This window comes from Platalea leucorodia (assembly GCF_965183815.1).
Source record: "Platalea leucorodia genome assembly, chromosome: 3".
In the NCBI taxonomy this organism is placed as follows: domain Eukaryota; kingdom Metazoa; phylum Chordata; class Aves; order Pelecaniformes; family Threskiornithidae; genus Platalea; species Platalea leucorodia.
The window spans coordinates 124,760,249-125,013,640 of NC_138825.1; the positions used below are offsets into that span (position 1 = coordinate 124,760,249).

Consider the following 253,392-nt stretch of genomic DNA (forward strand, 5'->3'; position numbering starts at 1 on the left):
AACACATATGTCTTTTCAAGCATTAGCCTCCCTCTCTTTTTTAAAAAACCCTTTCTCTTTTTCCCCCCTCCAATTTGGCAGCCGAAGATACTGGAAAAGGCTGTAATTGTGGCTGATTAAAAGGCGAGCATCTAAACACCCATCCTTGCGGAGAGAAGAATGGCTCAAAGCATGAGGAGGAATCAAAAGAGAAGCCAGCAGAGCCTGGAGAACTTGTATTTTCAGCGGGGTTAGAGAAGGGTTGCCTTGGAGTAGTTTACTTTTGTCTTCTGTGCAAGCTTCATGGAGCCGTGTGCAGGTTTTATTTATTAGCTCTGTTTAAGAAATAGCAGCACGATATGTCCCATATTTTGTGACAGGGCTGAAAATTGGTATGAAGGGGATCAATGCAGAAGGAGCTGCTGGTTCTGCCCACGCTGCCTGTCCATGGCAGCCCCCAGGAGCCTCCCAGACCTGGCGCACACAACGGCTCTATTGCAAGCCCAACAGGGACAGGATCTTCCTCTGGCCCCAGCGGGCCTGCTGTGGTCATGTCCACAGAATCAGACACTCCAAAAATGCAAAAATCTCTTGCAAAAAAACCCCAAACTCCAAGATAAGGTAACTATTTGCTATGCTAAGATGGATATAATCTCTGAGAACAAGCACGGTGTTATTTTATGCCGTTACTTTTGAGCTTCTTATGCAAAAAGCTTTTGGCCCTTCCAAAAGTGAGTAACTGTCCAGGAGTTCCCCGTCTGTTCTGGGTTATGGCATAATGCAGCGAAATCCATCCCAGGGTGATTTTCTGACAGTGGTTTCCCATCTTGTTTGAGGATTTTTGACAAAGTTCTTGCACTCTCAGATCCCCGTAGATGTTTTACACGGCAGCTGGATGCTCACATCTACCAAAATACCTTTCAGACCCAGGTCCCACAAAGATGCCCACTCGTGCGGACACTTCCAACAGCCCTGAGTGGGGCTGAGCGAAGCTGTGAGCCACGGGGCATGGTCCTCTTCTGCAGAGCGAGTCTGCCAGGGAGGGGAGGGGGGCTGCGGGTCCTGCAGCACTCCTGTTAAATCCACACCGGCATTGCCTTTTTTGGGGAGGTTTGCTCAGTCCCAGTGAGAGGATTCACAGGGATCTAGGAGGCAAAGAGGTCATTGCAGTTAGCTGATCCTCTGGAAGTCACAGACTTTCACAATCATCTCCTTCAAAACTTGGTCTACCTCCATCTGAAGCCGGGCAGATATGCATGCACATGATTAAGAAATACGCCTTTGATAATTGGAGTTATATCCCTTATACTATACCTAATAATCACACCACATTTTATCATGCAGAATTCCAAGTTCTTCATGAACTTTCACCCTCTTCAACACCCTCACGTTGGTGACCATACTGTCACATACAAACCTCTGCTCACTCATCCTGCTCCCTGAAGACACATACCCATTTGCCATCCTGGGTAAAGACTGCAGGGTCTAGCACGGGTCAGGATTTAAGATCTTGAAAGTGGTTTTCCATGGCAGGTCAGGGATTTCTTTTTAATCAAATGTGAGATAAAAACCTCTATTTTGTGTTCCCGAGAGCGAATGCTCCCATGTTCTGCAGAAGGCACTCGCGGTCCTTCCATTTCAAACCACGAAGTTGATCACTGGGGTCCATGTCAGCATATGAAGATACTCTTCCAGGAAAAGAGCACTAGGAGGAGATGCATTTTTGGCATCAGGTGGAGAGGATGCCCCAGAGCCATTGAAAAAGCCTTCAAGTAAGTGTTTCCAAGGGGACAACGCAAGTACTGATGACTACTTACTGTGCAGAACTGCACATCTGAAAGCGTGCTGGCAAAGCTTCCCATGTGCTCTTCCCAGCAGCCGAGTGTCCAACAAAAAGGACAATCACCCTGAGCCCACCCTCACCACCAGTCTCTGCACACCCAGCAGCGCTTATTACAAGAGGTGATCACTTGTGGGAGGTTTAATGTTGCTTTAGAAGCTGTACAGAGGCTAGTAGTAATACCAGAGAGCTATCAAAAGCAGGAATTTATAGCAGAGTTGCTGTATGGGATGATTTTTAGTATAAATAATTTCAATAATTTAACAGGAACAAAATTAATCTTCTGTTTTCAAGTGCAAGTATAACCAAAGAGTGAAGAATGTGCATATTCTTGGGAAAAACGCTGGGGACATTTGCAGTCTGAGTCCGCACTGCTGTTGATCTCCTGAAGTATTTGCCGTGGAATCACTAGATAAACTTGGGTTTTACGACTACATAAATGAGAGCAGGTGTCACTTTTCCATATCCATATTTCTAAATGCAGAAGGGTATTTCTGTCTGGGATGATTCAATGTTTATTTTTACATGGTGGAGGAGAGGAGATTATTGTCATTTGCATTGATGAAGGAGGTAGTTGTCACCTTCCCATTTTTCCATATTGAATCTTTGTTAGCAAATAACACGTCTTGAGTAAAATGAGAGTAGGGGATAATTTAAATGGGTGCCACACTTAGCCTCGGCAATGAAATTACAAAAGTGAATCAACATGAAAGCAGAATCATTTTTCTCAACAATTTAGGTAATTATGGACAAGGCAAGCATTAGTTTTCGCTGCAAAGAAACTGAACCAGTTACTCTGGTATCTTAGGGCAAAACTTCAGTTCCTTAATTAACAGATTCAGAAATATTGTGTGCGCTGGCAGATGGAAGAAATGATAAGAGCACTTGCCAAAGCTGGATACGCTGGTGATGTGCGCATATCAGAAAGCACAGTGTGTGCCTGAACCAAGCCTTCAGAATAGCAATACTTAATTTTTAGACGTTGTCTGAAATAGCCACATGATCATTTTTGCCATACAGATGAGAGACCTTAAGCGTCCATTTCAAGCTGGGCAAATCTCATCTGTCCCCTGAGATATTAAATGACCTGTGCAAAGCCAAATTAATTAAAAGCATTTAAAAATAGAGAAAGGGAAATGGTGATGCTTTTAATATGGTGAGAGAATAAAAGGAAGTAAGAAATAAAGTGTTTCTGTTATCCTACAAAAGCAATCTTTGCTCAGTTATAGAATAAACAGCATTTATGCCCCATCTTCTTACATCACTTAATGCCAAGCGGCAAAGCCAGATGAACCGTTCTCTTCAAAACAGATAAAAAGTCCATGTTGCTGCCTGAAACTAGAGCCTGCTCCTGCCAAGAGAGGATGAGTCAGGAGAGGACAGGGGCATGGGGAGGGAAGATCCCTGGAGAAGCAAGCTTGTTACTTCTGCTGCTGTTGAGAAGACAGCTCTTAGGGAGAACAGATCTTGTCCATACCTAGAACCAACGTCAGGAATAGGTACCTGAGGATGTGCACTGGGGGCCTAACCTTGCTCCTACCAAAAGTAATGGCAGAATAATCTGGGCTAGATGCAGTTTCTGAATGTCTACTGCCACCTGAGATGCCCCAAGTTGGCTGGGATATGCTGCTCCAAGACTGACAGGTATGATGCAGGAGGTACGGGAGACCCAAGCCCTTTTGGAGCATCAGCTGGAGGCCAGATGAGATTCCCTGGGGCCTCTCAAATGGCACTAGATGTCTGCATGTGGGCAACCGAACAGAGGTCCTGGTGAGGAGCTCCTTCTTGACTACGATGGGAACTCGGACGCTTACGCATGGATGCAGACACTCAGATGTCTCAGGAGCTGAATCCAGCTCCCACTGACTTAGGGGGGCTCTATCAGATCAAGGCATTTTGTTTAGGACCAAAGTGGTAGAAATGGTGGTTGTAGTGGAGCCAAGGCAGGGGGCAAAAGATTCACTGAGTGCAAAAGGACACATAAGTGAGAAATCCCACGTGGTTCCTGGTGAGAAGGGCTGCAAAGGTGTAACCAACATAAATAACAGGAATAAAATGGGACTGGAAATTCTGTTCTCAGGATGAAAAATGAGAGAAAACAAAGGAGACCTGGCGTGGACAGAGCTTTAGGAAAATGGCCCACAGAGGATCTCACAAGGTCAGTGGGGAATCAGGGGAAGACGATTTCTCTGCAGTACCTTGACTAGAGGAAGGACTGTGAAGAGACGACGTAGAGACACTAAGGTGTAATTGCCCGCATTAGTAACAGGCAATGCTTGGCGTGATGTTTCAGCTAAAGGGAGATGGAAGAAGCTACAGTCACCAGAGCAGCTACCACCAGCAGCCTTTTCCTTGTTGTTTTCCAAGGGGAAACCCAGGCAGGCTGGGATTAGTGCAACATTCTGTCTTTATTTGGTTTGATAGAAAAGGTCATGCATTTAATTAACAACTCTGTAGTGACAGCATTAATTACAGGAAAATGCTTTATTCAGTTACATGGATGGGTTTGGATGAGGTTTACAGCATTATCAGGTATTAAAATGAGCATCAGGGAGTGTGTCTGGAAAGGGGGGTGATGTTACAGGGAATATACTTCACCTTAATTAAGGTGTGAAATCCAGCTCTGCTTCCTTCCATGGTCCATGGCTATACGTTGGCTTTCCCAGTGACCTAGAAGAACAGAAAAGCTGTATGCTATGTACAGTTCCTATTGGGAGAGTGGCCAAACTTTGCATACACCCAGTTCAGAGGGGAAGCACCACCTGATGATAACTTTATTTTTCATTGAGGTCGAAGAGCAGTGCGGCACGCTGACAACAGCAGCCAGCTCCTTTCTGAGATACGTCCCTGCCCTTCATAGCCAATTAAATCACTACAGCCCCATGGGGGGGAGTAGGAAATGCTGTGTAGGTGCTTTTCCTAAATCCCAGCTTGGAAGAGCACCAAGTAAGTCCAACAAACTGGAGGTCTTAGCTGTTAATGCTCTTCCAAGGGGAGAAACATACAGTTCCCTGCACCGCTCATCACCTTTTTTGGCTGGTGAAGTCATGTTGCTTCTTCCTGCTGGGTAAACCAGTACCTCGAAGAGCAGGACTGAGGGGATTAGCTTGTGCTTGGTTTAACGGGAAGGCTGCAAGTACTGCCAGGCTTTGCAAAGAAAAGGCAGGCAGGTCGGAAAGCTTCTTGCAGTCACCCTCTTCTGCACAGGGCAGTCCCCAGGTGGCCCTAGGGTCACGCAGCCGATGTCCTGGGTTCAGCTGATCGCGTCTAAGAGGTGTCCCACAACGGCGGGTTTCTGCAAGCAGAGAGACAGGTGCCTTTTGATGCGCAGTAATAAATGAAAACAGTTGCAGCTCTCGGGAGATTAAAGGAAGCCTGAGGAGAGCTGAATAAACCATGTCACCGCGGGTAAGATCTAGATAATAGGAACTACGAAGTTTGCTAATGCACACTTCCCAAGACCATACTAATTCTTAAATGTTTCAGGAGGTGTAAAGTGATTTAAATATAATATTGCTCTCCAATAGAGAAAAGTTTGGGATTCACATAGTTCCATATTTAGTGGAGAACTGTCATCCAGCTTTTATCACGTAACACCTGAGGACCTGAACGTGTTTTAGGGACTTTAATCAAGCTTCACAGCCTCTGTAGGTTATATCAGTAACTCCGTTTTGCCAAAAATACAGCCAGAAAGAGTAATCTGTTTTTAAGGAATAGCCTCTTGGTTTAGATGCCTTCCTCTGTGGTAGCCCCATCCTGCTAAAACCTCAGCGAGTGAAACCAGGGTGGCTCGCAGGGATATTTACTTTGAAAAGGATCTGCCTCTGGTTGGAGCCTAAACATATTATTTAATTTTAATGTATTTCCTGGAAAGTGTAAGCCATTCAAAACTACCCAGTTGCACGTGAAATTGTAGAGTTGTAAGGAACTGGGATTAGAAGTCAAGGACCTGGTCCAGCTGTGAGAGCACACCACCTTCAGTTGTTTCACGATATCTGTAGGGACAAACACGCGATGATTGACGGTCACTGATAACGCTTATCAGTCAATTGCATTGCTAAACTGAAAGCTCGAAACCGAAGACCTCAAATAAGAAAGAAGTGCTAGAACACTTCTCAGGGTCTCTTAGAGGCAGTTCTTACCATGCCTGTGAGCTCGCGTTTTAATACATAACATTTGGCACCTTCTGCACCTTTCCTACAGAGCCGAGTGTCACAAAGTGCTCTCACAGGGAGATAAATAACAGCAAAAGCAGCATCGTGTTAATCCTGCCCTGATATATACACGTAGCATTCAAAAAGTCTAATAGAAAGTGCAGAAATTAATCAACAGAAGGACTGACCTAAGTGTGTCTTCGAAGTCAAGCTCACACAGTAACTATTAAGTTTACCAACATATCCAATTTTTAATACTGCGGAGACTTTAATGTCATGGTGAAGGAAGCCGAAGTTTTTTCTGCCTCATGCATGAATAAGAAAGCCACCTGCTATATTCCTGCGGTGGATGCTTTATTGTTAGTGATGATGCATGAGGCAGAAATAATGCAGTTTGATTTTTAGAGACAATACCAAGTTGCGCTTGCAAGGCTGTCAGCCCGCACTCGTTTGACTTAGGAACTGAGCAAACAACATGGAAGTAATTGATGGAAACTAATGACACAAGAAGATGTCATTTTTCTGACCTACTTTGCTTAAAGTAAATCCCCATTAATTGTAATTATCTGTAGCAGAGTACTCCACATACACCAAACACTCAGCTGGATCCATCCCCCAGTTATTTAAATGAGGTAGTTCCAGATTTACACAACTCTGATTCTGGCTTACATACCTCTCTATATATAGTGTTTGTTCCCCTGATCTGAATACATGCCTGGAAGATGGAAGACCACACAGCTCAATTAGTGTATTGATCAGGACGAAAGAAGCCTTTAGCCGACCAGCACCAGAAGGTTATGGTCCCACGCCTTGGTTTGCTGGGTGCTGCTGGAGTACCAAACACACCTCCCCATCCTGCTGCTTCCGAAGAACAGAAAAAACACGAAAGGCGAGGCACAGACAGATCAGCTCTGAGTGCTGCAAGGGAAAACCCCTTGCTGAACACGCTATATAAACACTTGCAGATGTAAGGGTCACCCAGATTCTCCCCGGACCTCTGGACACAAGTGCCTCCAGCGCGATGGAAGCGTGGGTCGCTGCTTAGCACAGAGAAAAGCTTTCTCCTCTCAAACATATGAGTGAAGAGAGATATCAACCCGGGTGTGATTGACACTCACAACTTGAAAAAACCCAAACTTAAAAATACATACTGTTGGCTAATAAAAGAAACAGGCTTTGACTAATGACGCTTCTAGCTTTCTGTAAGCGCCAGTGCTACAGCAAAGCAGGACTGCAGCTCTCGTTGATGGAAGGGGCAAAGCATCTTTCCCATGTCCTTGGCTGAAGCGACCACGCAGCGGTGGCTGTGGGTACCGGGGAAATGAGGGGTTTGTGGGGTGCTTTGAACACGGCCGCGTCTCTGCTGTGTGATAAGCGAGGGAGCGGGAGCTGGAGAACATCATGGGATAATCAGGAATTAAGATGTAAGCGATGGAGATATCACTTCTGGCCACCCACGGAGTCATGTATCCGTGACTCATCGCCTGATGCAGGGAGGAATGTAGTGTACCACGCACCAAAATGGACAAGATCTTTCCAAGGAGAGATGGTCTGGGCTGGAAAACCTTTCAAGGGCTTTCATCCCAACTGCTTATTGTTTCACATTGGGATGCAATTTCCTTTATAAAATTATGAAGCTATGTGTTAAAACGAGTTACTTTTTTTTTTTTTTTTTAGTGTCTTACTCCTACTGGAAAGATCTTCCGATTTCTAGACTAAATATATTCATGGCCAGTTCCTACTCATTTACTCTTCTGCTGCTGCCCTTCAGAGTCACAACGCCTTTCCCTTCGCTTGCATTTACTTTCCAGGATGTATTTATAGGCAGAAAGCATATTCCCTCTCCAGCCTCATTTTGCTAAACTAAACAAGCCAAATTCTTTCAGTCCACGGGAGAAAGACAGGCTGTCCTGACCTCTGATCAACGCCGGGCTCTTCCCTGCACATATTCCAGCTTGAATTCACCCTTCTTGGACAGAGGTGGCCACAACCGCATGGAGAAATTCAGAGGCAGTCGCAACAGTGTGTTGTATCATGTCATATATTGCTCAAGCCAACTGCTTTTCTCATTTAGTGTGCCAACGCTAAAATCCTTAACTGCTTTCTTCTCCCACCCGTATGTCTCATCGCACAAGTTTGGGTTGTTTTTGTATCAAAACAGATGACTCTTCTGCCCCCTTATTGGTTCGTGAAATGCAATGTGCACCTACACTTCTATTTAAATAATAAGACGAAATAGTTTTATTACTTCTGTGCTGTTTTGTTGTTGTTTTTTTGCTTTCACATCATATGTAGCAGATTTGCTACATAGAAAAGTTTGAAGACATGAGGAATGCTTCCATTTATATCACATCGTACTGCAAAACAAAAGTTTAAGCTTAATACGGGTGCCTTTCACCCAAGAATACGGGTCCCAGGGTCCTTATTTCTTCTGTTAATCCTTATGAATTAACATACATACTTACTGCTTAGGTTTTAAAGTGGCAGACAGGAGAGGGATTTTATGTTACTTATATATTATTATACATGCCTTACGCATGTGAATTCATTTTGGTCAAGCTGAGGGCTGGCGCTTGTCTCATTTATTTCCATATTTGTATTTCTTGGCACCGCTTAAGTCAGCCGAAACGAAGGGACTATCCGCAAGATTTGAATTCAGCGTCACGGGGACCTGCGGGATCGTGTCCTCTCCAATCCCATTATACCTGTAACGTCAGTTTTCTCCTTTTGAAGAACTTTGTGCCAGAGTTTCACGCGCTACAAATGACTTTGATTTGGCCGCATACGGGCGTGCATCAGAGCGCATTCATCTGGACGAGGCACAAAGCTTTGCTTTCTGTTTCCTTTCTTCCTTTTCTCTGCTCTAAGAGGATCCAACCGTTTCAAAACCAGCGGCGCCTGTCAGACTTTGCAAAACTTTTGAACTCCTTCGACATCGCTCGGAAAGGCCAAATACATGCTTCCCAGACAGCTTATTTAATATATGCAAGTCCTCCCACTCTTGTCAAGATTAAATTAATTTTCCCTCCCTGGAAAAAGCATTTTATCTGCACTCTTGCACCTTTCCACCTGCTTAGATTTTTTTTTCCCCCCTGTTGAAATTTAGACTCTGCAAAGCAGCAACTTTAGCAGCCAGTTCTGGAGCCCTGAATCTATCAGCCCAGATATTTTGCCACAATTTTTTTTAAAAAAAAAAAAGGAAAAAAGAGAAAGGGCAGAATTCAAACTCCCACAGAAAGAGGCAGAAGCAAGAGCTCACAGGAGAGTAAAAGAGCTGGAGAAGGAGGATCTGGAAGGAGGACGCTTATCGAATGGGAAAAAAACAACAGAAAAGAGGGGAGATTGCAACCTACAGAGGACAGCACAAGACAGCACAGCAAAGATGGATACGATGAACGAACAAATGTGAACAGGTAGAAAGGGAACTGGGAGGGGAAGGAGCTTGAATTTGGCTTCCCCAGCCTGCCAGCACGTCCTCCGGTGAAACATCTGCCTGGGGTGCAGCTCAGCCCCAGGCAGATCCCAAAACCGGAGCTGGGAGCTGCTTCCTCAGCTTGCCCGAGGTTTGTCTCCTCCAGCAAGGAGCTGGGCCCACAGAGAGGAGCCGGCTGGTTTGTCTGGCCCCGTAAGAAGAGGGCGGGCAAAGCAGTGTCCCCCAAAGTGGGTAAGGAAGGGACAAGCGCAGAGGGCAGAGGATGGGGGATCCTCGTGTTTAGAAGGAGAGGGACAGGAGGACGCTGCGGCGGGGGATTTGGGAGGTCACTGAGGCCATGTGAGGTCAGGGTGCTGAGGTGTGCTTGGAGACTGCTGCTGTGCGATGGGGGACCTCTGGGATGGGGCTGGGACAGGAGCCCCCCTTCCCCAGCATGGCTGTAGGAAGGGAAAAGGCAAAGAGAAACCCAGAGGAGGGCCTGGACCTGGCCGGTACCAGGGACCTGCTGGAGGTGGGAAGGGGGGAGGCTGAGGGTGGGCTGAGGACAACCTGGGTGGCAGAGCGGTGGTCCTGGGATTTGAGGGTGAGCGGGTGATGGGGACAGGGAGGTTGCACTGCAGGAGGGGGATTTGAGGGCCAAGACACTGGGCTGGGGAGCTGATTTGGGGGTGGGATGGGGTCAGCGCAAGGGGTCCCAGCTGAGGATGGTCTGGGGGATGCTGGTGCTGGTGCACGGTGGTTGGGGGAAGAAGCACAATGGAAGAAGTCGTGGATGCCCCATCCCTGGAGGTGTTGAAGGCCAGGTTGGACGGGGCTTTGAGCAACCTGTGGAAGGTGTCCCTGCCCATGGGCACTGATTCATTCTGTGATTCATTCTATGCTCCTGTGATCCTGTGGGTGCTAATGCAGAGGGGACAGGGAGAAGAGCAGTGGGTGCCAGTGCAATGGGAACAGGGCAGAGGGCTGCAGTGGGTGTCAGTGCAATGGGAACTGGTGTGATGGGAGCGGAACATAGGGCAGCAGTGGGTGCTGCTGCAGTGGGAATGGGGCAGAGGGCTGAAGTGGGTGCTGGTGCAATGGGAACCAGTGCGATGGGAGCGGGGCAGTGGGCAGCAGTGGGTGTCAGTGCAATGGGAATGGGGCAGCGGCGGTGCCGGTGCATTGGGAGCGGGGCAGCGGCGGTGCCGGTGCAAGGGGAACGGGGCAGCGGCGGTGCCGGTGCAATGGGAAGAGGGGCAGCGGCGGTGCCGGTGCAAGGGGAGCGGGGCAGAGGGCAGCGGCCGTGCCGGTGCAAGGGGAGCGGGGCAGAGGGCAGCGGCCGTGCCGGTGCAAGGGGAGCGGGGCAGAGGGCAGCGGCGGTGCCGGTGCAAGGGGAGCGGGGCAGAGGGCAGCGGCCGTGCCGGTGCAAGGGGAGCGGGGCAGAGGGCAGCGGCGGTGCCGGTGCAAGGGGAGCGGGGCAGAGGGCAGCGGCCGTGCCGGTGCAAGGGGAGCGGGGCAGAGGGCAGCGGCGGTGCCGGTGCAAGGGGAGCGGGGCAGAGGGCAGCGGCCGTGCCGGTGCGCAGGGGCGCCGGCAGAGAGCGGCAGGGAGCGCGGGGGCCGGGCCCGCCGCCTCGCGGCCGCCCGCCCCTCCCCGCCCGCCGCCGGCCGGTCCCGGCCGCGGCGGCGCTGCCCCGCGCGGTCGCTAGGCGGCCCGGGCCCGTCCTGCGCGGGCGCGGAAGCGCCGCCCCCGGAAGCGGCGGGCGGGCAGGCGGGCGGGCGGCGGGTGGGGGGGGTGCCGGGAGCGGGGACGGGGGGGGCAGAGCGAGCGAGCGCGCCCGGCGAAGGGGCCGGAGACGCGGCGGCGGCGGCAGCAAGATGGCGGCCAAGTCGGATGGCGGCGGCGGCGGCGTGGGCTTCGCCCAGCTGCACAACCTGGACGAGGCGGCGGCGGCGGCGGCGGCGGCGGCGGGCGTCTGCGGCCCCGGCGGCGGCGGCGGCGTCGGGGCAGCGGCGGCCGAGGGCGCGGAGGAGCCGGGCGGCAGCAGCTCCTTGCACATCTGCCACTGCTGCAACACGTCGTCGTGCTACTGGGGCTGCCGGAGCGCCTGCCTGCGGAGCCTCTTCGGGCGGGCGGCCGCCGCCGCCGCCGCCGAGCCGCTGGCCCCGCGCCCCGCCGCCGAGGGGCCGCCGCGGGCGCCGGAGGCCGGCGAGGCGGCCGAACGGCCGTGGCTGGACTGCCTGTGGATCGTGCTGGCGCTGCTGGTGCTGCTGGGGGACGTGGGCACGGACCTGTGGCTGGCGCTGCACCACTACGGCCGGCGGGACTACGTCTGGTGCGGCCTGACGCTGGCCTTCGTGCTGCTGCCCTCGGTGCTGGTGCAGATCCTCAGCTTTCGCTGGTTCGTGCAGGACTTCACGGGCGGCGGGCTGGGCGCCGTGCAGGGCCTCAGCAGCCGCGGGCCGCCCATGATGGGGGCCGTCGGCCGCCGGGGGGGACCCGCCGGCGGGGTAGGAGGAGCCGGCGGCACCGTCACCCCCGGGGCGCAGCGCCTCTGCAGGATCTCCGTCTGGGTCTGGCAGACCGTCATCCACCTGCTGCAGATGGGGCAGGTCTGGAGGTAAGGGGGCCGACGGGTTCCCCCCGGCCGGGCGGGGAGCGAGGGTGGCCGTCAGCTCGGTGCCCGACATGGCGGTGGGTCGCTGTCCCCTGGCCGAGGTGGGGCGGGTGGGCGGCAGTGCCTCGTGGTTTGAGGTGGGTCAGCGTCCCCTGGTCGAGGTGGGGCGGATGGATGGCGGTCGTTAGCTCCTGGTCCGAGGTGGATGTGGGTCGGTGTCACCTCATGGTCTGAGGTGGATCGGTGTCCCCTGGCTGAGGTGGGGCAGATGGGCATCGCTGTCACCTCATGGTTTGAAGTGGACGTGGGTCAGTGTCACCTCATGGTCTGGAGTGGACGTGGGTCAGTGTCACCTCATGGTCTGAGGTGGATTGGTGTCCCCTGGCTGAGGTGGGGCAGATAGGGGTGGCCGTCACCTCATGGTCTGAGGTGGATCGCTGTCCCCTGGCTGAGGTGGGGCAGATGGCATCGCTGTCACCTAGTGGTTTGAGGTGGATGGGGGTTGCTGTCCCCTGGCTGAGGTGGGGCCAGTGGGGGTCACCATCACCTCATGGTCTGAGGTGGACATGGGTCAGTGTCACCTCATGGTTTGAGGTGGGTCATTGTCCCTCAGCTGAGGTGGGGCGGATGGGCGTTGCTGTCACCTTGTGGTCTGAGGTGGACATGGGTCAGTGTCACCTCATGGTTTGAGGTGGAGGTGGGTCACTGTCTCCTGGCTGAGGTGGGGTGGATGGAGGTCATCGTCCCCTGGCTGAGGTGGGGCCAATGGGGGTCAGTGTCACCTCATGGTCTGGGGTGGATGTGGGTCAGTGTCACCTCATGGTTTGAGGCAGAGATGGGTCACTGTCCCCTGGGTGTGGTGGGGCAAAGGGGGGGCCACTGTCAGCTCGTGGTCTGAGATGGATGTGGGTCAGCATCACCTCGTGGTCTGAGGTGGTCATGGTCAGTGCAGTGTCCCCCACGTGGAGAAGGAGGGGAGATTCGGGGGTTACTCCCACTTTGGGTGAGGAGAGACCCAAAGAGAAGAGAAATTCCCACAAAATGAGCCTGGGGGGCTGAGGTGGGGGTCATGGGGGTTGTTGTCACCCCACGGTCCGAGGTGGACATGGGTGAGTGCACCCCAGGTAGAGGAGGTGTGAGGGCCCCCCTTGTGCCAAGGGGACGTCCAAGGGGGAGAGAAGTTCCCCCCAGATATGTCTGTGGGGCTGAAGTGGGAGTAGTGGGGCTTGTTGGTCCAAGCAGGACGTGGGTCGGTCCCCCCATATGGAGATTTGGGGTGACCCCTGCTTCACTGAGGAGAGCCTCGAAGGGAGGAGAGATGCCCCCCAAATGAGTGTGTGGGGCTGGGGAGAGGGGAATGGTGGCTGCTGTCACCTCACGGCATGGAGGGGACACGGGTTGGTGCCCCCCACAAGCATGGGGGGTGGAAAGGGTCCTAGCACCCTGGGGCTGTAGGTGGTGCCTCAAGGGATGAGGTGGGCTCTTGCCACCCCACAGACATGGGGTAGGACGGTGGGGTGGAGCTGCTTTTCCTGAGAGGAGCTACTGGGGGGGACACCCCGTGGGTGACAGCGTGGAGGCAGGCCCGGGGGCTGGGGGTGACCCTGGCACCGACAGCGCTGCAGAGGGAGGTCCTGTGGCCCTGGGGAGGGCTTGCCCCACCGCTCCCCTTCTGGAGCCGGCAAGGGAAAGGCCCCACAGAAAGTGGGGGGCTGCTCCAGAGAGGGTCTGCGGGGGGGGCGGACGGCGGACCCCTGGCTGCTGAGCGCTGGGATGTGCCCTTTCCAGAGGGTTGGTGTCCTCTTGGCGTGGGTCGAACCCCCCGTAGATGACGAGGGGGCGATGGTCGCATCCGTCCCCAAGAGCCTCTCCCCACCCGGCGGAGGGGGAGCCCCCCGGCTCGCTGACCCGCCCTGCACCGAAGGAGCAGGTTGTGGGAGTGGAAAAATGCAGCGTGATGCCTCGGCTGTGGCTTTGGCAAAAGAAGAAACCTTCTCCTCGAGGGAGCGGGGACAGCATTGGGGTTGCCGGTGTGAGACTGAAGGTCAGGGATGGGGACTGTTCCCCTCCAGCAGGAGAGATCCTGGGGTAGAGGAGATATTGGCCAGAGGAAGGGTCTGGACGTGACCTCAGGCTCAGTGGGAATAAAAAAAATCCTCCAGAGTGAGCTGGAAACTGCGTTATCCTCCCCAAAAAGAGATGTGGGAGGAGGCAGGGAGGGATTCTCCGGGATGAAAGCCTGTAGATGCAAACACTTCCACAGAGATGTCAGTCTTACCGAAAGGGGTGTTGTAAGGACAACTGTAAAGACCCGGTGTGGCCCGGCGTCCTCTGAGATGGGACAGGGGTTAATAAGATGGAAGGGGTGTGAGGTGTGGGTGACGGAGGGTGGAGGGAAGTCTCCGGGATGTGTCACGGGGTGATGGATGCACCCCTCCACCCCGCAGATGGGTTAGACTGTAGGGAAGAGGCTGCAGATGGGGTCAGTTGGGTTTTGTGGCTTTTAAAATGATCCTTAGGGAGAAGATGCTGAATTTTTTTAAGGGGGGAGAAGATGGCATGTCATGGTGAAGCAGTGGGAAGCCCTGGAGGGGCTCGCCGGAAGGGTTAATATTCCTGCATTGCTATTTCCCGGATGAATTAATGGGGCAAAAAATAACCGCTCTGGTGGATTTTAGGAATTTTTTGCTGGGTTATGGATGAGAAAAAAAGATGAAGGGGAAGGCAGAAAGTGATGATTGATGGGGAGGTCCTTTTTTTTCCCCCCTACATCTGGGTAGGCGAAGGGGTTAACTCTGCTGCCTAATGAAATCGGTGAAGAAGTGGCTGGAGTTAAGATGGAGACAGCATGGTTGAGCCTGGGGGAGGGCTGCGTGGGTGGAGGCAGGGGAGGGCCTTGACACCTCTTCTGAGGACACCGCTCTCTCGACATAAAATGAATATACACATCAAAGATTTTTATATTTTTATTTATTTTTTTTTAAAGAAGCCGAGGGGGTGGAGGGGAGGGGATCTGTGTGGGAAGGGTGCGTGAAATGTATACCTAGGAAATAAGCCCGTGAAATCGTGCAGCGCAACAGCAAATACATATTTCTTCTGCATCTTCAATGTCATTTGTGTAGCGTTCAAAGCACATTTGTTCTCAACTTCTGCTTGGGGGTTTATTTTATTATTTTTCTTTTTTTTTTTTTGCGGTCGAGATTTGGGCTGGGGGATGGCGGGAGGGGGACGTCTGCGGGTGATGCGTGTGAGGGTGATGAATTGGTACGCGACCCTTTCTCCTGCTTTCCCTGGTACTCCCGAGTGCTGATCCCATCAGCAAAAGCGGTTCTCGATGCAGATGCTCCTCTGACAAGTTGGATTTTTCTGTTCTTGGAGCCAGGCAAAAGAAATGATGGTGTATTAGTCGGGGTTTGCCAAAACACCCCATGCCCTGGCACGCTTGAGTGAACAGGGTGGGGAGGGGGACACCGAAGCGATGCAGAGACAGAGGGGTGATTTTTTTTTTTTGGTAATACGAAGAAGCAAAGCTCAAGTTGCCCAGACTTTTCCCTGCTTTGTTAATGCAGAGGAAAAACGTTTGCTTCAGAGGTTGTGCAGGGCTGAGACTGCCGAAAGGGACTGAAAAGGAGCTCTGCAGACCAGATCACGTTAGGTGAAATAAGGGAGCTTTCTCTCCTGTTGATCGCTAATCCCACTAGCACACGGCTCCTGCTTTTTAAGGCATGCTGAACAGCGTGGTCAGCGTGGAGCTGCCTCCCGATATCTGACCAAAGCAAGGATAACTTCACGGGATCAGTGGGGCAGCCTCCACGAGGGTGTATTTTTACATTCCCACTATAGCTATTGCAAACGCCATTAAAATTAATCTTGAATGCGGTGATGGGACTAATACTGAAAAGCGCTGTTTTAGCGGCGTTCGCCTGCAGCTAAATCGCTTCGTGCTGGTAAGAAGTTTATACGTGGGGACGGAGGAGGAAGACCTAGGACGATGTAAGTTGAACGCGTGATGCACCGAGCCTGGTTTCCTGCGTAATCATGGGTACGCGCTGCGACTGCATGTAGTGTAATCGGGATTGTATGATATGTGGAGGCTGTTGTGGCTGTTGCTCAGCAGCTGGAAGCGGAGTCATAGAAAATAGAGGGGGCAGGTTGGAGTTGCACAGAAATCCTCGTCCTGAATATGTTAGGTAATCCGGGTTTTGAGGGATAACGCAATTCCTGTAGGGACTTCTGTTCCTAAATATTGGGAAGACTTGCCAATAAGATGATGAATAAATAACATTTTATGGCAGAAATATAAACGTACGTCAGGCTCTTATTTTAGCAAGATTGTCTCTTCATTTTGTCAGGATTGTGGGAGCAGCAGCTCGTTGGTTTTGAGCAATCTTGGTGGGGGCTCTGTCTTCTGTTCATGTCCTCCGTTGTCCTATTCAGGGAGTGAATCGTGACCGGGCGGGAGTGCTGGGGGGGGCAGTGCCGGTGCTGGGGGAGGGCTTAATGATATTCCTGCGTTTTTTTTGTGGTTGTTTTTTGCTCAGCTGAGAACCGAAGGCTGTGTTAATACTGCTTGCCTAGAGTGGCTGCTGGAAAGAAAGTACACATATATGTTATAAAAACATGTGTGTGTCTATACATATATATGTATATATAGATTTTTAATTGTTGCTTGAAGCAGTATGATCTCAAATGGCATTCCCCGCTGATAAAGCTCACGTCTTGGGGTTTCACCTTCATAAATCTACAATTTTCACCTTTCATCTCGAATCCCTTAGATTATCTTGAGGACTGGAACAATTCAGCCAGACTCTCCCAAAAGCAAAGGATGCCAGTTAGGGCACATTACGCTCGCTATCGAGCTGCTGCACTGCAAGCTGCAGAAGGGCTGTTCATTGAGGAGGGATGTTGCAGTGCTGTGGTTTTGCTGGAAATAGGCTGACGGCGGGTCGGTCGTCAGAGCTTGCCAGGGCTGTTGCTTTCGCTGAAGCCATTCAGCTGTGTAAATTCAGGAGAAATAGTTTTGACTTGGAGTTTTCCTATCTTGGATAGTTGCACAAGTTGTCTTAATGACAATTAAGAGTATAACTTCTGCCTCTGATGTGCCTTTCTTTAACCTCTGTTGTAAGTGGGTTAGTGGGTCATGATTGCTGTCCTGGAGTACAAGGTTTAGAGTATAAAGTACAATCGTTTGCGTTGCAGCGTGCTATTAAAGAAAACATTATTGGATTCCATTGGATTAACAGTATGTGGAGTTTGAGCTAAAATGAATGCTGATCAGCTGGAAATCACTCTGTGTCTGTTAAACTGTCAGTAAGGGTAAGTTTCGTGACTTGAATGTAATATGTTTGTGGGTTTTGTTTTTAAAACTGATTGAATATATATTTAGAAGAAAAACATCCTGTAAAAAAAGCCACAAACAAACCAGAACAACCCTTGTCACTGTTTTGACATTAAAAACACCTTGGGTATGTGTGTGATTAAAAGAAAAATTCCTAAAATTTAGGCAAAGACTTGGCATCTTTTTTATTAGTGGAAAGACCAAATCTATGAGTTGTTCATCTTTCGGCATGCCCGGAGGTGGAAGGATGAATCAATGGGTTTAAATGGGATACGTGGTATTTAATGACTATGTGATGAGTGGGTTTAGGCTCTACTAAAATACTTCGTTCTGGGATGAACTGTGAGTTAAGATACATGCTACTTCGGATAGTTTAGAAATACAGGCAGCTACAACTCTTAAGATCTCTGCCCAAGTCACTTGAAGTGGGAGACATCTGCTTGTCAAATGACGGATGAATGAGAAGCTGCTGGCCTAATGCTGCCTCGTTGTCTTGGTTTGGGATGTGCAGCTCTGTAGAGCCTTTCTGTAAATTTACTGCCTTCCCTGGCACACTCGAATATTTTTTTCAGCTTTTTCTGGTTAGCTTGTCTGGCAGCTAAGTTTTTCCCTTTAGCCAAGTTTTAACAGCTTGCTTTTATAGTATGGAGTTTTGTCAGCTTTTGACAAGTTGGCAGAGGGAAGACATTCTGGGATAGATGATAAATATGTTCTCCCTACAAAATCAGGTCTGGGGTATAGCTTTTTTCTTTCCAGCAAGGTCGTTCTCCCTTCCAAAAAACGTACCCGCTCTGCCCCCATTTCTGAGAGTTTTCTACGGGATCTCTATAAGTGCTGAGCTGCGGGTGTAGAGGTCCAAAGACATTGAATGTGGAGAGCAAGGCAGGTAGGTGTTGTGTGTGTGAAAATCATCATCATCATCGTAGTAATGAGAAAAAGGTTTTATCACTTGAGTAGGGTCTCCATTGGTTGCGGGGTGGTGGCGAGGCTCCGTGTCTTGTTGAGTGCTACCCACTAGAGGGGGTCAAACCACAGATGTTGAAGCAGATCTGCTGTGCCAGCCTTGGGAGGGCAGAGTTTTCTCCAAATCTTTTCTTGGGAGAAATAATGTGCTGCCCTGACCTGGTGGGAACTCGCCTTCCCATGCAATTCAGTGTTTCTCCAGCGACAGCGTGGCTTGGGTAGGTGGGTGAGCGGGATTTGGAGGAGAAACTGGAGTTTGGTTTCCTCTGGGATCTGGGGAAGCTGCCCTGTGGTAAGGTGGTCCTGCGGCGTCACCAGCTCATCACCTCTCCACCGTGGTATGTGGGGAGGAAGAAGGGGAAGCAGAAATGCTTTGGTGACCTGACTTTGTTCCTACTGGAACCAGCATAAAGTTTCCGTGGCTTTCAAGGCAAGGACACTGGTGCTAGGTATTTTCAAGAGACTATCTCCGGGAGTCCGAAAACTGTAAGGGAAGACGGCTGCTTTGAAGTTGGGTTGCAGGCTGCTTTCCTAAATGCTGCTACCTGCGTGGTCTTTGACCGGAACGTCCCTTTTCAGTTGCTCAGGCTTCACACTCAACTCTAGGGAAGAGGCAGTCGTGCCTTTTTTTCCAGGTGCCCCATGGCTTTATCTCTGATGCCCGTGGCAACCTGAAAGCACTCTTCCTGGTGGAGGGGAGGCAGGGTGCCCAGGGAAGGGGGAAAGGTGGCTCACCTTTTTTTTTCCGTTAAAATTATAAGCTCTCTATTTTCCACTTTTCTAGACACTTCCATTTTGCTTTTAGCTGCGTTGAGCTAGCTTTATTCCTTGCAGTGATTCTCCTCTCAGTACAAATGTAGGTTATTCAGGGAGCATTTCCTTTAATGAAAAGGATGGAGGTAGAACTGATGGTGATAAAGCATCTCTTTGGAGGAGAGCTGCTTTTGCTGTCTTGAGACTGCAAGGAACAGAAATTGGACGTCAAACGTGTCATTTTCCTTAGGGAATGAAGGTGAGCCTCCAGAGAAGTCTGGATCCCTCACCGAACTTCTCCCGGTTCTTTCATTTTGCTTTCTTTCCCTTGAATCCTGACTTGATTTTTAGCACCTCACTGTCATGAAAATCAGTAGTAGTATAAGCTGCCAGTGTTTTAACACCTGAAAGCTTTTAGGCAGGAGGAACTATGAATCAGAGTAATGCTTTGCTATAGCTAGAGATAAAATTAAATTGTAATTAAAGGTATAAGCAAAGAACATGTGCCAAATATTGTTACTTTATTGACCCACCTTCTTCTGGTGTGCTGGGATTCAGACTGATATCCTAGTCTGCTATGACTGCTTTAGGGCACTGAGATGCTTTTCCAAACTGGATCCCAAGAAAATGGAAAAAGAGCTGTCCTGGGGAGAAGGATCTGTAGAAAATCCTCAAACCTAGCGGCAGTCTGGCAGTGGGAGGAATAACCTGCGTTTCTAACTGTGTGGAGCAGAACAGCACAATCTGTGCCGGGCAGATCAACATGAACATGCCCCGTGTCCTTGGGGACTGGTGGTGCCCACAGTCTCAGGGATGCTCCGAAAATCTCCTGGGTTGTGGGACTGAGCACTGGGCTGTGTCCCAGGGCGGCTGCTAGCAGCCCACTGCAGCTCCCTATGGCTGGATTTTTATTTTTATATTTTTTGCGGCTCCCCCTACTCGGTGAATTTGTATTGCTCACCACCTTGTATTCCAGTTTCAGCCTGTGTTTAGTTATATGTAACTGCTGTAGCACAGGACCCACGTTTACATTGCTCAGGAGGAGTCTCAGGAGTTGCTCTTTGTCCGCCCTTGGGCAAATCTGACCCATGCACTGAGTACTGCATTTAAAACATGCACATGCTTGGATGGCTAAGCTACGTGTCTGCGTCTGCTTTTGTTATTTCAGTATAAATGGGTGTGTTATTCCTTCCATCAGTGTCTCGAAGCCTTAGCTGAACCAGCAGCCCTGTTAGAGCAAAATCGGATCTTGGCCAAGAGACAAAAAATAGAGTGAAAGGCAATCTTAAACGTGTCCCCAAAACTATAATGGGACCTGAAGACTGTGCTTCTCCTCACGTCTCCTTTCTTCTGAAATCTGTGAGAGCTCTGGTTCACCTATGAAATATTCACAGTCTGTCCTTAAGTGACTTCAGCAGCACAGAAGATCTTTTGCAGGATTGGCAGCTTCGCTGAAACCTCCTGTATTCAAGCCCAGAGCCTTTATCGCGAGGACCTCCTCTTCCTCTGGTCCGCTCTGCCTACGCGGTTGCATGTTATGATTTGCTTTACCGGCTGCAGAAGCTGTTGAGGATTTTGCATCCTAAATAAATATCTATGTATTGTATCCCCTTTTGCACAGGATGGGTTGAGGGAATAGGCATGTCCCAGAACCCCGTGGGAAATAGGACTAAGACAGGAGTGCCTCGTAAGTGCTGCCTTAGTGCCCTGCCATAGATGGTCTGTGAACGGGGACTAAGAAAAACAAGCCTGTTGTGAACAGGCTTAAATTAACACTGCAGAGGTCTGCACTCATGCTGGAAAAACTCAGTAGGCTGTTGTGCTGTATCACCCTTTCTACCTTTGCAGGTCATCTTGATGCGGGAAAAATGTGCCATAAAACCCCCACCAATTTGGCAGAACTCTTATTAAAAACTCTTCAGGAGCCACAATGCAAAAGGCTCTGGCACCTGGAGCTGCCTTTATCACCTTTCTAATTAAACCTGTGGAAAAAGCAAATCAAACCCAAGCGACAGAGAAGTGTGGCCGGCTGCCGGAGCCTCCTCCAGCTCGCGGGTCTCGCTCGATGGGGTTTTCTGTAGGGCAGCGGTGGGGCAGGGGTGCCAGGCCCTGCTTCTGCTTCCACGATGGGCACTGGAATTCACAGCTCTCTACAAAAATAAAGGAGTGATGGGCTCCCCCATCCTTTCAGTGGGGTGGCTCAGGCTTGTCTGCTAAAGCAGGGAGATGACAGGTATCCCTGTGAGTTTGCGGAGAATTCCAGTGTCTGGGAAAATCACCATTTTCCCAGTTTCTGGTGTAAAAGAAGAACAGTTTAACTCTTCGTGCTTGGTTCCCCCACGCAGGCAGTCCTGGATGATAGGACTGTCAGTAATGCGTTGCCTGGTGTACCAAACACAGAAGACAGCCGTAAAGCACCAGGAGTGGTTTTGAGTTTGGGATTGGAATTCATCCCAGTTATGTCTAAGCGAGGGAAAAAAGAGCAACGGAGGCCGATGTTGTTGAAGTAAAAATTGTAAAGAGTGGTATAAGCAGAAGGCATTTAAATAATGTAAACAGTCTGGCATGGGAGGAAGGATGGGAGGCATTCCAGAAACAAAGGGAAAATAGTTTTAAAACATGGCTAAAAATACACCAACTCTTGAATTCCAGAGATTATCTCAATTAGCGCTTTTTCAATATATCTTTACAACAGAATTGTAGGAGTTCACAAAAGATAATAGAGGCTATGAGATACGGAGAAGTGATATTAATTTGTTTAATTAAAAGGATGAAGGGCTCCCTAAAATAAGATTCACTTATCTTCTGTCGCAGGGAGGAACGAGGTTATATTCAGAAAACCGTGGCTTGTAGCACTGTAGTGTGGAGAAAGCGTGGCGAGAGCCAGGGCTGAGAGTAAGAGCCCCTTTCTTCAGCCTCGGCGGTTGCTTGCTCAGTGACTTTCAACAGCAAATCCCTTCCCATGGGATTAATGTGCTATTGGAGCAAAATGGTATGATTTTACATTTCCAAGAGGATTTTGTTTGGTGTTTGGGGAGCAGAAATTGGACATTTTCCTCCCATAAAAAAAATAATATTTCAGACATCAGAGCTTTCAGGTGCAGGCAAACACACTTTTAACTGGGCGTCTGTATGTGTGGCGCTGTGCATGTCTGTGCTTGATGTCCTCTTTGGCTTTGGAGGCGTGCTGGCATGTGTCAGAATTTATGTCCAGCCTCAGCTCTCCGGATACATCCCTTGGCGTGGGGGAGAAGCGTGCATTTATATCCAGCCGTATTTTAAGAAGTTTGGAGGAGGCAGTAGGGGCCAGGGAGGAGAGAAGACCCTCACGCAGTTCTAAATTAAATTACCCCCCCTGGATGTATATTAAAATGTTAAGTAGCACTAAGCTCTGTATCCCAGCTCAGCAATATTTCGAGGCACTTTATTGCTTTAATGGAGGGATAAAATAGAACCTGCAATTATAGTAATTTTTTCTAATTGAATATTTTGCTTTATTCTTTCCCTTTCAAAGCATGACTGTAATACTAGCCTTCATAAAGCTTTGGAAATATTTATACTTTCCCTTTCTGGCAATGGGTGTAAATACGCTTTTTCTTGGGCAGGCCGTTTCAGTCCCTCGTGGCTCTGGAACGGCTCTGGAAAGCGGTGGGCAATAAACGTTTCTCTGCTCGTTTTAACCATCTTGCCATTATCACTGGGAAATACTATTTTCCTATTTGGTGGAGAGGGGAATGTGGTGTTAGGGATTAAATGCTTTCCGTCACTGTACGTGGGCTTGACGTGATTTTGTCAGGTGTCTTTTTAATTAATTTATTGTTCACGCAGGGCTAGTGCTCGGCAGCTGCATCCAGTCTTTTATCCCCAGGCCGTGTTCTGCACGGGCGGACGAGATCCTTGATTTCTGCCACCTAGGCTGAGTTTGGGGAGGAGGATAAGAAAAAGCACTTTCTGGATCTTGCTTGAGCAAGATGTAAGCAGCAGGTAAAAGCAAAAGCTGAAGGGCAAGGTCCTCGCCCGACACGGTTTGAGACTGGTGGGGCAGCGATGCTGACGATAGGGATGGGGAATTAAACTGGAATCGCTGATGGTATAATTGGGTGTCGATTGAGGTTTTCGAAGTAGCCATTTTCGGTGACACAAAATGCCAGCTTTTCAAACATAAGTTCCTACCTCCAGCTCAAGCCTCAAGCAGGCAGAAAAATGCAGGTAAATTAACATAATAATTGTGTTGTGCATTCTCTGTGCTGAATCTCTGGTTTAAAGAGGGAGATTTGCTGATACTTCCTCCATGTGTACTCCCGTGATGGGATGCTATCAGTTTTACGCTGTTGCAATAACTGTCTTCTCATCTAAAGGGGACTTTTGATCCAATAAACTGCTTATCTGGTGTAGTTGTCCTTTCATCTATCGTGGGTGGTGTGTGAGGGCTGATTGAAGGCGCAGTATTGTGGTTCGTTTATGAATATTAATTAGGAATGGAAATAATTTGGAACAGCGTGCACCGCCGACTCTCGAAGCACTGACTGCAGAAATGCATCTGTTCCTCCCTCGCGGGAGACTTACGGCTACGAGGCCTCTCCCAGGGAAGATGCGAACTCACGTCGGGGCGTGAAGTCACCATGCAGAGGCTGTCACGCCAACACGGTGACTTGATGATATAGCGAAGAGGTTGCTGTAAAGCTTTGTCTCCCGGCGTTTGTTACAACTGGGCTGGGGAAGAAGTGGTTTCTTTGGGGAAAGCTGCAGCGGCGCCTTGCCAAGTCGTGTGCATCAGACCCAGAGCAGGAGCTGGAGGTTGAGGCTTTTGCATCTGCATGTGGCTGTGTCGAAAGGCAGCGCGATGGACTTTTTCACCCTTCTTTTTGTGAAGGACGTGCTTTTCTGCTGAATGCTTAATCTTACCTTAGTCCTTGTCCATCCTGTTCCGTTGTCACGCGTTGACGTAAACACATCGTACCACTGACGCCAGAAAAAGCTCCGGGCCAAAATCTGGTACAACCTGCTTTTGGATGATACAAGAGCCTCTCTGTGAGTTCATCCCGTTGCTTTCCTCTGCTCCCTGGAATAATAGACCACAAAATCCTACCATGTGCACACATGAAGCGTGGAGCCCTCTTCGTCTCACCTGCTGGGAACCAGTCCTCAATGGCCGCGTCTCCGCTTGCGAGCTAAGTAGTGGCAGGATTTGTCCTTTGATCCTGAGACGGGCTGGCATAGCGTGGCTGTTTCTATCCTGTTAAGCTTTCTTGGCTTTCAGGAGCGGGTGGCTGCCTCCAGGCTGCCAGCTGGGAGTGGTTTCTGGGCTGTGCCGACTCCTGAGCGGTGCCGAGGAGCTGCTGGGGTGAGGGCTGGTAGGTGCCGGACAAAATTATGCCAGGGACGGTCCTGTAGCTGTTGGGCTGCAGAGGCTGCAGCGTCGTAATGTTACAAGAAGGAGCTCAGAAGGATGCAACACTTTTGGAAGGAAAATATTCCCCTTACTTAAGGTTAATTTCGATTTTCTGATGAGAATATGTGAGGGTTTTTCCCAGCTGATGAAGGTGTATCCAACCTATCAGAGTCTCTAGCAAAATGGAGAAACACTGGCACGGGTTGTCCAGAGCGGTGGGAGATGCCCCATCCCTGGACACATTCAAGGTCAGGTTGGACGGGGCTCTGAGCAACCTGATCTGGTTGAAGATGTCCCTGCTCATGGCAGGGGGTTGGACTAGGTGACCTTTAAAGGTCCCTTCCAACCCAAACTATTCTATGATTCAGTGATTCTATGAAAATCCTTTAGCTTTCGGATGTGGCCACGTGGTTTACCTGTTTGGGTCTAAATTTATTTTATGGCCCATGTGTGTGCTCCAGTAGTGGAGCCCAGATCCCGTCACTGGATTAGATTGTAAATATCACCTTTGGGAGGTTTATATTCAGTGGGTCACTTTAGCATTAATGCTTAAGGGTGAAACCCAGGTGAGCGATGGAGAAAGGAGAAATGCCTAGGCATGTCCATCTAGCTGAGACCCAAACGCTGGTGTCCTTGTGAACCCAACCAGGTCAGATGCTGACGGGGGAGGACGTGGTTCATGGCTCCTGCAGCTTTCTTCAGCATGCTTTGCTCTGCAGGGAGGACCTGGTGGGGTGTGCTGGTTTTGGCTGTGGTAGAGTTAATTTTCTTCATAGTAGCTGGTATGGGGCTATGTTTTGGATTTGTGCTGGAAACAGGGTTGATAATACAGGGAGGTTTTAGCTATTGCTGAGCAGTGCTTACATGGAGTCAAGGCCTTTTCTGCTCCTCACGCCGCCCCACCAGCGACTGGGCTGGGGGTGCACAAGGAGCTGGGAGGGGACACAGCCGGGACAGCTGACCCCAACCAACCAAAGGGACATCCCACACCATATGGTGTCATGCTCAGCATATGGAGCTGGGGGAAGGAGGAGGAAGGGGGGGGACGTTGGGAGCGATGGTGTTTGTCTTCCCAAGTAACCGTTACGTGGGATGGAGCCCTGCTTTCCTGGGGATGGCTGAGCACCTCCCTGCCGATGGGAAGGAGTGAATGAATTCCTTGTTTTGCTTTGCTTGTGCACGGCTTTTGCTTTACCTATTAAACTGTCTTTATCTCAACCCATGAGTTTTCTCACTTTTACCCTTCCAATTCTCTCCCCCATCCCACCAGGGAAAAGGGGGCGGGTGGCTGCGTGGGGCTGAGTTGCTGGCTGGGATTAAACCACGACATGGGGTTAAGCTGGGACCATCCTGGGAGCGCAGGACAAGCAGCAAGCCAGAAACATGCACTGCTGGGGTCACCCTTCTTCACCCAGACCCAGCTGAATTTAATTTGTGCGTTAGTTTTTTTTTTTTTAAAAAGCAAGCTGAGTAATTAGCTGATTTACTTGAAAACACCTCAGAGCCCTTAAAAACAGTGGTTTAAAAATGGGTTGATTATTCTGCTCGCTTCAAAGCGGGGGTATTAAGAAAAGTCGTCTCCTGCAGGCACGTTCCTCTGGCAGCCCACAGGCACGCCAGGGGTGCCGCGATGTGTCGCGCACCCCCGGCGTCACAAATCACTCGCGTCTGCCTGCCGCTGGCTTTAAGCGGGGCGTGATGGCTGTCAGAGGGCGATCATCTTCATCTGCCCATTCGGTTTGGCGTTCCCTTCGTCCCCGGCGTGGCTGGGTTAGGTCTTTGAACCGGCACGCTCCTCGCTTTTCAATTGTGCGCTTTAAATCTGGGATAATAAAACATCAAAGTAAACGATATTGTTGTGAATACAGAAAAATCAGGACACTCAGTAGGACTTCAGGGAGTAATAAATTTGTTCTATATTTAATCTCATATTTATCGCAGTGTCAGTATGAGACCACTTCATTTTACTACTTTAACTGTATCTAAGAATAACTGAATACTTGAAATATTAAGAAAGTGGCTAATACCTGGTGGTAGCTGATGGGATCCAGCTTTAATAGTTATTGATTGGTTTCAAAAAGCTCCTAGTAATGTTACATCTTAGCTACTGTATGTTGGGAGTTAAAAACCTATCAGTTATTTAAAATTAGAAGTCATTGTGATTTTCAACTTAATCATCCTTCAGCAGATGAATACAGCCAGGACTTCAGGTGTCACTTACAATTTTGCAAAAAAAATTGTGGTTGATCAGCTACAGTTTTATTGTGTGAAAACCTTGGCATCCCTAAGTTCAAATGTTCTCGAGCATTTCCTCAGCTGCTCTAAAATTGGTGTGGCTTCCCTGATCGGGATGCAAACACCCGCTTGAAATCTGCTTGTCAGACAGTGAGCACAAGGGACAAATGAACCCGCTAGGGATGGTCTCATTGCTCGGTCCTTTCTGATAACGTCCCCTATCTCAGAACGTGCAGGAGAGTCTGCAGAGGTGGGCTGAAAAAACCCATGTATTCTCGTAAGAAAATAAAAATTAACCCTAAGTAAGGGGAATATTTTCCTTCTAAAAATTCAGGAAAGCAAAAAGTAAGATTAAACACTGCTTTTTAGTACTAAAACTCTGCCTGGGTAACGTAGCATTTACCTGAATAATCCTGCCGTCGCTATGCTTCAAAACACCACCTTAATTGATGCTTTATTACCATTTGTGCAGAACGTGGTTTTAGTCTTTGTTTTACCACTCTGGAGTTTAATAAATCCATTTATAAAAATGTTTTTTATTTTTTTTTTTTTCCTGGTATGGCTTGTTGCACAATTATAGCTTCGTTAAAGGCTCTCATTATTTTTCCTTGTTGTGATCAAGCTCTGCCTGGAATGAGCCACTGCATTTTCTGTTTGAAGGCGCAGATCTCGCCGTAATTCCCTGCTGCTCCTTTAACCAGGAACTGGCTCCTTGCGGTTCCTAGGAAGTGACCAGTTTTTTAGCAGTGAGGGCAAATTATTTCTAACCCTTATATTTTTCTTGTTGGTATTTCACTGTGTTCTCAGAGCAAAAAAACCTACTACGCTTATCGGGAGCTACGTAACTGCAGCAGGGAGTTTGAATTCAGGGTTTAAGTTTAATTTCTGATGGCTTTGCTCACTTCTTTGCCTGGGACTGGATTATTTTCCCCTTTCTTTCAGTGGATTAGGGGATTTGTAAACCAGGACTGCTAACAAAGGTGTCTAAAAAAACTGGGAAGGTCACATCTCTTTCATTTGCTTTGAATGAATCGCTTCCACGGTCCTGAAAGCGCGTTTTGGGGGAAATGGAGAGGAAAGGCGAAATCATGCTTGTATTTTGGAGGGGAGCTGCTGAAGTATTTCATGTAGGAATTGATGAACGAGGATGTACTGATTGAAAATTCATTAATTAGTGCCATTTCCCACATTGAAAATTGGGCTCACTTGAACAGAAAGCCGTTGAAGCCTCCTGACTGCTGGAGGAGCAGGACTGTCATCGGGGCAGTGTTTCTGGTTGGGATCCGGTGCTGGGATCTTGTGCTCTGCTGTGAAGTTACAGCTCATAAAGGACCACAGCCCTCTAACAGCATGCTTACTCTTCCCTAATAAAGAATTAAAATGCACGTTTTTAGACTGGATATTTTGCCTAGCATTGACCCTTATGGTCAACGAAAGGGTTCTTGCCTTGGCAACGCTTTCCACTGGGTGTAGTATTAATTGGTTGTGTGAATTAACTGAAGACTAAACTTCATTAGGCTGCCATTATCATTGCATTTGTATTCTTCCTGTCCTAAATCCTCAGTGAAAACATCTGTTAGTCACTTAAAATAGAAGTCTGCATTCTTAGGAGCAATTTCACCATCATAAAACTGTGGATTTTTACCGATTAGGCTTAAAGAGCAGTCACCTTTAAATAAATTTATTTTTCTTCCAGTCCCTTTTCCAAGAGGAAACCTTTCAGTAAGACATTTAAGCTGTGTTAACTGTAACTGCAGGTCTGCGTTCGTGTTTGCACAGCAGGTGCGGTTCTCCGATATCCATCAAGAGCTCCGAGGTGAGCCATGTCCTCTTCCCTTGACATTGCCAGTCTTCTGTTTTCTGCTCTTCACCCATTTTCCTTCTGTGGGAGCGTATTCAACTTATGGTTTGGAAGGTATCGTTGTTTTCTTCAGCAGTATCAGTGCAGGCCAAACTGTTTTATTTGGACTCTCACCTGTTCCCAAACCTGGGGTTTCTGTGTAATCAGTGCATTGGATTGCTCTGGTCATTATTTTTTTTTAAACCGAGTGTCTCCAGGTTTGGGCTTGTTCTGTTTATGGAACTGAGTGGCAGAAACCAGCGAACAGCAACCCTTTTTTTTTTTTTTTTTTTTAAAGTTTCAATATTTCCTTTGTTCCATGCAGACCTTGTTGGGTCACCTAAGAAATTTGCTAGCGGAGCTCTTAGCTGTCCCAGGCTGACTCTGCCTGCTCTTCCAGCATCATCTGCTGGGGTTACATCCAGCCATTGACCTTCATGAAGTTTCAAGTTGTTGGAGCTCAGGTACCTTCGCCTTATGTGCCTCAAATGCAGAGGCAGTGCCTGGAGGTTGCCCATACCCCTGTAGCCCATCTGAGCCCAGCCAGCTCCTCCAGCCAGGCGTTAATGGGTGAGAACTAGTGAGAATCGAAGGAAGAAAAACATGCCGTTGTCATTTCTTAGCCAAAGAGTCTTCAAACTCTCAAAGAGAGGCTTAAACACCATCAGACTGTGATGCAGCCTTGCTAGCCCAACTTTTCCACCCTAGCTAGTCCCAGCTTGGGTCTTCAGCAAGCAGCCTTCCTGCTCGGGACCCTTAACATTAACCTAAAATTGGGGGAGTGTAACTCTACAGGTGCTAAGTTTAGAAAAGTGTGGGAGGCTGAGAAGCTCATAGTGATTTAAGGTAAAGAGGCATTCATTGCAGCAGAAGTCATTTAGGGTCATCTTCCTACCAATAATGAAGAACTTAGCTGAGAAGACAGCAACAAAAGAGAAGGTTCATAATAGAAATGCAACTTAAAAGCCTGACAAATTAAGGCTGGTTTTACTGAAAGTGCTGTTAAGCACTGTATTAGATTTCAGAAAAGCACGTTCATAGGAGCAGGGAATGACCATGAAAATTTACCATCCCAAACATAAAATTTGCTCATGCATCCTTTGCTCGATGATTCTGATGATAACGCTGAAATTACTTTATTTGCCCATTAAAGGATGTATATTACTCTTCCTAATCATATGAGTGGAATTATAAAAAGAAATTTCTGCTTTAAATTAGGCTGTTTACCCAGCTCTGTGGAGGAGCTATTGTTTTCCTCTATACACCGTTTCCCATTCTGCGTGTCTCCGCAGCTACACAGACCACAGTAATGGAGCTGATGTGCAGATGTGAAGAGTTAGATACATCTAAAACCTCTGGATTCAGTCAGCAAACACAGCTTTTGTCAGTTTATAATCTCATGCTTTTTTGTGTTTGGTTTTTTTTTTTTTTTTTTTTTTTCACCCTGCAGGAGTTCTGTTATCTGATAAGATTGTAGCCTCGGGTCAAACCAGCAGGATTAGTTAAATGAGGCTGTTTGCTACCCTGTCCTTCCCCACTCTGCAATGGGTTTTCTTGCCCTGGGTTGGCTTTGATGGGGACGGTTCCTGGTGTTTCTGGCAGTCGTTCGATCATGCCTTTGGTGAATTAAAGAAATAACTCTGTCCCCTGAACGGGTCAGGGTTCTGGGTGACAGGTATAACCAGCTATTGTGCAGAGCTCCCTGTGATCTGTAATGACTGCCCGAGTTGAAGGAAAAAACCACAAAGAAGCATCAATGTGTGGTGTTTTTAATGGAGTTCTGATTTAAGCATAAAATACCTTCTTCTTTTTTTTTTTTTTTTGAACCCTACCAGTTATTGAAAACAGTTCACAATGCTTGAAAGAGCTTTTCTGGAGGCATAGGAAAGTGCAGCTGAAGCATTTGTATCTTCAGAGATCTCAGGCCAAAACGTCGTGCAGCTCATTATCGTGTTTCTGATGGCAAACAGAAAAGAGCACAGGTGGCCCAGGAAAAGGCGCTGGATCCAGGCAGGTGCATTGTGATTTCCCTCGGGGTTATCGTGCCGTCATCTGGCATTTGTGGCTTAGAAAGTTCCTGAGCAGGAGGTGGCGTGTGTTTAATAGCCCGTGATGAATACTTTCGTCCTTTGAGGGTTTTTGAAGTTTGGCAAAATTTACTTCAGTGCCATTCAGAAAATTTTGCTTCACTTGGCATCTCCATACGGTTTTGATTAGGGAGATTCCCACGGAAGGGTGTGAATTCTAAGCGTTTGAAACTGTTTTCCTGCAAAAATCGAGAATGGGACAATTACAGCTGTTTGTTTTTTAATGCAAATTCATGTGTGCCATAGGGATCTCATTCATTGAGCTTTAGACATACTAAGTTATCCTGGAAGAGCTAAAACCAGCGGGGTGAGTTTCTGCCACTTGCAGAGGCAGAAAATACCCGTGCAAGAATTATCTTTCCATAGATTAATTGTGGAGGCTCTTCTTTTTGAGTGGAGCAAGATACTGAACGTTGCAAAGTCAATTTTCCAGCTTCTCTGTGGTGTAGAGTCATAGAATCGTTAAAGTTGGAAAGGACCTCTGAGATCATCGAGTCCAACCGTTAATCTAACTGCCAGGTCCATCTGTAAACCGTGTCCCTAAGCACCACATCCACTCATTTTTTGAATACTTCCAGGGACTGGGATTGCACCACTGCCCTGGGCAGCCTGGGCCAGGGCCTGACCACTCTCGCCGTGATGAAATTTTTCCCCATACCCAACCCAAACCTGCCCTGGCGCAGCTTGAGGCCGTTCCCTCTCGTCCTATCGCTTGTTCCTGGGGAGCAGAGACCGACCCCCCCGGCTCCAGCCTCCTTTCAGGCCGTTGCAGAGAGCGATGAGGGCTCCCCTCAGCCTCCTCTTCTCCAGGCTGAGCCCCCCCAGCTCCCCCAGCCGCTCCTCCCCAGCCTTGTGCTCCAGCCCCTGCCCCAGCCTCGCTGCCCTGCTCTGGCCACGCTCCAGCCCCTCCATGGCTGCCTTGGGGTGCGGGGCCCAGCGCTGAGCACAGCATTCGAGGGGCGGCCTCCCCAGTGCCCAGCACAGGGGGACCATCCCTGCCCTGCTCCTGCTGGCCACACCGTTCCTGACACAAGCCAGGATGCCATTGGCCCTCTTGGCCACCTGGGCACCCTGCTGGCTCATGTCCAGCGGCTGTCGACCAGCACCCCCAGGCCCTTTCCCGCCGGGCAGCTCCCAGCCGCTCCTCCCCACGCCTGCAGCGGTGCCTGGGGTTGTTGTGCCCCCAAGCGCAGGACCCGGCCCTGAGCCTTGTTGAACCTCACACAGTTGGCCCCGGCCCAACGACCCAGCCTGGCCAGGGCCCTCTGCAGAGCCTTCCTGCCTTCCAGTAGATCGACACTTCCACCCAACTTGGTGTCATCTGCAAACTGACTGAGGGTGCCCTCGATCCCCTCGTCCTGATCATCGATAAAGATGTTAAACGGAACCAGCCCCAGTGCTGAGCCCTGGGGAACGCCACTTGTGACCGGTCACCAAAGATGTGGAGGACCAAGATGTGGTGTAGATGTGGAGGACCAAGTTTTTTTCTGGTGACCTGTCAACAGAGTAATATCAGCTGAGAATTTGTCTTATACTGAAAAGACTTGAAGATCCTTGTGGTTTCCAGGGTTTGTATGTGCAGTATCTTCTGACTAGAGTTAGTACCAGGACTACAGCCACATGAGAAGCTGGATTGAATAGCACAGTGAAGAAGATTTGGAAAACTTGTGTTTGTTCTTGATACTTTTATTAGGTAATTATGTTTTGTGTGTGTTGGACTTTAAGAATACATATAGAGAAAGTACTCTTTCGCTGTTGGAGTTTTTAGCGTGAATGTGTTATTTACTTTGCAATCAAAGTGTGTTTTAGTGTGACGGATTTCATAGAGTTTGCCTTAAAAAATGCCTGTGCTCTCTGCAACTGCTGCAAAGAGAGCTGAGCACCTTTCCGGAGGTGGGAAACCCAGCTCCGAACACGGGGGACGGGAGTTGTAATACCCCCTCCGGACCAGATACCATCTCTCACCTGCGACGCCCGTGCTAATGAACAGGGTACCTGGGGCGATGTTACACAGAGATGCTGTGGCGTGAAACCAGGAATAGCTTCAGCAGCAAAGATGCGTTCTCATCCGAATCATTAAGCTGTGGTTTCTCTCGTTTTTCTCTTTTTTTGCCTTTTGGAGTACTCACCGCCAGGTCTAGCAAGAATTGGGTCCCCACCAATTTCACTGGTTATGATCCCAGCTACAAGATGTATGGCTTGATTTGAAGAAAAACCCTGAAAGAGGGCAAGCAGTGAGAAGGGAGCGTGGGCGTTGCAAGAAGATACGTTGGCTAAATACTTTCTGGGAGGCTACCAAGTGGTGTAATAACTAATCTCAAAGGTGATAGCTGTTTTAAAAAGAAAAGCTCATTTCTGATTTCAATTTCTGGATAACATGGTTTGGCTCATGCCTTGGAGCTGTCAGTGCAGGAGCGGGTGAGGAAGAAGGTGAAGGGCTGGTGGATGAATTGAGGGATATCATTGCTTCAGCAAGTGGCAGTGTGAAATCTGAATTCATAAGAGCAGGAAACAAAGCGAAAAAGCAGTTGGATTCAGTATCTTGAGGGCTTTCCGTGATCCTGCGTTATAGGTAGGAAAATTCCAAGTAGCTCCAGCCTGTTCGTATTGTGCAGTTAAGAGTACTTTCCCTTTAAAATACCTTATTTTCTCAAAGCAGAAACGAATCTGTAGGACTGTTTGCTGAGGTTTACTCAGTGCATAAACTTTCGATGTCTCTTCCCACCCCTTCTTCTTTGTTTTTATCATATTTCACATTTCTGAACGACCTTCTCCTGCATTTCCCGCGGGGCACTGACAGCGTTACTGATGCTTTCGAGGTTTGCTCGCTGTGAGCACAAGCGAGCAGGCACCTGTGCTTCATATCTCGGCTGAAACGTGAAACCCTCAGCTGCACGATGCCTTCCCAGCCCTCCGGAGAGAACAGTCGTCCCCTGGTACCCCAGCCCATCGCTGCTAATTCACCTACTCTGTCTGAGCGCTAAGCAGATTGGGATCCCACAGAGACCCTTCATCTCCAGGCCACAGACCTCGTGTTCTCCGGGATGTGAGCAGAGTGTAATATTGATTATGATGCTTACTGTAGTTATTTATTACATTCATTAGCAGGGATGAGATGAGAGACTATCTTACTGTATTAAGTTGTCCCAGAGACACCTAGATAGTAAATAATAAATAAACAATCAACGATGGAGTAGAACTAGTGGAAGGCTGGGGCGGTCAATGTAAGGATCTACCAGCCAGCCTTTTTAAATTAATAATGTGCAGATTCAGTGTGGTTATTACTTTCTGTGGCTGGTAATGCTGTATTAAGGGACCTAAGTGACTGGAGATGTATCTTGATTGAGCTAATTGAGGTCCATCTTGAGATGGCTGACTGCCTCTCTATTGCACAGCACCGCGACTTTGGATACATGTCTCCACAGGATTTCACCCAGAGATAAAAACCTCAAAGCTTCTACTTCGCTGTCAACATACACTTCTTAACGAAGCAAAGATATAGCTAAAATGATTAATGTCCCTGAAGTGGTGATTTGTTGGAAAAGGAAGGTAAAAACCAGAGCAGAGCAAGGATGTTTCCTTGTGCTGCTTCTTTAATTTCCTTCTAGTTTACCACCAAATAGACCTGTTGTATCACAGGAGAGAGACGAATGTCTGTGCGCAGGCGTGGGATCAGAGCATTTTCTAACTTTACTGGTTATCATGGACATTTACTCAACATTCAGCTTTTACTGGAGGCTTTTGAACCCCGAACCAGCCCAGAGCCCAGTACTGCAGCTGTGGTGCCCTATTTCATAAGAAAAATAGAACTTGCCATTTGGCCAGAGAGGCCTCGGAAGGAGATCAGTGGCAGAAGTGGCAGGAGGACCAGTTGAAGGCAGCTGAGTTGAAAGCATGGAAGAGTGGCCAAACTTTTTTGGCTGCTTTTAGTTGTATTAACTATTAAAAAAAAAAAAGCCCAAACAAACCTACATTTATGCTTTACCTTAAGCAGCCGTGACTCGTAAATGAAGCCATTCAGCTCCGTGTTCACAGTGTAAACCACTGGAGATGTATTTAAAGCAGTAAACCCAGTAGTTGCACTTGTATTTTTGTTTTAAATCCTGTCTGTGTAAGGCTGTTAATTTACACAGGGCTTTACAAACACAGCTAAGACATGCTTTCCCTACCCAGGTAACTCATTCTTAGAGGCTCGGGCTTTCCGAATTAGTACTGTGTCCAGGTGTTAGGGCATCCCCTCGCTTCCTTGTGTACCCTCTGCCTGGCATCTGTGAGCGGTCCTTGAGCCAGAGCCTGTTTTTTGTGTACGGACATTGCTTCACCCAGGGCGGCTCTGATTCCCCGTTGGGCACTGGGCTCCGTTTTGATGCTGGCAATAATTTTGGGGTGGTGAGTACTGCACCCAGGAGGTGAGCTGCCAGCTCGTGTAACGGTGGTTGTAGGAGCAACCCCAATGTTACTACTAACCTCCAGATGTGTGTATAAATAATACTCCTGTCGTGACAAACACTAGTTAGGACATCATGCATCTGATAATGACAGTTCTTGGCATTTCTTCTTGTTGTAGATTTGTCCTACTCCTTGACTCGGGAAGGATCCTCTTTACGTCGGAGGCACAGGGAGTTTGGCGCATCGTAGTGCAGGTTGCACCTCCAGCGCGCTGTAGTGCTCTGACGCAGAGTGCGCTTGTTCTCGTGAGGTTTTTCTCTTGCTCGTGGTGTCAAGCACTTCAGGCAGGCTGAAAAGCATGAGTGTTTCCTGCAGGAGCTTATTGTATTCTCCTGGTGCCAAATGGGTCAAAATCCCTGATGTGGTTGTGGCAAACTGCAGAGCTGGCAGAAGAACGAATAAATCAGAGACCGTATGAACGTTATGGGGAGATGATCGTTAACCAGCATTCATGTGTAAAAAGTGGCGTCTAGACATTCAAACACTGCTAATAGCCTTTGATTAACCATTTTTGTTTTGTTCTTGCTCAGTGTGTTAATCACTGTGATTAAAATGCTTAGCCACCATGGAGCTAGACGTTGTATAAATTAGTAAGTAAGCAAATCCAAACAGATGGGGCAGGGAAAATTAGTGCCTCTGGCAGGGCCAGCATTAGACAAGGCAGGGCCAAGGAAGATTTAAGGGGAGACCCTAAATAATCTAAGAAAAGCAAATTTGCCTGTCCAGTGGGCCTGCCAGACCTCGCCACCCTCCTGCTCCTATAAAGCTTTGCCTCCTCAAGCCTTTTTTTTCTACTCCTAGAGCCCATTGCTGTCCTCACCTGGTCCACCAGGTCCCGGGATGAGCTGGGTCTCTGCCCAGGATGCTACAGACAGGCCTGGAAACCGCTCTTCCCTTTGCACGAGACGAGTTATTAACATGCCAGCTTCTCTGCGGTGTGGATGCTGTCCTCAACGCTGCAAAGCCTTGCAGATGGAGGACCTGGGGAGAAGGGTCAGCCACTCAGGCTGTTCTGCCTCAAGACCGGTCCAGCTTTCTAGTTATTTGTTGTGTGGTTTGTTTTTTTGTTTGTTTGTTTGTTTGTTTTTTCTTTTTTATATGAATAGCAAAGGAGTACTACTGACGTTCAACCCCTCCACCACCAAATGTGCATAAATGCCATCCTTCACTGGGAGGACTGACTAATTTAAGCTGTTGGGCTTTGGGCTAAGTCCTCGTCTGATGCAGTTTTTCAAGGAAGAAGCAGAGCTGGAAAGGGTGGGAGAGGCACCTTGCACTACTTGTAAGATCACGAGCCTTGATAGGTGTCGAGATGCATCAAAATCAGAACCCAGTCATGTAATCTCTGAAGAGAAATCACAGTTAAAATAGGTAAGTGCGGCAGTTTCTCTGTGGTAGGCTTAGACAAAGACAGAATTACCTGAAGCGGGGAGCATCCGTGGAAGTGATAGTGAGACCGTGCTAACAGCCCTTTCTGTTCTTCCTTCTCCTTAATCTGTTTTTCTGTGTAACTCATTTTCTGGTAGAGCTGTGAAAAAAATTAAATGGGTAGTTTTGGTGACAGCAGGTTTTTGCCTATTATGTGCTAGGATCTGTAGCTAGGATTTCCAATTTCCCTTCTAATCAAAAGGCTTCCTAAACCTTTCAGAAGTGCTCTCCTGGGATGACTGCACTCACAGAAACGCAAGTGCTTTGTTTCTGCTGGTGTCCGTCTCTTCAAAGGTAGCTGAAACACGGTGCAGCCACCAACCCAGTCCTGCTCTTGTCGGTGCTGCTGGGTGTGAGCGTCATGGGGCTGGGTGAATCCAGTGCACAGCTCTTCCTTTTCCAGTTGCTTCAGCCCAGCCCTGTGTACGTGATGGTCCCAGGTGTGAAAAGTTGGGAATTCTTGCAGTTTCCCCACTTAATGGGGGAATGAAATCACTGAAATGCTGAATTTAATCTGAACTGGTGCAGAATCAGTGCAGGATGCCTGTGTGGCCCTTTTCAGGTTAAGTTGAATTTTGTTCTTGGTTTTTTGCTGTGCCAGAGGGATTTTTAATGATAATGTAGCACCATCGCTGTTGGGCATTGGGCTGATGGGCAGCAGAAGCTTTTGGGCTGTGAGACAAGTGAGGCTGGATGGGGACGTGTGTTTGGGGGAGGAGGTTTCTGCTCAGAGCTCAGCAGTGAGGTGTCAGCACCTCTGTGGGGTTCAGGATGAGCCAGGGCAGCTCAGACCCATAAGAGACAGAAGATGAAATCCTGGCCCCATTGGAGTCAGTGGGAGTGCTGGTGTTAACTGGAATTTGTCCCATAGGGTTGGGTCACAAGAAGTCACAGGAGGCCACCTCTGTTGGTCTCTGCTTGGGTTAACTTCGAGGGTTTCTCCATCCACCGAAGTGCTCAAAGTAGCTTCTGGTTTGGTGAAAGCGCACTGCAGGGATGTGCGGCTGGTGGGTGCGTGGGCCCGGCAGTCAGCAGCGGGTGGATTCAAAAATCCTCGTAACAGACAGCAACAAGAGCTCCAGCTGAACAGGTTTCCAGGCAGAAATCACATTTGATGAACCCTGAGGGTACGTTCCTGGATCCTGGTACTCTTCTCTGACCCCAGGCAATACTATCTCTCATTTAAAAGTCAGTCCTTCTCTGCTTGTTTGTTTGTTTGTTTGTTTTATTTCCCCTTGCTATAGTGTTTTCACTCCTGTCCTTATATCAACCATCCATCTTTTTCTTAATCTTTCTGATTTCTTTCTTAGCTTGACTAAACACAGCAATTTTCAAGCCTCATAAACAACTTTGTTGCCTGCATCTCCTTCCTTACGCTGGCCTTCCTTCCGTGCTTTCATCGCCTGTTTTTTTTTCCTAGGGCCATATGCCTATACGCAGGAATGCACAGATAGAGCTAAATAAAAATATTTCTTTTATACCTGAAGTACATAAGAAGACCTAAGACTCAGCAGTGTATATATACCTTAAAAAGGTGGGCTTATTCAACACTCCTCTAAGGCGATTGAGACATGTGAGTATACAGCTGAGTGTGTTAAGCTGCGCAGTGACCACAATTCCAAGTACATCGCAAATATTTTATTTGCAGTGTGTTAAGGTTTTCAGAAACTGCTGTATTGTTATTGCCAGGAAAATGCTGACATATATTTTATGTAACACATCAGATGTGATACAGACTCACTTTGCAGAACTGAGTAGCATTGCTACGGCCAATTGTTCAACACAGCATTTTGCTACGTTTTCTGACATGCTTAATAAAGATATCTTCATGATTCTAGATTCAGTCTGAATGCCATTAACTGCTGGCTTTCTGAGAAAGCAGAAACGCAGCTTGTAATGCCAGACTCTGCAGGTTTTGCTCAGCAGCCATTAGGTACAACTTCAGAGCATCTAAACCCTGAAAATAAAAAGCACCTGCGCTGGTTGGTGTAACCTGGGCCGCTGCGTTCTGTCGATCGGTGTTCTGCAAATTGACTTCGCCCATCAATTAGGGTAAGGCAGAGCTGGGGGGTATTTTTTCAGGGATGGGGATAGAGACGGTTGAATATTCTGGCACACAGGAGACCTGGCAGAGAATATGAGGAAAGCGTCTGGTGTCAGCCTTTGTTAGGGTCCCCGTGATATCCATGTGTTGCCTTGGCAGAGTCCGGAGCCCACAGACTTGCGTATCTTGCAGCCAGAATGTGGAATCGTTATGTCAGTAGAACGGGAGCTGGGTCTCCTCATAATTGGTTTAGCTTGGATTTAGTATTTTTTCACTTACAGTCTTCTGCAGTGGATAGCCGCAGTAATGTTTTGGAATTATACCTGGTTTTGCATGTGGTTTTGATGTGCTGGGAGAAAACAGTCTGCTCGTTGCATTTCAGAGGGTGGTGTTGATTGACGTAGGGTTCCTCGGGCGTCTCTGTACACCTAAGAGAGTGCTGCATCACTGAACATCCCTGTGGAGAGGGGATCAGGCTCATATCACATCCCTTCCCCAAGAGGGTATACCTGTTCCTCAGGCACAATCAGTTTTCTCCAGCTTCTGTGTTTTTGTGCTTAGTGTGTAAAGCGGACGAATTTTCACCAGAAAGAAAAACGTGCATGTTTAACTTTTGCCACTTTTAAGAAAGCTGGCAGTGCAGGAGAAGGATGGAGGCCAGGAGGAGTGTGAAGGAGGGGGTGGGATCTTCAATGCTCCTTTCACAGATCCCAAGGATGCTCCAGTTTGGTGCAGAAACTGAAGCAGGGAATGGAAGAGAGTTGACTTGCTGTTTTGTATAGATCTGAACAGCTTCTGAGTTGCTTAAAATAAGCACCTTGAAGGTATCATGTTCCTGAGGAGGTAAATGGTAAAGTATGCACAAGTTGGAGCTCTGGGGAAGGCTGCATTGCAGAGCTGAGACCAAGATGTGGGGCAGTGGGGGAGCTGGACTGTGAAAGTCCAGACAGTGTCTGTGCTGGGGAACGGGGCAGACGGGGCAGAAGGAGAGGGTGTTGTGGTCAAGTGAAATAAAAAGATGTACAAAGTTAGCTGCAAAAAGATGTACAAAGTGTGAAATGAACCCGGCACGCTGGTGAGAGCTGGTGGGAGCTTTGTCACTGCTGCGATGGTGTCACCCTGCTGCCATGAAAGCGTTAGTACAGCCAGATTTTCTTCCAGTACAAGGAGAGAAGTATGGCTAGTCCTTGCCAATGTTATTTATTTTTCCTCAAATGTCTGCAGATGAGAGTGACTAATATTTAGAAGAAATAGTGGTTGCATTTATGCTACTTCTTAAAAAACTTAGGAGAAAACCTGATTAGCATTTTCCGTAGTGATCTTTAGCTTCTTTTCTTGATGTGCTATTACATTTTTTTCAAGGAAAATGCATCTGAATCACGAAAAAACACAGCATAAAGCACCTGATCATTAGTCTTTTTTGAAATTAGTTGATGCTTATTGTGATGATCAACATGTGTGCGGGAGACACAGAAGCAGTCCCTGTAGTTACTTCTGAATTTGACCAATTTCAACCAGATTTTTCAGTGTAAATTTTGAAGATACCAAATTGTTGCGGAGTCCATGAAAGTGGAGGGGAGAGAAAAACCTGTTATGGTCCCCACGGAGTAAAAGCTGCCACGTGTTGCATCGGAGAGTCCATGAGTGAGTTCACCAGGAGATACCAACCCATGATGCGCTGAGCTTCATCACCTCCTCTGCTCATAGACCTGGCTGCCTCAGAGGAGCATTGCTCTTTTACAAGTAAGCCTTTGGCAGAAGTGATGCCGTAATCTGAGTCCAGGGCTCTAGTTTTCCTCCTGCGGCTGCTGCCGATCCCAGCTCAGACGCGCGGCATCTGAGGCATCGCAGAGCACGGCGCTACGGCAGGGTGTGTGATAGATCTCGATGTGTTTTGTAGATATATGCGAGCTCCGTGTGTTGGCCTGGTGACTGAGATTTTGTTCGATTGTGTTGGTTTAACTCAGTGGGAGGTTATTTGAGATGGAAATGAAAGGCTCAATGAACAGTTCATGCTTGAAAAGGTGTTAAGAGGAAATACCAGACATATAAGCTTTACGTTCTTTGTATTAAAATTTTTTGCTGACTCTTCAGCCAGCCTGGTTTTGAGCAGCACAGGAGTAAGCCTGCAAGCACAGAGGAATGCATAACTCCTGTAGGAGTAAGAGAGTCCCTGTTCAAGGGAAGAGGAGTTCGTGCAGAGAGGACCCGGGAGTCAAAAGAGCTAAAGATACAAGGAGAGGAGTAGATATAAGGAAGAAATTTTTTATGATGAGGGTGGTGAAACACTGGAACGGGTTGCCCAGAGAGGTGGTAGATGCCCCATCCCTGGGAACATTCAAGGTCAGGTTGGATGGGGCTCTGAGCACCCTGATCTGGTTGAAAATGTCCCTGCTTATGGCAGGGGGGATGGACTAGATGACCTTTAAAGGTCCCTTTCAACCCAAACTATTCTGTGATTCTGTGAAAAGTTATATCTGCCTCAGTTGCTAGCAGAGGATGATAAGGCTTTATGCCAAAACTGTTTGTTAGTGGGACAGGATTTTATAACAAGCAGCCTTGTCCTCACCACTGGGAGAAATATTTCTATAAAAGTAGTTTTATCACCGAGAAGGGTTTCTGGATGCCAGAATTCAGTCTGACTGGCAGGATGGGTCGCAGCTGAGGCTGTTGTGTCCCTGACCTGTGCGTGAGAGGGGAGAACGGCAGGATTTCCCTGCAGGGTGGTAGGGACGGCCAGGTGTGAGTGAGAGCGTGCAGGGGGGCACATAGTGCTCAGTGTCACTATGTTGGGGACAAGCTCTTCTGCAGACGGAAATAATCAGGAAGCCTGATGCTCTTAGGTCAAAAAGCAAGAGGTTTTGTCCTTTTAGAAACTCTTTTTGTGACTTTCACTCTATATTCTTAATTACTGGGAAATTGGAACTATTTTGAATTTATTTTCCTAGAAAGGAGTATTTATATGGAAAAAAATCTGATTGCACAAATGGATCAGTCTAAAGTACTACAGAAAAGGAGGGCAAGATTGGCTGTTCTAAAATCAAAACTTTCCTAACTGTTCCAAGTGATCATGTCAATTATATCAGAAGCCTAGTAGCAGTGAGGTAATGAGAGGGAGATTTGATTGCTGAAACAAATATAATTTCCACAGCATTAAGATCTGGCCAAAGCTTCATTCTGAGTCAGTGGATTGCATTAGATGGCTGTGGTTCTCCCTGTTTTGCTGTAGACACACACAGACTTATTACTATTTAGGCCAAGTAGCCAGGGGTACAATAATATCTCACCTACTGCTCACTGACGTGTAATTTCTGTCCAAGTTACAACAAAATGTCTGCTTCCGAAACCCGTAATAGTTATGACTGCCGATTTTTGCGTACTTGGGATCAATATACTGGAAACAGGGTAAGCCTGGAGAGCTCTGCTTTGCTTTAAAAGATTTGAGAACTTGATCTACACTCAGGAGGAAAGCACCGTGTCCAAGTAGTCTGCTTTCCCTTTGGACTAAACTTTAGTGCAAGAGGAGTTTCTTTCCCAATATTCTTAATTTTTCCTTCTTTCTGAAAAACCTAATAGCAAATCTAAGGCTTCTAGGTCCAGAATTGAAAGGCTGTTTGTCTTTGCATTCAGGTTCCATCGCTGGTGACTCTTGCCGTTGGTCTAGCACGAGTGCAGTTCTGCGAGCAGCAACAGGGGAAGGTAGCAGCAGTATGGCAGAGGCTGGAAGTGGAAGGCTCTGTTGAAGAAGATGTCAAGACTAAGTGTTGACTTCTTTCTCCAGATTTTATGCAGTTGGATTATCAGTCACTTCTCAAAAACAGTCCTGTCTTAATTATCCCTTTGATTTATTCATCCTTCCCAGAGTTTTTTCACATGATTAGTGAAAGATGGTGGCGTGTGCCTGTCTTCTGTTCTAAGCAAGATGCTGTAATGCTCTTAAACCTAGCATCTCTCTGTATCCCTGATAGTTGCCTGCACATCATTCTCCACTTCTTGAGCATTCCCTGTTTAACATTTCTGCCTGGGTACATGTGAATTCGTACAGTTAATATTACAGCTGAAGTATGCTGTGAGATCAGATGATTTATAAAAAGGAGGATAAAAATCTTATTTCATGAAAATAAATCTTGTGAAACCATGTCTAGCCTTTAAAGTGAGCAAGAGTACTTCTGGAGAGGGGTATTCTGTGGAATTACACTGTTAAGAGACAGAGGGTAGTCTCTCTTGGCTCCAGGGTGTTAAAACTCAGCCCTTGATCTTGATAACATCTAAGTGATGACTTGGTGGTTCAAGAGCTGGCACATAATTTCAAGCCCACGGTGTGTGCTGTGACTGCATTGCGCTGGGTTTCGTATAGGTTTGGTTTGCCAGGGACTGAACTGGTGCCCTTGGATGGAGCCTGAGGGTGGGCGTCAGTCCAGCATCTAGGGACAACCCCTGAAGTGGTAACACATGACTTATAAACCAAGAAAAGCAGCTAGACCATCTCCAAAGGAGAAAACAGACTCTGGTATAGCTCTTTCCATGCTGTTAACGCTGCAGACGATCTCCAGAGTGGTTTTGGCAGAGAGAGGTTTGGCACCGGTGCAGCATCACCTAGTAGCACCCTTCCTCGATTAAATGTTGGCACGGCCCATCTGCGCTAGCTGCTGACTTAGATCCTGCCCCCAAAGTTCCTAATCTAGGACAAATGGCAGTGAGTGAGGCTGTAGTACAGCGGCGCTGCTTTGTCAGCAGCAGCAGATTCGGGCGAAGTTCAGCCACAAAAGCTTTTCCAAGACAGACCAGGTGGAAAATGCAAAACCTTGCGTCACTTGAGAACGGATGTTCTTGCTCTGCTCACCAAGGAGCATCGCTTGAGAAAGGCTGTTCTTGTTCTGCTCACCGAGGAGTATGTCAAGCAGTTGCAGAGGAGAAGTCTTTATGTGATTTGATGGATCTAAATGGGTTGAAAAGACTCTGTGCCCTTTCTTTTAGCACGGGAGCAAGTAACAAATTCCTCCAGCTCCTCTTCCAGGCTGCAGGCAGTTTCTAGTAATTCTCCTCCACAGAGGAAAGTGGAAGGCATGGCTTGATGCACTGGTCCCTTTCCCATCTCCTGAAGAGTTTTGGTCCCTTACGAAGGCAGGACATCAGCCAAGGTGGGCCACTGGTCTGATATACTTCAATTTAAGTGTGTTGCTGGCAATGAATGTGCTATGTCACTTGTGGAAGAGAGGAATGAAAGGGGATTGACCTGGGACCCAAATTAGAGTTAGGATTAGAGCCATTCGGGACTTCGAGTTCAAGAGGAAGAAATGCAGGTTCTCTCAATCATTTTCTTCCCTTTTTAGTTCCGTTAAAGTCTTGAAGGTGGATATTGATGGTTTATGGGGAACTTAATGTTGAAATAAAAATAAAAAAATCTTTGATACCGAATAACTTCAGAATTTGGTGATAGCTTTTATTCTTAACATTTGTTTATCTGACATGGGTTAATGCACCAAGAACACGTATCAATTACATTGAAAAGCCTTCCCGTATCACCTCGTCCCCCATGTCATTTAGGTGAAGTGTTGAGGGCAGCAGTAATAGGAGCAGGTTATAAGCCCAAGCATTGAAAAACATTGATTGGGATGGGGTCAGGGAAGAGTGTTGTAGGAACGTAAGTAAATGGTTTTATGAAGAAAAGGAATGACTAGTAGAGCTTTCTAGTCTCTTCTCTTGGTACGTTTTTTGGTATTCCGCTGAAGTTCCCAGCAAAATTCGACTCGTTGGCAGGTTGTCCAGTTTCTGCTTTTACTCTTGCAATTAGTCTTGGGGTATTCAGAGCTGCATTTCTGCCCAGGAGAGAAAACCATAGCAAGGCACCTCTGTGCTAGTGAGACTATGAATGCTCTCATTGAAAGCTTCATTTAATGTTTATAAAACATCAGGGATCACAGGAATGTTGTAACTTCAGGTTAGTGATTTTTTTTTTTTTTTTTAAATACAGTTAATGCACTTTGAGGCTGCTGAAACAGTGAAGCAAACATTTGTAGGTTTGTAGGAAATCTGTGTCATGCTTCTCAAGTTTATAGCTGTGGGTAGGAGGAGAAGTGTCATTTTATCTCCAGGAACTAAAACATCCTGATTGTATCACATAGAATCAACCTCCAAAATTCATTCCTGCACAAAGAAACGCAGTCAAATAAAATTGCCCAGTTTTGAAGAAGGATTTTGAAGCTTTGTGACCACTGGCATTTGTGTCAAGCCAGAGTTATTTACAGGCTGCTGTGAAGGGGCTTAACTAATGACTAGCAGTGTTAGCTAGTTTTTCATTTCTTGAAGAGAAAAACTATCAAATCCTTGAGTTTTGATGGGGTTGAAGAGGTTTTCCACTTTTGGCATCATGTTACGACCTCTGCTAGAGGCACAACAAGGCAGCGTGGTTCATTTTGCTTTGAATATGCAAAAAAGCAGTATGCAGGAGGTAAAAGCGGAGACTGGCTACCAGAGTGGAGGTTGGAGACATTGTCCAGGCTTGTAGGGTTTGTTTTAGGAAAGCCAGAGCTCGCCTAGAGTTGACGCTTGCAAGGGGATGTCAAGAGCAGCAAGATGATCATCTGCTCTTGCATTGTGGCCTGTTGCTGAATGGGGCGCATGATTTAGCACCAGTGGACACAGATAAGGCTGAGGTCCTCGGTGCCGCCTTTGCTTCTGTCTTCCCCAGCAAGGTCTCCCAGGCCTCTGTGATTAGCAAAGGGGTTTGAGACGCAGAGGAACATCAGCAGCAGGTGAGGGTTGAGTCAGGGATTACTTGCAAGTCTGTGAGACCTGATGGGCTCCATCTGCAGGTGCTGAGAGAGGTGGCTGACGTTAAAGCAAGGCCACTTTCTGTTGTCTCTGAAAATTCATGGAGACTGGGAGAGGCCCTCAGTGGTGGGAGAAAGGCGAATATTGCACCCGTCGTCTTAAGACCTCAAGGACGACCCAAGGAGCTACAGGCCAGTCTTCCCCACTTTGGTCCCTGGGGAGATCATGGAGTGAGTCCTCTTGGAACAAATTTCTGGGCATGTGCAGGAAAAGAAAGAGGTTGGGAACAGTCAGCATGGATTTACCAAGGGTAAATCATGTCTGAGCAACCTGATTGTCTTGTAGGTTAAAATGATTGGAGTTGTGGGTGAGAGGAGAACAGTGGATGCTGTTTACCTCGACTGTAGCTTTCAACACTGCCTCCCGCAGTATCCCCATATCCAAGCTGGGATGCTCCAGTGAGGACGAGTCGACAACTAAATGGTAAAAAATTGATTGGATGGTCTGGCTCGGAGGGTCATGCTCTACCTGGAGGACAGTGTACAAGTGGAGGACCACAGGGTTTATCTTTGGACCTGTCCTGTTACCATCTCTGTCAACCTGATGGAGTATACTCATCAAGTCTGGAGATGGCACAAATTATGTACAGCGGAGGGCAGGGCTGCTGTTCAGAAGGTCCTGGACAGGCTGGGGGGAATGGACCAACAGGAATCTCATGAAATTTGGAAGGGACAAATGCAAAGTCCTGCAGTTGGGATGGAGAACCCTTTGCAGCAGGACAGGCTGGGGATGAGCTTGGCTGGGGAGCATCTTGCTGCGAAGGACGAGGGGGTCATGCCCTTGGATGCTGGCAGCGAGGGAAGCCACCAGCATCCCGAGTTCTTCAAACAGGATCACAGCCTCGTAGACAGAGGGAAGTGACTTGACCCCTTTTGCTCGTCATATGCAAAATCCTGCATTTGTGCCCCCCAATACAAAAAAATCTTCAAAAAAACTAGAGTGAGTTCATCAGCAGGCCACCAGCATGGTTTTCTTTTGAGACAAAAAGCATTTACCTGTAATGAATTTATATATATATATATATATACACACACACATTTACCTGTAATGCATTTATATATATTTTTTTTATTTTATTTTATTTATATATTTATATATATCTAAGATGCTATCTGTATCGTGTTGTCATGAGCGGTGTGTGTGCAGGTTGCAAAGCCAGACTAAGAGCAAGACCTAAGCAAGCAGGCAACAAACCATTCCCAGAATTATCTAAGGGTTTTTTTGCTGTTGAGTTAAGACTGAGAACAAGAAGCATGTGTTCTCCCTGAGCATAGCTGGGTCTGTTGGCAAAACTGTTACAAAAAATCTAACAAAACTAAGAAGTGGGTTGAACTTCCCAGGTTTTACATTTGTAGGAGAAGCAGTCAGGATTTTTTCCCCACCAGCAGCAGATTGCATCGAATCCGAACTAGGTGGCTACCATCTGCTTTCACACCGGCTTTGAAAACACGGGCCAACCCTCCACGGCGTGGGTGAGAAAGATGGTGGGGAGTGTTTACAAGTCTGTGTTTACAGGATTTGGGATTAATGTGCTGTTTTCTTATTTTGAGTCAGAGTAAAATTGAATTAGGCTTTGACTGAAATGCTTAGTGCCACTTGCTTTCAGCACCGCAGTGTAGTTTAAAAGCTGAGCTTCTAAAATCTTTCTCTACCAAAATATTTTGACCGCACCCAATCCAGTTTGATAGTATCACCCTGGAACATGTATTTTGACATTTTTCTGCTCTCAATCCACTATAACAGACTGGGATGATACATTCTGGAGTCTCAGTGGTGAAGTAGAATCCCTCGAAATTTTTGGAGAAAAAGGAGAATAAGGTTTTACAGACCGTAGGATTGGGTCTAGTGTATGGATAAATGATTTCTGGAGTAGGATGTCCTGACCCAGACAGAAGGGAAACATCCCAGAGTCAGTAAATCACAGGGTGACTTGAACTTGCCACGCTACCGTCGAGGCATGTGGTGTTTGAGCCGCACAGGTACGTCTTCTATTTTTAGTCTTATCTGTTAAAAAAAAAAAAAATAACAAAATGGAAAAACTGATGTTAGCACTTCAGTTAAGGTCAGCCAGGTGCGGGAGCGAGCACCAGTGGGAAAACAGCAGGGCAAGGTCCTTGTGCTGGGCTTCTCCTCCTGCCCCGGTCTCCTGCGTCCCCGTCAGTCCATCGTTGTAAGGTCACCTCTTGTTCGGGGCTTTTGAGGATGACACATTGCTACAAGGGACAAATTGTCGGGTGGTGACCCCGGTCAGTGCAAACGACTGGAGGTATCACTCAATCTGCAGAGTCCCCTGTGAAGCCAAAGGAATAACGTGCCTGAAATCAAGCGGTGCGACCGCAAGGAGCAAGGATACGCCGGTAAGGAGCGGGGTTCCTCGCGCGCTATGTGAGGCCTGGTTATTTCACTTGACTTGGCCGATTTAGCTGATTTCACCTGATTTCACACGGAGGGGCTTGGCTTAAGCTTCTCACAGCTGTCTGGGTGAATCGGAGAGCATTACGGCGGCAGGCGGGCCAGGAGAGAGATTTTTATATCAGTGAAGGTACCAATACAGTAAGAGCAGTTTTGGGACGGTTCATTTATTGGGCATTTCCGTGCCTGTTTTTTTCAGTGCCTCGCATGACGCTGCAGTTCCCAGGTGCTTTTCAAAGGAGAAGTGAACAACTCCGCTGCACGCGGAAAGCAGCGTTTGCACAAGGCACGAGACAACAAAACATCTGGCCTCCGTGTTTCCTTTAGTTCTTAACTTGAAATCTTCAGCTGGATCGTCGCTTACAGTACAGCTCATTTACGCCGCTGTTAGAGGAGGTGTGGGTATAATTTATTCTCACATTTACACTGCTGCAGTGGTTTAAAGTGGTAAGTGAGAATCAGACCCTCAGTTTTCGGGTGGTTTCTTTTTGTTCTAACGAAGGATGCACAGCTGGATGCAGTAGCCTCTAACCAAACCCTGGAGCATCTCTTCATTACTCTAATTTACAGTAGTGCCTCAGAGACCTGTTGCGAATAAGTGAACGGAGGATAAGAAAAGCAAGGCTCGTTACATCTCAGAGCTGCTTTGTTCTTTTATTTTGATAATTATAGTTGTGTTTTTAATTATTTAGTCTATTTTATTACGTGTTATGTCATCCTGGCTTTGTGCGCTGTTGCCAGTGGGACAGCACAGGCGGAGAGGAGGGATTCCTGCTCAGACTGCTTGCTAGGAAGCGCACTCGGATTTACTCGTGTGACCTTTCGACACAGGAGTGGGTTGATAAATCTTTGCTGACAAGCGAAGAGGCATTACCATTTGTAATTTGCAAATGCGAAACAGCGGCAATTAGGGAAGAGTGACTTTGTAGCACCGGCTCTAGGAATTTATTTAAGGGAAGATGGATTTGGGGTGAGGTGTTGATGAAGAACGTTTTGTTTTTGCCAGGTTCCTGAAAAGCTCTTTTTAATAAATTGCTCATCTTTGGAGGCCTGTAAGAAATACCACAGATTGCCTTTTATCAGCCTATAATGTGCTTTCATCACTCCGGAGAAGTATGTGATGGTGATACTGAGTTGGTCCCTGGAGAAAGCCAAGGAGACATTGCTAACGGCTCCAGAGTTACGGCTGCAGTGAGTCTGCGTTAAAATGGAGCTTATGTTTCCTCGTTAGTACAAATATCTCTCTATCCTTATCACCAAAGTGCTGCCGCTCGTTTCTCACATGCGGAATTACTGTACTGTACTGTAATGGTACAAGTAATTTAGCTCAGTAATACTGGAGTCAAAACCAACTCCTTTTTGAAACATTATGATGTATTGCTTCTTGAGGCTCTTAACATTGAAATGGCTTTCCAGTCCTGAAACTCTAAGACATCTAAATATTACTCTGCATTTATTAAGAGGCAAAATCTACTTGGCGTTGACGGCATTGGGATAACAAAGATGGGATCTTGAATGGCCGTTTTGCAAACATTTTCTGACAGTAGCATTGAAAAGTAACCAGGTGTTAAAATGTTGTAACCCTGCCGTATTTCTTAAGCAGGTTTCTCAGTTTTCTCGGGAATTTGGGTTTTCAGACTCTCAACTGTGTACTTGTCAAATGCTGAGCAACATGTGCCAGTGCTTGGGAAAAAGGAAAAAGAGTAGAGAATGATTTTTTCTAGTTTAATCTTCCATTTGAAAAAAAAAAAATAATGGTAACACTAGAGTTCTTAAATTGTTCATCTGAGCCTAGCTATAGGTACAGTGGTTTATCAGATTATAAATGTGCTTTCATTACCTGGAGGTATATAATATCTTGGTCTGTGAAATATACACTTGGGCAATGAGAAAGCGAAGGTCACAGAACTATGGCTGGATCCTTGCCAGTGAGTGTATTACAATTAAAGAAATCCTCGATGCCCCGTCGATGGCACACGTACAGATAACCCTCTCCGCTTCAGAGCAGAACGGCTGCAGCCTGTGCTTTTGCATACCCGCGCTTCGCAGCCCGCTTGCAGATAGGCATCGTTACCTTGCGCTGGTTGAATATTTTCTATCTGAGTTTGCCATCTTCGAAGACTTTTAATGATTGCATCCAGTTCCTATGACACCTGCCGGTGTTTTTACAGGTGAGGATCTGCCAGGATTTCCAGAGAGTTAGAACTAAGCTGGGAGCAAGGGCGTGCGTTTCGTAGCTCCCGGAGCCTCTCCGGTTCGAGCTCGCAGCTGGTTAAGGCGACTGCTGCTGGTTAAGAGGCGGCGCTGTGCCCTGTAATTAGCAGGCGCGTCCTCTTCTTACTTCTCCCCAGATGACAGCGGGTCAAAGCAAGTTTTTGACAGCTCCCACTGTCCTCCCACGAAGCAGCTGGAGACTCTCTGTCTTGCTCTGTTCGCCATACAGCAAGAGGTTGTGCTGCAACCGTCCATCTGCCAGCAAACCCTGTGCTTTGCCATGCTGCGACATGCCGACTCTCGGGTTTACCCATGTCCACACATATATTTTTTTTATATTTTTGTTTCTGTGGCTAAGTGAAGCTGAACTGGAGTTTGCCTCCGAGGCAACTTGGTTCCCCTTCTCCTTCCAGTGTACTACTTAGCCGGCTTTAAAATCTGCTGACCGTTGTTTTAAGAGCTGATTTTCGGGTCGGGCCTTTTGTAACTTTGCAGCAGGAAGAAGATATTGTTAGAAACCAAAGGAACGGAAGGCTTGCTGTTGCTTGAGGCAGGAGGAAAGGGTGCTTCACTGCTGGAGAATAATACTTTAAAGTGCTTCTCCTGCCCCTCCTGCTAAGGCACTCAAGAGTTTGCTTCGGCAGCGCTCCAGCTGTCAGGCTGAGACGTATTATCAGCAGCACCGCAGCAAAACAGGGGGAGGTTTGAAACAAGGGCTGGGGTCCAGAAGCGACTTGCTTAAATGGTCACTGAGAAAGCAAAGACGCTGAGGGAGAAAATGAATTGCAGCGCTTTTGCCAGGGACTTGGGGAAAATTGAAGGGGGACTGTAGAGGAGAGTATTCGCGTGTGCAACATGCTGCAGTGATTTTTCTTTTTTCTCAAGGTGTTAAAGCAGGTGGTGTGTGAGCACTGATTACTTAGGTGAGTGCATTTCAAACACTCCCCTAATTTAGCACATACTAAAATAGCGCTAAGTCTGTTAAACGTATGATGTTGCTTAGAGCCTTTATGTTTGAGCGCATTGGAAAAGCAGTAGGTTCTCTTGCCCGCATGTATGCTGAAGAGCGCGAACAATGGAGGGCAGTTATGTGCTCAGAGTCGCTCCAAGCAGCGAACAAAAATACGTTACAGTCCAGAAGAAGCAGCAATTAAGGGTGTGCATTTATGGAAAAAGAGGGCAAGTGCTCTTGCTTTGTGGTCTGGAGGCCTGTCCACGCGAGGTCGTGTCAGGCAAAAGCTGCTGGCGGATATAAGCACCTCAGGTACAGCTTTTTAGAAGAGGACGCAGTGAAAAATAAGCAAGAAGAATGCTTAACCTGTCTCTCCGCCTGGCGAGCAGCAGAGGAACGAAGCAGGACCAGGGCCCTCGCTGTCTGAGGACTGAGGCAGGCTTTGCTTTTGATGTTGGCAAGCACAGAAATGTGAGACACCATCTCTCTGGCTTGCAGCTTCGGCGCTTGCGGGTCAAACCCAGCGTGCTTGAGCGTGGAGCTCGCTCCTCATCCTACACCGTGTGGGCTCTGTGCGTGTGTTGTGATGGGGTCTTTCACTGCACCCCCTACAAAACCTGGCTGAATATTCTGAGACCCTGGACCATTTCCATCCCTTGGCATCATAACATTTCAGCAAGCACTGATTTTCTTGTTTTTTCCCGTGCAATTGGAGAGTTGAAATCTGCGGTGAATATATTAACATACATTGAATTAGAGAACAGATATTTAGCATTTTTCCTGAAGGATCCTAAAATGCTTGACACTTTCATGTATCACTACACAAATGCAGCCGCTTTTGCTTCATGCTTAGATTTAATTCAAGATGGAGGGAGAGAATTTGCCCAGGGAGATCAGGTAAACCACTGTATGCCCCTAAATCGATTGCTACGGACAGGTCTTAGCTCAGGGTATGCCCTACCACCCTGTAGGGAGAGCTGTCAGGAAAAGATCCAGATCAGCGGGTGTACAAAGGAGCATGTTCAGCCATTACTACTACATCCTTCTGCAGAAAAGGGGTGGATGCTCTGTTATATCATGAGGTTTCTTTGCAGGAAGACAGATCATGAGTACGAGCAGAGAATTTTGTTGCATAAACCCAGGAGGTGGCTACAACGGCACCTCAATCCTCCCCAGAAGAAGGTATCTCAAAATTGTGGCTGACCTCATACTGCTGGTGGCGGAGGATGGCCTCAGGCTGAGGGGCGGTGACATCTCACGTGGTTTGCTGTGTCCGTGGTCCAGCTACATCATCAGGATTCGGAGGTGCACGACCAGGTCCGGGGCTCTCTTTGAACCAGCTGGATGCCCCACCCTGCCGTTGCCGTGAATTTGCATCCTCCTTTTCTCCTGAAATGAAAAACCCTCCAAATATTCAGGGTGAAGACTGATAAAATATTCATCTATTCTTAGACTCCTTAAGGCAGCGTAATTGGATGTAGGCGCTTCTTCCTCCACTCTAACAGTGCTGTCTCGCTCCTGAGCCAAGATTCATTTCCACGGGCAAGAGGATGCTCTGCGCTCTCTCCTCGCAGATAACGGATGTGTGAAGAGTCCCTGTAGCTCGCCTCGCTTGGAAAGAGGCAACCTGTCGCCGTTTCAACCTTGCTTCAACTCTTCCCAGGGATGGCTTTGCTCACTGATGCTCCTTTCGCTCCAGCCCTGAGGAGGGATTGCTAATCAAGGCCGTAATTAGCCTCTTGCAGGTCTTTTGTTTCCCAAATTGGTGATCTGTGGTTTCCTCTTCCTGTGATTTTTTTTTTTTCCTGTTTCTAACAAAGCTGCATCTATTTGATGGCTCCGGCTCCATCTTCCCCTTTCTTTAAGATGCATTTGTGCATTTTGTTTTCCTTTTGTAATTGAAACAATCTCCAGCCCCTGCTAGGATCAGGATCTCCCTGGGTGCTTTTAAATGCCCAGTGAGACAGATTTTGTCCTAGAGAGACCTAACTTGTAATTTGCACTTAGTGGAAGGCCTTCAAATGCAAAAGCTACTTACAGTGTCTATATTAGAAGTTAAATAGCATGCATACCAGGCTGGAAAGGGTGAAACACCATTTTTAGAGGCCGGGAGCAGCTGAAATTGCTCTCTGAGTCTACAGCCAGGAGGGTGGCAGCATCTGGAAAGCCCGCAGCATGCGGCACACACAACCGCATTGGGCATTGGCACCCGGCCCCCAACAAACGTAACATTTAAAAATAAGCTTATCATCGAAAAAGCATTAATTTGTTGCCAGCGCCAGCTCCTCTTACATGTTTGGTGGCAGAACGAACTCCTGGCTGCAATTAAAGGTGGGTGAGCCTTAAAGATAACCTGGGACAGAAGGGCAAAAGGACACGTTTGTGGTACCCCCGGAGGCTGGAGATAACCATTAACTTTGCCGATGAATGATACCCGTTCTCCTGCAGCCCACACGCTACAGATGGACTAGTTACAGAAGTGTCAAGGAAGAAGGAGGGTGTGAAGGAGCTGGAGGAGGATGCCGGCACCTTTGCCTCTGGAGGAGCCATCAGGCAAACAATTCACTAATTTTCAGTGTGTCAAATTTCACTTATTTTGCAGGCTGCTGTATTTAATGAAAGCTGCCATTGAGCGATCCCAGTTTTATTCACAGCTCCCAGATTTTGTAAATATTGTCACTACAAAATGCAGAGTTACGGGAAAGGTTTCTTATTAAAGTCATCATGTAGGAGTTCATTAACATTTAAGGAATTGGGTTCATCTCATTTCATTTGGGCTAATCTTGTGTTAGAGTGGGCCAGATCCTGATGGAGTGGTGCTGATTTATCGGCTGAGGCTGTGGCACTTGAGAGCAGAGATACTGCTTGAATGTCGTGTACCTGGGACACGGTGACTTTCAGGAGGGGTCTGGCATTCATGGCCCTTGCTGAGCATTTTTTGGGACAGTTTGGATGCTTTCATGTCACCGGTTCATTTAAGGCATTGAATAGCTTTGTAGTTATTAACGTCCAGTTGCAGCGCTTCAAGGAAGTGTTGCTTTGAGGCTGAAATTTGTGTATTGGAGACAGATGGGTGAAATGCTGAAAATAATCAGAGGTCAACTGGTTAAGCCTTATTTTTTGAATAGCCTTGTTGGGGTTAGCGAGTGCTTTCTTAAAGCGTATTTACTGTATTATCTGTGGAGATGAGTGTAAGAGAGCCTTTGAAGGAATTAGTGAAATTCAGTTGAGACTACTTTACATTTAGGCGATAGAGAGCTGCTGAAGAACCCAACACTGCCTGAATGCATAAGGGATCCTCTTCTGCTCTCCCCGTGATGCTGACCCTAACAACGCATTTAAAAACTGCTTTTCCACCTGCCAGACTGATCTGCGACTTCACCACGGCCCGACGAAGTGGAGTTCTCGTGAAATTTGCTCCCGCTTTTGGAACGGGGGAGTTAAGTTATCCACCAGCACTGTGCCTGCGGAGAAGGATGGGACTTCAGTTTGGTCCTGCGTGGGCTCAAAAAAACTATCAAACATATCTTGATTTTAAGCATGTTGACAGCTGGGGCTACTCGAGCACGTGGTAGTGTTTTGCTGGCATCTTCAGTCCTCTGTGGGGCAGGGGAAATGAATTCTACTGTCTTAATTTGAAGGGAAACTGCTGATTGTTTCAAGAAAAGGCTTAAGCAGTAACACAGGAGGAAATTTTGGGTGCTTGGAGGATGCTGTCCCAACCATCAGAGCAGCTGCTGCATGGGGTGATTGTGCTGCATCTTAGCATCTCTTCACCTCAGGCACAAACAGATCACTTTTGCTCCAGAAGAGTGATAGAAAAATCACAGAATCATAGAATCGTTTAGGTTGGAAAAGACCCTTAAGATCATCGAGTCCAACCGTTAACCTATCACTGCCAAGTCCATCTATACCATGGCCTCGAGCACCACATCTATCCGTTCTTTAAATACCTCCAGGGATGGGGACTCAACCACTTCCCCAGGCAGCCTGTTCCAATGCTTGACCACCCTTTTGGTGAAGAAGTTTTTCCTAATATCCAACCTAAACCTGCCCTGGCGCAGCTTGAGGCCGTTCCCTCTCGTCCCATCGCTTGTTCCTGGGGAGCAGAGACCGACCCCCCCGGCTCCAGCCTCCTTTCAGGCCGTTGCAGAGAGCGATGAGGGCTCCCCTCAGCCTCCTCTTCTCCAGGCTAAACAACCCCAGCTCCCTCAGCCGCTCCTCATAAGACTTGTGCTCCAGACCCTTCACCGACTTTGTTGCCCTGCTCTGGCCACGCTCCAGCACCTCGATGTCCTTCTTGTAGTGAGGGGCCCAACACTGAACACAGTACTCGAGGTGCGGCCTCACCAGTGCCCAGTACAGGGGCACCATCACCTCCCTGCTCCTGCTGGCCACACTGTTCTTGATACAGGCCAGGGTACCATTGGCCCTCTTGGCCACCTGGGCACACTGCTGGCTCATGTTCAGGTGGCTGTCAACCAAATGCTGACACTCATAATTTTTTGAAGGAAAAATCTGTATGTTGCAGTCTTGTGTGAACAAACGTGGTGCCTGGGCCAGATGGACAGTTAGCTGGGCAGTGATGAGTTTGCTCACGGTAAGAATCCACATCAAAATGGGAAATGATGGGAGCTTGGAGAAATCAAGCTTGAAAAATAGCAATTTATTGGTAGTGCTCACACAGCTAATGCTGGGGTTGCGATCTTCTTAATGTGCGGTTGACGTGGAGTGCAATGTCCCAGCAGGGCAGCACTTTGTCTGTCTGTCTAGGAAAGCTACGGCATCTGTCACAAAACTACAGAGGTGCTGATTTGCTCCTTACCTCTGCTGGGTAGGAGCAAGTGGCAAATTAACGGGGGCTTGGTGGAGTAGCTTGTGCTCTGTCTGGCTGCATAGAGGAAGATCTTCCTTTAGGAAATGGTTTCGGGGTCAGATATTTAGGGATCAGCCCAGGCTTAGGAGGGGTATCTTTAGCAGCTGCTGGTGCTTATTAGATGCAGCGGCCTCTGAGGCTGTCTCTCTTCTGTAAGGTGATGTGGGAGGGGGCCTTTGCTGTCATGCCCACCCTTTTTCATTCTTAACCCATTGAATACCCGTAAAACTTAGCGTTGTAAGGTGCTGGGAGAGTGGTTTTAACTTAGGGGAAAAGGTAGGTAAGCTGTCCTGATCCTGTTTGGGATGACCCTGTGGATGTATCCAAGGGGATGAGTCATCTCCTGAAGAAAGCATGGTGATTATGTTGCTGCAAATGGGTAGGAAGGATTTAACTTCACTTTCCTTTGAATTTTTGAAAAATGATACTGTCAGAGGTGCTCAGAAGTGGTACGTGCAGCGAGAGATGTCCGAAGCAGACAGATCTGCAGACCATCCGTCCAAAGGCTCAGGTTGAAGCTGCACAGTCGTCCCCATCCCTGGCTCGAGAGCAAATCTGACTGTGCTGGTGCATTTTTTTTTCCCCACTGTAAAAACAGCCATCTCCATACATGACAGCAGCAGTGCAGGCATTGGTTCATTAACATTTGCATTTGCTTTAACTTCTAAGAGCATCACCGCTGCTAAGCGCTAATAGAAAACTTTAGGAAGCAGAAGTAGAGGCTTGCCGCTTGTCCAGAGAAAGACTGAACAGTCTGCATTCATCATCTTTACGCTTTGTGCACGGCTCAGGGTTTCTGGGCCATTTCTGGCCCTTGTTTATCCCTGCTGCCAGATTTAAATTCTCCTGTCCTGAGCAGCCGGCTGCTGGAGCAGCGGGTGATCCAGTTCGTGCACCGAGTTACGAGGACAGTAAGAGATCAGAGATGTTGGCAAGATTCAAGTAGCTTTTAGCCCCATGTAATGCAGATTCTGCAGCGGCAGTGTGTTGCTCTGTTGCAGGAGGTGTGCGTTGCTGTTCGCCGCGGCATCCTTTACTGCTTGGCTCACTTCAGGGGCGCAAACCGGAGTGGGAGTGATGAGTTGGTGACATTCACAGGCACGTTTGCAGGGGAGCCCTGTTTTTTTAATAGGGCATCCAGAAATAGGTGCAGGGAATTCCCGCTGTGTTTCCCTGGAAGTTCTCGAGACAGATTTTGTAATTCTGTATCCTCATTATATGAGTGACAAAAAAAACCCCACAAAACCATAAGTGCTGTTCTGTTATTACTGTTTGTTATCCTGAAATTCCTTGCTGGGATGCTGGCTTGACCTAGGCAGCAAGGTAGTGCCCGTGAACTGGAGAAAAATGGTAAGAATGGAGGGGTTCAGCGATCAGCAGTGTCTGAAAGGCCCTTTTGCTCCTCTCAGGTTACTTTTGGTTATCCAAACAACCTGGTTTGAGACTTGAATTGGGTTTGGAAGATGCTGATATGCTGGAGGTCCTTTATATTCCCATGCCTCGATTTCCCCACATCTTTCCCCAAATGTCTTTCTAACCCACTTGACCACCACTCAGCACAGGGTAGTCCTGCTGCTGGATCGCCCTCCAGAAGATGCTGTACTACTAACACTGAGCAGCTCATTTTGTCCTTTGCAAATTTAATTAAGACTTTCAAAGGGCTCTCCATTGACCGCAGGAGTTTAGGGGAAGTTCTGTAGCTGAATCTGTTTGCCTGTTTTCCCTGACATGCTTTGTTTCTAACCCAGGTTTATCAGCACTCCTTCCCGGCCTTTCATTAAAAGCAGCAGTGTCTCAGTGTGTAATATTCTGGTTAAGTCCAGCTGTGTTAACGTCCTACCTGCTTTCTCATGCAATACTTTTGCTACCCAGAAGAAAACAGGAGAATGCCCTCCCTCTAATGTGAGTATTCGTACCGTGAGAAGAAAGAAGAGTACGAATTACACTTAAAATCTTACTTTTGAAGAACCAATCTGGGTTGATGGAATTGGTTTGTTACTGCTCCCCAAGGCATACTGTAAACTTGTAATGGAGGCCTTGGACATAAATAAATGCCTTAAGCAGTTTAGCTGGAAGTCTGGATCTTCACCTTTCCCCCTTCCCCTCTTTAGTCTCCATTCCTCCCTCCTGCCTGGCACTGTAATGATTTGAAAGGTTTTGTATCTATTTTCCTGTGGCTGCCTTGGAGATCTTTTCAGCCAACTTCCCTCTGGACTATCTACAAACATTAAAAGATGTTTGAAATTACTCAACCTCAACGGTGCTTGAAATTGAGCCATGTTCTGTTGTGTCAACAGAGTGCTTCAAGTGATCATTGTAGAGGCCAGAATAAAGGTTTCCAGCTCTGGTGCTGCCCACAAAACTGCCGTATTAAGTGATGTTCCCCCGCCTGGTAGCTTAGACGTGCTGCTCTGGTAGGTTATTTGTCCATCTTCCTCCCTCTATTTGGGTTCTGTAATCCATTAATGGGTTGAAACGGTCCCTTCAAGACCTGCTGCAAGACTTGTTCCTGCTTGTTTTCCTTTGCATGCTTGGATCTACTCAACGGTGATTTGGGGAAGAATCAGGGGCTTCATGGGTTGTTGCAAATCTGTGATATCACTTGGAGTCTGAAGAATTTCATGATGCCCTAGTTGGCAGTGCTGTGTTTTTTCCCAGAGCAGACTGTTTCAGAGGCAGCTGAAGCTGCCACCTCTTCTTCACCCTTATGTTGCCCATGACATACATGGAAGAGGAACAACGGAGCGTAATTTGACTTATTTCAGACTCGGACAGTATCTTGCCTAAGTAATTCTGCTGACTGCTTGCTGTCTGGGTTATGAGGACAGTTAAATTTACAATCTTTATTTTGGAAACGATGCATTTCACTGGGTGCCATACAGTCTCTGGGTCTTTCCTGGCTCAGGATTTCTTCTTTCCTGCAGCAGCTTTGATATTTTGCAGTAAATATCTGGGAACAGGACACTATCACCTGGTGTCTAAAGGCATCCTTTAAGTGAAAGATGAGGAATGAGTTTCTTTTTTAGTTCGGAAAGCATGCTGTGCGTTCAGTGGGGAGCTCTGCTGATGCTCGATCAGATCTCGAAAAAATCCTATCTCTGCTGGTCCCACCTCACAGTGAAAGCAGCAGATTACCCTCTGTGTTTGAGGTCAAAATAATCAAAATATTTGAAGGGCCAGCAGTTTCACAGTAAAGTCATATGATAGCATTGGAGCTGAGGATTTCTGAGGGGGGAGGTTGGTAAAGGCCTGTTTTGTTGCCTTCTAGTTTGGATGTCTCATGAGCAGTGCTGTGAGTGCCAGACCTAATGAAGCCTGGCGTCCCGGGGGCTTGTGTCTCACGGTCGGCTGCTCTGGACCCCAGGAGGGTATTGCAGGCCTGTGGAAGGTTTTTCTGTCATTTATAGGGCTTCTGTGCAGATTCTTCAGTGCCCAGGAAAGGAGAGGTTCCCACTATAGTCTTTCCCCAAGGATGAGACAGGAGGAGGGTCCACCACCTCCATTCAGCATCAGCGCCATCTTCGATGGACTCAAACTGATTTTAAGGCTGTATCTCCCATGGGAACTCAGCCTCTCTTCCCTCTATCTCTATAAAACCTCTATAAACACAAACTATCTTTAAGACGTGGTGCTCGAGGACATGGTTTAGTGGTGGTCTTGGCAGTGCTGGGTTAACAGTTGGACTTGATGATCTTAAGGGTCTTTTCCAACCTTAACGATTCTATGATTCTATGATTGCTTCTGCTGTGTCATATGTGGCATACGTATATGGTCAGATAAGTTATCTGGCCATAAGAAAGCAGCTGAAAAGGTTAAAACAACTTGTATGGCAACCCAAGCTTACCCATGCCGGCTTGTTCTTTTACTGTGCGGCTGCCTCCAAGCAGTAGTGTGGCAAATGCAACTATTAGGGGAAAAGGAAAGTTGATGTTGTGCAGTTAAAACTGGAGTTGCATTGTCGGATTAATCTTTACGTGAATAAATATAAAATGAGATAGATATATAGATAAATATATAGATATTTATAAAATATGTGTAAATATATACATATATAAATATATAAAAATAATATATAAATATATACATGCATAAAAATAGATAAATATTGGGATTTTTAACTGTATGAAGCTCAACAAGGCTCAGTGCCGGGTCCTGCCCTGGGGGCACAACAACCCCAGGCACCGCTGCAGGCGTGGGGAGGAGCGGCTGGGAGCTGCCCGGCGGGAAAGGGCCTGGGGGTGCTGGTCGACAGCCGCTGGACATGAGCCAGCAGTGTACCCAGGTGGCCAAGAGGGCCCAGGGCATCCTGGCTTGTGTCAGGAACGGTGTGGCCAGCAGGAGCAGGGCAGGGATGGTCCCCCTGTGCTGGGCACTGGGGAGGCCGCCCCTCGAATGCTGTGCTCAGCGCTGGGCCCCGCACCCCAAGGCGGCCATGGAGGGGCTGGAGCGTGGCCAGAGCAGGGCAGCGAGGCTGGGGCAGGGGCTGGAGCACAAGGCTGGGGAGGAGCGGCTGGGGGAGCTGGGGGGGCTCAGCCTGGAGAAGAGGAGGCTGAGGGGAGCCCTCATCGCTCTCTGCAACGGCCTGAAAGGAGGCTGGAGCCGGGGGGGTCGGTCTCTTCTCCCCAGGAACAAGCGATGGGACGAGAGGGAACGGCCTCAAGCTGCGCCAGGGCAGGTTTGGGTTGGGTATTGGGGAAAACTTCTTCCCCCAAAGGGCTGTCAGGCCCTGGCCCAGGCTGCCCGGGGCAGGGGCTGAGTCCCCATCCCTGGGGGGATTTAAAAGATGTGTAGACGTGGTGCTTAGGGGCATGGTTTAGTGGTGGGCTTGGCAGTGCTGCGTTAACGGTTGGACTCAATGATCTTCAAGGTCTTTTCTAACTTTAACGATTCTATGATTCTATGATTTTCAAAAGGAGATACCCACGTAGCAACGTGTATAGAAGTCATCTATGTACATCATGCCCTTCCTTGAACAAGGGGAAAGAAAACAGTGCAGGTGACTGCTGTGGAGGGTGGGATTGCTGACTCAGCAGCCGTACAGGAAGGCAGAGCTACTAACTGTGAATGTTATTACTTGGGAGAGCATTTGTTCTTCCTTTTAGAGCTGCAGCTGCCAATATGTGGTGATCACCTGAGAAAAAAAACCTCAGTTTGTACTTAAGAAATGTATATGTGCACTCCTGACTCTAGCTGCAAAAAACCAGCTGGAGAGTATGAGTTTGAAATGCTGAAAATCAAGAAGTAAAAAGTACCACCCCCCTCCATGTATGCTTATATATTTTTAAATCCTGTGATTAAGGCATTTTTGTAATGTTGTCAGTTCTGATTATAAGAAAGCCGCATTTCTGGAAGAGGTGGGAGCGAAAGCTCCTTGCTGAAGGATTCAAGCTGACTGCTCATCCCGGTGGCAGGTGAAGAGGCCACCATCCAGCTGGAGCAGAGCAGTAATGATTTTCTATTTCTGAAGCGCCTTTAAAATTGTGGAGGTTTGAGAAGAAACATGTTCCTGAGGGTCAATGTTTCTGATAAACTCAGAAAGAACTTGACAGTGACAACAGTTTGCGTGTTTGGTGTATTAAGAAGGCGAGTAAATTTGGACCGCTTCATGGCTAGACTTGAAGGCAAGGGCAGGGAGAGGGGAACAGTGGAAGCAAAATGAATAATAAGCACATAAGAAAAGGGTGGTCTGACACTGGAAGGGTCTCAGCTGTAAGGAGGACACGAAGTTGTGTTGTCCATGAGTATCTGTAACACTTGACGTTGGGCCTGAGCCCTGAATTGGGTGTTAGAGAGCAGAGGAAGGAGGCAGTCCGAAGGTCCGTGCTTCTCCTAAAGGTTTGTTGAAGGGGGAGATGGTCTGGAAATTGGAGAGGGCACGGGAAGCTGAATGAAATGGATACCTGAGCAGGAACGAAAAAAGTGGGTTTCAGGTGAGAATGTGGGAAAGGATGCTGCAGATGGGATGGTTTTGTTTTGTGACCAAGTTGCAAGTCTTAAGTCTTAAATATTTGAGTTCCCAGAAGATGTTTGAGGATAAAATAATTGGGGAAGAGAATAGCATGCAAAAGGATGGTAGCTGAAGGGTGTTATAATAGCTGGTATTGCCTAATTCTGAGCATGTGCCCATTCTCCTGGAGGAGATGATACCTGCTGAAAGCGGGGAGGTTGGCAAAAGCTTGGGGGAGGGGAAAAAAAGTTAATTAAAATGTTTGTTGAAGGACAGCAAGACTCACTCTTCTAATAATGGCAGAGATTTGGGAGAAACTTCCAAAATGCTGATTTGAAAAGTCACCAGAAGTATTTAGGAGAGCAAGTCCCAGTCCAGTGGAGGCTTGGGCGTTTCAGATCCTCTCGTATGCGCGCTGCGAGCTGTGCTCCAGGGGCCAGACGTAAATCCCTAGAGGTACGCATGGATCCCTGCGTATTTTGAAAATTACGCGCATTTTTACGGTGTCTTTGATGCGATTGTCACTCTTTAAACACAGGATGTAAGGAGCTTGAAGATCTCTTCTGCTATGTGACAGCATCACTTCAGGCAGGTGGGGATGGACGGCCGCTCAGTGGTACCGGCAGTCGTAACCTCGTGGCTTCAAAAGAGCTTTGAAAGCTCACAGCAGCTGAGCTGCCGAGTTTCCTCCTGCACTGTGAGCTTTCAGCGTGCAATCTCCGTTTTGAACGTGGCATTCATCTGAAGTATTCATTAAGACGGGGAATTATTTGCATATTATTAGCATTATGACATGGAAATAAAGCTGCTGCTGGTTCTTCCCTCCCTCCATGTATCTTTCATCACCCGCCTTTATAACTGTTCTGAATCCTGTTTGTTGTGTGACAAACTGGGCTGATAAATCTCGTTACTCACTTGAATGGCTGGGAGACTCATTGCACATTACTGAATTTTGTGAATTATGTAATAAATGCGTAATTAAAATCAAACCCAGAGCTTCTCGTGGAACCTTATAAAACTCCGTTCATGATGAATTATAGAGAAATGTACATGGGTATTAAAATTGAAGCCTAATTATTTGGATTTATTTTTAATCAATATTTAATATGCTACCTATAAGTTCCTGCGTACCCACAGCAAATCTGCTATTGCGGCTTTGCTGGAAAGCACAGAAAGTGTGTGTGCGTAGAGAAAGATGTTTGTTTTCGTTGTGCTTCCTATTTTAATATTTGATTACAGAAAGGAAAACTCCCCTGAGCACGATGTGCTCAAAAATTTCTTCAGCCAAGGGAGGTGACTGCTAGGAGTCTGTTTTGCCCAAGCCTTTCCCCACTTGATCACCTTTGAATATTGCGGTTTATTGGAGGAGGATTGGAGTCGTAAGAAATCATTCACTCTAATGGAGCACCACTTGGCTGTTCGCTCATCAAATTGTCATTAAAATAATTCTGAAAATCTTCTCCGCGATGTACTTCTGCAGTCCGGATTCTTACTTAAAGGCAGCTGCCCAAGCTGCTGTCAGGTTTAAACTTGAGATGTGCTAAAAACTTATTTTCTACGTGCTAAAATGGGCTTTAGAGACATTTTCCAATGCCTTGGAAAGAGAAGGGATGTTTTTAAGGCAAACAGTCTGCAAGCCCGGTTTAATTTTGGAAGGTTTGTCTCTTAAGTACGAAATTGAATAGAAGGGATTTTATTCCCCTAAATCCCCGATTCTAGAGAAAGCAGCTTGAGATCTCAGTAAGAGAATTAACACACGGGTTAAACTTACAATAAGAAGCAGTACTTGGAAAATGCCTATTCAGATGCCGTTAAGGAAATAATAGCATTAGTTCTTGTCGTGTCAGTGTGGATTCCTCAAAGTGCCGGCTGCCTGCTGACACGCATACGTTAGATGTTGCTGGCCTGGGCGTGAAATTGAGGAGAATGAACATAAAGATGGCTTTGCTTGGAGGCAATTCGTTTGAATGTTTAAGCCGGTACTTCTGCACACACATCCGACAGGTAATTCAGTATGACAAATAAGCCACTAATAATCCCCCCCGATGCTGTTGTTTGTGACCGAGATGATCTTAATTGCAGCTGCGTAACTGGTAAAATGCCTTTATCCTAAATCAGGAATACGCCATGGCAAATATGTTTTCTGTTCCTGTAAGCAGATTTCTATTCATTTCTATCATCTGTTAGAAACATAATACATTTTTTTTACCTGTTATTTCCATTATGTGTTTTAATGAGCCATTTGTTGTTCCAATGTATATATATTTTAAAGTATATACATTATAGCCGTCATTTAAGATAAAGCATTTATTGTCTCTTGGTTTTTTTATTTTTTTTTTTTTACAATTCATGGTAATCCAGAATCCTGAAACAAAGCATTATTTTCAGTTTCTTGTGTCTGCCATTTCATAATCATCCATGTGTATCTTTATTTTTAGCTTAAGTGAAAGACATGAAGCATTAAGGCTGAATTGGGGTTATTTTGACATCATCTGAGTTCGTCGTAGAAGGTGCTGTAGGAGATCATCGCAGTGAAAAACTTCCAACAAAATGGTAATGAGAAAAAGAAAGGCTTCTGTTGTGCTGTCATTCCTCTGTTTCTTTGCCTTTAGACACAACTACCGCTTCTTTACACAGCTTCTCTTTACTTTTCTGCAAGGTTTGTTACTGCATTATAGTCCTGGGTATCCTGTAACTCCCCCAAAAGCCGGTGCTTTTGGGAGCAGAGGGGAGGTTAGGCAGCATTTTACCAAGCAAAAACCCGCAGGACTAAGAATGATGTGAAGTTTTGTATAGGCAGATAATTGGCAAACGTAGCAAATTGGTCTCTAAATTAACAACAGTGGAGGAAACAACGTAGGCATGTTCTTAAGTCGATATTTCACTTCATAGTTGAGTGCATGTCTGAGAGTATACCCAAGTACTCCTTGAAGCTGGAACTTAAGGAGGAGAAAAAAAAAAAAGATTGCTTTACAGATTGGTTTATCACAGAGAATATTTGCTGTGTTTTGGCACAAGATATATTTAGGGTGTACGCGTGAAGCTTTTGAGAGAACTTTCTTCACATTTTGAAGTGATAGACACGTGCAGCTAACGCTGTCTGGTTTGAGTTGCAGCTAAGTAAGCGCTCGTTTCAGAGTGTATGTTTTAGCATAATGTTGCTTGATACTCGCTAGAGTAATCTTTTCAAACTGAATAATCTTACAATTCTGGAGGACAGCAATATATCATATCAGGTAGCTTGCAATTCAGGATTAAAAAAAAAAAAGTCCTGTAAAAAGGAATTAATTTAGAAGAGCCACACTGAATTCATCTAAATATATGCACATGAGAATTTTATTGTCCGTACCAGAAAACTGTATGTTCAGGTTACTGTACCATATATTTTTCTTATTCTTGGACTGCTCCTTGCATGAAATGCCTCATTCTGCTCTTCTCTGTAGCTGTTCCTTTCTTACTCCGTAACGGGAGTTGCTCTCTTCTAACAAAAAGTGCTTATCCATATTATATATCTTTTTAAATGTGTCCATTTAACTTAATATTTAACAGATCAAAGTCACGTGTATGATATAATGTATCCACTCACGTCTAATCGTTATTTGATGTGATCTAGCCTTTTTGTACTTCATTTTGTTGTGCCTTTTATCTCCCAGGATATTTTTTAGATGACAGTGTAAGAGTTGATTTACACTTGAAAGTAGACTGTTTCTTTTGGAGTACTCCTGGGTTTATTAGTTAATTTTACCCTTTTACCAGCACAACTAACGGTGCACTTACAGCGTGGAAGGATGTCTTATCCTGAACTAGATATCCCCATTCCTGTTCCAGTATAAAGTATAGTTACGCTAATCTATTTGCACCTGCCTATACAATATTTTTTTAAAGGCTTTGGGGTGGTTACTTTACCCTGCTGGGATTTTTTTTTTCCCAGCTGACTTCATTTATCTAGAAGCTAGGTGTCCAGTCTGAGCTACTCATCTTGGCTCCCTCCCAGTTGGCAGCACTGACACCGCGATGTGTCCTCTCCTAGCGATCCTGTCTCTCCGTTGACTCCAGCTTTGACTGGATACCCACCTGGGTGGGATGAACCCTGCCTCCCCGTCAGCAGAAGCTGATCTCCGAACACGCTCTGGTGCCTTTGAAATTCCTTTCTCTGGGTGCGTAAACTACGATAACCCACTGAGAGCTGCAAAACTGCCCCTGCTACAGCAGGACGGTGTTGGCCACGCAGCGGGGAAGTTGGTATGCTGATTCCCGTGCAACACCTTGCCCTGAACCTGAGCTGTGTGGCCAGTAGTCCTAGCAGGGGGATGTGTGTCAATATTTACTTTAATCAAAGCCATCTGTTGGCATCCTGCCTTGGCCAAGGGAGGCCTTTGCCTATCACAGCGGGGGTTTTAATTTTTTTCTTCTGTACAATGCAGTCTCCACAAAAGCCATGGTTGCAGGCAGCCTTAAACAGCTTGGGCTTTCCAGGGTTGGGGAGCCATACGGAAAGCTTTACGTGCCGATGACAGGAGCACACCATGGGTTGGGGTGGGAGCCCTGGGAGGCTGCAGTCGTACCGTGTGGCATTGCTGCCGTCAGCTTGAATGGCCACGAGTAGTGCGTGCTTGAAAGCAGCTGATGGTTCAAGATGCCATTTCCAGTCATCCAGAAACCCCAGGAGAGCACTCTATTGCAATAGCCTTACAGAGGGGGAGAAGGAAAAAAAATAAAATCCTTTTTTAGGGTAAAATCCTCTCATCACTGAAATTACTGGAAAGACTTCCATCAGTGGCTTCGTTCTCTGTGGCTTATGGGTCTTCTTGATTAAATGCTGTATACTGTAGAGAGAGGAGGTCTGTGCCACTGGGATGCCACACGTGATGGGGTATGGATTTCCCGAGCAAACCCCAAAAACAAGTCAGTTCTGGGTGCAAATGAGCTCAGTTTCCAGAACCATCCCTTACAGTTGTGCTTCTTGCAGACAGGTCTGAAACTCATCTCTTCTTGCTTCTATTCCACTCAAAACTACTGCATCTAAATATAAAGCCAAACCCCCACAAGTGTTATTGGGATGCCAAGAATTCCCCTAGTTTTATTTTGTCAAGAAAATACTATATTACTGCAGTTCTGCTGAATTTTATCCTCTAAAAAAGTGGGAACACGAGTGTACGCCAAGTAGAAAAAAATCCTGTTGTACTTAGAAGCAGGTTCTTGTCAAGTGGTTGAGGTCCTGTAGGTGCACAGCATTATTTTAATTTTTATTTCACCATTTCAGCTTTAATTTATTGATAATGGATTAGTTAATGTTTGAGCATTGCTATTTATTTAATTCTTTTCTTTTATTTTTTTTTTTTTTTTTAGGTCTGAAAGGTTTTTATGGGTGGTGAGATGTTCCAGTGCTTGGATCAATGTGTTTCATTTAATGTTGGGAAGGAGTGGATTTTTTTGTTGTTTGGTTGGGTTTTTTTAAGTTGCTGTAATTATAAGTCAGCGTAACAGATCCAGGTGAGGTGTATCTATGTATATAAACACGTAAAACACTGTATGTGTACAGAGCAAATGAAACCATCCCAGGGCAGAAAAAGACCGCGAGGAGCTGCCACAGAGAACAGTAGAGGGAAGGGGGAAGCTTTGGCCAAGGAGCTGTTCAAACTCGATTGATATTGGAAGTGCGATGAAAATGGTGATATACATGTGGACCAAACGCAGCTTCTTTTAGCAAAGAAGCCAACTTCCACGAAAGAAACTGGGATGTCGGGGATTTGCTTCGTCAGCAATGCTGCGTCAGCTGGAGCTCACCTTAGCCTGAGGTTGAGCAAGGTTTCTGCTATGGTGGGGACGACGCGGAAGAGGAAAATCTCTCTCCTGGGCTTAGCAGGCGAGGCTGAAGCAGCATCTGCTGGAACGGCGCGATCTCACAACGCTAAAGGTTGCAAAGCCTCAGGTGAGGTCCCAAACACCACGCAGCACAGTGGGGAGCTTTGCTGCTGGCTTCGGAATCGCTGGGATTTCACCCCTCGGCCGGAGAACTGAAGCGTGCTTTTAATTTCCTCCTGTGCTCAGGTCTGTCCTTGTTCAGCAGAGCGCTAAATCCTCTGCCTGAGCACTCGCAGTCCTCTGCCAGGGCAATGTGAGAGTTGTCATGAGCTGCGTTTTGCGGATTGCATGAGCCAGGTTGGGGGGGGGATTTCAAAAACAGATTATATATATGTATATGTAAAAATAAAAGCATCCTGGGATTTCTGGACTGAGATCAGATGTGATGCGATTTGGATGGTGACATCCTGACAGTAACCACGTGGACAAACCTCTGTAATGATGCTTTTCCTTCACTGCAGCCCTGCTGTCCCCGGCCATAGGATTGCTTTATAAAAGCCCGTTCAAAATAACTCTGCTCTCCGGGATATTTAACTTGCTGTGTTTTCAGTTGGCGACTGCTGAACCTTATAAAAGAGAGAGGTTTTTAACTTACATCCTGGTGTGTATCTAGAGTTCAGATATCTGCACAGAAGATTAAGCAAGTTAGAGAGAGAAATTAGCTTTGATCCCTTTCTGCCAGCATAGGATTATTCCGCATCATACTGGTTTTGAAGTTCATGTCTAATCCAGTTTTACACGTCTCAGGGGACTGGGCTTTTTACGACTTCTGTGAAACAGTTGTGTGGCGTAACCTCTGATTTAGAGGTACTTACTTGATCCCGAGATTCAATTAGCATTTCCATTACTGCATCCCATTTCATCCTGTGCCGTATACATAATGTCGCTGCTTCGTGGTATATGGCTTTCAAAGGCATGTGGATCATTGTCGTGCTCATGCTATTTTATATGCTTACTACACACTTAGTCAAACTATATGTATTTAACCCCAGTCTTGCAAACAACTGTGCGTGACTTGTGTGTAGGTTTTCGAACATGTTTACGTACAGAAGGGCTTGTAGTGCCCAGTGTGGATCATAGTGCACGAAAACAACTGGCATGAAACAAAATTAAAAGAGCCGTATGTGCAGAAATACTGCTAATCACGGCAAAGAGGAGGGTCGTGTAACTGTTTTCCAGCAAAGTGGAAGGTTTAAATGGTCAGTCCTGAGGTTTTTTTTTAATGCACTGCGTTTTATGCATGATGAGTTTGTAAAACCGTAAGTTTTCTTTCTAATAAATGTGTATTTTCAGGCTTAAAAAGTACTTGTCTGTGATCCTTTGAAGTGCCTTTTTGCAGGCATTCGGCGTTGGCAGTACGCTCAGAACGTTTTCTCCTGACGTACCCCGGGCATCGCAGCAGCAGACCAGCAGAGCATTTAAGCAGATGATCTATTTTAGGTACGCCAGCAATGCCTTTGAAAATGACAGCCTGTTTTGCTGGACTGATAAAAGCTTGTTCAGAGCCGTGTTAGGGTGGCACCCAGATCAGTCCCAGGGACGTTTCAGGAGCTGCCTTCTGGAGCAGAAAGTACTGGAGAGGTCAGAAATGCGGTTTATACACCAAAAAATGTGTTTTATAGGTCAAGAGTTAAAATTTCAAGTTGCTAAGTGTTACCTGTATTTTAGTGGTAAGCCCGAGAGATCCCAGAATTGAACCCTCATCTCTGTTCCTGCCCTGTGCCTTCAGCCTTTATTCACACCTTGCAGCATTATTTCAATTTTCTTAAAAGAGTGCAGACAGCACCGCAAGGCAAAAGTCCTGCAGCATTTCTAGAGGGGAAAGCGAACAAGCAGAAAGACGATAAAGGATGAATACAGCAGATAACCTAAATGTTATTCTGTGTACACCGACATGGATTTTTTTTCAGATCATCTACAGGGTTAACTGTATTACAGTAAATTAGTGTGTGGAGACACTTGGAAATATATGTGTATTTCAGACAGTTTTTAGCTGTGTGAAGGATGCATTCTTGCAGCCTGGATGGCAGAAAATATCTTGCTTGGATAACCCGTGCTATTTTCATTTTTTTCACTGGCAACAGCTCAGCACAGTTGTGGGGTAGAACCCAAAGCCGCCCCGATGACATTTAATGAACCGTCCTCCTCCCCCAAGGCTGTTCTTGGCAGAGAAATGCCATTAATCCTGATGGGAACCAGGATATTCGGGGATTTCACATCACCCGTGCAGAAAAGGTTGGTTTGGAAGCGTCCTCTTCCGTCGTAACATGGCTTTGACCAGACTTATCGCATGCTCCTGCCACCGGGAGCGCCTTCTGTAAAAAACTAAGATGTTTTTAAGTAAATCAGTGCCGGAAGATTGCAAGGCTGTCAGAGTGACTTATCTCTTCTCCTTTGGAAATGGCATTTCTGGAAGATCGTGGCGGATGCTGCTTTAGCAGGATGCCACGCGCTCGTCCCCGGCGAGCAGTCTGGTCTGAATCCTGCGGAAGGTCTTCAAGAGATCTATCAGCTGCCCTACTTAATTTAAAATGTTTGGGTTATTTTTTTTTGTTTTGTTCTCGTCACTGTAGTAAAATTATTTTTACGACCCTTTGGGTATTACCTGCTTTTATAATCTTTCTATAATTAAATTTACAAATCCGCTTTTGAGCTGGTGATGTATAAAACCTTGCAAACGGGATCCTTTGTGCGTTAACCTATATTTATGTTACTTTTATTCCTTCTGGCAGTAATTATCCTGGCTCTAGGCCTAGGATTAATCCATAAGATGCTGAACATGCTTGAATTTTTTTCCCCCTTCTCTGTGGCAAACTCTCTCATCTTATGCAGTGCAGAGCATTTTTAAAACCTCTTCCTATGAAGCAGTTTAACTATTGCTCCTCTTCGGTGATTCACAGGAAGAGCCATAGCAAAGGTTAATTGATCCTGTGCCGTGGATACAGAAAGGAGAAATGATTCAGCCTCCGTCACGAGGAAGGATTTACGGGAGGCGCTTGGCTGTTTCTGAGCCTGATGACGCAGCTTTCGCTGCACGGCCAAGAGACCGTCACCCATCGCTGCTTTCTGGGAGTCTGGGGTGTCAAGCTGTAAAAAGGCTGGGTATGTTGTAAAAGCAGCACAGGGGCTCCTGTGCTGGCCTGATGGGGCTGATGGACCGTGGGTTTGGAGCTGTTGGGCATGAGGCCATGCTGCCCTGTCCTCCAGCACACAGAATCACAGAATGGTTTGGGATGGAAGGGACCTTTAAAGGCCATCCAGTCCATCCCCCCTGCAATGGGCAGGGACATCTTCAACCAGATCAGGGTGCTCAGAGCCCCGTCCAGCCTGGCCTTGAATGTTTCCAGGGATGGGGCATCTCCCACCTCTCTGGGCAACCTGGGCCAGTGTTTCACCACCCTCATTGTAAAAAATTTCTTCCTTCTATCTAGTTTAAATCTCCCCTCTTTTAGTTTAAAACCATTCCCCCTTGTCCTATTGCTACGGGCCCTGCTAAAAAGTCTGTCCCCATCTTTCTTATAAGCACCCTTTAAGCACTGAAAGGCTGCAATCGGGTCTCCCCGCAGCCTTCTCCTCTCCAGGCTGAACACCCCCAGCTCTCTCGGCCTTTCCTCATAGCAGAGCTGTTCCATCCCTCTGATCATTTTTGTGGCCTCCTCTGGACCCTCTCCCACAGGTCCACGTCCTTCTTTTGCTGCGGACCCCAGAGCTGGATGCAGTGCTCCAGGTGGAGTCTAGAGTCTACATACTATAGGTGCTAACCTATGGGGCACCACAGTCCTCAGCAGGTTAGAGCTGCATACAGGGCATGCCAGGAGAGTGCTGTGTCCCTCCATCCAAAAATGAAGACCTCAATGACCTCAGTAGAAGCAGGATTTCACCCAACTTGATCCAAAAGTAGAGCAAAACCCCACTGAGTTCTGTAGACTTGGTGCAAGACCCCTTTAGCATGAGCAAAGCGATGGCAGGTGAATGTGTGGTTGCTTCTCATAGTCTTTAACTTTTGCAAGTCCTTTCAGGTTTGCTGAACTTAGAATAAACTGGGTTTTGTTATAATGAAGCACGCTGAACCCTGACTCCTGTGTTATCATGTGAAAAGAGAAGTAGCAAAGTAGCGTTTCTGGCATCTTCTAGAGAACATCAGAAACATTGGTGTGTTTTTTTCCTAGATGACGTTGAGTAGCGATTAGTCTTACAAGGATGGGAGTTCTACATTCGACCTAAACCACGCTGGAGGATGTATTATTGTGTGAAGCCAAGGACACCTTAGAGGACACAGAGAACACAGCACTTGGGGTTTGAGGGTTTTTTTTTCCCCCATGAAGCTGAATATAAGCTGTGATGCCTTGGCCAGTTAGTGCTGACCCCAGTGGTTCCTGGATCTGGTTCAAGAGTTAGCCTGCTCCAGGGATCGTTCCCAAATGGCAGTTTAGAAGCAACTACTTTCTTTTGGAGAGAAACAGTAGGATGTGGCTGTGCCTGTTTTAGCACCGTGACCGGAGAATGGATCCTGGTCGCGTCTGTCCTGCAATACCTGCTTTGGCAGACTGGATCGTGGACCCACCTGCCTTCATGGCTACTGGTCCGCTCCAGACCAGTAAGATCATTGTGATCTGAAGCATGGTTTTGCAGGTACTTGATTAAAATTTTATCTGTTCATGTCTGAGAGAGAGAGGTCTTCTTTTTGTGTTTGTTGTGGGTTTGTTTGGGTAACTCTTCATAAGTAGGGAGGAGCGTTGTAAGTATTTCTCAGATGTTAGTGTTAAAATCCACTGTCTGCAGCATGCTACAGGATCCTTCAAGAAATCATGGAGGGTACGTGCCCACCGTGAAATACCTGGCTGGAACATCTATTCATTGTCTCACTATGGAAGATTTAGAGGCCGTCAAAGAGAGGTACCAACAGCCTTCTGGAAACAGGAGTGGGTGTTGTGTGAAAAATGAGCACAGCGCTTGCCATGGGCAATCCACAAATTGCAGATGGCTGGGGACGGACAGTGCTGGCACAGGTTGCCCAGAGAGGTGGGAGATGCCCCATCCCTGGAAACGTTCCCGGTGAGGTTGGATGGGGCTCTGAGCAACCTGCTCTGGTTGAAGATGTCCCTGCTCACTGCAGGGGGGTTGGACTGAATGGCCTTTGAAGGTCCCTTGCCACCCAAACCATTTTATGATTCTATGACATGCGTCCTCTGCTCCTGCTCCTCTGATGCTGGCCAGGTTACTGATCGGACCTGCTGTAGCCCTTTTCTAACAGCACATCCTTCTTCCCCTCTGTGGGTTGACTAGGGAGGAGGAGGCCTTGTGAAAGACCTGGTGCTCTTTCTGGGCATCAGCATCTGGAGGTGCTCCTCGTGGCTGGGCTCTCTTTGGAGACTGGGCCCTTGGACGACACGCAGCCATGTCCAAATAGTGGTCAAGGTGGCCTCAACAAGTTTGTAGCTTGAAGCTTCAGCCTTCCTGGAGCCCCAGATCGATGCAGCACCGTACTCTTTGCTGCTCTGTCGGGAGAGGTGCCACGTGCTGTAGCAAACGTTGCCTGTTGGGAATTTTTCCTTAGCAAACCTTTCTGGAGTCATTGATTTGCAGCGTGTGTGAGCCAAATTTAAGCACGGAGCCACATAGATCTGAATTTAGCCGTGCTGGCTGTTTTCCCTAGGAGGAGGGATCACGGGGATGGATTTGATTGCCTCGGAAAATTAGTGTTGATTTCAGTGAAGAATATTTTATTACAGTGTTTGCATTGGCATTCTCTTCATAGGATAATGGCTAAGAGTTTCCAGTGTTCCCTGTGCTTGTGTGTATTTAATGATTTAATCTATTCCTTCTGAATACTGGCTTGGAAAAAAAAAAAAAAAAGGGCTGGCTGCCTACTCTCAGTATCCCATCGTAAAATAAAATCCCTAATTCCAAAGGTGGAGTTGCAATTGAAAAGAAAGCAAGCCAGTCTTGGAAAGTATTAAAACTGAATAATAAGCTCTAAAATAGACACTGGCCATGGCGTTTACTTCCATTACAGAAGAGAGTGAGGCTGTCTTGCTTTTAAAAATCAGGATGCTGTTATTTCCATCCCTTAGTGTGGATTTAAAAATCTGGATTTAGGCTCACTAGTTTGAAGCCGGTTGCTGCTGAGGGGATGCTCAGTCTTCCCTCTAGCACATTTAGTGCATTGAAGAGCCCACAGTCACCTGCCTGGGAAAAAAAAGTTGGAAATTTTGCCTGTGTAAAGCCCTTTTTAAGCTGAGGCTTCTGCTGTGACTTTTAGGGTACAAGCACTAACAGCCTTCGGCCTTTGCTTGTCCAAGTACAGTTTTACAGGGCAGAAACAGTGCAGTGCTGTCTGATATCTGCCCTACCGTATTCCCAAAATGAGCCCTAGTAATAACTGATGCTCTCCGGAGAGGTGCCGAAGCCTCGTTAGGCACCGACGGGTAACGAAGGATGTGTCCGCAGCACCAGCCCCTCCAGGAGCAGCTCTTCCCTCCCCATAATTTACAGAAGCGAGCGTGGAGATCCCTTTTGCTCTTCTCTTTTACAAATATAAAATAACAAGTTGGGCGAGCTGCTGGCCTTTAAACCATGTTTTTCCCTGCGTGGGCTCTTCACCGCTCCCCTTAAACTCCCTTTAATCCCCTTAGGCACCGGCTCAGCACAATTAAGGTTTCCCTGCCCTGAGGACCCAACCATATGCTGCACCCGTGGGGCACGTGTGAGCCGGGGGGGTTGTTTAATAGCATCAGGCAGTTCAATCCCGTTCAATTTGGGCTCTGACTTCCAAAGATCAAGGCGAGTAAGAGTTACCGCTGCAAGTCGTGCTCACGAGTCTCCCATATCCCCGCCGGCTGTTTCTAGCGAAGGATGGCTCGCAGCAAAGCTAGAGACATCCAGGACGGGGCAGGCGTGCAGCAAGCTCACCCGCTGTGCATTTTAACCTGCCTGTGTTTATGACTCGGAGCCTGAAGACTTCCCTCGTCTCCCTTCTCCGGCATCACTCCAGGCCATGAGAAATTTTGGATCAACGGGAAATATCTTCAGACAGCTCCAGTGAGTGAGACCGTAATGAAAAAGGCTGCGTGGTGCTGAGGCTGGCGTTGGCCGCTCATAAATTCAGTGCTGTACCTGTTACACCAGGCTGCCACGTCTGGCACCAAGGGGAACAAGTGTAATCAAATAAAGGTATTGCAGACACGCAAGTTTGGCCAATTAAAATAATAATGATATGCTGGAGCTAATGAGACAGAGGCTGTGCTTTTTGGGGGCCAGGGCATGCATCCAGCTCTGCTTGCAGAGCTTCTGGTCAAGGATGTTGCTCCTTTTGCTAAGGACTGGGAAGAGAAATAGAGGGACTGATAGGAGGGGAGGGCTAAGCATCACTTAAAGATTATTGCATGTTTTGTGTGAGACCTGAGCCTTGATTCATGGCATCACTGAGCTGGCGGGGAATCACATCTGGGGTGTACAGCAGCGTATTTCTGGATCAAGAGTACCAGCCAGGCCTTGTTACCTCTGAGCATCTCCCCGAGCATCTCCCCTTTATGAGAGGAGCCGGCTGGTCGAGAAGCACGAGCAGAGGAGTCTGGATGACCGATCGCTATTGTCTACTGACTTCAGAGTCTCTCCGTGGGCAGCGGAAGGGCTCCTTTATGGCATTATGTTTACCAAAGCTGCCTGGAGGAGGTTATTTAAACTGCAGTGGGTTGAACCATGCTCTTGACATAATTTTTCTCCATCTGCAGCCTAAATACCAGCCTCTTCTCTGAACTGAATGACTCTCATGGTTAGTCGCATGCTTTTAAGGTGCAATCATTCCCTTCATAAGCTCCTGTGCCATTTAGAGCTGCCTAGCCTGATTCCTACAGCAAGACTCCAGCGTATACCAGACCCTATATAAGAAACACAGCATTTCTAGACGCATATGTAGACATAGGGATTCAGGCTGGATCTGCTGCATGAAATGAGGACACACAGAGCAGGACAGGGATGCTGTGAGATCGTGGTGTTGACATCGAGGCTGTTTCCCCCTTGATTCTGCTAAAATACATATATTTTCCTTATGTACCGTCTTGAGCCACGTGCGTGGCTCAGGAGAATGAAAATCTGAGATGCAACAAAAGTGGTAGCTTCCAGTACTGAACAGAATTTGGCTATTTGGGAAATGTTTGTAAGAAGCAACTTATCCATCCATGTGCTGGTTTCTTTGATTCTTGTGGGCAAGGGCTGGTGCATCCAAATGGGGTGGCTCAAGGTGTTACTGTCCCAGTGCTGTACCCTGTCCCTGTGCCAGGGGCAATGTCTCATCTCCTTGGCTTTAACGGGTGGAGAGGTGGGTCTGCAAACATGCTGCATGAGGAATTGCAGCAGCAGAGGCTGAAGCACGCCGATCCCTGGGAGGTGCAAGAGCTCCAGAGGTTCAGTTCAGTGCATGGCTTTTGGAGCCCTCCTGAGCTCCTCCTGAGACTGTGTCTCATCCAAAAACCTTGTTGCAATTTGGTAGGAATCTGCCAAAAATGCATCGTGCTACCTGCCCCTTGGTGGTGGTAGCGCTTGGGTCCTTGGAATCTGAGCTGGGAGCATCCTTCTGGAGGGGACAGAACTGACCTCACTTGGTCAGCTTGATATCTCTTGGCTTTCCTACAGAGCTGTCGGGGGTCATCTCTGCTTGAGGTGCCATTCTCCACTTGGCCAAGCTCAAGAGATGGTGGTCACTGTAAAAATGTCCTAGTCTGGTCATATTAGCCAAGTGTGCAGTGGTTTTGTCGGCATTACGTGTCCATGGGAGGATGGTGGACCTGGCATGAAGCTGTGGTGTTTTTTCATAAATTCAAGCCATCAGGGTGAGTTCGTGCTGGGTCCGTGCTTTGACTGAGGGAGCTCTGGAAATTTTGATCCAGTTCAAAGTAACCTGAAACTGGATTTGTGTGTTAGAATAGAACAGTTCCAGTTGGAAGGGACCTACAACGATTGTCTTGTCCAACTGCAAGATCCCGTGGCTTGAACACTGCTGTCAGCTGGGGCACAGTGCAGATACTTGCAGGATTGTGAAATGGCCCTGTAGGGTTGACATTTCCCTTTTCCACACCCCGGAGCAGAGCCTGTAGAAGAGATGGGCTGTTTTCCCTCAGTTCCTCTGCAAGCCTCAGCCCTACCAGTCAAATCAGTTTAAAAACACCTTCACTTTTGACTGAAGAGATTATTTGTGCGAAGAAGCACTTGAGTTAACAGCACCAGGAGCTCAAGGTAAGTTTACAGCAAAAACTTGCACTTCAAAAAGGCGGTGCGTCTTTTTCAGCTAGACAAGTCTACTCTCACCTAATCCTTAACGGCACGGAGTAATTGGTTCAAGAGACAAGTAGGTTTTGTGGCGGGAGGAGCGACGAGGAGTTTGCAGAGAAGGGTTTGAGCTGATTGTTCAGGGGGAGGACTGCAGGGCCTGCGGACGTTGAGCAGTGCTGGTGAGAGCAGTTGCTCTCCTGTTGGGTGCACGCATGGTACGCCACGATGGTGTTTGCTATGTGTGGGGCTGGAGTTCTGCCTGTAAAAGGCTGGTTGTGGCGTTGTGTTGTGAAAGGGAGAGGTGGGACAGCCCAGCTCATGTTAAAAGTCGGGGGTAGATGTCTGCCCATCCTCTGCTGCATGAAGCATATTCTCCTGTGGATGTCTTCTGCTCTTTCTTCACTATAAATGAGTTGCTTTGCAAACTGCAAATGTGATTATTAAATGAGTCTTCTTTTTTAAGTGAGTTTTGAAACCTTTTGATGTGTGAACAGCCCCGTCGTGTGATTCCGTGGCCACAAAAATGTGCTTTTTATTTTCAAAAGGAGAAACTCAAACCTGGGGAGAAATTCCCAGGAGGGAAATTTAACAGCTTTCAAAGCATTCTGCAGCACTTTTTCTTTGTGCGTGGGCAGGAAGATTTCTCTCCCCTCAAAACAGGCAGGCTCCTCTCTGCCAAATCCCTCTGGGCTTTGAGATAGATAGCCTCCAGACCTGTGGTCCCTTCTGATGGTGCCATGAAGTTATCTGGACCACAGGAGGCCACCAACGCTGTCATCCAGCTTGACAAAGAAGCTTCATGATACTTCCTTAGCCGTGGTGATAGCTGGGGTCTTCCCGGTGTTCAGGGATCCCAGACATACCGTGCTCAGAGTCTACCTGGCTGTGTCCAAGAGCTGCAAAGGGTGTAGAGCAGCTTGGGGAGCTGCTTGGCCCCGATGGAAGCGCCTCTTGCAAGGCATGCCACAGCTTGAGGACTTCTAGAGCCTGGTCTAAACAGCCGTTCCCCACCGCTTGCCTTTCTGTGTGCTGCCTTTTCAAATAAATAAATAAATAAACACATATTCCTGGGGTGAAACTCCCAAAGGCTTCTGGCATCTAAGAGAACTAACAGCGAGACCTGCCAGGGTGGTGGAGGGGAAAATTGCCCGGTGTCATCTTGTGCAGCTGCTTTGATTCGCCATCCCATGGCTCCAGTCAAGCAGATTAAGACATGAGAGCCTGTGGGACTTGGAACTGGTGAAAAAAACCAACGTGGTCTCTCGCTGCCAAGAGAAGAGGCCTGACAGCTGTCCAGATGGTACGCCAAACCCAACCGTGCTGCCCGTGGTAAACCTCAACCACTTCTTGTCTGCCGAAGAGCAGGACAAGCCGCGGCAGCCGGGCTCCTCTCCACCTGGCAGCGGTGAGTCGGGATGCTCAGCTTCTCAGAGGAGAGCAGTAGCAGCTCCAAAGGCCTGCTAACAGCTTGGAAACATCTCTGATTCTTTCGTTAGATGTTGGATTACATTGGGACGTAGCAGTCTCCTGCTGAGCTTGCAAGAGATAACAGACTGTGTCCCTGTAAAAGCTTGCAGTTGAATGAGAGGCGATGGGCAGATGAGGTGACTTCAGATATTTCCAGCAGCCCGATGCATGCACATTTTCATCTTCTGGAGTGAGAGAACGGCATGGAGATTTTCATCAGTATTGCCCAAGAAAGCACATGCTTCATCGCAACGCAGTTCGGAGCATCAACACAAGCAGGCACAGGTGAAGCCCAGGTTCCCTCTTCCAGGAATGTGCGACAGCCAGAGCTGATGCCAGAGCTGTCAGTGAGCTGCCAGGTGGATTTAGGTCCCTGTGGTCCCTTCAGTCCCAGGATTTTCTGATTCTGAGGCCTCTGGGGAGAATATCACTAGCTAATGCAATTTGAGACCCATCACTCGGTGAAACCCCATGGGGATTCATCACCAACTCCTCTCACCTTTGCTGAGCCCATTGCTTTTGCTGCAAGAAGAACTGCTGTGCTCAGGTGTTTATTCCCATCTTTTTCTTACACCAAAATGTTTGTTTTCAGTGAAGAAATGCCATCGCGCATGATGAAGCCCCGGCTGCCCTCGCAACCACCTCGCCATGCGTTTGTCCTGCTGCAAACCCAGGTAGTACCACGGTCCCGAATGAGGCATCTCCATGGCAGAGAGCGGACAGGCAGGCGAGGAGCGGATCAGTTGGGGAAACCTCCCGTAGATCGAACTGTGTGCGAATTTAGGGGTCGAGTAAGGATAGAAAAGAGGCTCCTACGCCTACACGTAGGAGTCTGCTTCGGCGAAGGAAACCTCTGCAGCCTCCGCTGGCTGCATGAAGATACCTCCATTAGCTGCAGTGGGAGCCTGGAGAGGGGACTCGGACATGGATACCTGCGGTTCGCTGGGCTGCAATCCTTCCTGGGAATTATGTCTGCTTGCTTTGGTGAAGCCCCAAGAGCTTCGCCGCGAGGGCGAGATGTGAAGGAAGCAAGCCCCGAGTGGGAGTCTATTTTTCTACCAACTCTGAATTCAAAAGAAGCTGTGAGTGTGCAGACAGCTGAGCGGCGGCACAGCCTCCGCTTTCCTTCTGCACCAAGAATTATTTCCTCTGAAAGGGCTGTTTTGCATTTTTTCCTAATATTAATTTTCCATTTAACAGCGTCACTCATGAAGCTTGGGTACAGTGCGTGATTATTCACGTCTGAATGCAAAAACCCAGGCTGGGCATTACGCTCTCCTGTGCTAGAAGTTCCTGCCAGGTTAGTTTGTGGGCAGGAATATCTTTTTCCACGTTGCTGGGAGAATCAGCATTGCATAGAGGATAAAATACTTCACTGAGTCCTGGGACATATGAATCTAACATTCAGCTACCCAGTAAACTCCTGCTAAGTTTTTGGGGACAAAATCTGATGCCTATTAGATGGTTGTGCTCTGTCTGGCACAGCAGGGCAGTCTGGGTGTTATTTTTATAGCAGTGTTAAATAACTCCATCTACCGGTTTTTGGAGGTAGGAAGGAGAGGGCTAGCAGTTGCCCCTCTTAAGTGTGACTTGGTGGATTATCCGTGTTCAGGGTCATGTGAAACAGGAGATGTTGTGTGGCTCTGCAGCCTCATGTGTGGCTTCATCCACCCCTGGCGCTGCCTTTCTCTGATGTCCTGGTGTTGGCAGATCTCCACGGATGTTTTCAGTGATGGATGTCTTCTCTGGAAACATTCACATTTGGTTTAGATGAATCCTACCCAAGAGCTGTGATAGCAACCACTGCTCATGCTTACAAGAGGGGTCTTAATGGTGTAATGCTTTACCATATGAGCCTTTTCATGAGGCTCATCGCTTACTGTATCTCCTAGAAGAAGTTCCTGCCTGGAGGCATGGGAGAAGACTGCTCTGAACTTACAGAATTGGGTATCTGAGCATGAAGGGTGACACATCTGGGCAGCTCTCTTTGAAAGTAGGCTCCTGAATAGCTTTGAGGACCCAAGCTGAAGTTCACATCAAGGGTTTGATGGCCCAAGCACGGAGAGTGCCTTGTGTGATATATTTTGACGGGTGGCTTGCACATGGTAATTCCCAGGCATCAGCAAAGCTGCTTCCCCGGCCTGTCCCTACCTGTCCTCTTTTGCTTCCTTACTTATGCAGTACTCATTGCTGTGGTATCAAGCTTTCTGCCTCACTTAAAAGAAACTGTTTCCCATTGCAAGGATATGTTGGCCTTTTCTTTAATAAAAAGATGTATTTCAAATGGATGTGATCCCCAAAACTTGTCCTCCATCTCAGCGTTGCTTCCCTGTTTTAAATTATCGCGAGTATTTATGAAACGCTCACTTCTGTTGACCCTGGCTGTGTTTTGTGCCGCCCATTCCCTGCAGCCATTCTCCATTTCAATGCTCGCAGGCTATGGAGTTGCAAAGCACAAGAGATGGATATTGCCCAGCCAGTGCCCTGCAGCCTAGAGACCCTGTAATCCTGCTTTACTTAAAACCTGCAGTCCTGAATTCAATCGAGTGCAATACTAGAAGAAAACTGCATTAGGTTATGCCTCTACAAGTGAACACACCTATACATGTATTTAGCGGAGAGAACATGACTTGCAGAGAGCTACTCATCCCATCTTGAGGCAGGCATCCCAGGCTACTTCCAGCCACCGACCTTCCTGCTCGCCTGTCCTACTTCACAGCTTGTCTCAAACTGGAAATAACAATGCCTCCAGGCTCTCACGGCCCGTCATCGTCCCCCAACCTATGCAGCATTTGAGAGTAGATGTCCAAAAGCACTTGAAGTCCTGACTTTGTACAGGCTGCTGTTCTGTTTCTGCTGTGAGCTGTCCTGTCACACAGGCTTGGGAAACAAAGTAAGGACTACCAGGCAGTGGAGCGGCTTAAAAGCCTCTTTTGTTTTCTTTTTGCCCTTGAAAAGCAAAATGATGTCATGGAGGAAAGGTGAAGGCACGAGAAAGCTCCTTGTGACACTGACACCTGAGTTTGGGAAGTTAATTGCATAACCTGCCTTTGCCACGCTCCCAAATCCTGTGTCTCGGTAGCACTGTATCAAAAAGGAGGACGTGGAGACTCCAGAGCATCATTCAGCCATTTTCTAGCTCTACTTAATGGTGTCCCTGTTTCTGTATCACAGTGGTCTCGATCATGTGGCATCCAGCACAGAGTTCACAACACAAGTGCAGATGAATTATAATGACTTGAAAAATAAGATCTGCGCAAGGAGTCTTGGGGCAAGTCTTGGGGGCAGGTTGGCAAGGAAGCGATTAGCTTACAGGCTTAATCAAAGAGAAAATTCTAATCAGATGTTGTGTTTTCTGCTAATAGCAATGGGGATGCAGCCACAAATGAAGAAATGCATCACGCATTTTAAACCTCCTATACAAGAATTTCTGCAGGGAGGATAATAATGGCACAAGCTCAACGAAGTACAAGGAGGTACTCTGAGGCAAACGAACTCCCGCGGATAACAGAGAACAAGGAAAGAAAAAGAAGGGGGGAAAAAAACAGCTGGGTTGGAGCAGAACTGAATCCTGGAAATACTCCAGGCTTTGGAAATCGGTAGGCTCCTGGTTCTTGATGGATCCCTCATGGAGCTTAACAAAGACTGAAATATAAAGATATGTTAATACCTTTTCTTTGGGAGTTGTTTGTCTCTGTTGTGGACTATGGGACTTTACTGTCAAACCTAAAAATAAGGATAATTGGTGTAATCCTAAACCAAGGGAACATGCCAGCTGACTGCACAGATTAAAAGCCTGTCTCCTCAACACCTGGAGGTCGTGGGGTGACAAGCAAAGAGGATATTTTTTGAATGCCGCCCCCCTGATCATCAGGTATGATGAAATAACAGCGGGTGATGTGAGCGACGGATGGATGGACCAATTTGGAAACCCATTGGCCTTCATGAGAGACACTCTGGGGATGGATTTCTGTCCATGGAGGGGAGACCTTATTGCTCTCTACAACTACCTGAAAGGAGGTTGTAGCAAGGTGGGGGTTGGTCTCTTCTCCCTAGTAACGAGTGATAGGATGAGAGGAAATGGCCTCAAGCTGCGCCAGGGCAGGTTTGGGTTGGATATTAGGAAAAACTTCTTCACCAAAAGGGTGGTCATGCATTGGAACAGGCTGCCCAGGGAAGTGGTTGGGTCTCCATCCCTGGAGGTATTTAAAGAACAGGTAGACGTGGTGCTCGAGGACATGGTATAGATGGACTTGGCAGTGCTGGGTTAACGGTTGGACTCGATGATCTTAAGAGTCTTTTCCAACCTTGACGATTCTATGATTCTGTGATTCTGTGATTTCAGGAAGCTGATACCTTCTCTGGAGGTCAGCCCATAACTGTGGGTTGCTGTGGAAGATAGATAGCCATTCACAAGGGAAGGAGGTGCCTTTTCTGTCTGAATTTAAGGTGTCTTAAACTAGCTACTGCTGCCTTCTTGCTATAGATGCAACCAATGCAGACCCCTGCACTCGGGCTGAAATTCCCTCTTAGTTTTAAAAAGGAAGGCTGGCAGCACACCTCTTTGCAAGAGGTATCCAACTCCGAGGTGCACCTCCACGTTAGTCTGAAAGAGGACATCTCCACCAATGTCCTCGCAGCAGGGGTGGCCTTTGTTGCCTGCTGAGAGCCATTGGGATGGGCTTGAATCCTGTGTGCAGGCTTTTCCCCATGATGACAGGATTATTTTTTCTCTTTAATCAGTGCCAGTAGGATCAGAACAAGGACTTTGTGCTGTAGAAACAACTGTTTGCAAAGAGCCTTCATCAAGGAAGAGTAGCTGTGCAGGGTCCTGCTGGTCACCAGTGCCTGGCTTCAACCAGGATCTTTAGATACCATCCAGGATATGCTGAGATCTATCATGCAATCCAGCGGACAATATATCATTTCCTTACCATGGCTGTACTAGCACTGCCATCCCAAAGAAATCCTAAGCACAGCCAAACTGCCTGCTTTGATGCCCAATGGGACCAGGGATCATTTCCAACAGGCAGTTTGGATGTGACTATCCTATTCTGGATGCCAGGATAGTTTAATAGTAGAGGCATACAGCGGAGGCTGTAGAGGGTCCCTGGGTCTAGTTTTCTCCTGGTGCTGCAACCGTCTTTACTCGTTGGCAGCAAGAAGAGTCAAAAATAAAACCATTTAGTGAAGAATCGAGATTGAGAGAGGCTAGATGGCTGATGGCTGTCTGATTCATCCCGTGTCTATGTCCTGGCAGGGGCAGCCAGTTTGGGAACACAAAAATGAGAAGCAGGAGGACTCAGGGCTGCAAAGGGGATAGTGGTCAATGCCCAGGCCATCCGATGGCTGGGATGCAGATCAGCAGTGGCCCTAACCAGCCATGAGGTTGGAGATTTTAAAGCTCTTCTGGGCAGAGTCCTCATGTATAGCATAACTGAGTCTTCATTAGGGCTGGTAGATGCTACTGAAAAATTAATAATGCACTTACAGGTCTTAGTTAAGGAGTCTGCTCTGGGCAGTGAGTGAATGTCCCTACTGACGGAGCCTGAAAACCTGGAGAGCTAAGTGTTGGTTGCTATTTATTCCCTTTTATTTAGCATCTATATTTAATGCTTTGCCTCTTTCAATGGCTTTGCAAATATGAACGAATTAATTGGAAAGTTACTGCAGCGCACATAACAAGCAGAGCCCTGCTAATTAGTCAGGGTGGGGTGTTCACGTATCTCTGTTCAACAGGCTACTCTGAGTATCCGTGTTTACTTTCTTCCTTCCACTCCAAGTGCTGCTTTCAGCTACGTTTCACTGATGGGGGAAATCCAAGATTCAGCAAAACTGCTTTCTGAAGGGTTTTTCTTAGAAAGGAAAAGCAGACCCTCTGTGCTCTAGAAAGAGGAGTTACATTGATGCATTTAATTTCCTGATTTAAAATGAGTTCAACTTGTCCTTTTTTCTTCCTTTCTCTTTCTCTTTTTTGAAGACTGATCAGATAGCATTAAAAATATACCTGGCTGGGAATGTATCTCTAATTAATTGCATTGCAGCAAATGAGACCATTTCAATAAATCCTCCATGCACATTTTAGACCTTAATCAAGTGGTAACCTATTTGACAGTGCATTGCAGTGAGCTAGGTAATTTCACCCCTGTTGGAATAAGGCTTATTCCATACAACTGATTAATGAATTAGGAGTTGTAGGTCATTCTGTTATTACAGTCACTGTGAGGTGTGTTTCTCTTTTGCATCCATGCCCCAGAGATAGTTTTCCGAGTGTCTTCCTCTGCTGGAAAACTTCTTGCCTCTCGACCGTATCCATCCAAAATCTCCCTGTAGTATTAGTGAGAATATGGTGGAGCAGGGAATGAATGCAGGGGGAAATTAGGTTGCTTTCAGCGGGTTATCCTGAATTTGTGGCCAATAGCACCCTCCAATCATACAAAATTGATGGGAACTGAGCTTGCTTTCTCCATCATCGTGGCTTCAACTTGCACCCCGCCTCTGCACTGGTCACCTGTGGATAATTCGGTGAGTTCACCTGTGAAACAAATGGAGCCGGTCAGAATAGTCCATATCTCTCTTACCTCTCTGAATGGACACCTCCAGCTTTTCCTAGTGACCTTGATGGGAAACCCTATAGCATCTCTCCAAGGAATCTTCAGACATGTAGGGTTGAGAGCAGCCCTGAGCTCTTTCTTGCTTTGTAACTCAGTAGATCATCCATGGTTTGAGGATGGCATTGTATAAATTAGCATTGCCCATGTAGCCTTAAATATTATTTCATTGCTGTAAGAGTTTCAGAGTCCTCTGATCTCTCCTTGTACTGCTGAGTTTCCTGCAACCATTTAGTTTCATACGATATGTTGCCTTCAACTCCATGTAGCAGGCACAAATAGGATTGGGATGCATAGTCGCAAAAATGAGCCAAAACAATTGAAAGTAGCCCAAATAAGAAAGAAAAAGAAATGCAGAAGGGGTAAAAATTACCCAAATCCTAGTAATTGTTAGGGTTGGGGATTGAGTGGTTGCTGGGGGTTGTTGGTTGGTTGGTTGGTTGCATTAGCAGCAAAAATACATATGTCTATACTGTTGGACAAGACTTAGAGCGTCTTGGACTCCTACTCATTTGTGAACCTGCTTACAAGCCCAAGAGGCTGTACGTCTTGCCCAGCAATATAGACATATGTATTTTTGCTGCTTTGCAGACAGAGCCAGCCAACAGGCTGCCTAACTTGGGGTGTGTTGTTCATGCTCTAAGTCCCAGCGGTGACCTCTAAGCCCAGGAGAGGGCTCTGGACGCATCCTTGTCCTTGCTGCTTCATCTTCTCTCCGGCCATCCTGACAGCAGGAATTCCTCTCTGACTCTGCCCTTTTTGCTGTGCAGAAACCACCAACCCCTTCCTGGGTGCTTCCCCTCTGAAGCCCTGCACCGACCCCTTGGATGCTCCTTTCCTGGCTCTCCTGGTCCTTCCACCCCCTCCGAGACACTGCCTCAGCCCGCTGCCTCCAGGATGATGCTGATGCTTTGTAGCCTCCGGGGAACACCATGGTGTTGGGCTCATCCCCGGCACCGAGATGTTTCGACACGGCCGTTACAGAGGCCGGGGAGATGCTCTGCTGGAGGGAAACGTGGCCAGCACACATCAGCTGCTACACAGCCGCCGCTTTATCCGGCATCAGGCTCGGATAATCCCCTGTGCCTTTAAACATGATGCACATCAAAGCCAAACAGTGCAGAGGAATTCCCCCTTCCCGCTCCCGCCTCCCAGCCTTCACTCCCTCCTTTTTCGTTTAAATTTTAGGAACCGGAGAGCGGATTGTGGCTGACACAGATTTGTAGCCGTCTCCATGGCTACAGAGACAGGCGAGTTGTATGTGGAGCGTGTTCATTGTTAAGTTTCTAATTTCAGCGAGGTCGCTGGATGGTTTTTCTCCTTTTTTTCCCGCAGCTTGGAGATACCCTGGAGAGGGATGAGAGCTGTCAGTGCCCCTGCCTCCCCCTGCTTCGCCAGGCACGCTCCCTTGCTGCATCCCTACTATCCTCGGAGCAAAAGCACTGGGAGCCAGCCTCCAGTTTTTGAAGCCTCGCTGTTTTTTCCCCATCCGCCTGCTTCTCTAGGTATTCGGCTCACGTCGGCCTCGGCAATTCCCACCGCTCCCTGAATTTCCTCGGTGCTTTCTGAGATCTCACCTCCCCTCCCTGCTGCCTCCTTCTCTTCCTTGCAGCCTTGCAAGCACAGACCTCCCTGAGCATAGACCCATCCCAGTGCACAGCCGGTGGGATGCTGTGCAAAGGTTAGGGTGCAACAGGCGTTGCTGGCCACTTGCACGTGCACACCGTAAAGGACACCCCTTATGTGGTTGTGCTGGCAAATTCTGTCCGACAAGAAGGGGTACAGCATTACCCGTGTCTTGCATGGGGAAGAAGTGGGATGTGGCCACCTGTTTTATGGAGTTTGAGGTGGCACTGGTGTTTCAAAAGTTTTTGACCTTCCCTTCTCACCTCGAAAAAAAAACCCACACCTGCGTGCTGTCTTGGGAAATTTTAAAAAAACTTTGCCTAAGATGAGGTGGCACTGGTGTTTCAAAAGTTTTTGACCTTCCCTTCTCACCTCGAAAAAAAAACCCACACCTGCGTGCTGTCTTGGGAAATTTTAAAAAAACTTTGCCTAAGATGAGGTGGAATTTGGTGTTCCAAATTAGGATTAACACCGCCTCCTCCTCTCAAGTCATCCTCTGATGTGTTGCGGGGAGAGAGCTAGTGTCCCTTGTGCGGATGCTCTGGAGCTCAAGTGACCTTGTTCGTATTTCCCCACGACTGTGGGGTCTCCCTCCCTCTTCCCAGAAGACGTGGAAATTCAGTGCACAAACGTGGCTGCATCTGCACAACACAGTGCCGGGCCCTACATCTCCTTGATGATGAAGTAGTAACCCTGATGTGCTGTAATCATCATCTTTGTGGTCTTTTCTGTGTTGTAGCCTGCCAGAGTGACGTATCTGTAGGGTGAAGCTGAAAGGCTGTGTTGCTTCTCTCAGGGAACATGGAGGTGGCTGGGCTGGTGGTGGAAGGCTGTGCTGGATGAGGGAAGGCAACCTGCTGCGATTTGTCTATGCTGTCTACTGGGAATGGTCGCTGCCTGGGAATTGTTGGAGTCAATGAGAGTTTCCGTCAGGCAAAACCATGTCACAAACCCTGCTAACCATTAGCAATATGGATCATCGGTTTCCCGGAGCTGAAGCACGTGCCCTGTTTTAGTTGGCTGTAGGGGTGCCTATGCAGTCAAGAAGAACTTGGGATAGCTGGTGGCATAGAGGGGTGTCAGGATGCTGGCCACAGTTTGCCCAGTCTGGCCAAACTCCATGAGCAAGGTCAGGTCCTATCAGGGAGTGGATGTGCTCAGGCTGTCCTCCTTAGTGGCTTGGGTTAAGCTGGTCTTGTGGCAGAGAGGCGAGGCATTGAGTTTTAGCTCCAGAACAGAGCAAAGAATGGGCAGCTGGTATGGTCAAGGTCATGAGTAATCCCATGAACATTGCCTTGTCCAACACTTCATGTTTGTCCAGCACAAACCCCCCCTGCCTCAAAGCAAAAAAACCCACCTGTGTTTGACCCATGTGAGAACAAGCGTGCTACAACCTGCAAAGCAGCTTCTCTTTGCTGCCATCTGGCCTCTTCTTGTCTTTTGATCCCAATACGAGACTTCCATTGGATACTCTATGGATTTGACTTTCTCCTTGTTTTATGAATGGTATGCATCCGTGCTTGAATATACTTTGAAAGCCTGAAGAAACACAGCCAATAGTTCTTGCCTTTAAAACTACAATCGTTGGGATGTTCTTGCAACAAATACCACCTCTGCTGGGATCACTGATGTCCTTTTTTTTGGACTGAAAATGGAAAGTGGGGGAGGATGGTACATTTGAACTCCAGTGCCCTGTGCTACCTTTAAATGTCCTACGTCAGCGGGTTAGTTAGTAGCCTGGCTGAAAACCCCATGGGTGTGCTAATTGAATTAAACTCCTTCCAATAAAGCATTGGACTCTTAAGGTCAATGTGCAATGAAACACATAGCCATAATTGAGGTATTCGTTCACTCATGTGCATGCTGGAAGAAAGGCTTGTCTGATTGATGTACCTACTGATGCGCTCCTTGAGTAAGGATTTGCCTGACATTTCAAGCCCAGCTGGTTTGTTTGGGAAAGTCTTCATGCTTCCTACACACCAAAATAAGTTTCCTTTATCTGACTCATTCCCTCTCCTTGTAGCTTCATTGGAAAGGTATCTTATCAGATGTGTTTGATAATGAAATGTAAGTTTTTTCTCACTAGTGATGTTAAGGGATGAGCCAGTCCCACCAGCGGATCCCTACATCAGTTCCTCACCTTAGCACTGTGTGGAGGGCTGGGTTTTGTGGTAGACCAGCCTACCCTGACCTGCTCCGATTTACCCAAGGAAGCAATTTATCCTTCTGTTTTCAGTATGTGGCCATTTTCATTTGCTTCTTTGCCTTTTGAAACAGACAGTGAGTAGTTTCCAGGGCTTTTCTTAGGGAAGATGAAGGAGCAGTTGACTAGAGGAGAGATTAAATCCCACCAGGGGAGTGAGCAAGAAAGCCCCTTGCCAGTGACTGCTGCTCTGGTTGGGGCTCTGCAGGAGAGGAAAGACTTTGGGTGGATTAACCTGAGCAGTAACACTTGCATATTCCAGCATATCGTGATTCCTTCTGCTTTTGGAGAAAAAAACATTGTGTTTCTGAACAGAGTGGATGTGATTACAGCAGAGGGAATGATGTTGAGTTCAACCTTATGGGTCCTCCCCACCAGGCATGAACCACTCTCAAGAAGAGCAGGAAGGCGGTGGGCATCTGCAGGAAAACCGGGTTGTTGTGGTGGTCTAGGAAAAGGGCTCTTTCTGCTCCTGGGGATGGAGGAGGGATTGCTCAACCATTGCCAGAAAAGCAAAAAAGACACTGGGGACTTGTCCTGGGTTCCCAGCAGGAGCTCTGGAAATGGCAGATCACAGCAGGTAAGTGGAGATCACCACGCTCGCATCTCCGGAGCAGCTCAGAGCTGAGGATGGATAAAACCTGACTTTCCACAGGCAGAAAGCCAGAGATCTTGTCCATTTTCTGCCAGAGTTGTCCTTTTTCCACTACTTGTAGGCTACAAAAAGGTCATATTAAAAGGACAAATCCAGTCCGGAGTCTTAGAGAAGGGCTGTTATTACTTTGAAGCAAAAACAATAAAATCAAATAACGCCAGACTTTGCAGTAGTCCTTCTGTACAGAGAGCTCTAGAGGCTTTGCTGTCTCCCTAGGAAAGAAATTACACTCTGGGGGTTAACTCTTCTGCTTTAGTAATTTTTCAGAGTTGATTCTGGCTTTGGTGTGGAATACCTCTTCAGATTTTTTGTTTGCTTGCTGACATTTTAATAAAAATATTTTATTTCATGTCTATAGTACTTAAAAAATAATTGGGAGGGAAGGCAAGGGGATAGCTTTTCATCAAAAGTGTCTCATTTTCCTAAAGAAAGATCCTTGCTTGGAAAATATATTTTTTCTAAGAAAGTCTGTGTGCTCCAGGAGCTAAGGATGAACACTCCCGCTTCACCAGGAGAGAGAAGTGGGAATGCAAAGGATTTGCACAAGTTCAGACTCCCCCAAAACAAAGAGCAGGAGGCTCCAGCCCTACTCCACCGTGGAGGCAGCAGCACATGCCCCATCCCAGGAGAGCTGCTGAAACCAGGTGCTTCCCAGAGAGGCTGCTACCGCTCTTTTTGCTCTTTGGCATCTTGCAGATATTGGCACTGCCACCACGCTGTGCTGCAAAAAGCATTTGTATTACAAGCTAAATAGGATGTGCTGGCTAGAGAGGGGGGATCCTCACACAAAGACCTGATCTACTGTGAATTCGCATTATTGAAGTTATTTCTGTTAGCCCCACAAACCTTAGGTTGGCCTCCAGACCTGGCCTTGGGGCTGCCATGATGTGGATGTAGAGAGAGGAGCAGAGGGCCATCAGGTAAGCCTAGCTGGCCTTGAGGAGCGATGCGTGGAGCAGGTGGAGTTGGGCATATAGACTTCATGGACCCACACCTGGGGACTCACTGCAGTAATTTCTGCCAAGATGCAGGGGCTTGTCTTAGAAACAGCAGGAGAAGGAAAGAAAACCCAAATATGAACTGATCACAAGGTGGAAAATGTGGCATGGAAGTGGAAGGAGAAGGGATCAGAAGTGTCTGTAGTAGAGACCAGCTTGATACCATCATATCTTGGAGACCTTGCTGGAACATGGCACATATTTCTGGTCTCCCCAGTACATCAAGGGTGAGTCCAGGCTGGATTGGGGCAGCATTCAGAGCCAGGGTCAAGAGGACAGGACAGGGTGAGATGGGATGCCCAGATCATCCCAAATTCATCAGCTGGAGGGATAAGGTAAGGGGTTTGGGGTGCCAGCTGGAAGAAGCCTGTATTTCCCTATGGGTCTGAAGCCACCAGCAAGGAGACTGCTGTACTCTGAGCCTGGGGGCTGGGGTCTCCCTTTGCTGGGGCTTTGCAAGGAGACCTGGGATCGGTTGAACCCAAGGGTTGAACTTGGTGCTCCCCTTGCTCCAAATCCGGTGCGCAGGCACCGCTCGTGGCCCTGCCCTCCCAGCAATGGCTCTTCCATCACAGCCTGCGATGGCTAAAACCGCACCAGGACAGCTACCACCTCCAAGCAGCTGAGAGAAAGGAGGGACTAATTAACCTCCCTTATTAGCAGCACGCTAATAAAAATGTTAGCATCCCCGAAAGATTTGCAGAATTAATCACAGCTGGAGTGACAATGACTGAAGAGTAAACCTGAACAACAAAAGGAAAGCATATCCCACACATCGTCTTGACTCCCCAGCACATGCACACCCACAGTCATGTTTTTGCCTGCCCTCCCTCCCAGAAGTGGTGTTGCAATGGTACCCAGAGGCCCCAGCTGAAACTACCCAGGTGCTGAAGGTCTTGCACATCCTTACAAGGTGGTTCCTGCTCTGAAGGAATATTGCAGCTCCATAGAAGGATTATTCTTCTATAGGAAGATGTACAGGACTGGCAAACATGACACAGAGCCTATGGGACTGCAGCAGTTCTCTGAAACAGCAGCTGAAGGCCAGGAGGAATACCTTGGGGCATCACAGTTGGTGCTGGATGCCTCCCTGTGGGCAAGAGACTCGAGCATAGAGGAGGTTGGAGAGAGCAATCCAGCTGTCCTGGAGGAGATATCTGTTTTAGGGAGAACTGAACTTCTTTCCCAGCCTTGCCGACTGTATGGGCTAGATCTCCCATGGCTGTGGTGGAAATTGAGACACCTACAGATAGGCACCTGCGTTTAGATGCCCTAACCTGGAACTGAGTCCCGGCCTGGTGGTCCTGACTGCTTGGTGGCATGTATGAATAGTTCCTGTGAACTGTTTTAGGATCCGTGCCAAAATCAATTTGAAAATTAAGCAAAGCCTTTGGAAATGGAGGATTGCTGTCTCTGTTTCCAAGAGTTCAGACGCAAAAGCCACAGCGTAGCACCCAAACACCTGAGCAGAGGGAATGGCTCTGTTGGCAGCAAGTGGTGGGTCTGCCTCGGGAGGAGAACCTGAAAAGGAGATCATTATATTGGGTGATATGAAATGACCTGCCTCTCTCCCCTGGCTTATAACCCTCCCTCTGTCACAGCCTAGCCACTGCCAGCTAGATTGGAGGAAACCACAAGAAATTTTACAGTAGGTTGTAAGATAGCTTGGCTGGGGCTGTTTCTTCCCATCGTTTAGATGTCCATCAGTTTATATTGCTCACAAGGCAGTGCCCTCTGATTTAGAAATGCCTGGTGGAGTGCATTCAATTCCCTGCTCGGCACCAGACCTCCCAGATGTCTTTGGGGAGACTTCTCACCTCCTTTTGCTATTTCCAGTGCTGTAGGGTTGATAGCGTTTCCCTGCCAGAAAAAAGATCGCGTGCAAAAAGCACCAGTCGCCTTTCTGCATGGGCTGTTTGTCTGCCCCTGAGCTCCTTAAAGCGGATGCTATTGCAAGTCTGGATTGCTAACGTTTTGCCAGCACGCACTGGAGCTTTTCTAGCACTGCTGCTCGTAATTAAGCTAATGCGATTGTGCAATTACGCTCTTGTAGTGTGTCTGTTCAGCTAACGCAGGGGGTGGGCACGTGCTCCCAGCTCTTAAAAACATCCTCTGAAAGCACAGCCTGCGAGGTGGTGGTACTGGAGGCTGAAATTTGATTTGGGAGGAGGATGCTGTTCGGCTTCTGTACAAGGAAATCCAACCCTTTCCAACCTGAAGATCAGATCAAACACTTGCCAGTCTGCTAAATGCACTAATTTTGTGGTTTTTTTCAACTGCTTCGTGCACTCAGAATAGTATCCCTCCTCTGGCTATCCTTGGGAACTCTTCAAGGAGGTTAAAAATCCAAATGTGAAAGCTGTAATAATAAACGTCCCCTGAGGACTGATTTGAAGCCTTTCAGATGTGTTGCAGAGCCAGGGCAGAAGACCACAGAACTAAGGCTGTAATGCTCACACAGCTGAAGCTCTTGTTGCAGAGCCGCAGAGGATGTGAACAAGAAGCTGCATGATGCAGCATGCAGAATAATGCTTTGTTTCCTAGGAGCTGTTCTGCTCCTGGCCTCGTAGAAAAAGGTGTGCATCTGCATACACGCATGCACCGCGTTATTCAGTGGGAAGGAAGGCAATGAAATCAAAGCACGTAAGGTTGACCCAGGCCAGCTAGCACAGTTCCCGGCCACACTCCGGGGGTTAGGAAGCCATGGGCCATTCCCAAGAGGTGGTTTGGGTGGACCCTCCTGCTCTTGGGCAAGAGGGTTTAGCTGCAGCAAGCTCTCAGGACCAGGGAATGGTGCATCTCCTAGTTTATGTACAACAGTACACATAGCCACCGAGATGACGACCATCTGTTGGAGTGTGAGAGTTGTGTGGGTGTTGCAGTTCTTGTGATTGATTGATGATCAAGGGGGGAGTTGGACATGGATGCCGGCATCCCTCTGCATTTGAATGTTTTCCTTCAGAGTTGGCTGGCTGTGATTTTTGCCGTAATGTTTTTGCCCAAGTCTGCTCCTTCTGGGGCTGGCCACCAAACCTTTGAACCTTCTTGTCAGAGTGGTAGCATCCACCCTGGTGACAACCACATCTGTCACTTTCCTTCCCCACCTTGTCACTGTTTCTTATCCTAGTGGGTCACCTGGGCCCTTCAGGGGAGCACATGGGGCGGCTGGACCATAACATCCTGAGCCTTTTCACCCACCTCAGCTACCAGCACCTTCCCTGCTCCACAGCTCTTACCTCTTGACTGTACCCCTGCATCCTTTGAACGCCCACCAGCACCGCTCTGAGCTTTCCTTGGCCGCCCTCCAGCACTCAGCTGAGCGAACTGGGTGAGACCACACTGGTTGTTTCTTTAACAGCTTGCATGCTGAAGTCTCTTCCTCATCCTGGGTCTCATTTTCATCCTTTTTCTATGCCATCTTCAGGCTCTTTCTGCTCTCCCCATGACAAGATGGTTGGGAACACCACACCAAGGAGGTTCTCCACCAGCTCCCATCCCTCTCTTGGAGTGACTCCCCACTGACATGGGCTCCCTACTCTTTCATGCTGTCTCCATCAGCTAACTTTACACAACATTTTCCCCTGAGCACCCTGTAATCCCTCTTGAACTCTCTTCTTTTCATCAACACCAACAAAGCACAGATTTGTATTTCTGTTCCACCTTCATCAGCTCCTCTGGTGTGGCCACCAGCCAGCCAGCCTCCACTGTGGCCCTCAGAGAGCTTGGCTCTCTGCAAGCAAACCATTTGTGACTGTACAGAAGCTCTAAGCCAGCTCAACGGACGTGAATTGTCTCCTCCAATTACAGTGACTAGGACCATCCTCTGTTAGTCCATCACAACCTCTCCACGCCGCGTCCTTAATGACCAGGGTATCGCAGTCGTGTTCTTGGCCACTAACCAGGATCAGGACCTCCACCTGCAAAGTGCTCAAATGAACCGTACGAGGCAGTACCTGCCATGGTCTTCCAAAAGGGGAGGAGAAGGAAGGAAAGGACAGGCGTGAAGCAGTACAAAGGAAGAGCCAATGATGTTTAGAAAATGCTCATGGGAATTTTTTCCTAAATCCTATGTGTGTATGTCTACAGGTGTTTGTGCATTTTAATTACCTGTCTAATATGTGGATATTTATATATGTATCTGTGATCAGCTAGTTCTGAAGGTTTTAAGTCAAAAGTAGCCACTTTAACTATCCCCAGCCAAGCCCAAGAAGGGTGATTTCAGAAGAACATGCAATCTTTATTTAAATACATCAGGAAACAAGGCATTTACCACATTCCTGGGCAAATCATGCCAGTGGCTAATTCTTCTCTCTGTGGAAAATATGCATCCTTTTCACCTATGAATTGGTGAAGTTTTTGATTTTTGGGCAGCGGTTGTTGTTCCCCCTGGGTGCACTGAGCTCGGAGCCCTCTGCTCACCCTTCTCTGCTGGGCAGGCTTGCATGGCTTCAGACCTCCAGGAAGCCAAAGCCTCACTAAACCTCTAAATCTCTTGGTGTTAAGGGCATTAATTATCATCCTTTTGAAAGGACCACAGCAAAGTGGGCCCTTCTGCAGATAGATTAACTTTTTTCCAGTTGCATTTCTCTGGCATCGAATCACTTTTTCCTGCAAGCACGTCTTCGTGGTGTAAGTTGAAGTCAGGTGAAGCCTGTTTTAATGCAGCTATGCTCGTAAGAGCCTTCAGCCAGTGTGGCTAGAGCCAGTACCACAGTACCACATCTTGCAGCGCCAATCTTCTTGAAACGACTGAGGCTTGCAGGCTTGACCATAGCAGAGTTTTGCTTCAGAGGGTGGCAGGGTTTCTGTTTTGGCCAGGCACATTTATCATAGAATCATAGAGTGGTTTGGAAGGGACCTTAAAGATCATCTGGTTCCAACCCCCCCGCCATGGGCCGGGACACCTTCCACCAGACCAGGTTCCTCAAAGCCCCATCCAACCTGGCCTTGAACACTTCCAGGGATGGGGTATCCACAGCTTCTCTGGGCAACCTGTTCCAGCGCCTCACCACCCTCAGAGTGAAGAATTTCTTCCATATATCTAGTCTGAATCTACCCTCTTTCAGTTTAAAGCCATTCCCCCTTGTCCTATCACTATGTGCCCTTGTAAAAAGTCCCTCTCCAGCTTTCTTGTAGGTCCCCTTCAGGTACTGGAAGGCCACTATAAGGTCTCCCCAGAGCCTTCTCTTCTCCAGGCTGAACAACCCCAGCTCTCTCAGCCTGTCCTCATAGGAGAGGTGCTCCAGACTTCTGATCATCAATAGGATCATGAATAGGAGCTGTCAAAAGACCATTTCTGAAGTCGATACATCAAGCTGATATGGGCAATTCCCCACCCCCCCCCAAATTAATTTTTTTTCTCTCCAGAACTTTGGCTGTGCAGAGAGGTTCCTACTGTCAAAACTATTAAAGGAAAAATCTATTCTTCTTTCGAGCTCACTGCTCCCAATTCACAAAATTATCCAGCGCTGTAGGTAATGGTAAGCAGCTTGATGGTGAAGGCTAAGACTCAGGCATATTTTTAACTGGTTTTGGCAACAGGACAAGGAGAAATGTTGCTTGGCTCAAATGGAAAGCCACGTTTCCGATCTCTCCCTTCCCCTACTTCTTGTTAGTCTTTTGTGCCTATGAGATAATTGGGTTTTGCAATGGAGAGGCAGAGACTGGGTCTCCTCCTGCACCAGCATCCTGCCGTGGGAGCAGCCTAGCAGAGCCAGGCTTTCAAATACACTCCAGCTCTGCCGTGTATTCAGTCCTGGTGTATTCCCCCTGTTTTGCCATATTTGTGTCTGTCATTACTTTGAGAATAGGATAGCTTGGAGCAGGGACTGCCCCTACCCATGTGTGTGGATGGCACGGCTGCTTCAGCATCTTGTAGGATGCAAGAGTGCGTGAGTCTGGTTCCTCTGATTTTTTCTGGGAAACAGTGGGCAGGGAAGTGGACGCATGGAGGATATACTCAGGTGGTGAGGGTATATCTATACTAGCAAATTAAACACTGCCAGGACCTGGACACTGGAGGTCAGTTATCTGTAATGTTAAATTTTAAGTACCTCTGCTGTTTGGCATGCAGGGACGTAGCCATCCAGCCCAGAGCGGTGTGTCCTTGCAGGTGTGGTCTGTGTATGCAGTCTGAAAGCTCAGCAGGGCCATGTCTCTGTATTTGCAGAACAAATCTAACAAACCAACCAGGGGAAGGGCACAAGGCTGAATCCTGGTCTGGGATCATCCGTGCCACTAAATCATTACTATGGTCCCAAGCACGGTTTTGGCCCAGACCAACTATCCTTCTCCCAGACAATATCTGGGCATGCTTGAGGGTTTAGCATGGATGCTTTCCAACCGGCACGATGCCAGCTTGTTTTGGAGGACGGGCGAGTTTAGCCATATGGATGTGAGCTGTGCCATGCTGCTTGCCCTCCGAGAACTGGCCATGACCCATTTTATTTCCTAGCAGGGACGTGGGCCGTGTGTCCCGGAGGCACTGGATTTGTGCGCCGCATTGTCAGACTGTGCAAGCAACGCTGCCCTTTGCCAGGTGTCTGCAAGTTTTAAGGACTGTTAATGAGAAAACTAAACCCCGCCGGCTGCCACCCCTCCCCAGGAAACCCGTGACGTACTCCAACATGCAGTGTTTTCTGTGCATGCACCCAAGCAGAAATAGCCCTGGATTTAGAGCATTTACAGTCAAAACACAGGGGAAACTGAGGCATGGGACTCGTTTGACCCACCAGGATCCCACAGGATCCACATACTCTGGAAACCACCACCAAAGAGGTGCTGTTTGGATGTGGGTGACCAGTTTGGGTTAGGCTAACTGAGATAAAACCAATGTCGGAGCCAAGTTGCTGCATAAATATTAAAGTGTCAGGGCTCAGAAGGGCCCATCCGATCCTGATGGCTCCTCTCATGTAGGAACTCGTGCGAGCCCTCAGGATGGATGGGGCTTTGCCTGCCAGCGTTGAACTTACCAGGTGCAAATCCCCCCTGATCTGGGAGCTGGTTAGCAGTATTAGTGTAACTGTGTTTGAGCTCAGACGCCTGCCTTCAGCACCCTGCTCTGCACCCCGTTGTCCTCCTGTGGCACGTAGGTTAAGCTGTGGAACTCGTTGCTGAAGAGGGCTGTGGATGCTAGAGGTTTACATAGCATGAAAAGTCATTAGAATTAGAAAATTAGAAAAAAAAAAACCAACACCTCTATAGGTAAGACGTGATATGGAGATTGCTGGAGATTGGGAGTGTTGTGGGAAACTATCATCTTACCCAATTCTTATGCTGTGCTTGGGAATCTGTTATTGGCTCTTGTCGGAGACAGGAGATGGATGAGTCTGACCCAGCACAGCAGTTTCTGAGATCTTATGCAATTTGATCCAACTTGAGCAATTCAAGCGGGTTCAGATTTGTGACCCCACTTTGGACATCTCTTGAATGTTTAAATTCTGTGATAGCACGGCAATTTATAATGCACAGTGTACAAAAGGCTATACACAGCCTTGGGAGGAGAAGTGTTTGTGCTCCGAGGGGCTAATAATATCCAGAGACAGCATCATGACTGCTGTGTGACTTCAGAGCCGTGGTGGAAACTCCACCTCGCCACCAAGGTGACAAGCTCCAGGTCCGAGGACACATCCATATAAATGCAGCCTTTGCTGCAGGGAGCCTGGCTCATACCTATTGTGTTGCAGACCCCATCAATCCTAAAATCACCCCTTTCTCCAAACTTTTCACCTTTCTGTGTTAACCAAAACTCCTCTTTTAAGTGGGGCGACTGATTCCCAGTGCTGCTAACAGAATGCATTTGGTGTTCATCTGCATAAGGTGGATGAACAGCCCTGCTGAATTAATAAAGAGCAGAGCTTTGCTGCTCTATGTGGCATTGATGCTAATGTAAAATGGCACAAAGTGGAGCAGGAGGAGTGCACCGGCTTTTTGGAGAAGCTTCACCTGGTGGGAGCAGAGGCAGGCACTGACCTTGAAGAAAACTCAGCTCAGATTTGGACATCCATGAGCAACTTGAAATGGCTGCATTGCTGTTCAGCATCGGTAACGGCAATGCATTCGGCGCTGGTATTGCAATGGTGTTATGCCGTGTGCACCTGTACGCACAACTGGATGGTGCTGGTTCAGTTGCTGAACAGCCCTCTGAAGAGGCAGCTGCTGCCAAGCAAAATGAGCCCCCTGCCTAACATTTCCACTGATTTCTTCCTGCAGAGAGAGAGGCTGTGTAGAACAGAGCTTCGCTGTAGTAGGAGGCGTTGGGCTTTTTTTTATGCATATATGCAGCATCGGTTTGAGAAGACAAAGCACAAGACCGTCTCCACTTCGAGTGGAAGATGTTGTCATTTCTACGAGCCTTTGTTCTTATGAGCATCCTCTCCTGTCCTGGACCAGGCTCGCAGACCCTGTCTCTTCCCCAAATTATCTGAATCCCCACTGTGGGTAGCTTTGTTGTGCCGGAGGAGAGGGATAACCGGCACAGGATTATTTTCTTCTTCTCTCCATCAGTCCAAGAACGTGGTTCCCTCCGCCCGTCAAAGGAGCATAGCCTATTCCCTTTCTCCCCGTCACTCCTGAACTGCTCCTAGCCAGACACTCATTGCTTGAAGCAGTGTTTGATTTAACCAGAGGCAACTTAACGCCGTAGTCATCAGTCAGTTCTTGACACTATCAAGGCCTGGGAGATAAAGGAGCAAATTAAAAGGGAAGGGAATAAAAAAAGAAAGAGAATAATAATAAAAAAATCCTATCCCCCTAAGATCTGATTTCATGTTAAATGTTTTCATCTTTGGAGTGAGCATTAGCAGCTGATCAGCAGTGTCTGCTCTTTTCACTACCTCGTAAAATGCAGTTTTTCAAAAAGACGGGGAATATTGTCTCCTGCAGGAGATGAATGGCTGGTAGCTGCCTGGATCTGGCGATCACGTAGGCTTGCCAGCCTACCATGGGCTGCAGGAGAGGGCTGGCCTCCTCACTCCTATCACTGGAACTTAAAAATCTGTGTTCCTGTGCAGGCTCTTCTTCCTTGGGCTCCTCAGCGAGACAAAACTACTGTATAGGGGAACATACGGGAGGAAGGCCAGGTAGGGCTTTCCTGAAGAGGTGTGTTGGGCTACTGGTGGGACTGTTTGTCAGGGAGAAGATCCCTGGCGTGTGGCCAGGATTTTATATGGTCTGAAATGGGCAGTCACTGCAGACGGGTCAGCCAGAACTTCAGAGGAGTTTGCCAGGGCTTTCTGTGGGCAGGAGTTAAGATGGAGCTGTGCCATCTGTCTTAAGATTTCTAAGTATCCTTATCAATATTTTCATGGTTTGACCCCTGCTTATGGCTAAGCTGGAGTGCAAGCCAAATCTCCCATGGATGTAAAGAAACACAAATTGACTAACCTTGATGGAGAAGCTTTGATTTACAACAGTTGTGGTTGCCTTGGACATCAACATCATGGCCACTGCTTGATCTGCAATTGTGGAAACACTCAGACTGATATTGAATTTGCAACCCCTTTGGTGAAAAGCTGGAGTCAAAGGTTGCAACCAAGGGACTGTCTTGATACATAGGAGGCAAACATGTTCATGGCTTGGATGGGCATACTCTTCGCTGGGTAAAAAAGTGGCTGGATGGCCGGGTCCAAAGAGTTGTGGTGAATTAAATTAAATCCAGTTGGCAGCAGGTCACAAGTGGTGTTCCCAGGGCTCAGTGTTGGGGCCAGTTCTGTTTAATATCTTTATCAATGATCTGGACGAGGGGATCAAGTGCACCCCCAGTAAGTTTGCAGATGACACTGAGTTGGGTGGGAGTGTTGGAGGGTAGGAAGGCTCTGCAGAGGGATCTGGACAGACTGGATTGATGGGCTGAGGCCAATTCTATGAGGTTCAACAAGGCTCAGTGCCAAGTCCTGCACTTGAGGTGCTGGAGCGTGGCCAGAGAAGGGCAACGAAGCTGGGGCAGGGCCTAGAGCACAAGTCTTATGAGGAGCAGCTGGGGGAGCTGGGGGGGCTCAGCCTGGAGAAGAGGAGGCTGAGGGGAGCCCTCATCGCTCTCTGCAACGGCCTGAAAGGAGGCTGGAGCCGGGGGGGTCGGTCTCTGCTCCCCAGGAACAAGCGATGGGACGAGAGGGAACGGCCTCAAGCTGCGCCAGGGCAGGGTTGGGGTGGGTATTGGGAAAAACTTCTTCCCCCAAAGGGCTGTCAGGGCCTGGCCCAGGCTGCCCAGGGCAGGGGTGGAGTCCCCATCCCTGGAGGGATTTAAAAGATGTGTAGATGTGGTGCTTAGGGACATGGTTTAGTGGTGGGCTTGGCAGTGCTGGGTTAACGGTTGGACCTGATGATCTTAAAGGTCTTTTCCAAAGTAAATGATTCTTTTTGATGATTCTATGCCCATACCACTCAGCCACCTCAGGAGAAGGCAAATGGCTCCTGTTTCATGAAATGAATGCTAGTCTTACATCTCATTTCCACTTGTTGCCACGTGTGCCCAGCAGTGGCCAAGCTGGGAGTCAGGGGGACACTTCTAAAAGGTTCATTAACTGATATCTGGCACCTAAAACATCCTTCTCCTGGGACTTTTTGACTATGTTGGATATGTTTCCAACATAGCAAGCACCTTGCTTCCTATTTTATAGAATCCTGGAAACTGGAGTAGGGAGAGTTGAGTGCAGTTAGTCTTAAGGCAACTCTACCTGCACTGTTCCTTGTTTTTTAAGTCCTATCCCATGAATTCTGTAATCAGAGAAAAGCTTTGTTTCCTCCAGTTGACTTCAGGACATCATTGCTGGATTACCCTAAAATTGCTGTTACCTCAAAACCCTTTCTAGGATGGAGTGGGATGGTGGGGTAGCCTCTGGAGACCTGACTTTGGTTCTCTGAAGGGCATCATCTGAGAAGTGGCTGTGTCCGAAGTGCACAGCCCCTTATTTTCAAACCTGAAGCAGCCTCAGCTGTGTGTGCAAACTTCCCAAAATGCAGCTGTATCCTCCTGCACCTGTTTCTCAAGCGATGATGAAAATGGAAATATGAATCAGTTAGCAACACATCTTTAAAACTCTTTTTTTGCATCATTAGGCACTTATGAGTGATGACCTGACAGCTTAGGGGTCGGGATGCTTCATTATCCCTGTTGTGATTAAACAAACCTCTAGAAGGTATTTGGGGGCGTTTTGTTTAACATTTCTGCATAAAATGGATATGAAATTCCAAGCAATGACATCTGATAGGCGTTCAGGCTCCTCTGCAGTGAGGGATAGCAGTACCTGTCCAAAGGGGGAAGAACAGCAAAGTAGGTGGTCTCACGGGCAAGTCACTCCTCTGGTCCTTCACCTAAGTGCTGCATGTGGCTGTGGTGCCACTAAGGGAGCAGTGTTTATCCACACATTGGCAACTAGTGCCGCTGAAGACACACCGTGTTATCTGAACATGCTCACAGGGCTATTAGATGTGCCACCAGCCAGGCTGGAGCAGCAGCTAGAGGCAGGTGGGACAACCTGAGTCACTGACCCCTGCTCCTTCCCTGTGGTGAGGGCCTGGGCGCACAGCTCAGATGGAGACACCTACTACCTGAATGCAGGTTTCTGAATCCAGACCTGACTCCCATCACTGGGGATTGGTTTGGTTGCCCACCAGTAAGTGTCTGGTGAGGTCTGAGATGCCACCAGCATCCATCTGGCCACTGGGTGTTGCACCAGGAAGGCATGGCATGGGTGAGCGCAGGAGATCCCTTAGGACATCTCAGATGGCAGGAGGTGGCTATGCATGAGAAAGTAAACTGTGCTGCTGGTGTCCACATTTGTTTCTGTCTGAGATAACCTCTTTGAGTAGTCTTTAGGCAAGACTTTTGCTCTAGAGGCAATGGGCATGAATGGGTACTGCATGAACTCAGTTCATCTGACTTATTTTAGGTGTCTACATTAGAGTGGGTGATCATGTGCCAACATCTACGGGCTGTGCTGATTGATCTCCATTGCCACGTGTCTTCCAGCCACCTGTTCCCAGGTGCCTGTGCAGCCCCATATACTTGATCTCATTTGCAGTTTTCCAGTGTTCCTAAAAACAGAGGTTTAATTCCCCATCAAGGTGGTGTGGGAGGTTCAAAGTCACACTCTGCCAGTGGTCTCCACTGAAGTGTTTTGAAGTCAGGGCTTTTAATCGGAACTCCATGGAATGGAGGGACATGCTTTTCACTGGCACCTGTGGAGAAGGGATCCAGCATCTGAGGCAAATTAACTGCATGATGTCCTTCTACCTGCAACTACATGAGACTGAGCGTTCGGGGCTAGCAGGCTGTCAAACAGCCCAGCGCTGAAACCACCAGCAGTTTTACAGTGTTGACACAACAGTCGTCAGATCATCGTCAGATCTTCTGTAGAAAGAGGAGAACAGGACCTTATCTTCTGGGCTCATTAATCTGAGAGCGTTCAGGCTCATGGTTTCAGAGGCCTTTCTATCCACTTGCTGGAATTGAATCAAGACTGCCAGACTGGTATCAAACCATATCTTATGGCAACAGTCACAAAATGTCACAAATATATTAATTTAATAATAGTTCATAGAAGGCTTCTTAAGATAAATGCCTGAATGGTACATAACGCGTTCCTGAGGGATTCTGAGCATTCCAAAAAGTCAGTGATGTAAAGAAATATTAAAATGAATTTGAACTTCAATTTTTTAAAGGAATAATAGTTTTGCTAACAGCACTGTGAGCCAGCCACGAGATGTCTCCTTGGCAGTACAGCATTCCTGGACGTGGTCCGTGGTAAACAAGAGAGAAAAAGCTGGAGCTGGAGCTGAGTGTTTATTCATCATTATCTTTTTTTTTTTTTTTTTAAGATACACCTCACATTCAAGAAAGCTTAGGATTCCTCTAGCAATGGCAGCTGGCTCAGGGGTGGGCGCTCTTTGCAGGTCCTTGGAGGCACTGTTGTTTCTAACGTGTGCCTCTCAATATTTCCTTGTTAAGAACAGCTTCTGGTTTTATTCCTCCTACCACACATTTTCACAAAGACTCAGTCTGCTACCTAATAAACTCAGCATGTTGGCAGCCAATCGTCTGATACTTCTGAAGCAAGTGCCTCTGTTTCTACTAACACAGGCAACTTGATTTGTAAACAGATACTTAAGTGGGTGTTTTTAGCGGTATAGCAGATGGTCAATACAGCTGCCTTCTCTCCCTTCTCTGCATTCGCTCCCCTCCTCTACAATAACTGTTTCTTGCCATTTTTCTCTGTAATGTGGATTTGGGTGTTTTTTTTTTTTTTTTAAAAAAAAAAAAGGCATTACAAGAGGGAGAAAATTGCTCAGTGAATTTCAAGAGCAAAATTTGGATGGCAACCTGAAATGTTACCATAAAAGCACTGTGAAAGCTACCCACACATCCTCACTTTGCCTGACTTTCCCCGCTTGAGTAACTCTGGATCTCAATGGGACTGCTTGTGTGGGTAGAGCAGAACGCAGGGATCGACTTTCCTCACGCACAGAAACTCGTGACTAAGGCTACAATACGCAGCTAAAGTATTAATTTTCCTCTCTGCTTGATGTAGTTAGTCACTAGTACTTAGGCAGGTGCTTCCCTGAATTCTACATCAAGGCTTGGAAGTAACATGAGGATATGAGGGGATGGTGTAGATCATTCTCCAAGGGTTTGCTTGCTTTGGTCCAGTAGTGGGACTGGGGTCTCTGTAGGTGTTTTGCTCTTGCTGTTGCATGTCTGCCTCGTGTTAGACTCAAGTTTTCTAAAGTTACCTTGCTGTCTGCTGTGGGATCAATGATTTGGCAAAGTCAGGCCCAAGTCGGTGGTGGGATTGAGTCCCCTTCCCTCCTGGGCACTGTACCACAGACCAACATCTCTCTCTTCAGAAGGATCTCTGTGAACACTTTAAAGTTGCCTTTTGATTGCTTTCAAGCTATCATTTCTACTTTCCCTTCCGGCACAGCCCCATTGCGTGGTTAACGCCTTCAGGAATCAGCACTTAACCTTTACAGACACATTAAAGCAGTGGAGTGAGACTAATCCAACACTAGTCTAGGGGCTGGAATGACTTAAGCCACTGCTGCAGCTTTTAAAGCAAACCAGCCATCGCCTCTCTTACAACAGGTTTGGCTAGGGCTCAAAGTCCAGGTGGGGTCCTTTTGAATAGTCTTTTGTCCTTGACAGGTTGTCACTCTCTGCAGTTCATCCATAAGACTTGGAGATGCTATCAGTGAAAACATGATGGGTTCAGCCTATCCAAGCCTTGGTCCTCCATGCATTGCCTTCTGAGAGGATTGTTGTTCAGTTCTTATCCCCACAGCTTAAAATATTGTAGGGTTGGCTGTCAGGTCCTCTGACCTGACACTTGAAAAGAAACTCACTGAGAAGTTTCTGTGCTATCGACATAAGATGGTGCATTTAGCCCCTGGAACATGACATGACCTCTTTCTGGTTGCACCTGAGATGTGAGAAAGGTTCCCCCTGGCAAAGGTAGCACAACCCCTGCTTGAACCGATTATTTCCTCAGGTCTGCGAGCATCACTGCATGTGATCAACCTCTTGAGCTAGTCTATCAAAATGCCCCGGGTTTAAAAAAAACCCACTCCTTTGCATTGTAAGCTAAAATAGCCTTTTCGACGGAGTAGGTTGAGAGCAGCTGTGCACAGAATTGCACCGGTAGATCTCTGCCTGGAGCAGTAATGCCTTAGCTCCTTGCTGATGGGTCAGAGCAGCATGTCCAGCCCCGCCTGAGGCAACTGGGAGGGTTTCCTGCCTCTTCAGCCCTTTTCCAAGCAGACTGCACTAAAGCATAAGTCATTCCTTCGGTGACCCCGTTCATAGTGTTTCATGAAACTTCGGAGAAAGCTGACCAGGAATTTCTCAAGGCAAACTTTTATTTTGCTCCTGGAAAACACCAGTTCAGCCAAAAAAAAATCCATTTTCTGGGACGGTGCTTGTTTCAGTAGTCTCCAGCAGGAAGGACCCCTCTGAACTAATAGCCTGGTGGCCTGGGTGTTTATCTAGAGGTTACTTTACAGGTTTCCCCCCTGTGATGGGTGCCCCCATGGGTGCGATATGCTCCAGTAACCCGTGGTGCGGTTCCTCTGCCGACCCCACCCATTGGCAAGAGACTTCTCTCCATGATGTGCTATATAAACTTCCCAGCCCTGCAAGGACAGGGCTTGGGGGATTAATTTGTAAGGCGTGAATGGGCTGGCTGCTCCAGGTGCCTCTTCTTCTCCAGCAGTGATTAGGAAAAGCTGCAAGGAACTAGCACGTATAATTTCCAACACTTGGAGGCATCTAGGAGAGCTCGGGCACACACACACAGATGTCAATGCATGAGGGATTGCATGAGGGATGTTTGCAGCCTGGGTATCCCACAACACCCATGGGCTGCCCCTTTCTTGCCTTTACCTGTCTCGCTGACGGGGTCTTGCTTGCTGCTGGCCTGTAGGACTGGAGCTTGGCTCTAAATCGAACTGGGAAAACAGCACTGCTTGGGTTGACAGCGCTGGCAGAGGGATTTGCACAAGGGCAGAAGCAAATGACCTTTCCCAGGGACAGGGCTTTGCTGAAGGGTCTGCTCCTCTTCCCCCCCGAGGAGAATTTCTGGCCTAGGACACTGCCGCCTTGCTGTTTTCTGGCTGGAGCCTCATTGCGTGGGGATGGCTACGGCTCCCGGCTCCTGCCCGTGCCTCTGGCCTCCATCCATGGCTATCGGAGGGCCCTGTGCAATAGCCAGAAACGCTTGTGCTTCTGTTCCCTGGACCTGAGCCCAGCCAGTTTCCCTCCCCAGCCCTCCTTTCCATGAATGAAGTGGAGGGATTTGGCTGGGTGCCCGAACCCTCCGAGCTTTTATCAATGGGATCAACAGTTTGTCAGATCCGTGATGATGAGTCACAGCGAGATCCCGTTACTGTTCGTTAATACCTCGCATGGTGCAGGTCAGCCTGCCCCAGCCACGGCTGCGATTCAGCCCAGCTCTGCAGAGAGCCAGGGATCTGCGTGGAAGGGGTTTGCTTGGACCCCCTTGCATACGCGTGTGCACACAGCTCTGCATCCCCTTGCACCCACACGTGGACACTGCTGCACACTCTGGAGGGCAAACAGACCCATGAAGGGCACACGCACAAGGCTGTGTACAAAAACGCACCTCCCATGTGTCTGTGTGTGTGTGCACACACCGTTGCTATGCACACACTTGCAAAAACCAGCTTGCACACATGCAGACGCGTATGCATGGGTGCAAAAATGGGCATGCACACCTGTGCATGTACATGCATGCATTAACACACTTAATGCATGCATACGGCCAAGCACGCGTGCATACGCTCAAGCCTACATGAGCACAAACGTGTAAAGACACACCCCAACATATGTGCATGCTCGGACCCGGTGGCATCCTGCGTGTTCCCTCTTCCCAAGGGCAGCCATGCAGGGCTGTGGTCTCTTCTTGGAGGAGGACACGAGAAGGTGGCTCGGAAGAGAAGGTGCAAAAAACAGATGCGGCCGAGGTCTGCATGATGCTACAGCATGCATCGGCTTTTCCATGGGGTGGTGTCAGAGATGGGCTGGGGTGACAGGCACTGCAAGAAGAGGACTTGGTCACCACCGCCTGGGAGATGAGTGCTGAGCCGCCTGGCAGAGCCCCTGTCCCATCAGTAGCTCACACTGGTGTGATCAACCAGCTCTTTTCCCCATGTCTTCAAACTCAGCAGCTTTACCTATAGCCAGTCTCAGGCTCTCCAGGATGCATGTCAGGCCCTCAGAAACTAACTAAAATGATGATCTTAAAGGTCTTTTCCAACCTAAATGATTCTATGAGTCTAAAACCAGGCGAGTAGGAAAAAAGTCATCAGCATTACATTTTTTTATTATTTTTTTTTCCCTTAGGTGTTAGAGCCTGGAGGAAAATTTTCAAGTCAAATCTCACCTCAGAGACATTTTAAATGCTTGTCTTCACACGAGAGGTGCACAAAATCTGTTTCCAAAGCTTTCGCGCTTGGTTTTGTGCAGCATCTTTCACCACAGCGACTATCACAGCTTTACTTTGATTTCCTAAGGGAACCAGACCTACGTAGGGATGGAGGGTGGCTGTCAGCAGCCGAGGACGCCTCGCAGCTTTTAATACTAATTTGTCAGAGGATAAATGCTACAAGTTTCACACAACCAGGCACGTGGAGAGAGAAGAAGGACCAGTTAGTATCCTCAGTAAAGGAAAAAGCAGCCCAGGAGCATACCCCCTCTTCAATTCCAGCCAAACCACCCATTAGAGAGACTATGAATGTCACAGCCTTGGGTAAATCTTTTGTTGAAGTTTGTGCTCTAATGGACACTAGAGAATCCACCATCCCTTGGAAACCAACCTTGCTTTGCTCTTTTACTCACAGAGCAATTTATTTTCTTAGCTGCATCACAGCATAGGGAGAGGTCTGGTAGTGATTTCATGTTAGAGCATGTAAAGAAACACTTCGGGAGACAAATGGGAAAAGCGGGGTTTTTTTTGAACCCTGGGATACTGCGAGAACATTGAAATTTCCGAACAGCTGTAATAACAGTAAAGCTGATGTTGCCTTGGTTGTTTATGGCTTTCATTTTCAATCACCTGTTGTGGATGGCAGAGTGAAACTTAAAGTGTATTTATGCACAGCACTGGAAGTACGGTTATCCAAATTGTAATGAAAGGGAAGGGTCACGGGTTTATTACACTGGCTGATACAGCAAGAGAAAGACGACAAGCTTACAGGCTCCAAGGATGACATCTGGTCATCCTTTCATAACTTTCCTAAGGTCAGGCAGCTTCGAGGGTGCCAAGCTGGAGCTAAACCTGATGCTCAGTGCGTGCCATGCACTGGCAATCTGCAAGTCGGGGCTCAGACCAAAAACCTGAGCATGAGGGACAAGCAACACCTGCAATGTGGGCCTTAACCTTGTATATCCTAACAAAAATACTTGCTCTCTGAATTTCAATGAGCAAGGGTAGGTTTTCAGAGGCTGAGGAGCTGAGGTAGAGCATTTTGGATCAGGAAGAGTCACACCAGGAAAGCCTTTGATTTAGCATGCTGCAGGGTTTTCAGGAGAGCTACAAGGACCATAGCCCTTGCAGCTGAGCTTCTGAAGGCCTCTCTTGCCACCAGATCTGGCCTAGTCTTGATTTGAAAATAATTTCCAAATGGCTTGCGAAGAAAAAAAAAAGTGCGCGAGTTGGAAGTTCATCAGGTTGTTGGCCCAGAAAATATTCCCTCTTCCAACAGTAGCTGTAGAGCTCTTCAGTTGTGAGGTGGCCGAGACCCCTGGGGGCTCTTGGACATCCCTGGACAATGGCAGGTTGAATACCCCTTCGCACAGGGCATTTGGAGCACATTGCTTCCAGATCTACCCAGAGAAAACACAGCTGCTGAATATTGAACCTAAAATGGCTCTTCTGTGGGAAGATCATGATGTGTCAAAACCCAGAGCTGCTGCTTCTTTTCATCTGGAGCAGACCTTCTGGAAGGTCCTACCTAGCATGGTCATCTGCGCCATGGAGAAGTACATGCAGCAGGGATTTGAGCCACAGTCTTCCACATCTGAGGCACATGTCTCACCCACCAGGCTCATCTTGGGCTGGCCTGAGCACCCTCCTTTTTTATGGGGAGAACGGAGGAGGTTGTATTCCATGAGCAGATCTCCACTTTTGTCCGAGGAACATTTACACAGGACTGGAAAACCTTTTCTTCCTCCATATGCATAATTTCCCATCATCCCTCAAATAGCCTCCATCAATTTGTTCCCCAAAACCCATGTGGGGAGCACAGCCAAGGGTGGGATGCTAGAGGACATGAACCTCTGCCCGCTCTCGCACACGGCTCCCTCCAAATTTCCTCCGAGCTCTTGGGTGCGACCCAGCCCAGCCCAGCAGCAGCTGCGTGTCGGGGAGAGTAATTGCATTTCCAGCTCCCGCTCCCCGAGCATCTGGTTCCCCTCCCTTGAGTGCAGCGGCATTGCTTGATCTTCCCACAGCCCTTTCCGCCCATCAGACAAAACCAGCCCCCCCTCCCGCTCAGCCCCATTCCCTCCCACTCCTGCTTTCCCCCGGTGCCTGCTTAGACCCATTAAGTTTTTAATCTGGCTCATGTTTACAATCTCCATTTACTGTTGCTCCATTCTTATTTGTTCTGTTTAATTCCTGCTGCCCGCATCACTGGTGATTCAGCGGCAGGGAGGGTAAGAGTCCCATTGGGCTTTAGGGTTGTTGGCTTTGGGGGTTTTTTCGAGCGTTTCCCGAAAGGTTGATCATGGTCAGGGCCTCATCTGTTACCTCTGGGGCTGGAGCCATGTCGCTGCAGCCGAAACGGGCTGATGGATGGTGCGTGAAACCTCTCCTGGGAAGGTCTCATCGCAGTCGTCCCACTGGCACCTTCTCCTGCTTCTACATCCATGGCAGGAGCTTGGTTAAAGTTTCCAAGAGCAGGATGTTGAGACTGCAATCACCTGCAAACCGCTCTGCTGGGAGGTCTCTTTTTGCCCAAGTCTGAGGGGCCGACGCCAGGTTGGGGAGAGGACAGAAGTACCCCATCTCCTGCAAGGGTGCAGGAGACATCACGGGGGGTGCAAGATCCTTGCATGTACAGCTGGATCAGGACCTGGAAGAGCGTTTGCAGTTTGGGCAGCCCAAACAGAAGACCTCAGGACCTCAGAGAAAAGGCTTTCATGGGGACTTTTACTAGTAATTCCCCTGTCCAAACATAGATGCCAATGCCATCTGAGATGCCCTTAGGCTGTGCCCTGTCACTCCATGAGGTCATATATGCTCGGTTCAGGGTTGAACCAAATAAAAATCTTCCCATGTTTTCATTTCCGTGAGAGAAACCTCTTCCATCCAACCGAAATTGCTTTGCTTTTCCCCACCTCCAGTTCAGCAGCCACACTGGAACGCCATGTGTCCCACCACCTACACAGACAGGACATCCAACGGACACGTTATCATCCCTGGCTGATACAATAGGACACTGAGGCACAGACAGGTCACAGCAGAGACCAGGATCCAACGGGCCTATTTTGCTGGATTAAAACCGTGCAAGGGGCTGTGCTGGTAACAGCGGGGATGGTGCAATCCCTGTCTCTGCCCCTGTTTCATTCACTGGTGCAGACAAAGCCTTTCTGTCCCCTCTCTACCTCCGCTGCATCCTCTGTCTTTCAGGCGTCTGTCTTTCCAACAACTCCCAGCCCTGCCCAGGCATTTACCCAGCAGAAATACGACTTTTAATTACTATTTTTTATGACTTCCTTTTCATAATTGCACTGGGGGACTCTCTGCTGTTCTGCTTTAATCTGCATCCTGAGAAATCACTTTCTCAGGCGTGATCTACTGAATGGGAAAGGGAAATGGGGCTTTCAAAATGCAGCGATGGGCTTGTTGGCAGCAGAGAAATGTGGGACCCACTTTAGTATTAGCCCAGCTGATGTCCATGCTACTAATGTCTCTTCCCTGTTGCTTTTTGCTCCTACCCATCAGGGTGGCCAGATCCATTCTGCTTCTTGGCAATGATCTCTGTCTTATCCTGCCTCCTGAACTGGGCTTGGGCTTGCTCTACTGTCTCTACCAGCCTAGTGACTCCCTAACCTGCCCAAAACCAAATAAAATATTTTTTTTTACCTGCCAAGCCATGTTTTGTCAAACTCCTTTTCCATGTGAACCACTGGACAAGGTTTAGCTGGCTTTGCAGTTTAATTTCCTCCCCCCTCGCCCCCATTTTCCCCCAAAAGCATTGAGGGAGTGGACAAAGTCCTGCAGACCCTCCCTGGCCTGACTGCTACCCACCTGGCTGCCTTTACGCTGAGGTTTCCACAAGAGCCGCTGCCTTGGTACGCACAGGGGCACTAATTGGATTAAAATATCAGCGTTAAGACTTTAGCACAGCAGCCCTTCCCTCCGCCCCATTGCAGCTTAGCATCCCTGTCATTATCTTTTATTAGATGGCCTCCGTCAGGGCGCTGGGATTGTTCGCTGCCTGCCATCCACAAAGGAGGATCTGCGAATCATTTAACTGGAAAGGCTTCGGACAATGCAAACATTTATTCCTCAACGTGAAGATGTGGAAGCCAGCTGGTCTCTTCAATAGGGCCATGTTAAGGGCTGCTTGGGGCTGAATGACTGGAGGCAGGAGCGGGGATGAGGAGCACGCCGGGAACGGAGGAGGTTGTCTCTTTTGTTTTGGTTTTTAAAAGCTGCTCAGCCTTCAGGCATGGTACACTGGGGGAAAGAAGAGATTTGGGTGGCTGCAAACGCTGGAGGGAGGGCTGTCACTGCTTTCAGAGGGACATGGTATGGGGCAAATTCACGGACATACTGCAGATCTGGGATGTGGGTCCTGTCTCATGCTTAGACCAAAGTATCTAAAGGAGGAGACTGTGGTCACCGAAGAGCCTTCTGTCAGCAGTGGAGACACCTCCAGTCATCCCACCCATGAGAGGTGTCCAAGACACACAGGAACAGCCACCTTTGGAGGTACCCGTGGCTGTAGATGGCATCTCGGGTGACCAGCTGACTCACGTAAGGGGCTTTGGTACCAGTACAATGATAAACTGGGAGCAAGGCTGTCCGTGAAGGCCAGGGTGCAAAGTGACCACGTGGAGGGAGCACTAAGGCTGGAGACCCATGGCGCAGTGGCATTATCCAGAGAGAGAAGTGAGAGCTTTACAGGATAACCCCTCTGAAAGCCATAAGGTCCAGTCCTCAGCCCCGTCCTGTCCTGGGCATCCCACAAAGGGATCCATAATCCAGCATGACCTACATGGAGCCAGGGGAAACCGTCAGCAAGGCACCTCCTGGGCTGGATGTCCCCACCGTACCGCTACGGGGCTGGGTGAGTGGCAGATGTGTGGTGAATCACAAAGCTCCTCAACACGATCAGCTTCAAACTTTGCAAGAGAGACTCCTTCTCGCAGCAGAACCCCCGAGCCATTAGATTTCTTTTAGACTAAAGCAGCGTGTAATATATAATTGATAATGGTTATTCCTGGTACATTCCTTGTAATGAAATTTTAATGCTAGGGACAACTTTGTGTGTGCGCATATGTATGTAATATATAGCTGTATCATCACGCTTTTAAGTACAGGTGCTCAGTGTTTGTTCTGGCAACCAAGTGAATCTGAGCTTTTTTTCTCAATGTTGTTGAGGTCAACCCCATATTTTGCTGGTGCCGGTATTCCCACCGAGGCCAAGGGTCCAGATCTTGAAGTGGACTCTGTTCCCAACCCATGTTAAAACATGGCTCCACGTGATACAGAGAAGTTACCCACACCAGTCCCTTCCTTCATGCACTGGGAACTTGGCTGCCCATAAGTAATGTCTCCATCGCCTTTGGGCCCTGTTAGGAACAACCTCAGCTGGCAGCAGCAGGCTCTCACCCCCCAGCAAGCTGCCTTTTAGTAAGTTGAGCGATTTGGACCCCTGCGGTGTAAAACAGCCTGCCTTTCTCTTGACACTGATAAAGTGGTCTTGCAAACAAATTCCAGCAGTGACAGTACGATGCTTTTTCTTTTTTTTTTTTTTTGCCCCCCCCCCCCCCCCCCCCCGCCCCTTGTCTTCCCATTGAATGGTTGGCATTCTCCAAAGAGCACAAACCACTTGATCTCATGGCAATAATTAGCTGCAGGGGAGCTAATTAATTCCCTCTCCTATGGTCCATGGTTCACACTGAGCTGTATTTTCCCCTCCACTGATATATTTCCATAGGCCAGGGCAGGCAGCAGTATATATAACTCCCTTATTGCTGTTGTCCAACCCTGAGCCCTCACTGGAAAGCAGAGGGATCTTGCCTCCAGATCAGGCTTGCCCAAATTAAAGGGAATGAGGAAGATAAGTCATCATACCCTCTCGTGTACCCGTCTTTATGCCGATTACGGATGTCACCTCCTTTTCAACATAGAATCACAGAATCATAGAATCATAGAATCATCAAGGTTGGAAAAGACCCTTAAGATCATCGAGTCCAACCGTTAACCTAACACTGCCAAGTCCATCTATACCATGTCCTTGAGCACCACATCTATCCGTTTTTTAAATACCTCCAGGGATGGGGACTCAACCACTTGCCTGGGCAGCCTGTTCCAATGCGTGACCACCCTTTCAGTGAAGAAGTTTTTCCCCATACCCAACCCAAACCTGCCCTGGCGCAGCTTGAGGCCGTTCCCTCTCGTCCCATCGCTTGTTCTTGGGGAGAAGAGACCGACCCCCCCGGCTCCAGCCTCCTTTCAGGCCGTTGCAGAGAGCGAGGAGGGCTCCCCTCAGCCTCCTCTTCTCCAGGCTGAGCCCCCCCAGCTCCCCCAGCCGCTCCTCCCCAGCCTTGTGCTCCAGCCCCTGCCCCAGCCTCGCTGCCCTGCTCTGGCCACGCTCCAGCCCCTCCATGGCCGCCTTGGGGTGCGGGGCCCAGCGCTGAGCACAGCATTCGAGGGGCGGCCTCCCCAGTGCCCAGCACAGGGGGACCATCCCTGCCCTGCTCCTGCTGGCCACACCGTTCCTGACACAAGCCAGGATGCTATTGGCCTTCTTGGCCACCTGAGCACCCTGCTGGCTCATGTCCAGCGGCTGTCGACCAGCACCCCCAGGCCCTTTCCCGCCGGGCAGCTCCCAGCCGCTCCTCCCCACGCCTGCAGCGGTGCCTGGGGTTGCTGTGCCCCCAGGGCAGGACCTGGCACTGAGCCTTGTTGAACCTCATACAGTTGGCCCTGGCCCAATGACCCAGCCTGGCCAGGTCCCTCTGCAGGGCCTTCCTGCCCTCCAGTAGATCGACACTTCCACCCAACTTGGTGTCATCTGCAAACTGACTGAGGGTGCCCTCGACCCCCTCATCCAGATCATCAATGAAGATGTTGAACAGGACCGGCCCCAGTGCTGAGCCCTGGGGAACAGCACTTGTGACTGGCCGCCAACTGGATTTGACTCCATTCACCATGCTCTGCTCTTACCCCTTTCCTATGCCTGTGTTCACTGTAGCAGAGTTCAAAACATTGTCTCAGATTTCTGGACAAGTGAAGTGAACAGAAAGTGTGGTTTCCCAGACTCACCGTGATGAGTTTTTCAAAAGGTGCAAGTTTCAACTGAAGCTTGGTTAGGGCTGTCCATCCCACTTGGACTCACTGATGTCTTCTGCAGCAGTAAAGATCATGAGACCATCTTTTCCTTGGGAAGAGGAGGATGAAATGTGTGCCCTCTCTTTGTCTGTTTCCCTTTCTCTTTTCTGCTCAGGTGACTATTTTTGTGATGTTTGTGGGGATGTAAGATGGGGACCAGATGGGACAACCTATCTGTGTTCGCTCTGTGTAGCAGCTGGTCCTGGATCCTCTTTAGGACCCATGTGGTGGGACAGTTTGGGACAGTGCTTCTTGGTCTGGGCCAAGACCGTGCCAGGGACTATGCTGGCAAAGTCCTCCCTACATCTTTCTGGTCATTGGTGCCAAGAACTGGGAGGGGGAGAAGACCTGCAAGAGTGGGATGTTTCCTTGCCTGTTTTCTTGTGCTCCAGGATACAGGGCTGCCAAGTTTCCCAATCATTAGCAATACAACTAAATGAATCATACTTATTTTGGGGATTGCGTTCCCTGCTTTCTCTTCCCTGCCCTCGCTCCTTGTTCACAACTGGTCAGCGGGGATGGGCAGAGCTGGTGATTGCTCCAGCCAACTTGCATGTCCCCTCCCTATCCCTGAGCCCTTCTTCATGGTCCCTTTTCCACCTACACTAACCCAAATCCTCCCTGCTCTTTGGTCCCACCATCTGGCCACTTTCCTAGGCATAGCCCTTGCTTGCTGCAAACACTCCTAGCAGTGTCCGTAGAGGTGGCTTCATGTCCTTGGTGGCTGTTTAGCCAAAGTAGCTGGCATTTGAATCTATCCCCTGGAGCAGAGGGCAAGCAACTGAAAGGGTGTTACGTGAGTCACCATCTAAATTCATTCGTTGATGAAAGTCACTACTGCTCCTTCGGGCACCTGCCCTGACATCAGCCAGGGCAGCGATGAATTAAAAGCTCTGCCAGCAGCCAGGAGATATCCTCAGGTTTTCCCAGGCCCTGCCATGACCGATTGATTGATTATTGTAAGTTGTAAATGAAACAGAGTCAGAGCACAAGGGCTGGGGTTCAACCTTCTCTACCCTTACACTCCCACCACCATCCCTAGCACTGTTTTAGCCCTGGCCAACTCAAACTTGCCCAAACCATCCCTGGCACAGCTCAGGAGTTGACATGGGCCAGAGACCATCCCCAACAGGCGGTTGGGATGCAGCCACCCTGCTTAGGAGGGTGAGAAAGATTAATAGTGTGGACATGGCCAGGCCTCAGGGCTGGAGAGCAGGCTCCAGCATGGGTTTATTCTCTTGCAGAGGTGTAACCTCAGCGTCAGCTCTGGCCCGAGCACTGCGAGGGTTTGCCACTTTGCCTTTCCTGCATCCCAACTTCTCTCAGCATCCATCTTTTCTGATAGCCTTTCCTAGGAGCTGGGTAAAAGAGACGATCCCCAAACTAGCAGGCTGCTTTCCGCTCCAAGATTCAACCGCAATTTGGAGCTTCCTCCAAGCACCCAGCCCAAGGCGTCGGCTTGATGGCAGTCCCGCAAAATCCCATGTAGGATGCTCACACATCATGGGCTGTGCTTTGCACTGGGGTGGACGAGTGCTGCATCACGGAGAGGCTCATGTGAGCCAACCGTTGTCATGGTAACGAGAGAGTTGGTGCGGAGGCGGAGAGGGGATGCCGAGAGTGCGGAGGATTCGGCGAGGCAGGGGGGCCGAGGGGCTCTCCCATCCTCCTGCAATGCAGAGATCCCCCCGAGGTAGAGACATCTCGCTGCTGCTTTCCACGCCGGGGCTCGGCAGCTTACCGGCTCGGCTCCTCCCTGCTGGTGAGGATGAAGTTGATGGATCTGTCTGCACTGTTCCTTCTCCGAGTCAACCCATTCCTCCCTGTAGCACCAAAAAAAAAAGAAAGAAAAAAAAAGAGCAGGCTCTTGGTGAGGAAAGAAAGAGAATCCAGAGGTGTATGGAGGAGTAACACCAAATTCCCAGTCCCCGTACCCATGATTCCTGTGTTGCAGTGTGGAACTGGAAGGCACCAGTGTAACAGCATCATCTGTCAACAGCTGAGTGCTTCAAGACAAACATGGTTGCCCCTTCCTCTGCCTTCCCCAGAAAATAGCCTGCTCCCCACCTTGCCCCTCATCAGGGAGCGAGGAGAGGTGGCACACCATGGAGGTGATGCAGGACCACCAGCATGGCAGGGAGGACACGGCCCTGGTGCAGGGGCCTCCATCACTTTTCTGTCCTTCCCTGCAACTCTGTTGGCCATCCAAATGCTTGCCGGCTTCTCCCAGGGAGACTGCAGGGAGGGCACCGAAGGCCACGCCTGGCCTTTTGCTGTGGTTCAAGGGTGACGATGGCGGGGAGCAGAGGTTCGCATGCGGATGTTGGAGTGTGCAGAGGGAACACTGCAGTGCAGCCATGGGTATGGCCGTGGGAACAAGACTCTGGGGAGTCCTCTGGGCTGTGGTCACTCCCAGGTTGAGCCCTGGCTGGGTCTGGGCGACTATGAGTTGGGCCAAGGACCATTTTAGCAGTTTTGGTGGGGATGGTCAAATCCCAGTGGCGTGGCGGTGTTTAACTCATGATTCTAGATGAAGCAATCATGAAATCATGAGTTAGAACTCATGATTCTAGATGAAGCCATGGTGGCCATGGCTGTTGCCACATGGCTGGGGTGGAGGAGCAGGCACCTAAAGGTAGTTGCCACACTCCTCAGTGATATCCCACCCCCTTGACCCAGCTTCTCCAGATCTTCCCATACCTACGTTGCCTTGATGAGGATGTTCCCATTGCTTTCCATGAATTTTTGGAAGCAGGGCACTGAAACGTGCAAGTGGACCTTTGACTACCAAAAGGCAAAGTGAAGGAATTGCATTTATTAGGAGTGTTGATGAGACCACCATGAGGAAATGAAGTTATATGATCTTACTGTGTCACTGGGGTTGAAAGGCCTCATGACAGGGGCTGGGTGGAGAAGAAGGTGCCTGAGCAGTGGGAGATTTACTGCTGCATTTTCATGGCTGCTCCATGAAGAGCAGCACAAGGTCTTGCTTGTGGCCTCACCTCAAAATCTCAGCCAACTCAAAGAATGAATCCCCGCCGGGGCTTGGGATGAGTATTTCACCAGCACCAGTATAAGCCCTGGTTTATCCTACTAAATATTAGGTGCTAACCGGAGCCCTCAGTTGCGTGCCCATATTTAGGCAGGATAAATCCAAACCAAGGCAGCGGGGGTCACTAACACAGGATAGAGTAAGTCCTTAATTTTATTAATGCATGAAACAGTTGGCTTTGTCCCTCTAGCCTGGTCTACAGCCCGGCACGACCCCAGCTACAGCCGAAACACAACTCAAGTGAGAGGCGAGGAAGAGGAGTAGGGTCAGGCGCCGGGGGAGATGAGAATGCAGCCAAGAGAGAGATGCAGCGGCCCTGGCTCGGAGAAGCGGCTGAAATGCATCCGTGGCTGAAAACATGCCTCCGCTGGGATTTCCAATCAGTCTCTAAATGCAATGGAAATCACAGGCATATTTATTCGCTTCCAGTTCTTAATCCTGCATTGAACCTGATGGTGGTGATGGATATTAGGGCTGATTGGACATGGCTTATTATTATTATTACTATTATTATTATTTTGCCAGCTGCAGAGTGTATAACTGGCTCTTGCAGCACTCTGCCTCTTCTCTGCTGCTCAAGTGACTCCTGGGGACCTGCTCCAATTTAGTCCTACGGACAGGGAATGACTCCATAGCAGGATCGTATTTTGTTATTTTGTTAGAGGTTTGGGTTTTTTCTGCCTTTTTTTTTTTTTCCCCTTTTTTAGAGGCGGGGGAAAGCCCTAAAAATTTCCTGGTTTGAGTGTTTGTGGAGATACATATCTATATATACTCTGTTAGGGCACCTAAATCCTGACTTGAGGGGTGAGGACCTGGCCCAGGCAGTTTGGCAGGAGGTGAGAACTGAACAGTGGATATGGCCCGACGGGGCCGGGTGGGCTCGAGGAAGGGACCCTGGAGCTGGTTTTACCAGTAGAGCTATAACCTCTGCACATCTCCCACATGGGTGCAGCCCCTTGCAAACAGCCCATCCTCTCTTCCTCTTCCTTTTTCTCTTCCTCCTCCTCTTCCTCCTCAGCTTCCTGCACTCAAACTCACCTGCTGAGCGTATAAATAAGTATTTATTCATAAATATATTTAAAGAGCATCGCCTTGCTAAATGTTGCGCTGAGCTGGAGACAAAAGGGGTGGGAAGGGGGGGAAAAGGTGCTAATGGGGAAATGAATGTAAAGACCAAATCTGAGTCGCCTGAGGGCTGCAAAGCCTTGGTGAAGGAACTTGATTAATGCTTCTATTTGAGCTGGTCCATGGCTTTTGGAGAAATTATGAGGTCATGTTTTTAAACTTTAGGTCTCTTGTGACTGGTTTCTGGCTGGTTTTTGGATAATGATGTTAAATATATTTTTTCAGAAAATTCTCAAAAAAATTTTCTTCCCCCCCCAGAAAACCCCAACCATCTTGCCCTGGACATTTTCTCATCTTTTATTGCTGATTTGCAGTGATCTCTTTCAGCAGAAACAGGTCTTGGACCTGTCACAAACTTGCAGCTATGTCTTCTGACTTCAGTGCTGGTGCTGAGCCCGTGAGGCACCTGGGGAAACTGAGGCACAGAGGGAGGCACGTCTTAGATCTCCGGGCTTTTGGGCGCTCTGACAGAAAAAATGGGGTTCAAAGCCAAGTGTCTGGGAGCAAAGGGTACCAAAATTGCCTGGGTGGATCAGGCTTTTCAATGCAGTATATATTTTATTGCAATGATTAGCATTTACATATTCTCTGGGTAGATAGGAAACACACAGCCCCAGGGAAAGTTTCCTCCCAAAGCATAAATAGAGGTTAATTTGTGTCCGGGAGGGTCCTTCTGTAAGCGTGTGTTGGCGTGGCAGCATGTTGCATCCATGTGTGTGTGTATATACGCTTATTTAAAGTCCAGATCCTTTTGTGCTCCATATAAATATCATTTTTAGAAGTCAGCTGGGCTTTTAATCTCTTGGGCTTCTGAAGAAACATTATTATTTAGGAAACAATGCAAAAACCCCAAGCTCCTGACCACTTGTTAGCGCTGAGCAGAAGGAAACCTTGTGCCTCGGGGCTTTGGGGACTTGGGCTTTTGAAGGTGAAGTTTGCGGGGAAATCCTTGCAGCATGAAGTGCAGCTCCTGCCTGATTACACAGGCAGCGCGCTCGCGCCGCTAATAAAAAGAGAGAGGAAGAGGTTTTTGTGATGCTGTGGTCTGGTTGGGGCTGGATGCCCTGGGAGAGGGGAGCGGGGAGGGATGTGGGGATGGGAGGTGGGGGACGTGGTGCTCATGGAGGGGGCGAAGGAGGCTTTGTGCCGTGCACGTGTCTCCATGCCGGCCAGGCGTTTGGGTTGCGCACGTTGCTTTTGGATGGCAGACCGGGCTCTTCCCCCTCGTGAGATGGGGGACACAGCGTGCAAATAGCCGGGCACGGTGCTTGGGTGTCAGCGAGGAGGGATGCAGGTGCATAATTTGGGTGAAGCATCCTGGCATCTCCTTGGCTTCCCGTGGCCAGCCGGTCCTGTTGCTCGGTGCTGCAGTGGGGACAGGATTTTTGTGCATGCAAACATTCACTGTTCTAGCAGCGACAGTTCCCGAAATGACCCCGTCGCCGCAGGACCGATCCCTTTATCTGTAGCAGTGGTGCACTAGAGGAGGGGATGGAGGGAGGAGAGCGATGGAGCGGGGAGGAGGAGGAGGGGGAGGCTGGGAACTGATTACGTGGGAGGCATTTTGTCCGGCACCAGCAGCAGCAGCGAGGATGCAGATGAAGGAGGCGTCCCGCCTGGGGGAAAAGGTGATGGTGAGGATGGACTGGTGTGCCCATGGGCGGGCTGTCACGGATGCACCCAGCTCGGCACCCCCTGTCCCCAGGCACCCCTCCACCCCAGCGGGGCTGTGTGGCTGCCAGGGCTTGGATTAAGATGGATAGATTGGTGAGAAGCGTTTGGTGTGACTGGAATAGAAAGCACGGTGGCTTCGTGCTGACTTGAGGGCACAGATCCAGAAAATAGCATTGCTCGGGAGATGATTACTTTACTATTGGAGCTTGTCCTTAAAATAGCAAGCTTGCTCCTCGCTGTCCCTCCTTCCCCTTCACCTCTGCATATTCCTAGTGATGGCTGTGAGATTCCTGGGGTGTCCCCCCTGCAATTTATTCCTTATTTATTTCCTTGTTATCCGTGTCTCGTCATACTTTGTAAAGATGTCCTTGAAGGCCTCCCAGTCAGTGCTTAGCTCGCAGCGGGGCAGAGCTCAGCTCTGACCATCGCATTTGTAGCGGAGGAAGGATTGGGAGGAGCTGGTGCTCCCTGAGGAAAATCACGGTCAGGGCAGCCGTGAGGTGATGAACGCAGCGTGGGAGTCCCCACCCCTGGGGTGATGCTGGGACGTCACCCAGGAGCATCGCTGGGGAACACCAAAGCCCTTCCCTGGACATCTCCCCCTCGGGCAGGGTCCTGCAAGGACATGCTGCAAGCCTTGGTAGGCGATGCTGGGCAAAACCCCAGCCCCAAGCTGTCCAGGTGGTCTGGCTCCGGCCACTGAGGTTTTTTTTTACGCGGGGAGCAGCAATGAGAAAAACAAAGCCGAAAACAGCGGGGAGCAACCCAGGACAGTCGCCGATCCCTTGGAGCCAAAGCTTTCAGCACAAGCAGAGCCTCGTGCTGTCACCACGGGGGGGAGGGACATGAAGTCCATGCCACATCCCACGGGTGCATTTGCGTCTTCTGCTCTGGCATAGAGAAAGCCACCCGTGGCAAAGGAGTCATCAGCATCGCGCTGGAGGGGGAAGCAGCAACCTCTTCCACCGGCTCAGCTAGGAGACCATGAGTCAGAGACCTCAGCAAGGGGTCTGAGCTCATTTCAGGGCTAAACTTAGTTCAGAGAGTCCCAGCAGCCACTCGGGAGCATTGCCACGTTGGGATGGATGCCCTGTAGCAGCATTTTGTAGGCCAGGCCATCCGGTTATTATTGTTAATGTTAAAAATATGCTCTGCTGAGTTATAGAGGCTTTTGCTCTCGCTAGGCTGTCTCCATGTGGATGTCTCATGTCTTCCCGTGCCCTGGGGTTACATAAAATATTGAGTCCTTGCAAAGGGAAGGGGAATGAGATTTCTGGAAATGGGGATGTCATGGGAGAGAAAAAGCGGGGTCACGAGGAGAGAACGGAAGAGCAGTGGGTCATGTAGAAGAAAGCAGGGAGAGCCATAGGGTGTCTGTACCAGTAAATGCAGCAGTGCTGGGACCCTGAGACAGGGTCTGCCATTTGACTGTCTACATTGCTCGTTTATCATGGCACCGGTTGGCCAAGACCAATGAGCACTGACACACATAATGCCCAGGCATGGGGCAGGGACCATGACTGTTCCCATGAAGTGGTCCAGATACAGCCATCCCCCTTCAGAGGACATGAGAGTTTAGTAATACGGACCTGCACCTAAAGGCTGAGCTTTCTTCTCCCATTTTCCCAGCCTTGGGGCAGCCTCAACCTAACTGGGGCTGTGCAATTCCAGGCATGTCATTTCCAACATGGGAGACACCAACCTATGCAGTCATACCAGACATTAACTGGGACCAAGCCACTTAGGTGTGGTTTCCACTGTGACAACATGGGGCTATGGTGGTCTGAAGTACTTCTGGCATCTTCTGCCCTACCTGAAAGGTGGAGATCAGCTTCAGCCTCACCTATGTGAGCAAATTAAAAGGTGCAAGAGAACTCACTCATCCACACTACTAAAATGATGTCATGGTTGCTGACACAGCTTTGACCTGGCCAAAGAGGACCAACCCAAGCAGTTGCTGGATTGAGTTTGGGAGTTAGCCCAGCCTAGGGGCCATCCCCAACAGGCAGCTCAGGTGCAACCACCCTGCTTCGTCGAGTGAGGATTTGGTGGTGTGGAAGCGGTTTTAGGGCCAGAGCTGGATAAGGAGCTCTAAAATATATACATATATACATTTATTTATTTTAAATTATGCAAACAGCTGCATGGACACGCTCATGTTGGCTTCAGCTGGCCTTTTTTCTGCTTAATTAATGATGACGACTCTTGCAGCGTGCTTGGCATTCACTTAAAACAAGTGTCATAAAGGAGCTAGTTATTTCTTCTGTTTCTTCTTCTTTAGTAATACTGCCAAACCAATTTTGAACAAGCTTAAGACAAACTTAGAGGAGGCCTTTGGACACCAGGGCAAGATGTCTTGCAGACAGTTGTGCCAAGGGTTTATGTTTGGTTTGAAGGGTGGGAATTTGTGGACAACCCCGCACAGAAACATCTCTGGATGGAGAAAAACAAAAAATGGAAAAAAAATTAAAAAACAGCAAAAAATCTCTTTGTTGCTAAGTGAAACGTTTTATTTTCTGATCTTCTGGCAGGGACAAACATTGAGAGGGGACAGGGAAGGTATGGGGAGGGAGCAGAAGGGTAGAGCCCATGCCAGGAGCAGAGCAGGTCCCAAGACGTTGGGGATGGGGCTGGTTTGGATGTTGGGGCCACGTTTGTCGCCAGCACAAGGACAGGATGAGGGACAGAAGAATGACCTTTTCCAGCCATGTGAAGATGTTCAGGGAAAAGAGAGGATGTGGGAACATGGAGGAGAAAGCAATGAGCTAAAGACAATCCAGAACCGACATCTAACTAATCTCCTTAAAAGAGTTTTCTGGGGCCATTCTGGTAATTTGGGGATTTTTTTTTTTTTTAAGACTGCCCGTTCTGGGATTAGCTCTCACGAGAGCAAGGACCGGTAATATTTTTCAAGCTATTTGTGACTCGGCAGCTGGGAAGTGCTGATTACTCGCAGCAGCTGATGTCCGAAAAGCATCTAAGTCTTTATTATATTATCCAAAAAGGCCACAGAATTTTTTTTTATCACCCCAGCTTCAGAACAGCGAGTACCCAAGCCTTCAAGCAAGGCCAGGAACACAGGGCAGAAAAAGGTGCTGTAGGAAAATTTTAATCTCTTTCCCAAAAACTCTTCAAGTTTTCCTTTCCTCGGTGCCTCCAACAAGTTGCATTTCCTTGGGGTGGTCCCTTTGAATTTAGGCAAGACAAGCAACCCAAAATCAGTGAGTCTGGCTGCTCCCGGCTGCAGTTGGTAGATGAATTTCATGGTGTTTCTAGGGAGCATCGCTTCTGTGTTTTCATGGGAGAGTACCGTCCTTTCTCGCATGTCCCTGGAAGGCTGATTTCCTTGAGGGTAGCATCATCCAGGCCAGAGGAGCACTGAGCAAATCGGGTCACTGCTCTGTGGCTCAATTTCCCAGTGCTTGTAGCCTCAGTAGACTGCATCAGCTCAAGACTATCTCCTCTCTGTCCCAGTCTTGGTCAGCAGCCCTAAGCATTACTATAGCATTGCTTTAGTGGTTATTTATCAATGCCACAACAATCCATCAGGGTGCTCTGGCCTTGGCAAGATCTTCTTCAATAACAGTTCAAGTCCAGGTCTGATTTGAATGGCCAGATCCAGCAAGCGGGTGGCCACAGCAAAGTGCGTTGGTGCTGCTGTGTCAGGACAGGGGCAAGGAGTGAGACCTGGCTCCCCCTTCTCCAGGGCACTTGGCTGTAGCCCATGCAACGAAGCAGGTCAAGCCATGCTTGCTAGTGTTTATCCCTTTTCCCTCAGCCTCTTCTTGCCTTTACAGCTCCTGTTTGTCATTCAGAGACAAACTCCCCTGCAGCTTTCCCCTCTGTTGCAATTATAGACTTGCTCCCTCTGTTTGTCTCCTATCTCAGCCTGCCCAGTAAAGCTGATAGCCAGGAAGTTCCCAGGATGCTGCGAGTCCAAGCAGCCGATCCGCATTAGCAAAAGAGCGACAGGAGTGAGCCAGACGCTCGGCCGGGTTCCCTCGGCCAAGCGGAGGCAGCAGCACGTCAGCCACACGCACCCCTCGGTGCAAATCTCCATAGGGATGGCAGCGTGCCCCGGACTCCATCACAGGGGCTGAGCATTCCCACTGCCTGCTGGAAAAGGGGCCCTGCCAAAGCTGTGGTGGGCAGCGATAGCATCCCAGCTGTTGCATCGGACAGGCACAGAAGAGGCACCGGTTTGGGATACGGGCTCTGGAGCGCCTTTGCTCCTTTTTTGTCATCCCCAGTGATGAGCAGGATTGGGGATAAAATGAGGGGAGCAAAAGGGAAAAAGGTTTCAGACCACAGGAGGGCACTTTGTACTGGAAATGAGCAGGAGTGGAGTGGCCTGTTTTGTCTCCAGGGTGTGTGATGTTGGGCACAGCTGGGTGGAGAGCATGGGCCAGGCACCATGTGAGTTACTGAAAATAAGAAATGCTTGGTGAAGATCAGGTCTGAAGCTAAATGAGGTCTTTGCCTGCTTGAAAGAGGGCATAGGTGTCCTCCTCATTACCAGGAATGGTAAACCTGAAAGGCATCTGCTAGGGCTTGGTTTGCATGACAGGAGCTTGCAGAGGCTAAGGTTGGAGCCCTGCTGCACTATGTTTTTAGAGACAGAAGCACACATTATAATCTCTGTCCTGAAGGACAGAGGTCACACAAGAAAAGCAACACCCTTTAGAAGGTCAATAGCTAATTTGGGACTAGGACTTGTGTCTGATTTGGGGCTCACAGCCTGAGGCTGTGGACCAGGTGCTTCCTGAAGACTCAGTTCCCTTTAGGATGAATGACTTCAAGGAACAAAGGGAATAGAGTTGCCTGAGACTGTTCTCTAAAATCATGATGGTTCACAGTGAAAGGAGCAGGGGCAATCAGGGAAATGATCAGGAACAAGCCTCAAAAAAACATGTGGTAGTGCAGGGTGTTATTGCATGGCGGCACTTGGTGCTGCAGGCTGCTGTGGCGGTTGGGAATGGAAGTGTCTTTGAACAGGGAGCAGATGTCCATGGAGGGCACATCCATTGGTGGATACCAATGCAGCCTGTACATTAGAGGGTCCTTGAGATGCTGATTTGGAGTTTCTGTGGGCACAGGAGAAGGTCACCTTATAGAGCTTCCCTAGGCACCTGCTACTGGTCACCACTGGAGAGAAGAGACCTCTAAATGGACCTTCGGTTGATGCCTGTCTCTTCTATGAGTCTCTCAGAGGACAGTGGGAACAAGAAGATGCACGAAGATTACAGTAATCCCCAGCTTTCATGTGGGTGCTCCTAGATGCTTCTAACAGAGTTTGCCCTGGAGCCTGTGGTGTGAATCAGGCCCTTGAACACCAACAGGAGCTTGTTATGGGTTCTTTCCAAACCTGCTTTCACACACCTCTCCAGAGACACAGTGTCTTGAACCTTCTCGGGGTGCTGCTTTTTGGGTGAGATCTTACAACTAGCAAATCCAGCTAGTTCTTCATGCCTTCCTAGGCATGCAAACTCATTGGGGAAGACCTCAAGGGACCACAGGCGTGTCCCCACTGGTGAATCTGTGGGAAGATCCTGATCTACATCAACACCATCACATTGTTTTCTGGGGCCTCTGCTCTGATTTTTGTGCCAGTTTCATTCTGCCACGGGGTGATTATGACTAAGAAAAGGCACCGCCAATCCTCTATCAAACCTGTGGTGGCTGCATGTGCCCCTGTGATTCCTTCTCCAGCCCCATCATCCAAGAGCAGCCAACGTGCCCTGCGGCATGACATGCTCATCCCTCGCAGAGTGGCCTTTGTGAAGGCAGGGACAGTGCTTCAGCGACTGTCCCCTGAGATTTATATATCCAATATGCTGTAGGAGTGGGATGAGTGATCTCGACTACAAGGCTGGTGAGATGCATGGGAGAATCAATAACTCCCTGAACAAGCCGGAGCAAAGGCTCATTCCCCTCTCTAAACTCATTGGTTTTATAGTCCCTCTTGTCTTTCTTCTGACATGAGCTCGGGAAGTTGTTTTAGGACAAATCCCAATCCGTTCGTACGCGTGTCTCGCCCATGAGGATAAGTTATGTTCTCTTTCCTTCCCCTGCTCTGCTTTCAGCCCTGCCCCTGCCTCTCACTTTGCTTTCCTCTGTGCAAAGAGCTTGTCTGAAACTTGTAATTACCAAAGGTGGAGGGGCAATGGGAATATCCAAACTCTGTGTTCGTACCAAAGGGATGTAAGAAGTTGACCTTTAGGATATGCTTGTGGAATTGGATTTCTGAAATAGTTTGCTTCAGAAATAACACTAGCAAAATTTATATATTAGAGAGTGTGTGTATATGCGTGCATAGCTGTGTGGATATGGATACAAATTCAGATACAAATCTGGAGGTAATAGAGACATAGATGTATCTAAGTATGTATGCATACATGTATATTAATTGATATACAGGCCTCATTTGCTGCTATTATTGCAGCCTTCTGATTCCAAAAAGCCCAAACTTCATCCTGTAGAATAAAAACAATGTTTTGGAAGTTAATAGTCCTAATGCAAAAGGAAGTCTCCTATTTTGATTACGGAAGATTTCAAATATTTCTGAAGATGGGAACACTCCAGTGAAACAGCAGATTTTAACAACATGAACTTGCCTGTGGACAGCCACCCGGTTGGAAAATGAAATCTCACCAGCCATAGCGACCTCCGGAGCTTGATGAGGAGTAGCAGTCTCGAGGCTGAGGCACGACGCTGGGACACGGGATTTGGGATTTTCTTCTGGGATCTGACACTGTTTCGCATGATTCATCGCTTCCCCGTCACCGCAGGGCACTACTCCTGATCGGAGCTGGAAGACATCCCTTTGTAGGACCTAGACTGAGATCTCCGGTGCTTCTGTGCTACGGGAGGATGTAAATGAAACTCTCCTGCTAATAACCATAAATCATCTGGGGAGGACTGACTCCAGCTGTGTGTTATCCCTTTTCTAAGGAGGGGAATGCGACTACTATCATAATACAAATAATTAAGTTCGCACTGGTAAATGAGATGTAAAGAAGCCATCTTCTGAATTACTAAAATTTCCAAAAATGGCAGAAAATCAAACCCTGTCCAGGAGTAAATGTTAATATTTCAGCTCTTATTTTCTTCTTGGACTGGGAGAAGGAAATTGAGATCCTATACCTATTTGTTCTGCAGAACAACCTTTCTCTTTCTGGAAAATCATTTGACAAGTGGGATTTTCACCTTTTAGATTTGTTTTTTTTGGATAGTCAAAATGTCCTAGGTCAGCCCAGTGTTAATCGGTGGCCACCCTGGCCCCATGGCCTCCTAGGATATAGTTTGACCATTTCAAGTCTCTATCGCTTCCTCGGGGATGAACCCCCATTTTGGACTGCTTCACCCCACCTACATTAAAAGGGGTGACCCCAAATTTTTCACAGAGGGTGCTTGCTCAGCCAGTGGCTTGCTCACCCTGTGAGCTCCCCACCCCTCATTGCATCAAGAGTGCTTCCACAGACCCGCTCAAAAAATCAGTCAAGTAACATAATAAAATGCTGAAGTGATTTAATACGTCTATTTCCCATTAAATCAAGATTTAATAAATCGTCTCTTTTTTCCTCACCCTTTTTCTTTCTTCCTTCCTTCTTTCTTTCTTCCTTTCTCTTAGAACTGCATACATTATTGAATTTGTTTGATATGGAGTGTGTTTCAGAAGCTGTATAAATCTGGAGGAATTCATTAAGCCCCACTGAATTAATTGAAAGTTATAAAGTTTTTAAATCTACAAATGTTTGACATCTTTAAGGAATTATTAATTAATGCATACCATTAAATACTGTTAAAACTCATGTCGCATTTATGAAGCATTTGAGCTTCATTGACTATGCAGATCAGGTAATTCATCTTTTTAAGCTCCATCAGTCTTTTGGTTCTTAAAAAAGATAGGGGGTTTACGGCAAGGAGAAGAAACCAAAGTTTGCAGAGTTCTTAGGGTAGGAGAATTCACAGGCAAAATCAGGATTTCTCTATTTCCAGGAATTTTCATCTAAAAGTCTGCTGAATGCCCTCCTGATTCCTGGTGTCTTCAGCTTTGTATTAGAGCAGTTCCTGGTGGTGTTGCTTAGGGCCATGGTCTTGTCCTGGGTCATTGTCCTTCAACCACTGGGGGCTAGTGGGTTGCGTTGAGGTGGGACGGTGGCGCAAGCTTGAGAAAAGCAAGTCCATGTATGCTAGGCAGTCACCTGCAGATGTGAAGTTTCTCAAGGAGACCAGGAGGTGTTTGGAGTCCCTGGGTGGAAGCAACTGTAGACTGCACAGATGGGTGACAATGGCTGCTCTATACAGATATTGAGAAGGTTGCTTGAGAAAATGAAGGGAAACTGAGTCACAGAGGGAGTGAGGTGACTCACCCTGGGTTCGTTGCAGAGAAATGTCCTCTGTCTACTCATACCTGACCTATGAGGGGGAACTGGGGAAGCCAGGTGAGCTCAGCCCAGGGAGGAGAAGGTAAGGGGCAATTAAATTGCTGTCTTCTACTAACGAGTGGGGGGTATGGAGAAGATCAACACATGCTTTTCTTAGAGATGCCCAATAAAAGGATGACAGGCAGTGGGCATGGGCTGCAGTGAGGGGAATCCTCAGCTAACTTCATCTAGTGTCTATGTTGGCCCTGCTTTGTGTTGGGAGTGGGGGGGTCACAGAAGACATCTGGACGTCCCTGAGAGTGTGTGTGTGTGTGTGCGTGAGCGTGCATGCAGGAGAGCTGCGGCTGAAAAGATGACATCACAGGCCCCTCCTCCCTGAAGTGATGTCACCGAAACCCAGCCCTCAGGGAGAGCATGTGGGGATTGTGGGAACAGGAGCTGGGCACTCATGGGGATGTCCTTGCAGCCTCGCCACAGCACGGGTTTGGGAGCCAAGCAGACAGTCCCTGTGCGTGCTTGGGGTATGTCAGATTTGCCCCCAGAGTTGTATGTATAGGGACAGGTAGAAAATACAGAAAATACAGGCTGTGTGCCTGAAGATGGCTTGATTTTTGATGAGCCCCAAGAAAGTGAGTGGCATTGACTCTGGAAAAAAAAGGAAAATCCTCTTTTGAGATCTTCACACTATCACCCACTGTTTGGGTTGTAAAACTGAGGCTTATGCTGGGCAAAGTCTGTCACCTGCTTCCCAAGGGGGTGTGCGCAGTCCCCAGGGTTAATCCCAAAGGCCCTGGCAGGCAAGGAGACATATCCAGCAGCCGGGCTGTGGATGAGATGCATCCTGGACCTTCTCCCTGCAGAGATGATGGCTCCTGGAGGAGAACTTCTCCTTAGCCCCTTCCCATATAGAGATGGGTAGCACTTCCCATGCTGGCACAGCTCTGCAGTTACCACCACCAAGTCTCATTGCTGTTAGGTTCCAGGAGCTCCAAGATCCACCACTAAGCCAGTGGAGAGTCATCCCAGCCCCACCAAATTTGGGGCAAAGCTTGGTTGGCCAGAGGTTTTCAGTTGTTCTTCTCCAGAAAAGTGCAGCCACCCGAAATCTTCCCCATCTTCCCCATCACCTTCTGGCTCTTCCTACCTCAGGAGCAGATGCATCTCTCGAGCAAACACAGTCCAGGGAAGCTGGATGTCTGCTGCCTGGATAGGACTTCTTGAGAGATGAGCACTGCTACTGGCAGCCCATTGCTGCAAAATAAGAGATCTCCCCAGCTCGTGACATGTCCGTCATATCTGGGGAGCATCAAACATCTGGAAGGAGAAGAGAGTGGCGAGTGAGCGTCCTCTTTACATACACCCAGGCACAGCAATCACTGTGTCCTGCCCTGTTGCACTTCGTAACATCGTGACTACCTCTGGAGACAGATGTTGGCCATCAGATCGCATTAAGGTCCAATTAACTGTTACTTTTGTTAGGTTTATTTATAACTAGTCACACCACAACCATTAAAGGGACTTACAGGTTTACTCAAGAAGCAATCAAGACACAGAATTACCCTTCCTTACGGCTAAACTCAAAGCAATAAGTCACTTTGTTGACTTTACCAGAGACTACACAGTCTGACACAGAGGCCAGAAACCTCACCTTACCTGTGGGATATCTCCAAAGGATCTGCCCAGTATGGTCCCCTTCTTTTAACTACTGTTGGATTTTTTTAAGGATTCATGGATTCATTTCTAAGGACATCTTTACCATATTTGTATGTTACAGCATCATTCCTGGTGGCTCTACAAATCACGCCAGTCAAACTAAGTTTAGTATTTCACCTCACCTTGTCATGGTTATATTGCAATTAGGAATTGCCCATGCACTTCATCTCTAACTAAAACAATCTGGACAAATAAATGACAAACTGAACAGAATTACCATATCTCTATCATGGTCTCTAACAAGGTTGCTGAAACTTTCCGGGATAAAAGGGTCCTTTCTGTAAGCCAGCATACCCACAATCCAATGTCCTCAAGCCAAGACAGCTTCTCAGGTTTAAATTTCACCTGCTTACACTGCTGCAAGGCTTTTTATGTTTGCACCCAGAGCTGAGGAAGGCATATTGCTAATGAGGGGACCATCAGCTGTGTTTGGAGGATCGGTGAGGAGGAGAGAGGGCTCAGAGATTAGCCGTGCACTAAAACAGATAATTAATTCCCTCATCTTCTCAAGAGGCTCTGGTCGCCTGGGGACCTCCCATGCTGGGGAAGGGAGCTACAACCCCAGAGGTGCCCATTCCTCCTGGTGGGAGTAGCTGTGGCTGAAGTTGGAGGCTGCTGATGCTTCCCACCTTGGTGTAATCCCACTCAAGGGTTTTTGCAGGTGGAGAGTCTGTATCATATAAAATAAACCAGGGTAATTAAAGCCAGTTGAACTTTAGTGGAGGCCTAAGAAGTTGAATTTACATGGGGACATGGCAGAAAGTCTGTCTGAATGTCTTCTAAAAGACAGGTGAGTTAAAACCCCAGATATGCATATTCTGAACAAATGGCCCCTATTGGACTGAAAATGAAATTAAATAAACAAAAATAATACTGGGAGGGAGTGTATGCATGGGGGATTGAATGCAGAATAATTCACTGGCTTTGAAAAATCACACTTTCCATTGGTTCGGTTCAGTTTTTCAGGGTGCTCCCATACAGTCAGTCTTTAAGAAAGCTTGAGGAGCTCTGATTAGGTCAGGACTGTGATCTGAGCAACTTCTTTTAAACAAAATAAGCCTAGTGACTTAAATAGCAAGATCAAGCCCAAAGTATATGAAGGACTTTGCACACTGAGCATCCCATTCACAGAGCTGATCTTGAGGGATCAGAGGTTGAAATGAGGCAAAGGCAAAATATAGAATATATATATATCTGTGTGAGTAGTTCCTGATATACAGATCAAGACACAGACCAAGAAAAAAAAAAATCTGCTTTTGAGAAAAATTAGAGATGGTCTTAAGCCTCATCTATCCAAGGACTTATTCTGGACTACGTACTTGACATTAGCGGTTTGTAATTAATTCCCTGTGTTGATGCTCTTATTCCAGAATCAGACACGCCTTATTTCAAATTAGTTCAATCCACCCGGGACCCTGCCACAAAACCAGGTTAAGAAATTAGCACAAATCAGCTGAGCTTTGGTAACCAACTGGAGAGGCAGGCAAGCAGAAAATGCAAAGGAATTCAGCTAAATTTTACATATCAGAAAAGAGGATAACGATATAGCAATAGCAATACCTGCCTCTGAGTGAAGAACACACACATGAGCAATAACCAAGTCTCAGCTGATGCACCGTAATATTTTAAGTTGCAGTGATGTGATATAGTGTAAGACCCCCCAGCACCACTGGGAAATAGCTCTTCTACTCTAAACTCTCTTCCTGCTGTAATCAGAGTGATTTTTTTCCCCTGAAAATAAATCTGCAGAGAAAATTTCATAGATCGGTAGCCTGACTAGGAGAAGGGGTTGGGAGAGCTCCGTTCTGGGTGTAGTGCTGATCGTTTACCAATTCTTTTACCACTTGGTGTACAAGTTAACGAATCACTAGTTTAGTGTTTCTGTATTTTTACTGATTTTTTTTTTTTTCTATAGCTGAAGAACTTTAAAATTTGAAACAAGCATGAAATTTCATCCCAGGTGCCATGAACAAATCTACTTATCCTAAGAACCAATATAGGTGAAAAATGAAAAAAAAAAAAAAGCCTATTTAGTAGCAGTGTTGGGTGGCTGGTATAAGCTGCCTGAGCAAAGGATCCTGGGGTATCTAAGCTCTGATGAGGACTTGTTTGGGTCAGTGCTAGTTCACCTCCTGTGTATAGGCATCATTCCAGAAAACCAAAGCATCAAGTGCACAGGGTGCAAATCCGAGGGGTAACTGCACATTTTCTGGGGAATATTTAGCTTGCAGAACCAGAAGCGACAATGCTGGACCCCTTTTCTCTGACCCTGCATCAGATATCGTGTTGGTGAATGAGGCAACAGCTTGGACCTTGGCAGATGGACCATGTGGTCTCCATCACCTACCACAGGAGTGTGCCAAACCACCATGGGGAGTGGGTCTTCTCTTTCATGTTGCCTTCTTCAGCTTGATGGGATTGCGATATTGTTTGTTGGAAAAAGTCCCCACTGGTGTGAATTAAACAAATTCCTGCCTGAGTGCAGAAAGGGGCCTTTTGAACAGTCCCAAAGGAGATGGCAAGAAGAGTCCTGATTTAGTCATGGAGAAAGAAGAGGTCCTGTCAGTAATTAATCTGGAGTGAAGTGCTTGAGCACAGAACCCCCTGCTCTGCCACGGAGGTTTCTGGCTGCAGAGCGGCATAAAGAAAATCGCGCTGCTATCAGAAAAAGATAGGGGAAAACGAGAGAGGTGAAAATTTCTGTGAGAGTGGGATTGTGGGGCATTGATGCCAGGAAAACAAGCAGACACGAAGCAACCCACCTCTGTTTTTGAGCCTGGTAGCAAGGGATCTTCCTAATCTAGACCTAAGGGTCTAGAGCACAAGGCTGGGGAGGAGCGGCTGGGGGAGCTGGGGGGGCTCAGCCTGGAGAAGAGGAGGCTGAGGGGAGCCCTCATCGCTCTCTGCAACGGCCTGAAAGGAGGCTGGAGCCGGGGGGGTCGGTCTCTGCTCCCCAGGAACAAGCGATGGGACGAGAGGGAACGGCCTCAAGCTGCGCCAGGGCAGGGTTGGGTTGGGTATTGGGAAAAACTTCTTCCCCCAAAGGGCTGTCAGGCTCTGGCCCAGGCTGCCCATGGCAGTGGTGGAGTCTCCATCCCTGGAGGTATTTAAAATATGTATAGATGTGGTACTTAGGGACATGGTTTAGTGGTGGGCTTGGCAGTGCTAGGTTAAGGGTTGGACCTGATGATCTTAAGGGTCTTTTCCAACCTAAATGATTCTATGATTCTAAATTATTGGGACTTGCTTTTGCTTCCAAGAAACTCCTGCAAGCTTTCCAGACAATGTAAGATGTGTTTTCTGTGTTGTAACAGCATTTTGAGGTGTTTTGCTTTGCCAGCCTGAGGTGCTCTGTGAATCAAATGCTCCCTTCTAGTCCTGTGGTCTTCAGACCTCCTGGCCTAGACCTCCTTCAGACCTCCTGGCCTCCAATGACCATGGTATAAAGCCAACAATGAGTCCAGAGTTGTACCCCAGCATTCACGTGGCCAGGGTGTATTAGACCTAAGTCTTAAAAGCGCCTGAAAGTAGTTTGAGATATCAACTGCTCCATCATTTCAGTGAGCCACCTGCAGACGACAGCTGTATGGATGAATTAGGTAGTGCCAGGACATGATTTGGGCCAATAGCCTCGGCCCAAGTGGTTCCTAGGTGCACTTTTGGAGTTAGCACAGGGCAGGGATAGTGCTAGGGTGGTACTTTAAAGGTGGAAGATCAAAGAGGAAAGTGCTTCTTCATGGTCTGAAACCCCATCCAGGTTTTGCTCTGAATAAATGGTAGGAGCTGTGGTACACAGGGAGCTCTGGGGCAGTGGGAAGGAACCAGGATTAGTGAAATATAAAATATATGAACTCAAGAGGGGAAATTCTCTGTAAGATCATCTGTCTCCTGCCGCCATGATGTGACCAACCGAGACAGCTCAGGTCCCCAGGGCAACTGGCGCTAACGAGGCCTCGGGTGAACTTCTCAAGTGCAGTGAGGTCAGAACTTTTGCATAGCTGCCCTTCGGCTGTGGGACTCAATCCTCAAGAGATTAGGATGACCAGAGATCTTTGTCACTTTTGGAACAGATGATGGTGAGGCCCATCTCTTCACATTAGCTTCCTCTTGATGTGCTCCCTAAGGGAATGATTATGGTGATGATGCTAATGTGAAGATACTAGCCAGGCTTTCTCAGTCCGGTCTGCAGCAAGAAGAGGAGCCGTGCTCGCTGAGTGAAGGGGCAGTGGTTTGAGGATGGAGCATGCTGAGGTGGTGGGGAGGCCACAGTTGTTCCCCCTGGAGCCAAGCTGCAAATGTAGCTTGCTGTGATGGGAACCCAGCTCTCACGGGTGCTCTTCCTTGAGGACCTCTAGGCACTCTAGAGCAGAAGGTGCTTGTGGACAGGAAGGATGGTCTGACTCTGTGACTCCACTCACAATGCAACACACTTTTTTTTCTTGTATTTTTCATGGTAGCTTGATTTGCTTGCTCAGATGATTTGGAGATTTGAGCTGTGTTTTGGAGAGAAAGAAGGTTAAGTCACAAAGATGGTGAATTAGCCTTGCCAGAGTTGCTTTGGATCAAGCTTTAGACAAAACTATCCATTTTAGCATCTCCTCGTGTGACCTATTACAAGCAGAGCTGCATAGGTTGGTCTCTCTCCTGGTGCTCCCTCTGCACTGAAGTTCTGTACCTCACACCTCTGCAGCCCACAGCCAGAGCTTTTCTGCTGTCCCATGAACTGGTGTGGGACTGGCCAAACTTCAAAGCTGGTGGCTTCAGTGCGGAGGAGAAGCTGTAGTGCAGCTGGTGGCTGGGGAGGCTGATGCTGTGGCCCCTCTACCAGCGTGTGTCCTGAAGTGCAGACACATCTGGCATGTGGCTTGGCAAGACCTTGTCTTAGTGGACAAAACTTGAACATCATCTCCATTTCACATTCCTAAGTCAGGGCAGCTTCCAGAAGCAATGGCAAGTATGTTGAACGTCAAGCACCAATCCTGAGTGGTTGAGTCTGTGTGCACTGCAACATGCCAGAAGTTTAGTCCAAGGCCCAGGTTCAAACACCTGAAGTGTCCCTTTGGTTCAGAGTATGTGCAGGCGTTTTGCTAGATCACAGTCAACAGGGACATGATCAGACCACCTACGAGGTGAGACTAACTTGGGCATCCTGCATTACCTGTCCACCAGGTTCAGGAGAATGCCAAGTGATTTAGGTGGTTTGTGCTTCACACTGGCCAGACCTGGCTTCTCATACAGGCAGGGGCGAGATGCCACCACAGTTGCAGAACAACATGCTCCAGGACATCGTCCGACTGCAGGTCCCGGTGTTTCATGTTGGGAAGGTGGTGTTCACCGCTCAGATCCTGGATGACCAAGGGAGGGTTGCTCGCCCATTGAGGGAGATGCCTACTGCAGGGCAGTCTGTGGCATCCCACCATCTTTGGTCACTTTGAATAGGGACAGGAGAGGTGCCAGTACTGGAGAGATGTGTTCAGCAATAGGACTCAGGACTACATCTTGCTCTGATGGCATCTACCCACCCTTGCAGTCTGCTCAGCAATTTCTGTCCAAGTGTCCAGGGAAAACTCAACAGTGGGGAAGACAACGTGACACCCACTATACACCCATGGAAAGGGAAAATGTCATTAGCTGTCTAATTCGAGGGTTTGCAACTTGTGTCTCCTCTCCTCTTCTTAGCAGCAGACCAGCAAAGCAGCCAGAGTACAGTTAGCCACATATAATGTGTGAAGCGGGATGGACAGGGCTGATTAAATGAGAGCGCATCGTAGCTGTAAATAAAGGACCTTAAATGAAATCTGTCACAACTGTTAGGCTACAGCCGCAAGTAAAGGACAAAGAAATATCTAAAAGAGCTCAATAATGCAGACAGTAAGTTCTTTATGACTGCCTCAAAAGATGCAGTGAAAATGTCTTTGGCTTTGTGGGAGCTGTGCCGAAAGCCTGTGATAATGTGCATGGCAATAGTTTTTATAAAAATCTTTAAAAAAAAAAGATTAATGGAATTTATGCTTTTAGGGCTGGATTTTCCAAAGCAGTTCAGTGCTGGGCTATCTCAGCTTCCATTGAAGTCAACAGGGGTTATACCTCCAAAATCAATGAAGGAGCAGAGTGTGGCTGATTCTGAGAGCTTTTGAAAAGCTCATCCCTCGTATATTTTGGTTAAGCAGGCAAATAAATAAATAACCCCTCCAAAAAAAGAGCCCTATTCCCAAAAGCCCATCCTTCCTTGTGGGGAGAGAGGAGAGGATGGTTTCAATAATCCTGTCCTAAATCTGGGGGAACGCTAATCATACCCATGGATTTACATCTGCGATCAAGGGGGGCAGCCGGCTCCCTGTGTCACAAGGAGCTGATGGGTAGCGGAACATCCAGGGATGCTTCTCCACTGCGTCTCTTCCTCCCACGGCAAAACCAGGGCTTGTGAGCGGTCCAGCTGCTGCTGTTTGTTCCCATTGCATCCCTCAAAGTGCCTTTGCAGCCCTCCAAGCTCCAGGTGAGCCAAGGGGATGGGTGGGGGACAGGAGGGGATGGAAGGGAGGAGCAACGCGGTCCTTTTAGACAGTGTAAATAGACAGAACAGGAGCCTTGGGAAGAGCAGTGCTTGGAGATGCCTTGGCTGGAGCAAAAAGAGGCACTCAAGGCATGACACAAGTAGGTCGTTCTGCCTCCCACTCTTTACATCGTTACAGGAGGCAGAGCAGAGAGGCAAGGAGTCATCCACCTTATCCTGCCTGCAAGGCTTGTGGAGATGCCGGCTTCAACTGCTCTTGTTAGCGTGCACAGACCAAGGGCCACTGCCTGGCCTGCCCTGAGCATCCGCATGGCAATAGACTTAATGCTTCTAAAATGAAATGGTTTCATCTCTGAATGCATCGTTTTCAGGGCGGCCAGGAGTGAACACAGCTCTCCAGCCTCAGGCAGGCAAACAGCCTCAGGACACCTCCTTCTCCTACAACTTGACTTTCTCTGTGCTCCACATAGGCTGTTACACCTTCCTTTTTCATATTTTTCATATTTTTATCTTTCCATTTGCAAGTGATTGCTGGCTTGCGGGGGCCAGAGGTTACTAATGCAAACCTGGTTGGTTTGGCTTTCTCTTACCTGCCTCTGTGGACGATCCATGCTCTGCGGCCACGTTGCAAGGAATCAACCTCAATGGGAAGGAGAGCCTTGCTTCTTGGCCTGCCTTCGTGCTGAGCTGTTGTCTAATTCCCTGTGGGAAGCAAGTTTGGGGAATTTCTCTGCACTTTGTCTTTGCTATCAGACTTCTGGCTGGCTTTCCAAAGAAGGCTGCCTGCCCATTGCTTTGCAAGTGATACCTTGAGCCCACATTCCCCTTTGGCTTTGGACTACACGGGTTTGACTGCAGTCCATGGACACAATCTTCTCCACTACAGGCATTTCACAGAATCACAGAGTACTTGAAGTTGCGAGGGACCTTGGGAGATTGTCTAGTCAACTCCCCCATTTTTTTCTTTGGGTCTCAAAATCATCACATAGCTATGTTTTGGGAAGTTATCATTGGCACCAGTCTTATTCACTTCTTGTACAATTTTGTCCCCAACAATGCAGTGATAAAAATATATATTTTTTTCTTATGTATTGTTATCAGCTGTGTTCACCTCTGCAGTTGGCCTCAGTTCTTCTTCCCATGCCTGTATGGGGGCTCTTCTCCCTGGCAAGCTTGTGTTCCTGGCTGCCTTAATCTCCCCATGCTGCCTGTTTAGATTCACTTTGTGGATGCTGGGTTGTTTGCCTGTTAATTAATCTTTCCCATGCTGCAAGTCTGGCGATGCTGCCTCCTGCCACCGTGTTTCATGTACCACTTGCTAGAATACAGTATGAAGGGACTCCATGTTTGCAAAACTAAACAGCCTATTTGTTAAATGAACTATTTATAGAAATGCTGAAGCCTGGGAGACAGCACCAAAGCCTAAGTACCCACTTAACCTTTGTGTCCTGCTTGACGTGATACCTGCTACAGCCGTGGTAATTCCCCCTCCTGTCCAGTCAGCCTTGCAGTCCAAAGCACAGCCACATTTATTTTGCTAACATCTGAGCACTTTGCATCCTTGATGTATTTATCCTCCTGACATTTAGGGACCTACTGATGGTGGGACCTCAATGTTGCTGGCCATTACTATGTCTTCCCACCCAAGGGATGCGCTGGGACACAAACATCCTCAGTTTGCAAACAGTTAATTCATTTTGTGTCATGCTTGATTCAAACAAATGCGAAGTTTGACAGGACCGTATCTTTTGTGGTTGTTTAACCCATTCTTTCCCTGCCACTCTCCTGTTTGTGTGCTTTCCTCTCTGGCAACACCTTGCCTCTGACCAGGGGGAATCCCAAGGCAAGCAGGGACGGCAAAAGTTTCCCTGTCACACTCTTGGGCTGTGCTCCTGGCCTTCAATCACGCATTTGTGCACAACGCTATGGATTGATTTAATCTGGCTCACTAAATAAATGCCAGGGAGATCCCCTGTACTAAAAGGCTCCTTAATTTATCAAGTTAAATCACAACAAGATCCTAGCTGCTGAATTGGCAAAACTCAGCCTGGAAGTCAATGCAAGACCAGATACTTGCAAGCAACAGGGTTAGAGCAGGGAGTTTGAGCTGACCTACGTGACTTTTCATTGCAATGGAGCAGGGGCACAAACATGACCAGTCGTTTCTCCGCTGAAGGAACAAGATGTTTTTCAGTCTGTCTACAGAGGCAGCTGGAAATTTGCTCCCCAAGAGTACAACTTGGAAGCCGAGGAGAGTTGGTCTGTGGATTTGGAGTTAATGAACGGAGAGGAAGGTGTTTTGAACCAGGGAGTGACAAAGTAAGTGGGTGGCACCTGGAGGAGCATGACTGTTCCTGGATATCATATCAGAAGGTGGCTTTGGGGCTTTGCATACCCTGGGGACATCGCTGCTGTCCTCCGTGGAGCAAAACTGTGTCTGTCCATGTCCTGAAACTCATACCTGTGGACAGGGTACCCAGCAAGGCTGATTTCAGGCTATTGGTTTTGGGATGGAAGAGGTTTGCCTTAGATATGAACAGCCATGTGCCGAGTTAAACTTCCTTTCCTAGTTGGTCTCAATGAAAACAGTACGTACTTGTGTTGCTGTTGTAGGTATAGAATAGAATTGGCCAGTTTCACTAACCAGTATCCTTTCCAAATTTGCTCTTTTGTTAAGTAATATATTAAATCTCTAAAAGACTGTCCAGACAACCCAAATGAGCTTTATTAACTAACTGCCAATAATCCCGTGCTTTTCACAGAAAGAGGGAGCCTGAGGATATCCAGGCAGGAATTTCTCATTCTCATTGAGTTTCTTAGACCGGTGTTTCCTGGATCACAGCATGTGACATGCCCTGAAGATGTGATCCCGATCGGATGCTTATAGATTTCATTACACCATTTTTTTCCACTGGGAGAGCTACACAAGAGGGTAAGCCATCTCTTCCATGCAGCTACCCATGCTTAGTCCTACCTATGCCATCAGCTGGCCCGAAGACTTAGGCATCTCTTTGAAGACATCGTATTTCTGTGAAGTTATGGTCCCATAGCCAGACATGACCCCATTTATGAGCCACTGACACCACTCACTGAATATTTTTAGTAGACTTGAAACTGCAGGAACACTTTGTACAGCATGGTGGTCAATAGTGATTGCTGGTGACTGTCACCCATCCCGTGTTTCCAGCCAGCTCTCCAAGACACTGCTGTGGCTTGTTGTGATCCTGTTGGCCTTTCTCAGACATTCCTTGGACATATCACTTATTGGCTCCCTTCTGAGCCTTAACTTGAGGTGGTCGGGATGCCTAATCATATGAAGACCATAATTGCCGTGTACGTCAATCACATCGCATGCACGGTCGGCTGTCACAACTCTGCTCCTGCTTCCTAATGGCGTCTGCTTTCAGCCCCATTAATGACCGTAATTATTTTCCTAAGCATAAATTGTTCCTAATGACCGTAGTCATTTTTAGCATGATAGCACAGCAAATGATGCATCCATGGGACAGGATGAAGCCAAGGAACAGACCTTTCAAACCCTGTTAAATGTCAGGCACACATATTACTTACAGGACGCTTTAGACTGTGCTGTGTTGTTCCCATTGTTGGTTTGGAAGTTCAAACAGATTGTCACTTCTCCTTGGCCTTTTTTGGCTGTGATCAAGGGCGATCTTAGTAGTGTGTTTCATTTGCCCACAGCTCAAAACTAGATATTTTGCTCAGGCAAAGGGAGAGACTCAATAGGTCTCTTTCGATTGCTGGTCACTGAGTGAGTTTGCAAAATTATTAGATATTTCAAGGGAATCTGTTGAATCAAATTTGTCTCAAATAATTCAGCACTCCAAGCTGCAGATTATAGGTAGCCTTCTTTTTTGAAACCTATGCGGTTTTGTTTTTTCATACCCATCGCTCCATCTCATTTTCACTATTTTAGTCTCTGCTTTGGGGCTTTGTCAAAAGTATCTGCAGCTCAGACAGAATGTAAGTCTTGGGTGTAATTTTCTTAGAAGACTTCATCACACATGATTAACTCATTTGTAGTCTTAATTAGACTTTGATCATGGATGACTACTGAAATATCTGTAAGTTGATATTTGATTATTGGAGTAGTTAATTGTGCCCTGGGCACAGGCACCAAGGATTGACTCTGCAGAGTTAGCACTGTAAGCAGAAGCATCTGCAGCATCCAGGTTAGGGACAGGCCTGAGTGAGAGCTGATGGCTTCTGCTCTTGGGACTTCATCACCACTCAGGATTTGCAATGTTTTTCCTCAAGCTCCAGCATCCTAAAATCATACTGTTGTTGGAGAGTCTTTGCTTCCATTAAAGAGATATTTCTGTCTGTCACACTTGTTAAGAAAAGCAATTCAAGTGCTGCCCATGAGCTCGAAACTTGAATAAAAAGTCTGTGGTATTATTAGTAATGCCCTCCATTTGGAAAGGGAAAGATACATATTTCTGAAGAGTTGGGGTTAACTGTATTTTCTGTGCAGGACTGGGAATCCCAGGGAAGCAGGAGGCTGTGTGTAAGAGGAGGTTTCTGGGTCTGAGTGACTTCCAGACAGCGCAGCCTGCCCTGAGGCTCCTGGTGCTGTCAGAAGTGGTCTCAGCTGCCATTTGTGAAAGCAGCTACCCTTCGAGCACCGCTGTCGATTGTGGGTGTTGTGACCGTGGTGACTCTCACCCACAAACTGAGCTCAGCCCAGTTTAGGAGCAGGCAGAGGTGGTCGACGTGTGTGTGTGCGCACGTAGATGGCTGCCCCGTGCCTGGGATGGTGCTTACCAAGTTGTTGTGCACCTTAGGAACAGATTTCCAGATGTGTTTTCTGGCCCTGAAGCCAATTGGTGCAATCTGGCCATGCCCTTACTATCACGTCTCCTGTCCCTGTTGTCCTTGCATCCTTCTTGAACCAGAGTGTTTCCATCCAGCCTGCCAGCTGGGAGCTCCCCCCCATCCAGGCCACCTCCAAACCAACCTCAGGAATCATTTTGGGTCTTTTTGCTTCTTGGTGTGGGCCAAAACAGTGCTAGGAACAGTTTAACAAGATAGACCACTGAGCTGTAGTGCTCTAGGCACTATTTCATGGAGATGTTTGCTGGCTGTGAAGCCCTACCCACACAACTGAGTGATGAGCGGGCTGGAGAAGGGGTTTAAGCGCAGCAAGGTGTTTAGGAAGGGCTTAGGAAGGGCAGAACCTTCATGAAGGAGAGCAACAGGCTGCTGACCTTATTCCCTCTCCTTCCCAGCACAGCTCCCCAGGGTTTTGGGTTGAAGGGCTGGTTTTGGGCAAACTTCAGGGACTGCTAGGTCTGGTCATGACAGTGGGCTCAGATTAACCCTCCCTTAGCTGACAGTGTGGATACACCCCAAAGGAGTGCAGAGGGTCTCCCAAGTATCCTAAAATGGAGAAGCCCTGCTCATCTTGCTTTACCCACGAATACCTGTGTACATTGGGATGTGCCCTGCATCGTTTCTGCCTGGAAGGAGCTCCAGCTGCTCGGCATCGCATCGTGATACAGCTAGGCAAGAAGGCTGCAACCAGCTGCACCACCTGTTTTTCAAATAGGGCTCGTTTTGTGCGCTGATTCATTGCAGGCAGGTCTAAATCCAAATGTTAGGCAGGAGGTAGGACTGATCCTGTGGATTTCCTCAGCCCGATGAGTGTTAATTTGATCCATGCTGCTGTGGCAGGGGGAAAACATGGGGGCGGTACGGCTGAACATTGAGATTCTGAAAAGGGTGATGGAGAATTTAATGGATCTTGGCAGCTTAATGCTCCATTTTTCTTGTGATTCCCCCTCGTTTCTTATCTCTCGTATTTACATAAATTATGTGGACTCCAGGGAAGCTGCTAGGCATAGAAATTTAATCAACCTGATTCTCAGGAGCCTGGTCAGTGTGCAGCAAACGAGGAAAGTGGAGTGGAAAATAAAAAAAAAAAGAAAAGAAAAAAAGAAATCATCAGAGCACAGGATGTGTCAAAAGGGACTGTTAATAACACCAGCCCCGAGCCCCGTTCAGCAAGGAGCTGGATTTCGGGAGCGGGGGAAGGATGACATCACCTTTTGCTGCACACGGGTTTTCTTGCATGCAAGAGAGAGCTGGCTTTTACGCGCGGCAGGTGAACAGCAGCCAGGGAGGCAGTTTAACCACTCTCAACCCTGCGCCGCAGCACTTTTAATTTGGGGTTGCTGATCGGGAGATCCTGGCGTGGGATCTCCTCTTGTAATACCTTTCCCCTGTGGCCAGGCTCCTTTTTCCACTTCTTCGGCAATGCTGTTAGAGGAGGGCTCGAATAAAAGGGCTAGGAAAGAAGTGGTTGCAGAATTGCCCAGCTCCTCCTCGCAGGATGACATAATGCGCGGTGTGGTCTCTGAACTCACCGTTTGCAGAGGAGGGGTCTGCTGGGATGCAGCGTGGTTAGAGGTACACCCACATATTGGTTAAGGGTGCTGGGTGGATTCAAGCAGGGGTGGAAATTCAGGAGGAAAACTGAAGGAAGGGGGATCCACCCCTGATTTTAGTACCTTATTTTGAGTGCTCCTGCCCTCTCCACATTCGACAGACAGACCCTCCCCTTCCCAATGCAGCTCACCCTCTGCTTTTGGATATAAAAAAAAAAAAAAAATTCCTTTGTTTCAGGGTGATTTTTTCATTTTATTTTGAGCTAACTGCTGACGTGGGAGATTGAAACACTTGATTTTTAAAATGTCAGACTAGAATTCTTATGCTTCCCTGCTCTTTCTTTGATGCCTTTTTACTTCCAATGCAAAACTCTTACCCAGACTCATACATCACTTCCCTTCGCTCTAGCCATTTTTCAGGTAAGTATTGTTTCTCCAAGATGTTGGGATGTTCAGACTGAACATCAGGAGAAGCTTTTTCACAGGAGATTGTGCAGCACTGGAAGAGGTACTGAGGAAAGTGGAGGAATCTCCATCCTTGGAGGCCGTCAAGACCTGGTGAGCCCACACCATGGCTGACCTGATCAGGTGTTGGACACAGTCCTGCTTCGAGCAGATGGTCAGATAGAGACCTCCAGATTTCTCTTCCACTCAATGTTTCTCTGATTCTCTGCAACATCAACCAGGCAGGAGATCTGTTGGGCTGGTTTTCCACCTCAATATTGCATGACACGAAGCCAGGTGCTTGACAGAAGTCCTTTGCAGTTACCCTTATCAACCAGACTTGGTGTCTAAGCGAAGACAGATGGGAGGATTTTGTTGTGGGGATTTCAGGCTGCCATTGTACGCTGCACCCTGTTACTGATCCTGGTCTTCACCTGCCTGCTTTCCCCCCACTGGTGGCAGGATCAGCAAGCCCAAGAAATACTTTGGAAGAGTCCCATTAAATTTCTTTCTATTCTTTCACTGCCGACAGTCTGGGAAATTACACTAGCTGTCAGTGTTGAAGACAGCTTTATCGGATGCTGGGCTTATCACAGCTCACCTTATGCATGGTGACAAGCTGCATTGACTGCATTATTAATCTGACAGGCAAATGCTTCTGTGCAAGGGGGAGCAGGCCAAGATATGAACCATGAGATCCAAGGATCTTCCTTACCAGGGTGTGGAGGGGAAGCATCCCTCCCTGTCTTGCCCGTTAGCTGGACTGACTGCTGTCTAGGCTACCGCTGCCAAACTGCTCTGGAGAATTGCGTCTGATGACCAAAATGCTGCTCCAAAGTCCACAGAAGCATGACGAGACCCTCGTTGGCACCAGTGAAGAAGTGTTTTGTCAGTTCGTTGTGTTCAGTGGTGTTTAATGAACCAGCTGAGGAGGGTTTGAGGAAGCCTTCATCATCAGTCTACTGTTAGTCTAGAGCAGAGGGCTTTTTTTTCCTTTGTTTTCTCCTGAAATATCCCTCTTTGAGGTCTTTATGGCTCTCCGTCCCAGTTCTGGGGTAGTGTTGATTCAGCCCATATAGAGCTGGCCCATCACTGACAGTAGAGCAGAAGCAGTAGGAGCTCCACAATGAGACTCTAGTGTGTGATACAGAGTAAGGTATTATTAACAGCTGATGCCTTCTCATCTGGTGTAGTAACACATCCCTTCCACTGTAGACAAGAACAAGGCTTCATTTTTCTGGGTGTTTTAAAAAAAATTCAGGGCATTCATGTTTTTGATATATGGGCAGTGGTGGCTACAGCATACACTAACTGGGATTCTTGAATAAATAGCATGAACAGAGCAGAGGGCCATCTATCTCTGGGAAAAACAAGAAGATATAAATAGTGGGAGTCATCTAACCAGAAGAAAACCTCCACAATGTAGACACTTATTTCTGAGCGGTTACCTCGACCCCCTTTATAATTAATGGAAGGAAACATGTATCCAAAGTAGCACAAATGCATTTCTCTCAGTTGATTACAGAAAGGACCTGGGGCAACTAACTCAAAAGCAGACACTTATATTGTAGTCACCTAAGGTTCAGCTCAGTTTGTTGCATTATTCATTACTTAGTGCTTTTTCAGCTTCAGCATTTTGCCTCAATACAGGTGGCTAGCATCACTTGAGATACCCAGAGACATCCATGTGGGGGTGGTGGTTTGGATATAGGACCTATGGGAGCCCCATGCCCATCTGGACCAGCAGCAAGAGGCTAGGTGGCAACCTCCAAGCTCTCTCAAGGGGTGCAGCACAGGCTACTCAGGGAGATGCCTCCTTGCAGGTGTGCAACAGGAGGGTGTTTTGGAGCCCAGCAACAGGGCCAGTTTCTGCAAAGTTGGGCCAGTCAGACCTTCCTTCTCGTGGGCAGTGGCTGGTGGTGCGGTTAAAGGTAGCCCAGCTCCAGACCCATAGCAGCTCTCTGCCTTCACACCTTCCCCCTGAGGGGTTTCTTGCAGGTTCCCTTTATTTTTCCTTTTTTTTCCCCCTCTGACTACAGCGTGGGGTTGTGCTCCAGGGATAGACCATGGCCTCTGTTCCATCTGCTTGCACAAAGAGCCACATCAAGGCCAGCATTTTACCCACGAGGGTTTCAGCCAGCTCCATAATGACCATCCTGGCAGTTGCTTCTGGAGGCATAAAGACAGAGACAACAAAGTCTGGGTGGCCCAGGAGCAGAAGCACGTGTTAGGTGTCTCCATGTTTTCTTCATGAAAGGACACTAGATTTTATCTCCATAATGTCACATACGCAGGGAAGGTGGCTGGTACATCTTGGAAATGCAAGTCTGCCCAGAAACCTTATCCTATGAGACCAAAAATATGGAGTATATGAATCACAGCTCCTAGGAAAAACCATCATGACATTTCTGTAATCCTGTGGGGTTTTAAGCTTTCTCTTCTGAAAAGTTGAATTTTCCTTTGAAAAATGTGGATCAGACCCCAAAACTTTTAGTAGTTTTAGTAGCTGAGAAGTGTATCCCATTCCTGGTTCCTCTTATAGTCCAAATTTCTATCAATCACTATAGGAAAATATTTCCTAGAAGAAAGCCAGCCACATGGAACTGAAGATCAGGAAGTTCTGGCTACATATATACTCAAAAAATAAAACAGAGCCTTTTGGCCACATCCATTTTATTAAACTCCCTTACCCTCCAAAACAGAGTGGCCAAATCGGGACAGCTGTCCCTGCCCATGTTAATTCCTGAAGCTTGCCAAAAATTTGTAAAAAAATGGGCCAAAACTATAGCAAGAACCATCCTAAAGAAGTTCAGATGAAAAAGTGTCAGTCCTAAGACCTTGATTTACTAACATAGATGTAATCTCTCTGTCCAGAAGATCTTGGGCCCAAACACAGGATCTGTTGCACGCCTGCATGGCTCATCAGGATAGGATGGTTGTGACACACTTGTCGGTTGCCAGAGGTACCCAAGACGTGTCCACCATCACGTTGCTTTGGCTTGGTTCCTTGGCCTGATAAGCAGGTAGCGACAGCCAAGTTAATCTGGTGGCCCCCTTCAATCTGGAGCCAAACTTGGACTCGCAATCACTTCTGAGGTGTGATTGCACTGACACAACATGCCAAAGACAGTAGGATAGGTAGGGCTCTTCAAAATGTTTGCAGTGATTTATCTCCTGTAATATAAAGAACAGCTTTGTACTATAGTTTTCTTCAAAAGTTTAACTAAAAAGTTCTCTCTTTCTTTCTTTCCTTTTGTCCTCTGAAAATATGTGGAGAAAGGAAATGGATAAAAATAAAATAGAAGTGAAGTTAAAGCACGCAAATGTTGATTAAAAAGTCTCAACCCACTCTACTGTGAAATGCTAACAATGGTTCCCATGGCTCCTGCCTCCCGAGTCAGAATAGCCCCAGTGGGTGAACTTTTGATTTCTAAAAGCACAGCCACTTCTTGAATGGGCACCATCATTTGCTCACACTCAGAAAGGCAATATCTGCTGTAGGAGATAAAATCGCCTAGTGAGCTCCCATGTTTGGAAAGTGATGTCAGTCAAATTCCAACTTGAAACAAGTTTCACATCTTTGAACAGCGTGGGTAGGTAGTAATGGGAACAGATCACCAACAGGGATCATGATTTTTTTTTTTCCCATTATTTGCATGGATAAGTCAAACCTGGTTAGCTTTCTGGAAGCCAAAATACAAGATAGGGATCCGATGACATTCTCAAGTGAAACTCCCTACCCCAGGTGCTAAGGGCAATCACTCCAGAAGCTCGTTACTGTCCTGTTATGCCACTTCCCGTTCTGTGCATCCGTGAAGAAAAAACCCCCAAACAGTCATTTATTAAGTATTTAATTGTCACTTTCACTTTGCCCACTTGACAGCAATATTTAACACTAACAGAGCACTTCAACCAACCTGTGGAAATTTCACAGTGTTTATTTTGTCTGGCGACTGAAGAGTAGTAGTAACCTCAGTGTGTTTCTCCAGAGCTTGCTCTTTTACCTCCTCCTTCTTTCTTTCCAACAGGTCAGCAGATTTCTACTTGCAATCGATACAATTGCTAGAAAAACATTAGCCTCTGATAAAGATCCCCTAATCCATTCAGTAGCCATCGCACAAGGCGGGGAGCAAAGGTCAAGAAAGTGGAAAGAGTTGTAGGTTGTTTATAAGATCTTGGACCGGCTGCCCCACTCCCTGCTGAAGACACTGTAGTCGATGGCTTTGGTGCCCCCAACCACCTTCCTCCCGTCATGTGGTCCCAACATGCAATGAGTGTGTGTTGATATTTGCAACCAGAAGATGGAATGAGGACAAATCACAGCTGAGCCCCCACAGCTTCTCCCTGAGCAACTCTGGAGCTTCAAGTGCTTCAACTGGGGCAGCTTTTGAGGGAGCCTTGGGAAAGCCAGGGCAAAGCCATCCCTGCCTAAGATTTTGGTATTGGGTACCTCTACTGCAATCACAAGCAGCAGGCTCAGCAGAGGCTGCCCTGCAGATGCTAACTCAACTTTTGGGTGGAATTTGCTGAGAAACTTGAAAAAAGTTGGGCTTAGCGTTGGAAAAAAAAAAAAAACACAGCTGTGCTGGGCCAGCCAGCTTTAATGTCCATCAAGTGCAGGCTGAGCAACAGCAGGATGGTGTAAGAGCAAGGCAAACACCCAGTGCTGCATCCCAGGGTGCTCCTGAAGGGCCTTCCTGAGCTAGACGTGGTGCTGTCAGTAACAGAATTTTCCTTGGTGGTTGAATTTGTCTATTGTTTTTATTCTAAATGCTTGGCAGCATGAGTAGGAGTTGCCCAGTTTAACTGTGCTGTATAGAAAAAAAAAGAGCCTACCTTTTGCTAGGTTTGAACTGTCACCTAACCATTTCATATGGTGCTCCTAGCTCTTGCTAGGAAAAGCTTTCATTGCAGGGCACTCATGATTTTACAGCTGTTTATCTTATATCACATCAGTTTTCCCTTTGCTGGACTGAAGGGTCTTGGTCTCTATGACAGCTTTTCATACAGAAATTGCTCCATCCCTCTGATCACCTTCACCATCCTTCTCTGAACCTTTTCTAGTTCTGCTACATCCTTTTAGAGATGAGTGGGGACCACAAACACACAGCACGCAGAATCCCGGACAGCGAAGCAGTAGTATGATTTCTTGGTTGCTTTCTTCCTTTCCCACTCCTCCCTTTTATCTGATTTTGCTCTTCTGACCCATTCCTGGGCTGTGCCGGTTGCACAAGCCGCGGTGGCTGCAGGGCTGGCAGAAGCACATTGCAGCCGTCTGGCTGGAGAGGACGCGGTGCAGTGAGAAGGTTTCCAGCCCTCCCTTTACAGCCTGCAACGCTTTTCCCCCTCTCCGCTCTGCCTAGCTGCGATTGCTCTGCCTTCTCCCGCTTTCTCTGCCTGGCACAGATGGTTGGAGGTTTTTCTGAAGCTGAAAACACGGTGTAAAAACACCAAGGCCACTGTATTCCTGCGTGAGGCTCAGCTTTACGGAGGGAGTGGTTGGCTACCGTGGCCATCAGGCGGTGGCAGCTTCTCATCCCCATCTCTTCCCGTTGATCCAGCATGGTTTTTTTACAAACAGGTTGGTGGATTTAATTAGAAGCAGCAAAACATTTTGATTTATGATTCCTACCCGCCTTACCTCCTCCCCTCCTTCTCTGCTGTCCAGCTTCATGCTTGTCAGAGCAGATATTTTGAATATATTCATATTTTTATCACAGCTCCTTTTTAATATATATATATATTTTTATCATAGCTCCTTTTATCATAGCTCCTTCAGTGCTATAGGCAAAGCTTTTAGCAGGGGAGAGGATGCCCAGCTTACAAGTAGCTCTCCAATTACTATTGCTTGCTTTAGTGATTTTCCGGGAGAGGCAAAGGGCTGTAGCCTGGCTGTTTCTCTTTCCTCCACAGCGAGATGTTCACCTCTTCTCACGGCATCATCCCCCGTCCTGTCCTGGGTGGCACATCCATCCTTCGCCGTGGTGGAGAGCTGTTCCTCTTTGCCCTGGCTTGCACACAGGGCTGTGCTCTGCGTCTTCTTTGCCCCCATCAAGGGATTAATAAATTAGCCCCTCTGGCCAGCTACCCTTGAGTTTATCAAAAGCTGAACTAAATCCCAGGCCAGGGGCAGCAGGAGGCGAACGTCTCTGTAACCACTGAGTTTACCAGATCCGCTTCTGAGCTTAGATTTGATTCATGAATTAATATGAAAGAGATTCCGTTATATATATTGGGCTGGGATGCGTGTGTGTATGTAATTAATCAAATGAGTCATTTCCACGCTCATTTGTAGACCAAATATAAAGTCACACCGCCCAGAACAAAGACTGGGAGATGGGATTTGTGGTGAAGGAGATGCAGCTCGGGGATGCAGCTAAGGGATGCAGGGATGGGGTGGCTGAGCGCCGGTCCCCATCGCACAGCCACGGCAGGACAGGCTCCTCCATCCATCCCGAGCAGCCAGGAGCAGCGATATGATCTCTGCTGCCGGCATTGCTGCAGTGGCTCCGGGGAGACTCCATCCAGACCCGCCGTCTGCAGCTCAGGAGGGAAATCAGAGAAAGGCAGGGGAATCATGGAAGGACTGAAAGAGGTGCCAGATGGTGAGCAAAGTTCAGCTCATGTAACGCCTCGGAGAGTGTGGGGACAGGGGAAGGACAGCGAGAGCTTGGCCACGGTCTCTTGATGCCTCCATGTGCAGCAGGAACCCAATAAAGTGACTTTTCTCCTTATCTTTGGCTACAACAAGGAGTACCAGGACCTAGCTGCTTCCTTGGATCACCAGCAAGAGATCCGTTGCCTTTCCAAAGACAATGATTCAATCTGTATTGTTACAGCTGCCCTTATTTTATTGTATTGTATTGTATTGTATTGTATTGTATTTTATTTTATTTTATTTTATTTTATTTTATTTTGAAATAGCATTTTGCCATGATAATATGTTATAGAGTAATGGGTCATCCCACCCAGCACTATGGATGGCATATGCCGAGTATGAAGTTTAAAAAGTGAAATACAACCAGGAAAAACAATTTTGCCAAGACAGCAATTCCTGGTTTGACTTGCTCCACCAGCAGGAGATTGTTTGTATAGAGGTATAAATGAATAAATAAACCATGTATATGGTCATATATATGATATATACACACACATATTCTTTATTTATTCACATAAAAATATAGACCATAAACCAGGTTTTTATTCATTTACTTATATATGCCATATACTTCTCTCTTTATATATACACATGTATATACACCTATAATGAACAAATAAGCCATAGATATGTATGCATGTAGGTTTGTACATATATATGAACCTATGTCTATGTTTAAGGCTCTGTATAAGGGTATGTGTATGTGTACGTGGTTTATTTATTCATTATATATTTTTCTGTGGGATACATGGTCCTGTGTGGTGCTCATAAATTTAAAAAAAAAAATCAAAACCATTTAAAAATTCATTCCAGAGTCATTACATAAAGAGACTTGTGGGCAAAATCCTGGGAAAGATGAAAGTGAGGCAATGGTCTACTGTCAGAACGCGGATTTGGGTGAATAAGTAGATGATTTCTAAATAGGAGAATGGTTGGACCAGAAGGATGGGATTCACCTCACCTGACTTGGTACTTTAGCAATGGAGATATTTCCAAATGAGGTATATAATATATAATTAAACTCATAATTCATCTCAGCCTAAAGCAGAGCTCTGAAACACATCAGATGGTTCTCACTATAAAAACACAACTTTTTGTTCCCGTTGAATATAAAGGGCACTGCAAGTTACCAGTGTGGATGGACGTGTGGGTAGTGGATCCCCAACTGCCACCTGGCAGGAACCCCATCCCCTACATTGGAGGCACTGACAGCCATTCCTGCTCCTCTGCCCATGAGTTTTGTGTACCACCTCATGCTCCCGCTCTCCATCCAAGAGAGAGGTTCCTCTGGAGGATGACTCGGTGCAGGAGGCTGGTTTCGTGAGATGAGTCACCCTCTGCAGTTGCCCCTTGCTCTTCTGCGGCCGCAGAGGAAGCCCGGTTGACATCAGATGTCTAATGTTGGAGACGCGAATAACCTGATGCCCTGAGCACAGACTGCACATCCGCTCACCACAAACCCCAAGGCGCTGCCAATGTCTCATGTCAAGCTGGTGACCTACAGTTCCCAAACCGCTAGAAAAACATGGAGGAGAAGGAGAAGCCAAGGGCATCACCCCATCCCACCGGGGCTGGCTGCACTGCAGTATTGCCACCATCCACCTACTAAGAGCTTTCCACAGAGATGTCCTCATCCTTGCCTGACTCCTCACCCAACCTCTCCTACTGCCTCTTTGACCCAACCCTCACCTTCAGGGATGGTGGTACCATCCTGCAGTGGTGTCGGGCTGTGGGAACCAGGGGTTAAGCCACACCGGCTACAGGTTGTGCTCCCAGCATGCCTGCAAAGAGACTCATTCCCATGAAGTCGGTCACGAAATCTTTCCCTCACTGAATGGTGAGCCTAAAACTCTTTGACAACATCCCTCGAAGGCACTGTCGGCTGTGATGATTGTCTTGGATGTTGCACCCCAGGCACAGGCAGCCTTTCACTGATTTGAGATGATAGAGGATAGAGCAAGGAAGGTTTTAATTTTTATTGTACTTCCTTCTCCACGTGCCTGCTCATGCAACTTCGTAGTGGTGTGGCATCGCATGAGTAATCCCCCAGGACTTACTGTATGCTGGGCAGCCTACGAGACACCCTGCCAGCTCCGAGAGGCTTTGCAGAGCCCGGACCTCTTAGCATATAGTTGTGCTTTCACCAAGTGGCGTGGCAGGGGTGGGGGGTCCTGAATGTCTGTGTCTGGGCAAAATATTCATTAAGACAAGCAAGGCATTTTACAGTGAAGCTGCTTACTCTCCCCTGAAGGAAGATGCCGATTTGTCAAAAGCAGCTGTTTTGGGTGGGAAAACACCAGTGTTGTGAAAGCTTTTGTTTTGGGTCCAAGATGGTCTTCTGGCTCCATATCCCGTCTTCTGAAGTAGCTAAGCATGTTCATAAGGGGATGGGGTGCATCTCCCATACCCTAACGTGTACTGGGAAGAGGGGGACCAAGAGGTAGAAGGCAGTTTTGCAGGTGTAGGCATAGCCTTTCTGTCCCATTTGTCAAAATTTTACCTTCTTGCCCCTGTTTTACAAATGCTGCCAAGCTGAGGAAGGCAAACCAGATCTCCTGTCCCATCCAGGATCTCCATATCATTGAGGAGGTTCTTGTTAAGTCCACGTAAAAAGTCCACCCTGGCTTGTCCATTTGCCGATCACACTGTGCACCCTTGGCGTTAATCCCAAAATCATCTTGCACTTAAAATTCACACCCCCACCTACAAAATGCCTCCGAGGAAACGAGGGGCAACACATGGGCTGATCAGAGGGGCTTTCTGCAACTGGGCTCTGCAGGAGCCATCCATCCCCAGCCCTCCTCCATCCTTTGGATCAGGCTGTGCACGCCGGTTTTGATGAGGTTTTTTTAGAGCTTGGGAGGGGAGCATTTTTCCTGTGAAAGCCACTGAACGGCAGGTTTCATCTCTCGAGCCGGCTCTCAAACACAGAGCAAAACCATCCTCGGCTCTCCCTCCGCTCATTAACGTGCAACTGGGAGAGAGGCAGGAACTTCCTAATGACTCGTGGCTCGGCAGCGAGGAGCCGGCGCTTTTGTTATTTGTCATGTTGGAGCTGGTTTCACCTTTGATTGCTCTGATGGTAGGAGGGGACTGCTGACAGCAAGGGCTGAAAGCAGGCATCATCAGGAGAGGAGATGAAGGCCCAGCCTAATGCCTTTTTTTTTTTTTTTGGTTCTGTGCATTTAAAGAGCTGGGCTGGGTAATCTGGAGGATTGGACAGCATGAAACACCTCGCTTTTGAATGGCTGTAGCAATTTAAATGGGAGAACTCAGTGACAGGTGATTTTTTTTTTTTCTTCTTCATTTTAGCATGTTTTTATTGAAGTGATGTTCATGGAAAGGGCTGGAGGTAACTGAAACATTCTGCAATTTCTGCTCACCAGTGGGAAAACAGGTAGAAAACCAGCCCCATAAGTCTGGGAGCGCTGGAGCAGTTCATTTGCCATAGAAGATACAGCTCTGGCTTTCACACCCACGTCACCAGAGGGTTTGAGCATCATTCCCCAAATGCAGGAGGATGAATAGGGTCCTCTACCATACTTCGTAATCAGTTGGTGAAGCCAACTGATAGCCAGCAGAAGACCTGGGTTCAGATCATATCCAACATGATTTGCAGGGCGACAAGCTGAAGTAAGTTTATTTATCACCTCCAACCATTAACACCCCCTCCACAGCACTGGTTATGGGTCTGGCAACGATCATGCACACAGGAGGGTGATGCTTTGGCCATTCTGGCTCCTCCAAAGGGTACGTAAGTGCAGGTAGCATCTGTCCTCTCAGAGCCCCATTACCTGACCCACGTGTGCAGGCTTGGCGTGACCTCCTTTGGGGACAAGCTCAGATCTGCCCATGCTCCCCCTGTGTCCACCCCTGCCACATCAATCCGATTTTTGAGCAGGGATCTGAACTCCAGCCCTTACCCACCACAGGCTGCCCCATGAGGATCTGCTCTCACCGCTGCCTCCAGCACCACCTCTCTTTTAGTTTCTTCTTTGGTTCCACCAGTGAACCGAAAAAAGAAAGTTATGTGCAGTGCTTCACTGGACTTCTGTTTAGTAGAAAAAACACCATAGTGATTTTAGTGGGTTTTTTTTAATCCACCTAGGTGGGCACAATATCATCTCTCACCACTGTTTCTGATCATGTAATCATATAACCACCTGGAAGATTGAAAGAGGAGTTGATTTTCAACCCAAAGATATGCTTCCATCCCCTATGTGTTTTTTATGGGAGAAAGGTCTTTTAGAGCCATCCATGGAGTTTCCTTATGATAAACCTCATGCCTTTTAAAAAGGAGCTGTCTGTTGTCTTTCAAGTGAAAAATAGGTAAAACATGGGACCCAAAGCCCAAATTTTGTGGCTATGTTTAATCCATGGAAGTAATCTATTCTCTGAGCTTGAGACTGACCTGTGTGGTCTGCTCACATTCACACGATCAAATCTTTCAGCCACCAAAATGATGTGGCAACACCCCAGATGTTTTACTGTAAATGGTTCCTGGCTTCAGCTAATTCCTCATCCATGCCTGGGAATTGTCTGGGAGAAGGCTAATTCTCCTAGCACAAAGCTGTGCCAGGACCATGCTAACAATTTAAGTGTGGACAGTCAGGCTTCAGCCCTTTTCCACGTTCCCACGCGCTGCTGAGTTTTCTGGCATGGATGTAGCCATACTGTTCCTACAAAACATCAAATGGAAGTTATTAAAAGTGATAACTAATGTGTGAAAAGTCCCAGTTGTTCACTTATTTTCTACAATACCCCATGAATTCAAGAAGATACCTCAAAGTGTACTTTTTGTTCTTAAATGGCTGGACATGTTCCTCTCCATCACTAAGCAGATGTCATGGTCCATTCCAGATTCACCTGCCTTCCCTGAGTTTCTCATAGCTGATGTGCTACAGAAGTACATATTTCAGTTATAATACTGTCATGGTTTAACCCCAGATGGCAACTAAGCACCACACAGCTGCTCACTCACTCCTTCCCCGGTGGGATGGGGGAGAGAATCAGAAGATCAAAAGTGAGAAAACTTCATGGGTTGAGATAAAGACAGTTTAATAGGTAAAGCAAAAGCCGTGCACACAAGCAAAGCAAAACAAGGGATTCATTCACTGCTTCCCATCGGCAGGCGGGTGCTCAGCCATCCCCAGGAAAGCAGGGCTCCATCCCATGTAACGGTTACTTGGGAAGACAAACGCCATCGCTCCCAACGTCCCCCACCTTCCTCCTCCTTCCCCCAGCTCCATATGCTGAGCATGACGCCATATGGTGTGGGATGTCCCTTTGGTCGGTTGGGTCAGCTGTCCCGGCTGTGTCCCCTCCCAGCTCCTTGTGCACCCCCAGCCTTCTCAGTTGGTAGAGCATGAGAAGCTGAAAAGTCCTTGACTTAGTGTAAGCACTACTTAGCAACAACTAAAACATCAGTGTGTTATCAATACTATTCTCAAATCCAAAATACAGCATTATACCAGCTACTAGGAAGAGAATTAACCATATCCCAGCTGAAACCAGGACAAATACATATATCCATTGTTTTTTTCATTGCAAACCAACCAAACCTTGCAGTACTACCATTTAATGCGCTTTGTTGTTTTTGCAGACATTATATGATTTACTAAAGCATTAATTTCTTATAGCAAAAGTTATAATGGGATACGAAAGTAAAATTGATTTTAAATTACCATGGCAAGCTTGCAGAAACACTCCCATTATTCAATAGAATGGGTGAAGGCACTGCAGTTTTCACAGCTGTGAAGGAAAATACGTTATTTAAGATCACAGTCTCTTGAGTGGCATTGCCAGGCTTTGGTGGCACCGTTACGGTGGAGTCCTATTACTAGGGAACGTGCTCGTAAGAGAGCTTGATTGAGAGCAACCTGGTCCGTGCAGAAAAAAACATGTTACCATAACTTGGTTTGCTTTGTGTTTTATTGAAATGACGCTGGTGGGGATGGTCCTGTGGCAATCACCAAGAAGATCTCTGACTTCGATCAGTGTAACAGCGGGAGCTTCAGGCACGACTTTGCCTCCTGGGGACTTGCCCTTGATATTCCTAAAAGCAAGGATTGCCCCTTCCTTGCGACTGCCTCTGTGCATGGATAGCTGCCCTCAGTCTGGTGCTTCCCAAACGAACACCATTTTTCACTTGAAGGCTGGCATCCTAAATTAACTTTCACCGAGGGTGGCTGAAGCCAAGAGAGAGGGAGGGGGGCAGACTGCAAAGCCCAAGGGCTCTAGCTCAAACACAAAGTCTGCTCGAGCCAAGGTGATGTTTTTTGATGCTGGGATGCACAGGGAGTGTGATGCACAAATAAGCAGTCTGTGTCGTGAAGAAAATTGGAGCCGAGGACCCTCCTAAGGCCATAGTAATGAATTGTGGGGTCCCATCCTGAAGGCATTACCCTTCTTCAGGGGACTGTCCAGGAACGAGCAGGCTGTCGGTGCCCTGGGACAGGATCCTGGGCAAGACTAAGGCTTTGTAGAGGCAACAGCTATCTCAGACTGGCTTAAGCTCACGGAGTCGGAGATGCTTTCCTGTGGGAGAAGACTGACAATATTAAATGTTTACAATAAATCAACACAAGGCGTTATTACATCCTGTCCTTCCTGGTTTATGAGAGCACACTGCATGGTTGCAGCTATGGTGTAGCTGCCCTGCTGTCTGGAGCCCCCCTGCTCATCCCGTTCCCCACGGGTGCTGGATGCGCCCACCCTGGTTTGAAGGCTCAGAGGGTTCAATAGCATGGACGTGGCCAGATTCTGCCTGTTGGCCTCAGGGCAAGAGAAGGACCCTGAAATGTTTAGTTAATTACTTCATATGAGGCCCTAGAGATTGGAACAAAGCTCAGTGTAAAAAACAATTCCTTTACTTGGTCCAATAAATGACACGAGCCCTAAAACTGCTCGTTCCTCACCTAATGCTTCTGCTGCGTAAACATCGTGTAAGGAAAGTGCTTGTTTGCACTCGGGAGCACACGGGGACTCTATCATTTGACACAAATAATTCATGGGAATGTTTGCTCCCGCGATGGCGTGCTGCAAGGAGAAGATGAAATGAGACAGATCATTTGAATTCCCCGTTGCCGTGGCTGCGTACGAAGGCTTACACGCAGATGTTGAGAGCACCCACAGCAGTAAGCTATTTATTGATATCATAACCATTTCTAATCCAGCATGGATTCTAGAGCAGTGAGGTAAGAAAGCCGTTACACAACAGGACGAAGCTATGACCAAATGGAGGCAGGGTGATCTCAGAAATACAGGTTTTGTTGCGTACGATCATGGGCAAATTACCCTGTTTTCCTGCATCATAGTTATGCTTGTCTGGGGGCTAGACCCCTGATGATTATGGCTTCAGACTAGAAATGACCACGAAATGTGTAGTATGGGCCAGTGATGCTGGGGCATAGTCATGAGGGGTGCAGATACAGTCCTACATATTTCTCTGTTTCTGTTTCCCCTCCTATGCAGTGTGGCTCAGCAATTGAAATTCTAAGTTGTCTCGGTAGAACTTGACATTTATTTTTTGTTAAAAACTAGCTTTAACTGCTAAAACCACAGTTTTATTTTTGGTTGCCATTTTTATTGGTGTTTGTCACTTCTGAAGAGTCCAAATCTCAACCCCACCATGCTTCTTCCTTGCCTCTTTCTCCCCTGCAGATCTGACCATTACAGTTTCTGGACAGTTAGAGAGTCTGGGTCACTTTGGGGCCAAAACTGATCAGATAGATTGACAACGAGTAGCTAGATGAGACACAGGACTGGATGTGACAAGGCAAAAATCTAAATTTACTGGTGCTTATCCACTAAAATCAAATCCTTCCATACCTAATCTTAAACTCTTCAGATTTGGGGGTGCCACTGAATAGTTGTTCGGTCAAATCTCCTTTGCATCACTGCTATGGTTCAAATCCATCCCTGAGAGTCAAAGTGCTTTGGTAGGCTAATGGAAAAGGAATTGATGTCAGAGGCCAAATCTCCAAAAAGTAGTACCAGCCTCTGCTTAAGTAGACAGAGTAAGTTTATTTGGCTTCATGTGCTTTCTCACACGCATGTAGACACAGAGTGTTGTAGGGCAGGTGTGCACAGACAGGTGGGATAATCTCGTCATGCTTTGAGATGTCCTGACAAGACTCAGAAATGATCGACAAGTCTCACCAGTCTTAGCACGGCATTGTGCCCAACACAGCAAACTTGCTGAGGGTCACTCTTTCAGGCAGGTGTCCCCTGAAACCTACCTTTTCAGGCAGATTTCCCCTAAGGAAAAGTGATTTTAGCTTCACCTTCCTTTATTGCCAGGCTATAGAAGTATCTGGAGTGGTTTATCAGCCTCAGCTTTGACCCCTCTAACAGGGCTTGGAGGCGACCTGTCTGGGTGAACCAAAGCCAGTTGACAGGGGATGACAATGACACCAGGGGTGGTGGCATCAGAGAGGGCTTTTCTCCCCCCTCACAGTCATGCACAAATAAGGATGGGGCAGGGGCAAAAATGCATTTGTGCTGGGCTGTGTTTTTTGGCAGGGGTCTTGGCCTCACCTGAACCATCAGTGAAGTTCCTGACTCCTCCAGATTCCTGGCACGCACCTTCCCTGACGGCTGAGACAAGACAGCATCGGTGGGAAATCAAGGGTCGGGTTTTGGCTCTTCCACGAGCTCCCTCTGTGACCGCAGGCGATTTATTGCATCTCTCAGTGCCTCAGTCCCCTGCTGTTAATAACACATCCTTTCCTTTGCTGTGTTTCTGTCCTTGTCAGTTTAGACTGTAAATCCTTTAGGGCAAGAACTGTCTCTTACTATCTGTATGAACCGGACTCGGTACAATCCAACTCCGATCTCTGATCCAAAACTCCGATCCAGCAGAAGCCTTTTTAACATTGCTATAATATAAATAACAGTGATATCTAGGAGCCAGGACTCCTGGGTTCTGTGCCCAGGTCTCTCAACTCTGCATTGCAGCCAGGGACAAGTTACTTTACCCTTTGCTAGAATAAAGCATCTCTAAAATAGTGATCAGAAGGACTGGCTGCATGGCAGAGGAAAACAGGATCTGTTTATGAATAACTTTAATGTAAGGTCGATGGCGTGCAAGAGATAAATAACCAGTTGTGAATAACTAATATGAATTACATTTGGCTTCCTACAGAACTGATCACTAGTCCTAAGGAAAAAAATGAAAGGGCTTGCACTTACCCATAGGGCTGATCCAATACCGGAGCGAAGTCTTTGTGGGCGGTGTCTTGGCTCTACTGCATGACTGCTGTCCTGCTCCCTCATGCTTCCCAACCTTCTCCGTTTGCTGCCTTAATAAACAAAGCTGTTCAGAGAGATGTATTCTGCCCATGTACCACTCTCTGCTGCCTACAAACCTACCGAGCGAGCTCCCAAGCCTCCTTTATATGCTGCTTCTCTTTCCTAAGCAGTGCACAGCGACATCTTTGTCAAAGGGCATAGCTGGTGACAGGAGAACTAGCAGCCCTGGAGGTTGCAAGGACAAAGGGTCCCAGTAGTTGTGGCTTGCAGGGATGTGCAGACTTTGCTGTCAATCTCACAGCGAGGGTTTCTTCCAGCCGGTGCATGCAGTGGACAGCAGGGGCCAGGGAAGGGCAAAATCTCCAGGCGTGAGGTGAATAAACTGGGGGGCTCCCCACGGGCAAAGCATAGATGGAGAAATGAATAACATGGGGCGGAGGAGAGCCTGCTTTCTTGTCTGTGGCAGGGTGGAGTTGACCTGCCTGTTGTCTTAGAGATTCCCACTCTAGGCTGAGACCCAGAAGCTCCATTCAGTTGTGCAAACTGGGCACCCAGCAGCATTCAAGATGCTGCGGTTGTCCCAGTGCACCCCCAGCTCTGGGTCTAGAAGGGCACAGGTCTTCTGCATGCCTTGTATCCTACCTGTCAGCAATCCGTGGATATCTTTGATACCTTCTGAAATGGTCCCAGTTGCCTATGAGTCTTGCCCCTGGTCTCGAGCTGCTTCAGGGATGCCTTGGAGAAGCCATCTGGGGGAATTATGCATGGGATTATCCTCCATGGCGACTTTCACTGAAAGGCAAGACTACTCCTCTGGGTGGGGAAGGACATGGAAGCTATGGGACAGCGTCTATTCTAGATGAGAGCTATTCACGGCATGTGTCATCTTCCCAAGGCTGTGTATTTTCTCCACAAAGAAAAAGAAGGCCAAGTTAAGAGATGGTTGGAACAAAAAATATCCCAGCAAGCTCTGGGAGCTCCTACTCCAGCTGTCAGATGGAAATGCACTCAATTTTAGTGAGAACTTTACTTCCCACAGGAAAATCCTTTCCTACCTGTTAGCATGGTCCCTGGCACTGCCCCAGTCTCCATGTCCCCCAAGTCTTTTCCATGGGGAAGTATATGCATCCTGCACAAGTGAGTCCTCAAAATGGCATATCAAATGCCAGAGGCATCTGATAGCGAAGTGACGCCAAGGAGATGGGAGACATCTGGTATCAGCCACCAGATCTCAGCTAGTTGTCTGGACCCTTCTGTAGTCAAGGGAAGGAGACAAGAAATCTGTAGGAGGTGTTGTAGACACTTATCTTGGGATGGGATGAATGGCTTTCTGGAAATCTCTTTCTCTCTGTCGATAAAAGATGGAACCAAGATGATGAGTTTAAATTAGCTTTCCCACTTTTGGACAGCTGAAGTAAGAAAGGGAATCCCATTCAAGGAGACTTGGGTCTACTTCTGTGGCTCCAGAAAAGATTTTTAGACACGTGAACTTGAGCTTCAACAAAAAGCTGCAAACAACTGGAGCAAACTCCTACTGCATCTAGGGCCACCCCAGAGGCTTAGGGGTATTGGAGGGGTAAACATTTGACACAAAATATTCCTTACAGCCCAGAGAAAAAAGTTGTGTAAGGAAAGCAAGGGAAAAGGGATTAATTCAAAAAGCTACCTTAAAAAGTGTAGGATCGGTGTCCCTCTTTTAGCTGTCACCTCAAGAGGCAGGGCATGCAGAAAGGGGGGTAGAAGGTGGAGGCTTAGTTCCCTCCATTGCCTGGAGATGAGCCAAGCCTGCAGCATCCTCTTTCCAACAGAGTGTCCACATAAGACCATGTTCGTAACCCAGCCCACTGGCACCCGGCCACCCTGTGCAGCTGAGGAAGCGTTTCCGGCTGCAGGGAATCGAGCCTCGGCGTTATCCTCTCCAGGCCACCCTTCGAGCCAGCAGACGAGAGTCTTCCTGACACGCTGCCGTGTCTCAGGAGATGTTTAAGTGCTAGATATTCTCCGCAGCAGCCCCAACACAGGAATCTGAGAGCTTTGTCTCCTTGGTTGGGTCGGGGTGGTTAATGGGTTCGCCTGTCATGTTCTATGGCCAAGGTCAAGCCCTTTTTTCACATCTAGTAAAGAAGGGACTTGAACCCACAAGAAGGGTTTGAACCTACAAGAAGGGGTCTGAACCCACCTGGGCAGGAGAGGGCACAGGGACTGTTCCTAGTTGGGTGTTGGGGTCTGGGCCAATACATGGGATGGTGTGCTGAAGGCAGGGGAGGATGGAAGAGGAAATTATGAACCTTTTGGTGGCCTAGACCTGTCACTGGTGTTGGATGGGCCCTCCTGTGTCTGCCTGCCATAGCTTACCTGCTTAGGGGACTAGAATACCTTAAGTTTTAGACTAGGATTTGAGGGACTAATGTCCTGGGCTGAGATGCTTAGAGTCAGCTGCAACTTTTTAACCAGTCAAGACTTAGCTTTGGAGGCAAAGGGCAACTTGAGTCAGATTCAGAGTTTGTAAATGGAGGGGTTATGTCAAATCCCAGCTCCCTAAGGTGGCAGGTGGGATGCTGAGCTCTGCAAACTCAGGTTTATGGGCAGGACATCTCTCAGAGCCTGTTTAAACTGGTTGCTGATGACAGGTCTCTCCAACATCTTCTGTGCAAATGTAGGAGGTATGCTATGTCCCATGATGTTTGAGGTCCTAACTCCTGTGAAGGGCAAGGCAGGACTTGTAGGGGCAGGAAGGCTAACAGTGTCAGGCTGCATCTGGGGACTGTGCCTGCAAAAGGGCTCTTTTGAACATGTGCACAGGTAGCTGGCATGTCCCTTAGCTGCAGAGCAGTTCCCCTAAGCCGTGGCCAACAGCAGCTGGGCAGCAGGTTGCAGGGAGGACAGGTCACTTGAACGTGAGGCGATGGGAAGAACAGGGTCGCAAAAGCAGATCGGCTGTGGTACTTTAGATAAGCTATGGAGACCTGGCTGGGGAGAAGCAGATGGTGGGAGGGGGGTGCCTAGGGAGGAGCCGGGGAGGCAGGGAGAAAGGACATTTTGGGCTAGCAGGGAGGCTCCTTGTAGCCAAAAGAGAACATCCCTTTGGTTCTCAGCTGACCCCAGTGTACACCAGGGTTTTTTTGCTTCAACCCATAACTGCAAAACCCCCAGCTGTATTTCCTTCAGCTCCTCAACGACGATGACATCTGCTCTGCTCCTGTTTAAGAGCAGATCCCTGGAGTGCAGGAATCTCTTCCAGGCCCACCCCAACGGGCAGCTGCACCACCTTTCCCAGCCAATTCTGCAGCATCTGACACACAGCCTGAGCTTAGCCAACCACTCTGGCCACACGCCTTCCTTCTTGGGAGGAAAACTTTCATGTTCTCCATCACCTGGGATCCTTGCCTTGCTGCACAAGGTTAATCCTCCCCCCAGGAGGCAACACTCTGCAAGATCAGAGAAGGCAGGAGAAAACAGAATAACCAAGGCCAGAGCTTTGGAGACAGTGTGCAATGCCAGCAGGGAAAGGTTGCATGTTTGCACTTTGGAGAGGCATTTGGGCAGTAAATGACAGAGGCGCTGAATTATTCCACAGGAGAAGGAGGGGGTGTGAGCGCAGGAGGGGAAAATCCATTCATTCATTACAGAAATCAATAGCCCCCACGTGTCATTTAAGCTGGCCTTCCCCTGGAGAAGTGCAAGATGGAAGAGACCTCTACTGCTTTGCTGATGAGAGCAGAAACTCTGCCCGGGCTCATCCAGAGGAAGGTGCCTAAAGAGATTATTCAGTGGTGACTCCTGAGTCACGTCTAGATCAATGCGTTCAGCAATTTATTGGTGCTTCTGGGATATATCTCGTCTAAGCATTTACAATAGTGAATGTTAATGCAAACATCCTCCGCGCAGTGCAGGGCAGCTGCATTGGCTGTATCAGGCATGCAAGAGGCGTTCGATTGGGCTGGGGAAGCATTTTTGAGCAGCAGGAGGTCGAAAGGACGTGTGTGAAAATGAAGGGCTTTATAGTCTTTTGTATGAGGCATGTACCTTGCACTTCCAAAAGGAGAAAAGGAGCCCATCCAGCAGGGACAGGGAGACAAGGACCTCCTGAATTAAAACTCACCAACCTCCATGATTTCCCCCACTAGCTAGGGGACAGTCACTTAACCTCTCTGCCTCCATTTCTGCACCTAACTGTGCATGAACATAAGTCCCTTGGGCTGGGCTGCAGGATCCCGTACTTCGCAACCCAGATGCTGTTCACTGGTAGAAAGCTCCTGTGACCGCATTTGTGTCACTTGGATAAACTGTCTGCCAGCACGAGAAGACTCAGCTGTACCCAGAGGGTGGTGGAGCGAGGACATGGTCAGGTGGCTTCACTTTTATTAAGCTCCAAGCAGAAAGCTCCTTTTAAATTAGTAGCAGAAGAGGAAAAAAGAAAAATTACTGTAATACTGGGTAATATTGTACCTGGGCTGTTTCTTCTCCTGACCATGACGACTAGAAAGTAGTCCTCTTTGTCATGTTATTTAGAGTCAGTCTTAATTAGGAGTTACCTATTAAATGAAACAGCTGCAAGTGCAGCCACCCATAGGCCCATGCATAGCTTGACTTGCTTCGTTGTATTATATCCTTACTGGGAGCCCCCCGAGCCCCCAGCAGCTGGAAGAAATACTGCAAATAGGCAAAGCTGCTGGCAGGTTGGTGGTTAATCACAGGGCTGGGAGGAGACTTGTAAAATAACTGCAAGTAAAGCAGGGAAGGATGCTCATGTGAACTTTGTAAGCATGCCGAGGGGGAAAGGGGTGTTTCTGCAATGATCAGCACAAATATGCTGAGGTAAGGGCTCCTATACCTTCCAAAAGTGCTGTGTCTCCTCTCCTGATGGCTTCCTACCTCCTTGTGGCCTTTGAAAAGCCACTGCGAGGGGATGGTTAGGCTTGTTTGATTCTCTTGTACCCAATGCCTCAAAAGCCCCAGGAGACTATGATGCCCAAATGCAGTGCGGCATGTGCGTGTTTGCGAGACTGCTGTTGTACTTATAGCCCCCTTAAAGAACAGAGTACGTACACGCTTCAGAACCCGCCAGTACATTTCCTCTGGCCAGGAATAGCTGATGAGTAATACAAAGCGGCAGAGGTAATAAATATTAAAGAGCTGGAAAATGTTAAAGTGCACGGGCAGCGGAGCTGACATGCACTGTGGGTGTGAAGTGCAGAGATCGTCTGCGTGCGCCTCGTGCAGGCGTTGCTTTTCATCCTTTCATGAAGGAAGCAGTGTAGAAATAAATGTTGCAATTATTTTCTGTTAATAGTGTGTTGAAAGGCATCATGCATTTCAGCGAGCTTGTGATCTCATGCCCTATCCCTGGCCTCATCCTCTTTATGGGCCCTTTATGGGTCCAAGCAATGATTTTGTTGGTGTGATGTCTCTGGACCAGTGGAGACACAGCCAGTGGGAGGAAGGAGGTGCAATGCCAAGCATCTGAGGAGCCTGTGTGGTGATGAGGTCATGTTTCTCAGGAGATTGCATGGCTAGAAGATTGCAGATTAGAGTTAAGCACCTCATGGTGGGTGCATTGAAGGTGATACATGGTGGTTCATGAGTGGCATCCAGCTTGGTCATCATGACAGGTCGCTGGAGTTGAAGCACTAACTCTTGGGTCCTGCAAATGCTCTGAACGCCTTCCTGCCCCTCTAAGCCCACAGTAGGGCTGTTTCCACATGGTGATGGGACTCAGATGCCATTTCTGTGCTGGAGTTTCCTTCCTTTACCAATGATCCCTGTTCCTCCCACCAGATATAATGATATAAGGGCCATGGGGCAAAGACGCCTCCCAGTTCTTCCTCCACTTGGCTAGAGCCAAAATGGCCATGAAGACCTTTCTACCACCTTTTCTGGTCCCCATCAGTGTCCATATCAAGGTGCAGCTGGATGGGGCCGACTGCGGTGAGATGACAAGGGTTAAACTCTTTCCTGGCAGGCTGGGAGGACACCGGGTGATTTCTCCAAGAAGAAGGCAGGCCCTTGCTAATGTATGCGCAGCTTCTGCGAAACTAAAAATAGCCGGGATCTGAGGCTATTCTTCCAGGATTTCACAGGCGCTCACCCAATTTTTAGCTCCTTCTTCTCAAACGGATGGCAAAATGAAGGCGACAGTCTCAACCCTCGTGCAAAGCCGCTGTGTCAGGAGTCTTGATCCAGGGATGCCTTTGACCCCTGCGGCACAGACGAGGCGGGGACGTGCTGCTGAACGTATAGTCCCAGGTCTGTGACGGTCCCTTGCAAGGCTGGGGTGGACCCCAGCATTCCTGATCGCTGCTGAGCAGCACCCGGAGGATCTTCTGGCCCCGGGGAGCCCTGGTGCTTTGCTCTGCAGCGGCGTGTGCCAGGAAGGGGATGCAAGCAGCGGGGAGAGCATGCTGCAGCCGGCAGCAAGCCTACAGCTCTGACCCTGGCAGCTCTGCAGCAGGCAGGGTCTTCTTTTCAGCCTCACCAGGTCCTTGAGAATCAGCTCCTCTTTTCCTAAGCAGGGTCCTCTCCCCCTAAACTGCTCCTGGCTGGTGTTCTTCTGGCATGCTGTTAAAAAATCCTGGAACATCCACCTCCTCAGCTCTACAAAGCCACCATCTGTGGGGGTTAGGAGAAACATTACTGTATGGAAAAGTCTTGTCTAGTGATTTCAGGTCCTGCTTCAGCATCAGTGACCTTGACGGCCAGGGAGAGAGTAAATACTGCAAATTCAGTGAATACTATCCTACAATCCATATCAGTTCCCTGAACTCCCAATGGGAGATGTGACCCCACTTCCCCACCAGCCAGAGCCTGGGAATAGGAAAAGTTTCCCTTTGAGTGAGGGGACCAGCTCCCAGTCATGTTCCTCTTTGGCTCTGTGGTCCACATCAATTTTTGAGGGTTTTGACAGGCAACCTGCTGTCTCTGTTCATATCTTTGGACCTGCTACTCCAAATTGGCTTGTTAAATCACTCAGGAAGTGGAAAACCCTTATAAGAGAAAACCACCACAGTACATCTCCATCTCCAGGGGACTCACTGCTAGTTAAAGCCCTTGCTTTCCCCTCTGCCCCTCTGCATAATCCACCAAGGGATCTTGGAGACTTGCAGAGAGCCACGAGGAGATGAAGATGTGTCCCTGTCTTTGACTGGCCTCCCAGAGCAATGCAAACTTCTCCTCTCCTGAGATATCCTGTGGCTCTGGTGAGTCCATGTGACGCCAAATCACCTCTCAAGACCATCTAGGTTAAATACTGCAATGTGGTCCCTCCTATAGAAAGGGCAAGGTGGCTATTCCCATGTGTCCCTGTAGCATCATGCCCTTGAATACTCACATTTTGGGAGCCCTCAGGCATTTCTCTGGATTTGCCCTGAAACTTCCCTTGCTTGGAGCCAAGACAAGTCAATCGCAAGACCTCTGCTTACTTTCAAGGCCTTCAGCTGCATCTGTTCCTGTAAGGCTTACTGGACGGGGACCAGCTTTATTTCCAAAAGGAGAGCCCTGACATTAAACCCTATTAGCTCAAACACACTTGAAGCAAAAATTCAGTCTGAGTTCAACTTCTTTCTTTCCGTGTAAAGCTATTTAACAGCTTTGATTTAAAACAGAAGGCTTTGCCGGAGGCGATAGCACTAGGTGTCAGAGCATACTTTAAGTAAATAAGCATGTGTAAAATAGGAAAGGGACTGGGGCTTAAGTATTCATAACTAATTTGGGGGGGAATCTGTGATAAAAGGGCATTTGGCTAAGTGCTAGGATGCGAGACCATCCCACGTGTGATAGATGCTGTGACATCTCTGCAGCACCCATCACTTTGATACCCTCTCCAGCAGCCCCTGCTACCCTGCCTGCCCCTTTACGCAGCATGGAGATGCTTCCCACATTAAAATCAAAAAAGAGCATTCAAACCCTAGTGCTGAAGAGGTCTTTGGGTTTTTTCTGTTTTAGGACTCTACACCTCACCAAATAATTGACAAGTAAAAACATAAACATGATTCCTACGAGACTGGGTCGAAACTGTAGTAGCTCCCACTACAAAGCTATTCTCTGATGCTGTATTGATTTACTGAGCAAAGATCTGGAAATAGGGATTCTGCAACCTGGATATGCAGGGGAACCCCGCAGCCCATGGGGACGCAGGCAAGGAGAGGCTGGCTGGGCAGAGCTGCTTGCAAAATTGGGGTTGTAATGAATATGCCAATGACACGTTCATGACTATTTTTGCAAATAAAGAAGTGCTGGCCAGGCTCTGGCTTAGCATGGATATTTCAGTAACAGCCCAGATTTGGGAAAGTTTGAAAATTAGTGCCAGAAAGTGGGGCTGTTTAGGGCTAGCACTTTCTTATTATTTGTTTCTCTTCTTCTGGTTGTGATCTTTCAATCTGTGAGTCAGAGAAAAATATTCTGCAGCTAGGAAAGGAGAATAGTCACAAAGATGAATCCCAGAAACACCCCCCAGATTGAGCAACACGGGTACAGGCAGCTCACATGCTTTTGGCCTCTGGAGCTATAGCCGCAGTGATGGCCTTGCCCCACTTTTCTGTCCCATGCATCTGCAGGAGGTTATGACCCTGGTATTTGTCAGCAGGATGAAATGCACACCTGCAGCTCTGCCATGTGGTCTTGCAGTCCCAAATATCTGCTTAAACCATCAGTAAAAAGGGAATTGAACAAAGACTATGAACAATGCCCCGGAGGAGGCGATACAGGTGTGTGTCCCATTCAGCTGGCATTGCAACCAAAGCAATAATTTCCGAGGAGCTGGGAACATTACTCTGAAATTATCAATCACAGCTCCCTGTTTTGTGTATCAGAGCCCCCAAATTATCAGCCACAAGTTAAATCATCCTGCAAACATCAAAGCTGTGGGAATCGGATCCTAAAAATCTTGCAGCATCATGATTTTATTGTCTGTCCAACTATTTGATGGAATTGACTCTTTTCAAGGAGGGGTTGATTTGTGGACTTTCTTTAAATAGTGAAAATGATCTTGGGCTGAAAATCATTTCTGCAATGATTGTGGTTAAGTGCTGGAACAGGTTGCCCAAAGAGGTTGTTGAGTCTCCATCCTTGGAGATTTTCAAAACTCAATGCACAAGGCCATGACCAACCTTCTCTAACACCAGTTATCCCCACTTGGAGGGGGGCTTGGTCCGGAGACCTCTGGAGGTCCCTTCCAACCTAAATTATTCTGTCACTCTATGATATGATCCTCCCCAACGTACGTTTTATAAATCAGATGCCTCTTTCATGGTTGGTGTATAGTAAAGCCATCTGTGCCTTAAACCAGCTTTAAACTGGCTTAGAATACGAAATTATTACAGTTTCTCCTGAGCAGCAGAAGACTGGCACTATCATTCTTTCTAGTAGATATTTCAGTTGCAAATATTATTTTGCAAAAAGCAAGACTTTCTAATATAAATGGATGTCCAAATATCATCCCTTCTCAAATACATGCATTTGAAGAATAGGGTTTTGAATTCACATAAAGACCAGTATTTTCCCCGAAGTGGTAGCTATCATGTCTATGAGTTAGGGGTATTCAGAAAGTTTGACTTGACTTGACCCTTTGGCTTTAAAGGGAACGGATCTTGGCTAATGCTTTTGAGAAACTCACAGAGAAGTTTTCAAGCAGGGATAAGGAAATAATGAGCCAACAGGAATGTCTGGGTACTAGAAAACATGAAAAGAGATTGATGCAGTAAACTGCGGTACAGTTTAACTCAAAAACGTTAATATTGGCCAAGTAATCCAATTTTCTCACCTTGATGGAATCACCGTTGTGTAATCTTGTTGTGAGTGACTCCTAAGCCTGATGCTGCATCACAGAGATGTTGTGATAAGTGAGGAGGTGGATAAAGTCTCATATTGGAGTTCCAGGTTTGGCACCGAGATGATAGTAAACTCTGTGTCCAAAGAAAGACCAAAGACACTGTCCTCTGTGACCTACTAGTCTACACAACTCATGGATGATGTCATGCCACGCATTTAAGGTTTTTAAGCGTGTTCAGTGACATTCTCCTCCAATAAGCAAGACAAGGCATGGAATAGAGATTATTAATTGTTTAATAGGAGCTGATAGAAGCACTTATCAGGTAAGGGGTAGTTGTACCCTGAAGCATGTTTACTGGGCAGAAGAGGGCAGAAACTGCAAGGCAGGACTGAAACACTTGATGAACACACTTCTTGTTGCATTTTATTCTTTCTTAGGTATAAAACATATGAAGAAGTGCCAAAAGTGGCAAGATTTCAGAAAGCTCTGAGAATCCTGATTCTGAAAATCAGGGCCCTGATGAAGGCCATCAGAATGATGAGCGATTTAGTCATATGTGGTTGGGATGACCTGTGAGGATGCTGGATTAAAGGAAGGGTGTGTGCACTGCTTGCTTAGTCCTATGAGAAGAATTAAGGTGCCCTTTCTTGCTTTTGAGATGGCAAGTGACCTTTCCCAGTTTAGCAATGGTCCCCAGCATAGTTTTGGGCCAAGACAACTATCAGTGGTGTAAATAAGTCCTGCACACCCTTCGAGGATTAGTCCAGGCCAGGAACCATTCCTTAGAGGTGGTTTGGATGCAGCCTCTTGTTCTGGAGGAGTTTGATGCCGTGGAAGCAGCCAGACGAAGCTGTGGTATATCAACACCTGGATGGGGCTCTATAGTTACTACTTTGATACTCGAACTAGGAACAATAATTATCCATCTGTGAATCCTTATCGCTAACTTGCAACATTATAACAAAGAAAAAAAATTTGCTAACAAATGTTGATATTGAGCACGTTAATTGTGATGGCAACTGTAAGTTTGATTTTGATTTTTTTAATAGACAGCATTTTACTTTCATGCTCCCCTGTTGCTTGAGCGCTGCATCTTATATTCCTTTTATATCTGTTAGAATGAAAGTAATTCATTAAAATTAAAAAAGCGGGCCAAAGCCGCAGCTGGTGTAAATTGCTAGAGCCCTGTGGATGCCAGCTCGCTCCAGCTGAGATCTGGCCTTACATAACCTCATTTTAAGGGTATGCTCAGGCAGCCTCCGCTGCAAGCCTTCCAGCCAAGCAGTTACGCATGTCCTCGTTTCCTCCCTTCCAAGGAGTGGGCTTTTAAACTGTAAACGCCCTCCAGTGCATAAGGATAATGGCCCCTTGCAAGAGTTAGCAGGAGTGCCTGCGGAGGAGATGGCAGGAGGGTGAGCCATCAGCTGAATAACTTGCCCCATCCCACCCCTCTTCTTCCAGGAGTGAGCACCAGGGAGAAGGTTGGTGCCATGGGATGGTGAGGGAGATGGTGTCCATCCATACGGTGTGCGTTGCTACCATGACACCTAGGATATAACAATACTGCCATGGCAAAGTAGGGTTGTCCAGAGAGAAGTGGAGGAGGTTAATGAGATGCTGGGAAGGGTATTGTACCTGTTGCCCTCCTGGTCTTGATAAATCCTACTCATCCAAAGGGGCATGTAAGGTGCTGCAGGTGTAAGTTGCAACCTACTCAGCAGAGTTAATTTTCTGAGCTCCTCCTTTCCCTAGAGGTCTGTTTCAGACTTCTCAAGCATGGTGTCCCATTTTTAAGCCAGGGTTTGCTTCTCTGAAAGCAGTAGTAGGCTTGGCTGTGCTTGGTCAAGAAGAGTTTCCCAACCGAGAGTTGTTGCGGGTGGACTGAGTACCACAAATCCTATTCCTTTCCGGCTTTCCATATACCTATAGTAGCAAACTAGGCAATTTCAAGGCCTGCTCTTGGACACTGTAACTTCATCATGCTGCTAAATTGTTAGTATAATCACTAGATTGGTCAAGGCTTATTTGCACTCTCCCAGGTAATCATAACCTGGGCAGGGTTCAGGACTCCACAGGGGCCAGGGATCGTTCCCAACACTGAGTATGAAGGCAGCTACCTGGTTCTGGAGGATGAGAGAGTTCATTTCTGTGGTCAGTCTGGGCCTATTGGCCTCAGGAAAAGTGATCAGTCCCCTGTTCTTTGTTGACTATTGTAGATATAGTCTGAGATTCCTGACCTTGGTCAGCTTGTGGTTTTGTGGGACAGGCCATCAGGACTCTTCTTTCCTCAAAACATAGCCCAGGACCTGTGCTGACATGCCTTTCCATGCTCCTGCAACCCTCTTACACATCAGCATCCTCTTCGTTTCAAGCCAGCCTGTTGCCTGAGGCATCATCCTACACTTTCTGCTGGTGATATTCAGAGCCACCTCTGTAAATCGAACAGTGCCAAGGCACAGGCACGATCCTGCAATAGTTCACTCTGTTAAATTGTCAGCACAGTCTCTGGCAATTTTGGCCAAGGCCAACTAGCATGGATGTAGCCACGTGGAGTCCAGTCATGCCAGCTGGCCAAGGACAAAGGCTGGTCTTTGGTCTGCTTTGTTTAATGATATATACAGAGCCTCTGACTCCATAATCCTATCTCTGGACATTTCTGCTACAGTCCTTGCTGAGACTGCTGACTGCCATCCACATGAAGCATCTTTTACCAGAGCACTTAGAGTGGGTTTTTTGTTTGTTTTTGGTTTTTTTTTTTTATGGTAGGAGCATCTCCTCCCTCCTGGTGGCATCCTGGGGCTGTCTCCAAAGGTTATTTGACCACATTTCTGGAGGCGATGGCTTTGGCTCCTTAAAAACGTGCTTTGCCGCAGGGACAGCAGTGACTTTGCCCCACGCAGTTTGTGTGCTACTGCGACATATGTAGTAAATAAGCGTGAGGGTAATTATACCAACAGGAATTCTGGGAACCCCGCCAGAACGGAGGAGACAGCCAATCCTTTGTGCATTTAAAGAAAATCGCCTCGAATCCCCCTCCCAACCCCAAATTAGTTCTATCTCTTGAAGCCATGATGGGACTTAGAACTAAAAATACATACATACACACAAATACACACACTCGTATGTAAAAATAGCCAGCATTCAAAAAATAAAAGGCCCAAGTTAAGCTCCTGTATCCAAAATTAAGCTCTTAAATAAATAAATTAGCCTGATTTTCAAAAGCACAGAGCAGTGAATGGCTTTCACTGACATAAGAGGAAGCATCGTGTTGCTAAAGATTGAAGATCAGGCCTGAATATGGATTTGAAAGTCTAATTATAGAATCCTGTTTGCTACCAGCTTGACCGAGAACAACAAATTTCAGGTGAAATGACATTGATTTTTTTTTTTTCCACAGAGTTTGTCTACACTTAAGCAATGTTAGTAAAGGTAGGAAAAAGCCTTCAAACAAGTAAATAAAATACCACAAAGAAGAAATATATATACTGGAATAAAACTGCTTATACCGCTGCTGTACATTCATGTTTGGAAAAAGCATTACCAATGTTACAGCTAGGTGAAATTTTATATTGATTAATTAGACACGTATTTATTAGTTGTTGAAAGCCTACCAGGTCGAAATACTGCTTTTCCCTGTTACTCTTGCACTTTCTCTGCTAAAAACTCACAATCAACTGGCATCAAGGAGGAATGGGTTTTTGCTGCCCCCTTTCCTCTCTTTGTCAGATTTGGGTCTGAAGGATGCTAAAGAGAGAGCACCGTATTTTTGCATGGACTGAAAAGAGAGTGCAAAGGGACTGTCATTTTTTAGTTCATTTGCCTTCGGCTGCAAATGGTCCTTGGAGTTGTTTTGCTCACGCACTGTTCATTGGGGAGGCTGTGACCTTTTGCTGGCCAAAACCATGCCAAGAGATTCCCAGGGTCACAGTCCCATGTGGCAGTTGGACAGGGACAGATTTGTCCTGCTGGGTCTTCCAGTACAGATCAGATTGGGCAGGTCTGGGCTTTACAGTGTTGTGGTGTTTAGAGACTGGGGAGAGCACTAAAAGATCTGGGTTCTGCTACCAGAAGACATTGTGAGAGCCCTTTTGGTGCTCTGTGACTCAGTTTCCCCATCTATGGAAGGGGCACAATACAGCTGACCTTTGCAAAAGGCTTTGGGCTCGACAGCCAAAAGAATTTGGTGTTACTGTCATTGCCGTTGTCCTGGCCGTTGATGGAGACAGGGCCAGGACATTACATTTATCCAACGCATTTTTATGTCCTTTCATGCATGCTGCCTCCATGAATAGGTGGCATGTCCCCTCACTGTGGCCAGTGAGAAACATTCATGCTTAAACTGTGTGGATGGTGGTGGATCCCTAGAGATCAAGGAGAAATCATGGCAGGACGTGGTGTCCCTTCTGTTACTTTCTTCTTAATCTTTTTGAGTGACTCAATTCCATTGTTATAGTTTGGTTCCGCCACCCTGGAGTGCTCAGAAGAGTAAAGACAGTCTTAAAAATAACCCAAAACTGGAGACAGCTGGTGGGGACAGCAATGTGGAAGAATAGAGGTCTAGCAAATGTGAGCTGTGAGAAGGGACTGAAAGAAATTGGGGTTTTTTTTAGTCTGGAGAAAAGACGACTGAAGGTTTACATGGTAACTAGGTGCAAACAGGTAAAAGACTGCTGCAGGGTGAAAATGAATAAATTCCTCTCCTTGTCCATGGCTGGGATGATGAGAAATTAGTGGCTTACACTTCAGAAAAGGAGCTTAGTTTTCATGTACTAGCAGGAACGGGAGCTCCTGGGAAGGGGAGGCCATGCAAGACTGCAGGACAGATTCGGCGAATATCTCTCTGGAAACAGTTTGGCAGACGTGATGCTGTCTTTGCCCACGGAGAGCACCTTATAGGCACCACCACCTTGGGTGTCGGTGGCCGTGTGTCGCTGATATTATAAAAACCAGTTGCATGCTCCTTTTCTCTGCTTTCTCCTTGAGCCATTGCAACTCACACTCCCCAACTTTGCCCTTCCTGCTAAACAACATCTATTTGATTTCTTGCATGCGTGAAGGGAAGGCGGGATTCCTGTGTCATCCTGCAGCTTCTGGGGCTGGGGTCCTTCAGGGAAATGCCACGTACAGGCGGCGGACTTGGGCATGTTGGGGAGAAGGAGGAGGACTGGTGTCCATGGTGGTCCACAGGCATTTCCACGCCACTCGGGCTCTGCTGAGGATGTCACACCAGTGTCACCAGTGTCGTATGTGACTGGCGTACCATTTTCTCGAGTGTCGAGCCCCATCTGGTGGCTTTCCGGCGTCATTTTTTTGTGTCCTTGCGTCTTCTTTCGGGATTTTTCGTCTTTTGTGCTTGTGAGCTGCGAACGGGAAGGAAGGACACGGTGCTTGAGAGAGGGCAGGGCTTGCAGAACTACCTTTGCTTCTCTCCCAGCTCCCTGGCCCTGGGCGTAATTTGGAGATACAGAGGCTGTCGAGGCTTATGTCCTTTCCTTCTGCTCTTCCTTGCTGTGCAATCTCACCCCGAGTGGCAAGGAATGATCTAATCGTTTTGGCGAAACCCCAGTTTGTGCTGTGAGCCCCTCCCAGAGCCTTCAGAAGGCACTTCATGCCACCGTCATGCTGGCACCTGAGGTGGGACAGATGAACAGTCCCAGGAGGGGACATTTCTATCCATTGACTAGCTCAGATGACCAACTTTAGGGTCGGCGTTAGGTGAAATGATTCCCATTACAGATTTCAGAGCGCAAGGTTACAGCCACCACTCAGGATGAGAAGGAAAAAGACACAATATTAGATCATTAATATCAGAAAGCATTAGAAAGGACCCTGTTAGATGCTTCCTTTCTTAAATGGCATAAGAAGTCCTGTGACATCTGGACACCTTGTGCTACCCTGACTGGATCACCTCCGTTTACAAAGGTTGGCCAAAGGTTCCCTGAAGGGAAGTTGTGTCCCCAGGGTGAGGTTTGCAGGTCTCCTTGCACACCTGATACGGAAACAGAGGTGGCAGAGTATTACCTGTCCATGCATGAGGCACCTCATTCTAGTCCAACATTGCCCAAAGTCTCAATGGCTGACCAGTAGCAAGCTGTGGCCTTTTGCATTTCTGGGTCCCACATGTGCTGAAGGTGAAGGTCGTGTCTCATTGCTCCACCTGTGATGAAATAGGGTCAAATCTCTGGGGTCTGTGAGGGAAGCTCCTTACTACAGCGCTGAAGGGGCTTAGATGATCTGTCAAGCCACCACCAAGTGTCATGACCAGCGTTTGTCAAGTAGATTCTCCTCATCAGGAAAAAGAAGTGAGGGAGTTGTTTTCTTGTGCAAATGTTTCATGAGCATTTCCTACCCCCCACGCTTCACATTTGGGTGGTGCAAATCAAAGTTTTCCCACTCTTGCAATACAAAAGTAGTCCTCAGATCTTGCAGGAGATGATAGTTTTAGAGCTGTGTAGACACCTGTGTCTACCCCAGATTCTTCCCCCCCCCGCAACCTCCCTCTCCCCAAACAACTGACCCACAGCCCCATCTTCCTCAGGTTTTGATGCATACCAAAGTCTCACACTCAGCTTTTCCTTCTGTTTCCTGCAGGTATATCCGAACTATGTACCTAGGGATCCAGAGCCAGAGGCGGAAGGAACACCAGCGGCGTTTCTACTGGGCTATGATGTACGAATATGCAGACGTAAATATGTTGCGCCTCCTGGAAACTTTCCTCGAGAGCGCCCCTCAACTGGTGCTACAGCTCTGCATAATGATCCAAAAGAACCGTGCAGAAACATTACCATGTAAGTGGCTCCCTCGTCCCCCCCTCCCCATCCTCCCGGCCTCCCCCCTCCGATCCCCTGCTCAGCTGCCGATGGATGTTTTGCTAACCGTCCGCCCTACGCAACCTGGTGTGTAAGGGGCTGCCACTTGGGACAAATCTCATTCCAGCTCCGCGCTGCGTTCGCTGGGTAAAATTTCTGCTCGTTCCGCTGCGAAAACAAACAGTATCAGTCAAAAGATGAGATTCAGCTCTTCCACACCCAGTCCAGTCTAAAGAAATGATGGTGTTGTTAGGAGGAGGCAGGCAGTCTCTGCTGCTATGGCAAGTGTCACCATTCATTTGCCACCTAGCGCTGGGCAAACACAATCATTCCCTGCCTCAGTTTCCCTCCTTACCTGAGTAGGATGATAAAACTGGCCATATTTGAATTTGTGTTGCAAGGACAAATGGTTCAATGTCTGTGCAGTGCTCTGATGGTGTGAAGTGTAGTATAAGGTTTTTTTTTTAATAGCTAAATGCCGTGGGAGCTTTTCTGAAGAGTACCCAGGAATTAAGGTTTAGTCATTGGCACCATGGTTCTCAGCAAGTTGAAGAAAAGAGATGGAGGAAGGCGGTGTAGGGGACTGTGTAGGGACAGAGATGTTGTAGTGCAGGTATCATTGCAAAGGTAGATCGATGAGCAGAGGCTTGGAAGCAACCACAGAGAAGAGTTTGCCAGTTCTGACGTCCTTTGCTGCAGTGATGTCCTGGAGCATGGGGCATCCACCCCAGTCAAGAGGCATATGCCCCTCTCCCAGCCCTGGGGTGAGCAGCTCATTCCCATGCCCATGGGAATGCTGGCTGCCTAAGAGTCACCAGCTCAAGGGAGAATTATCCTTTCCAAGGACCAACAGTGGTACCAGCTGATGAGCTGCTGGGTTATTCAGCCCCTGCTCAATCCACACACGAGGGATGACACTCGGATTGTGCTTCCAAAAGACAGCCTGTTTGTGGCATGTCATTTCTGGCAGACCTGAGGAGTTTCCTGGAGCTGGGATTGGAACTTGGCAGTTCTTCAGGGTTCAATTTTGCTGGCTGGACCAAGGTCACCACTATCTAGAGCATCAGTAAGTCGGGCTGCTCTCCCCTTCCTCCATACTTTAAGGATGTCCATCACAGTTGTTTATAGAGGCCTCCCTTCTCCTATTTATGCAGTCTTTTTCTGAAACCTCTCATCACAAGCTCTCCAGGCCTCCAAAGTGCTGACATGATGAACGTGCCTTTCTACAACTCCTGCTAGAACTGCTCACATTTGCCAGCACCCTTTTCCTGCTGCTTCCAATGTTATTAACCCTACTAAGAAAGTATAAATCATAACCTAAGAGGCTTGCCAGGGCGTTATGCAGATTGTTGGACTCGCTACAGAAAGCACTGGGTGAAGTTTGCTGGCCTCTGTTGTGCTGGAAGTCAGACAACACAGCCAAATAATCCCTCTAGGCTTTCAAATCTGTGGCTCTTTCAGTTTGCCACTTCCAGGCATGGCTGCCTAATTCACCGAACAAGCTGCATCATTTTCCAACTCCCCCTTCTTCAGCTATGCAGTTCCTCCGTTCCTCCACCACACCAAGCAAGCTGCGCTCTCTTCCAAGGCAGCGCACGTCCCCGCCTGCCTCCCCGAGCCCTGGAGGGCTCTTTGCTTGCCACGCTCCAGCAGCCGAGCTCTCCGGGTCCCCAGTGCACGCTTTCCCTGCCTCCTCCCCTGCCTGTGCCGGAGATTCGGTCGGGCATCTCAGGGCTGCACGCTGAGCAGCGGGTGCTGCTGATGGATACGAGCAGCAGAGCTCGCTCAGCGCTCCTGACTCAGGTGCAAGGTTTTCTAAAGCTGCTCCATGCCTGTTCAGTGCTTCTGTCTTCCTCCTCCTCCCGGCCACTACGTAATTATGTAAAAGGAAATTAAATGCTGAGAGGAGCCGTTATGAAAGGAAGCATCAAAGATTTCCCTTAAAGCAGGCAGAAACCAAAGGAAGATAGATATTGTTAGGAAGGCAGCGTGTTTAAAAATCAAATCAAGTCTCTCCTGGCTCATCATGTCTGTGTGAGCGTGGCTCGTCACACGGTACGGGAAGAGGCCAGTTCTGCCTCTGAACAGGGACAGTATCAGCTGCGTCACTGAGAGATGCACGCTGGCGAATCGGCCCACAGCAGGGCTTATAAACCTAAGTACAGCCCGTGCTAATATGTCCAGACTCCAGCTATTTCCATATGGTTCACACAGTCTCTTAGGGATTCATTTAGTGCTACAACAAGGTCAATTTACCATTTTATATGGCATACGTCCCTCCTCCAAGCCTCAGTCCTCCCTGTTCTTCAGACTGCAATGCCAAGCCCGGTGCAGGAAGCCAAACCAGGCTCCAGTCTTCTCCAAATGGGTCAGATAATGTCTCCTCCTCCTATTGAAGGAGCTGTACAAAGAGAGTTACTGGAATGGCTATCAGGAAATTTTGGTTTTTTTCTCCTAGTTCCCATGTTAGGGTAGCTGTTGAGGTAAGAAGAGTGAATACACTGGAGGTCTTTACTGAAACCCGGAGCATCTTTAGGAGCATGGTGACAGAAAGGGCTGATCTTGCCTATTGTGGTTGCTGTGAGTAGAGGAGCACTGCAAGGACTAATAGAAGGGGATGCAATCAGGCTAACACTTAATTTCCTGTTTCCATATCTATTGAGTGGGTGGAAGAAAGAAAAGCCTCACCAGGCCTTGCAAGAACCATTTTACCCCGAGAGGTACCTGTTCGAAAGGGTTAGGTGGAACCTCTGTTTATTGCTCCTTCAATGCTCAAAGAACGGACTGGTTTGAGGGGCCCATTGGTGAAACCAATGACTTAGCATCTCCTGCATGGTCTGACACCACCAGCAGCAGAAGAGCTGGAGCTGGAATTTGAGGTCAAGTCCCAGCTTCAGTAAAGCTTGAGACAAGCCCCCCTGAGATTTCATGAAGGTCAGGATTCGGTCCTTCATCATATCACTAGCACAAGACAGACCAGATCCTGGCTTAGCTGTCATTGCCCAATGACTCGGGAAGAGCAGAAAATAGCACAGAGAGAAGAAGTAAGAAAGAACTCAGTGTACTCCATCGGGTGAGCAGATCTGACCTGGAAGGTGCCCACTGAGAGCCTGAGCTGGAGTACTTTGTGCTGGGACAAACGGGACAAATGGGTCAACATCAGCTCCTGAATATGCACGTGGAAGAAGCTAGTGTTGGTATGCAGGCCCTTTGTGAGCGATTCATCTGCTACAGCCACAGCTATGTGGGTCCAAAACAGAGTCAATGGAAGGTGAGGGAGGAAGGATGCCTCCAAAACATGGATCAGCCCATGTCCAAAGCAGCTGAAGGAGGTGAGATGAGATGAGATGCTCGCCCTCCAGGGAATCTAGACAACCTAGGTGATGTGTTTAGCCCTACCCTTAGGGTTAGGCAAAAGGAGGTTGTGGGACTCTGAAGAGGACGCAGCCCTGTCCCTCACTCACCTTAATTGTCTCCAAGATTTAGGAGAGGATGGGATGAAATGGTGGTCATCTCCTTCGGATTCCTGGACAGCACTGGCCAGAGGACTTCCCTGATTTAAATAACATGGCATATTTGGGGGGGGAGGGGGCGGGAATGTAATATTAACCACAACAAAAAAAGCCCAGCAACCCAGATCTTCATTTTCTAATCAATCCTAGCAGATAATCCACCTCACTTCTCGCAGAATAAGCCATCCTTAACCCACTTCACCCCGCAGAGGTGCCTGTTCCTCTGCACTGAATGGAAAGGAGCACATATAACCAGCTTAAAGGAAATGCCTAACTTCTAGGCAGTTAGTGAGGTGAGAGGGATTCCAGTTTTTCAGCATAAATCTCCTCTTAAAGAGGTTTCCTTTTACTTAATTTTTTCATGTGGCTGCTTCAAGACTTAATGAGATTTAGCCGAACCTCTAACGTCCTTCCACTCATGTCATGAGTGCTTTACACGATGGTTTTGCTGGGAATTTGCCTGCGTGAGGCTGCAGTTTCCCCCACAAAAAAGGACTGTCCATCCACCAACGCTGTGCCCATCTCCTCTATAACCCTGCTGTTGATCTGAAAGAGATTTGCAGCGTAAGCCTTCGTTATGCAAAGTCCTGTTGAAATCTCTGGGATTTTGCAAGGTGTCTGCACTCTCTGCAGCCCACAATAACTAGTCTGAAGCTGCTCATATATTTAAGAAAAAGCAACATTAGTTTCAGCCTGTCTGGGGAGTCACTTTTTTAATTAGAGTGATACAAGTTAGGCACTGAAAGGGATTTTAGACATCTCAGGTAGAGATGCGTGCTGGCTGAAGGGTTATCCTGGTGGAGTTCGCAAATGATGTAGCCAAATTTTGTTGTCCCTCCCAAAGCAAAGTCTTATCTGTTTCATCATGTCCTTACTCTTTCTGTGCCATATCTGGAGGCCTTTTATGATCAGGGCTTGTCCTTTTTTGCAAGGGCACTCTAAAATGCTTTCCCCTGTCACTTAGTTTAGAAAACTTAACTGGTCTTTGGGGGGTATTGGAGGATGAGCAGCAGGGGTGGGTTAGCCATTTTCCTCACTGCCCAGAGAAGGCATTCCCCGTTGAGCTGAGTGGGTTTGGGATGAGCCAACCTTGAGTTAAACACTCCTGCACCTGAGTGGGAGGCTTCCTGCGTGGGTGATAATGAGTTAAGTCTCATGTGGAGATAAACCTCTCAGTTAATTTTCCCCTGATGACAGGGTGATAGTTAACCAATAATATGCTGTGGATAATGGATATGCTGTGAACTACATACTGTCTGAAATGTCCTGTTAGATATATTCATAAGGTAGGAAATATCCCAAGGCACCATGGCTTGTTGAAGAATGGTTTGAGATCTAAAAACAAGGCCATATCTAAAGGACTACAAACAAATGGATTACTTCTTACTCAATCCTCTTCCCACTCAGGCCCCAAAGATCAAAGTAAGCTTCTTAGCTGGGGCAACCAGTTTAGAAAGAGAGCCTTCAGCCTTCAGTTGTCCAAGGGTGTGATTTTCAAATGTGATCAACAGTGACCTGAACCTAACTGAAGAGACTAAAACTCCCATGGCTCCACTGAAAGTGGAGAAGAGATTCATTAGATTTGAAAGTTCATCCTACAAGTAGCACTGCTAACCTTGAAGGAGCACTAGAAGTTAGTGCAGGATCCTTCATGCTGGCCTGGGCCAAGCAGGTACATCCACTGCAGAGCCCAGCAGAAATGCAGTTCTAGGGTGCAAGTGGACAGGCACCAGCAATAGGCATCCATCGTTGCACTGTTGCCCTGTTAGCATGGGCCTGACATGGTTTTGGCTTGGCCCAGCTAACTCTGAGCCAAACAATCCCCAAGGACTGCTTGGGAGTAAACGCAGTCCAGGGGCCATTCTCAGCAGGCGGTTAGATGTGGCCACTTTTGGACGGCAAGAGATGGAGTATGGATGGGGCCAGGGTGTGCCTGCTGGCCTCAGGGCTGGAGAACAATCCCTGTAAATACTTGGTTCTTAGTAGAGATGCAGCCACAGAAGACTGTGGATGGGAGATGCCATGCTGGATGGAAAACCATGTGTAGGGGAAGGTTCTTGTTGTGGTGTGTTGCTGCTTGTTTTCCAGCAATGTCTTTCAATTTGGGTATAACTAAATACATACGTTCCAACAGTGCTCAAACATCAATCCAAAACTCCACGTTCAAATCTCTGTGACCTCAGTACACAAAATTGTCCCCATTTGTGCAGAGTCCTATAACCAGAGTTACCCATCATAAACAAGCTGTGGTTCACCCTTTCTACACCGACATCAGATTCCACAGGGCTCAGTACAAAAAAGACCAACATGTCACCTATGCCCTCTCTTTGGGATGGGTGAGACACTGGTGCAGGCCTAAGCAAAGTCCTTTTCCTCCAGAAGCAGAAATCCTCCTCCCTTTTCTGACCGGTGTAGTTTTCCTTAGATCCAGCAAGATAACTGCAATGTATGCCTAAAAAAGTCTTTGTATCATAGAGTCCTCACTAACAGTAACAGGAGATGGGGTGGGTGAAAGGTCTACCAGAGTCACACTCTGGGCTTTGCCTTGGGCTGTGAGACAGACCATAAGGAACAAAGATGCTTTGGAAAAAGGAAAAACTTTGCCCATGGGGTTGAAGACATATTCTCTCTTCTTCTCTCTCATGCCATTCCTTGGGGAGTAAAAGAAATAGGAAACATCCATCACTCAGCCCTGGTTCCCTGTGACAGAAGAGGCATGAGCAGAAAAGCAGTTGCTCATTGCCATGTGGGCAAGGGACCCCACCAGTTGTGTGCTTGCTGAAGGGGCTTGGCAGGGACGAACCAGGGTAATCTGCGTTGAAAATTTGTCCTGATTCAACCACAGTTTCCCTTTAAATGTTCATCAGCAGACCAAGGAGGCACCTCACAAAATGGCCAGAGAGCTCCAAACACATAAGCAGCTCACCTGGGAGGCCACTCATATGACTCAAGTGCTTTGCCAGACTGGGGCATATGGCTCTGTTCCTGCCTTCCCCTCCTTCTCACCAAAGCCGGATGACAGATAGCAATTTGGTGCCCTGCTTGAAATGAGTCGCTGGTCCCGGGCCAATTCTCAGCAGCATCAAAAAGCCATCTCCACAGTTGGCAGTGGGCACTTGCTCTGGCATGCTGAGAGCAGGCCAAGCCCGAGGCACACTGGCAGTGAGCGGCATGGGGAAAGCTTGCCCTATCATCAGCCGTATTGCCCCAGCACGGTGGGAAAGGACTGTGTCCAGGCGCCTTTGAAGCCAGTGACAGCTTTTTTTTTTCCAATGGGCTTTGGAGCAAGCCCAAAGAGAGACGTCATCCCTTAGCCCATCCCCACCTGCAGCTTCTCCATCCACCACCTTGCCATAGCTCTCGCTCTGTTATTTTGGAGCGCTGATAAAAACCCTTCTGTTCCGTATCACGTGCCACCATCACGCATATGACATGCCACAGCCAATAAAGATGAGTCACCATTCACGGGACAGCACTGGCAGGTGGCCAGTGCTGCCAATTTTAGGCTTAGACTATGGTAATCACTGGGAGGGGGTTACATCATCAGAGCACTACACAAGCATTAGCTCATCCTGATCGTAGGAGCTGCAGGCCAGCTGGGAAACTGAGGCACGGAGAGAGAGGTTTGAGTAGCCTAAGGTCTTGGGGAGGATCTCTATACTGCAGGCTCCTGGGGAGCAAGATCACGCCAAACAGATTCCAGGCGGGAAACTAAGGCTTTTTCAGGTAATTTTATGCTGCAGACTTTCTCTTGGAGACACACGTCTCACAGCAGATTCGTGATTAGAGGATAGGAAAAGGTGGCTGCACACCGCTGTGCAATTGGCTAGCAAAATGCATGGAAATTCAACTCTTTTTTTTCCTCTTCAGGTTGCTCTAGTGTGCAGCTCTGGGGTTTACGTCAGGCATCCAGGACAGCATGCTAACTCTGGGTAAACAGAGAGCACACAGACACTGAGGTGCAAAAAACCTGTGGAAGATGCAGGGATGGTGCTAGGCAGGGACTTCTCTGTGTTTCTACCCCTGATGTAGATGGAGCAGTTCAGGTTGATGCAACTGGCTCAAAATTGCTGAGTATTGAAGGAAAGAGCTCTCTTGTTTCAGAAACTATCTGTTGATTTAGATGATCAGCTCGGGGTGACAGTCCTGAGTCCGGGAGTGCAGCAGATTTACTGAGTCAGTGGAAATCTGCTGAAATGACTTTTGTCCTAAGTGGCATTTGACCAACCTCATGCTCTCAGTGCCCTCAGTATGTTCACGTCTTCGCACGGATGCTCACTGATGGGGGATGTCCACCAGGCACGGCTGTTTCCCTATCGCAGGAGCCCATATCTGAAATATCCTAAGGGGCAAACAGACGTTTGCAGTAGGGGAACGGATGCATGGTTTGATCTCAGCCTGTCCTTGGGGAAGGTGATGTTCATTAACCTGTTGAAGAGGCAGTCTCAACTCCATCTTGTACACACATGAACTTCTGAGAAGGCAAAAAGACCCAGGAGAGACAAGCCAACCTGAGCATGACTTAACCGGTGGATGCTGGCGTGTCATTGAGTTCTGGCCTGCTACACATCACTTAGACCTTTGCAGAGCGTACAAAGCATGGGAAGCAGAGGAAGAAACAGGTTCCTGCTGTTATCCTTGGAAATCAGTGTCCCTGGTGCCTTCAGCTACCCCACTGCGAGACAGCACCAGCTGCACCACATCCGTTTTTGTCACTTTGTCACTCCCCCTCACAGCAATGCTCTGCCAGACTCACTCTAATGATGCCAGCCCTGTGTACTCTCCAGAAGTGTTGAGATGCTCCTTCTTTTCAGGAGACCAGTCCCCTCACCTGCAATTATGCCGAGACAATTCCACCAATGGCCCCCTACACAATAACAAAGATTTACAAATGATAAGGTTAGCAAAGTGTGCACTGCTGACACATCTCCTCTAAACACACTGAATGAAGACCTCTTACCTTGGCCCGTGAGTGTGACCCAAGTTGGGTTTTCTTCCTCTTCCCCATCAGGTCAAAAGCATTTCCAGGACTGGGATGAAGTTATTTCTCTAATGGCCTGCAAGCTTTTTGTGTCCAGGCCAAACCATTAACCAGAGGTGGTTTGCAGGATCCATGTTTGGTACTGTCACAGACTGTTTGAAACATTGCCTTGATGTTGCCTCGTCTCCAAGGAACTGGCCGTGGGAGCTGTATTTATAGCAGGAAGCTTCTTCACTAAGCCCTGGCAGAAGATGTTGCTTCCCCAATCTGGTGACGAGTCTGTTAGGTTTCATCTATGCTAATAAACTGAAACACATCAGAACATGAGCACAGCCATCAGATCTCGGTCATCCACGTGGTTTAGTTATCAGCACAGTCCTTGGCACATTTTTAGCCCACGGCAGCTAGCACCAACCCAAACAATTCCCAGGCTTGGCTCGGGTGTTAGCACGGGCCAAGGATGATTCCCAGCAAGCAGTCTGGATTGGGCCATCCTGCTTTGCAGGCTGAGACAGAATAATGACATGGATTTAACAGTCAACAGAATTAGGCTTTCCTCAGTTACTGATCTCTAGGCACAGTGTCCCAGGTTCAAAAGCTGCCCCAGACCTGTGCTAGCGAAAAGAGATTCTCATGGTTGCTTTCAGAAGCAGACAGCAGAACTCCTAGGGCTTTCCTTTCCAGTGCTGATGTGCTCCCCTATTTTTCAGAGTATTTTAGTCCCACCTGCGAGATTACAACATCCTTTCAACTTGTGCTAGGCAGATTTAAATTCTTCTCCATGGCTGCGGTTCTCATCTGAATTAAAAAAAAGAATGCCAGGATAAAGATGCTGTAACAAATACTAAATGTACGGTGTTAAAATGCAAGTATATTGTATGTGTTTGCAGAGTTGTGTTGTTTCATGCCAACTGTCCCTACTCAGAACATAGAAATGGGTGGGGAAAGATTTTATTCTATAACAAACCACGTGTTGTTTTCCTTAGTAAAAGTTTTTTCCCCCATTTCAGTGCATTCTAGTAATATCATAAGGTGTGTTTCTCTTCTAAAGGTTCCTAGCGGTAGAGTTCAAATATCATTAGGTCTGAAAAATTTCAATATAGGAGGCTCATTCTGATCTTTGCAGGGTATAAACTGGGAGCGACTCTGCTGGAGTCTGTGAAGAGATTCAATATACTCAAGACTCTGAGCAAAGAACTGGCTGCTAAAAGTTGGGTCTAAAATGTCCTTCACAAAGAACCAGCTGTTGAATGTGCAATATGATTTTTTTCCTCCAAGAGTAACTCCTCTTGGATTTTGCCATTTTATTCTTCCCAGTTAAAGTAATCACATGTTCGGGTTTTTTTCTCCTGTTGCTGTGGGAAAAACTATTTTAAATAGCAGAGGGAAAAAACCTAGCTCTCAGCAATCAATGACCACACAACACTGCACATCTAACCAAGAGGCTACAAGAGCAGCACAGTCATACTTGAGTGTCTTTAGTCTCTAGAGATCCATGGTAGATCCATGCTAGTGGTGGTGCTTAGTTCTCCATATTAACTATAAAGGTAGCTTAGGTTGACTTTTTTCCCATCTCAGGTGCCCGGTAAGATTTGGATGCCTCTGGGCTTTGCTGATGGCCATGTAGATACACGGTTCTGCTCAGGCTACTCTGATTTCTGGACTGAGGTCAGAAGCAAATGAGCACAAGAAGAACCAGAAAGTACACCAAGAAAAAGCAATTGAAGTCTATAGAGATGGCTTGTACACTTCTCTGCTGGCCGTGTTCCTTTCAAGTTGAACCAGGTTTCTGTGATAGACTCTACTGCCCTGTAACATTGCCTACAAAAAGGGATTTTGCTCTGCATGCATATATTGAAATCCTGTCCTCGCTGGAGGTGTTGTCAGGACATGCTGATGTAGCATTTCAAGCGAAATCTCTTGGGGTCTCTCAAGGAGCTTCAAATCCTCTTGTCTGTGGCTGTTCACTTTGGGGGATTCAGGTGGGGTTCTTTTCCAGTGTGATTCTGAGACAGTGGTTAAAGGCGTTCAGATTAACAGGAATTTAACTGAAGTCTTTATAATCATAGAATCACAGAATCATAGAATCATTAAGGTTGGAAAAGACCCTTAAGATCATCGAGTCCAACCGTTAACCCAGCACTGCCAAGTCCACCACTAAACCATGTCCTCGTGACAGTGATGACAGTGATGACTGTGCAGAGGGTATCTTGTTCTGAATAGAGTGGCAATTCATACAGCTTTTGATGAAAATAGACACATTTAAGAGTTCTCATGCTCTTATTTCCCAAACAACCTCAACTGTGCCCAGGAAATCCTGTCTGCTGCTCTCCCAGCACATTTCCACTGCAGAATTAGCCCAGGTGATTGGTACCTGGATCAATTTAGACCAGGCTCAGACCAGACCGTCTCTTGTTCCTGTATGTGTGGCATTAGAAGACAGAGATGCACATAGTTGTTGGTTCTGATTGTCTCTATGAACCTCAGTGCAGCCCTGCCCACATGAGATTCAGCATGCCCTTTGGAGGATGGACTGGGGAAGGATGCACCAGGGCATGGTGGGAAGATCCTGGAGAGATATTGGCACTTGTGTAAGATAGCCTGAGTCCTCTTTGCTGGGGGTGTGGGTTACTGGACTATGTGAACCCCAATTTAAGTGATAGCAGCAGCTATTCTAGTTGGAAACACCATCAAATGTAGCCCCACACCGACATCAAAAACACCATCAATAAGGTTAATGAGATTTCTGGTTTACTAGCCAAAAATCACAAAGGAAAGGACTGTTCTATATTAACACCCTCAAAATAAGATCCACTGAAGTGGGACTATCTGTTTTCGGTGAGAGGGGGACAGTGAATTCTTTGCTTCACATTTTCTTAATATTTAGGGGAAGTTTCAAAATGGAAGAGCCATTTCAAAATAAATAGCTTCATGGCATAAATAATGTCATAATAATTAATGTCACATCAAAAGGGACTCCAAAGGCAAGATTAGTCTTGTTGTGTGTGTCCCCTCTCCTCTACTCCATGATTGCCTCCAGCTTCTTTAGGACTGAAGCTGTTCACCAAAGTCACCCTAGATTCCTGAGTGATCTTAGACACCTGCCACGCATTGCTCCCCCTGAAAAGTGCGATTTTGAAGTTAATTTCCTTTAACTCCACCATTAAACTTCCATCAGAGACTCTGGTGGCTGGCTAGACCTTCAGAAGAGGGCTTTTCTCCGTAAGGCAGGGTTTGCCCATCTAGCTATAGCAATACAGTCACGCTGGCATTTTCCTCAGACATAACTTTGAGAGCATAGCTGAGACAGGATTCCTAGAAGGATTAACCTATACTGCCAAAATAACATTTTGCTGGCATAAAGCTGTCTACACATCTGTATTACACCTTACCTAAGCTCTTGCTGCCAGGCCTGGGCTCCCCAGAGCTGTCTGGACACAGCGGGCACCTGGGCTAATTTACTCGGCCAAAAACCCCAGCCTGGAAAATCTGATAATATGAGAGGCTCTGTCTCCAGGAGTTGAACCACAGGTCTTTCACATTATTTTTAAAGTGATGAAGGGGATTATATGACCATGTTTGTGATACGCAGAGGACTGTGCACAGATTATGTCTGTACCTGTAATGCAAACAGTCCTGGAGCCCAAGCACCGGCACTCGAGTGATTCTGTTAACATGGTCGCTGGTACAGTTTTGGCCGGCTAACCCTTTCCCAAAGCTTTCCCAGGCACGAGAAAATGAGTTCACATAGTTCAGGAACCATTCCCAAAAGGCAGATTGGATACAACTACTGAGAGAGTTTAATAGTATGGACATGGCAGACTCTGCCAGCTGGGCTCAGGGTCAATGAATAGTCCTGGCTCTGTTTCTTGTTTGCTAGTTTAGATGTCACCACAGTGACCCAGGTTCTCTCAAGGCCTGGGTTCCCATGTGCCCTTCTCCTCTCTACTGTTTTTTTATGAGCCATTATCTGGTGGCAAGCCACTATACAAGATCAAAGATCTCGGTTAGCTAAGTGAGAGGAGGCTTGTTTGAAGATCTGTACATATATAAGGACTGAGCTTTCAGCTAAGTGCTGCCAGAAATGTTTCAGCTGTGGAGTGCATGTTAGGTGCTTTTTTGCCTACATAAATAGGTAAAAACTGAGATACCTGTGGTCAGCATTCTAGGAAAAGGGCAAGGCTATTATGGAAAGTGAATAGTGGACTTACATGCCTATGAGGACTGTGTACATACATGCCTGTTGAGATCAGCCTTCTTCTCGTTGATGTAGCAGGGGGATATTATCTTTCTGCTGCCACTTTCTTGAGGATAGTGATAACTCTGGCTGTTCAGAGAAATGCAACTTGAATCTGTCCTCTGACTGATCATGGCGCCCTTCTCTCATCAGGAGGGTGTTGGGGGATTGTTTTGCCTGCTTGGCCTTCAGTGGTATAAAATCATTGCGTTGCATCACTTGAATTTGCCCACGTTATGTTGGCTCTGTCAACTTCTGCTCTGCAGAAGCCAATGCTAGCTATTCAGCTCATCTTGGAGCCAGGAACAGTTTTCCCCAACCCTCCTTTCTGCTCTCCTCACCTTGCTGGGACTCAGAGCTCTCCTCTGAGCTCTTGTGGGGAGTTGGTGGATGCCAAGCTACTGCTACCTAGTGTACTTTTCATCTTACCCACTTCTTGTTTGGTCATTCCAGTTTGATCATCCACACTCCAGGTGTAGTCAATGGAGAGACAGAGAGGCATTTCCAGAGGGCAACTCATCCCATGTCTCGGACAGCTCTCCCTGGGTGAGATAAACACTGAGGCACATGATGCAAGAAAGATCTTCACTAAAAGTGTTTTGAAATGGGGGGGGAGCTTTGCTAATCCTTATGTGGTGGGTGATAGCCAACATTTTCAACAGGAGATTTGACACTTCACTAAGGGTATTCAAGGACAATCCAAAGCAGAGGTCAGGTTGTCCCATTTCTGCTTGGCCTGGGGTGCTTGTGCCTCCTGCAGAAGGATCAGTTGCTGGCTTGCATGCAGGAGAAGATGATACAAGACTAGATGGCCCCAGGGCCTGAGCCAGTTTGGCAGCTCCCGAATTCACAGAGGAGATGAATAGGAGGAGACATGACAGAAGCAGCCGAGATAATGAGAGCACAGATCAGACGAATGTGGCTGGTCACCTCTTCTAGCAGTAGAGAAAAAGGGGCATTTGGGAGAACTGAAAGGCAGCAGGATGAAAGGGGAGAAAAGCAAGTCCTTTTGAAACACAACCCATAGTGAACCTGTGGACCTCAGTTCCTCAAGGCAGTGCTAAGGCGAAGGCTGGGGGGAAACTAAAAAGAGATCCAGTGTTTCTGGGGTCAGTGAGGACATCTTAATTTAGCAAAAAGGTTTTAGGAAGCTTTCATATTTCAGGACGTGAGCCAGCCTTTTACTGGCAAGGGGTGGGAGGGCAATTCTTCATGTGAGCAACCTGTTCTGAAGTTGCCTTGCTATGGACTTTCTCACTCTCACAATAAAAGGTTTGGGAATGTGGATGTTCCTCTGGTCTAATGTGGAAGAGCCCTCCTTGTGCTAGCTTGGACATGGACTATCCTGTATAGAAACCCAATGCAAGCCTTGTGTTAGGAAGTCCCAGTGGGATTCATTGGTAGAAGACCCTCTTCTTGTTGTTCAGACCTACCTGGAGGTTGGTCCTTGAACTGAGCGAGTTACTTTTGTTTCCTGCCTTTCCCAAACAGTCACCAGCAGTTTTCTGTTTCTTATGGACTGGCGATGCTGTGTCCTGCGGGAGTCAGGTCCTGGGGAGAACGGGGCTGTGATACTCCTTAGAGGAAGGTCTCAGAAGAGTGAACGACAGGACACCAGTGTAACATCTCTTCCCAGTGTCAGGCTCTGGTTTTTCATCCCTGGTCACTCCAGCTCTGAGCAGAGTACAGAGATGTCACACAGATGTGAGGAGGCCATTCCTCAGTCAGACTTAGGAGTGATGGTCACCACAGGTGGAATAGTGTTCATCTGCCATAATGGACTGGTGGCAACACTGGAGAAACTGGTTAAGGAAGTGTCCTGAAATCCTATGAGGAAAAGGAATGGCAAAACGGTCTATGCAGGCCTTTATTATTTATATACTGGTAATGATCCATATTTTTCCACGTTCAAAGCGAAAAACAAAGAGGGAAAATGAAGGAAAGAAGACAAAAGTCATTCCCTCCTTTGAAAGGAAAGAAGAAAGAAAGATCAAGCATCAAACTCCAGCAGGAACAAATGATAATCAGACCCAGGGGCTGATTCTGACCCCTTTTACTCCGGTGCAAATAAATAAAAAAAGATTAAAAAGTAAGGCGGAGCGGCTTTCAGGCAATGTTGTTACAAAAGCAGAATCTGGCTCGCTCTCTTTTGTATATAACTGCATTTTCACTCTGTGTGCATCAAAATGAAAGCCTGTTCCTAGATTCATACTGAGCTTCAGGGAGGAACGTGCCACCCAAAGGGGAAAACACGATAACAGGGTTCACGGCGCAGAGGCCCGAGCAGCCAGCGAGTGATGGGGAGGAACCGAGCCGTGGCACTTGGCATTAAGCAAGCGCTGCCTTCGCACAGGGGTTGATGGAAGGTTTCATGTCGCACTGAATATTTGCTGTCCAGCTCACCCGGGAGAAATGTTGGTATCTTCCCATTTTGTTTCAGTAGAGTCTTCAGGAGAATTAATGTCAAAAAAGAAATAGAGCACCATTTAGGCATCATTTTGAGGTTTAAAGGGACAGGCACCACAGTAAATACTTAGGGAATATGCTACAGTAAGTGCATTCAGATTACTTAGAGCCAATAACATGCAGCTGGATTTGTGATTAAAACTATACATACCTAGTGAAAAATCTCTCTCCTCACCTGAACAACACTACAAGTAAGAAAAAAATGGATATATTCTTCACTTTAAATATTCTTTTTTTTTTGTATGTGTATGATTTGTCTACAGCTTTTATTAGACTAGTTGTAAAGCCATGTGTAATTGCATAGCATGAATAGGCCAGGTAGACAGGGATGCCTTTTCATGCGCTGTTTTTATTCCTGCACATATATGGGCTTTAAAAACAGCAATGGCAATTTAAGGGGAGTCATTGTTTTGAGTCTCTCTTGTGGATGTGGTTTTGTTCAAAGAACCTTATTATATTTCTGAGATGGCCTTTTCTTTTTCTGGGCCATCAGTAAGAACTAGAGGATGAAAACCGAAACAGGCTGATATTCAGCCTGCCCCTGCGAGCTTCAGTAAGGCTCCAGGACCTTCCCTTGAACTCAGAGGGGTTCACGCTCCTCTCCTCCGGTATCAGATCGCTACCTGCATTATACTCCAGGCCACTTATGTTTGGCTCTTGTTTCACCTTCTCAGAGACTCTATTCCTTGGTCCAATACTCTTCTCAGAAAGTTTAGCCTTTTATACAGACATCTTATTTCCCACTGCTTTCTCATTTCTCTTCACTATTTACTGTTGCTTAATCTCCGTGCCAGATGTGTTTACCACTGAGGACTGTTTGTTAGGTCCCCCTGAGAAAGGCAGAATTACTAAGGCAAGAAGTCAGCATCAAAGCAGTTCAAGATGATGGGCGAGTTCTGCTCCAGATTCAGACACCTAAACAAAGGTGTCTTCGATGGAGGTGTCTCCACGTGATGGGGGTGTCCAAGCTTCCCTTGTGTTCAGTGGAGATGTAGGCAATACAGCCACAGGGTGTAAACAACAACCTTTGTACAACTCTGGCTCCACTGGCTGTAATGACTCAGGAAACAATTGAGTTGACTTTTGCCTAGTGTCACTTGAGATGCCCTGAGTACGCTGCCTCACTCCAGCTCCCAGCTCAAAAAAGTTCTTGTCTTCTGGATGCAAGTTTGTCACATCTGCCAGCTCCACATGGAGGTCTAGAATATCCTAGAGCACCTCAAATGTTGCTGGATTCCCATCTGTGGTGGTTGCACTGAGACTTAATTCTCCATTGTGTAAAGTAAGAGACATCACTCATCCATGGACACCCCGAGGTGAGTCTCTATGGTAGGAGCTGAATCCTGTCTGAAATGCAAGGTGCACTGTGATGTGAAAGAGATCTATTCCCTGCTTTAGCATGGATTTTATATGAGACTTTGGATAAATCCTTCAAATCTTAGTGCTTCTTCTGCCAAATGGGGACATTATAAAGCTCTACCTCACCATACTGAATGTAGGTTAGGAGATGTCTCACGGTAAGGACTTCAGGGCACATTACTAAAGGGATCTGGGGGACTAATTCTTGTGATGTGTCATTCAAGACACATGGGCTTGACTCCTCAGTGGTGCTGACTACGGCCTGTGAGTCACTCATTGCTTCTAGCAGGTGACAGGAGGAGTTCAAGGGCTGTTGTACAGCCCGGTGCAGAGAGTTTGAAGATAACCCCAGTCTATGCCAGTCTGACTTGTTACGGGCAGGTGGGATACAGGTCCCACAGATGCAGCCACAAGGCTTCTAGCCCCATGGTAGCTGATGTCCTCCTGGCTTGAGAATGCCCACAGGGATGTGGCAGTTCATGGTGGGTATTTTCCACTCCCAAGACTAAGCACAGAGTGGGAGGAGTGGGAGTGGGTTTTTTGAAGTGACTTCAGTTTTAAACCAACCCCAACCCTTTGATAAACAAACCTTGGAAGGGAGTTGAAACCCACTCATGCTAGATGAAGGTGCGTCAGTCACCATGTGCAAAAGTCAAAATCAAAATAAAAAAATACTTCCCATGTGATCCAACTTGCCAGGACTTTTTGTTCTAGTTATAATTGGAGAGATCTCTCTAGTTGCTTAGAAATAAGGCCTGGAGATGTGGAAAAGTTTATCCCACAGTCTGTGAGAATTGTACGTTGTATGAAGATGTCACAGGCTAGAAATAACAAGGAAAGATGGGAATGAGAAACTCATGGTCAAGATGACAAAAGCCAAGGCATGCTTTGTCATTTAGGTCTGTATGAAATAGTCAGGGAATAATTTCTGTGGCAACACAGTAAGAAGTACTGGAGAGGTCTCTATATCGCTCCATGGTTCCTGTTGATGTCCACCTACTGATCGCACACCCATTACACCCAGGTCCAGACCCTGCTCATCATTAGGATGCTAAAATTCGCATTTGGCACAGAGTCGTGAATTTTTAAACAATGGCAGGAATATGTCAAAATGTCATTCTCCCCCTTCAGATCTTAGTGCAAATGAGGAGGCAACGAACCGTTTTGTAGGGTAGGACTCATCCTGTCTGACTGCTGCTGTTTGCAAGTCCCCGCACTCCCTTGTCAAGGGATGGAGACAGACACTTTGGGAGCATGAGTCAACCCCCCTTGTCCCACACATGGATCTTAGGACAGGGTGAATCACTTTCTGGGGGTGTCTGCCTCTCTGTTGACTCGAGGAAACATTCAGATGACTATCAGCAGGCATGGTACTGTGCAATATGAGTGACTCAACACATATACTCTCAGCCAGCTCTGTGTAATTTACAGCAAAGACTGTGATTAGTGTAGGTTTCTGCACTGAAAACATTACAGTGGGAAAAGCCTTTATGTGTACACTGGGTTTTTGTTTCTGGTGTATTTTCTTCCTCTCTCTATTCTAGAATAAACGAACCCAAGAGAAACATTTTTAAGCCAGTGTGACACATCTGTCTCTTGTGGGTTGGCGCTGCTTGAGTTTCAGTATACAGGTACATTTAATGCCGTACAAGTTTCTAGTATAACAGCACTAAAATAAGACAATACATGACTTTTTTTTTTTCTGCTAATCATGGAAAGTTTTTAAACTGAATAGCTAGAAGATACGGCAACAAGCAGAACTTGTACACATAGCAGCACTTACCTTAAGAATTGTGTGGCATTGCTCAGCCTTCCACAACTGTTAATTATATCTACCAAAAATGTAACACATCTGGTAGGTTAAAAATAAATCTAATCTACATCTGTTTGGGGCTGAGGCTATTCATGTTCAGAAGGTTCCATCCATTAGAGTCCCCAAGTCCTACATGCAAGTGTTTCTTATTGAGGACTTAGAACTTGAGGAAAATTGTGGTTTTCTTAAATATGGTGGCCTAAATCTTCTGTCGTTGATAAGGCCACTGATCTTACTGGCTTGTGGTTTGTTGTTTTTTAAAACTCAGTCTGAAATGCTAATGCATGTGTGAGCTCAAAGGCAAACTATTCAAAGCGAGACTTGAGAGCTGGTGGAAAGGTGTAGTTTTGGTGGACCTGCAGGCTGGAAGAATTTGAATAAAGGGCAGAAATGGAGGTCTGCTGTCCTTCCTGGCCACCTTCTCCAGTGCCTCTCCTCCAGGTGTAGCTAGGCTGGAGGGGGGGAAATCTAACCCAACCGCACTGTGGGGTGGGCTCCTCAAAAATAAGATCAAGTCTCTAGAGTGAGGTCTGAAGAGCCAGTGGATCTTCCTTCCATCCCCTTGGGAGCTAGGTCCTTGTGGGCAGAGGGAAAAGTGAGAAGAAAATAGGAGAAGAAATTGAGGGTTGTCAAATATTTTGGCTTTTTAACCCTGAGAAGCTGCAGCAAGCTGCTGCTTGGGTTTTCTTAAAGTAGTAAAAGCAAAATAAAGCTGGACCTATTTTCCAGTATGTTATACATCAGAGATGAAGGGCATTTGTTATTGTTTGCTTTCCTTGAAACCATTAGCATTTTTCCTTTAGATTTTATAGGTGATGTTCCCAGAGAAATCTTTGGCAAAGGCCCAGTCAAAGTCTAGCTACCAAATTATTTATCTTCCCATCATGGATGTTAGTCCATTGTCTGTTCCCTCATCTGCGGACCAGTTGTTCAGTGAGCAGCAATGGGAGCAAAGGAATGAGATGCCAGTGGCCTTTTCTTTTCCCAGGAATCTGTCAATTAATTTTTATTATGATGCCTTGCTCAATGAGTTGTTCAATTTACCTTTGTGATAATCAATGGTATTGTATTTTTAAAAGCTCCTGAGGTGTGATGGGGCACTATTTTATCCATTGGAGCAAATACATAGTTTAAGTGTTGGTTGTGATGGGGAATAAGATCAGGCCGCTTTGGAATATCATGGGGTGCCTGCCCCATGTCAGGGTGCAGAGGGATGAGTTGGGAACCGAGGGTGACCCCAGGGCAGGCAATGCCCTCACTGATGGGAGCAGTGCTGCAGGGACTGAGTGCACTGGGCAGAGCTGCACGCTGGTAATGGCTCCCTCAACAGTCTCAGGCAAGGCAAGAGGATGGACCAGACCCAAGGTCTCTTCAGGGGGTCCCACCAGGAGCAGAATGAGACAGGGCTGGAGACATGACTGCGACTTGGATCTGTGGTCCATCCAGGAGACAAGGCTGGAGATAAGCTACCTCCAGTATAGGTCTTCATCCTGGAAACAGGGCAGGGGAGTCACTGGAGGGATCAGATTCTTTGTTTTGGGACCATTTGGAGGGTATTGATGAGTCTTGATGTTCCCTGTATTTATGTGTTACCACAGGGTGACAAAAAACCTGACCAACTGCCTATTTTTCCCAAAGGCGAATGCAAACAGGGATTCCTGATTAAGGCGGAATCAAGTAGAAGTCAACGCGAATGTTGCTTGTATGAAAGAATTTTAGAATAAAAAAGATCCATGCAGTTACAAGGAATATAGATGTCCTGCTCTTGCAATAGTGCACTGCAAAATGGACTCCTTCCTACAGACAGTAACCTTCATACTTGGGCTGCAGCGTTTAGATGGGATCTGGATATCAAATTCTCAAATATGGATCTAATCAGGATGAGGACAGAGGCTGTTCCTTGTAAGAAGAGCAGAGCTGGGGTGGGGTGGCAGAGCCAACAGGAATGTAAGCATAGTGTGCTATGTCAGAGGACTCCTGAATACAGCATAATTTCCAATTCCCACACTGATATTTCTGTATTTCTCTCCTCTAGACTGTAAGGACAACCTGACATGAGTTGAACCTTTGGGCTACTGAGCCTGCCCCAGATGCAATAATTTAGTGAGCAGATGATGTTTTCAACCAAACCTCCTGTCTAACTCAGTGGATCTGTGTGTCTTCCGGCAGGTGTGTCCTCTGTGGCCTCCCTGATGTCCCTGGCTTGGGTGCTAGCCTCCTATCACAAGCTTCTTCGGGACTCTAGGGACGACAAGAAGAGTATGAGCTACAGAGGGGCCCTCATCCATGTCTTCTGGCGCCTCTTCACCATCTCATCCCGAGTTCTTTCTTTTGCTCTCTTTGCTTCCATCTTCCAGCTCTACTTTGGGATCTTTGTAGTGGTCCATTGGTGTGCCATGGCTTTCTGGATCATCCATGGTGGGACAGATTTCTGCATGTCTAAGTGGGAAGAGATCCTCTTCAACATGGTGGTAGGGATTGTGTACATTTTCTGCTGGTTTAATGTCAAGGAAGGGCGGACTCGATACAGAATGTTTGCGTATTACACGGTAGTCCTGACGGAGAACGCTGCCTTGACGCTCCTTTGGTATTTTTACAGAGATCCTGACACTACTGACTCATATGCCGTGCCAGCACTGTGTTGTGTCTTTCTTAGCTTTGCTGCTGGGATAGCTTTGATGCTGTTATATTATGGTGTGCTGCATCCCATGGGGCCAAGAGCTAAGATCTTTGCCAGCTCCTGTTGCGCCGAGCTGCTCTGGGGCATTCCTTTGCCCCCCGATGTTGAGCCCATGGCACCCCAAACCCCTGGGTACCGGGGGGCCCAGGCTACGCCCACCAGAGCGGTCACGGAGCAACAGGAGGAACTCACAGCTGACACTTGCTTGCCCGTTTTCCAGGTGAGAGCAATGGTACCATCTACTCCATCTGGGCGACCCTACCCCCCCGAGGGGCCTCTCATTAAGATTGACATCCCGAGAAAAAGATACCCTGCATGGGATGCTCATTTTGTAGACAGGAGGTTAAGAAGAACTATCAACATCCTCCAGTATGTCACCCCCACAGCTGTAGGTATTAGGTATAGAGATGGACCTCTCTTATATGAGTTGCTACAATATGAATCTTCACTTTAAAAGCTCCTTAAAGCAAAAGTAAAAGAGGGGACCTTATTTTTGTTTACGGTAAACACAGATCATGAAACAAACACAAACCTTCAGATAAGCTTTCTTTCTGGTTGCTGTATGTATAAAAAAAAAAGATATTCTCTATGTTTTGTAAGTAAAAACAAAAAGAAAAACTTTTCTTTTGTTTTTTACACACAAGAAACAGTATTTCAACTTCCACACCTAGGATTCACAGGTGGAGAAGGAGGCATCTCCACATCAGTTTTATACCGTACACCAAGTGTAGAACATTATTTATGGGATTGGTGCTGATTGAAAAATAAAAAAACAAACAAACAAACCTACAACTGCCTTATGCCCTTAGGTGCTGAGTTTCATTAAGTACTGTCACCTTTCTCATGCAAAACTCTTTGATGATTATATGCCAGGAAAAAACCAACCAACTGAAATACAAACCTTAAAATTAAAAAAAAAAAAAAAAAAAAAAAAAAAAAGGAAAAAAATGAACAACAACAACAAAAAGAGAGAAATGTATGAAAAAAATCTTGTAGCTCTTATTGGATTTAGCAGAAAAAAACCAAATGTCTAAAGATAAGAAAGCAAAGCCAAGACAACCCCAATGGAGTTTGATTTTTCCAACAGTTGAAAGACAAAATCAGGTCTGTAACTCAATTTGGCAATGCATTTATAACACCATTTGGCCAAGCCTGCGAGCCTTGACCGAGTCGTGTTATAAACGCGATCCCACCACGTAACCGTTTTCCTCGTGTAAATGGGCCACGCGTAATGGTCGGTTTGCACCAGATTAATATGGTAATACAGTATCTGATCTTGTTTCGAACAATTGCACACGCTAAAGTGCCACTGACTTCAGTGGAGTAAATAACGACCGTCTGAGCCCAGAATAAGGCCTGCCACCTTGATTTCTGGAAAATAAGAAATCTGCAAACATTGAAATTATATACCAAAAACATTATACTAAAGTACATTTACACATATCTAAAAACTATTTCAGTAATAATAAAACTCAGCATAGTAGCAAAAAGCGAGTCAATTTAAAGGCACAATACTTGATCAGTGACTGGCAAAACAATTTGACCTACTGTATCATTTTAAGGCTGTGAAAGGCATACATGTATTATTTGTAAACTCGTGTAAGACCTGTCATGTCTCATTCAGTGCGAGCCTTAAAGTGATTGTAAAGCATCCTTCGTTCCATTTTGGGGTTTTTGGGTTTTGATTTTTGTTTTGTTTTGTTTTTAAGGAAAACAAAACATGAAAATCGGGATAAAAAAAACAAACAAACAACAACAAAACAACCAACAAACTTCTTCAAACGGTAATAACCTGTAAACTGACTCACGTCTTGAGATGATTTGGTGCTTTGTATTTTTGTTGATGTTGTTGTTGTGATTTAGCTGAGAATTCTTCAACTCGGTACGTGTGGGGAACTGCTGATAAAAACTGTCTCGTGTCACCCTCTACTGTAAGTACATGGCGAGAAACAACAACAGAGGAAACTCAAGAGCGTAGCGAGAGCATCGTGGTTTAGCTTAGCCTTCTCACCGCAAGGAGATGCTGCCACCTCCGATGATGGCAAAGCCTAGACGGTCACCTGCTGAGGGTTGTGTGGTTTTCTTGACATTTCCAAATAACCCACTCGGTGTCTGAACATTCACATCTCTCGAATTCTGTTTCTGTGCTGGAATCTCTTGTTTCGATCTCTTGTTTCGAGTTAAATCACGGGTTTGCGTCTATCCAACACCCTTTCCCGTTTCGAGAGTATTGCTCCTTTAAAGGAATATTCCCATTTCAGGGCATCTTTTCAATCCCACCATCCCTCTACTTGGGAGGGGAAAAGCAACAACAACAAAATGAGATATTTTTAAGTGAATGCTGTAGTATTTTCTGTGTGTACTTGCAATTTTTTATTCCAGAAATACTGTAACTGTCTAGGGTGCAAAACTCCCATGCTGACCTATTCTGAAGAGAAGATCAGCATGGGGGGGATATTTTTTAATTATTATTATGATTTTTTTTTTAATTTGAGGAATCAGTTGGTTTTTTTAATTATAATAGTATTTAAAGAAACTAGTACCAATTTTATATAACAGTTTAAAGAAGCTGAATGCTTTCTTCGCCTGAATATACCTGAAGAGAAACATTTTTTTCAATCAGTGATCCTTTGCAGTGTTCTGAGAAAATGCTGGGGTTTCTTCAGTTGTTTCATTTTGTTTTGTAAAGAAAACTTTTAACTGGTGTCTGTCCCTTTCAAGGAGGGCAGGACTCATTCACGCCAAACTATAGACACACGGCAAAGTTTATAAGAAGCCAAATTGTCACTGGTACTGTAATTCCCAGTTAAACTCCATTTCAGGCAAATGTTTCTGGGCTCTGATTACAACCAATATGATGGTCACATTTTCATGCAAAGGGAGGGATTTTTGTCTTGTCATCCCCTATCTAAATTCCCAGTCCCTTGTTTACTGTGCACATAAATACATATATAAATACACACACACATATGTTTGTGAAAAGCTTTCATTTCCCTTATCCATTGTCTGTGTCCATACCCAGTCCCTTCTCAAGTGTCCTACTAACATTTCACCCTGTTTCTTCCCTAATCAGTATGCTGTCTAATAAAAAGAGGTAATTTGTGAAGTGAACTTGCTGTCCCCAGCTACTGAGTCGTAAAAACACAGAGGTGCCCATCCTCCAGCAACAGGACTGCATTTCTCCTCCCAGGACTTTCTTTTGGCTTACTTACCTTTAATACTAGTGTAGACTTACTCTGATCCAGCTCCCTGAGGCTCATGCCCCGTGTAAAGACTCTCCTCGGTCCTTCTGTGAAGAGCTCTCCTCTACACATCTGCATTTCCTTGGCATAAGCATGAGAAAGGAATGGATGACAAACAACCCTGATGTTCCTCAGGGACCTTTCCTCCAGGAGATAGCGTCCGCATTTTCAAAAGCACCATGAGAAGGTCCCCCTCCCTGAACTTGTCAACGTAGAGGTCTAGTTTGGAGATGTGATCCCACTCCCTGGCCCCACTGAACAGCTGGACCCTGCCACTTCGCACCAGGACAGTGAAATGAGTCAACGAGCTGAGGTACACCCATCAGGAGTCGAGGAGGAGACCCTTCAGTGTTGCCTCTCATGACCATCTGCAGCCTGCCTTCCCTCAGGAACGGGACCCTTGCTCCAGACCACCACACCAACAGCCGTCCTCTCCATCCCTCTACGGGAGCGGAGGGGCAAAACACTCTAGAAGTGACCTTACCTCTCAATGCAGTGCTAATTTCTCACAGCCAAACCAGCTTGACTAAGGGCTTGACACACCCCCGTTCCAAAGTCCTCCTTCTTCGTGGCTCATGGTATGGATAACAATGAAGGCAGGTGCCTCCACTGCGTGTTAAGACTGTTTCATTACGCTTAGTTGCATAAACTTTCTGCCTCCGCTATTCGTCCTTTCTTTGAATGATATCCACTGGCATCTTGATTTAGCAAAAGATTTCCAGTGAGAGCCTGTGTCAACCCTGAAGAACTATTTCTCTTTGAAGGATTTCATTACAGCCTTAACGTAAAGCACGTGCTCTACCACTACACCCAATGAGTTCATGGTGGACAGTTTGGTGTGGTGACCATTTCCTCTTGGGATTATCTGTGATCTTGTTGCCAAACAACACCCTTTGCCAAGCCAAAAGTTCAGGGAGGAAAATTACCCCCAACTCTTTATTGGTACTAATCCCAATGCTAAGAGTCTAGTCCTCGCCCCTGGTTGGTTTTTTTTTTTTTTTTCTGCCCAGAACCTCTTTGATTTTTGGTGTGGACTTTGGCAGGATGGTCAGTGACTTGTTTTGGTTTCACTTGGTTTTTGACTCCTCAGCTTCTCCCTCATCACTTAGTTACACCATGTCCCACCTTCTTGCCAGAAGACACTGCATGAGGGGTTTTCCAAACTGTCATGGAGAAGGTTGAGTCCGTATTTATTTACATCACAAGATCAGTGGACAACTTCCCTGGCATGTTTGTGCTGCTGGATTCACCCTGGGATCATCTAAACCAGCCAACTATGCCGTGCCAGGGCAAAGCTGCGGTACGAGGGCTCCACCAACCCCAGTGTTATGTTGTTCAAGCCTTCCCTGGCATGGTTTTGACCCACTCCAACGAGCCCCGGGCTCAGGCACAGCTTGCATAGGCGTTGATGCTGGCCAGAGACCATCCCCAATCAGCAATCTGGATGCAGCTGCTCTGTATCGGGGCTGAAAGAGTTTAGTAGCGTGGATGTGGCCAGAACTTGTCAGTTGGCTTCACGGCCAGAATGGATCCTGGCAGTGCTTAATTTACTAATAAAGATGTAACTATATGCCACAGACCAGGATTCAGGACTTGGTGGAGTACATCAGCCCGATCCGGCATTTTTCTATTTTCTGCCCAATCCAACGGACAAGGTATTTTTCAGTTCACTTTGTTCTTTTTGCTGAGGTTATTTTGCAAACAGCATCATTTTTATTGTGCTGATGTCAACCCATCCATCCCTCTATCCATGTCAGATAGCTGGCATGCTTAGTCTGATAGCATTATACATCTGTAGGCAGCTAATTTGGAGACAGGAATGATTCAGACCAGACCAAATCAACAATGGAAATACAGGAATTACAAGGTCCCTGCCCATGCCCTTGTCATGCTTTGCCACCCACACAAGGCATTTTTCATCCGCAGCATATCCAGCCTGAGCTGCAGAAGAGGAGCCAATGTTGTATAATTACCAATGGAAAGTGCAAGCAAGCCACCGATTTCAAGTGTAAATATATGTATTTTCAGTGTTTTGGATTGGAGCTAACTGTCTGCTTCATCCTGTCCTTCTCTGCACCTGCCAAAAGTCAGTAGTCATTTGCATGTATTTTTATTTAAAGCTGACTAGATGAAACAGGACAAAATTAATTGCAAGCTTTAGTCAGTGGTCTGCTAAAACCTGGCTGATGCTGCTCACGAGGAGAGCATTGCCATTGACTTTCAGAGAGCAGTCATCCTGTGCTCTTCAGATATATTTTTGTCCACACGAGATTCACTTCACAATTTATCCCTGCTCTTCATCCCTCGACAGAAATGCATGACACACCTGTCACCCACGTACCTGCAGCATGACTAAACCTCCTGAAGAAAATGTGGTCTGAGGTTCGTCCAGCAGGATTTCATTGTAGCTCAGAGGTGCTTTGAAAAGGAAAACTTACTACTGTGCATTTGCAAAACCTTTTAGTGCCTGCTTGCTGGGCAGCTTGGGCAAGAGACAATTTGGAAGCTGCCGGAGTCAGCGGAAAATTGTGGAGACAGGCTTTTCTAGGATGTTTTCTTCTTTTACTGGGTTAGCTTTTCTCTGGATTCTTTTCAGATCGAATGTGGTCATGCTAAAAAACCCAGAAAACAAAAACCCAAATAACCACAATGAAATAAGGTCTATGCCAATCCCCCTAGAAGCTGAGGTAGTTGATGTGAGATGGTAGGGATGATGTGAACTCCGTTGTGTACCCTTTGCCTGCTGAAGCTTGCATGTTGTTATTTTGGCAGTTGTCTAAAGCCCTGGGGCTTTGGGGATGGTAGTTTCCCAGGGTTATGATTGCTGTTTTTATTTTTCCTTGGAGCTCAGGTGTATTCTGGTGCAGAGAATCTCAGCCTGGTTTGAACGAGAAGATTTGAGGCTATCCCAAATAGACGTGGGCAAACCTTTCACTGTGTGCAGAACGCATTTCCAGACCTTTGGGTACCGCTAGAGATTGTTGCAATCCACTTATTTCTCCATGAGCACATTCAGAATCGCTTTATTGTTCTGTTGTGTTTGAACTTGGGAATAACGGTGTGGTGACTCTTTTCTGTTGAGGTGTGATGTGAAGAAAGGTAGGAGCCTTCCTGCTGTGCTAGATATTGCCTGTGTTCAACCCTTGTTCCTTACTTGAAGCTCAGACAGTAGGTTAATGAGAAAAATGAGAAAATGAGATGACAGATAGCTGCATATGTTCCATTGGCTCTTCACTGATGAGGAGGGAGGCAACCGGTGACAAAATAAATCTGCATAAACCATCTGGACCTTAACGTCTATTCAGATGTACATACAACCCAATTGGAAAGTGATGTTGTTGACAAAATAATGTGGACTATCGTTTCCTGTTCTATATTAAAAAACTAAAAACAAAGCAAAGCAAAACCCACAACAAAACAAAGCCTTGAGAGCAGACAAAAATGATTTGAGAGCATCAGCTTTACTTCCCACCCCCTCCTTTGGGACACATGCAGCAAGGCAACTGTGTGAAAACCAGGCGCTTTGTAATACGCGGAGATATTTGGATTTGTGCAATGCTGTGTTTGTCAGATGGTCTTTTACAGCGAGCGTAGAAAGTGGCCACGGTCTAAAACTCATTGCAGATTTCTGGGTGACAGTACTCCTGGGTTTCGACCCCAGCTCTGCCACGAAGTTGCTGTGTAACCTTGGGCAAGTGATTTAACCTTTCTGTGCCTACAGTTTACCCATCTGTACATGGGTATAATAATATTTACCTACCTCACAGGGGTGTTGTGAGGCTTAAGTAAATGAGTGTGAGAGGTGCTGGAAGTGCGCCGTAAAAATTACATTCTTGCTGGGTTTCTGCTGTTATCGGGAATGAGCAGTAAAGGGGTTTGTTACAACACACAGAAGGAAAACCTGCTGGTGCGTGCATGTGTCGAGAAAGCGATCTTAAGTCTTTTCTCTCCCCAAAAGCAAGGAATGGAGAAAATTGTTGTGCGCCAGCTGAATAGCCTTGCTTTCCTGGTCAAATGTAATAGCACTGTTTGCAATATTATTTTCTGACACAACAGGTGACCTTTCCCTTTTCCTTTCTGTTTCTGGAAACTTGAAACTAAAGATCACAAAAGTATTTCTGAACCGAACAGATTACTGATGAATACTTGAATTTCTTTAAGAGTTGCTCTCATCAGCCACGGTTAATGTGCACTAATCTTTCAGTCATCAGCTTCCATCTGAATACAGTGAAAAATTTGCTCACGCTGTTTTGGAATAGCCTGGACCTTATTTGGGAGGCTGGTATACAGTTTGCTGAGGACTCTTGTAGGCATGGGAAAACTAGAGTCTCAACTGATAAACACGTGAAAAATCTTTTCTCGTTTTGTTTTTGCCTTTTAAGTTTCTTGACTGCCTAAGACAGCACAATAATTGCGGTTTACTTGGTTGTACAGTAGCTTTTTTTTGAACTGTTTCCTTACGCGAAGGGCGAAGGTGGGTTGTGAAAGGATAAACTAGACTTAACGCTGCTCACACGCGACTCTTCTTGAAGTACCCACTTCCCTGGAGAAAAATCTGTGCCACCTCCAGAGAGACTAGACCAGGCCTGCCTTCACCGTCCTCCCGCAGGCAAAACTTCCCTTGCCGTCAGCGGGAGTTTTGACTGTTGATTATGTGTCCATCGAGGTGGATTCATCCCTGGTTGAACCCCAAGACACTCGGGTGAAACCCAGGATAACTTTCTTTAGAACGAGGGAAGGGATCCAGTTCATTGCTCCAAATGTCACCACTGGTCGGATAATTTGGAAGGGAAAAAAAGCATGTGATAGAAAGCCTGGGGTTTTTTTTCTGGTTTTGAGCCAAGTGTTTTTATTGTCTAAGTGTCCTGACCATTATCTAATGTCTCTTTTGGAAATGCATTGCGAGGCAAGACTCCCTGCTCACTTTTAGAAAAGCTTTTTGAAGTCTACTCATGCACTCCTTACTCAGGCAAAACTCCTGGGTTTTGTTGTTGGGTCTTGTTTTCTCTCCTGAGTAAGGACTGTGAAATCTGGCCTGTTCTGGATAACCGGGTGGTGTTTCAGGCAGCCGTTGTCTTCTCTAATCCAAGACTTGCCTTGCATGAAGTAAGAACGAAGATAGGAAACCCTCCGCCTCCAGCTCTGTCTTGGTCTGCCACGTACCTTCCCTGTCCCTTTTCTGTATCCACTATGGGGAGGTAGTTCAAAATCTTCTGGCTACATGGGCCAGGCTCTTCCACACGAGTAACCAGGCAGCTGCACATCTTCCCGCTGGGGCAGAGCAAATTCTGAAGCCCTGCTCTTGCAGATGGGCCACTGCTCATCTGCATCAGCTTCGGGTCTGCTCCTTCCCTGTTCTTCTCCCCAGCCGTTTATTTGCCCCGTTTTAAGCACTCAGCTCAGTGCTTCTGGGTTCTTTTTACTGCTTCTATTCCAAAAAGATTGAAGCTGGGAAAAAAACAGCAATGTAACTCCTTCGGTGCTATGCTAACTGCTTTGTTTGACCCAACAAAATGCTGGCCAACATATAGATTTTCCCTCTTTGTCCTAAGAAGCACCACACATCTGTGTCTTGAACAGGGATGGACTGAGAGGGGTGAGAGAGGGCAAGTGCAGTTTTGAAAGCAATTAAAGTCTCGTGTACCTAGTAGAGCAAAAAAAGGTGTAAATGCAGACTGCTTTCAAAGCTAGTTGTCGCCCACCTCGTGGAAGTAAATAGGATATAATCTATAAGGTATTGAGGGCATTATATATATATTTAAAAAAAAAAAGACAGAAAGTTGACCTTATCAATAAATCGCCCTTTAATTTTCCTGAAAATGTAGTGTTCAACAGGAAATACACCTGGCTGTGCTTGCACCCAGTTGTTTTGCTTTGACCCACTTCAGCAGCAATGGCTACTTTAACTGCAAAGGTAAAACAGTGGGAGAAGAGAGAGAACTCCTCCTACTCTATATTATGCCCGATGTGAAGTGGGTAGCTATGAATTTTCAGGATTGAAGGGACTAATCAACATGTATGTCTGTGTCTATATACACAGTCCTGTGGAAATATAGAAAAGCATACATGCCATGTTACTGCAACAGTATATATGTTTTAATATATATGAACATATTGGGAATTCCGAAGGGCTTTTTGAGATGAGGAAGGTAGTTTCTGGTGTGAGGTGCTAGCAATTTGGGATTTGCAAGCAGGGTTGAAATAAATATTCCTTGTATGGTTTTTTTTTAAAGTAAAAACTAGGACAAGAGACCATCAGAAGCTTAAGGTCCTTCTGAGGAAATGCTGTACCACCTGATCTTCCACTTCTTAGGAGATCTGGAAGCCAAAATCAGACCAAAAATGAGGGGCAAATGCAGTGTCAGTATAAATCAGTAAAACTCCACTGATGTCCAGGTGCCGCCTTACACTCCCTATGCTAAAAATAGTCATTTCTGCTGGTGCCAGGGGAGCCCAAACTGGGCCCTATTGGGTTTTTTTCTTAACCTGTGATAACAGATTTCCTGTTTGAGCTTGTAGATTTTGTCAAAACCCAGGCAAAACTTGGACAAAATCAGGAGTTTCTTTCCAAGCGGAGCCATCTGAGTGTAGCATACCCCTGACCTACACAGGGGCTTTGTAGTCTCTGGCTTTAGCTGAGGAAGAGATGGTTTCCCCTTCCACCAGTATCACCATTGCAATGAGAACAGCCCTGTTAATACAGGCAGCAAACTGGGCCCTCCTTTGCAGGGATTAAATCCCCTAAATCTGATGTCAAGCCCTTAGAATTCAAATGCCAAATGCCACTCAAAGGGAATAATTATTGTTTTCTCTCCAGATGTCATTCCCGTTCATCAGTCACAAGGACAAGCAGCTCATATTTTCCTTTCTAGCAGTATTTACCAATAAAACACGCTGCCAGTGCCAGAGCCTCCTTGCATCAGACCCAGCTGAACACCACCTGCATGCCGCCCCCGTCTTTCCTCCCCTTTTCTCCACCTTAAAAGCAAACACTGTTCTTTCCCAAGTAGCAAAAATCCAGGACAAATGCCAGATGATTACACCTGCAATCTGTTCACTTCAGGATTTTATTTCAATTTCTGAGGGCATATGAGTACACACAGGGACACACACCCGCAGAAATTTCAGTAGCCTGAAGTTGAAGCCACTTGACTTCAATGGACTTGCTCTGAGCTGACACTGCTTCAAGAGAAACTATACACCAAGTGTACCCCAGACAACCCCCTCAAATTACTACAGTTTCACACCATTCCCATATAACTTGGTTTTTTCAATAATTACTGAAGCCTGGGTATCAGTCAACAAATTTACGACGGATAAGTAGGAGGGGAAGTGGACTGGTTCGCACTTATCCGGAGACCTCTTAGTACTACTCGAGCAATTAAACAAGCCTTAAATTGGATGTGATTGCAGCCATTTGGAGGAGAGCTGTGATGCGTGTTTTGTAAAAAGTGTCTAAACAGGTATCACAGCCAAATCCCTTGGCCCCCATCTTCTCTATGTAGGGAGAGTGAGAGGGAAGAGATTTTACATTGAACATCAAAGTTTGCCATTAGCTACAAAATGTGCCCCCTCCCAAAATGGATCTAAAACTTTTTTTTTTCCCCACAGAAAACATTTTCTTATCAGAAAAAAACATTGGTTTTGTCTAGCGTTTCCAATCTGCAAACTGTTTTACCATTCCAGCTTTTTGTTCCAATGAGGAATGGGAAGTAGTTTCAAAACTGTTTAAATTACTCAGGGAAGGATTATTTCACATCTAGGTCTGGTGACTTCCACTCATGTCATCGGGCCAAGTTCAGACCATTCCACTAAAGCCGATGTGATTACCCAGTATGAAACCAGTATGACATAACAGCTGGGGTGAGGCCTTTGCATGGTGTACTGTGTGTTCCCTATCACAGACTCATGCTGATGTGCTTGGGAACCTGACATAGCATGCCCCCTCATGGAGCTGTTCCCCTAAAACCAGAATTTTCACAGAAAGGCTATATATTTTGGAGGCTTTGAATGACTTTTTGATTGCAAGGAAATTACATCCCTTTGGTGTGCATATTTTTGGATGTACTGTCATATACAGAAGGTAAATCACAGTGCCTGAAGATACACGTTCTCTCTCCATCTCTGCCATGGGCTGTTGGGAAAGCCAAGGGCTGTTGGGAAAGCCAAGGGGATTTTAGGGTTGTCTCTGCTGGCAGATGTAATATGTTCCCTAGTACCATTGGCCTGCGCTCCAGGGCATGTGATATGGGAATGGTCAGGCTGTTGCCTGGCTTCCATCACCAATCCCACCTCCAGCCCTGGATCTCTGCCATACTTGCTCCAGGTGTTGCAATGCAGTTTTAAAGAAAGATCCTTGTCTACCCTATGAAAGTGCTGGGAGGACAGACTAGTTACGTACTTCTTGCAAAGCTCTTGAGCACCTTCCGATTGAAAGGAATTCTGAAAGTTCACGGTATCTTCTCAAATTAGGTTTCATCCTAGGAGCATTTTTGATTAGTGAATTTTGATAGTACAGGAAAATTGGCACAGCCATAGAGAATAGCACAATTTAAATGCTCATATTTCAGAAGTGCCACTTTTCCCATAAACATTGGAATTTGACTAATCACTGCTGGAACTCGTTGTTACCATTCAAACCCCAGAAAATACTCTTGCACTTGATTCCTCAGATAAACCTTATTCAAGGAGAACAAATTCCCCAATCACTACAAAATGGTAAAAAGAAGCTATTAAAGCAGGACACCTGGGTTTTTCTAATGTTTTTGAATGCAATGAACTGTATTCACTGAATATTGTCCATTTTCCTTGCAGTAGGCACACTGGGACTGCAGCCAGGCTTAGGATCCCCTTGTGCTAAGCACTTTACCAAAACGCAGAAAGACATGGACCTGCCCTAAAATAGCCTTCAGTTTCGCTGTGGCTGTTTGTGTGACCTTGGGCAAGTCATGTAACTGCTCTGTGCCTCAGTTTCCCCATCTGTAAAATGGGAGGTGTAAAGCCGACCTCCCAAGGATGATGTGAGGATTATTTAGTCCATGTTGGTGAAGTGCTTCAAGAACTTAACATCAAAAGCGCTGCAGGACTGCAGTGGTGTTGAGCAGAGCAGGACAAAGTAATGCATCATGTCACCTTTCCCCTGTGTCCATGCAGCCCAGCAGAGACGGAGAGGCAGGCTGATCTGAATTTGGGTTTCTTGAGGAGGACTAGCACAACCCATACAAGTTGCCACACTAAGCTTTTGGGGGGTGCTTTTGTCCATCCCCTGAAATGCTCCACTCTCCCTTTGGAAAGCATTTGGGGAAGTCAACTGAGCAGCTAAGGATTTAGCACAGTCCCGCTGGGTCATGGAATTGGAGAAAGCAGAGATGGAAAGAGCACGTGGGTCATCAGGTGCATTCCCAAGAGCGCATGCCACAGGCATCCCTGTATCTTATTCTCCCATCCTAAATCCTGTCTGGTTGGAAATCTTCCAAAGAAGGGGTTTGCTCACCCCTGACCCTCTCGATCAGGCATGTCAGACAGAAATAATGGTCTAAGCTTTCCTAGTAAGAAGTACATTTTTTGTTAACTAAGCTTGAAACTTAGTCATGCCCATGCCTTGAATCTTGCCTTATTAACTGAACTCAGCCCATTCTGGACCCAGGTCATTCATCTGAAGTTGTCCTTCCAGTGCCGTTCTGATCCAGTGTGGCTTGCAGGTGAACATGCCTGTCCATCCAAGTTAGGATCAAGGATCTGCCAGTTAGACTGGGAGAGGTTGGCTCCTTCCTAGGTCACTTCTGCATCTGAGCCATCCTTACTGGGGGTCTAGAGAGACTGGGATCCAAATCAGACCCCCAAAAGTAGATCTGAATGAACAAGGAAAGCTACTTCAAGTCCTGCCACAGGCAACTCCTTTTCTCCCCCACAGTGGCATTTCAACACCATTTCCAGCTTCTGCCAGCAAGCTGCACACATGGTGGTTGGGAGACAGGACTGCCAACAACCCCTGCTCTGAGCTGGCCAAGAGAAGTGGCCGAGGGCAGACCTGACCCTCCTCTCACGTCCAGCGAGCACATTTCTGCCGAGCTTGGTGGCATTGCCCTTGATTTGGTGCAATGCCGCCGAGAGCAGGGGCAGGCTGCTTGTCAGCATCTGTCTGAAAAGCTACGGTGGTTTAGATGGGATGGGCTGACAGGTGTCAACACGATGCAAAACTGGTGCTATTAACTTGGCATAGAGTGCCTGCGAGTCTCTTTCTTTTTCAATCACCAAGCAATTACCTTACGCATGGGAAGCCCGTTGTTTATAGACAGCGTCTGTAGCGACTTCTCGTTTCACAGGAGGGCTCTAAGTATCTACTCTGTCTTATTCCCCGGCTCTTCCTCTAATTTCTGTGTTTTGGAGGGCAAGGTGTGCATGCGCGTGTGTGCTTGAGCGTGAATTTATGAGCAAAAGAAATAGAGCAAGGGCCAACCCAAATATTTAGTGCAATGGAGGTTTTGACTGAGTAAGGAGTGAATGAGAAGCATGGGCTAAGACCTCGGAAAACCAGATGTGCAGCTTTTGATCTCCATCTCAGTCCAGCAGGACTTCTGTAAATCCATCAAGATCGTTGTCTGTGTCCAGAACAATTTCTTCTCTGGGCTCCCGGGGAGTGACAGATTGAGGTATTCAGGGCAGGGCTCCACAGAGGGATGAGATCAGACTCGCTGAGCGCCTTCAACTTCCCCTGGTTTAGTGGAAGCTGAAGGCATCCAGCACATCCCAGGAGGCAGTCCACGTGAGGTTGTGCCCTGTTTATGTTAGATGATTATGCTTTGAGCATTCAAAGTTCAATTCTGCTTTCCTTACATCGGTGCAACTTGTTGAACGTGACAAGATGTGGTCATTTTAATTTAGGAAGGCTGTTAAAAAGTGTCCAAAGTGCTAGACAAGAGCTCGCAAAATCAACATGCCCCTTAAAAGACCAAATTCTGGTCTCAATTTCACCAAGGCACCAGCCATCCTCCATGAACCCCGCTATTTTTTCTGCGAATGCCCTGTTTTTTCTGCCGTCAGGGAGGTCAGAATTTAGCCTGGCCCCGCCTACCCTCATTAACTCCAAAAAGCCCTTTATGTTTATTGACGACAGCTATGTTAGGGCAGCAACATTTCAATTCTCAAAACCTTGTGGTGCCTTTTCTTGTGGTGCTTACCCTTCACAGGACTTCAGTCAAGGCAACCACTTGCATCAAACAGCAACGCCAGTACTTTTCCTCTGTATTACGTGCCAGTGCAGTAACAGACTTTAATGTATACATATATAAATATAGATAGATATATTGCTATAGTTATAATTATATATATATAATTGAGGTTCTGATGCCGCTGTATGGGGAATGGACCATTCCTCTGCAGGATTATACACTGATCGAGTGAAACCAACAGCTCAACATCCTGTAAAGCATTACAACCTTGGCAAGGAGCTTCTCTTTCCCGCGTTTGTTTTCCGGCTCCTTTCTCTCCTCCTGACTTTCTACTCCCCGCTTCCAGAAACGTAGTCCATGAAAGCTGCTGTTTCGCACTGTAGCAATTTCTCCAAATAGCTCTCCCCATCGCCAGCATATGCCACAAGGCAACATCTTCCTCCCACCGCGGCATGGGAGGTAAGCCGCGAAAGGAGGATGGTGGGGCCGGCGGGGCGGCATGCCGGGGCAGCATCCTTGCCTTTTCTTTGCACCGAGGTGATGCAGCCCACAGGGTGGCAAGTGGTGTTATTCCCCACTAGAGAAATCATCTGCTGGTGAGCCTCTCCATCTCAGCTTCCCCAGCGAGACAGCAACTTGGTGTATTTTTTTTTTTTGCTCTTCGGATGCTCGGTTTCCCGCGCTGCTCCGAGCGAGCCGAGCGCCGCAGCCCTCGCTGGCGGGGAGGAGGGAAGCTGGCGAAGGCTGTTTGCTCCGCTCACGCAAGTAGCTCTGCCTGACTTCGGGGGGGGACTTCTTTTTGTCAAGGGACTGCTGGGTTGGGTCGATCGTCACCTTATCGTTACCTTTGAAGTATTGCTGAAACTATAGAGAGATGATAGAACAGATGTTGGGTGAAGGTATTTTCTACTAAAGGGAACAACACCAATAATACTGTAAAAGGTGCTAGAATCAAACCTCATTTTATATACTTTGGTTCTTAGAGAAAAAAAAAATACACAGAATTCTTCCTGTGCAGCCTTACTGTAGATTGTTATAACCAACTCTTTATCCAAAAACAAAAAAAAAAAGTGAAAAGGTTAAAAAAGGACAAAAATGAAGCGATCCTGTATAAAGTGTAACAAATATGACTTTCCTATATAAATGTAAATGATCAGACATATTAAAATGCACTTGAGGCAGGCAGCAAGCATGAAAAGCTTTTGAAGTATCCGTTTTAATGCACAACACCTGTCTTTTTTTGTTTGGCTGGTGCGAGAGGGAATGTGCCAAGTCGCTTTTATTTCCTTTTAATTCTGTTTGTGATTTTGGGGAAAAGGAAAGAGAGATGGAAAGAGGGTGGGAGCTTTAGCTAGCACAGAAACCTGGAATATTCATCTCATTTTATCTTTTGTTTTGTTTTGTTGTTAGTTTATGACATTGGTGACAGTGTTTGGACTCACACTTCATTTCTCAAAAGCTTTTGAAAGCTTTGTTGCCTGCCCCAGGTGCTGAGCATAACTCTTACCTCAAGAACGCTTACAAAAAAAGTCAATTGTTTTTTCCCATCTCTGGAAAATTAAAGCAAACAAATGACAACAACAACAAAAAAAAAAAAAAAAAAGAAAAAGCAAACAACCAGCAGTGAATGAAGGAATGAAAATTAAAAAAGAAAGAAGTCAAAGCAGAGGTTTGGTGATCAAACCGAGCCATTCTGGTGCTTTTCCCCTTTTTGTGTTGCTAATGATCAAAATTACATGAGATGGGCTTAGACAAGTTTGTGGTCTTAGGATGTAGCAAAAAATGTATTTAAAAAGAATACAAATTTGCATGGAAAAAAACTCTGATGGAACATTTAAAGAATGGCTGTTTCAATGTCAGACGTTTAATGTTAGCATGTGTGTGTGCTGTATATACCTTTTCATGTGTGACATGTACAGTTGACTGAGGAAAAAAAAAACATATGGAACCGAACAAAAAATAATAATCAAATGCTATTTTATCAGATGATGCACTTTTTCACCTTGATGAGAAGCCACTGTTCACAACTATGCAATCTTCCAGTTTCTCTCTCTATCTCCTCTCTCCAACCTCAAATTTCCCAACTATTTTCCATAACCTAAACCGTTTTTTCTTTTGTACAAAGAAACACAAAAAGTTCCAAACTCTGGTTCAAGGTGAGAGTGCTACTGTGACTTTTCTCAAACGATAAGAGCTAACAAACAGACAAACAAAAGGGGTTTGGTTTGGTTTTGTTTTTAAGAAAAAGGAGGTTCGGACATGACCCTCTTTCTGTTCTCTAAGTGAATCGATGTTTTCTACATGTGCCAGGCTTCTGTTGACTGTTTTTGAGTTTGGTTTTGTTTCTTGATTCATTCTCTCTTGGATTTTAGGATTTTTTTTTAAAATTTATTTCCTTATGTACTTCTTTTCTTTTTTAATTCTGGTTTTGTATTGTAGGTATTGGGGATGTGAAGATGAAGGTGAAATTTGGCTTAACTTCAAGTGTTTTAGTACATATGTGTGCTATATGTATATAGTTTTCTACATAGAAAATTTTACGCGCTTTTTAACGCACTTTACGACTTGTATGTACAAAGTTGTCTATATAGAAAATGTAGCGAGTGTTACCCAACCTTCAAAGACGAGAGTTTTGATTAAGAGGAGTTCAGATGTTTGAGTATCTCACGCGTGCGAGTGTGTGTGTGTGTGTATTATATACTATATTATATATCATAGAAATATATAATAGTGTATGTCCATGTTAGGGTGTGTATAATATATACACACATCCAAACACATGATCATGCCCATCTATGCCATAAAAGTAGATGCTTTTGTATTTCTTTAAGGTTTTCAAGATATAATAAATAGCCTGGCTCTACTGGGTAAACTTCTTCCCTGTCCTTAGAGGAAAGGTAGAAAATTGTCCTCCCGTGTAATTCACAGTGCATATTCCTGGGGGGATTTAGCCTTTATAACCTTTCTTTCCCCACCCCAGTTTACCAGCGGGTGCCGAGGAGAGAGTGTTGGTGAGGAAACAGGGTCATCCAGTGATGAGCTCAGGAAACCACAAGACCACAAGGTGTGGCTGCCATGTCCCCCCCGCCCCCGCCGACTCACCATGCAACTTAGAGCGCATCACTCCCACTTCTCTGTGCCTGTCAAACTGGGGTTGCTAATGCTTACCAAGCCTTTAAGCACTTTGCACTCATGGTTCCTCTCTGCAAATTCCGCAGGGTCCCCCTCAATACCAGTGGGAGGTGATTTGGGCCAGTTTACGGTGAGATCTTCACCAACCTATCCCTTGTTCTCCATCTCTCTTCTGTTCAGGAAGCCCACTGATGCTTCATCGGTCCATGCTTTGACCTTCATCCCCTCACCATTACATTTTAAATGAGACCGTTGTGCTTCTCTTTCCTTCCACTCAAGGCTTCCTCATCCTTGAGAGCCATGGCCCACCATGCTAACACTCTTCAAATCCCTCTATCAGACTCTCCTCAGCCATGGTACCTCCACTAAACAACTTGGCAAAGGGCAAAACCCTGGGTTGCTACCATTAGCCCGCTCTCTCCCTACATAGTACACGCAGACCTGATGGTCTTGATCCTTATGGGTCCCTTCCAACTTGAGATATTCCATGATTGTATGACCTCGAGTTTCTTGGCATAGAGCAGATGAAACCCCATTTCTGACTCATTGGACACCTGATTCAGTGAAGCTCTTCCAAGTGACCAAGGGACAGCTGGGCTGGATATCATACACAGCTGTGGATACAGAAAGGGCCCCTACTGGAGCCAGTAAAAGTGGGAAGGATGCGGGGAAGGGACTTATGGCACCTCTTCCATGTGTCAGTGGGAACACAAGTATCCACATCAGTCTGTGGCAGCATGGGTGCTTCTTTCAGCCAGTCTTTTGGGCTGACTCCTTAACAAGAACTTCATGTCAGCCTTCCTACTGAAGTTAAAGCCACATTTATTTGAAAACGACTGTAGTGGAAAAGCTGGGGGCAGTCTTCCCATCTTGCACAACCTCATGGCTGCAGCTGTTGGCAGTCAGTTGGTTGATCTATAGATCCAGGTGGGCTCAGAAATGTCCTGTGAGTGCTTCATGTAACTCAGCTCTCTAGAAAGCAGCATTCACACCTAAATAATTTATTGCAGGACATCTCACCCTCACATCTTACATGTTACACATTGTCTATTTGATGGTATAATATGTAACGCAGCTGTTTTGCCTCAAGTGTCCTCTTATCTGCTCTCCCTGCACAAATGTGGGCTCTTCCATCTACCTGCAGTGACAGGTTTGGGGCTCCAGTTGTGACTGGTGTTTGCAAGGAGCTATAGTTCTCCCTTGGACTTGCCACTAGGATGCTGGCATCTGTGGGTTGTGTTAATGGTTAATCCCACACACAAATCAAAGCCCGTATTTTTCCCCCTGGCTCACTTTAAGGCAGAACACCTGATTTCCTTCCCTGAAAATGTAGTGCTGAGAGGTGCCCACCTAAGGATTCCAAGTGGAGTCATCCTCTGCCCCAGTCAGCAGTTTGTACAAAAGCCTTGAGGAAAAAAAATGAAGATACTTTTCTAATTGCTAGATTCAGAGAATAGAGGAACCTAGAGGGCAAGTTTGACTCCATCCGTAATCTTGCAGATAAAATCTTTTAAGTTCATACACTCCAATTTCTTAAAGGGAGTAACTTGCAAAGGCTTCTTCCTTCCATGACTCACCAAGAAAATCTATGTAAAGGAAAGAAATACATGGAGGAAGCTTGGCAATATATTCCTCCTCTCCAGGTTACCCACACCCTTTGAAGCAAAGCAATACACCCATCAGAGTTAAAATAAAAGCAGACCTGTGTTTCAGTACAAAATGCCTTTTTGTGACATGAAAAAAAATAATCTTTAATAGTGTGTTTGGCAAACAGCAGGAGACGTTCACTTTGTGGAGAAGTATAAAGCCACTTGCAGCTTTCGGACTCTGAGAGAGAGCATATTTCTTGACACACACAGAGACCCTTGGTTGGGGATGTTTGTCCAGAGTACTTTGCCTGCTGGCTCTATGAACATGTAATCCAATCCTCGAATTTAGCCAGAAAAGCCGAGTATCCAGTGAGTTATCAAGGACTCTTCCATACTCAAGAGAGACAGCAAGATACGTCCAGGTAGGGATTCTTCCCAGTTGGTTCCCAGTTTAAATCTGTTGTGTGCCCTTTAGCTGGTTACATTTAGGTGAGTTGAATCCCACCAAAAGTGGAGAGGATTTACCACGCTTCCAAACCATTTTCCACCATCGCTTACCATGAGACTTGTCCTCTTTCTGCTCTGCCAATGAACATTCAAAGTTATCTCCTTCAGCATAGCTCCATGCTTGCTCAGCAGCCCCTGCCAAAGTTGCACATCCACGTCAGGCATTCCCCTCCCAGGACTAAGGGTATCAGGCTGCAATTCAGAGTGGGACCCACTCAAGAGAGGGGGGAATTTGATTTTCTTAAGTGATACACACTTTCTGTGACAGTCTTCTGGTCATTCCAGGGGTTCACAAAAAACCCTTGAAAATTAATGCACAAGCAATAACCTTCTGGGTGTTTTCCTAAAGGATAAGGTCATTCTTTGGCTAGGTGAAAAGCAAGAAGTAAAATCTGAGCCTCAACAGTGACTTGTTTAGTAGATTCACACAGCGAGCTGGTAATAATCACATTGGCTTCTTCTCCTGCTCATTAGCAATCTGTTCTGGTCAATTCTCCTCATTTTCTTCAATTCAGCCATGACATTGCAAATGACATGAGAATAAAGCTCAGATTGCCACCATTTACAGAATAGCTGGGGAATTATATTCATCCAGGGCACAACTTCCTACCTTTGCAAGAAGATTAGGAGATGTTTGAGCAGCAGCAAAGGGGCTGCCTCATCCAGAGCTTCAAACTTTTTGTCTATGTTTCATGTCAAGCCCCTGAGAGCTCCTTACATCCCTGATATGTGGCTCCTGCATCCTGGGATATGAGGGTGTCATTCCCTTTCTTTGCTGCACATGCCACCTCACAGATGAGGATGGTCCAATGGCCCAAAGAAGAGCTTTTACCAACCACCCCTATGCTCAACCTTATTGGAAAGGTTTTCCTGTACCCAACCTGGTTGCCCCTTGCTAAAGTTGGACCCACTACTTCTCATCTTCATGTCTTTTCTCCTATAGAAGCGCCAGGTAGACATTGTCCTGGATTGATAGACTAAATTTAAAAGCCAGGAAGCCGAAGGCTGTTCCAAATCCCTCCCAAGCTATTGTGATGAGAATTAACTGAAGAGCCCCAGTCATCCAGGTGCCTTAACGAGTCTCCTTGTGGGAGTGCAGACCAAGCAGCCAGATCCCACCAGGTACCAACACCGGTCACACCAACGCCCGGTCACTTCACTGGTACCGCCTTTCTTGCCACGTATCTGCTGTTGCCTGAAAAGAGCAACGGAATCCATCAAGGGGCTGCCCTTCTACCGAAGCCTTGTTTTGTTGGCCATTGTCAACAAGTCCAAGCGGATATTCACGAGCATACGTTGGTGAATGTAGCCTCAAGCATTCCCAGGGTGTGCTGCTTCCCTTTGGCTATCAAAAAGGGAGGGGAAATGGCTTATCTTTCTTTTGCTTATGGTCAAGCCCAGTAGATTACCCTACTGTAGAGTCCTCCCTCTTTGTCTGCCCTCATGCACTACTGGTACCCCTAGAACACAGGCTATTTCTCAGAGCTGTTTTATCAACATTAAAAGTCATGAAAAATCAATGGAAAATTTTCCTTTGGAGATGACTACTTTGTAGGAAATGCTTCTGATTTACTTCCCACTTTTTCTCCCCCCTTTCTAAATGGCATTATTTCTAAATGGGCTCTAATATCAATATCAGTGTTAGTAGTATCCATTGATTAAGCTGTGAATCAAAGCTCACTGCTGTGTTGGATATACATATGTTAATGACAGTTGCGTTAAGCCAAATTTAGCAGCTGGATTCTTCAACATCCCTTTGTTTTGTATCTACCTCACTATGATTTCTTTGATTTCTTGTGATTTAGTGTTGTATACAATGTCAGAGGTGATATGTAGATAAAAATATATATATATATATACAAATATATATTTTTTGCTTTGCAATAAAGCTCAAAGCTATAACATGAATATTCATAAAATGTCATAATCTTTATTGTAATGTTCCCTTCTTAGTTGTAAAATCCTGTCTGGATCCTATTTTCCTGTACACTAGAATCGATGTTGTGTTCATGAGTGAATGGTTATTATTTCTGTTACTTTTCCATTTAAGTGATATTTTTGAGATGTGAGATAGACACCAGAATTGTCAAACATGAATTGGTTTACTTTTTTTTCCCCGCAAATACAGCCTGTTTGTAACTGGAATCAAACAGCGAAATTGAAAGAAAATGATTTGCAGTCCTGATCTTTCAATTTTGGTTTGTCTGATCTTAACATTGAATTTGGCAGGAGGTGGAGAAGGAGCAAAAAAAGAGGGACTATTAGGACTGATGAAGGAAAAATATGTTCATTTGTTTCCATTTGGGTCAAGAGGGGATTCATTCTTTGAAATAATTGACAGGTGGCACTTCCCTGAGCTTGGGGACCACACTCATCGAAATTAACTCCAGCCGTTGAAAAGTTGGGTGTGCAACGGCAGTCACTGACCCAGAGTCACTAATCCAGGTCCTTTCTATGGGAATGGAGAGAGACAAAAAGTTCCCTAGGACAATTCACCTCATGCTAAGACACTTGTCTAAGGCATGTGGGATGCACCTCCGTCAGGATGGCTGTCTCTCCCCATCTCTGTGGAAGGAACTGAGAAAATGAGCTCACATTAGGTACCTCAACTTTATGGGCTAAAATCAAGTTCAAGGACTCCCATTGTCAGTGCACAAATATCATCCTGGCAAGGGAAAACTGCCTCAGTTTTTGGTCATGTGCATTATTCTGAACCACATGGTACCTTGTGCTCTGTCAATGGAAGGGATGAGGAAGGTGGGCACTCCTGGTACAGCGAGCAGGTCTTCGCCTACTTCTTCTATGCTGATGTGGTGGAAAATGTCCTTGGACCCAGTGACTAGCCAGCAATACCGTAATGACCAACATCTGGCACAGAAATGCTGGCTGAGTCCTGCAGTGTGGAGAGGAGAGTGAGGAAGGATTGTTGAGGTGGACGGGACCTCTCATCTGTTTATTCCCAGTAAAGCCTTCCCAAGAGCATCACAGCTTGATCCTGCTGCCTAAAATGTGAGGGGACAAAGCCCACATCTGCCCAGTGCAACCCTTCTTCAACCCCCATGCCGCTCCCGTAGGCTGGAATTAGAAAAAAAGCATTGAGCCCCAAATGCTGGGACTCTTTGCTCGATTAGAAAATATTTCCATGGATCTGAAGCACTGACTTCACTGGGAGCAGAATGAGGTGAATCCTCTCCATTTCCTTTCAACCAAACTGCGGGGAAAGTAACATTTTCCCCCACCGCTTTGTCAAAGCGAACAAAAAAGTAGTGACCACAGGGAACTGAACACAAATGGAGTATGACATATTTTTTTAAAGCAAGGAAAAAAAAATACTACTGAACTTAACTCCAGCTACTCCATCAGGAAAAAAAAAAAACCAAACCCAAATATGAATAAATCTCAGTGGAGAAAATGCTATTGGGTTTCACCTAAAGCACAAGACAGGACTGCAAAAGACATGTTTAGAGTTGGTTTCACGAGACTCCTTCTGACTAGTCTTCTGTCTAAAATTGGCACAATTGTTCAGTACAAACAGCATTTTTTTTTCCTCATTCTGATCTGGTGTCTGTACAAATCTGGCTTGGTTTTTGGTTTGTTTTTATTATTTTTGTTGCCTGTTCCCAGCTATTTCTATTTTTATGGTGTAGTATTTTGTCTATATGGAATGAAATACAGAAGTGTTCATGAAATTGTATAGCAGATGGAATTACAGGTTGGCGTTGATTTGAAAAAAAAAGAAAATCTAACAATGAGAAAAATATCTATATGAAAAGTATGCTTCCAAAGTGTGTGTTTGAATTTGAGCATTTTGTCATTCTGCTGAGCTTTTTGAAAGGTTTATTTTGAAATAATGAGACTTTATGAAGGTTGAGGGTTTTGAGATACCAAAAAGCACAATTATTATTAAGCTGTTATAATTTTATTGAGGTTCCATTATGTTATTTCATTCTTTACCTATCTGAACATTATAATCCCAAAATTTTGACATGAAATATATAATCCTTTATATCTGTTTATTAATCATCTTGCATTAGGCAAAAGGGAGAGATGCAGCTGTTTCATTTCTGCTCAGAAATCATGCAGAATTCCTGGCTTTGTTTTTTCTTGATTTGCTTTAAAAATAGGGTTGAATTTTGTACTTAGTGGTTATTCTTTTCACTACCTACTGTAAAGTCAAAAAGGTCTCCTTTTAACTGAGTGACAAGAGTCTATCCAGTAAATGGAAGAGACAGCTTGGGTTTTTATCACATCTGCAGTGAAATGTGGTTTGTGAAGGACTAGGTCGTGCAAATCGCCTGTGGATCTGATTTGGTCACGCTGATAAATGTTGACGAGGGGCTAGGTTTATCCTTGTTGCATTCCACAGCTGCAGGCATAGGTGCTGCATGAAGCAAATGTCTGAAGTAGCATTAACGGTGTCCTCAGGTGTTCAGAGGGCTGGTGGGTTGTTTGATGAAATGCGAAAGTCTTAAGCATTTCTTTTTCTTCATCTCTTTGTCTGAAAGGAGCCTAGATTTTCTTCCCTTACTCTCACAAGTATTTCCACTGATGCTAATGGGATGCCTTTGGTTTTGGTCATGGAAGCGTCTTGTCACAACTTCTTGTTGCTTTGCTACTGTGTCACATTATGACTATTTGGTAATGCTGACTTTGAGGTTTTATGTCCTGCTGTAGCATCAGCTCTGTTTTACTAAGAAGCTCTGTGTGTTTCTTCCATCATGTGCAATACCTCTGTGGAGGAAAGAGTGGTTCTTCTAGCTTCATGCTCACTGCTGTGCTATCTGCTCTTTTTGAGGTGGTAAGACTCTTCATTTCTATAAAGGTCCTATTTATTTTGGCAGCTGTATCATAAGCAAAATTTTCCTCTTACTCCAACTCTGTAAATGTGGGAGAGCTTTACCAGCTTCAGTGGAGCTGACTCAACATTTATCCTGGCATAGAGTAGCAGCATGCATTGGTGAGACGGGTGTGCTGTTTGAGCAGGAGTTGCCTCTCTGTTGACTGTTGCATGACAGATGGGTTATAACAAGTGGATGTAATAGCATTGGGAATGTCTTCTGCTGTCTCACTTACTAAAGAGAAGATTTAAGTAAAGGGTTGAGCAGGTTCTGGCAATGGAGCCCTTACAGAAACCGAGACTGATTTGATTTGGATCAAGGGTCTCCTGAGATCCTTTAGGCAGCAGAGCACTGACAGAGGCTTTCACCCGTGGGATTCTGTTTTATTTTCTCTTGGTCATCTCCTGAGGTTTGGAGGCACAGAGCTCCAAACAAAATCAGAGATGGCTCACTCACTGCTCAGGTCAAGTCAAGATGGTTGGCAGCTGGCGAGAGAGATGATGTCCATGCTGTTAAGAAGCAGACTTGTGTCCAAGGTATGAAGGTGAAACCATGGTTTGAGGGCTTCTGGGTGCCTTAATGGCTGTATGGTTGGGCATCAGGATATGCCCAGGCTCATATGCTGAAGGGGAGACCAGTGCACCATCAGAAGATCCCACAAAAGATACCTGAGCTTCAAATATATATCAAAAAAGGGCTGCAACTTTAGCCCATTGAAATTCTTCTCTGAAATACAGACTCACTTAGCAAAGGGGGCTAAGGACAATTAGCTAATTGCCTGAGGGGGCAACTGTGAAGCTTTATTTGTTATGGCCATTCCACTGTCAGGAAAAGGTTGTTCAATCAAGCGATGGATCATCTTAAACCTCAAGAGAATTAGCCTGGAGTCATCCAGTCCACAGTCCTGCCTGACTGTAACCTTGACTAGATAGATATACAAGGAAGAGATGTAAGGTTGGTAGATGCTGAAAGAATAATCTTCCCCCTACGCAGTGGGCCTCTCCCATCTCCGAGGCTGGCTTGAGTCACAAGTATGCACCTTGAATTCCTTTTCTGAAGTGATAATGGCAATAGCTGTGAGGACACTCATCTCTTGGTGCCAGTCCCTCTTTGGATCATTAGCTCAACACCGATGACATCACTTGGCAGTGAATTTCTTACAGATCTGCCTGGGCACCAGATGAGCGTTATACTGCCCAGCCAATTTCAGTCTTCAAGTTGAACAACCAAACTACCTTGCTGGTGGACCTGCTTGGGGTCTCACCTCATAATCTGGCATGCTCTTCATGTACCACTGAGATGCAGAGTGAGGGGTTGAATTACATTTGGATGTGCTCTGAGGATGCAAAAGATTTAGACTTTGTAAGAGCCACAGATTATTATCCCATTCCTGTTGCGTTCCTTGTCTATGTCCACACTAATAAATTAAACAGTGCAGGACTTGGTACAGACACTGCCATTCATTGTCAATATTGTTCAATAGTAAGTGAGGTCCTTGGCATGGTTTTGGTTGGCATTGACAGCGAGCATTGACCCAAACAATCCCCTACTTGAGGATTTAGCAGGGGGTCTGGAGACAACAGGCACTTTGGTTGTGGGCACCCTGTCTTGGAGGCTGAGGGACGCTGTCAGATGGAGAAGGAATGGGCCCTGGCAGTGTTTTGTTTATTCTAGATATAGTCAACATGAGCTTTGCCAGCTGCTAGTTAAATGGCATAACAAGCTATGGTGTGATAGTCAAGAAGAGGTAATATTAGACTAGACCTGCAACCAAGTCCCTGCTTAATAAGAGAGACAAGGTTTGAGGGAGAGATCATATCTTTTACTAGAAATATATATTTTATTATTAAAATACCTCCCCCTTTAAACCATGCCTCTTGTATTACCTTAGACTATGCCACCTAGCAAAACGTGACTAGGAAGTGTTTAGAAGTGTTTTACAATGGATTTTGTCTCAGCATTGTCATCCTCGCATTAACAAACTGTTGTGGCCCTTTTAATCCTTATGGCCTGCACCCTGTACTTATCCCAGGGTACACACCAAAGCAAGAGACTTCAACTTTGCAAGGTGCCAAAGGTTTCTTATTAAGTCCAAAAATACCATCCCTGCTTTCCGTGGTAGCTGAGGGGATCAGTATGTTCCAGGAAGAGCCCAGAATTCTTTTGCTCCATGCCTTCCCTTTGTTATGCTGCCAACAGAGCCTTGAGGACAGCATATGGCCTTGTTTGTTACACTTGCTTTAAAAAAAAAAAAATAAAGACTCCACAGTGCTGCATGAGTTTTAATGGTGTAAAATGTGCTGTGTTTATGTGCATTTCCCTCCGACAAGCAAGATATTTCTGCAGAATTCAGCAGCTTCAGAGCTGGCTGCATTTTCCTGCAATAATTCCTTACTTTTGAGGCTAGGGGAATGATCGCTTCTCCCCAGTCCAAGACTGATTTAAAATGTAATTCTTTGCCTTCTTCCCAAAATATTTCTTCAGCTCCAAAGCTCACTAGGAACTCAGCCTTGGGCTTTCTCAAAACTCATAACCAAGAGCGCTGAAAGAATTTGCATCAACGGAGCCCTGAGGAGGTATTCGGCATGGCAACTTGAGCCGGGGTTAAGAGTTCACAGATCTGGTAAAGCAGATGGCTGCACAACTGTCTGGATCACTTGTATTTGCTCGCTCCATCAGCTCCTCTATTCAGTGCATCACATGCTTCTGCATTATTACCTTTCTCTATAAATATGAAACTTCTTTATTGGAGAAAACAAATGCATTTGTCTTTCCTTATATCATGACACAAGCAACCTTGATCCATATCCACCAAATATAGGTAATTCAAACAGCAGAGATCACCTGTAACACTTTACTGGAGCAGTGCAGTTCCTTTCTCAGGAAAAGAAGTGCTTGGTTTACACGGAGTGAAAAGACAGCTGAAATGAATCTGGTATTAAAAATTATACCAAATGGCACCAGTTTTAAAAATGGAGAATTTCAAGACAATGCAGGAAAGAGAGGCTGGTATCAGTGAGGAATACAGATGAACGCTGATAACATCAGTGCGGTTATCTCTGCATTGCTGATGTACAACATCACTGCTCTGACACAACCCTTCGAGTCACGACCTTCCCTGCATTGAACTATTTGGCTGAAATTGCCGATGGAGATGTTCCTTGGAGCCCACTGTTGCTTCAGCCTTCCTGATGGGATATTGGGACATTGGACAAAAATTCTTTAGCTCTGCTGTTCCATCCATTAGCACTGCCATTTCCAGCCTACTTGCTTTGAGATACATTTGATGTACCAGGTAATTGAAGAAACTGTTCTCTGCTCACTTCTCATTTGGTCTAGTCTGAAAAACTGTTTAAGCAATGACTAAAGTCTAGTTATTTTCATGTCCCATGGCTACATCTATAGTTTATTTAGCTACTTGAGGAGTTCCAGAAGGTGTGTCCTTTAAACTTGCAAGCTTTAGCAGCCCCACATAAATTCAGATGTTCTTCCCTAGGTGTGTCCAGGCTGAGTTATCATGGTAGGATCTTAGGTTGGTTGCTTTTGTAGGCACTGAGAAGAACACTATAAGAACACCCTGCCATTTTAGTTCTTTGAAAATTTGTCTTAACAGTAGTAACATAAGCTTTTATTACATGGCATATTTACTGTTCTTTATTAACATATCTTTCATCTACATCACCATGACAATTAGTCACCCCTCTATACCTTACATGGGTACATGTGAGGCAAGATATTGGTACTGTCCTTCTCCCAGGGCAATTTTATTTCTTCCCCTTGCTCTTTAGCAAGAACTGAAAAGGTCTCCCTCAGACCTCCAGTAGGAATCTCTGAAGTTTTAAGATTTTGACTGAGTTTCCACTAGAAACAGGATCTCTTCCATGTAAGTGATTCTTGGTCCTTGAGCTTTCGGTTTTCTCCATAACATCCTGGCTGCTTTGGGAGGCAAAAAGATGCCAAAATGAATAACTTTGCAATCTAAGCTGAGATTCATTTTACCTGACTTTAGACATCTACAGTGTGGATGCCCCATGAGTAGATTAATGAATGGAGGCCTCTTTCACAGCCTGTAGAAAGGAATATGAGCTTCTGGGATGCAATTCCTGTCATCGTAAAGCAGCTGCCTGCACTTTGTCAGATGAATCATGTCCGAGAAATGTCTGTGTCTGTCTTGGCTTTAGAAGAAGTCCAAGATACTGACTCAAATACAAGCATCAATCTCTGTTTGTTCAGATAATGAGGCTCCCAGTGTCTCAAGATCAAAATCAATTTTTAAGGTGTACTCTGCAGACTGCTTACCTGTCAAGGTGATCTTCTGTTTCTTACACTCTTTATGGGCGTGGGAGGAAAAGAACTTCTCGCGTTCAACATTACGAGTCAAGTCAATGATACTACAATTTCAATTTCTGCAAGACATCTCCTTGGAACCTTAATGGCCAGTTTACACCTTATTCGTACAGTAGTGCTTCCAAACAACCTAGTTTCCATCTTCTTCCCCAACTCAGGGTTTCAGTAGAGAAGCGTCACCTGCTGAAACTCTAGAGTCACTTGCTGTCTTGGTCTTCTATCTAGGCTTGGTCATAGTGAATTTTGCTTAGCTTGTGAATTCAGAGAAGCTTGCAGCACAGGGTAGCACAGCCTTAAACAACTAAGATCAGCTTGCCAAGCGCCCTCCAAAGGGGCACTGTAAGGTCCTTCAGCACCTCTTCCAGATTTTTACTGCAACATATAAAAACAATTCAAAGGCTCAAACTGCAATGTCTGCTACCTTACAATTGGAGAGAAAGTCTTTCAGTGTACCCATCTCTTTTGCACAAGGCTGACATCTTTTTTCTGGCAGAATGAATGGCATCATTTGTTCTCATCTTCCAAAGAGGTTTTAGTGGACTAGTGTCAAGGATCCAGTGCTGAGACATTCCCTGTGTTCCATAAAGCACAGATCTTGCAGATTTCTTTTGTGAACACCTTGCTGGAATCCGGATGCTCTGAGCTGCTCCAGCAATCAGTGTCCTTGCATGACCCAAAGAGCAAGATGCTAAGACTGCAGTCAAAGGCTGCACACAGATGACCCAACTGGGAAAGCAAACTACAGGTGCATTTCAATGAGAGGAACTGTTCTGACAGCTGCTGTGGAAGAGAAGCTGTGATGCCTTGGCATGAAATGAAGGAACAAAAAATTAAGATAGCTCTTACTCCAAGATGGATTGATAAGTTCAAGATGGAATAAGCCAGCACTGAAACATGTAAATACTTAAGAAAATCCAAAGCTCCACAAATTTTTAAGAGCTTGGACGGAATGAAAATTGCTGGTAAGATTCACTTTATCTGACTTGGATAACTAAAAGTTAACTCTCCAAACTAAAGCTAGTGCTGCTGAACTTTCTCTTTGATTCTTGGAGAATAATACTCACCTCTCCTAGCAGAGATATCTAAAGTATGAGAGATGAATCCGTCTCTGGAAACACCTATTTCTTTCCACTGACTACAAAAGGAGCCGAGGGTGATTTTCTAACACGATGTAGAGATCACAGGCCATTTTCACTAGTCATGCAGCAAATTCTTCTGAATAGGAATGAGGCAACATTCCTGCTGTCCTTCCATCCACAATTCATCAGAGAAGTTCAGACATTAACATCCAAGGGGCAAAATCACTGTAGAAGTAGAGGCCTTCATTGTTTCCTAGAATAACGAAGCCTACCTCCCTCAACTAGCCTCACTGTCTTGTGTCCCAAAGCTTTACATAGTCTAATTTTAAGCAACTTGGCTTATCAGATTTTGACCACTTCTCTTCTAGCTTGGGAGCTTGTGCTTGAGTATTTTCTGGGTAGGCAGTAAAGAAGTCTTCGTGGATATCCTGACTTTTCAGCCTTTTTGGGTTAGGCTTGTGGTTCACTGTCTTGTTGCTTAGAGTTTGGGAGTAGCGGTGTTTTTCCTTTTATAAGGACTTTTTTTGTTGTTCCTGAATTTATCTTTGACTTTTAAATTGATTTTTCCTTTAGAATAATGATCATAGCTAAATGAATGCCTCTTGCAGTGAGGCAGCACACCTAGCACATGCCTCCAGACTTTGACTGCTTTTCCACTGGCTAAAGCTTTGAGAGGAATGCCTCATTTAATGAAAGCCCAGGGTAGAGGAACATTGTGATGAGAATGTATCTAATTCTTGAATGTTTCCTCTTTAAAGGGATAAGCATTCTTCCTGACCAGGGATTTTGTCAAGTGTTTTACTTTTCTATAAGCCGGATTGATACAAGCTCACACGGTGCTAGGTAGACTGCACCAGCAAAGGCAGGCTCGTCTCAAACAGAAGGTAGTTTTTAAAAATAAGGTAACCAAGATGCAGTGGCAGGTTTGCCATGTGGAGGAGCTCCTCAGGCCAAGATCGAGGCGTGCTGTGAGAGAGGTGTGGGTTCCTACATGGAGGGGCTTTGCAATGAGGAGCTGAGGATCCATGGTGGAGCTGACTGCAGGGGTCAAGCCTGACGGGAGGATGTAGTGTCCGACAGAACTAACGTGTGGCTGCTGATACAACCAAGAGCATCCCACTCTTGTGCTGGACTCATGCTGTTGCTTACAGTCTCACAAGTGGTCAGAATAAAATCTAAAGAGAGGCAGGGATGGAAGACCTTGGAAAAAACATTTGTCTTTATCTCCATTGAGCTCATAATGTTCATCGAACCTCCTCTAGCATCTGGCTGGGATTTCATTTAGCTGAGGATTGCAGATGCCATTTTCAAAATATGAGCTTTTTCTTTTAGTATAAAATATTCCTTCTAAGTAATTCTGCAGCCTTTCCCACCTCAGTACCGTATATTTACTTACCTAGCCATTTGGCGTGGGGAGAGAAGTTGAAAGAGGGATTAATCCCACTTAACTTTCACTCTCTAGAAGTTAAAGTGCCTGGTCTAACCTCTTTGCATCTGCTTTCTCTGTCATCAGTGGAAGGAGATGGGCACCTTTGGAAAGGAATTCATCTCACACCAGTTTTTTGGGTCTAACTTTCAATAACTTGAACTCATCCTATTTACTTGAGTAAAGGCAACTTGAGGAAGTAGAAATTGCAAAATCAAGCACTAAAATTCCTGAAACACTCTTCAAGGGACAGGGATGTTTCTGCTGTAAGCCTGTATTTTAGGTGGTTATGAAGTCAGCTGGATACCTCTTCTTGGAGCTGTGATTTAACCTGCAAACTCAGATCCTCCTGACTATTTTCTGATTACCGTGTTTTCTTGCTTAGATAAAAGTCTAGTCAGTTATAAAGTAAAATCAATCTGTTTGACTACATTAGCAAGTTACCATCACACTTCTACTATTTTAAAGCTTGTTTAACACAGAAAAGTCAAAGCTGGTTGCAGTTAGCCATTAAGTCATATGTGTGTGTCTAGGGCATGTGATAGGCCAGACAGAGAGATCTACAAAGACAGGGAAGATGACGTGTATTAGCAGTGTACCACGAGTGACAGACAAGGAGCACGGTGATGGTTCCTCTCCGAGCGCTGGGATGTTTTGCTGTACTTTCAGAGTAGACATGAGTATGAAGTTGTGAGACCTCAGCTGCTCTCATCCAGCCCACAGAGACGGGGCAGTCAGTTGCACTAAGGCAATTCTGGATTAACTTCATTGAATGAAGGAGCTGAATTTGGTTTCACCCCAGTGATTTCCTGAATCGCCTCGTCTGTGGTATGTTTTACGTGCCTGCTTGCTTAGCTGTGAAGTTGGTTTTTCAGGGTAGGAGCTGAGCATCTTCCTTGAGTTAGTTCCATGCAGTGGGTTATTGGCAGGGCTGCAGTCATTTGCATCTCATCTTGATAATTTCAAAAAAGAAAGAGCCCCTTCCAAATACATCTGTGGCTTGGAGTCACAGGGAAGGTATGGATGATGATCCTTCTTTAGGGAACTCGTCCACACAAAAAGTAGATCATTTATAATGTTAAATGCACAAACTCAAATCCCAGCTGTGGGAAGCTGAACACCAGTTTGCCTGGCCAGAGACTGGTGGATGAGTGAGAAGCAGCAGTTTGACAACACAAAATCATCTGTGAACTCCAGGAGCTCAGTGGGGTGGCAGAATGCCGTGACTCAAACACACAGTTGCATCCCTCATTGAACAGTTTTTACATTTCTTTAAATGTCGGAGTTTCGACAAAGTTTTCATGCTTTTTATTAAGGCAAAAGTATGTGCTTGTGAAATTGTGAAATTGATGTGTTATTTTGTATCTGTTTCAAAAAAATGTATTTAAAGCTAAAGAGCCGTTATTGTGCGGGGTTTTCTCTCAAACTGGTGCATACACTTTACATCAGGGACCTACTATACATAACAAAAATCAGTGATACAGTTACTGTAAAACCAGATACACACCTTTTACTGTAATAATACCTTTAAAAACCTTGCACTGTAATGGTTGCTATTAAAAAACAAAAAAACAACAACAACAAAAAAAACTCTTGTCAGAACTGATTTTGTATCTTTGATTATATCTGAAATTTTAGCATTTTTGTATACTTACCATGTCAACGATAGCATCCTCCATGGTTAATTTCCGGGTTCTGTTTCCCTTCCGTCTAATCAAACACATGCATTGCTACATGTTGATGGGCAGGGTATGGCCATGGGAACCGAGTAGGTCACTCCCCGCTCTTGTTCAGAGAGGTGCGCCCGAACAAGCCGAGTAGAAGGAAAAGCAAAGACCCCAAACCATTTGGATGGTTTCAGATCCCGTTCAGAGTTCCAGCTGCCCCGATCGCACGACGTTTCTTTATTCTGGCGTTGTTCTGGCCACGTTGGCTGTCCAGCTCCATCACACAGCAATGCATTGCGAGTAGGTAGGAAATCCAAACCAACGAGATAACTTTGCAATCACTAAGTTTATTGATTTTTTTTTTCTTCCCCTTTTTAAACATTTTTTTAAATAAGATGTATTTGGAATCAGACAGCATGGTGTTGCAATTCTTTCTGTTTTTAAATACTGATACATTCTGTGTGTAAAGTCTTGTTTCTTAGCTAAGAGAATCTTAAATGTGGAGCTGAGTTTGAACCATTTTTTTCCTTGTTGTACTGTGATTTGGGAATTATTTTGATATAATCCTTTAATTTGGTAGAAGATTTCCCACACCTTCTCCCTCCTTCCTATCATCATTTCATATTTTTTACAAAACTGAAAAAAAACAAACAAACAAAGGAACAAATAATCTTTTTTTCTCTCTTTAGGCTGTGTAATGTTGTGTTGTCCAGATTCTGTATAAAAATATGTATATGATGTATCTGATATTTGGCAGTGAACGGCTGCAACTTTAACCAATATAATTAACAAAGAAATGCATAATGTTGGTGTTTTAAAAAGTAAAAAAAAAAAAAAACCTAGTTAAGATGTTTGTGTAAACTTGCATGGTTTAAAATGTACTTAGTGCATTGAGAAATGTTGTTAGGGTCCTAAGTGAAAGGCTGGTTTACTTTTTGATTCTAATGGTGATTGGTTTGTTGATCAGAATATCCCCTATACTGTATGTCTTAGTTTATTTAGCATATTTATTTATTTTTTTCTCAAGATCTAGCATAGTGTATCTATCTATATGTAATACTGTTCCTTAAAACCAGGTTGTGGAAACTGCGTTTCGTCCAGCAAAATGATGTTTTGCATCACATTTGTGATTCAGTTGCGTTCCATTTAATTTGCTGTGAAGTCCAGGTTTGACTTTCCTTTGGGATCTTACTTGCCGGCGGGGAGATGCTAGAGGCCAGGCCGCGAGTGCCACTGGGACAAGGAGGACCTGAGTGGCTTGCTCCAGTCGGACACCAGGGCACCAGCATCAGGCCTGGCAGTCTCTGACAACGGAGGGGTATGAGGGCAGGATTTGGTCCCCCTTTAACGAACAAAGGCTGAGTTTTTCCTCTCGGCAGCATGTGTTTTATCAGGATCACAGCAGGCATCCCCTGGGGTTTCTCCCAGCTCTCTAATGCATGAATTTGGCTTTTAGTGGCAGCCATCCAACACTGCTGAAATAACGGGGTACCAGCAGTGGAGTGTTGACGACCAGCCCTTGCCACCATGAGAAACACAAAGAACCTTCAGCATTCGCAATAAGTTCCATGCTCCCTTCCAGAAGCACAAACCCGCCGCGTTCAAGAGGAGCTGGCTCTGTGCCCTGCAGAGCTGAGTCTGGCCGGTGGATGTGATGAGAGCTAGGACCAAACATCCAAGCAGGGACCACACGGGCAATGGTCATGGTTCATTCTCACATCTTCTGCCCCCACCAAACCTCTTAGCAGTTTGCTCCAAGCTTTGCTTATGCTGAACCACCAGAACGGGGACATTTCCAAGCCTCCAGCAGGAACTGCACTGACATCATCAGAAGTCACTGGCTTTAGTGACCATTCATGACTCTGAGGATTGACCTCCCTGCGCTGGTCAATGAGGACATGTTCTTGTCTCTTAATGCCTGAAAAATCTCCAGTGGCCTTTCCCAAAAGTTTCCTAGACTTAGATACATAGAGCTATCCCATTTCTTAGTGTTCTTCATCCCAGAGGGTCTCAAAGGGCTTTTCCAGCATAACACGATCTTTCTCGTGCAGCCTGTAAAGTGGCAGAGCACTGTTACTAACCTGCAGCCACCTCTGGGGTGAACCTGCCTGACGCCTGCCTGCTCACGGCAACTCTATGCAACAGTCTAGTGCAAGAGGTGTGGATCGCATCTTCGGGAGAACTTAGCAAAAGTATAACATGCACAAATCCCAGCTAAGTCCACACCAAGACCAGAGAGGACAGGTTGACTCATTTAATTTTCCTTTTCTGGGCAGCTCCCCTCTTTTTTTCTGTCCTCACACAATGTTGGGCATTGAGCTGTCCAAGTAACCTAAACTTTTCCAGTTTGCTTTCATCAGCTTTTTCTTTCCTAAAAGCTTTTGAAATATTCTTTTCGCACAGGAGAATAGGGAACAAATCTGCCCCTCCTCAGCTCCAGAAACAATTCCATCCCTCTCTCTTTCCTTGCTTCCCTTCTTTATACAAAGCTATTCACCAATTAACTTTCAATCTTCTCTGATCTCCACCACTTCTTTTAAACCATGGTTACACTCCGATTTTGCTGCTTGATGTTCTAACTGGTTTTAATCCAGACAGAAATAAACATCCTGACATTAGGCACTGGCAGAAATCCTTGCTTGGCATGCAGATATATGCACTGTCCCGTGGCCAAATCATACAGCTTGATGGATACCGGCTTGTGGCCTTGATGCTGACTACAAGTCCTGTGATTTATTGCAGGATTGGCTGCATCTCTGAAAAGCTGCTCATGGCGGTTGTCTCCCCAGCTTGGTAAGCTTTACTCTTGCTTTATTCCAGATCCAGAGTTTCTCCAGTAAAACAGTGGAAATGCCCAAACCCTGGCTTTCTGGTGAGAGGGGGAAATCACGTGGTTGATGTTTCATGGCATGATGCTCAGTGGATCTTTCTCTTTACGAGGGATTCCGTCAGTCCTGAGTCCTAAGTGTTTATATAGAAAAGCTCCTGCTGAAATCAAGTTTTGCTTTCAAAGGCTGTGAGATTAATTATTCCAGACCCCTCAAGGGGTGGAGCATCCTCAGATGGAGGACATCAGTATTCAATCCCTTGCAAGAGCCTTTCCTAATAGTCATCATTTTGTTTCTACAAAGCTGGCCTTCTGTATCCTCAATGTTTCTGGGAAAAGGAGCTGTGCCGTGTTAGAAAAGAGCTTATTCCTTGAGAGATGCAATCTGGAAGTATGCTCATGTAGTGTCACCTTGTCCTTGGTCTATCTGCCTCTTTGTGGCGTCACATACATCAAGGGCAAGCTGGCTTTTAGAGCAGCATCCTGCAGAGAGTCAGCCTCTGATGGTCAGTCCTCATCCCCTGTCTCAAGGCCAGCATGAAAACGTTTTCATTTGAGCAATTAACCATACATCTGATGTAAATTATCAGAGTCCCACAGAAATAACTGGAGCTATTCTAACATGCACCAGCCAAGGGCATGTGTTGTGGTTTAACCCCAGCCGGCAACTAAGCACCACCCAGCCGCTCGCTCACTCCCCCGCGGTGGGATGGGGGAGAAAATCGGAAGAGTAAAAGTGAGAAAACTCGTGGGTTGAGATAAAGACAGTTTAATAGGTAAGGCAAAAGCCACGCGTGCAAGCAAAGCAAAACAAGGAATTCATTCCCTCCTTCCCATCGGCAGGGAAGTGCTCAGCCATCCCCAGGAAAGCAGAGCTCCATCCCATGTAACGGTTACTTGGGAAGACAAACGCCATCGCTCCGACCGTCCCCCCCTTCCTCCTCCTTCCCCCAGCTCCATATGCTGAGCATGACGCCATATGGTGTGGGATGTCCCTTTGGTTGGTTGGGGTCAGCTGTCCCGGCTGTGTCCCCTCCCAGCTCCTTGTGCACCCCCAGCCCAGTCGCTGGTGGGGTGGCATGAGGAGCAGAAAAGGCCTTGACTCCGTGTAAGCACTGCTCAGCAATAGCTAAAACCTCCCTGTATTATCAACCCTGTTTCCAGCACAAATCCAAAACATAGCCCCACACTAGCTTCTGTGAAGAAAATTAGCTCTACCCCAGCCAAAACCAGCACAGCATGGCACAGTTCTCTACCAGCTGCCAGAAAGATGTTCATCTTCTAGTTGCCCACCAAGCTTTGATCTGCTCAGTGGGAGCACGTTCTAGGGTTAGACAAAAATCCTCTTAAAAAATATTACACTGGTTTACAAGCTGGGCACGCTGCTTCGCTCACCCTCTAACCTCACCCATTAGAAGAATCTCTCTGTATAGACAGAATTTCCCCTTCCTGCCCCTAAGAAGAACAAATCCTCTGACCGGCTTTAATTTCCATCCTTGAAACCAAGTAAAATAATAATAAAAAACCCCTCAAGCCCTAAACCCTGAAGATATTCAGCAAAGTCAAGGTGAGGCTGAGATTTTGCAGGCCAGAGCTGTGGATTTATGCAGGACTTTACATGACTGTTTTATTTCCAACGCAATAAAGTATAACCAACTTATTGTAGCAAACCGTGCGCCAGGTGCTATCTCCCAAAACCTTCTGCATGGGACAGTCTGCCCTGTATTTTCTCTGCCTAGCAACACTTTGCAGAATGTTGGAAGGGAAAATACCCCCTTTGTCTCTGTCCCAGCAGGGGCAAATTGCAAATGGGGAAAACTATGTGGCTTTACATGTGTTTTTTCTTTCTTTTTCTTTCTCTGTTCCTTTTTTCTTCCTTTTTTTCTTTTCTCTTCCTTCTTTCCTTCCTTCCTCTCTTCCTTCCTCTCTTCCTTCCTTTTCTTTCTTTCTTTCCCTCTTTCTGTCTTTCTTTTTCTCTCTTTCTTTCTCCCTTTTCTTTCTTTCCTTCTTACTTTCTTTTATTTGTCTTTCTCTTTCTTTATTTCTTTCTTTTTAGCTTCCCCACCCCACCCCATCTCTCTCTCTCATTCATTTTCTTGGTCTTTCTCTCCTTCTTTCCTTCCCTCTTTCTTTCTTCTTAGATGAGGTAGAAGGTTCACTGGTCGCCACTGGATCTGCAAAAGCAAATCCCTTTGGTCTTTCCATTATAGTTTCGAAGTTCAGTTGAGGGAGTTCTTGTGGAGAGCCCACAGATGTCCCTTCCGAGCTACCTTTTTTGCTGTGCTTTTGTTCACGTCCTCCTCCCAACTTGGTTTCTTACCTCTTCTGGATTATCTCTTTCATCGCTGTTATGCCCAGTGTCCTTTCTGACCTTTAACAAGCTGAACCCTGGGCTTCAACCAGGAAAATGAATGTTGATACGTTGTCCCAGGAGCTCATTGGTCTGTCTCTCCCACCTTCCAGCAGACAGCCACGTTGTCTTCTTCAGAGAGGAAATGTTACTCAGAGCAACAGACTGGCATCAAGGATCCCTGGATCTTCATCTTAGCTTTTCCTCTCACTTGCTCTCTACTTTGTCTATGCGTGCCTCAGTTTACCCACCCAGGTTTAATAATATCTACCTCACAGGGGTGTTGTGAGGCTCTGTTACCGAGATCCTTGGCTGGAAGGTGGGGTAGAAATGCCCACCATTCATAGATTACCTCATCAGCGTTCCCTATACAGACTCTTTCTTGGGACATCAGTGTTGGCAGAAGTCAACATTGTTAGGAGTTTTATTCATTGCTTTCATCTGATGCCAGGGTTTGGGGCATTTCCATAGGCTCACCGCAGGCAAGGCTGGATATGGCGTGTGGAGGAGATCAGATACGGGGAGCTCTGCTTTTATTCCTGAGATATAGCTGAAATTACTGACACAGCCATGGACAAAGCATTTTTTGCCCTATTGTCCCAAGCCTCCACAACCACCTAATCAATCTCTTTGCCACCATGAACACTCAGTCTTCGGATTGCAAAATCTCACTGAAGAACCATGCAAGTGCACATTTTGGCTGCATATGAGATGCCAGTCCTTTCTGTGACACAGTCCAGGCTGTCCTACAGCACCACAGGAACGTCCAGCGAAATGTTTGCTGGTTGCTATTTGAAAGGATGTGCAGAGAAAAGTAATATTTAAATAATTTCTCTGCCTTGCTAGGAGTTTAGCACCTTGATGCAGAGACTGCCTCTCCTTGACCATACACACATTCGGTCAATGGCTTTGGGCTCTAGCAGACAGGATTTAAGACATGAATCCCACCAACTGGCACTGGAGGAGAGGAAAACCTGTCACATTCCTAGTCTACCCCATAGTCAGCAAAGGATGCTATTTTATCCCAAGGTTTGTCTTAACCAGAAGGAACGGTTAACAGAATGAAAACCATTCTGTCCAAGGGCAAGAAATTCTGCTACTTCTTTCAAGAAATCCAATAGTCTAAGCACCTCCATTGAGGTGGGCTTTTGAAAGCTGACAGAAGATTGGATTAGGACACAAAATGATTAAAAATAAAACAAAGAAAAAGGTGCAAATTATCCTCCCAGAGGTGGAAAAGGAGCCCACAAAAGACCCTTCTTGTGCACCATGGGAATTTGCTTAAGGGAAAACAGTAGGGTGAATTATTTCCTTTCACCAAGACTGATACATGGAAATTCTTGGAGCAGCTTCAAGTGCATCTTCCACACTGGAAAGCAGCACTCAGAAAACCTCTGCTTCATTTGCCTTTGAAAACTGAGTCACAAACTCAAGAATATAGAAGGGGAGAGCTTTAGCTAAGGTGAATCAAGTTTTTTGCACAGGGGAGTTGGATAGGAAAGAACTGTTCCATCCCTTAAGAATTATTGTGAATTTGTTTTTCCAGCCCACATGGAAACCTCAAGGCTAACAGAAAACATGAAACAAAAATATGCGAAACAATGCATATGCCAACAAACCCAGTCTTGGTATCTTGGAGGGAGGTTGTTTTGATCTTTCCCTGTTTGCATCCTTTTTTTAATAAATTACCCTGCATTTTGAATTGAAAAGCTATTCTGAAATGAAAAAAACTGAACGAAAATGTCAAAGAAGGCATCCAAAAGAGCCTCAAATCATTTCATTCATTTCCCCATGGCTGCGGTATTTTTCAACAGGAAATGGACTGAAGTTGGCATTTTCCAAGAAGTTTTAACTGGCTTTTTTTGGGGGGGAGAGAAAACAATTTTTCCAAACAATACCCTTCACATCCCTTGACCCTCTAGCCTACACGTCCCAAACCTTACAGGGCTTTCTTTGCAATGGGATTGGCTTTGGTATGGGAGCCCTGTGCCTGCAGCAACGTTCAGAGCGTTGCAAACAGCTTGTGCCAGGAGATCCTCTCTCGCAGGATCGGAACAACCAGGTACCCAAGAGGAGTTAGTCCCCATCAGCCTGCAGAGCACCAAGGAGAACTGGCAGAGGGAACACCACCTCAAGTCCTGCCGGCCCTTCAACCGAGCCAGGATGGGGCTGTACATCCTTTCTGAGGTGATAAAGTCTTCTACTGCCTTAAAAACAACCAAACAAAAGAAAATCCACTCTTTGGTTCATGTAGTTTAACTTGCCAGCCACAATACAACCCGCAGTACCAGGCCTCAAGAAGTTTTATCTTGCAGGAAGATTCTCTTTAATACTATTTTTAATGTAACCATTTCTTTTCCCCTTTTGGGTGAAACTTGAAAAGTTCCTGGAATACTGAAATTTGGAAAAAAATTGCTGTTATCCGACAGGGAAGTCCATATTCTCACGTCCTGTCCCAAACAGCACCCTGTCCATTGCCCCAGAACGATAAGCACATGGTAGAGGTTAGAGGGACCATAACAGCCCATGGCTATGGTGACAAAGAAATAAGCACACTGTTGAGACTAAAGCACATGAACAAGCCTGCTCCACGATCCTGATAAAAAACGCTGCCTAGGAGTGAATTCCCCACAGCCTCTTCTCCAAGGTCCCAAACCCACATTCACATTCCCCCCTCCTCCCTTCCCGCTCTGCAATTTCTCGTCTAGACATCACCCCCCTCTCCCAGGCCGGGCTTACCCCAGTATATTCTGCTTAGCGCGGCTCTCGCCTTCACTGCGAACGAGAAAGGAGTCCCTGCAGAAGGTCCCCGTGTGCCAAGGGGGGATTTTCCCAGGAGCACGAATACCCCCGGGAGCTGCAGGGGAGCCTGGAATAACCTGTGTCAGCAAACAGGCTGATCTGCAGGTCTACGTTAGGTGCGTGCTGGCAGACCTTTGCAGGAGAAGCTGACCAGCTGGCTTATCCTGGCCAAAGGTGTTTTGTTAGACCTGGCTGAAACGCCTAGAGCTTTGCATCAGATCTGGGCTTGTGCACTTGCCTCTTCCCTGTCCCATTTGTACACTTTGATTTCTGAGCTGGTTTTTGCACTGTCAGGAATATTTTAAACCGTGTTAATTGTAGTCAGCTGCATAATGTTTGTTAGGCCTCTCCACCAAGCTCTTTAAATGAACGTCAGTGGCTGTCTTCCCTTGGACAATAATGAATGTATATATCGTAAGTGCAGACTATACAGAAAAGTGGCTAAGTCAAGGATCAGAGGGTTTTGTAAAGCCTGTTTATTTTTTTAAATAAGTTTGAGCATTTATATTTTACCACCATTTACGTGGTTTTGGGGAACCCAGATTGTGTCAAGATCTCATGCCAAAACAAGCCAAAAGTTGTTTGATTTCAACCTTTTCTTCCATGAACCATATTTTAAACAATACTTTGTCATTTTAAATGTTTTATTGAAACATGTACTGATGAAAAAACAAACAAAATGTCATCTTGACAAAAGATTTATACATGAATCAGAAAGTATTTATTTCAATTTTGTACCTTTCCATTTTAATACATTATAATGTATTGACTCAACTGAGATAATATAAACAGTTCATTTTAATAACATGTTTGCAGTGTGCTGTGTCTTTTTATTCTTGCCTTTCTACTCCACACTGGACACAAAGCCTACGAAACCAAAAGCAGATCTGCAACATTTCAGATCCTGGCAATCCTGAGTTTCTTTTAAACCAGAGCAAGAGTGTGTCTTTAGCAGGATGCTCCAGGAAAACCAAATGGGCACTGGGTCAAACCGCAGGATGAGGTAGCCTAAGAGAGTAGAAGACCTGGTGGGTAAGGACGGTCTAGGGTTAGAGTAAACTACCATGCAGTTGAAAATCTAATTACCTGCTGCTGGCTCTAGGTGACGTGACCTCCCTGTAGAGTCCCCAGATAGGGGATGGCACAACCACACTGTGTCTCCCGTGTGCACTGCTGCAAGGGAAGCAGTTTGCATCCTCTGGTAGTGGTGTTGTCCCTGCATTGAGACTCCCAGGTGAGCCTACTCTCACAGGGGCCGAGTGCCAGATCCCTGTCCTGTCCCTCCTCATCCCCACTCACTCAATACGTAAGGATGACTGTCTCCTCCATCAAACCCCCAAATTCAACTCCTATTCCTGATTTTCTTCATTCACCTCCTTTGTCACCTGCTCCTCCACACCTCTGCCCAGGGTGGTGCATAAACCCACCACACACACAGAGGGACATGTCTCTATCGCTGCCGATGAGCTGTGCTTTGGCTTCTCTGCTCCAGTTTTGCAGCTTCAGTTTGTGCCTCCTATTGGGTCCCTCTGCCAACCCCCTGCCAAACCCAAACACATGTTTAGCCCAGTTAATGATAGCTGACCCCTTGATCCATCACTTCATAAAGAAAGCCCAAATGTGAAGCGGGCCATGCAAGCTGTCATCCTTCAGACACACGTCTATCACGCAATGGTAACTCTTGCCTACAGGCACCGAGGATATGCCAGTTGTGAGGAGAGAAACTTGCTTGTGAGGCCTCTGTATTGGTGCTGGAGGTTGGTACTGCGTGGGGAGCATCTGCTTGTGGCCGTGAGGTAAATGCTTACTCCATCCTTGGCTCTAAAGGCACCGTCTGGCCAGGTCCATGCTACCAAACTCCTTCAGCCTCCAGAGTAGGGTGGTCACATCCAAACCACCTATTGGGAATGGTCTATTCTAACTCCTGAGCCAAGCCCAAGGATTATTTGGGACATTTCCACCTGACCTGGTCCAAAACTGTACTCAGGAGTGTGCTCCTAAGCCTGTCCAGGAGTTGTTTAATTAACTGCTACAGATACAAGCAGTGAGGATCATCGTGCCAAGCTGTCGGACTGCGTAGCACACTAACAACAAGGGAGGGTGGACATTCATTGCAGAGGCCCTGTGAGGTGCTGATCTCTGGTGACAGCTTCTGGGTATTATCAGGAAAAGCAATAATATTCTCCATGACTGAAATGCGTGGCTGTTCCCCTCAAGAAACTGCTGTTCTCTTCACTCTGGAGAGGGTTTTTGTAGCAGTGGGAATATGAACCTGCAATTTCTCCACCCCCATATTTCAAAGCAGAATGAATGCTCAGTACAGACAGACTCTAGGAAGGTTCCTCATCAAACTTGCCCAGGCCACTAAAAACAAAAATGCTTTGTGGTGCCCGTTCTGTTGTCAAACACCTGACCGCTGGGAGGTGATGGGGAAAGTGGACTTCTTGTACGGTGATGCCCCAAAATCTTGGTGATTTGCTCCAGAAGGTACCAGCTTCATCTTAAGAAACTCCCCATAACAGTAACTCATTCTGCTGCATCTGTCATAGTTTGCAGCAGGCAGGACTCCAGAGCTAGCCCTACACAGCTGTGAAGGGCCAGCATTTCATTGCACATCAAAGAATACATAGCAGGAAAAGAGGTGTCTCATACACAACAGTAGCTCAAACCAAACATCCTCGTGCTTCCAAGATGCTCTGGCCAGGATCTGAATTTCAGAACACTGCCAAACTTTTATTGGAAGGTAGGTCTGGGAGATATTGAATGGAAAAGGAAGGAGAAGGGGGCAGGAGGCTGTGCAACCTCAATGTTACACCTAAGGGACATCAGAGGAGAGAGCACATGGGTTATTGAGAGGCATCTGGAAGAAAACCAAGTGAGCGTGGGCACTCACTGCAGATAGCTTCCTTTATTCTGAATCAACTTACCCTCTTTGAGCTAAGTAATTCATACAGCTCTGCGAACCAGCCAAGGACAGGCACTTTCTACATTGGATCCCCTCCTCCCTAAAGAATGGGGCAACTGCCATCTGGAAAGATGGCATGAGTTAAGGGGAGCCCTGGAATCACAGAATCATAGAATAGTTTGGGTTGGAAGGGACCTTTAAAGGCCATCTAGTCCAACCCCCCTGCAGTGAGCAGGAATATCTTCAACTAGATCAAGTTGCTCAGTTGGAGTCCACCCTCTTCATGACTCTAAGACAGAAGAATGAGTCTTACAGATTGCTCTCCCAAAAGGGTGTTGCCAGGTGTGCTGGAGTCCTTTAGAGTCAGAGGCAATAGGTCACGGCCAGAAAAGCTATGTTCCAGGAGAAGCTGACTTCTTCTAAGGAGAGGCATACAGGGAGATCATGGGGTGGATGTAACTCAGTGCAGCATATGCTGGCTGTTGTGGGGCATCTTCCTCTGCTTCCCACCAGGAGGGAGACAGAATTTTCAGCACAGGAGGACTTGTGTTGGGGATGGCTTCCATGATAAACTTTCACACCTCTGCACTAAGTTTGTGTGAAGACCTTTGCCTTTCCAACCGCTGTACCCTGTACCTCATTCACTGTGGCCTCACCGGTTCTTTCAGGGGCAGAAAGACACTTCTAGCAAAAGGGAGACAGACCGTCCCTTTCTTACCCGAGGACTAGAGGGATGATGGCCTGTGTGCTGCAGCATGAGGCTGTGGTGTGGGTTGGGAGCTACCAAACCGCTCTCTTAGGCTTAGGTAATCAGCCATGAGATGCAAAGAGGATGTCTTCTTACCCCTCCACGCTCTCAGCTCCCCAGATCCGTCAGGAGCAATGAGATCCCTGCACTTCTCCACATACAATGTCAAGTCTGGCTCACGAGCATTGGGCAAACGCTTTAGCAATGTGGTCTTTGAGGCTGGGATGTGGAGGAGAAGGGAGAGGAGTAGGATATAGGGATGAGGCTGCAGAGATCCCAGGACAGTGGGAGATGCTGTGAAGGGACCTAGGGGAAGAAAAGAAAAAAGCCAGGACACCTTTGAGGGTGGGAAGGCAGGCAGAAATAAATGCCAAGGGAAGAATTCCAAGGGGTTTTAAGCCACACCAGGGCCAGAGCAGAGCAGCAATCCTGGAAAGGCCTAACAGGGTGGAGAAAAAACAAGTGAAGAAATTGCTTTACACAGCAATTACATCTTTCCTCCTAATACCCATCCCAGGACATCCTTCTGACAAAACAGGGTCCCTGTTCCCTTTCATCAATCTGCCAAGTTCCCTTTTAACACTTCCCTTAATAATTTTCCCTGGCTTGCTACTAACAAGCAACTTCTGGAGAGGACAACTTCAGCTGAGTCCACAACCTGACTGCTTTTTGTGCTGTTCCTCATCTGCCTGCAGAGCGGACTCCTGCCACGTTATAGCACAAGGTAGGTAGCAGTTGCCTCCACCTAGACCAGGTTTTCAATGTGAATTTTCTGGAGACTTACCCAGTCTTTGGTTCTATAGGAAGGTTTGGAAGGAGCTTCTTTCACAGGAGCTAAGGCACATATGCCCATAGACCCATGGAGAGGGTCAATATGGCCATACCCAAATTGCATGTTGGGACAGACCCGTGACCTGTGCTAACTCCTCGGTAGCACCTGGGGATGGTTTGGCTCAGTGCTAGTTGGCCTGGGTTGAAACCATGTCTAGAAACCAAGACTAGTTGGTCTGGGTTGAAACCATGCAAATAAGAGTAGAGTGACAGGGACCAGGTGCCTAGCATCTTCATCTTCACAGAGTGCCAGGCCATGAAATCATTGTTCCATTGAAGATCACTGTGTTTATACAATGCCTGGCACAAGACTGGCTTAGAGATCCTCCCGTGATAAGATAAACAATCTAGAAAACAAACCAGTAAGGAAAAAGTGAACAAATGGACTTCAGGCTGAAAAGGAGCATGAGGTGAGACACCTGGAGAAACTTTCTCCTGGTAGGTTAAGTCAGCACTGGGTAGGTTATCTGGATGGGAGGTCAGCATTCAAAAGTGGAGATGAAGAAGGGGTTAGACATGCTTCAGTAGGACTGGCTTAGGTAGCACTGATGCTGTCCTGACCTCTGGCAGTGCCTGCTGTCTAAGTACCACTGGGAAGGTAGACACTATTCCAGGGCTTATTAGAGGTACACCTCAGCAGATTAAACTCTGATTTTTCCAACTCCTTGCCTACAACTTAACAAAACATCTGATCACGTGTGCGTGTGCATTTTACCTGTTTGTAAATCTCTCTTTCTCTGTAGAACAAGCTGGGAGCCTAGTGCTGAGTTGAAACGGAGATTTTCTTTTCAAGCAGAGCGCTTTCCCAAGTGCTTCAGAGAATGCTAAGTAAACAATGGTATTTACAAGCACTATTAGTGCTGCCATTTGCGCTAGATGTGGATTTGAATGCATCTGTGGGATAAGCGTGCCATGATACATTCCCTGGCTCATTGACTCTACCACGAGTGAACAAATGAAAGCTCCAGCACAGCTCTTGTTTGACAAGGAGCATGTGGAAATTAAAAAGTTTGCAGTGTTCAAAATGGAAATGTCCTGAACAATGTGGTGTACTGAGTGTTTCCTGGCTCCTTGAGAAGCCGCAAGAACGTGAGATCACTCCATCATTTGTTTTACTGTTCCTGTTGTAGATCAGAGACGCTGTTGTAGCCCAGCTTGCCACTCCATCAAGGTACGTAGCAGGGGCAGAGCATCTGTGGGTGGGCTGAGCAGAGTCATGGACCTGAGCAGCCAAACACGCTGTGAAAACCAACTGGTTTGTTGTCTTTGGGCTCCACAAAAAGCACCATTAACCTGCATTCAGTAACATTTGAAAAGAAGAATGACCATGTTAAATAAAATTGAAGGTCTACCTAGCCCAGCCTGAGACAGTGGCCAAAAGCTGATGTGTGGGAGAAAGTGTAAAAGATGCATGGCAAGTCTGGAGTGATCTTTATGGTTTGCACAGCTCTTTGTCTCCTATAATCACATCTTTAAGGAATTCCTGAACTGGAAGTAGAAGCTGGACCATTATGTTTAATGGCACCTGGTGGACCTGCCCTTCAGCAATGTGTCAGACCCCTTTTCAGCCCCTGTATCCTTCCGCAGAATCCTGCGGCAATGAGTACCACAATGGAGCATAGAATCATTTCATAGAATCATTTAGGTTGGAAAAGACTTTTAAGATCATTGAGTCCAACCATAAAAGCCGTTGAGATACGGGAGGGAAAGGTGGCAAACAGGAGGCTCCTGTGTTGGTGCTGCGAATGGAAAAGCTGGTAGGTTGACAGAGGTCTTGATTCAGGCAACTCCAGTGGTTCCCCAACATGGGAACGATGAGGCTGGATCTAACCTCCCCAGGCAGGGAAGCACTTGGTTTATTCACACTCACTTGTCCCTGGGTAGCTGAGCCTGGAGGTGCATTCCTACACTTTTAGGAGAAGGACTCCCTCTGCAGAAAAGACACTGCCACTTGCTTGCTTTGGTTGATGGGCATAACTCACACTTCTCTTCCCTCTGATCTGCCCAACCAGGCTGCAAACCTCGGGGACAATCCTCGTGACATTGACAAATGGTGGTACGCCTGTCCCTCTTGCTGCTCCAGAGGCAGCTCACGTCCCCTGTGGCTGCCATGGTGCTCAGCTTGCTCATGATCTAGCCAACTAGTAGCAGATGAAGGCCTGTTGCAAGATCAGCACATCTCAGTACTTCACCACCCCTATCATATACTGGTCCAAAACAAGACGGCTGCATCCACGTTGCTCTTGGGAATGATTCCTGGCTTTTGCTGACTCTTCAACTGTGCTCGGGAAGATCAATGCTGGTTGTTCCGGGCCAAAGCCAGGCCAAGGACCATGCTGACAATTGACCAGTGGGGACAAGAGCTTCCCAGAACCTGAGCCCAGGTTAGTGTAGTGGGATCGGTGCAGTCAGTAAGTCTAAATGATGTAGCAGGAAATACCCTACACACATCCTCTGCCTCGCCCAGTCTAGAGGGTCACCTTTGTGTAGACAATCCTGTGGTCCAGGATTATGGAATATTTATGTTATGGATACATTATTCAGCCATACCTGTTGAACTGGATTTAAAACTAGAGTTGTCCCTGGTAACATGGGCACTGCTGTAACCTAAGCTTCATGGATGTCTGTTTAGCTGGACTCATGGTTGCTTCTTTAACACATGCCTCCTATTGAAGACGCAGCTGGATTTCATGGACCAGGACAGGCTCTGAGCATTTCAGAGGCTATTACTGACACTTCCCACCCTGTTTTCCCTGCATTTTCCTTTCCTCAATGCTTGTCTTACCATGGCTTCATGGGGGGGATCCCATTCTTCCAATCTGTGGAAAAGGGAAGGATAAGAAGATGGACTGGCAGTGAATCATACCGATGTCCACCACCCCAAGGCAGCTCCTCACATTCCCCAATCAATGTCAGTGGTGAGATCACAGGTCAAAGTTGCAAGTGTAGATGAAAGAAAGGAAAACCAATGTGTAATTAAAGAGCTAATAAGCCTGTGTTGGCTATTTTTAGTGCTCTTTTATTTTCCAGTGGTTGCTCAAACAGCCCCGAAATGACAGTACTGGGTCAGCCTTGAAAGTGCAGATACGCTTTGAAAAGTGAGCAATGTCCTTGTGGGTTTCCCTCTTTATTTCTGTTCAAAAGCCCTAAATCTAATTTGCTGTGTTTACAAAGCTGAGCCCTGCTGAGACTGGGAGCAATGGTGGTTCTGAAATCTTCAGAAGTGACCTCGATCCTGCCACAAGAACCTCCCAGACAACCAGGGCTAATGAATGAAACAGGCTATAAACTGGATGCATTAAAACAGTTTAAAAACTGTTGCAGCTCTATTTGCTTTTTTTTGCTGCTGACCCCTGTTTGCTGCTGCTGGATTTTGGCTACTCCTCAGTATCTAATTTCTCATGAAAAATATATCAAACACACTCTTATCAGGCCTGGCATTTTCTCCTCCTCACGGAAAGTGATGAATTTTCCTTGCAACCATTCGCAAATCCAGAAGTATTTGATATCTGGGACAGGAATGCTTTATTTCAGCAGTTTCATCACGAATATTTTTCGTGGGTCCTGTTGAACTGAGCCGTTGGCATTGCTTATGTGCTGCTCGCCTACTCCTTTTCTTGCTTCCTGACAAGAGGAGCGATTCTCGTATCTGCAAAAGCATCATTTGCTTCTTATCTCACGTGTGTGGTAAATAACACTGCAACCTGGCTGGCAACAAATGTCCTGTGTAAATGAAATTTGCTGCCTAGCTGCTTCTCAGAAAATGAACACAACGATGGTGGAAGGCAATTAATTTTGAAACCCGAATGAACATCTGCAGGAAATCCTTTTTTTTTTTCCTTTCCCATCTCATTTTGAACAAAGCAAGTGAGTGTTTCATAAGATTAAATGGGACACTTTAATTTGCAGAAGAGTAAACTGCACTTTATGGAAGAGTAAATAGCACAGGACTGGTTTTGTGGTTAAGACACTGCATAGGACCTGAGGAAAGATGCGTTCTGAGAGGGCTACCTAAATTAATTCCTAAAGTGATAGATATGGAGAACTGGATGAACTGGAGGAGCCATTGGGAAGCCACCTAGCTCCTCTCCCCATGCTGCAATCAGGTCAAACGGTCCATCTGTGACAAGTTTGACCATCAAAGATGACAATCCCACCATCCCTTAGCCAGTCCCAGGTGTTCTGGTACCCTGCGTGTTCTCCAGCATGCTAAATTATGTTGATTTCTGCTTATCCAGGTGGCAGTGGACAAGGAAACCAATTGCTCGTCCTCATCCCTAGCAGCCTGCACCGCAGTTCCCGTATGCGTTTCATTTCTGGTCATTTCTGGACAAAACAAGGCCAGTTCCTCCAAGCTCTTCCTCAGACTGTCTTTTCTAATCGTCTGGCTGCGTCCCTTCCTCTCCTCTGTGCTCCATAGCTGGTTCATCCCTCATTTGCTTAAGTACAGTGGCAGACATGGGCATGGTATTACAGCTATGGCTTTTCCATCTCTGAGACAAGGAGCAATTATCACCTTTCATCACAGATAATGTGGTCCAGAAAGAAACTGGTCCTTTTGAACCAGCATTTTACTATAGGTTCTCATGTAGTTACATTTTAGCTCTACTCCTTCCTCTTTTATTTCCCCCAAGTGCTGGTGCCTTCTGGTCGTTCCCAGTTTCCCTACACATGATATTTCCCAGGTTCAAGTCTTATCCTACTGCTTGCTATCTCATTTTTTTCAGGCTATTCCTCCACTTCAAGTGATCGGTTGAGTTTTGATCCTGCCTTCCACACTGCTTGCAGCCCTTCTGTGCATGGTACATCAACAGATGGTCTGTCCCACACCAGGTTGTTCACAGAGTACCAACTAGACACATTGTGCACCCATGCTATGGGGAAGCTGTCTGGAATGTAAGTCTGCATGTGCGATGGTGCTAAAAGTCATTTTAAAGACTATTTTTTTCCCTAGGAATGCTCAACCTGGGGTTGTTTTGAGTTGCAGATAGTCTGTGGAAAGGCCAAGAGCAAATCCCGTATGGGAGCTTTGTTGCATGATCAGCAGCAAGCTGGGACTGCTGTGAAGGCCGCTGGGTTGTCCAAGTCCTTGGGTGTGGGAAGATGTCAGCCGCCAGGATCTGACACCTCCATGTCACCCTGGGACCTCATCACATGTCCGGGGCTTCAGACCAGAGTCATCCCACCACGGGGCCAGGGAACCATGAGGAGCTCCACTCCTCTCCCATCTGTGAATGACTCCCAAAGTTCCCCCTGCCCTCAGCGTTGAGGTGGGCACCGTGCATCTGTGGCTCTTGGCTACATGAAAAATCTTGCAACCTTAGTCACCAAAGCCAGCTTTCTGGTCAGAGACAAGAATTAGGTTGGTTTGTTGAGAATTCTTCCCAGTGAGTCACGTAGGTGGTTTTTCATCACTCTGTTGTCCTCCAGTGGCCAAATATTGAACCAATTATGTAAGAACTTCTGCAGTGCTTTCCCAGGGACTGGAGTCAAGGTAACTCATCCATGATTCCCTGACTCCACCGCTGTCCTCTTTCTCCCACAATAATGATTAGCGATTCAAAGACTGTTTCATGACATTTCTCAAAATTTCCGGGCTGAGCTTTTACCCAAGCTACAAAACTCTAAGTAGACACATCAGCCCTCTCTTCCTGCCCTCGAACCTGCACTGTTAAATTGTGCTGAATATTCACTCAGGATTTGGGGGAAGACTAAAACAAGAAACATGCAAAACCTCTGGTCTATTGACACCGTTTCTTATGGGTTTGTTACAATTTCATCTGCATTACGAGCTGGCCCAGACTAGTCTGTTCTCTTCTTACATCTCCTGCAGTGCATTTATAAAGTCTCTGTTTGCTGACAGTTCCACCCTTTCCTGCTGATTTTATCTGTAGCTGACGGTTTCCAAGGGTGCATCTGTGCAAAGACTCTTGACCAGTTTGTAGATCTTGCAGTCCTTCTCCATGTGTTGGTTTCCAGCCCCCACCGCAATCTCATCTTTTCTCAGGTCAGCCTGGTCCTGAATAGTTTCTGACCCTGCCTCCCCCTATCTATTTTAAATAGAATCATGGAATCATAGAATCGTTAAGGTTGGAAAAGACCCTTAAGATCATCGAGTCCAACCGTCAACCCAGCCAAGTCCACCAGTAAACCATGTCCTCAAGCACCACGTCTCCCCGGCTTTTAAATCCCTCCAGGGATGGGGACTCAGCCCCTGCCCTGGGCAGCCTGGGCCAGGCCCTGACAGCCCTTTGGGGGAAGAAGTTTTTCCCAATACCCAACCCAACCCTGCCCTGGCGCAGCTTGAGGCCGTTCCCTCTCGTCCCATCGCTTGTTCCTGGGGAGCAGAGACCGACCCCCCCGGCTCCAGCCTCCTTTCAGGCCGTTGCAGAGAGCGATGAGGGCTCCCCTCAGCCTCCTCTTCTCCAGGCTGAGCCCCGCCAGCTCCCCCAGCCGCTCCTCCCCAGCCTTGTGCTCCAGCCCCTGCCCCAGCCTCGCTGCCCTGCTCTGGCCACGCTCCAGCCCCTCCATGGCCGCCTTGGGGTGCGGGGCCCAGCGCTGAGCACAGCATTTGAGGGGCGGCCTCACCAGTGCCCAGTGCAGGGGGACCATCCCTGCCCTGCTCCTGCTGGCCACACCGTTCCTGACACAAGCCAGGATGCCATTGGCCCTCTTGGCCACCTGGGCACACTCCTGGCTCATATTCAGCCGGCTGTCAACCAACCCCTCCAGGTCCTTTTCCACAAATCAACCTGCCCAAGGCTGTCCGCAAATCAACCAGCCCTGAGCTGCTGTCCATGTCCCTGAGCTGCTGTCCGTGTCGTTGGGATCCTCATCTTCCCCCTACCCGTGGATTACACCCTAGCTTGCCCTTGAAGCCTGCTGGCTCTGACTCTTATCAGTCATAACAAAAAAAAAAAAACCAAAAACTCCACCCTGTGCCCATCAACGTGAGTCTAATTCCTCAGTAGCATCCAACTCTTTAGCACTCCTTCATATTTTAAAGTATCTGCATAAGAAATGCAAGCTGTTAGCACTTTGACTTTCACATCATGCCTGTGCCTCAGTTTCCCCCTCTACAAACCATTGCCGGCTTTTCATCTGCTCCCTACCTCCTTTCTCTGGTTGGATGACAAACTGCTTACAACAGGACTTCAGTCTCACATCCCATAAAGCCCAGGCTGATGAAATAACAACAGCAACAGCAAAAATAATAAAAATCACACTGTGCTCATGGAATAGAAGGAAAACTATCTGGATTTCTGCCTGCTGCCCACACTCCCTCCAGCGTTCCCTGCCAGGCACTGCACACCGCTGCTGAGCTCCTCGCTGGCAGCATTTCTAGGAACATCAGCCCCTTGCCTTGAGCCCGTTTCTGCTCCTCGCCTGCCCCAGTAGCTGTTCTTTGAACCCTTCGTCTCCTGGCTGCGGGCACTCGTTCTGACATCTTTTGCTCCATGGGTCAGACGTTGTTAATCTCTTGCTCCCTGCCTGGCGCTTGATGGGCGGCTTCTCTGCTCCGCTAATACAGCTTTATACCAGAGCTCACCTCTAATCCGTGTGTTCTCTCGAATCATTGTCCTAAATCAAACCTGTCTTTTCATTTTAAGGTCTCCAGGCAGTCCTTGTCCCTAGCTCTTCCATCACACCTCTCCCAGGACTTGCTCAATAAGCATTTCCAGTCTGGCCTCAGGCCATTATCACACAACAGAGGCTGATTTGCCTCACAAATGACCTGTTGCACAGCCAGGACTCACATCCTATTTCTTTACTTGCTTTTCTCCTCCTTTTTTCCCACTTTTTCTTCTCCTGGCTGCCTCTTCTCTCCCTCCTCACATCTCCCTTGTTGATGGAGCATTTGAATGGGGCATCAAGAGAGAAAAATGGGTGTTTTGACTGATGCTGTTTCTTCTCCATTTGAACTCGATGCATTCAGATCTAGACATCTCTTGCAGGCATCTCATCTTAGGTGACCTGAACCCCATCCACGAGCGCCTGTCTCCCCATCAACTCCAAGGGGGTTGAAACATGTTCATGGATCCCATCCCAGTGTCCTCAGGTAGCAAGAGGCTGGTGTAGAGCTCTCTGTGGCATTAGCCCATCGCTGGTACTCGTAGCTGCCCTTTTGCGGGGCACAGGATCTGCTCATCAGCTGGGAAATGAACTCTCTCCCTCCTCCCTTCCACGGGTCTCTCCTGGGTGGAACGGTACCAGCAAGGTGAGTATCAGGCTCAGACGCGCTTGCAATCCTCCTCCGTTTATCTGCCGTTTCAATTTCTCTGTGTTGCTGGCTCTGTTCATCCCAGCTGGATCTCTCCCTAAGATCCAGACACTTCAACCTGCGAGCAGCATCAAAGGAATTCCCCAAAGCCAGTGGGGTCTCTGGAGCTGACGCTGAGAGCACAGCACAGGCTGCAGCCACCGTGCGATCGATAACGATGTGCCAGGAGGAAAATACCCTGCTCAAATCTCTGAGCCCTAAATGGTCTTTGCAGTGCTGGCTGTTGGGAAACACTTCTTTTCAAGTACGACCCTTGGGAGGAATCACTGGAGAACTCTGAACGTAATGCCCACCAGGTATCTTTATCGCTTTACTTTTCAGAGAAGACTTCAACCACTGGAAATAGTATTTCAGGATATTTTCTTAGAGGGCTATAATCACCCGTATCAGCTGTTCTTTCTCTTGGAAGAAAATATATATACAAACATACATATATACGCATACATATGTTTTTCTGTCCTGTGACACCAGCTTCTACTCAGGTATGTAACTGTGAAATACAAAAATTGCCCCTGGATGGAGCCTTCCCCTTTTGGGCGTATTGCCTAATGTCACCGCCCCTGTGCACATTCATGTACGTAAATGTTTTTAGGATCAGCACCTTAAACTATTAATTTGCAAGAACTGCGTCTACATCTGTGTAGAATAATTTGGAGCTTGACCTCAAGCCTACTGTTAAGCAAATACTGTCAGCAATAATTAAAGCAGGTATGATCTCATTTGTGTCTTGAGCTGTGATTCTCTGCAAGCTGGGGAGTAACGCAGCTTTGGAAGGAGAAGTGCTCTGATGCAGTCGAATATTAAGTTTCAAAACCAAACAAAAACCAAATCTCAACCTCAAGGCATCCTTTAACAGAAATAATTACTTCCAATCTTCCACTTTCAGTGATGTCTTTATAGCACAGCGAAGCTGACTCAAACGTGTGTAATGCTGCTACCTATTGGAGTGATCAAACATGACACTCGATTCTCAGCTAGAACTTACACATCTCCAGAATCAAAAATGGAAGCAGAATTTGGCTGGTGTGAAATGGCTCACACAAGTAAGTGACCATTCGAACACTTAAGGCATGGATGACACTACAATTTAGTTGATGTAATAGAGACCTCGGAGGGGCAATTCACAGAAATGGCTATTTGCCAGGAGGAGTACGTTGTTGAGGAAACACAGGCAGAAGGATGGTGGAGGGGAGGATACATCACCCGATATTTCAGATCCAGACGACAGCAAAGAGTGGCCACTGCTGAGAATCCCTGGGTGGTGGCGAAAGGGGAGGAGGATCCTGGTGGGTGACCTGCGAGCACTAGAAAGCAGGCGGGGTGTCAGACTGAGAACTACCAGAATCACAGAGCTGGTGCTGACAGGAGAGTTCATCTGGCCTGTCCTCCCTCAGGACGAGAGCAGGGCTGATGGGATTCACCTAGAGCTATCCAGGGAATCAGCTGGGGATCCAAACTCCCTCTGTGTTAGAAGAAAGTTGGGCAGGAATTCAGGTTACAGCCCTGCTTTATACGCAGTTAAGGGAGGCGAGGTGGATGCTGTCCTGGACTGTCCAAGCAAGTCTCTGCTGTACATGAATTTTGTTAGGACAGGAAAAAAGAAAACCCAATCTTCTCGGGTTGATTCTGATCCCCAGGGATTTCTTCCTGGAAGAAAACGTTAAGCGAAAGCCTGAAAGCTGCCACATACCTGGTTATTCCCAGGTGCAAATGATCGTTCCTCTTCCTAAGGCAGGGGAGTAGAGGAGCCAAAAAAATTGACAGATTTCAGGTAGACCTCAGTAAGCTCAGAGAATTACCAGGCAGTCTCTTAGAAGTCTGGTGTATGAATTAAAAGACAGTCATTCCTTAACCTAACACTAATAAGCACATCAGTGCATAACACCCAGCTGCAAGCCAGGACACAAGAGGTAGATGTAAGGCCACGTTATGCAGAGCACATACAGACATATAGCGTGAGCGTAAGAGACAGAATGAACGAAGTCAAGGCACTGAGTGAGAGAAACCCTGTGGTTGCAAAGCTTTATATAGCGCAGCAGGCGTAAGAGAAAGACCAAAAGCAAGGCTGATCCACTACACAGCAGTGGGGGCGGGTGGGGGGGTGATTCATCCATTCAGTCTTCACTAAAAGGATTAGATGCAATCAAGTGGCTAACAGAATTAATGAGAGAGGCAAAGGGAAAAGATCTCTCTCTCAGGTAGTGAAGGATTGGAAAGTATTTATTTGTTTTCACGTCAGTCAAGCCTGATGAACGTGACCTGAAA

At 47.0% G+C, this 253,392-nt stretch overlaps 1 protein-coding gene across 1 annotated transcript; it reads left to right on the top strand.

Annotated features, from left to right (window-relative positions):
* Positions 1 to 11,260: 11,260 nt before the first annotated feature.
* Positions 11,261 to 197,839, top strand: XKR6 (XK related 6; the record flags this gene model as incomplete). The annotated part of the gene is made up of 3 exons (XM_082305450.1): positions 11,261 to 12,003; positions 176,120 to 176,316; positions 196,875 to 197,839. 3 exons carry the CDS (start codon positions 11,261 to 11,263, stop codon positions 197,837 to 197,839), a joined length of 1,905 nt encoding a protein of 634 aa, XP_082161576.1.
* Between the last annotated feature and the right edge of the window lie 55,553 nt (positions 197,840 to 253,392).